The 279,687-nt window shown below is 38.8% G+C and overlaps 32 protein-coding genes and 1 long non-coding RNA gene across 60 annotated transcripts in view; 20 read left to right on the top strand and 13 right to left on the bottom strand.

The window, feature by feature from the left end:
• Window positions 1-6,184, bottom strand: part of pign (phosphatidylinositol glycan anchor biosynthesis, class N) — a 9,799-nt gene extending 3,615 nt beyond the window's left edge. Inside the window, exons 1-20 of the mRNA XM_079488272.1 lie at window positions 5,886-6,184; window positions 5,329-5,572; window positions 4,912-5,033; window positions 4,733-4,831; window positions 4,545-4,651; window positions 4,316-4,440; window positions 4,023-4,153; window positions 3,774-3,890; window positions 3,208-3,248; window positions 3,055-3,114; window positions 2,886-2,978; window positions 2,741-2,796; window positions 2,381-2,459; window positions 2,109-2,291; window positions 1,855-1,994; window positions 1,479-1,578; window positions 1,241-1,333; window positions 1,074-1,165; window positions 853-955; window positions 130-238 (exon numbers count right to left, since the gene is read on the bottom strand). Coding sequence (XP_079344398.1) covers window positions 130-238; window positions 853-955; window positions 1,074-1,165; window positions 1,241-1,333; window positions 1,479-1,578; window positions 1,855-1,994; window positions 2,109-2,291; window positions 2,381-2,459; window positions 2,741-2,796; window positions 2,886-2,978; window positions 3,055-3,114; window positions 3,208-3,248; window positions 3,774-3,890; window positions 4,023-4,153; window positions 4,316-4,440; window positions 4,545-4,651; window positions 4,733-4,831; window positions 4,912-5,033; window positions 5,329-5,555 — 2,077 coding nt within the window. The 5' untranslated portion in view covers window positions 5,556-5,572; window positions 5,886-6,184. The remainder of the gene's footprint in view (window positions 1-129; window positions 239-852; window positions 956-1,073; window positions 1,166-1,240; window positions 1,334-1,478; window positions 1,579-1,854; window positions 1,995-2,108; window positions 2,292-2,380; window positions 2,460-2,740; window positions 2,797-2,885; window positions 2,979-3,054; window positions 3,115-3,207; window positions 3,249-3,773; window positions 3,891-4,022; window positions 4,154-4,315; window positions 4,441-4,544; window positions 4,652-4,732; window positions 4,832-4,911; window positions 5,034-5,328; window positions 5,573-5,885) is intronic.
• A 293-nt stretch (window positions 6,185-6,477) lies between these two features.
• cops5 (COP9 signalosome subunit 5) lies at window positions 6,478-11,762 on the top strand. The gene is made up of 8 exons (XM_079447608.1): window positions 6,478-7,062; window positions 7,155-7,389; window positions 7,533-7,661; window positions 8,058-8,123; window positions 8,280-8,365; window positions 8,533-8,644; window positions 9,387-9,535; window positions 10,383-11,762. Exons 1-8 carry the CDS (start codon window positions 6,926-6,928, stop codon window positions 10,468-10,470), a joined length of 1,002 nt encoding a protein of 333 aa, XP_079303734.1. The 5' UTR covers window positions 6,478-6,925; the 3' UTR covers window positions 10,471-11,762.
• A 2,829-nt stretch (window positions 11,763-14,591) lies between these two features.
• Window positions 14,592-19,862, top strand: ppp1r42 (protein phosphatase 1, regulatory subunit 42; the record flags this gene model as incomplete). Its single annotated transcript, XM_079447334.1, has 8 exons — window positions 14,592-14,723; window positions 14,806-14,972; window positions 15,115-15,253; window positions 16,439-16,555; window positions 18,023-18,140; window positions 18,373-18,504; window positions 18,834-18,956; window positions 19,647-19,862. The coding sequence occupies 7 exons, from the start codon at window positions 14,592-14,594 to the stop codon at window positions 18,938-18,940; spliced, it is 912 nt and encodes a 303-aa protein (XP_079303460.1). The 3' UTR covers window positions 18,941-18,956; window positions 19,647-19,862.
• Window positions 19,863-21,875: 2,013 nt separating this feature from the next.
• On the top strand, window positions 21,876-22,615 carry tcf24 (transcription factor 24; the record flags this gene model as incomplete). Its single annotated transcript, XM_079447363.1, has 2 exons — window positions 21,876-22,316; window positions 22,514-22,615. 2 exons carry the CDS (start codon window positions 21,876-21,878, stop codon window positions 22,613-22,615), a joined length of 543 nt encoding a protein of 180 aa, XP_079303489.1.
• Window positions 22,616-23,883: 1,268 nt separating this feature from the next.
• On the top strand, window positions 23,884-26,729 carry LOC306888904. The gene is made up of 7 exons (XR_013786148.1): window positions 23,884-23,993; window positions 25,151-25,202; window positions 25,413-25,461; window positions 25,707-25,763; window positions 26,029-26,082; window positions 26,315-26,392; window positions 26,590-26,729. It is a non-coding gene; the product is annotated as an uncharacterized lncRNA (long non-coding RNA).
• A 48-nt stretch (window positions 26,730-26,777) lies between these two features.
• On the bottom strand, window positions 26,778-31,782 carry mcmdc2 (minichromosome maintenance domain containing 2; the record flags this gene model as incomplete). Its single annotated transcript, XM_079447468.1, has 14 exons — window positions 31,649-31,782; window positions 30,986-31,116; window positions 30,716-30,775; window positions 30,355-30,550; window positions 30,144-30,266; window positions 29,866-29,967; window positions 29,218-29,346; window positions 28,893-29,127; window positions 28,623-28,828; window positions 28,327-28,493; window positions 27,840-28,019; window positions 27,630-27,772; window positions 27,120-27,229; window positions 26,778-26,932 (listed from the first exon to the last, which is right to left on the bottom strand). The coding sequence occupies exons 1-14, from the start codon at window positions 31,743-31,745 to the stop codon at window positions 26,778-26,780; spliced, it is 2,034 nt and encodes a 677-aa protein (XP_079303594.1). The 5' UTR covers window positions 31,746-31,782.
• A 249-nt stretch (window positions 31,783-32,031) lies between these two features.
• sgk3 (serum/glucocorticoid regulated kinase family member 3) lies at window positions 32,032-40,355 on the bottom strand. Its single transcript, XM_079447467.1, has 17 exons — window positions 40,053-40,355; window positions 37,779-37,953; window positions 37,598-37,681; window positions 37,358-37,430; window positions 36,393-36,468; window positions 35,978-36,053; window positions 35,808-35,857; window positions 35,590-35,647; window positions 35,178-35,261; window positions 34,951-35,082; window positions 34,399-34,511; window positions 34,213-34,249; window positions 33,796-33,882; window positions 33,441-33,536; window positions 33,184-33,339; window positions 32,891-32,980; window positions 32,032-32,796 (listed from the first exon to the last, which is right to left on the bottom strand). Exons 2-17 carry the CDS (start codon window positions 37,854-37,856, stop codon window positions 32,620-32,622), a joined length of 1,467 nt encoding a protein of 488 aa, XP_079303593.1. The 5' UTR covers window positions 37,857-37,953; window positions 40,053-40,355; the 3' UTR covers window positions 32,032-32,619.
• Window positions 40,356-40,584: 229 nt separating this feature from the next.
• Window positions 40,585-43,137, top strand: apoob (apolipoprotein O, b). Its single transcript, XM_079447594.1, has 9 exons — window positions 40,585-40,646; window positions 41,150-41,254; window positions 41,347-41,466; window positions 41,687-41,719; window positions 41,803-41,857; window positions 41,939-42,034; window positions 42,184-42,275; window positions 42,610-42,699; window positions 42,796-43,137. The coding sequence occupies exons 1-9, from the start codon at window positions 40,620-40,622 to the stop codon at window positions 42,835-42,837; spliced, it is 660 nt and encodes a 219-aa protein (XP_079303720.1). The 5' UTR covers window positions 40,585-40,619; the 3' UTR covers window positions 42,838-43,137.
• sat1b (spermidine/spermine N1-acetyltransferase 1b) lies at window positions 43,089-45,315 on the bottom strand. 3 transcript variants are annotated; one of them, XM_079447596.1, is made up of 6 exons: window positions 45,015-45,315; window positions 44,654-44,705; window positions 44,501-44,584; window positions 44,095-44,196; window positions 43,979-44,019; window positions 43,089-43,880 (listed from the first exon to the last, which is right to left on the bottom strand). In XM_079447596.1, the coding sequence occupies exons 1-6, from the start codon at window positions 45,078-45,080 to the stop codon at window positions 43,710-43,712; spliced, it is 516 nt and encodes a 171-aa protein (XP_079303722.1). In that variant the 5' UTR covers window positions 45,081-45,315; the 3' UTR covers window positions 43,089-43,709. The 3 variants fall into 3 exon arrangements, with proteins under 3 accessions (XP_079303722.1, XP_079303723.1, XP_079303721.1); XM_079447597.1 differs by lacking the exon at window positions 44,501-44,584 and having other exon boundaries at window positions 43,370-43,880; window positions 45,015-45,284; XM_079447595.1 differs by having other exon boundaries at window positions 43,385-43,880; window positions 43,979-44,196; window positions 45,015-45,284.
• Window positions 45,316-45,356: 41 nt separating this feature from the next.
• Window positions 45,357-53,871, top strand: LOC306911872 (acyl-coenzyme A thioesterase 9, mitochondrial-like). 2 transcript variants are annotated; one of them, XM_079487577.1, is made up of 17 exons: window positions 45,551-45,735; window positions 45,921-46,009; window positions 46,314-46,340; window positions 46,647-46,692; window positions 46,766-46,936; window positions 47,082-47,119; window positions 47,413-47,502; window positions 47,618-47,721; window positions 47,796-47,869; window positions 47,959-48,026; window positions 48,164-48,275; window positions 48,358-48,448; window positions 48,610-48,695; window positions 48,787-48,874; window positions 48,980-49,130; window positions 49,220-51,994; window positions 53,711-53,871. In XM_079487577.1, the coding sequence occupies exons 1-16, from the start codon at window positions 45,722-45,724 to the stop codon at window positions 49,279-49,281; spliced, it is 1,311 nt and encodes a 436-aa protein (XP_079343703.1). In that variant the 5' UTR covers window positions 45,551-45,721; the 3' UTR covers window positions 49,282-51,994; window positions 53,711-53,871. The 2 variants fall into 2 exon arrangements, with proteins under 2 accessions (XP_079343704.1, XP_079343703.1); XM_079487578.1 differs by lacking the exon at window positions 46,314-46,340 and having other exon boundaries at window positions 45,357-45,735.
• A 230-nt stretch (window positions 53,872-54,101) lies between these two features.
• abhd10b (abhydrolase domain containing 10, depalmitoylase b) lies at window positions 54,102-56,834 on the top strand. 2 transcript variants are annotated; one of them, XM_079488233.1, is made up of 5 exons: window positions 54,102-54,601; window positions 55,063-55,246; window positions 55,318-55,429; window positions 55,544-55,681; window positions 55,786-56,834. In XM_079488233.1, the coding sequence occupies exons 1-5, from the start codon at window positions 54,508-54,510 to the stop codon at window positions 56,125-56,127; spliced, it is 870 nt and encodes a 289-aa protein (XP_079344359.1). In that variant the 5' UTR covers window positions 54,102-54,507; the 3' UTR covers window positions 56,128-56,834. The 2 variants fall into 2 exon arrangements, with proteins under 2 accessions (XP_079344359.1, XP_079344360.1); XM_079488234.1 differs by having other exon boundaries at window positions 54,573-54,712; window positions 55,786-56,662.
• A 1,012-nt stretch (window positions 56,835-57,846) lies between these two features.
• tagln3b (transgelin 3b) lies at window positions 57,847-60,255 on the top strand. The gene is made up of 5 exons (XM_079447312.1): window positions 57,847-57,951; window positions 58,439-58,654; window positions 58,750-58,924; window positions 59,119-59,221; window positions 59,354-60,255. Exons 2-5 carry the CDS (start codon window positions 58,475-58,477, stop codon window positions 59,493-59,495), a joined length of 600 nt encoding a protein of 199 aa, XP_079303438.1. The 5' UTR covers window positions 57,847-57,951; window positions 58,439-58,474; the 3' UTR covers window positions 59,496-60,255.
• An 896-nt stretch (window positions 60,256-61,151) lies between these two features.
• Window positions 61,152-62,467, top strand: c1qtnf9 (C1q and TNF related 9; the record flags this gene model as incomplete). Its single annotated transcript, XM_079487678.1, has 3 exons — window positions 61,152-61,338; window positions 61,523-61,579; window positions 61,707-62,467. The coding sequence occupies 3 exons, from the start codon at window positions 61,152-61,154 to the stop codon at window positions 62,465-62,467; spliced, it is 1,005 nt and encodes a 334-aa protein (XP_079343804.1).
• A 933-nt stretch (window positions 62,468-63,400) lies between these two features.
• spata13 (spermatogenesis associated 13) lies at window positions 63,401-78,545 on the top strand. Its single transcript, XM_079487834.1, has 14 exons — window positions 63,401-63,827; window positions 68,207-69,628; window positions 70,976-71,017; window positions 71,502-71,957; window positions 73,405-73,549; window positions 73,665-73,783; window positions 73,981-74,160; window positions 75,062-75,244; window positions 76,019-76,198; window positions 76,296-76,528; window positions 76,677-76,806; window positions 77,093-77,465; window positions 77,551-77,625; window positions 77,850-78,545. Exons 1-14 carry the CDS (start codon window positions 63,819-63,821, stop codon window positions 78,029-78,031), a joined length of 3,729 nt encoding a protein of 1,242 aa, XP_079343960.1. The 5' UTR covers window positions 63,401-63,818; the 3' UTR covers window positions 78,032-78,545.
• Window positions 78,546-80,842: 2,297 nt separating this feature from the next.
• Window positions 80,843-97,693, top strand: LOC306912135 (transmembrane protease serine 9). The gene is given in 37 exon segments (XM_079488003.1): window positions 80,843-80,885; window positions 80,969-81,099; window positions 81,182-81,249; window positions 81,354-81,547; window positions 81,661-81,696; window positions 82,043-82,271; window positions 82,741-82,865; window positions 82,943-83,055; window positions 83,176-83,282; window positions 83,431-83,567; window positions 83,758-83,865; window positions 84,328-84,435; window positions 84,518-84,634; window positions 84,981-85,179; window positions 85,284-85,552; window positions 85,635-85,771; window positions 85,918-86,070; window positions 87,439-87,480; window positions 87,482-87,664; window positions 88,231-88,417; window positions 88,963-89,090; window positions 90,303-90,370; window positions 91,148-91,338; window positions 91,423-91,536; window positions 91,872-92,091; window positions 92,943-93,085; window positions 93,185-93,282; window positions 93,428-93,537; window positions 93,724-93,857; window positions 94,085-94,189; window positions 94,273-94,377; window positions 94,591-94,704; window positions 95,036-95,155; window positions 95,754-95,937; window positions 96,038-96,309; window positions 96,482-96,618; window positions 96,691-97,693. Coding segments are annotated over 37 exon segments (5,082 nt in total). The 5' UTR covers window positions 80,843-80,857; the 3' UTR covers window positions 96,859-97,693.
• A 584-nt stretch (window positions 97,694-98,277) lies between these two features.
• On the top strand, window positions 98,278-124,474 carry flt1 (fms related receptor tyrosine kinase 1). 2 transcript variants are annotated; one of them, XM_079487633.1, is made up of 30 exons: window positions 98,278-98,547; window positions 100,774-100,870; window positions 101,089-101,300; window positions 102,286-102,413; window positions 104,788-104,950; window positions 105,040-105,176; window positions 105,473-105,644; window positions 106,149-106,266; window positions 106,350-106,519; window positions 106,821-106,968; window positions 112,714-112,834; window positions 114,360-114,468; window positions 115,106-115,411; window positions 118,104-118,250; window positions 118,350-118,481; window positions 119,164-119,270; window positions 119,423-119,558; window positions 119,646-119,750; window positions 119,863-119,976; window positions 120,174-120,262; window positions 120,955-121,081; window positions 121,368-121,465; window positions 121,548-121,670; window positions 121,788-121,899; window positions 121,986-122,085; window positions 122,208-122,313; window positions 122,542-122,651; window positions 122,731-122,800; window positions 122,879-122,970; window positions 123,059-124,474. In XM_079487633.1, exons 1-30 carry the CDS (start codon window positions 98,490-98,492, stop codon window positions 123,240-123,242), a joined length of 3,891 nt encoding a protein of 1,296 aa, XP_079343759.1. In that variant the 5' UTR covers window positions 98,278-98,489; the 3' UTR covers window positions 123,243-124,474. The 2 variants fall into 2 exon arrangements, with proteins under 2 accessions (XP_079343759.1, XP_079343760.1); XM_079487634.1 differs by having other exon boundaries at window positions 98,287-98,547; window positions 122,542-122,645.
• Window positions 124,354-135,080, bottom strand: pan3 (poly(A) specific ribonuclease subunit PAN3). The gene is made up of 18 exons (XM_079487638.1): window positions 134,415-135,080; window positions 133,287-133,408; window positions 132,571-132,643; window positions 132,411-132,481; window positions 132,168-132,309; window positions 131,796-132,025; window positions 131,604-131,708; window positions 131,442-131,499; window positions 130,940-131,098; window positions 130,500-130,616; window positions 130,273-130,374; window positions 129,461-129,626; window positions 129,043-129,130; window positions 128,095-128,234; window positions 127,796-127,925; window positions 126,610-126,674; window positions 126,365-126,503; window positions 124,354-126,267 (listed from the first exon to the last, which is right to left on the bottom strand). Exons 1-18 carry the CDS (start codon window positions 134,761-134,763, stop codon window positions 126,127-126,129), a joined length of 2,397 nt encoding a protein of 798 aa, XP_079343764.1. The 5' UTR covers window positions 134,764-135,080; the 3' UTR covers window positions 124,354-126,126.
• On the top strand, window positions 135,028-144,894 carry LOC306911916 (receptor-type tyrosine-protein kinase FLT3-like). Of its 2 annotated transcripts, none has more exons than XM_079487636.1 (24): window positions 135,028-136,373; window positions 136,579-136,655; window positions 137,107-137,249; window positions 137,381-137,490; window positions 137,624-137,732; window positions 137,980-138,113; window positions 138,486-138,613; window positions 138,702-138,840; window positions 139,361-139,538; window positions 139,631-139,728; window positions 139,815-139,920; window positions 140,079-140,263; window positions 140,483-140,571; window positions 140,652-140,775; window positions 140,877-140,981; window positions 141,101-141,211; window positions 141,313-141,469; window positions 141,644-141,756; window positions 141,969-142,087; window positions 142,251-142,373; window positions 142,466-142,577; window positions 143,253-143,352; window positions 143,637-143,742; window positions 143,839-144,894. In XM_079487636.1, exons 1-24 carry the CDS (start codon window positions 136,346-136,348, stop codon window positions 144,022-144,024), a joined length of 2,880 nt encoding a protein of 959 aa, XP_079343762.1. In that variant the 5' UTR covers window positions 135,028-136,345; the 3' UTR covers window positions 144,025-144,894. The 2 variants fall into 2 exon arrangements, with proteins under 2 accessions (XP_079343762.1, XP_079343761.1); XM_079487635.1 differs by having other exon boundaries at window positions 136,292-136,369.
• A 341-nt stretch (window positions 144,895-145,235) lies between these two features.
• On the top strand, window positions 145,236-147,532 carry urad (ureidoimidazoline (2-oxo-4-hydroxy-4-carboxy-5-) decarboxylase). The gene is made up of 2 exons (XM_079447478.1): window positions 145,236-145,465; window positions 145,583-147,532. Exons 1-2 carry the CDS (start codon window positions 145,291-145,293, stop codon window positions 145,930-145,932), a joined length of 525 nt encoding a protein of 174 aa, XP_079303604.1. The 5' UTR covers window positions 145,236-145,290; the 3' UTR covers window positions 145,933-147,532.
• pdx1 (pancreatic and duodenal homeobox 1) lies at window positions 146,047-148,800 on the bottom strand. Its single transcript, XM_079447477.1, has 2 exons — window positions 148,109-148,800; window positions 146,047-147,065 (listed from the first exon to the last, which is right to left on the bottom strand). Exons 1-2 carry the CDS (start codon window positions 148,539-148,541, stop codon window positions 146,704-146,706), a joined length of 795 nt encoding a protein of 264 aa, XP_079303603.1. The 5' UTR covers window positions 148,542-148,800; the 3' UTR covers window positions 146,047-146,703.
• A 1,869-nt stretch (window positions 148,801-150,669) lies between these two features.
• LOC306888909 (uncharacterized protein) lies at window positions 150,670-151,890 on the bottom strand. Its single transcript, XM_079447476.1, has 3 exons — window positions 151,762-151,890; window positions 151,375-151,449; window positions 150,670-151,187 (listed from the first exon to the last, which is right to left on the bottom strand). Exons 1-3 carry the CDS (start codon window positions 151,782-151,784, stop codon window positions 150,818-150,820), a joined length of 468 nt encoding a protein of 155 aa, XP_079303602.1. The 5' UTR covers window positions 151,785-151,890; the 3' UTR covers window positions 150,670-150,817.
• On the top strand, window positions 150,922-162,340 carry lnx2a (ligand of numb-protein X 2a). 2 transcript variants are annotated; one of them, XM_079447472.1, is made up of 11 exons: window positions 150,922-150,979; window positions 154,330-154,853; window positions 156,195-156,418; window positions 156,525-156,662; window positions 156,749-156,948; window positions 157,862-158,230; window positions 158,641-158,820; window positions 159,141-159,318; window positions 160,038-160,263; window positions 160,929-161,087; window positions 161,422-162,340. In XM_079447472.1, exons 2-11 carry the CDS (start codon window positions 154,450-154,452, stop codon window positions 161,555-161,557), a joined length of 2,214 nt encoding a protein of 737 aa, XP_079303598.1. In that variant the 5' UTR covers window positions 150,922-150,979; window positions 154,330-154,449; the 3' UTR covers window positions 161,558-162,340. The 2 variants fall into 2 exon arrangements, with proteins under 2 accessions (XP_079303598.1, XP_079303597.1); XM_079447471.1 differs by lacking the exon at window positions 150,922-150,979 and adding an exon at window positions 152,130-152,267.
• Window positions 161,860-164,819, bottom strand: gtf3ab (general transcription factor IIIA, b). Of its 3 annotated transcripts, none has more exons than XM_079447473.1 (10): window positions 164,782-164,819; window positions 164,378-164,544; window positions 164,162-164,256; window positions 163,523-163,619; window positions 163,363-163,451; window positions 163,195-163,268; window positions 163,006-163,089; window positions 162,697-162,929; window positions 162,541-162,594; window positions 161,860-162,464 (listed from the first exon to the last, which is right to left on the bottom strand). In XM_079447473.1, the coding sequence occupies exons 1-10, from the start codon at window positions 164,786-164,788 to the stop codon at window positions 162,363-162,365; spliced, it is 1,002 nt and encodes a 333-aa protein (XP_079303599.1). In that variant the 5' UTR covers window positions 164,789-164,819; the 3' UTR covers window positions 161,860-162,362. The 3 variants fall into 3 exon arrangements, with proteins under 3 accessions (XP_079303599.1, XP_079303601.1, XP_079303600.1); XM_079447475.1 differs by having other exon boundaries at window positions 164,803-164,819; XM_079447474.1 differs by having other exon boundaries at window positions 161,897-162,464; window positions 163,363-163,427; window positions 164,782-164,804.
• Window positions 164,820-171,496: 6,677 nt separating this feature from the next.
• rpl21 (ribosomal protein L21) lies at window positions 171,497-174,069 on the bottom strand. Its single transcript, XM_079488072.1, has 6 exons — window positions 173,533-174,069; window positions 172,794-172,872; window positions 172,642-172,703; window positions 172,448-172,560; window positions 171,915-172,065; window positions 171,497-171,624 (listed from the first exon to the last, which is right to left on the bottom strand). The coding sequence occupies exons 2-6, from the start codon at window positions 172,858-172,860 to the stop codon at window positions 171,535-171,537; spliced, it is 483 nt and encodes a 160-aa protein (XP_079344198.1). The 5' UTR covers window positions 172,861-172,872; window positions 173,533-174,069; the 3' UTR covers window positions 171,497-171,534.
• Window positions 174,070-174,185: 116 nt separating this feature from the next.
• Window positions 174,186-180,640, top strand: usp12a (ubiquitin specific peptidase 12a; the record flags this gene model as incomplete). Its single annotated transcript, XM_079488071.1, has 9 exons — window positions 174,186-174,320; window positions 175,490-175,570; window positions 175,661-175,874; window positions 176,218-176,450; window positions 176,772-176,848; window positions 176,944-177,027; window positions 177,116-177,313; window positions 177,504-177,582; window positions 177,674-180,640. 9 exons carry the CDS (start codon window positions 174,186-174,188, stop codon window positions 177,773-177,775), a joined length of 1,203 nt encoding a protein of 400 aa, XP_079344197.1. The 3' UTR covers window positions 177,776-180,640.
• A 498-nt stretch (window positions 180,641-181,138) lies between these two features.
• gpr12 (G protein-coupled receptor 12) lies at window positions 181,139-182,357 on the top strand (the record flags this gene model as incomplete). Its single annotated transcript, XM_079447320.1, has 1 exon — window positions 181,139-182,357. The coding sequence occupies one exon, from the start codon at window positions 181,139-181,141 to the stop codon at window positions 182,162-182,164; it is 1,026 nt and encodes a 341-aa protein (XP_079303446.1). The 3' UTR covers window positions 182,165-182,357.
• A 3,827-nt stretch (window positions 182,358-186,184) lies between these two features.
• On the bottom strand, window positions 186,185-195,180 carry wasf3b (WASP family member 3b). Of its 6 annotated transcripts, none has more exons than XR_013788283.1 (11): window positions 195,077-195,162; window positions 192,221-192,357; window positions 191,731-191,896; window positions 190,249-190,383; window positions 189,787-189,940; window positions 188,832-188,949; window positions 188,575-188,756; window positions 188,231-188,488; window positions 187,686-187,990; window positions 187,339-187,558; window positions 186,708-187,237 (listed from the first exon to the last, which is right to left on the bottom strand). XR_013788283.1 is itself a non-coding variant. In XM_079487620.1 (10 exons), exons 3-10 carry the CDS (start codon window positions 191,861-191,863, stop codon window positions 187,401-187,403), a joined length of 1,443 nt encoding a protein of 480 aa, XP_079343746.1. In that variant the 5' UTR covers window positions 191,864-191,896; window positions 192,221-192,357; window positions 195,077-195,180; the 3' UTR covers window positions 186,185-187,400. The 6 variants fall into 6 exon arrangements, 2 of the variants coding, with proteins under 2 accessions (XP_079343746.1, XP_079343745.1); XR_013788284.1 differs by having other exon boundaries at window positions 186,714-187,237; window positions 187,350-187,558; XR_013788281.1 differs by lacking the exon at window positions 192,221-192,357 and having other exon boundaries at window positions 186,185-187,237; window positions 187,350-187,558; window positions 195,077-195,171.
• Window positions 195,181-196,343: 1,163 nt separating this feature from the next.
• cdk8 (cyclin dependent kinase 8) lies at window positions 196,344-204,129 on the bottom strand. 2 transcript variants are annotated; one of them, XM_079487857.1, is made up of 13 exons: window positions 203,462-204,129; window positions 201,293-201,368; window positions 200,296-200,406; window positions 200,078-200,218; window positions 199,306-199,363; window positions 199,064-199,195; window positions 198,825-198,968; window positions 198,558-198,627; window positions 198,398-198,470; window positions 198,215-198,312; window positions 197,987-198,065; window positions 197,575-197,736; window positions 196,344-197,424 (listed from the first exon to the last, which is right to left on the bottom strand). In XM_079487857.1, exons 1-13 carry the CDS (start codon window positions 203,587-203,589, stop codon window positions 197,299-197,301), a joined length of 1,398 nt encoding a protein of 465 aa, XP_079343983.1. In that variant the 5' UTR covers window positions 203,590-204,129; the 3' UTR covers window positions 196,344-197,298. The 2 variants fall into 2 exon arrangements, with proteins under 2 accessions (XP_079343983.1, XP_079343982.1); XM_079487856.1 differs by having other exon boundaries at window positions 196,395-197,424; window positions 197,978-198,065; window positions 203,462-204,004.
• A 528-nt stretch (window positions 204,130-204,657) lies between these two features.
• Window positions 204,658-210,058, top strand: rnf6 (ring finger protein (C3H2C3 type) 6). Its single transcript, XM_079487855.1, has 4 exons — window positions 204,658-204,786; window positions 205,856-206,011; window positions 206,277-206,390; window positions 206,515-210,058. Exons 1-4 carry the CDS (start codon window positions 204,672-204,674, stop codon window positions 208,296-208,298), a joined length of 2,169 nt encoding a protein of 722 aa, XP_079343981.1. The 5' UTR covers window positions 204,658-204,671; the 3' UTR covers window positions 208,299-210,058.
• Window positions 210,059-210,485: 427 nt separating this feature from the next.
• atp8a2 (ATPase phospholipid transporting 8A2) lies at window positions 210,486-253,006 on the top strand. Of its 7 annotated transcripts, none has more exons than XM_079487852.1 (37): window positions 210,486-210,716; window positions 218,672-218,816; window positions 221,618-221,717; window positions 222,354-222,452; window positions 222,602-222,647; window positions 222,967-223,007; window positions 223,226-223,299; window positions 224,502-224,571; window positions 224,674-224,801; window positions 224,883-224,994; window positions 225,219-225,387; window positions 225,540-225,667; window positions 225,750-225,827; window positions 225,906-225,994; window positions 226,107-226,151; window positions 226,252-226,327; window positions 226,414-226,519; window positions 226,665-226,747; window positions 226,838-226,887; window positions 227,019-227,088; window positions 227,314-227,398; window positions 227,479-227,618; window positions 229,454-229,592; window positions 230,107-230,171; window positions 236,431-236,603; window positions 239,781-239,964; window positions 240,220-240,330; window positions 241,911-241,985; window positions 242,905-243,027; window positions 243,556-243,634; window positions 243,725-243,786; window positions 244,953-245,009; window positions 245,918-246,025; window positions 247,632-247,720; window positions 247,840-247,944; window positions 250,257-250,348; window positions 251,614-253,006. In XM_079487852.1, exons 1-37 carry the CDS (start codon window positions 210,674-210,676, stop codon window positions 251,706-251,708), a joined length of 3,534 nt encoding a protein of 1,177 aa, XP_079343978.1. In that variant the 5' UTR covers window positions 210,486-210,673; the 3' UTR covers window positions 251,709-253,006. The 7 variants fall into 7 exon arrangements, 5 of the variants coding, with proteins under 5 accessions (XP_079343978.1, XP_079343977.1, XP_079343980.1 ...); XM_079487851.1 differs by having other exon boundaries at window positions 210,491-210,716; window positions 218,639-218,816; XM_079487854.1 differs by lacking the exon at window positions 210,486-210,716 and adding an exon at window positions 217,530-217,770.
• Window positions 253,007-256,240: 3,234 nt separating this feature from the next.
• shisa2b (shisa family member 2b) lies at window positions 256,241-263,536 on the bottom strand. The gene is made up of 2 exons (XM_079447326.1): window positions 262,532-263,536; window positions 256,241-258,801 (listed from the first exon to the last, which is right to left on the bottom strand). Exons 1-2 carry the CDS (start codon window positions 262,833-262,835, stop codon window positions 258,221-258,223), a joined length of 885 nt encoding a protein of 294 aa, XP_079303452.1. The 5' UTR covers window positions 262,836-263,536; the 3' UTR covers window positions 256,241-258,220.
• A 1,022-nt stretch (window positions 263,537-264,558) lies between these two features.
• Window positions 264,559-269,522, top strand: spice1 (spindle and centriole associated protein 1). 6 transcript variants are annotated; one of them, XM_079488227.1, is made up of 18 exons: window positions 264,559-264,677; window positions 264,892-265,019; window positions 265,116-265,163; window positions 265,237-265,380; window positions 265,455-265,557; window positions 265,640-265,758; window positions 266,110-266,201; window positions 266,277-266,383; window positions 266,468-266,566; window positions 266,820-267,076; window positions 267,279-267,410; window positions 267,504-267,612; window positions 267,687-267,812; window positions 267,915-268,222; window positions 268,304-268,487; window positions 268,643-268,715; window positions 268,849-268,912; window positions 269,025-269,522. In XM_079488227.1, exons 2-18 carry the CDS (start codon window positions 264,927-264,929, stop codon window positions 269,076-269,078), a joined length of 2,112 nt encoding a protein of 703 aa, XP_079344353.1. In that variant the 5' UTR covers window positions 264,559-264,677; window positions 264,892-264,926; the 3' UTR covers window positions 269,079-269,522. The 6 variants fall into 6 exon arrangements, with proteins under 6 accessions (XP_079344353.1, XP_079344355.1, XP_079344357.1 ...); XM_079488229.1 differs by having other exon boundaries at window positions 268,854-268,912; window positions 269,025-269,474; XM_079488231.1 differs by having other exon boundaries at window positions 264,606-264,677; window positions 264,967-265,019; window positions 269,025-269,475.
• LOC306912241 (uncharacterized protein) lies at window positions 269,459-274,048 on the bottom strand. Of its 2 annotated transcripts, XM_079488225.1 has the most exons (9): window positions 274,015-274,048; window positions 273,837-273,893; window positions 273,574-273,763; window positions 272,962-273,255; window positions 272,826-272,864; window positions 272,495-272,746; window positions 272,254-272,373; window positions 271,935-272,171; window positions 269,459-271,369 (listed from the first exon to the last, which is right to left on the bottom strand). In XM_079488225.1, exons 3-9 carry the CDS (start codon window positions 273,605-273,607, stop codon window positions 270,027-270,029), a joined length of 2,319 nt encoding a protein of 772 aa, XP_079344351.1. In that variant the 5' UTR covers window positions 273,608-273,763; window positions 273,837-273,893; window positions 274,015-274,048; the 3' UTR covers window positions 269,459-270,026. The 2 variants fall into 2 exon arrangements, with proteins under 2 accessions (XP_079344351.1, XP_079344350.1); XM_079488224.1 differs by lacking the exon at window positions 274,015-274,048 and having other exon boundaries at window positions 273,837-273,905.
• Between the last annotated feature and the right edge of the window lie 5,639 nt (window positions 274,049-279,687).

The following is a 279,687-nucleotide window of genomic DNA, read 5'->3' as shown; positions in this document are numbered from 1 at the left end:
TACAAGAAAATTAGAAATGGCAAAAACAGAGTGGAAGAAATTAGAAAAATGAGGTTTGGGGCGATGTTGTAAACTCTATGTGTAATACTGTAACGGAAGCAAAGCAATGTGGGAATGATGGTGATGAACCTAGCGTGATCCAGCTAACAAGCTGGTTGAAGAGCGGCAGGCCTTGCTTCAGCTGCAGACTGGTGTGGGTGCTGGTCAGGATGTAGGCGCACAGCATCACCTGCATGATCTGCAAACACATACACTAAACAAATGAAGCTAACGCATTGACAAACAGCTTCAACTAGGATACGAATTCAGTTATGTAGAGCTTTAATAAAAGTCATGTAACAAAATATACTCACATTTGGTTTGATTACTTGCTTAACATTACACCCTTCCCTGACCTTTTTTACATTGCATTTGGCTCTGAATGTTGTCTATTTGAGTTCTAACGGCAGCTTTTTGTATGTGTAATGACTCTTAAGAGGCGCTAAATGTGGAAACAATAGGTTTACCCACAGACATTTACAAAGACAACCACATTTACATAATCAGGCAAAACAGTACAGGAGGACCTCGGAAAAAATTGCAATGCATTGTTCTAAAAAATAAAGTTATAAATTTAGGTATAAAGTATAAACTGATTAAAAATAAACTGTTCCACATGAACTGTACCACAAACCCTCTTTTTCTAGTGAACTCAGGTGTGTTTTTAATTCTTAAAACAGCCGACACAATAACTGTACAAACCATAGCGTGATGCTATAAACATCTGCATTGAAAGCTAGCAGGAAAAATAGAAATGAAAATAGCTTCAGAGAATGAACGTGAACAAAGAACAAAATGGAAAGCAAAAATGACCTGGCAGAAGAACAGCTGGCGATCTCTTATCAGAGGAGACCGTTTCCATGACGACCAAAGGAATGAGGAAGAGGTGAGGGGGGTCAGCACTCCAGCACATATTCTAAAGCGACAAATATACAAAAACCCTTCAACATCACCCATCACGTGACAAATTGACATTAAACTAAACGTGACAAATTGACATTAAACTGTGATTTTCTGTATGATAAAGTGCTTACACATAGTTAACGTTGGGGTCGCGTCCCACAACAGGCAAAAGTGGAAAAAGAGCCAAGCAGAGACAGCTCAACATCCAGCTCACTGACCTAAACTTCAGCGATACAACACAACATGACGTTAACACAAGCAACACGCACAACACACTTCATACGAGAATAGATCCTACCTTCGCTTTGATATACAGGCCAGAGAACACAGGCCACAGTGCCAGCAGAATCAATCCAAGTGTCAACATGCCCCGATAAAAAAAACTCACAACCTACAAAACAAACAAAGCAGTGGGCCAATAAAAAGGTAACAAATCTATAAAGACTAGACTGGTATATAGTGTTTATAACCAGCATTAACAAAGGCAACAGACATGTCCAGTAGCAAATACTGTACTGTAAACAGCAGATACTTACTAGTAATTCAATTCCAAACATCACCAGCAAAAAATATCCGAAGCTTTTGCTTAGTGGTAATGAGGGAATGGATCTGATCAGACCGGCAAGAGTTTCATATCTGTTATAAAGAAAACACACACAAGACACTACATTTTGAAAAAAAAACATAATTTGACCGTATTATGAGTCTTTTAGTGAGTATTTAGTGAGGACAAGCTAAATTGTCCTCATAAGTAGTTCACTGAGTAACTGGATCATTTGGCCCTCACAAATATAGATAAACCAGTAAACATGCACATACTGATAACATGAAAAAGCATGAATGCACCAGTTTCAATACAATGCAGTTGTCAGATAAGAATCACTGATATAAAAAGCAGTATGAGAAACTTACTCTTTTACAACAGTGTACCACACCAGAACGGGAAGCAAACAGTAAATGTAGTAGGTCCAGGGACTGGATTGGACAGCCAGAAACAAAGCTACAAACAGACCTAAACATAGGAAAGTCCCGAGAAGACTCCTTTCTGCAACCTTCAAAATGTGCACAGCACACAGACACATACTGGATATGACACTTAATAAACATCTCACAGATTTAAACATATTTTTGAAACTGTATGCATCAATGCATCATCTCTGTCTCACCAAGTCTGTGTTAGTTGGAGGTTTACGCAGGCTAGCGTGTGTCTTCAGGATAAACAAGACTACGTAAGAGGTCCAACCAATAAAACCCAAAACCACACTGCTGCCCAGAAAGAAACGATCGTACGTGTGGTAATACGACAAGCCCTGCATGGCCTGAGCTATGAGTTCCTCACAATAATTTATCTAGATGAAGAAAACATGTGGATAGACTTAAAGAGATCTTTCTGATCAACAGATCAATCTGGACGTGATGTTGACCAAACAGCACTCACCGCCTTATCAAACTGTCCTCTTTGGATCAATTCTCTGGCATGACGCACAAAATCCATCTGATTAGACTCAGAAAGGGGTCTAGAAAAACAGTACAACCTCATAAATTCAATTAAGAATCAATAATTGATTTGACAGAATTTATTTATATTCTTTAAGGAACCTCGACATTCTGCATTTATAACTATTTCAGTGAAGATTTTAAAGTAAAAGTTCCCCCTCAAAATAAAATTCTGTTCTGTTAAATATTCTGTTTATGAACCTTAGAATTAAACTTCCTCTTTGCAATAGACTATTACTTCACAAGAGCAATGAAAATACTGTTTTCCATCATATGTCCCCTTTAGTTGAATTTTACTTACTGGTAAGGTGTAAACAGAATGGATATTGTTGTTTCTTTCTTTTGTGCCATTTTCACCTTTGGATGTAACAAAGAGGATTGTTAATTATATTCTAAGGAAATCATATAAAATCAAGGACAGATTCCATTCTGGAGGACTCAAATACCTTGAACTGCTCCAAAATCTGAATAGCATTTGCAAACATGCTCTCAGCCTTGAAGTGCTGGCTGTTATTCAAGTAATTCAGTGGCAAGACACCCTGTAAAGCAACAACATGAGCTATAGATGGAACAGAAGATAGTGCCTGAAATAGGCTCTTTGAAAAGAATGCTCACCACAGAGTTCAAAGGAAAAGAAACCCCTAAAAGAGATGACATCAGGGGTGCAATGTCAGCCTGGGATGTGAAGAGAAGAGAAACCATAAAAAAAAGCAAATTATCCATGTTCTTCTTCTTCACCTTTTGAACATATTAATACAGAGATCTCACTTGATTGACATCTACCCTCCTGTATGTTTCTAATCCCCATTCTGAAAGGAAAGAAAAACGTTATTAAACTATGACTGAAAACTGATGTGCAGCCGAAGAGAGTGGAGAATAGTACAGGTAGTCCTTTAAAGGGGTACTTCAACCAAAAATGAAAATTCTATGGTCTTTTACTCACCTTCCGGTTGTTCCAAATCTGTATAAATGTATTGGTTCTGATGAACACGCAGAAATATATTTGAAAGAATGCTTATAACCAAACAGATCCCCATTGACTACCAGTAAGAAAAAAATACAATGGTGGTCAAAAGTGCCCCAGAACTGTTTGCTGTCCTACATTCTTCAAAATATCTTATTTTGCGTTAAACAGAACAAAAAAAAATTATTAAAGTAATTTTCCTACTATGGTAGTTAATGGGCGACAAAATATGTCTGGTCATAAGCATTCTTCCAAATATCTTGCTCTGTGTTCATCAGAACAAAGAAATTCATACAGATATGTAACAAACAAAGATTATTAAAACATGACAGAGTGGGTGAAGGATCCCTTTCAGTGCCATAGAACAAACCTTTAAGATAAAAATCATCAAAATTCTGGGATACAGCCCGCTGTGCTATCTGAACTCCAGCTCCCCACGCCACCAGTGGGGTCAGTGTCTCTGATGGGTGGCCCGCACCATGAGATCCTTAAAACAAAATATACTGCTATACTTAGACTGACATAAACTATCATTCAGTGTATAACATTATTAAAGAGCAATCGTTTTAAATTCTTTCAAAGTTTTCCAGTATAAGTCCAGGGCGGGGAGGCATCTTACCCCAATTTGTCATGCCATGGTCAGACGTGAAAACATAAGCTGTTTTCCCATCATTCCCAAAAAAGTCATCGATCACAGTCACAATTTCAGCAACACCTGCATCAACCAGGCCAATGTTGTCTAGATACTCCCTGTACCAAAATGAAAGAAATACTTGATTCTGAACAGAACAATGGCTCTACCTAGTGGTAAATCTGATTTGAGACATTTGTGTACATTTCATGACATCTCAACACATTTTACTGTTTAATAATTTTACATTGTATACATACGTGAAAATGTATCTTGCTTACTTTGACATGGGCCGGTGGGCGTGGCCATTTGTGTCTATCCCCAGCAGATGCAGAAAAAATACATTTTGTTCGTCATACAATTGATTCAGTAGAGTTTCATTGTTTTTGGCAGCACTAAAAAAAACCTTTACAAAAAAAGCAAACAATGAAGAGATTAAAAACCCTACACGTTTATGTGGTTTTAACACACATAACTTGAAATGTAGGTACATATATGGCAGAATCTTACCTTCACTTCATCAAAAACCCAAGTGTCCAGCCTGGACGCATCCGTAGAGGCAAAGTCCTCTCTCTCTTGGGGATACGTGTAAGTGTACACGTGGTCTCCGCTGGCCCCTAAAATACACAGAAAGTGCTGGTAAAAGTTACAGAAGAGCCACTGTACTCACAGTTCTACTGACAGGTGTGTGATAGTACCTTTAGCAAACATGGGTAATATGTCAGGGCTTCCCCAACACCAGGTATGTCTGCTCTCATTAAAAACAGAATCAAACTCAACCGGATTCTCCTTCCAACCTGTGAATGAAAAACAAATGTAAAACACTCGATGTTGTTACGTTTACACACATAAGAAGAGCACAAAAATGTATTCTTACCCTTGGCAACAGCACTAACATCTTCATAAAAGCCTGCTATGAGAGCAACGTGACCCGGGCGTGATTCGGTGGGCACGTGTGTATGTGACACCCCCCATGTGCCAGCCTCTTCAATAATACTCCTTATGACAGGCAACAATAATTATTCAATATATTCACTAAAGATTACAAGAAAAAGGCATCTAAAACACTAAATATTAAATCTAAAACCATAATGCATCTTAAGAAGTAGACCACTTAAAAGTTTAATCGACTAATATCTGCAAGAGTTTTGAATAGGGAATATAATAAAGAATACATGTTTTGTCAATGTAAGAAGCTACTAGAAATCTCATCTGGATCACAATAGTAAGTGGCACATTCAGTCCATCTAATCCATCTAATCCACGGATAAACAGACAATCCTACATTAATCACCTTAGGTAAGGAGTCCTGACTGTCCCGTTGTCATCTGGTTTAAAAAGGCTGTCTGCTCTTAGGCCATCTGCCACAAAGAGCACCAGGCGCTTGGCTGGAGGTGGCAGAGATACGCGCTGAGGTGTCATTCCATGGACAAGTGGAGATGTGAAATAAATGTCAAATATCGAGAGAAAGAAAACCACATGGACCACGAGCCCCACAATGAAGAACGTAGTCATCTTCATTTTGTCTGCAGTCAGACCTGTGGTATGATTTTAAGAGGAGATAGATGCATAATTCATTTCAGAATGCTGTTTGAGTATAGACATTACAGAAAGGTTATTCTGCAACGAAGAGGACTGAGTCTGAATTTAATCTTTGATCCAGATTGAAATTCTGTTCTTAATCTGGATCACTCATCATTAAATTAAACAGATGCAACAGGTATACACACGGTGAACTTTAATGCTGACATCATCATCAGAGAGGAGGTGCATTTGAGGGCTTATTCCCAATAGATATGTGGCATTATTTTAACGTGGTTAGGTGTAATATAAAGTGAAAAATAAGCTTACCTTTTTGCTAATATCAGATGAAACGGACTCATTAAGTTTCTTCAATGAAGAGAGACAATATGTAAATCTTTTCAGTTCATCACTGAAATTGTCAATGAATAGACACTGTAGCGCATGAGTGAAAATACGGCAAATGTTATTTTGAGTCTATTGGAAGACTAAATGTTAATATAATGTATGATCTTTGTCCGTTTAAAGGTGGTGTATGTGTAAACGAATCTTTTGACCCGTTAAACCAGATTAAACTGACAACTTCTCTTTACTTCCGTGTCTCAGTAACCTTTGAACTGAAAATCCGCGCAAGGACTTTTGGGGAATGTATTTTACATACGAAAAGCCGCTGAGAACTTCAGATATTTTTTATATTTAAACTATAAATATTTCCATTGACTAAAATTATTTATTTTTCCATTTGTATCCTGTAGCTCAATTGGTAGTGATAATATCCTGCCTGGGTTACTAAATGTGCCTTTATTGTATTATTATTGTGTAATATAAAAGGAGCAAAGATAAGACGAATAAAAAAGTACTCTACTCGTTTTAAAATTATTAATCACTTTTAAATAGATCGTACTGGTCAAGGTTTTATGTGGCTGTAAGAAAATTACATTTCAACAGTTCGACTTCATACGGCGGACAGGTGGAAACCATCACATTATCGCGAGAGTGATTCCAAAGCGTACAAAGCAGTCGCATCTCGACTCTCTCTCTCGCGGTATTGTGATGTCACGCGCCGATCTGTCTGAGTAACCCCGCGTAAGGTCGAACAAGCCTAAAAACGATTGCTGAAGACTTTTATTTTGACAACACATAATCAGGCCTTGTTTGTTGTTGCTGACTTCACTCAGGTTTGCGCGTTGCTCCGCAAAAGGATCCAACAGGAGCTTTGATAATTATTGTTAAATGCTGCGTTTACATGTTTAGATAAACTTTTGAAGATTATATATCATTGTTAAGTATTTTAATTGTCATAATTTTGCGAGCGGTGCGCACAAACATTTCGTTTTCAATAAATCTGGACCTCACAACTGACCCGAGCTATGGCTGGCAGTAGCATAGCAATGAAGACATGGGAGCTGTCAAACAGCATGCAGGAAGTTCAAAGTATTGATGAAATATACAAATATGACAAAAAACAACAACAAGAGATTCTGGCTGCCAAACCTTGGACTAAAGAGTAAGTATTCCACAGCACAACAGGCCGAGATGCCTCCTTTGTCTTTGGATAGTTGATAACAACAGTTTCCAAACTGTTTTTGTTGTTTACAGCCATCATTACTTTAAATACTGCAAAATATCGGCCTTGGCACTGTTAAAGATGGTGATGCATGCCAGATCAGGAGGAAATCTGGAAGTGATGGGACTTATGTTGGGGAAAGTGGACGGAGAAACGATGATCATCATGGACAGTTTTGCTCTGCCCGTGGAAGGCACTGAAACTCGAGTAAATGCTCAAGCTGCCGCTTATGAATACATGGCTGCCTATATAGAGAATGCCAAGCAGGTACAGTGGTCCTGTGTGACTAATGAGTCAAGCATGTTTTCTATGTATGCTTGTCTTGAGAATGCATTGCTTATGTTTTTTCTTTAGATAAGTATTGATCATTCCATTCAGTAGAAATTCATAATTATTATGAATTCATTTAGGTGGGACGGTTGGAGAATGCCATCGGATGGTACCACAGTCATCCTGGATACGGCTGCTGGCTGTCAGGCATAGATGTCAGCACTCAAATGCTTAACCAGCAGTTTCAAGAGCCGTTTGTCGCAGTTGTCGTAAGTGCACGATAATGTTAAACTAGTCGCTTATTTTGCATTAGAGTTGTAGTCCTCTATAAGTGCAGTCACTCATCTCTAAAGACGGAGGGGAAATAGCCCAACTCTGAGATTTAAGCGTCAGTTTAAATTAAACTAAATCTGTGATCCATTATTCACCCCAACATACAAATGAGTTTGGTGACATTTGTAGTGGTGTCTGATTAATGGCTGTTGGCTTTGTAAATTTATACATTATACAGTTCACCCTTCATTGCTATTGCTTATTTTATGCCATCGGAAAATAACAAGCTGGTGCTCATAACTTGATAAACTGGGAGCTCATTGGTTTTATTTGTTATATTTGATTGAGTTGTTTTGGTTAGTACAGTCGTTGCGATTTTTCATGCTTCTCAGATTGATCCCACAAGGACTATATCTGCGGGAAAGGTCAATCTTGGAGCTTTCAGAACGTATCCGAAGGTAGGAACTGTTTTCTTTATTCATTAAATGTCTTGTATGTGCCGTAAGTGTTGTGTGGAGTTTTAACCGCGTAGTATTTTGTCGTTCATTTATTTTTCATCATGGTTTTTGCAAGACCTGTCATCGCTTATTACAATGTTTAAAATTAAACGGTAGGGTTACAAGCCACCAGACGAGGGTCCGTCTGAATACCAGACGATACCACTTAACAAGATTGAGGATTTTGGAGTGCATTGCAAACAGTAAGCATATCTGTAAAGCTGAACACAGTTTTCATGCATTTTTCTGCACCCATTATGTTATAATACTATTATTAATTATTTTATTTCATTATCTTTAGACTGTTCCTAATATACATCTTTGGAGATAAGTTACGTATTGTATGTTCATTCCATCTTTCACTTTTTAGGTACTATGCGTTAGAAGTGTCTTATTTTAAATCTTCACTGGACCGCAAACTTCTAGAGCTCCTCTGGAATAAATATTGGGTCAACACGTTAAGCTCCTCCAGCCTACTAACAGTAAGAATCAATCATCCTGTTGTTTATAGCTCTTGTACTTTTACATTTTAAGCATTCTATCAATGAATACAATGTATATATTTTAAGCGTGTTATCGTAATTTGACATTTATTTATATTCAAGCCTACAACACTGTAACAATTACTTATTTTATTGTCTTAAAGATTCTTATTAATCCTAATTGACACACGTTTGTATTTGCATAATGCCAGTAATCTAGAGTTTGACATCCACTGCCCGTGGTTAGTATTTGTAAATGCTGCTTTTGCTAAGACAGATTGTTATGTCGATCTGTTTACTTTAAGTGACTGAAAGCCTAAATCGACCGCCATTGTTTTCTGCGACATTCTGTCATGAGCCCTGTTTAACACTTCCAATGGTGTGTAGACTATATCTAAACGGCAGCCTCAGAGCTGTGCGCTAGAGGTAGATTTACTGCTTGTCAAGAGTGGCTTGCTTTGCATGGAAGGAGTGTTGTGATACGTTGACACCACCGACGGAGACCTTAAGGTTATTGAGTCTGTCTGTATAGTTAATCCTTGTCTGGGGAGTGTACAACCTCACCTTTCACAAACTTTCGGAACATTTCCCATTTGTGCTTTAGCAAACAATCCATGTAACAAACAAAAGTGAGTTTACCCTCGGTGTAAAGGCATGTTGTGAAAGTTTATGTATTGTTGTGAAATTGTGCAATAATTTAGACTAAGCACAGTGGATTTGTTAATGGATATTACTTGTTCAGAATGCAGAGTACACCACTGGACAGGTGTTTGATCTGTCTGAGAAACTGGAACAGGCAGAAGCTCAGCTGGGAAGAGGCAGTTTCATGCTGGGCTTAGACACACATGATAGGAAATCTGAGGATAAACTAGCGAAGGCAACACGAGACAGGTAATACGATTCCCTATTGTTCCCTAGTGTCTCCGTACAGTGTTGATTATAACAGTAAAAATAAGTTGAACCAAGCCCAGTTTTATTTATATTATATTGTGGTCATGCAAACTTACTACAGTTGTAGAAAGAAATACAGCGAGGTCAAAAAATCTGAGACCAGTGAAAATTCTTGGGTTTTCAATTTGTTTTCAAGTAGTTGACAAATAAAACGTAAATGTGTCATATGGTGTGACGGCAAAAATCTAAACTAACCAGATAAATCTCTCTTATGCTATTTTTATCATGAATATAAATGTTAGTCATAAAATAATATATTCTTAACTAACTAACTGAATAATGGCCAGTATATTTGTCATGACATCTACACAATTACAAATTCTTTATTGTTAGTATTATTTAAATGAACAATTTAATTGAAATATCCACCTGAATTTCGTAGAATTGAGAGTATACAACCAAGCAGGAAAACTTCACTAGTTTGAGCTAAATTTGATGCTTTATCGCAGAACGAAAGAAGATAGAAAAGAAAGCTGACTTTAAATGCCAAAGGAGTGGTCAATGTCACAAATTTGACCGTTTGATTAGTATCTATCTACAATTGTTTTGTTTAAAATAATTCAAATTAGATTTTGTGGTCTCAGATTTTTTGTACACATAAAGTGAAATGTATGAAACCCTATACAATAAAAAGAAAATATACATTGTTTCCGAGCAAAGGTTACTTTTAAAGTAAATTAGAACAAGCTTGTCGTCTTTGCTATCATTTTATATAGAAATGCTTCCTAACATAGTTTATCAAGAGCTCTTTTGTAAAAATGTGATTAACATTTATTTTCTTTTTCAGCTGCAAAACAACCATTGAGGCGATTCATGGTTTGATGTCCCAGGTTATCAAAGATAAACTCTTCAATCAAGTGAACACATCTAACTAAACTTGAAAGGAACTGATGTAGGATGACCTTACATGTTGTGTTTGCTTAGTTACGTATTCTCTTCAACATGGTTCTGTTTTGAAAGACTTAAAAGTAATTCTTCTGTAGGAATCTTTTTATGCAAAGTTCAGCCAATGTTTGCATCACTTGTCATATGTTGAAAAACAATAAATCCTCTTCACGTTCATTAGTTAAGGGGCTTGAGATGGTTAATGTTGTAAAGGTTATGCAAGCTCATGTCAAAATACTACTGCATCGGGTGTTCTTCAAAAGTCTGGTTAAAATTGTAACGCGTGCACATCATTGACAACCTGTCCTTCAGAGCAAGACTAATGAGTTTTCCTCAGCGCTGCAGAATACCAGACGTTTTTAAATTTATTCTCCTCTGGGTTCGGTGTGTAACACAGTACCGTACCATTCCCATCTCCCACAATCAGAGCAGTGGGAGCAGTATTCCATTCACACGCCCTAACAACGCAACGTTTAGCACATTAACAAAAACCACAGCGCAGTCACCGACCACGAAATTCCTTAAGAGGCCATTTTCATGTTTGCCAGTCATAGCATTACATAATGGAATAACAAACTCGATGGCTACGCCAGCCCAAATGTAAACACAACTTGGCGTGGTTAAAGCGCATCTGTCAGGACGAACCTGTGCAGGTTGTCTCTGTGTTGTACACAGTCCTTCAAGATTCTGAGCACGAAGCTGTGGCCTGTCACTGATGCATCACAGAAACGGGAGTACGGCACACTGGAGTCTATTCAGCCCTGCGTGTCTGCTCTTTATCGCTGCAGACACTCAACACACATGTGGTTTCCGCACATAAACGCGTCTGCATTTTCTTACAGACAATGGTGCTGACATCATACTCGTGCTGAGTTTTTGCCCGATTTTAAGATTTTCGTGCTATGTTCCAGAAACCAGCAAGCTGTTCAATTGTGCCCTATGCAATTTGTGGATTTTGGACTGAAGCTGAAACTGAAGTGAGATTGTTTTTACTCTTGACCACTGAGCCAACATACCGAATTCAATAGTTTAGCACACAGGATGAAATTCATTGAAATCGCAGTCGTCGAAAGTTCAGCGTTTCACCAATTGGAATCGCAAATGAGGCTTATAATCATCACCAGATGAGCGTTTTTAATGCTTGAGGACTAAAGCAGAAAAATACAAATTGAGAATTAACCCAAACAAAAGCATATTAGGTTTAATGTGAGTGAACTAACATCAGCCAAATGCATGAACTAAATGTAAACCGTGTTTTGTTTTAGTAAAAGCCTTCTTAGATTACCGTGGAATTCCACTCTGTTTGCACAATTCATAACGTTACTAAAATATTAGTACAGAAGAGATTGTCATTAAGGAAATATAACAGCGTGATGAACACAAACAAGCAAAGATTGCTATTTATTTCAACGCTCCTGTTAGCCCTGTGGGACCAATGACCCCTTACACATCCACAGATATTTGTTAGCACTGATGTTTTCTTTGGACCATGTAATAATCTCAACAAGCATGGCAGTAAGGAGCGGAAATGTCCCAGAGGGAATAGACCTTCACCACCCCCTACCCCCCAAAACTCCAAAATCCCTAACCAAAGCAGCATTTCCATTTTGCAAAGTACTTTACATGCATAAATGGAGGCAAGTCACTCAGTTTCAGGAAGCGCATTCCTCCACAGTATATAACAATACACGGGTCACCGCAGTGACCAAAACACACCCCACTTCTCCAAAAGTGCATTATTAGAAGCAACAGTTTGAAAGAGAGAGAAAGTGTTCAGTTCCACCAGCTGAAGCTGATGAACATGGTTTTAGATTTCAGCATGTAAATGCTTAAGGATCTTCAGCTGCTTGCGAGAGACCCCTGAATATATATACATTCACAAATTATAACTCGAAGCGGTTTTCTTATCTCACTACTAGTTTCTTGCAAAAAGGCCCGTGTCTCTTTAAGGCTTGAGGGTGGCTGCAGGTCTGGTTTAAACTTAATATACTAGTTTTTCTCTCTTATCTTCAGCAAAACAAGAAGTGCAAAAATGCAACTCTGTAGTCTTCAGTGAGTGAGACCAATGTTGTCAAAATAAATACATTCAGCTTCGCTTCTAGCACCTGTAACTGTGCCCTGTGTAATTCTAGAGAAAGAACGTTAATCATTCTGAGCATAGACACTTTAAATAGGAGGTTAACAAATTAATTTATGCTAGGTACATGCTTTGACAGCAAATTTAGGACCTAAGTCATGATTTTGCTTGTAATGCATGTTTAAACGCCAAAAAAAATATTTCTAAAGTGTTTAGTTCGGAAATAGCCTATAGTAAAATGATTCCACAGCAGTTTTCTTTGCCTGGTTCATTGACTCCTGAAATGTTAATGCACAAGTTCACTTCATTTCACCAGAGGTGTTTCTGAATCACATATGCTTTGAACATTTATATGCTTGTTCTAGTTCTTTTCAAGAAATTGTACCTTGTTTAAAATGCTAAAGGTGTCAAAAACACTGTCATTTCAGTAAAGGTTAGGTATAAATATTTTCAAATACGAAAAACACGATCTAGACAATTAATGTGTTGCTTTAATAATATGATTTAACAAAAAATAACAATTAGTAAACAACAACAAAAACAGTGCTAACCTTAAATAAATGCCACATTAAAACGGAAACAAAACAGAACGAGAACGAGAACATATTCCTTAAAGCTTTTATCCAGAAACCACATCAAATAAGTCGTGTTAAACTTGCCGACTCCCGTAAGATCTCATTGGCATTTATCTCTGGCGCGTCAAGTGACCATGCGTCGCGTCGTTGCCATAGAAACAACAGCCTTCGTCGTTTTCCTAAACAAAGCAGACAAAAGGAGGATAAACTAAAAAGTTTGAGTCCATATATGAACATTTGTACATTCTGGGCTCCATAAAGGAATGATCTATAACGTTATCAGTTTATTGCTGCCTCTACTGTAAGAGATGCTTTAACCATATTCGTTTCGGTTTTCAGTTTGATCTTTGCAATCGCCAAACTTAATTTCTTTTTTTATTTACTGGAAACAAGAACGCTCATATGCATATAACCTACCATACTTCGCGAAGTAAACAGCAATGTATTATAATGATTGGCACGCGGTTCTCTCCGGTTCCCTGGAGTTTTATGCTATTGATTTTAAGAGGCTCTTTATGTCATCTCGATGTAGTCTGCTACTCTGAGATCAAGTGTAAAACCGACCTGCTGTCAGTTTTGATGTATGTATTCCCTTTATTTCTGTCATGTAGTGTTCACTGTTGTTTGGACGATAATAGGCTATACTCAGTCAGCACATAGCGATCATCCGAAGTCTTGCTAACGAGGCGTTTCAGGTATGCAAGGTTTTTATATGGTTCAAATACCCATGTGAGATCTCTCTTCAAATTTGTAAAGCATTTGTTTTATTTTTAGTGCATGATTTTTCATGGTTGTCACATCCATAACAATACATATTCCTCATAAATGGACACATGAAACTAAAATAAAGTACCTATTTAATGTTTCATAAAGAGTAATCCTTTCTCCATTCATTGGGTATTATTGCTTCAGGATCACACAAAATACCTACAAAGTTTGTCGTCTCCCAAAAACCACGTCCTTTTTTGTCACATCCGTAACGCGTATTTATTTCCCTTTTTAAAGTAGAAAATGTGTTCATAGACTGCCATTTTTTATGTTTAGACTCTATCAACGAGAGTAAAATATAAACAGATGGTTCAATATATTCATAACAAATTCATTTTCTGAGCATTTTTATGTCACGTCCATAACGTTGGGATTGCCCAGACGTGCAGGGTCAATATGGACATTATAAACCTCATGGTATTTGATTTATTTCACAATAGTCTTAAATCAGATGACATGTAGTTTATCTTTCACATTAAAAAACAATTTAAAAAGATATTTCAAATGAAAAATCTATTTAAATTACATTTAAATTTTTTATAGACACATATTAAGGAGTCTGTCCTCTGGGGCTATCATGGTATCCTGATTTTTGTCTCTCTTTGTTTCTCCTTGACAACCCGTCCTCAATGTTTTATGACAGTTGCAGATGAGAAATTAATCCTGAGATTATTTCACATAGGAAGTCATAATGGTCCGCCTGACTGTGCATCTTATCGCCAGATCAAGCAATCATTCAAAGTCCGGCAGAAGTGAATCACTTCAACAATATCTCAAGAAACTCACACATCTCAACTTTTCAAACAAAAATATAGAATACATTGTAAGTTTTCTCTCTTAGAGTTGATCATTGTTGTATTAATTATTGTATTGTATTGATTGTTAATCCCCCCCTCTGAATACAGGATGATCTATCGATATGCAGAAACCTCACTGTCCTTTACCTATACGATAACCAAATTTCACAGATTTGCAATTTGGGATTTGCCTCCAACCTTACACACCTATACATGCAGAATAACAATATCTACCACATAGAGAACCTCTCATCTCTACACAAACTCACCAAACTGTAAGTATGAAAGTACAAGATTATAGTACAAAATGTACTGATGCATTTTCTCAGTACTGTGATTTTGTATTTAAAATGCATACAACACCATAGAGAATAGTACAGGAGTGATGGCTTTATTTGCGTCTTTATTTCTCCGAAGGTTTTTGGGAGGAAACAGCATCACTGTTGTTGAAGGATTAGAGAAACTGAAAAGTCTGAAAGAGCTGCATGTGGAAGGCCAGAGAATACCTAATGGAGAAAAGCTGGTCTTTGATCCTCGTTCCATTTCCAGCATTTCTGTGAGTAACGTTAAAGGGATAGTTCACCCCAAAATTTGGTCATTTTTGCTCACCCACATGAGTCATGACTCATGACGTTCTACACGTTTTAAGACTTCCCTGAATCTTCTGAACACAAATAAAGATATTTTCGATTACGTCCGAGAGCTTTCCAGACCTCCTCATAGGGTCCATAGAGTCCAGAAAAGTACTAAAGATATCGTTAAAATGGTACCGTTAAAAAGATATTTTTAAAATCTGATCATAGACACAGACACATCTGATAGTGGTTCAATTGAATTTTTATGAAGCGTGAAAACTCAATGTGTCCAAAGAAACCAAAATAAATAACAACCACTATGATCAGATGGAGCATTTAAATAATATCTTGTACTTTTACATTTAGTCATTTAGCAGACGCTTTAATCCAAAGCGATTTACAAAGAATTCAGGGAGCAATAAGCAATATGTCATACAAAGAGCAATAGTACATACAAAGTTACTTTTCCAGACCTTGATAGAGAGAATTACCATGATGTCTACGAGGAGGCCTGGAAAGCTCTCGGATGTCATCAAACATATCTTTATTTGTTCCGGAGATCCAGGGAGGTCTTAAAATGCCAAGAAATTACATCGTTTTGATTTTGGGGTGGATTATCCCTTTAACATTCATTCCACTTCAGTGCAATTTAACTACAAGTTAGGAAAAAACAAAGTTTTACAGAAGTTTTATAATAGCTAATGCACTTATATTTAGATTGATACAGAAAAGTGTTCTGAGGCATCCTGTGGGATTGCTGTCAGATGAGAGGCATAACATACAAAACTGACCCAATGCACCTAGAGTATCAAAGCAGTTCTGTCCGAAATGTAATGAGGGTAAAAGAGGGCTTTGTGGCTGCTTACGTGTTTGACAGATCAGCACGGATACCGCTCAGGCTATGGATAAACAAACGGCAAAGTTGGGAATTTTGTTTATGTTGATAATTAATGAAATTGCGAGGATAAGTGGACGAAATTTTCCCCCAGAAGGATCTTTAAATGCTCTCCTTTTACTAACACAGTGAAATCTATATTTATTCACCAGAAGTGGAACTGGTTTTAACTTTAAAGTGTCTAATGACTTTAATAACTTTGTAAGTCGCTTTGGATAAAAGCTTCTGCTAAATGTTAATGTAATGATAATGTAAAATTTCATCCTTTCAGGACTCTCTGTCCATTTTAAATGTCAGCAAAAATAACATCGATGAAATATGGGACTTGACTCCTCTTAAAAAATTGACTCATCTTTTTGCTGCCGACAACCAGCTGCAGGACTTACAGGTAAAATATGACTTTGGTTACATTTCCATAAATCCATAAAAATTATAAAGTGTAATTATATTAGACTAATAAGTGTTTTGTATTTGATTTTGACAAAATTGTATGTTCCAATGAAGTGTGAAAAGATTGGTAAAGGAGAAGACTGTTAAAACCTAATCTAACAAATCCTACAAGCAGTCCGCTGACTTACACAGGGTCAGAATTATTCAACAAATCAGCGGGCTGCTCTCCAGGGACGACAACTGCTGACAATTTAAACAAGCACAAGTTTTCCTCTTTTCTTAGTGAATTGATATTCCTCCATGATATGCTCACCTTATAGCTTTGGCTAAGTATTAAAAAAAGTTTGATTCAAACATTTGTTTTAGCAAAACTAAATCTAAACCTTTTCATTTTTTCTGGAAAGGAATTTTCATAATTATTGAGTCACTAAAGTTTTGGTCAAAGAAATTTGTGCTTTTTAAAAACCTTGTTAACTTGCTTAGAGCAGTAACTTCGGCCAACAGCACAAAGGCAATTCTCTCAGCAACTGTCACTGTGTGATCCATGTGTCAGAGGAAGCTTTCATGTTTAGCAGATATCTTCTTTAATTTATACAACCCCTCTGCCACTATTGATTCAGTGACGACAGCACCCAAAGGATCAATTTCTCCTTTACGCATTTGGCTCAATTCAAGAGGAAAAATTATGGATTTTTAAAATAGATTATGACAGCCAGTCAGCCGAGTGACAAATGGGTACTGCAGAAGCTGTTAGTGGCGCATGGCCAGACAGGGATCGAAGCGCTGGTCAAATACAGGTTCATAACTGCCATCATTAACCCAGTGTGGGGCTGGAAAGAGCGCAGTCAGGAGTGCATTCAGCACACCGGCGCATGGGAGGGCAATTTGCTGCTGGGCAGTTCCCAGCCAAGGCCTTAGAGTGACAGACCTGACATGATCATTTATCAAAGCCTGAGAGCGCGCGGCTCGCCGGAGTCCCGCTAGAGCTGATTGCTCACCGACTGAAAAGTGGAAGCACTTTAGTTGAGACAGGAAGGCAATGAACAATCAGAGCGTGTCCAGAGAGTATTCATATTTCCAGCCTGGATTAATGTGTCCTTAGATAAACAAATATGCTGCAGGCAACATGCTTGAGGACTACTGCCCAGGGGAACTTGTTAGTCATGCAGTCCAAGTGACAGTATTTATTAAAACAAGCTGATTTCTTATTTATGCATCAGCCATCCAAATTTTTGTCTTAATTGTTTCAGTTTTTTTGCTTGTGGCATTTTAGGATGTTTTGATCATTTTTATCCTGATAACGTTCTGTTTAATCTGTGTGGTATTATATTATAGTTCTACAAAACTGTTCAGTGTTACAGTTGTTTTCTGCATGCAAACTTAGATATGGAAACATAAGATGTTATTATTTTGACAATAATTTGAGATAAAATTTTTACAGTAATGCCTTTGTTTATACTTCCAGGAGTTAGAGACTGTGTTCAGTCAATGGTCTGAGCTGTGGGTTCTGGATCTGAGTAGAAATCCAGCGTGCCACAAACCTAAATACAGGGACAGACTAATAACTGCCTGCAAAACTCTACGTGAGAAAAGAATGATAACACTTGAAAGGAGTATTTCTTCATGTGCTTTTATTTTTATTGTTATTTTTTATTGTTTCGCAAAATAATTAAAAAAATCATACAATTGTATCTGCCCTTTTACTTTTATTTTATTGTATCAATTAGTTACCTACAGTTTACGAATGAATATGAATATGTTTAGGTGAAATTATTAACTTAATTATGAATTACTCTTAATTCTTCTGATTTTTAGACGACCTTGATGGAAAACAAATAAATGAATTATCTAGACAGTTTTTAATCAACTGGAAAGCCTCAAGAAATGCTGAGAAAATAACAGGTGATGAAAAAGACATCAAAGGACAAATCAACAATCCATTTGCAAGTATGAAAATTAACATACATTTTTGTGTTTGATTTTTGTTAATAAATTATAAAACACATTTAAATGCATAAATTAAATATATTGTTAATATCATTTAATATATCATTTAGATTAAAATTCTAATGCGAAACATGGCATTTTATTTTAATAAACATATTTTTATTAATATTTTATTCTTGATATTGGGCTTGTCTTGTATAGAAAGGCATTATATATTTTGTGTCATTGTATTTCATAAGCATGTGGTTCTACATGCGTTGCACATCCCAAGTGTCACATTCTCCATGTTCCACGAATAGATGTGTGGCTCACCCCTTGTTTTGCTTTAGATGGTTTTCACATGAGCCCCCAACATCCCTGTAAAAGTACCAGCTCTCGGGGTAAGCCGTCAAAACTCGGGTGGCCTGGGGTTACATTTCGGACCGACCACATTTGAGCATACAGCATTAGAGGTAGGTACGAACATATATCAATCTCTTAACTCTCATTTCATAATTTTGGGCTAAAGAATGAGGTGGGCTTGTTTTAAATACATTAAATACCAAAAATATTGGTGATATTTTTATCATAAGCTATTTCAGATAAACACTGTCAAAGTAAGCTGCTTAATGTGGCTGTTAATTTTCTTCTTTCATGTTGGCTAAATCTCTTCTATTTGTCAAGTTCCATCCCACCCATGCAAAAAATATTTAGTAGGCTACTGGCATGAGATTTCAAAAAATGGTCTTAAAATGGATGTGTTAATTTTAACACATTGTTTGTGTTATCCTATTTAACAAATAATGTGTTATTATTGTGTTAAAAGTAACAAAAAAATGTGTTGTCCAAAGAATAACACATAGTTCCATATTTTAGTTTCATTATCATAATTCAAAAATCAACTTAAGAGACTGAATGTCTCTGTAATGTAAAAAATACTTTATATGGATGAGAATAATGAAAGGCAGTTGTTTAAATCTTATTCTGCTTTTTACTGTGTTATAGGTGGGGTCTAATAACAAGAAGATTTTGAGCAATCCACATTTTAGAGCATTTTTTCATGAAGCCTGCTTAGAAAAACATGAAATGTAGTTGTTGTGTATTTGTATTTATGGCATCTTGTTTATTACATTTTTTAATTGTTTATCTTATTGTTTTCACAGGTCAAGAGGATTGAATATTTGTGACATGTGGCATGCTCTGCAAATCTCAGATGAACAGTCACAGCAGTCCCACAGTCATTTTACTGTCTAAAATCTTTTAAGTGCTCCTTCGGCACTTAAATGAATATTTTTCTCAAGAAAATCACACACAAAAATGTGTGTTGATATATATTATAATTGTATTATTTTTTGAAGAATCTTTAGCTTTAGCTGTAGTCTGTAAGAAATGTGAATTGTTTACCCTCTATTGTGTGAATATCTAGACAGATCTGCACTGCCTGATTTACACCCTTATATTCTGATACCCTTTCTCTTTTTGTTTATTATGAATACATTTATGATTCAAATGTTTATTATTTTTTTATATTTTTAAATCTTTTTTGAAATCATCAAATTTAAATGTAATATTGGCACCAATAAGTACTTGCAATATCCTTTAAAGTTTAAAGAAAAAATATTTATAGAATGATTGTTTTTGCAATTTATTTTTCGTGATTGTGTAGAAAAATATTAACAAACATTACAGATTAAGATACAAAACGTTGTTCTACAACACACATTATGTCTTGTTTTTTGTATTTTATGTCTTGTATATATATCTATATATATATATATTTGCTGTTGTTGAGGATATTTTTTGTCAACAAGAATATTAAATATTGACTGAGAAAAAAAGTACAACGTCAACTGTGTACAGTATAGCAAGTTTAAATTTAGATTCAACTGTCAAATTCATAATTCAATATTTTTCTGAGGATTCATTTCAATGTGTCTATTGTGCAACGGGCTCATCAACATCAACGATAGCAGAATGAACTGGAATTTTGCTGGTATTATTATTTTATGCATTTTTAACGTATTATTTTAGATACGGTTTTGAACACGCCGAGTAAATTGATCTGCATGACTGTAATTCCTGCGTTTTTGGACGAGTTTAATACCTACACTAGGGTATAACCTCCGAAAGATGTAGAGTAATTAGGCAGAGAAGCTTACTTAACCTCATTTGCTCTCCTTCATAATTATTGGCCTGAGGGCAATACTGATACTTCATCCTTACAAAAACAATGTTTATTAAGAACAGTCTAAGATATACATGTTATGAATAATTCCATTCATTAATTTTCCCACATCTCCGTTTGCGGACTGCCGAAAACAGAATGATTAATTTGGGAGTCTCACAAGAATTTCCTCATGCTTGCCAGTTGATTGCAGTGTTTAGTGTTTATTTATTGGCTGTGTCCCAGGAAATGTAGTTGCAGACTATATCTACGGCTCAAAATCTAAAACAAACATCCTTTTTTAACTTGAATAAGTAATCCTTTTATCGAAAACAACGTGATCACATAAGCATCTGATATTGTTAATACATTTAAAATATGTTCGGCTGCTGCTTCATTGATGCATGCTTACACAAATTGTTGGGTATGAGTACATCGATGCTTACTAAACAAAGCACCTGAAAAATGTGTCAAATATATTCATGTCTAAAGAATGTGTCATGATTTGTGAAGCTGTAGTTCACAAAGCAATGTGAACTTGGATGGGGTGGACGAAAATGGAACGGACTGTGCCCTCCTACTGATGCGAAGAGAACACCGCCAGTTGCCGGAGTTTTGAAAGGCTTTTGATTAATTGCACCGGAGTGAAACACTTGTCAGCTCCTTGTGTTGTCCAATATATTAGAGGCTCTGGAGACTTCACGCGTTCATTCAGGTGAGGACCCTGCGTGCGCGTGGACATAGGAGCGAAGCCTATTTTTCACGGTCACCGCGACTATATGTTTTTGCAACGGCAGGACTATTATTTCACTGCGGTGGTTTTGCCAAGCAGCGCAAAGAATTTCTTATAAGGAAACAAGTTTTCATCCATTTACGTGTGGTTTTCAGGACAGCACTTTAAAGATAATACAGGTATGCTTTTCTGTTATTTACTTGAGTATATACTTGAGTAAGGACAACTTTGTCAACGATAGAGGAATGACATTATTTAATTAAAACTTAAAACATTGCATGGTATGGTGAGCTAAATTTGTACTTTGACATGAACTAAACATGCTTTCTTTTCTTTTAAATTGTATGGAACATGGCTCACTTTGTTTACTTGATGCACAATATGTTTCTACCTAAGTTGTTTGTTTTTGTTTCTTCGGTATTCGAGTGCAATAAGACGTTTTTCTAAACTGTTTTAACACGTGCCTTGCATTATGCAGGCTGCTAAGTAGTTTCAATGGTTGGAAGGCAGTCGATCCGAATGGATGGTAATGGTTCTGTGACAGTTATGGATGACAGTCCCGCATCCAGTCCCAACTCAAGCCCAAGTCCGGACACTCTCTCCGCGGACAACCAGCGCGCAGAGGCCCTGTCCCGCTCCAGGGTGGTCCAGTCCAGTGGCCTCGGGAGCAGAGGGCGACCCGCTGCAGCCAACGCGGCGCGCGAAAGGAGTCGCGTGCAGACCCTCAGACACGCGTTCCTCGAGCTACAGAGAACATTGCCATCTGTGCCACCGGACACCAAACTGTCAAAACTCGACGTCTTGCTATTGGCAACCACATACATAGCGCATTTAACGAGAACCTTGCAAGAGGAAGGGATGGAAGAGGGAGACAACACTAAACAAAACGAAGCTTTGAACTCTTTTAAAGGCGATGGATACTTACATCCTGTGAAAGTACGTCGTGACTTTTTTCGTTTTTTCATGTGCTTCCATGTTATCATATATTTTAACATGAACGTTCGATATGTTGAAAATGTCAATCTTCGGAATAGGCTAGATTCACGGTTGAGGTTAAAGCTTAATTTTCACATGGTCTATGATATCAAATAAGAAGAAGCTAATAATTTACTGTTTTTTATTTTGTCTTTCAGAAATGGCCAATGCGTTCAAGATTATATGTCGGCGCTACTGGCCAGTTCCTGGGTAACTCAAAAGAAAATCAAGGGGCATCTTCATCGTCATCACAAATATAAACATTTGCACTTACTTTTTTTTGAGGTAGCCTACTAATAATTGAAATGAAGGTACACCTTGTACTTGTTGGACTTTCGGAGAACCACACAACAGGAATTTTGTTGTATAGGCTATGGTTCAGTTACAATGAAACAAGACAACGCTGAAGGGGTTTGGAAATAACATCACATTAAAAGGATGAACGGCAGTGAACGGTGCCGTTCAGACAAACTGATTTCCATATTTATATATCGTAATTATTTCAAATGTGTAAATAAGAATAAAATATTAAACGTGTGTTTTGTAAGTAAAGTTAAAAATAGTCATATTGGATCGCTGTTTAGACTTGTGTACTCTGCAGTTCTGTAGCTACTTGTTGGTTACCTTGTATGGCGAAATTCCGTGTGTTAAAGAGCTATCATGCTTGAATTGTTTGCTATGCACTTTCTGTTACAACATTTGCACTATTGCACGTGTGAATAACTTAACATTCGTCATGTGAAGTGGTCTGTCAGCATCGCAACAAAATGTCAGGAGCCCCTTTTGTTAGGTCTTCCCTTATTTTCACGTGAATAGTTGCAAGTGTGGAATGGTCAATAAAATAAAAATATTCTTAAACTGTAATTGCATTGATTTCAAGATTATTATTATATAGCCTACCTAAACTAAACCCTTAAAAATATAACGAGCAGCAATACTGTGAGTTTTTTCTTTAGGAATTACTGAGTGCAATATGAGATGCCTTTAAAATTAAATGTTTTTATGATTGTTTTGTTAGAATTTTAATCACAGCTTTGTCTTCACGGTGATTTCGGTGCTAATTCAATTGAAGCACGTTGTGAAATTTCTCATGAAAAATTATTTCAAACCTTTATTCGTGTCTCTAAAAGATTGTGGGTGCAGTTATAATGTTTACAGCTATTCAAATACTGCTTGGTCACTGTAAGACAAAAGTTTAGTCAAGTACTGCAGCCTACATCGGCTCGTATTTAGCCTCATTTTTATACACTGAGACATGTTGAAGTTAGTTTTAGCAGTGAAAAATTATAGAAAATAAGGAAATGAATATACTGTATGAGTGATAACGGTAGGCATATCACGCATTTCAGACATTAAAGTTACTATTATTTAACTAAACCATAGAAGGATCCTCGTTTAAATTATGTCTTTATTATCACTGTGCATAAATGTGTAAATAAAAGTGTGCGAGACGCATATTTTTTAGTTATTTTCAATTCAGATCAATGCGCAAGCAGACTTCTCATTTAAGTGAAATACGCATGTGCTCACACAAGGAAGTGCCCTTTAAAAAGGGAAGTACGCATGCGCACCTTCCTTTTATCTGCAGGCGCGGAAGAACCGTATGCTCGTGCTGCACATTGCACGAGTGAAATCGAGGTAAATTTCGCTTTTATAACGGTTTTGAAAACATTTAATCTAACTTCTTAACATAAATAAATACGCGTATCTGCTTTATGTTGTATTCGATTACTCTGCGTAGAAAGAAGCTCGTGCACAAATGTTACAGGTTTAGCCACGTGGTTGGTCCGCAACCGTGTTGCACGAGAATAATTTAACTTTCACATGGTGAAGTTAATCGCTGCTTTACTTTCATACACAATATTTATTATTATATGTAGTAGTATTATTCAAAATACTTCGATCATTTGAGCCCTTTTTTATCCGATCAATCTTTTTCATGAGTCATCAGGCCTTACTGCTTTGTATAAATACATTGTTTAAAGGTTAATTGATCCCGTTTACGTGTTTAAAGGCTTACAAAAGGATATTTAGTCATTTAGTTGACGCTTTTATCCAAAGCGACTTGCAAAGAATTCAGGGAGCAATAAGGGTATTCACGTGTACACTTGACATTTTCTTTATTATTAGTCCGTTTTAAGTGGTATGTTTTCTTACCAACAGTGACGTGAAACAAAATTAAGACGTTGCAGGGGTGTGAAACTCCCTTCTGCTTCTATGTATGACAAGCTAAGATGTCTGATCAATGTTTATTGTCAGGCCTTTCTGCGCAAAATCAGATTATGCTGTAATCATGACACATCCAAGAAAGGGTTTTAAGAATCCCTGGAGGACTGCAATAAATCATGTTGTCAGATGTGTGTCCCAGTTTCCGTGATAAATTGCCCCTTTGCCATTTGCTCAGGACTGTGCTCTGTCCATATAGGTCCGCTGTCCCCTGTGTGGCCTTGCTAGTTTGGGAATGCCCTTAATGTGGCCTAGATGGGGTAATCAGGTCTTTGACTCCCTTGAAGGTGCTGTGGTCTTGGTAAAGGTCCTGACCTTGAGTTGAACTAGCATTGTCCATGCTTTTGTGCTGGTGTGGGAGGATCTACTTTCAAGCTGTGTTACATATACCCTTTGACCTCTAGTTCATCACTCATCTTTTTGAGATGGGATTGAGTTTGGTTTAGTTTATTGGCTCTTATCTCAGTGCTGCTTATTTGATGTAGCACAAAATCAATAGACTGAACAAATTAATGAGTTTTAGGGACCATTTTAGGACTTCTGTCATGATATTTCTGTTTGTATCGCAGGGAAACCAGATGAAGATGTTTGTTGCAGGGGGTCAAGAGGACTATTGTAAAGGTAAGTAACTAAATTGATCATGTGTAAATTAAGATGTGCATAAAATAACTAGAAAGCAAAACTGTCCTGTAATGATGATTTTTCACTTATGCCGTTTACCCGTCAGACCAGATTGGGTTGTTGACACTGTGACAATCTGAAACGTTATTGACTGTCCTCCAGTCAATCTAAAAAAGTGCAAATGTATTTATTTTATCCTTCCTTCGTCAGATTACTTTGCCACCGGAAAAGGATGACGTGAGACATCTTAAGCAATGAGGTAATTTTCATTGTATTTATGTAGTTGCTCTGCGAGTGTCTTAACTTTATATATCATACCAGATTTTACTTCATGTATTTTTGGTCGGAAGGCTTGTTGCAGTGATGAATTTCAATTTTTTACGCCGTTTACCCATCAGACCAAATTGGGATGTTGACACTTTGACTTTCTGAAGCAACAGCATGCAGAGTTAGTTCTGTAGTCCATCTAAAAAAGATGGTAATGTATTTATTTCCTTCACACAGATTAGTCTACTGGCAATGGAAAAAGGATGATGTGAGAGTCCCATCTTAAGGAATAAGGTAATTTTCTTCTTGGGGTGCCTAAAATATATTTGCTTGAGTTTGTCTTCACTGCATCAGACCAGATTTTTCACATGTCAGTTGACATTTTTTTGGACAATGCTTGTTGCAAGTGATGAATTTAATCATTTTTACGCCGTTTACCCATCAGACCAGATTGGGTTGTTGACACTGTGACTTCCTGAAGCAACAGCATTCAGAATTATTGACTGTCCTGTAGTCTATCTAAAAAAGATTCTAATGAATTTTATACCTTTTTTACCAGGTTACTGTATTGCCACTGGCAAAGGAGGACATGAATCACATCTTAAGCAATAAGGTAATTTTAATGGCACCTTTAAATAAGTTGCTTTACACAGAAAACTTGACTTTTTTGGTCAATGATTGTTGCAAGTGATGAATTATCATTTTTTATGCCGTTTACCCATCAGACCAAATTGGTGTGTTGATACTTGACTTTCTGAAGCAACAGCAGAGCTGTTGACTGCTCAGCAGTGCCTTAAAAAAATATTTCATAGTACTAATGCAATCATTCTGTGTCCCCACATCAGAGCGAAGAAGGCTGAAGATGACAGACTCCTGAAGGCAGTTGGTTTCACCCTTCTGCAAACATTGTAGTAATGTATCTGGTAAGCTTGTGATAAAGTAAATATTTTTACAGAGTGTAACCTAGTTGTATATTGTGTAATCCTTGACATGATGAATTTTACGTCTTGGCTGTTTACCCAAGATTTGGGATGCTAAAGCTATGACACTTATTTTACATTTTGAATTGGACCGTTAAGTTCTTCTGTTAACTAACAATATTGAACTTCTTTTTGTCTAGACCGACACAACCATGCAATTTGGTGGATCTGTGGAAAAGTAATCATGACTACTTCAGCCATTTCCAGCCTGTTTCTGAACGCATGTGAAAACCCAAAGATTATTGTTGAACCTTTAGATTAAGTCAATGTAGTAAATAATTCATGCTACAATAATTTTATACATTTGTTTCTGTAAAGTACCTTGATCTTACTCCTCTACAATGCATGTTGCATAGGTGTGCACAAAATCCAAGATTTGCTTGTGGAATTTTTCCATGGTAACGTCTCTGTAGTGCAGGGAGTCCAGGTCATGTAGAGCACAGGGAAACACTGCATCGGGTGGAAAGACAAGCGTAGAGGCCCCTGTGTTGCAAAGACAAGTCCCAAACTTGAAATGACCTACTGTAACATGATATTGATTCAACTTGTAATGATGTGATTTAAGGTGTGGTCAAATCTAAAAATTAATAAAATATTCAAAAATGTCTTTCCTACTTCATAATTTTAAGTTCAGTATATTTTCTAGTTGTAAGTGAACTTGTGAACAAACCATGCTTTAGGGTGACTGAACTTTCAAACAACAATATTGCAATGACAGCATCTTCCTCTAGAACTTGTGTTCTCAGGCTGAGTTTAGCATGCGCTTGTGCCATGGAAATTCTGTCAGAACAGGTAAACAAATGAAATTCATTCTGAATAAATCTAGCCAATTTATGCTAGTCTTGCATGGTTTTAGGATTTCCAATACTGTCTGCATAGGACTCCAACCTATGCAATTAATAAAGTAGCCTGCATAGCTGAATATGTGGTATGTTTATTGGTCTGCAAACAAAAGCCGGCTATTGTTGAAGCCTGCTCTGCGTTTACAGGCAGTTAAAGTGTTTTAACTGGTAAATTCTAAACTTTTACAACCATAAAACTTGCTGATATGATACAATACTGTGACAAATTGACTTATGTCCATGCTCCATCTAATGGTACAATATAGCAACTTTGAGTTACAATCATGTACTGTAACAAACTATGTTTGTGTAATGAATTGTACGACTGCAATACTTACAGAAGTTTTATGGAAGTGACTGAGATAGATGAGCAGTGTGTTGAGTGTGATCGAACCCTTCGACTAGCCATGTAATAACCATGGATCATCTTTTCAGCTGAGGGACTCATGTCCACCTTTAAGTCCCTTGCTTGAGCTAAAAGCTGAAAACAAAATTCAGATGACCCCGTAATATTTCTGAATAAAATGCATGTGATGGGGTCAGTCAACCTCTTTATAATCTTGTGAAGTAAACTGCATGCATGCTGGATAAAGGGGCTCTCCGGGAAAGATGGCCTGCCTTAGGGTGTGCACTGTCATGGACAAGAGTAGAGGATCGTTGCTTGTTTCTCGACACTGAACTACGAGACCAAAGACCTCTGCCAGCGGAAGTGGAACTGAACCCATTTCCTACAGTTGTCATAAGCAAATGCCATAAAATAACTTCTGAAACAATAACATTAGGGAAATAAGTCATTGTCTAGACAATTTTTATTAACTGGGGTGAGATTAATATAAACAGGCTTAAGGAAGGTTCCTAAAATAGATGCCATTCTCTGTGGTTCCTGTTCCCAAATACAGAAAGAGGCGGGTCATCTGCTAAGCATTCCTTTAATATCTAATGGGTCTTTTAACATGTATGACTATAAAGTCCAACAATAACATTGTTTTCTGAATAAAAGCGAAGTTTGATTAAAATAACATAACGTAAACCTACCACAGCACCCAGCACTGCATTATCAAATTTAGCTGTCCTCTTGGAGGGGGAAGCAGCATCAGCTAGGGCCCAGAAGTTACATTTGAGGGGGAAGGAGATCTGCTGGTCCATATCATCACCATATTTTTTTCCAGGAATAAAAACAGATACAGTCCGGTTTTCAAGAGCTGAAGAATATTGGAGAAACAGCACAGAGACGTAAAAACTTTGCTTGTTAACATGGCCTGTTTATGTCTGCCTTTTTGAAAATATATAAGTTATCTAATAAAATCAATCATAAAGTGATTATTTGGCACCAGATTGAAGCACTTCCAGCTTGTCTCTCTTGTAGCATGTGAGGTCTCCCAGAAGGCAGATTCCTCCAGTTGCCAGCAGAGCTGAACCTGCATGTATGTTGGCAGTCCCTGCTCCATGTTCATCTCTAGATAAAGATGCCAACAGCTCTCCTGTAGGTGCGTGTAGAATGCCACGCGAGCACAACGGCAGGCTATATCTCATTAACCTGTGCAGAAATATTCAAATAATTTATGATGATAATCTAAAAGCAAAAAAGTTTGGAGACATACCTGTCAATGATTAGTGTGTCACTGGTGAGAGCGAGCACATCCAGGTGGTTGGGAGCATCTGGATTATCCTCACTTTGTACCAAGCTTAGTAGTAGCACCAGTTTCAGTGTGTTGTAGAGTCCAGGTGAAATCACAGGGGAACCAAATGAGTTAGCTACAACGGCACTGAACCTCCATGGGGAGCAGGCAGAGGCAGCCAGCAGGTTCTGGAAGTTTTTGCTAACCACACAGGGGCCTGTGAGCGGCAGTGAGGAACAAATTACTTTGACGTGCTGTGAATATGGTTAGTTGTTTTGATATCATCAAATTCAAAACAAGACCTTACATTTGGGGATCCATGGTTGGACACTGCAAGCCTCTACACTCCATGTTACACTGGGCCACTGGTGCACATGAGCTGGAATCCCCACAACTCGGTACAGATGGCCAATTCTCATGGAGTTACACAGTTCATCTAATTACATTAAGGAAAAAAAAACAATGACAGTTGGGGTTTGGTCTTTACTTATTATTTGAGAAACTTACCACCTATATGGCTGCCAAGAGAAACACTGCAGGCTCTTTTAAACAATGATTCCTCTATGACTTGCACAAACTAATGAGTGTACCTTACGTTTATTAACATGTATGTCCAGTAACTGGAGCCTGGTGTATTGAATTCCAGACTAATACTGGGTCAACAGAATATGCTAATATTGTCCAGAGAATCTAGGGCCTCTCATGTTGGCTAAACAGAAAACATTATTGAAGTAGACAGAAAAACTCAATCTAACACTTAAGGATTGGATGTGTTTTACCAGTTCATTTTAGCCTTCTGCTTTGGCATCATGTTCTTTACGAAAACCAGGTTAATAAGTGCTAAAATTCCACAAAACTGGGTATGTCCTAATGGATGGTTTAAAGGTAATTACATGACATACCATTCAGAGAATGGGAAACAATTTAGGATGCTAAACAATCAATTTTGGCCTACCTCTTAGAAAAAGGGTGACAGATTGATATCTTAAGAACGCAACATCATGAACTCCTAAAACATCCACGGCTCTCACATCAATGAGTTCAACAAGCTGTTTATCTGTACATAATCAAATATGCTGACAACACACATGTTTGCATTCTACAAATTGTAACATTCTGTTTTAACAATTGACTATGTAAAAGCTAGTCTTATGTATTATTATATAACACCCTTATATATTCATATTATTTATAATATTCAAATATTGTATTGTTTTATTAATGTTATCTCACCCCCTAAAACCCGAGACTTCACATCCTCTTTCAGTGGAGAAGAGCAGAGAAAGCATATAAAATCATTTCTTATCGTAGCAGACTCTGTAGCACCTGGGACATGAACTCTAATGTGATGAAACCCTTTGGAAAAATTGGGAAGTGGGAAAAAAATTACAGAAAATTGCCATATATAGAAAATTTTGAAGAATTGAAAATAATTCATGATTACCTCTTGAGCAAGGGCATTTCTCTTCTGAGCAGAGAAATCTGGCTCCCTGTGTGTATTTTGTGACACGTGTCATGGCAATTACAAGGCCCTCCAAAGCTAAAGGTCTCATTGGACCATACCCACGGGGAAACTCGGAGAGATCCAAAAAGTAGTTTGGAAAAGGTGGGAGATGTGTGGGCTTTAAAACAACGTTAACCTATTGTAAAAGTGTACACGTGTTAACAAATATGTGTCTATTGTGTGTCTCTGTATTGTTTTCAATTGACAATATAATGTATTTTAGTCTTTGACACAGATAATAGAGCACAAGGTACAGTACAGTACATGAAATCGGCATATAATTACAAACGCTATTCCATACCTGGTTTTCAGTTTCTATGTGATCAATAAGTGATAGCGTTTTAATAGACAGAAAACAAACCTGAAAAATAGAGATACTCTTTTAGTATACACTAGTTACAAAACGTGCATACCCTGGTTAAATGCTGAACAAAGTAAGGTTTTTCTTCAAATTATTTTGTTTACACACTCTACAAGGGCCAGTCATAACGCTGCTACTGTACATTGGATAACAAAGCGTTAATTGTAATAAAAATATATAATTTACATTTACAGTATACTGCATACTCACCGACTGAAAGAGTGAAGCAGCTTTTAGAGAATCGTGCAGTATACAGTCTCCCAGTGTGGCATCCAGTTCAAGCACTTCTGAGGGATTTACATCGAAACTGAACCTATACACGGCCTGCATCTGATGTGCGTCTGAAACACATTTATTTTGTGTCATTCCTTTACTGTCATATGAGTTTTTATTCCCTTACGAACATTAACAAAAAATGAATGTATTTAATACTGGCTAAAAAAAGCATAACGGCAGCGGTCTTTATTGTTGAGTTTCGTAGGTAACGTTATCGTTATGATGGAAACCTACCGTAACCTTTTTCAACCTAAAGATAAAGCTACTGTGAAAACCCAAACACACAACATTGCGCATTTATTTATGTTTTCAGTAAACAGCTGATGACAGACACATAAGGCGTTTATAACGGAAAATCGTTAAAATGACCTTTTATATTAGGGTTATTTTTTGCGTTCTGGTATCATGTAACCCAACGTATATGTGCTTATTTAGTTAATATTTTAAGCAATAGGGCTGATTTAAGAAGAAAACTCATTGTATGATTAAGTGTAACAAAAAGCACCTTTCTCACGCGCACCTGTTTAGGCCCACTGAGGTAAATATAGAGACTTGCATGTAAAAATATTATAAATGCATTAGCGCTTATAAACAAACCTTTTATTGCATTGCAGTCGTCCATGAGTTTACGTAACCCACCACTTCTGTCTAAATATATTATTATCGCTTCCTTAAGGGAAAGTAGGTTGTCCATATCTTTACAAGGTACGTTGCCGTTCAGTCTAGGCAGCAGAGCGGGAAGCGCGTGCCCACCAACGGCTCGAGCATCGGCGAGAATGTGCGTACATATGCAAATGAGACCCATCAATCGTGCAAGAAGCGATTAAAGAAAACGCCTTTACTTGTACAGGACATCATTTCTGGTTCATGTCATATGTCATTAGGCACCATGTCGTATAATCTCATAGCCTAATCTGGCAGCATTGAAAGTAGTTTGGCTCATCTGATTTAGCTAATAATGCACTTGAGCTACACCCGAATCAGCTATAGGGTTTATGAAAATTCATTTAAATTTCAGAATGTGGCATACATTTTATGATTTCAACACACGTTATATTAAACAATTTAAAGCGAAATACACATTAATTTAAAGTGTTTAGCAGGAATGGAAATGGTTTTGATGACGCAATAACCATGTATCTTTCTAACTGCAAGAACACCATTGGTCATTCATAACATATAAGACAAAAACAAGGAATGTGATAAAGCGGATGCTCAAGTTAACAAATATCCTCCAGTTTTCATCATAACAAATAATTTTAACAATAGAATACAATTCTGAGGGAAACAAATATGAACACATCAGCATCTGAGCCATATCTCAGGTAAGGTGTTCAATGTTATACAAAATATACTTTGTTATTCGAGCAAAAAAATAAAGTTTGAATCACCCTGCATCCAAAAAGGTTTATGCACTGTTACAAACACAAGGGTTCATTCTCTGACTAGAGAGAGAGAGAGAGAGAGAGAGAGAGAGAGAGAGAGAGAGAGAGAGAGAGAGAGAGAGAGAGAGAGAGAGAGAGAGAGAGATCACAGCACAGCCATTTCACGCCCTATTCAATTCACTGTTAATCTAACAAGAATGAATCTTCTGATGGCGGAGCATAAGAAAAGCCCACAAAGGCAGCATCGGCCTCCATGACGCTAGCGTTAACTATTGACATCCCTGAAGAGAAGCACACAGAGTTCGGCACAGCTTCCTCTGTAAATTCTGGATCAAAGTTTGAGATGTCATACAGGGAGTCCTGCAAGACAACAGAGTTAACATGTAAAACCAGCATGTATAGATATGACAGGTGTGATAGATATGCCTCTAAAGAATATTCTCTAAAGTCTCACCACACAAGGGTTAAAAGGGGGTGGGATCTTTTTCTGCTCAAGGTCCTCCCAGTTGATGGATGAGAAAAAGTCATGACCTTTGACTTCACACTAGAAAAATGAAGACAGGATCGTGAAGACGTACTGAGCATTTTGCACAAGATTTCCTGTTGTTTCCAATTGAAAAATGTATCCTATACATTAGTCAGGAACTAAATTGCACATCCCAATATTACATCTATAAATCATTGCTACAAAAGTAGATTAAATCTTCCACAAGGGGGCAGCACACAGAATACTAATGAAGAGCTCACAAAGTCCTCTCTGTAGCCAAGCCTCCTGGTGTGGTCTTTCTCCAACAGGGTCTGAAGTATAGACCAGGCAGCCGTGGATGCCCCAGGGCGCATCACTAGATCCTTGTGAAGAATATTGTCATACATCTCATGTGTGTCCCTGCTGTAGAATGGAGGCTGTTGAAAGCATAAAGATCAAACAGAATACATCACTGCCTATATAATACATATCCAGTGGCTATTTTTGAGGTCAATTTTCTATTTTTAAGGGAACTTACAAGCCCATAGAGCATTTCATAGAGGACAGAACCCAGACACCACCAGTCGACTGTGTTATCATAGGGCTGCTTCTTGAGAACTTCCGGGGCTAGATACTATCAAAACAACAACGAAATTATTTATTTTGAAATGTTTTTTTATAATGTATTTTTCATGTAAATTTACAGTTCTGATGAAAAAGCGTCTGTGAAACATATGATAAAAAAAAATACAATGTATTAGTTACAATGAGCTGCTTTCTTAATAAATAAAGCAAATATTAAGAAAGATTTACATTGACCATACTTCATTAAGATTAAATGCTAATCCACTGTATACGATACGGTTTAATGCAATATTTGTATAAAACAATACCTCAGGTGTTCCACAAAATGTGGTCGTTGTGTCTGCTTGAGAGATGCCTTCCTTACACAATCCAAAGTCAGTCAAAACTATGTGTCCCTTAAGAGACAAAATAACATTTTCAGGAAGCCTTTTACCAACACAAGAGGCCTGACTGGAAGCTGCAAGAGACCTGTACGCTCACCGTTTCTTCTGATTATTTCATAGGAAATGCACAAATAAATCTTAACCTAATATCAAGCATTCTTGCACATAAAGAAATAACTCTGCAGTTTCATTACACTTGCTCAAATGGACACCTCATCTCTGTAAATCAGGAAGTTTTGTTATACTTTCACAGCAAGGCCAGATAACACACGTCGGTTTTCTCTGAAACTCTGACTGTGAAACTGTGTTCAGCTATGCTATGATACAAAGAGGGATGCTTACTTGAGAGTCCAAAAGGATATTTTCTGGTTTCAAATCCCTAGGAACACAAGGTGGGCGATTGCACGGTTAAAGTCTGTAAATCATTATTTTTCACACTTAAAACTTTTTCATTTTCATTCATCATTTCAGGAAGCCCAAATTACAGGAGAATACAGAGAAAGGAGTCTTTAGAAAACCTTTATATACCTGTAAACAATCTTGAGAGAGTGCAGGTAACCCAGAGCACTTGCCATCTCAGCGATATAAAACTTAGCTCGGAGTTCGGGAAAGGTTCGTTCTTTTTGAAGGTGAAAGAAAAGCTGTAATGAGACAAGTCAGAAATTGTAATGCCGTTTTTTTATCCAGAGTAAAATGCTAAACTGGGACTTTTCAAAAGCATTACTGTCATGGTACATCATGTTTAGCCCACATCACTAAAGATTATTGTAGCTGACATTTAAAATGTGTTTGACACAGCTTTGGCTAAAAGAAGGAAGTCAGACCATCGGTTTCAGTATATTTAGCTAAGCATGTCTATATGAACCACACAAATTCAAATTTAATGGCTAAGACAATAAGCCCATTCAAGTTTTGTCCTGACCACCTTATTTACAAATCACATGACACTGCTCATCATTTTCTTATTAAGACATTGTGAAGCAATAGTTCCGTTTATAACATACTGGGTTTACCAGTGGGTTTTGTGGCGTGATAATAGTTCAGATGTCACCCTCTTTGTATTTTTTGACAAATACTCACTTCTCCACCATTGACAAAATCCAGGACAAAGTACAACTTGTCTGCTGTCTGAAACGAATAGTGCAGTCCAACCAGGAAGGGATGTTTAACGTTCTTTAGCAACACATTACGCTCAGCCATGATGTGCTTTTGCTGGCATGAAAGAATTAATATTTTGGTATTAAAACATAAAAAATTTTGAATGCATCAAAATGTTGTTGTCGTTGTCCTCCATCTCATTTTATTACCTCTCTCCTGTTTAAAATAACCTTTTTCTGCAAGACTTTGATGGCGTAACATTTCCCATCCCGTTTCCTCTTTGCAAGGAGAACCTTTGTGAAGGAGAGGACACAACAGGTTAAAATCAGTTCCGACTTCCACTGATGGCTCCATATAAGCAACACGAAAGCTTGGTGACTTTAAAACTGTGAAACTTTCACTTCCTGAATGGAGAGTCCACAGCTTGGAACTAAACATTAGGTTCAACCGAACAGAGAATTCACTTAACAGAGAAGCTTAGTAACATTCAGAGCTTGCAATAACAGACTCATGCTGTGGTCGACCCAATTTCTCTTTCAAACAAAGTGACTGGTTCCGCACATCAAAACGTTAAGCCATTTTCCACATTAGACAGTATATTAAAAATACTAATACGCATACCTTTCCAAAGCTTCCCTTTCCAATGACTTTAAGAAAGTCAAAGTCAGTGGGCTTTGCCCTATGGGAGAAACAAATAGTTATTAATACTACAACCTATCATTAAGTGTAACCTTATTTACTTTACCATTTTGACAGATAGACTGTACCTGTTTTTACTAAATTAATGTGGTCACTAAATGTCACTGTCAATTAAAATTTATATAAATGATAACACCTACTGTAAATTAGCAGATGGCCCAAGGTTAATGTTTCTAGAAGTAGAGTTACTCTGTAGATGAGATGACAAAAAATGCAAAAACTAAAGAAATGACTCAAAAAGAAAGAGGACCAGTGTGAATTATTCAATAGCTCATACTTTATAAACACCTTTTCTACTATAAATACCAACCTTTTCCTCTTCATCCTCTGATGCATCGGAGAAGTTTTTCGATTTGTCTAGCTGCAAAAAATCTCGAACATCAGGACTGTGAATATGAAACAGTCCAACATTCACATGTTAGAAGTCCGACTGAGAAAATACAAAGCCACAGCTGTGTCCAGAAACATGAGCTAACATCAACAGTTCTCTGTAACAAGCACTGTAACCATAGCCAATATTACACAGAATTAAAGAAAAGCATCTTTTATTTGGCACGGTTACGCAAAATAACATCAAACTGGCTTTGTACTCAGAGTTCAGAGAAAACATCCTCAAAAATATTATTACGTGAAATGATTTTTACATATTACAGATATCTAGATACACTGGTAGTGTGGTTATTGACAGTATCTAAAGCACTATGCAACTGTTCTAAAATACTTACTGGTTGCTTAGCTGTGAATGAGAGACGATCCTCTGAATGAACTCGTGTAACCCTGCTCTTCTCTGTTTTATAAACTCTGAGAATATACAACAAAATATATGTAAGTTTTGGAAGAAGACATTTCACAGAAATGTCTGGTCAATGCTCTAGCTCCCCCCTCTACACAGAACAGTTGCGGAGACTAGAAGCAGGCATGTAGCGCTCCATTTATGCTGATTTGTCTAACATATAACAGACCTTGATCATAAATAAATCCCTCAAAAAACACTGTTTTTGTAATGTTTGTTTAAAACCATGAACAAATCAAACAACATATGCTACTGTTGCTTTTAGTAAATGAAATGAATGCCTGTGAGAAAACAAGCTGAATGAATGAATGGCTATGGCAGCAGGAAAACGTTTTCCCTACTTCCGGTCTCTGTATCTTATTCGCCTGTTTCACAGAATGGCGACAGAGAGAATGAATGAGACAGACAAAGAATGAGAGATCTTAGCTATGTGTGCAAAGACTGTTTAAAGTGGTTCAGCCTTTTGAACGTTAACAATATCTGCATGTGATTTCAATTAACCGATCCATGATTTCCGATTAAAAAAAAATTCTTCTTGACCACATGCTGGTCGTGTAATTGGTCACACATGAGCCATACACATATAGTTAAGATTCTCTAATCATGGTTGCCAAATTATCTACAAGCATGGTGTAAAATAAGACAGGGACAACTGTTTTACATGCTTGGAGCAGGGCGGTTTTAGCATGGTTAATTTTCTGTTAAGAACGCTGTTGGATAATCTAATTTGTCAAATACACATGATCTCTGTTAAACTCAATAAAGCAAAGTCAGTACATGCATGCACGAGAGCACAACGCGTTACAATGAGGTCTGTAAGATATTATTTTTATTTCACGAGAACTGTTTACTCTCTGTTAGTATGGTAACAAGAACAATTTCCTTCATCACAAGTACCTGGGTCAAAGTTGTCTCCAAATATTCTCTTAGCTGGAATCTTCAAATTCATTGTGGGAAACAGTTTCTTCAACTGAGAAAAAAAACAAAAAATGATCTTTGTTTTAGGACAAAAACATATGCACTACTATGTTAAGTATCAGACAGTAGAGGTTCTGTAACTAAAAAAAGTGTTGACAGAATACTTTTTTACATTGTACAAGTTTGACATGTCTACTTGGACTTATTATGATCACTTACTGTATTGTACAATTTGTCAAATTCAGCGTATCTCCGAAACACAAACCACTCATGGCTTCCAACACTGACCATTACTTTGTAAACCTAACAAAACAACAAAATAAATAAAGCTTCACAATCTGACACCAATATATAAGATAAAAGACCATATCAAAATATCCACAATGGTCTTGTGACTCACAGTATAGCGCTTCTTCTTGTCTCTCTGCTCGTTGGAGCATGGAATGCTAACATTGGGACAGCTGGGAAAATCTTCCATCCTGAAGACTCATACAATCTGAGACTCAACAGGTCCTCAGAACGTTCTCCTTTCTCCGGGACACACCTGCTTCTGATGAGTACACTCCATCATGACCCTTCAGAGAACACAAACACACCGGAGCATAAAAAAGAGGCTCTACCGTACCATCACCGACCGCTTCTTTCAGTGCTTCGGCTCCAGAACACTCTTAAGGCTTTGCATGAGAGGAGAAAGGGCCCTCAGAGTCACTAATCATGTGTGGCAGGAGCACAGAGAGAAGCCTCAGTCTGGGCGGCAGAGAGATGAATCTCCACCTCTCTTTTCCTCCCTTGCTTTCATCCTCCCCTCTGTTACTCTCCGATGGGCGGGGGGGGCCAACAGGGATGTTCCTTTTCATATGCCACTTCCACATACTCCCTCTGTTAAACGGAACACACGCTTGCTCACTGGGAGGGCTACAAAAGAGGTATTTTTAGATAATGCTCTGTTGGACCGAAAAAGGTGCAGATTTGGAGTGGCAGGTGGAGTGGCAGGTGGAGTCTTTTCAATAAAGCGTCAATAAAGCTCCAGGACAATGATGAGTGACTGCATGTAGAGTTTGAGCATAAAATTGGTTCATTCTTGAATATATTTATACATGTACATCATAAAATAGCAAATCATTTCAGTTTAAATAATATTGGCTGAATGATTAACAATTGACTTGGATAAGTGGAATATAACAACCCTTTTTCTCTTTTATCAAAGGAACATCCTACAAAAAGGCTACCTTTACAAGATCAAAAGGCAAAACACCAATTCAGCATAAAAGGAAAGAAGTGTACATTTCTTAAAAATAATGAATTAATAAAATATTTAAAAAGCCAGCAGCAAGATTACCATAAACCCTCCCATATATATTTACTATGCAGCACAACTATTCAAGACAAAACTAGATGTGTGGAGATGACGTAATAGAGTTCACTCTATCACTTGATCTGCATTTTGGACATTTTTCTGAAGCCACAGGGTTATTTTCCTAAGCAAATAAATAATAAAAAAATGACGGGTTGGAAATGTATCATAATACAAACTAGTAAATAAAATGAGTTGCTGTTTTAAATATGATTTTTAAATATTAGTTTTTTTCTGCCCTTATGATTTACCTGCAGAAAAGTTGACTGTTTCCTTCTACCAGGATCCGCCACCAGGAAGCATAACACAATAGACACCCTTTAATATATATGTTTAGTGTCTGGGCCAAGTAGCCAAACAAAGACACTTGACTTTGAAACTGAAAGTAAAAGCTGGTTTTGATAACATGAGAAATGAAATATCCATACTTTAAGTGAAAAAATGTATGTTCAAAACATACAAGAGATATTTTATGTTCCTTATTAGACATAAATAGAAAATTACAGAGAACTGTGATTAGACATTGTTTCTGTAAATAAAAATGCGATGTAACACAACATCCCCAACAGTCAAACAGGTTCGTGCAAATACAATAGATCGAGGATAAACGTGCACTGACAAGTCATACATGAAAACACCCCTTTAAAACGCATCCGTATAGGTTCGTCTTTGCCACTTGCTTTCTTTATAAATAAAGAGCAATCCTACACGATGGAAAGTGTTTAATTGAAAATCTACAGTAACAGTCAAGATCATTCAGGATGTGTGGCATTAAAGTCAACCCTAAGCGTTAGTATATGTGGTAAAACTTATTGAAAGTTTAACTTCCAATAAAATGTAAATAGGAAGTCTAGTGAATGTTTCACATGCTGGTCAAATTACCATATACAGTAGGTTTCACTGAATGACTATCAAGGTTTCATTTCCCAATAAACAACTATTCCATGTTAATATATGTCAATGCTTTTTGTAGAAATGGAATATAACAGACAGGTTACGCAAATCTAATATAAAATTGCAAAGCCTAATAGAGACAACAATAACAGTACAATTATATTTCCAAATCCTAATGGTGGAATAAAAGAGGAAGTTTACCGCGTTCTTTAGACTTCATTATGGAATTGACTGGTCTGTATGTTGTGCGTTTTGATATATATATATATATATATATATAAACATTTCATTACGTAATGGACATTATGAACTACTATAAAGAGTGAAACTGTAACAGCATAAAATCTACAACAATGACCGACGTGTTTTCAGAGGCATTTGACCGCTTGGCATTCTTCAAAGGGAGTACAACATACAGTAACTTGCCTTGTTTTTTCCACTCTTTCCATCCAACTGGTTCCAGTGACGTGTCGGGCGGCAAAGGAAGTTCAACGATTCAAAAATCAAACTCGGCGTGTCTGGGAACACAACATTGACTCGTTTCAACCCAAGAAAGCGCACACACGGAAATTCTTCATATTATCAATGAAAAACACAACGTTGTTCCGAAACAATCAGTCACGCGACCAAACGAGGGACGGAAAATGTTTTAACTGTTGCAGGAGATAAGCCAACAGCGCCCTCTAACGACCATGTGTTATTTTACAGCGCTTTCAGGCTTTGCATCGTATCAAAGACAAAACATATTAATCCTATATAGAATAACTATATATAACGTTAGTGAGTTAACGCTATCTGTTTGTATGTTTATTCTCCCGATTTTCATATATTTTGTGTCAAATTTATGTAAAATTTACAGATTAGAAATATTATCTGATTTGTTAAATGTTTGAAAATGGGAAGCCATAACCCTTTTTGACCACTCGTTTCGAATTTGTCGGCTTTTGTCCTCGTAGACTTGCCGTAACACAGCGCCGCCCCCCCCCCAGAAACATGTCAAATGTTGGAGCAATAGCAAAGGTGAATTTACCCGTTTTAATTACATGATTTTAAATTAGTTGCATGTGATATTACTGTAGTATTTTTGTTTGTTACATTTTTTGATAATTATGCTGCGTGTTATGCATTAAATGTATTTGGTATGCTCCATAACTGCACACAGTGATGCAGTGATCTAGCGAAGCTAACTGTATCTTGTTGACCAAGTGTCTTTAACAGTGGTGCTGATGTTGATGTTTTATTGCATTTATAGAGCCATGTTGTGTCCCAAACAAATAATGGTTTTGTGATGATGCCATTTTCTGTTCAATTATGTTATGCCTGGAATTATTAGCAATCAACTGCTTATTTGTATAATATATACAATATGATGAACATCATGTGATTTTCATTTTAATGAAAATTTATTATTTTGTGTTAATTCTCAAAATTATTTAAGTATTATTTGTATTCTTCCTAATTCATAAATACTTCTCTTCCTCTGAAGTTGACCATTGTAAATTCTATGTTTTTTCCATTCTCAGTTGGTGCTGCCTATGGCAGTGCCTGGAGCCCTTGCCCTGATGTCTGCTACTGTTTTTGCTGAAAGCAAGGCCAAACTAAATTCCACCACTCTTGTGACCGATGAGGTACTACCTGTACAGAAGCCTTTTGTTGTGGGATAGAATAAGGTACTGTATTGGCTTGACATTGAGGGTTTTCAATATCCTTTATTTTTTAGCTATCACTCTACACCACACCTGAGTCTAAGCTGAGACCCGAAGAGCCAGAGGGTGGCCATATTGAGCAGGGTGTGGCATCTCTGAGGAAAACAGTAAAACCTTATGTGTCATGGTGTCAGGTAAAGTCACATTGTACTGCCAAACTGAAATTGTTCAGTGATGTGATCAAAAATGTTTCACTAGGGACAGTAATTTTAGGATGTTTTCAAATGATTGCTCATAACACAACACATATATAGCTGTCTTGGATGTTTTGTATCTACTGTATTCTCTATATATAATATGTTGTTTTTCTATTTGTTGTCTCATGTGTAATATCATTGTCTTCTCATTCTCTAGGAACAGACACAATTTGCTGTGGAGAAAGTACAGGCAAGTAATGTTGAACAACTTCCAGATCACATTATTTTTGATTTTGAAAAATTATGATTCATTTTTCTCTCTTTTCATCATAGTCTTACTACAAGACTGTTGAGCCTGGTGTTAATTCATCACAACAGATTGTAAGCGGTAAGGACTCAACCACATACATGTTTCTGCATGCGTTTTCTTGTGGTTATAAACCGACTATTGCTGCTCTCTTTTTCTTAGATACATGTGAGTTTTTGAATGACCCTCCATCTGAGTTTTACCCCAGTGTAGGCATCATTGGTTTCTCTGGAATTTTGGGACTTTATCTTGCAAAAGGTAAAAAATCAGTTTCATCATTTAAATTGTGTGATTTTCTTGATTATACCCGTACCTAGCTGTAACATATATATATATATATATACTGTGTTGTTTTGACTGGCCGTTTTTATAATTTTGGTTCCATCTGTTGCATTTATTCTCAACAGGCAGCACAGTAAAGAGGCTGATCTTCCCTACTGGGCTGATGGCCCTGAGCGCCTCCATGTTTTACCCACAACATGCTGTCTCTGTTACCAGGGCAAGTTTACGCTTTTATTCAGATAAACCTGTTTCCTCACAGGTCTTACATTTAACTTTTAATGCACTGTTATCTCCTACTAATTTGTTATATATGTTTAAGGTCCAGGTATTAATAACAGTTGCGAAGAGGAAATTCAGTCTTTGAATTGTGTGTTCAAATAGTCAGTGTTCCTTCCTCTTTCTTCCTGTGCGGCCGCCCATAAGTGTAAAACTACCAAGTAGAGGGATATTTTGAGAAATTTTCCATTGATAACCTCAGTCAATTAAAGGAAGAATAAACTTTAAATTATACTAATTTTTCACAACATAAATATTCTTATTGTTTTTAATAGACCACAAAAAACTACTTATATTCCTGGGGTTCAGAAGGGCGAGTTGTTTTGGAGGAGCTGCTGAGAGGGAAGTCTCCATCCAAGGAAAAGGTGACTTTAAGGAATATTTCAATAAGTCAAAAGTGAAGAGGGACATGTTTTTAGTGATTCTGTGTAATGTTTTACCTCACAATTCTATCAATACAGCTTGAGAAGAAAGAAAAATCAGACAGCCAAAAGTCGAGCTGAGACCAAGCATATTCTTACCAATGTTCTGTTCAATAGAATTTGCTACTTCACTGTGCTGAGCACCATTGATGTTACTTTATATTTAACTTAATGTTTGTCATAAATGCTGCTGTCTTTGCAGATTCTATGTGTTCTGTGTAATATGAGAATTCAGTTAATTTATTATTGTGTGTGACCCACGTCTACGGCAATATTAAAGACTTGGACCAACCTGAAGAGTAATCTTACTTGGCAGTTGGCACATTCTGAAAATGCAACCTATATCTTAATATTTCAAACAAATATATATTTCTCACCATTTTCTGAGCTGGCTTTCATTTCTGTACCACTTAACAAATATTACACTGCAATCTTACGAAAGATTAACAATACATGTTGATAAGATTATACTATGCAACGTGAACTAGAGTAGAGATGTGAGGTATTCTTTAAGGTACAGCCCACTCAAGGACATTTGTATAATTAATGACTTCCTCTTTACAGTGAGTAACGAGACCAGTCTCTTTCCACTGTGATTTTCGGGTTTGAACTGGGAGGAAAACCTTATGTGTATCATACATGACACCTTTTTTATTTTTGTATACATCAAAATTGAATACATGTGACTACTTATAAGAAGTTAATAAAATATATATATTTTTTACATATGATGGAAAACCAGCACCAATCTACCGGGTGAATACTAAAATATGAATCATGAATAATGTGAACTAGCTTAATCTCGAAAGCAACATTTTCTTTTGCTGCTTATTTATATTTATATGATTACTTTAAATGCCCAAAGAAAATATAATATTTGAATATTTTATGTAATGAGAAAAGAACGTGAACTGTCCCAAGTCCCTTTTACAACACTTGATCTTCAGGCCATCTCATTCTTCAGCAGACATTTTCAAGAGACCCTCCCTATTAATCCGGAAAAGTCGCCAACCCTCCTGCAGCGAGAGGTCAGAAGCACCGCGGCGCATGTAAAAGTCGATAGATTTCTTGTTTGACTCAGCCACAAGGAAGTGCATGCAGCTGCATCGATTCTTCACAGCCGTCTGGAAGTATTTATTAAATAGTTTATATTGTGTCAGCAATTGCACATATTGTTTTTGATGCAAGTTATATATGTTTGTCATGCAAATTTTTAACTCACATCACTGAGGGTTTTCAGGATTTCAGACCCTATACCAAAACCTATGGAAAGTATGAAACTAGTTAGTTGAGATCTGTAATTACTACCGGTTTTATAAAAGATACAAAGGCTGTTACCTCTGTATTCTTTCATCACATAAAAATCTTCAAGATATAGTAGCTTGCCAATCCAAGGGTCGTAGGTGAAGTAGTACATGGCAAATCCAATCACTGAATAACCTGTTAAGTAAAAACAGGGAGTTATTAAGACACGTGAGTCTTAACTACTATTCACACAAACTACCAATTAGTAAGAACTAATCAGTCTTACTTTTCATGTAACTGACTTGAAGAAGTTATGGCCAGTCTTGAAGAAATACATTTGATTAACTTGTAAGACTAGTCTAAGCAGTTTAAGCAACTGGCCCCAGGTGTCTTAAACATTTTGACCAATTTCAAACAACATCTTTCATTTTATATGCGGTTAAAAAGGAATAAACAACCGATAAATAGTTCAACAAACTAAGTTAAGGTCATGGTATACCCTCGACTTTCTGATGCTCAGCTGGCACGTCTGCGACCAGGCAGTGATAGAACGGGTGGTCTCCAAATCCGTCCTCGAGCAGATCTAAATAAACGTCCTCGTTATTTCCTAATATTGATCAGGTATCACAGTTGACGTGTTCTGTCATCTCACCTTTTTCAGTTAATATAACCTGGTCTTCCATTTTTTCATACTTAGCAAGTTCCTAGATGACAAAAAGTAGAATTATGAAAATATGCCGATGACTGTTGACATCGTTCGCTTGACAAAATGGAGACAGTTGTGTAGGCGAAGGGCCTGTGGGTTGTTTTCATGCTAACAACAGAACGCCGCTCATATATATCAATGCCATAATGTACGTTTCAAAGCAATTTAACATCAAATACATATATTGTTATACAACACCAAAAAAACTCAAGTTTATGACATATATTTGCACTTTTTAGAAGTTTTAACAGCCTACTTTGACAATTTATACTGTATTTGCGTTTGATGTGGTTAAGTTAAAGTGTACCTTTATTAGTCGCAATATGTCAGGTACGTCTTTGGGCTCCGCTTTACGCAAATTAAACTTGGCCATTTTCTTCTTTTACTCTTTTTCCCTTTTCTCACTAGTCCTCTATATGTGAAGTGAAGCAAAAGGAGTTTCTTCATTCGCTTCCCAGATTATTACCCTCCGCTGTCAGTCCGGGCTTCTCCTAGAAGAGACTCGCACGTAGCATCTCACCGCTCAGTTCTCAACTGTCTTTGGAGTTTGTTTATCATCTTAGACCGTATACTTACCGGTAGGGGAGGGGTTTGGTTTTCATAATAACCTATCGCTTCTATTTCTGACCAATAGTATCGACAGGTTAACGCTACGTCATATGACGCCCCATTATTATGTAGGCCACTTCTGTAATGAAAACTTTACGATCATATTTTTCGGCAACTATGTTGGGTTGTAATGAATCAACCATTGATAAAAAATAGAGCAAGTTTAAGTCAAACTGTAGTTTTGAGAACTGTGTTCAGCACTTGTGCAAACTAATCATAGTACGGTAAAACGTTACGGTTAGTACGGTAATTTGGCCTCGCCCACGTGTCAGGAAGTGAAAAGGGAATGCAGTTTCTGCAAGGGGAAAAGAAGTGTCAACACTTGCAATACCCGAACTCCTGTTATAAATAAAAGTAGTAAATAATCCATCTGTTCTTGTTTGAAGTGGTGAGCGACGATAGAAGATGTTCTCCCCGCGGTAAGTCATAGATATTTATTTCTCACGCATTTGACGCACAGGACACAACATGAGTCATACAGACCAGCCCGGACTCACAATGGTACTTTTACAACGTTTCTTTTTATGAAGGGTTTGTTTTTATAACAATACCGTTCGTGACTTTACTTTTTTAACTTATAACTTTGTCTTTCTTCTTTTTTTAGGGTCCTCAAATCGGCATCTTCCATAATGTGCAGGGGGTTTTCAATGGGTCAAATATCCAGACAAGGGAAGGCTCCTGACATGGCTGAAGGTAAATAGATAAATATCAATAAATGCTCAGTCAAAAACCGCTGTCAGCTGATCATGGTTAACATACACCCACAATTTTGTTGTGCTTGCGTGCCCATTTACCTTCACATTCAGTAATGAACTTACGTTTATTGGGATGTCTGGCTTAAAACGTGATGTAAAATGACACATTTGGCTATTTAAGTTAAATCTTTATTTGGTTTTGCTGGGAAATGGATTCTAAGTGCACAAAGCATTTCCATTGATTTCCATTCCATTGAAAATATATCTGATCTAAGTCCTGATCCAAACTTATGTCTCCACAGGAAATGCATATTTGCTTATGAGCAATGGTAAATGGAAGAATATTAATTTTCCCTGTCTAATTTTCCTTTTAATTCTGCCTGGTTTCTCCGTCTATTCATATGGCATAACACACACTGTTCTGCTGTTTTTATATGATCCATGTGCATGTAGCTCATCTGTTTTTGTCTTTTGCAAATGCTTTTACCAGCCCTTTCCTGCAGTTTATATTTATTTATTTATGTTCATGGCCAATCTTGCTTTTTATCTATGACTCCATATTCATACTAAGCTCCACTTTATTTTTCATATGTGGTGGCATGTTATCAAGCTTATTTTACTTCTTATATTCACAGTTCGCAACAGGCTAAGGGAGATAGTTGGAGCATCCACCAACTGGAAGTATGTTCCTATGACATGAAGTATGCTTTTTTGTGTTTAGTAGAATGATAATTGTAATTTTTTTACTGTACAGCGATCACCAGCAAGCATTGGCTGAGCGTGCGTCACTAAGCCAGTATCTTCCTAAAAGTCAGGATGAACTGCCTACAAGGACAATGAAGGACAGTGAAATTGAGGTTCACCTACCTCTAGGTACCAAGCCTGAGTTGAGAGAGAAATACCTCAATTTTCACAACAGTGTCAGGTGCTTGACTACCACTATTATTCAAATGCAGTGTGGTGATGCCCTAATTGCCTGTCTGTAAATTGTATTTTGCCCTTATGACACTATAAAATGTGAAATATCATCTCGTCTGAAATATGAATGAATATTAATATTTCTTTTTCAGGTTTGGCCGGATTTTGGAAGACTTGGACAGTTTAGCAGGTAATGCAGATGCCTGGAACAAAGCAGTATTTGCAGACTAAGGCCCTGTTTCACAGACAAGTCTTAAGTCAGGACTATGCCTATGCTTAATTACTATATTTCAGTTGCTTTTATACAAATGCATTGGAATAAAACGATACTGGTGTGCATCTTGAGACAAAACAATGGCACTGACATATTTTAAGATGTATATTACTACAAGCTATTTTCAGTTTTGACATCTTAAGCATTTAATTTAGTCTGGGACTACCCTTAAGCCTTTAACACATGCTCTCCTATCCTTGTCTCCTTAGTGCTTATTTGTTACTCCCACACCCACACATGGAATAAAGAGCTGAAACGATCACCGCTATCTATTGTCACCGCCCTAGTGGACAAAATCGGTATATGTCACCTACTTGTCACTCGTAAACTTTCTGCTTGGTAAATATTGGGTCAAGTAAATTGGATGAATATGTAATCATATTTCATGATGATTTATTCATTGTTATTGTACAGATATGAGAAAACAAATCATCTACCCAGACTGTGACATCAAGTTCAAAGGTCATGTGACATGGGTCGGCAAAACCTCAATAGAAGCTAAAATGCACATGACTCAGGTATTCTCTCTGTCTTTTATACAACTTTTCCTTTTTTGGTGTACATTAAACTGAAAAATAACCTATTTTCCCAGTACCATGATGGTGTATACACTGACGTTTTAGATGCCACATTTGTAATGGTGGCCCGAGATCCAGAAAACAAAAGGTATTTCTGAGTGTTGGTTTGTTAAATATGTCCATGGTTCATGTGTTATATCTGTGAGTTGATGCATGTGTTTTTTATTGTTTCTCCAGGGCAGCTTTCATCAACCCATTGAAACCAGAGGGGCCGAAGGAAGAGGCGATCTTTCAACAGGGAGAGAGTAAGTATAGTTTTATTTTTTATTTGGAAGCAACTGCAGCTTATATATTTCAGGAATATTTGAATACTTATTACATTTATTTTGTTATATAATTATAATAAAGTACATAACAGTCGTTTTGCTTTATTTACATTAAGTTAACAAGAAGAGGCGGGTAGAGTTGGGCACAGCCTCTCTTCTTAAAGTAGCCCCTACAGCTGAGGAGAGGACCCTCATTCATAACCAGTTTCTTAACACTTTGGACCCAAGGTAAGATTTAGGAAGAACTACATGCATTACTCTGTCCTACCGCATATATTGACAAATAATACTTGTCCTCTCCTCCCCATAGAACTGTTAGTTTTCGGGGTAGAATACTACCACCTAACTCCGTGTGGATGGAAGATGCCAAAATGAAAGGGCTAGAGATTTGCCATCCACAGGTGAGGACTGAAAACTAATTAATATCCACAAGGAAAAAACTGTTGAATCTACTTTAAAAATAAAGTCATTGCTTTTGCACTATTGCAAAATTTTGAATGTCACTCACAACAACTTGTAATGAGTCATGATAGAAGCTTGATTTTGCCTTTGCATGAAATAGGAAAGAAATATCTTCAACCGGATATTTGGCGGTTTTCTAATGAGAAAGGCTTATGAACTTGGCTGGGCCAATGCTTGTGCATTTGCGTAAGAAAATTATTCATTCATTCATTCATTGAATGTTTTCTGTGGATAATTAATTGATTTTTCATTGTATGGCTGCTTTTCTTTCTTTTAGTGGCTGCAGGCCATCCCTGGTGGCTGTAGATGACATTGTTTTCCGGAAACCAGTCGAAATTGGTTCCTTGCTGTTGCTTTCCTCACAGGTTATTATTTTTAAAGATCATTCTCTTTAAACATAACTGGCATTATCACTATATGTTTTTTGTTTTTGTTCTTCAAACTGAAATTGTTATGATCCTGTGCTGTAGGTTTGCTATACTGAAGGGACACATGTTCAAGTCAGAGTTCACACAGAGGTCCTCGACCCTTTGACCCGGCAGCACAGCACCACCAACGTGTTTCACTTCACTTTCCTTGTTGAGAAGGATGTCTCAGCTGTTGTACCACAAAGCTATGGAGGTAAGAAATTATTTGAATAGAAATTTTAATATTGCCTTTTGAAATATAAATGTTTCAAATAACAACTCTCAACGTTTCGTCATCTATAGAGTCAATGCTTTACCTGGATGGAAAGAGGCACTTTGATGAGACCATGAGGAATCAGAGCTGAGCATTTTATCGGATATACTTCTAAAAGATTTCTACCAAAGCCTAAGCAACAGTCATCGCTATAGTTAAATGAGTGTCTGTACTGTAAATGTGGATACTATTTTATTTGAACACATTTTATATACTTTGCCTTCTGCAGCCATGCATTTTACTATTCATCTATTTACTTATTGTTTTATTGCAGTTTTACAGTTCACAGTGGGCACTTTAGGAGAAGGGTGTTTGATTTTTTGGTTGTTTGTTAAAGGGTCAAGGTATATTTAGTTTTTTCATCTAACGTATCATGTACAATAGAGCGTTTAAGCCTTTCTGAGTATTCTCCATTGACCGTTATGCTGGATGAACACATTTCCTTCATACTCACTACGACTAGTGAATGCCTCTTTTAGTGTATTTAATCTGACTGTTAAGGTTTAGAAAACCTACCCTTCGTCCCAATTTACATACTATTCGTCCTAAATAATATTCAAAATTAAAATTAGTATGTTCTAAATCATAGTGTAGTGGTGCTGATCCATACACATAGTGTATAGAGTTTTTTTGCATGACAAATAGACAACCTAGAACATTTTGTGTTTCATGGGTTAGAAGTTTTGGCTATATCAGAAGAGATTTATATGTATGTGTTTTAGGATGGAGATCATTTTGCTTGTAGGAAAACGAGCTCTTCTGCGTGGTCTCATAATGCCTCATGGTAAGAGACTCGGATTTGTAACCCAAACATTGCTGGTTCGAGCCTCAGTGTTAGCAGAGATTGTAGTTGGGGGGAGTGAATGATTAGTGCTCTCCTCCACCTTCAATACGGCTGGTGGTCCCTTAAGCAAGGCAACGATCCCCCAACTGCTGCAGCACTGGCTGCTCACTGCTCTGGGTGTGTGTTCATGGTGTGTGTAACTCACTTCTGTGAGTGTGCACTTGGATTGAATGCAGAGCACAGATATGGAACACCATACTTGGCCACACGTCACTTCACTTTAAATTACAATTTTGTTATAGAAAAACTGAAGTTCTCTTGTTTGCTACAGCATTTGCATTTTGAATGATGTAAGTGAAACAGCCATCTGTGGAAATTTGGCCAATGGTAGTGTAACTGTTGTAAAATGATTTCTGTATGAGGTTAACCTGTTAAACTTCCATATGAATGTCCAGATTAACATGTACAGGTAGTGATGGAACAAGAACATGTACCCAGACTGACAAGCGTGACAAATGAATTCATTTCTTTTAAATGAACAAACAGTATTTATCAACGTTTATATAAATATGTTTTTAAACATTTTTTTAAATAGTTTTATGCTTTGTTCAATTCTTTTGTAATTTCCTACAATTTGAACACAATATAAATGTTTATTCACATATCTATTGGCATACAATTTTTCATCTGAAAATTGTTTTTTTTTGTATTTACAATTCTAAATCTATGTTTAGCTCTTGAGGGCTGCAGTAGACCGTGCATTTGCATGTGGGTGTTGTTTCAAAGGTATATTTACAGTGGGTATGGAAAGTATTCAGAACCCCTTACATTTTTCACGCAGCTGTGTGCTTAGGGTCATTGTCTTGTTGGAAGGTGAACCTTCGGCCCAATCTGAGGTCTTGAGAGCTCTGGAGAAGGTTTTCATCCAGGATAACCCTGTATTTGGCCGCATTCATCTTTCCTTCAATTGCAACCAGTCGTCCTGTCCCTACAGCTGAAAAACACCCCACAGCATGATGCTGCCACCACCATGCTTCACTGTTGGGACTGTATTGGACAGGTGATGAGCAGTGCCTGGTTCTCCACACATACCGCTTAGAATTAAGGCCAAAAAGTTCTCATCAGACCAGATAATCTTATTTTTCACCATCTTGGAGGCCTTCCATGCGGGCTTTCATGTGTCTTGCACTTAGGAGAGGCTTCCGTCGGCCATCGCAGTGATGGTTGACTTTCTCCAATCTCCCGACTGCATCTCTAGAGCACAGGGATCTTTGGGTTCTTCTTTACCTCTCACCAAGGCTCTACTCCCCCGTCCCAAACGTCTTCCATTTAAGGATTATGAAGGCCACTGTGCTCTTAGGAACCTTAAGTGCAGCAGAAATGTTTTTGTAACATTGGCCGGATCGGTGCCTTGCCACAATTCTGTCTCTGAGCTCTTCAGACAGTTCCTTTGACCTCATGATTCTCATTTGCTCTGACATGAACTTCTTCTTTGGTTTTATAGCGGATGGCCCAGAGTTTGGGTAAAAAACTGACACGCACTGTGAGCTGTAAGGTCTTATAGACAGGTGTGTGGGTTTCCTAATCAAGTCCAATCAGTATAATCAAACACCGCTGGATTCAAATGAAGGTGTCGAACCATCTCAACGATGATCAGAAGAAATGGACAGCACCTGAGTTAAATATATGAGCGTCACAGCAAAGGGTCTGAATACTTACGACCATGTGATATTTCAGTTTTTCTTTTTTAATAAATCTGCAAAAATGTCAACAATTCTTTGTTTTTCTGTCAGTATTGGGTGCTGTGTGTACATTAATGAGAAAAAAATAACTTAGCCTAAATGATTTTAGCAAATGGCTGCAATATAACAAAGAGTGAAAAATGTAAGGAATACTTTCCGTACCCACTGTATGTAGTCTATAGTTACAATTGTTGACAGTTGACTTTTGCTGTTTTGCATTGTTTAAATGCCTTTCCTTTTAGCCTTGCCTTTAGTTAGCAGCCTATTCAAGCTGTCTAGTATGCTCCTACATAGACTCGAAAATGATGTCGGTATTAAGGAAATAGCTTTGAAATGGCTTAGATCTTATTTATGCGACCGTTTTCAATATGTAGCAATAAACAATATGGTATCACGCAAATCGAAAGTCCAGTACGGTGTACCACAGGGCTCAGTCTTAGGGCCTATGCCCTTCGCATTATACATGCTACCTCTCGGAGATATAATAAAGCGACACGGAATAAGCTTTCACTGTTATGCTGATGATACGCAACTTTATATTTCCTCGAAGCCTCATGAAACACAGCAATTCCATTGAATAGTGGAATGCATAGTCGATATAAAAAAGTGGATGAGTAGCAATTTTTTATTACTGAACTCGGACAAAACTGAAGTGTTACTTATCGGACAGAAAACCGCCCTACGTAACAACCAAGAAAACTGCTTAACTATTGATGGATGTTCCATAAAACCCTCATCTTTAGCTAAGAATCTTGGCTTTATATTCAATAGTACTCTGTCATTTGTGAACCAGGTCGCCAACACCTGTAAAATTGCGTTTTTCCATCTTAAAAATATATCTAAACTACGTCATATGCTGTCACCATCAGATGCAGAGAAGCTTATACATGCCTTTATGACATCAAGACTAGATTACTGTAATGCACTATTAGGTGGTTGCCCTGCAGGCCTATTACAAAAACTCCAACTGGTCCAAAATGCGGCAGCTCGAGTTCTTACGCGTACAAAAAAGTATGAGCATATTAGCCCGGTTCTGTCAACCTTGCACTGGTTACCTGTAAAGCATCGCATTAACTTTAAAATCTTGCTTATTACCTATAAAGCCTTGCATGGTTTAGCTCCTCACTACTTGAGAGAACTTCTAACGTATTATAGTCCATCACGTGCACTACGCTCTCAGGTCAGTTGGTAAAACCTAAAATTTCAAAATCAAGTGTAGGCGGCAGATCATTTTCCTATCTAGCGCCTAAACTTTGGAACAGTCTTCCCTGTACTGTCCGGGAGGCAGACACACTCTGTCAGTTTAAATCTAGACTAAAGACGCATCTTTTTACTCTTGCATACACTAGACTATCATAATATATATATTTCAAAGATCTAGGCTGCACTAGTTAGATCAACCGGAACCAGGGACACTTCCAATAACAACTGATGCATTTGTTGCATCAAAGAGTGCAGAACAGTACTCTACTCTCAGCCAGTCTTGTCTCATTGTTCCAAGGTTACTAGAGCGGGCAGGACGCAATCCATTCCCAGACCTGACAAATGCTGGAGGAAGGACGTGGCGACTCTACAAAACTTCAGTCGCTATTAGATTATTAATGATAATTTTAAATCTAACTTTGTTTTTTATTTTGCCTTGTTGTGCAAGCACTGTCGAGCTTGTGCAGAGGCTGCAGTTTTTGCCAGAGGGGAACTGGAATCCCCTGGTTAGGCCTGGTCTCCCTCTGAGGTTTTTTTTGGGTTCCTCGCCACCGTTTGCTTACTGTTAGCACTGTTTGCCTGGCCGGGGGGGCTGCTAGAATTTGATAGTCTTATTTAATTAACACTGCATATAGGAATTTATTGTGTGTCTGATATTTGACCTGTGTTTTGACTTCCATAACCTTTTATGTTTTACTTATAGTCAATGTTTTCTTGTACAGCTGCTTTGTAACAATGAAAATTGTAAAAAGCGCTATATAAATAAAGCTGACTTGACTTGACTTGACTAGTATCCTCTTTTGCTTTCTGTTTTGCTATCTGTCATTTTATGGTATTGCTTTTTTATTTGTTTGATTGTCAAAACATATTGGAATTGTCAGATTGTTTTAGCTACATGAGTACTACTTTCACTGTATTTTAATAAAACCAAATGTTACTGGACGTTTTCCTGAAAAATATTAATCGTGATTCGTGGCTGTCTGCCAGTAGGACATTTATATACAATAGCTGAAAACATTAGCGTTTTTTAATGCTGTGACCACAAAGTGTCAGTATAAGACCTCAATGACTGCCAATACCTGACTGAAGCCTATTGGCTGGGTTAAGCAATTCAATTGAAAGTGCGCGTTACCAAATTAAATAAATTCATATAAAATTATAAATAATAATGCATAAACTAATACATTATTTATTTCCTCAATGTCATCCTGAATTCTGAGCAACGCTGTTGACCTTGTTTGGTCTACAATAAGATATGTGTGCTCAAATCTACCAAAAAACGTAAATCAAAATAAAACTTAATGCCTTTAAGACTAGTGATGTTGGCACATCACATGATTCGAAATACAAAGATTGTCTGTGTGTTTTAAGTAACATTTTAACATAATGGCAAAGCGTAGCAACACACATTAATTTAAATTTTAAAAATTTAAGAACGACATAAGTGCTCGCATAAATTACTTCTTTTGTTGCACCACTTAAGTGTACTTGGCAACACCGCAAGTCACGCACTCTGGGATTTTACATTCGTTTCAAAACATGGCAACCCGTGTTCTCGCGATATTTCAGCAGTGAGTTGTGAAGCAGCATGGCAGCGGTGGTGCTGAGACATTGTAGGAGAGGACTTTTACTCATTACGAGCAATGGAGCTGTCGGGACTGTCAGGTCAAATGGTTTTGGGGGTCAGTAAAAGTAAACTAAAAACAAACTGCATTTGATTAACAAACACGAAAACCACGTTCCTTTCCTAGGTAAAGCAAGGGGGTGTGGCATGGCAGAAGAATCTGAGTGGGGTGAAGTTTTCCTTGGTCTTTAAAAGTTGTTGAACGAATGACATTGACAAGAGAGTTAATTGGTTGTAAATTCATGCTTGCCTTGAACGTGAAATGTGACTTATTCATTGAGTGAGTGCTAGAAAATTTGGTCAGAAACTCAAATAGCAATGCACACTATAACACTAGACAGTGGATTTGTACTAACTTGTTTACTAAAATGGTTTCACTACAAATAAAAACCTTATCCATGGTAACGACAAATTAACGTTAGCCGTGGAAGGGCAACTTATCTGTTTAAAGGTCAGTGTACATCAGACTAAACTATAATTTTTACACATTTATGACAGACCTTGTGTTATTATTTCCAGGAGTTAGACAAAAATCTACACTGCAATATATATCCCGCCCAGATCAGCCAAAGCTAGCGTATAGTAGAGTCAAGGGAAAAAGTCCTGGTGTTGTGTTTCTACCTGGCTATGGTTCAAACATGAATGGACAGAAGGCTGAAGCCCTGGAGGAGTTCTGCAAATCTCTAGGACATGCCTACCTTAGGTATGTATCTGTCTTTGGCATGTGTAATATTTAGTTATACTGAAAGTTGATGTAAAACCCAAATCTTACAGGTTTGATTATTCGGGCCATGGAGCTTCTGAGGGTGTGTTTGCTGAAGGCACTATTGGCACCTGGAAGAAAGATGTCCTGTTCATGTTAGATGAGCTTGCCGAAGGACCGCAGGTAAGACAAAAAAGGTCTACATGACTAGAGATTTTGCTTATTATTATCAATGAGGTTCACTCACTGGGTGTGAGTCCTGCAAGTCAGTGTTAAGTCTCATAGCATTTGTGGTAGATTCTTGTTGGCTCCAGTATGGGTGGCTGGTTGATGCTCTTGGCTGCTATCGCTCGCCCAGAGAAGACAAAAGCGTTGGTGGGCATCTCCACAGCAGCTGATTGTTTTATAACAGCTTTTAAGACTCTTCCTATAGAGGTGAGATGACATGGCATTAGATCACTTATTTAAAACTACATCATAGTGGGCATCCATACACGTTTTAAATTTGTAACAGAGTAATGTTAACATATTTTATCCAGGTTAGAAAAGAGTGTGAGGACAAGGGTGTGTGGACAGTCCCCACAAAGAATACTGAGGAGGGTATGTACACTGTGACTATGGACTTCTTACGTGAGGCAGAGAACCACTGCATCCTGCAGAGCCCTATCCCCATCACCTGCCCTGTTCGTCTCATTCACGGCCTGAAGGATGAGTACGTACCCTGGCACATCTCCATGCAGGTGGCCGAGCGTGTGCTGAGCCCTGACGTGGACATCATTCTACGCCGGCATGGCCAACACCGTATGGCTGAAAAGGATGACATCAAACTTATTGTCTACACCATCGATGACCTCATAGACAAGCTTACCACTTTGGTGTGATCCACAGTTCAGGATACGGTTACCAAGCAACAAAATTAGAAATCCTCTGCTTAATTATGCCAAACGGCCTCTTTCCATTTTGTCTAGGAAGACACGAATGTGGTAAAAGAATGTTGGAGGAAAATGGGACCGCTCTAAAACCCTAATGCCTTCACGGTTATTATCTTTACATGTTTACTCAATGCAATCTGTGCCATTCAAACTTTTGTTTAAGCTGCTGTGTTACTGACCATTACTGTAATGTGTCGAAGGGCCTTTTTACCAGATTTCACACTGTTTTATTGAAATAAAGCCTTTGTATATTGATACCACCTTTAGTGATTTAACACAGTGTTCCATTACGCCAGTGATTTTTAAGGAATTAGCGGCTTGTGTACTATTTAATTAATCCACCTGAACACCCCAACAAGCACAGTATTAAAAACAGTACATCAAAGCTGACCTTTCAATTCTCTCTGCCCCCTTCACTCAGATGGTTTGGAGGACGTATTGGGTCACTGCTCCAGGAACAGCTTGGTTGTTTATTAACATGCGTGAATAGTCTTGGACTGTGTTCAATGGGCCAGGTTTTATTTACAGCCCCCTCTTCCCCATCTTTAACCGTCAAGCTTATTTTTTAACAACCGACTGACCTTTCTTTATCAGAAGGTTTTTAATTGATATCCACACGGTGTACAGTATGTGTACTGTATTTAAAGGCCATGTATAATTCACATGTCGCATATACGACAATGTTAACAACACACAAAGGTCCAGTGTGTAATTTTTGGGATGATCTATTGATAGAAATCCAATACGATATACATAGTCTTCAGAGGTGAATAAAGACCATACACAATGAACCGTTATGTTATTACCTTAGAATGAGCTATTTCTATCTACATACACCACGGGTCCCCTTGCATGTAATTCGCCATGTTCTGTCAGCCATCGTAGTGTTATGAAAGGGAGGGGAAGGGGTGGAGCGAGTGGTTGGTTACCATTCGCAACCTTGCCGCTAGATATTACTGACTGGACCCTTTAAGTGCAAACCATTCATACAAATTCTTGTATAAATACAATAGTTTTTCTTCTATAAATTAAAATGGTTTGCATTTTTAGATTTGGACAATGTCATTTTAAAATATTTTATATTAAAGATAAGGTTTGTTGAAATTCTATACGTTGTTCACCTGTACTTTTCTTAAAACGATACTTCGATAATGTTGGCCAGAACTTCCTTTTCCAGTTTTTAAACACTACACAAAAGTTTGAACAATACAGCCAAAAGAACATTTATAAACGAATACTTACACGTTCGGTTTAAAAAATAGAATAAAGTAAAACTGGAAGTTCTTGACAATCGTTTACATCTTGCAAAGTGGTCTATACACGTAAGTTAGTGTTGTACTTTCCTCGCAGTTTCCATGCATTGCTAATCTCAATGTACTTGAAAATGGGCTTGATTATTTATTACAGAAAAATAGAGTCAAAAGACGACAAGTTTTCTTACTAAACCGTTTCACCGATTTTTCTTAGTGTCGATTTTCTCTTGAGATTCGTTTGCAGCTCGTCGCTTGTCAAGCTAGACCCACATTACGGATGCCTCATGAATATTAAGTACGTCACGCCCACGTTCATGGAGCGGACAGCCACGCAGCCTAATTGATATTTATAAATCAACCCTTCACCATAGTAGGATTCCAGATTTTGAAAACCGGACAGTTGGTTCGGAGCCACGCCCCATCCCCAGCTACATGGATGTTTCAAATCAGCATCTCTGATCAGTGACCACAGGAAGGATTTGACCTCGCTACGGTGGAGGACAGGACGCATCTTCTTACTGTAAGTGGACACTGGATTTCCTTATCATTTTATTTTTTACAAAGATACATATATTCCTATATCGCATGTAGAATTGAAATATGATAATAGTTTGTACGTCAATAGTTGAAAAGTAATTTGCGGTAAATCAACGCAAATAGTTTGTCTGCGTGCTGGACAAGGAATCAAATATGTAGAATACGTGGACTTGCAATAATCTTGATGATGATCTGCGTTCGGATGAAAACGCATTTGGGTTTTTGCTTGAAAGTCACGCATTAGGACCGCGTGGACCACACCCCGACCAACCAACATCTGTCAAAAAAGACAGAACAAAACAATACGAACAAAATATCACTTACAATGCTTTTATTTGACAACAAAACAAGTAATAACAGTTGTGGTGTCCTAGGGGGAAATTGAATGTGATCTAGTGCAGCTTCACAGCAGCTGCTGTGTGTGAACTAATGTATTGAAATTAAATTATTTATTTTATATCTTCAAATAGGCCTACTTGGAAAGCATTTGGTTAACTCAATTAACTATGGCAAACAGAGGACCCAGTTATGGTCTGAGTCGTGAGGTCCAGGAGAAAATTGAGCTGAAGTATGATCCCGAACTGGAGTCTCGGCTGGTGGACTGGATTATAGCCCAGTGTGGAGGAAATTTAGAGAGACCACAGCCAGGAAAACAAATCTTTCAGAACTGGCTAATGGATGGCACTGTGAGTTACTGACCTATACTTACTAATTGGACAATACCACACTATAATCTTTTATTAAGCTTTAATATTTTCTATTGATTGTCATGTGTCTGCAGATCCTCTGTAGACTCATTAATAGTCTGTATCCGCGTGGTAAGGAGCCTATTAAGAAGATCCCAGAGACTCAGATGGCCTTTAAGCAGATGGAAAAGATTTCCCAGTTCCTTCAAGCAACGGAGGCCTATGGAGTAATCACCACAGACATATTTCAAACAGTGGACCTGTGGGAAGGTACACTGTTATGTTTATGCTTGTTCTTCTACGTCTGTGTAATCTTGTTTCCCTTTTTTGATTAGAATGGACCTTTTAAAAAAGAACAGCACGGCACCTTTTGAACTCTTATAAAAGCAAATAGCAGGCCAGCTGTAGCAATAATACAGCAGATTTAAGCAAATGTGTTTATTTGTTGTCCTCTTTGGTTGAAGCAAAAGACATGGCTGCGGTCCAAAGAACTCTGATGGCCCTGGGAAGCGTGGCTCTCACAAAAGACGATGGGCATTACCGAGGTAACCGAGACTGGTTTCACAGGTGAGCAAGACAATTCCTTTGAGCTTTGCCATATGAAATTATAGTGCTGTGTGTTATCCTGCCTGGAGTTGTGAATGGCCTTTGTTGTGTGTCAGTGCCCTGTAAACACTCATCGCCCTGATTGTCCGACAGGAAGTCTCAAGGCAATCCGCGAGAGTTTTCTGAGGAGCAGTTGCGCCAGGGCCAGAATCTCATTGGCCTGCAGATGGGCAGTAACCGTGGGGCATCTCAGTCTGGCATGACCGGTTACGGCATGCATCGCCAGATTATGTAAAACTATACCGCTGCCCAACAACTTGCCTAAAACAACCAGAAGACCTTAAACCCTCTAACCCCAGCCCACACCGAGCAGTGTTCCTTCTGAGTCTCTGATGGTGATGTCTGTTTGATGAGAAAGAAGGATCCCAGTAACATCAGAAAATGTATTAAGAGAGTATAGTTTTAAGAATTTCAGCCCATACTATTTTAAATTATTTATGATTCTGCAGTGAACTATTAGAGCATGCTAGATATATTTATTTTTGGTTGACTCATCTTGTTATAAAATATATGTATTTATTTGTAAATGTATTCATGGAGAGTAATTGTTCACATTTTATCGCGCCAATAAACGTAATTTTACATAATTATCTGCCTTAATATCTGTAAGCAACCTATATGATGATAAACCAAATAACAGCAGTGTGACAATTTTCTTGTTTACTCAGTTTTAAATGTGCAGTAATCGCCAAAAGTTGGCAAACAACTAATAATTCTGCCCTTGTTGGTACTATATAAAATATGATTAAAAGGGTATCAATGCACATAACCAGACGTACTGTATTCAGATTAATATATTGTGTTTGTGTTTTTGATAGCTGTTGTGTTTGAACATTCCAAATGAGTTTCTTAATGAGCTGGTTTTGTTTTGTCATCATGTTTGTTGGAAATAATAATAAATTGATACCTAAACATATGTTAGTAATCGTGTTTTCATTCACATAAAATGTAACGTATGACGTTTAAATAAAATAATTGCAAAATTTTAGGACTGTATAAGATCAACCACTTTAAAAAAATTAAGAATCTCAGATTCTTTCAAACATCTCTGTCCTTATGAAGTATTCTGAAAACAAAAAGGAAATAACATTTTAACAAAAGCATTTTATACTATCTAAAACAAAAGGTCACAACTCATTGCCGTTGTCTGAAAAAAACCTTTTAGTTCTAATTGGAATAGGACGAGAGGCATGATATGACATTTTTCAAAAGCATAAAGCATTTACTAATGAAACAGCATTATTCATAAGGTCAAATACTGAGATGCCTTAGATTGAATTTGCAATTTCACTCAAGTGGAAGATGAATCAAGATAAAGTAACATGAACAGGGAGCTGAGGCCTTGTATGAACAGCATTGAATTGCACAGTGCTCTCTAGACTTTATACTGTATATTAATAACATTTCTAAAGCAATACATTTAATAGGGGCAAATAAAAACACATGATGATGTGTGTTTTCTTCCCTTTACTGACATCAAGCCCTCATGGAACAAGACCCCAACTGTGAATTTTTACAAAATAGAAAAATACAAGCTTTACTCCACATTGCGAGAACTAAGAATAAAGTGAAGAATCAATGGCGTTTGTCTACCTCATTTTCAAATCGCTATGCTAATATGGATTGTGCAATAACAGTTGCAGGTTGATTATTAGCTAAATAAAAAAAATGGTTTTCTTGAGGACACAAGTGATGTGTAACAGATTTCGCTAAAATAAGTCATCTAGAAAATGTATTTCTGACCAATGAAGTAACTGTTTTACATTGTGATGTAATGACTAACACAATTTTAAAATATCCTCTATTCTTTCTGCTCATTTAGCTTCTCACAACACAGACACAACCCAGATTTTAGCAGAATTATTTTGGCTGCTATCAGTGCTGGAGGACCATGCTGTTTCCCTGGCAATTATGTATGCTTTTATTATTTGTATTAGTAAATGCTGCAGAGCAGGACGTTTCTGGGAAGACTAACGGTTGTATGTACGGTCACCCCGGAATCCCAGGAGACCCGGGACACAATGGAATGCCAGGTCGTGATGGCAGAGATGGGACCAAAGGTGACAAAGGCGATAGCGGTAAGACTAAAAGCAAGTACGTTTTGTACATCAGTGACCTTTAAACTAACTTTTATAGGTCAAATAACAGCAGTGTTCTGAGAAAGTGTGTACTGTCATGTGACCTTATATGCAATACTGTATTATACAAACACAATCTAAAGAACAATACCGTTTTAAGGGTTTTATCTGTTTTTTTCTAAAGGGGGAACCTGTGGAGAAACTGGTAAACATTTTCCGAAATGGGATAAAGGAGAACCTGGTAAAATTGGAATTTTGTTACTTTTTCTAAAAATGTAATAAAATATAAAAATATTAACATTTGTTTCTAATAGTGTGAATAGAAATCACTGTGAGTAAATTATAGTGTTTTTTGTCTGTTTAAACAGGTATTCCTGGTATGAAGGGCCGGCGTGGTGATAATGGAGAGCGGGGCCCACCTGGCAAAATGGGACCCCAAGGTTTCGCAGGGCCTCTTGGTTTGAAAGGTCAGAAGGGAGAATTGGGTTTGCCAGGACAACAGGGCATCAAAGGGGAGGAGGGGCCTTTAGGCCCAGCAGGGCCACAAGGTGACACTGGCACTAAAGGAGAGAGAGGCTTAATAGGTCCTTTGGGTCCCCCAGGACGGCCAGGTCCGAAGGGTGATTTTGGCCCTCCGGGTATCAAGGGCAGCATTGGCGTTCATGGCGATAAAGGCTCAAAAGGAGATGTTGGCAAGGCAGGTCCAAAGGGAGACATGCCTGAGATAACAAAAAGTGCTTTTTCTGTTGGATTGACTGAAAACTCCAAAATACCTCCTGCTAACGCACCTATACGTTTTAATAAAATCCTCTACAACCGGCAGGGTCACTATGATCCTGAGACAGGTCGCTTCACGTGTCCTGTCAGCGGAGCCTATTTTTTCACTTATTACATCACTGTTTATTCTCGGAATGTAAAAGTGACCCTGATGAAGAACGGTCAGCCAATGATCAACACTATGGACAACTACCAAAGTGGTGAGGACCAGGCTGCAGGGGGAGCCGTCCTAGACCTGGAGGTTGGAGACAAGGTGTGGCTTCAAGTGGCTGATGGAGAGCTATTTAATGGGTTGTATGCCGATGAAGATGACGATACAGTTTTTTCTGGATTTATTCTCTTTGCAACATAAAGTATAGGCCTACTTACCCAGAAGAGCCCTTTTGATAGATAAATGTTTTAAATTCACTAAATTACTTTACTATTTTCTAAAATATTTGCTGTTTCATTCTCTGACTTTGTAGACTCATTAGTGAACTAAATAAAGTATAATTTTAGTGGTTCTAATGGATTAAACTCTTAACCCTATTGACTCCATTGTATGTGCTACGTGTTTGCAAATGCCTATAGCAACTTGGTTCTAGGCAACAGCATAGCTAACATTTGATATTCATACATGCATATAATCTTGGTTACAGATGCACTGTCAACTCGCTCTTAAATGTTCATGAATCGTCTTTGACCATTTCAATATGACGGACATCTTATGTATTGTGGCCCATAGGAAACACCTTTAATTTGTAAAAGGTTTTCTTATTCATGGGGCCCACACCTAAATGTCTGTAATATTCTAATACCCAGAAATGACTCAATGTGAATTTGACATACATTTGATCATTAGATATATTTTCTTACCATTAAAACGTTTTAAAAAGAGTAATATCGAGTCATAAAAACACAAACCAACACATTCTCACCAGAAAAAGGTTCACTCGTTGATTTGAGTGACACAACAACAAACACAAACAAAAGGTAAAACGAAAACAACTTAGTTTTGCATGTGTATGCACCACAAACATTGTCTGTTGAAACTTACATCAGTGTTTGTTTATTGCGCAGGCGGTTGTTAAATGATTGAAGGAAGGTCCGTGCCACTCCTTAAGTGTCAATCAATGCATTTATCTATTTATCAATGTTTGTCTAATATTTCCAAAAACATAAACAACAGTGAGCGTACTGTATACAGATATGATACAGATGCACTTTAATTTTGGCTGGCGTCCTGTGGGCAGACCGCCGAGCGCCTATCACAGGCTACTTGTTCCTCCGCCCCGCAGCAATCAGCGCAACAAGTGCATTGATGCTGTCCAATAACGTCTCTCCGTCCGCGCAGCTCCACGGATCCCTCCGGCTGAGCTTTTCCACAACAGAAACCCGACATTAAACTTTCAAACGAGTCCGTTTCGACTCACAAAACGGTTAATTTCGATCCCGTGCTATTAAATCGCCTGAGGCATAGTTTGGGTCACGCAGTTCGTGGAAAGTTTTCGGTCCCGGTCGATCTTTGGCTACGGGGTTTCTGTTTCACTCTTTTTGACTACTATGTAGTTTCATATTCATCGACGGGCTGTCCAACGATTTCCGATGAGTTAATATGTGTAATCCACTGGACCTTGAACTGTTGGAGGAGTTAGTCGCGGCTTGCGAACACATTCAAGCCGCACAAGCGTTGTGACACCGGGCCAAGACGCCACTCCAGAACTATGATAAAGGTAAGACGTGTAAAATCAACTAATATACACGTTCATTTCGAGTCTGCGCATTGTTTAATTTTATTGATACGGGAACAGATAAGCAGTGGCAAGTAAGATTTGTGCCCAAAAGTGTAAGCAGACCGTTCCGCTGGCACTTTATCGTCTTGCCAGTACCGTTGGGTTCAAAAGAAGCTGGAAGAGGGAGGAGGGGTATTGTGTATGCGTTACTATCTCACTGGTTGTCATGGTGATGTGGGGGGAGCGCGCAAAGCTTATAGGGAGACCGAAGACACGGGGGGAGTTAAGAAAAGGAGGAGGAGGGCTGGCGAGGTGGTCAGAGCTTGAGTTCATTAAACTCACAAATAAACGAAAGATTATATTTATTTCTCTTGCATTCATCCATACCAGATCCGTACTAACGTATACTTGCTAGTACGAACCGTAGTAACTTAAATATCTGAAGTATTGTATTAATCTCACGTGCTTGACGAGGGTCCTTTGTGATACTTTAAAACAAAGTGTAGTAGTGTTTTGCATTAAAGCATTACATTTAGCATTCAAAATGTTATAGTTAAATTATACGTTAGAAAAGTTTGTTAACGCTTCATTTGTTATGCTTTAATATAATGTCTAAACTCCAGCATGTGCAAACAACATGCTGCTTTTGACATAAGTCATATATGACTATGCATTCCACAAGATTTCACTGACATCCTCATTTTGTAATGCAAACTAAATAGTTAAAACACTCAACACTTTCTCTTAACAATTGCTTTTGCTTGCCAGACATCAACACGCAGGCAACGGAATGCACTTCACGCACATACATAATGAGAGGGTTTGGTTATCACGAAACATACACAAGGAACTTGTATGCCTCACTGTACGTGCCTCCTAAGCCACGGCCACCATAAATTAAAGCCAATACTTATTTATGAAGCCTTGCCCAACGATTACACTTCATGATGTAATACAAATGCATTGACAGAAGCTTTTCAAGTGTTTAATCATTTTTGAAAGCATAAGTTGGTATGCTATATTTTAAAACTCATGCCACAGTATACCTGTATTAATGTGAATTAGTTTGATTTAGAGCTATAAAGGTATTCAATATTAAAATCGCATTTAAATACTTTTATATTGTGATCACAAAGATTTTGGAATTTCCATTAGTGACTCTACTCAAACTTTCATTATTGAAGAAGAATTTGCACCAAAAGAAAAACAAATTTCGCAAAAAGAAGCCTGTTAGAGGATCATTAAGATTTGTAGACATTTTCTTTGTGACAATGAAGGAAATGTCTACAAATCTTAATGATCCTCTAACAGGCTTCTTTTTGCGAAATTTGTTTTTCTTTTGGTTTGGGGTGAAATGTGACCTGAACACGTTTTGAGAAACACACCCACTAAGCTTAACAAAGCTTAGTATTTCTCACAGCATGCTTAACATTGACATGTGTTTTGCAGCAGTGGACTTGGAGTAGACAGGTGAGATGAATGAGGTTTCAGATGGAGCATTACTTCACGCTTCCCATGGCTGAAGCAGGCAGGGTGTGTCCGCCTCCTAACTATACTTCCTTGTCTCGCTGACAAAAAGGAGAACTGGGTCATAATATGGCAGGTGGTATCAGTAACCACACAAAAAAAAGAATAAATCACTCTCCTATTCTCAGTGCATTGGTAGTTTTGCAGTACATCAAACTTGTCAGAAGGGCTCTGTGAATAGGTTCTCTCTCTCTACACATGTTAATAAGCGTATTTGACAGAATATAGAATTGATGCTAGTCCAGACTGATAAAGCCTTATAATCAGATTAGGATAAGGAGAGGGGTGGTACACACACTATCGTGTAGGTTTGAGGAGGATCATGACCAGAGCGATAGTAAAACGGTCTTGCATTCAGCGGAAAGGAGTGAGTCAAACTCTAATGAGATATTTTCTTTCACTCCAGGCTCTGAACATATCTCAAATCTTATAATTGACATGGAAAAATTCAGAAGTTTTGGACGGCTTAAGGGCGGCGTGGCTTCTGTACTTAGCCAAAAGTATAAACACGCTTTTAAAAATGCCTGGAATTCCTCGTCACAATCGTGCTTTGGTGAATTATATTTGACTGGTTCATAAAGCATGGAGTGCATCATTCCTGAGTGATTCGACAGCAACACAAGACTTGCTCATCTTGATTGGCAGATTATAAGAACTGGTGTGGTGGGTTATTCTTAGGTAAAAAATTCCTTAGTCAGGAAGCGTTGGGCTTGTGCATATAATTATTTATTTTATACAAAGGCTTGATAATTTGCGTTAAAAACTACATCTTGTGGATAAACTATCACCCCACCCTAGTTTTGAGGCGCTGGCAGAAGCATGTTAATCCAATCGTGTGATCTCACTCTCATACTGGTAGTGAGAAAATGAGTTTGATGGTTTTGAACCGGTAGTTTGGAACCGGTGTCCGCCTGCATCTTAAAGCGTGTGACTTTAGGAATGTAAGACGTCATATGTTAGTATGCATGCATCAGTGCTTATTAGTTGTAGGTGTACTTTACAAAGACGCAGATCCCCAGCAGGCGTGGATGTGTTCGTGTATGTCTGTATTCTTGTTTAGGGAGTTTTGTTTTGAGCCTGGCTTTAGCTGGTAGCCACGCAGAGGGGTTTTTTCTCTTAATTAATTCAGACTCGGCAATGATGATACAGGCAAGGAAGAGTAGGAGTTCAACTTGAAGCTCAGAGACATCGGGAAGTGCAGCGTGTGTGAGAAGTCAGTAAAGAGACACCGAGGATAAGATAATTGCATTCTTTCAAAACTCTAGTCAAACAAAAAGGTCAAGTGGCAGTTTCTTCCTCATGCCTGAATGCAGCTTAGTGCTCATGGGTAGATGGACTTGACGTGATTGAGATCAACCTTTGCCTAGACAGAAGGTATGTTTGGTTATTCTATAAGGCTATACTGGCAACCGATAAGTATTTGGAAACAAAAGCCACACTTAAATGTGTATAAAAAAAGTCATTGCATTAGATAAGAAAAACGTGCCATTTATTTGACGGAACGCTGTATTTGTGGCCAAAAGTGAAGCCCAACCTGACTTTAAATCAAATATTTTATTAAAGATGTATAAAACATGTTTGTAAGCTTCTTGCATTGGTGTGTTTGGGGTTTAAACTAAAGCTCTGATTGAAAAGCAAATGTTGCCCTCCACCGGACATTACGTTATGTAAACCAAGCACATAATTAAGTAAAACACTTTGCCAAACTACATCTGTTAGCTTCTAAATGTATTGTTTTATATTACCTTCCAGTCTAGTTTTATATGCATCAACATTTGAAAGTATAACAGTTGTAATCTATTTCCTTGAAAGGTGTAGGTGGCTCACTATGTTTGTTTCTGACCAACCCATTGTTGTTTAAATTTGAGGTGGTATTTTCTGTTTTTGAGACCATACTGAAGCCTATTTGAAAATTATTGTTTCTTGTGAATTCGTTATTAAGACAAAAAGTAAGTGTACACTTCTAATAAACCTCACCTATGGTTAGTCTCATTGTCGCTATGGTTACATGATAAGAACTGATTTCATTCATCCATTAAAAACGACCTTGGAACAAATTATCTGAACATTAGTATCTCTGTGGATTAATTGAAAACGCCCAGCAACAAAGGGGTTAAAACTCCTCAACCTCCACAGGTCTCGAACCCGACCCCTCTCCCACCACTCAAAGAATAAATCTGGTCAAAAACTCTGCAATTTGTTTCATTAATCACAAAGGATTAGCGATTTTCATTGCTTAGTCATGCTCACGAAAGCCTTTCATCAAAGCTAATGTCGCACCAGGCTATGACTTCCACACCCTCGGAGAGGGGCCTCACTGTATCAGGCCTAAAGAAATACAGCCTATGTCTTTCATAGGAAGTTTTACAACACACCTCACCCTCGGTGTGATCTACGAGTATCCAAGCACGCTATTCACTGGAATCCTCCAATACAACAGATAAAACACTTGATTTATTATTGATTCTGTATTTGTACACAGATTACATGAGACTTTAACACATGTGGGCGGAAGAACAAGATACGATTTACTTCATCCACGATACTATTTAATGTCAAGGTCATGTAATCAGCGGAGGTTGTATAACTTCATATTTCGTGTATAATGTAGCAAGGCACAACCGTGGTGCGTGTAAAACGGATTACACAGGTGTTGTATTGTTTCATTGATGTGTTAAGTAAAATTCCTTTCAGATAAAACACTCTGTCATTTTATTGTCTAACTCCATGTCACGTGCCTTATTTTCTTTATTCAAAGATTTAAATTTAGGCCTGTGTCAATAAACCTGTATGACTGCTGTCATGCAGTAAGCTGTCTTACTTAATATTTCAACTTCCTGTCGATTCTGCAGGCTGCTTCGTCTGGCTCACTGGTCTCCTCTCACAGCAATGATTCTTTCAAAGAGGAGCGGCAGATGAATCTCAAGCCTAGCTGTGGTGACCAGGTCCAGCCTGTCATATCCAAGCCATGCTCTGAGGAGAACAGACTTAACAGACTGAATTCTCAGGCCCAGTCCGTTCCTGTGATTGCTGGTGGGCAGTCCAAGCCATACCCCTCTAGGGTTGCATGTCTGTTTTCCACCCAGACAAAATGTGAGGATAATGCTGCTCCAAAAGGTCCAGCTGTCACGCCCCAGGCATGGTCTGGACTGGCTAGCTTTCGCGCCATGGGATCTTTCAAAAAACTGCGGTCTTCCGTGCTCCAAGGAATTCAGAACAGGAGCAATGCTATGGCAGCTGGACAGGAGAGAAATCATTCCACAATGGTTGAGGATACCAATGGTTTCTTGGTAACCAAGCGAAATGTCACAAACAATGAGAGGACATGTACGGAAATCGATAAAGTGTCAAACGGGACATCCCAAAGTAGCAAAACATCGCTTTTTGATGAAGATTGTGAGGTGGAAGAAGAAGTATTTCATAGGAATTCACATTTTTCAAGAAGTATCCGCAGGGCTTATGGAGCAGGGCGAATCCCGTTGGTTGACATAGTGCAGAGACAACCAGAGTGTCCATCTACCAGCGAGCCCTTCACAGAAAAGTCTGCTGTACCCTGCAAAGTCCTTGAAGCTCAAGAAAATGTCAAGGTTCAGAATATACTGAGCAAAAGTGCAGAAAATCTCTACGTCTTCAAGAGTCATTTTAGACGCAAAGTTACCTCAACTGAGCCTCAAAACCCAGATAGCTCTGATACTACAATTCTGCATAGGACCACCAGCTCCTCATCCGTCGACTTGCAGAACCATTGTTCCAGTAAACGGCAAAATCCCATAAGAACACGGGGACATCTGCGAAAGCTTGTTGGCAGTTTAACGGACCTGTCTGTTAAAAGTAAAAACTCTCAAGGCCCCACCCCTAAAGTGCCACACTCACCTCTAACTCAGCTCCATGACGACTACTCCCGCAGAACGCCTTGTGTTACCTCAACTGGGCGTCAACCGAGGCCATCACCTGCACCCATCAATGCCCAGCAGGGAACCCAGGTCAACATTCACAAACACATGCCAACTTTACATCCCGCTCCCTCCTGTCCCGCCTTCTTTTCCTCCGTCCTAGATGACTCTTTGGAGCCTCCTAGCAAAACAACAGCCCTCATGAGTGACTGTACGCATGTGGCTAAATCTTCAACAGAACTTCCCTCAGTTTGTTCGCTGAAAAGGTACTGTGAACCTATGGAGTGCCATCAAAATGGAGCAAATTACCTTGTGTCTCAAACGCTCGCTCAGTGTTCAAGCCCCAGTCAAAAGGAGACCGTCAATAGCAATAACACAGAGGTAAGATACTGTATAATATCCTAACATCTCCATATACTGTTAATGGCCTCTCTGACAGCTATTATATGTTAAATATGCATTTTGTACCCTATACTGTATATAGACTTGGCCTGTGATTTTACATTTACATTCATTAATCCAGTGTGTACACTTTTTATTTTTGTCTAATCCATTGACAGAAATGCAATATAATATACATAACTATGTCTTCAGAGGTGTATAAGGACCTTACATGATGAAGTGTTATATTTATATTACCTTAGAATGAGCTACTTTTACCTACATACACCCGTGGGCCCCCTTGCGTGGAATTCGCCATGTTGTTTCTACAGTGGCCCACGCGGACGAACTGCTCCACTGAGAGCGTTTCGTAAAATAAGTTATCTCCTTCTGCAAAGAAGCGAAAACATGATGACGACATAGCCCTGTGTCAGCCACCATAGTGTTTTTAAAGGGAGGGGTGAGTGGTGGAGTGAGCTGTTCGTTGCAATTTGAAACCTCACTCGTAGATGCCACTGTACCTTTAAAAGCAATAAGATCAAGTAGGGGCAAAGACATATGTGAAGCGAATTTGATATGTTTTTCAACAAACTTACCCCAGAACATAATGTTTGTTTTGTTCTTTGAATGAGTGACGGAAGCAGCAAGTCTGGACAAGTGCTGTTCTGTCTGGCCGAATATAATACGTCTAGATGTACAAGACGGGCATCAGATTGTTGATGTCACGTGATTGATGCAAGTATTTGTATTTCAAGGCATGACTTCCTATGTCAAAGATCAAGGTTCATAGTTTTATCACGCAAGTGATACCTATTTCTAATGCAAACAAACCTCGATCTTAAGTACATTTATAGCACATCCAAAGTCGGCAAATTTGCCCTGCGTTTATTTTGTTAGGGTAATTCACTTTATTGTTGTCATGATTGGTCGATCAACCAATGCAATATGACTTTATCTTTCCATATGACTGACCTATCCTTCCCCAGCACTTTCTTTAAAGCGATAAAGCGTCGGTTTGGAGTGTCACATGGGCAGCTCAGCTGTCTGGCGCTCCACAAGGCAGCAGGTAGAGTTAATGATTATAAGGATTGCTTAAACGCAACTCCTGAGACTGAACACGTATGTGCAACTACAATGTCTCCTCCCCGAGGGAACAATCTGAGGCACAAAGTCCAACAGTGACCAAACCGGCATAAACACAAATGTACACAGTAACACGCAAGACAATTAAGAAATATGATGTAGACAAGCCGCAGTGGGCCAAGTGGTAAATGTGTGGGATTTTATGCATATAAGTTTTGATTGACTTTTTTCACCATGATGCTGGTTCAATGTGTGCCTTTTCAGTGTTTATGGAATTCTGCACAGAGAGAAACGGATGACTTGGAGGTAAGATTTTTTTGTATCTTATACAATACTGACTATAGCAAATAACCTATGAGTACAGACTAGAACGTGTTGAACATGATGAGACATGTACAGACAGACAACAGATCAATCTGTTTATTTTATTCTGTACACAGACAGAAAAAAATAAACAGATGTTACGAATGCGCAAAGGTTTAATATTGATGGCTGGTCAGTCAATTTCTGTCTTTTAGGATCCATCTTGTATTGACCCATGAGTGCGCAAACAAAAACATTGCTATAATGTAAATACAGTAGCTAGAGTTCCATATTTCGCCTTTGCAATGAAATTCTTGGCTTTGATAATCATATGCAATCTTCATAATAGAAATGATGTCATCTGAATGAATCACTTAATCATATCTAGATTCATTACTCTGTTATGCAGTATAATTCTTTCCTGTAATACAAAATTATTTCTTTGTATATATTAATGGTGCTAATAGCAGGTGTTTGACTTCTCTAGGCTGCTTCAACTGAAGAAGTTTTTAAAGGTCTTATGCTAACAAGTGATGAGAACTCCAGCAATGCTTCACCTGTCAGAACCTGTGCCACACAATCCCCACTGCTAACCACTCCAACAACACCAAACTCTCCATCTCGTGCTGGTGACTCATCCACTTCAATAGTCCCCAGGAAAAGGGCTGGTCGCTCCAGACCTCGGCCAGTGTCTGACTATGGCCAGCTGGACAGATCAAAGTTCTGCATCCCAGAGGACAAAGAGCCTGAGATTATGGAGTACACTTCCCAGCAGGACTACAATAGCAATGGGAGCTACATTGAGAATGACAGAAAGGAGAATGGTGATGTCTCTACTCAAAGTCAGAGCAGAAAGAAACGTCCCATCTCTGTTATTGGAGGAGTGGATTTGTTTTCTGCCCCAACAGCTGAGCAGAAGGACGATGCTGAAAGTTTGCCCTCGGTAAGGCACTGTGCATTTTTGTTTATAAATTTAGTCAATTTTAAGGACATTTCAGGACAGGTTTCCCAAAGACTTCAGTAGTGTACACTACAGAAGCACAATTGCCGAATGAAAACCATTTACATGGCTCTTTTAAAGGGATAGTTCACCCAAGAAAATTATTTGATCATTTACTTCCCCTGAAATCATAACAGGCCTGTATGAATTTATTTATTCTACTTGCCAAACGACATTTGCTGCATTGAATTCCATTATATACACACAAAGCCACTGAGACCTTTCTCAAAATATCTTAGAGTCTTACTGAGTGACACAAAATTGAATATATGATGACAGAATGTTCTATTTTTGGGTGGTCAGGCATTAGGTATAACCCCTAATAAGTTACACATGCCTTTCTGGATTCTAAACATTGCTAAACTCCCAGTAGATTTCTCCCTATGGGTGTAGCATTATGGCTTTATAATGTCATAGGTCAGGTGGATTTAACAAATTTTTCAGGTCATTATTGTAAATACTCTTTGTCTTTCCCATTACTCCGTTCGATTTATAGACGGTTCATCTGACAGTCATTTTCTTAAAGGGATACTTCACCCAAATAATTTCCAAATGTATTTATCCCCCATTGACTACCATAGTAGTACCATACAATGGTAGTCAAAAATGCCACAGTACTGTTTTTCGTCCTACATTCTTCAAAATGTCTATAATTTTTTGTTCTCTTAAACACAAAAGTAATTTTTCCTACTATAGGAGTCAATGGGGGGCAAGATCTGTTTGGTTTTAAGCATTCTTCCAAATATCTTTCTTCTTCTTGTTCATCAGAACCATGAAATGTATACAGATTTGGAACAACTCGAAAGTGAGTAAATGATGACAGAATTTTTGGGTGAAGTATCCCTTTAATGCGTCTACTGTACTAAGAACCCTCCTGTTCTCATTACAGTTTATGAAATAAAGCTTATCACTGTGACCCAAGTACAAATTGTACAGCATTACATCATCGTAGTAATCGTTGGTGTGAACCTTGAGGGAGGGTGGGTTTCTTCGGACCAAATGCAATGACTTTGTATAACAATATATTTAGACCACATTACTTAGCTGTTATCAGGATGTGAAGAGACTTTCAACCAGCATATCAACGAATTTCTGGAAAGAATTGCATAACCCGCCTTAAATGATGCTAATTGCTATATACAATGATTATTTTTTTTATCGCTGTATTACAGTAATGAGAATGAGATTGACATTTGGGAAGTGCCTAGTAGTTATGCAATGTTTGCAATGTTTTGTATTCAGAACAGATGAGCTGAAACTTTCAGTCTAATTACCCCCTCACAGGTCGTTGTCCTGCTGAGAACAGTCGTTGAACTCTGTCTTGAACAGAAGGTCTTGCTGCTTGATGGACTCGACCGATTAAAGTCTAATCTTTGGTTCTCCGTTGCAGCCGGTTTCTCGTCCTCCAATACCTTCTCATAGAGTCCCTCCATACCGGGCCGTATCTGCCCGTTTGAGACCCTGCGTCTTCTCCCAAAGCACACCCATCGACCTGGATAGAATGGGACGACGCAAAGTTTGTAGAGTGCTCAGTGGTGAGTGCGTGTTAGGTTTATGTGCTTATATACACCCTTAACACGATGAGAGGCTGTATTGTGAGATTGTTTTTGGAGTGGAAATATTGATTTTGTGTGTGTGGTTGTATTATAGACGGTTGCTCTAATCCAATGTTGGATGACAGCGTCAGTGAAGAGGACGGCAGCTTTGAAGAACTGACTGAAGGAACGCCGTACCTCCAACCAGAAGCCGACCTTTTCACACTCAATCAGGTTGGATAGTTAACTTTGTAGGTTAAATAAAGCATAATTGTAGCACATTGTGTTGTAACAAGGAGTGTTTCATTTCACGTCTTATCTGTAAAATCCTGTGCTTGTATGTTATCTCCTTGTTGTTGCGATTATTTCTTTATCTGATATCTACCCTGTATGTTTTGTTTATCTGTAATCTCTATCTCAACCCTCTCCAGTACATAAACTCAGGCCATGGGGTGTATGCAGAGGCCTTGTGGGACCATGTCACAATGGAAGAGCAGGAGCTGGCCTTCAAAGCCGGGGACGTGATACGGGTTCTGGATGTTCGGGAGAAGGATTGGTGGTGGGGGATGGTGGGTGACTGTGAGGCGTGGTTCCCCTCCAGCTTTGTGCGGGTGAGTTGCACACTCACCCTCTTGGAAAAACAAAAGCAGATTTAGACATGTATACTGTTATTGGCTAAACAGTTGTGATTGACCCAAGTGTTAATGCCATAGTAAGACATGCTGCCTGGTTGCTCCGGGTGATCCAACAGGAAGAAGCACATGTGTCATAGTGGTTACATGTGCAGATTGACCGGTTTAAAAGAAATGAACATGAATGGAATGGAGTCGCTTTGTTTTCAGCTTTAGATGTGTGTGTGTGTTTGTTTACAATCTGTGCCTCTGTTTATGTTTAAGATCCAACAAGATGAGTCAATCAGACACAAAGAGCTCTTCATTGATTTGATCAAGTCTTTGTTAAAGAGGATGAACCAGTTCAATGTCTCCATCAGTTAAAAGCCTGTTTAATACACAACTGATCATTGTGCTAAATCACCTGTGTATTAAAGGGATACTTCACCCAAAAATGAAAATGATGTCATCGTTTACTCACCTTCGAGTGATAATCTGTATAAATGTCTTTGTTCTGATGAACACAGAGAAAGAATGGAAAGAATGCTTATAACCAGACAGATTTTGCCCAACATTTACTGCCGTAGTTGACAAAAATACAGAAATGTTTGCTGTCCTACATTCTTCAAAATGTCTAATTTTGTGTTCAACAGAACAAAAAAAATGATAAAGTAATTTTTCCTACTTTGGGAGTCAATATGCGGCAAGATCTCTTTGGTCCTAAGCATTCTTCCAAATATCTTTCTCTCTGTTCATCAAAACAAAGAAATGTATACAGATTTGGATCAACTTGAGGGTGAGTTAATGATGACAGAAGTAAAAATTTTAGGTGAAGTATCCCTTTAATCCATTGAGTCATTTGATCCTGTCAGATTAGTGATTGATGATGTTGCTTTTCAAGGTACGGGTAAATCAGGAGGATTCCAGCAGTGACTGTGTGGAGAATACACTGGAGGAAGAGTCGGTCCCCTCGGACACATACAAACAGAGCTCTCATCACCGAGAACAGATGAGAGCGAATGTGGTCAATGAGATAATGGATACAGAGCGTGTTTACATAAAGCATCTCAAAGATATCTGTGAGGTGAGCCTCTATAACAACATTATGCTTTAACATATACTTTGTTCCATCTGCACCCTGTTGACTTGTTTTCAGGTCTATATACAAAAAGCAGAAATATAAAAGTGTGGCAGAAATTTGACAGTCAAACTTTAAGGATGAGATTAAAATGAAACGAAACCCATGTTATTCTTCATTCAAGAATGTAGGCATACAGCTCAGATTAGTTTAGTACTATCTTTACTCCACCCCAGACGTTCCCCATGGAAAGCACATAGTTCTTTGGATGATTGGATACTGCATAGATACTGTATACTTCTATTTTATAAAATATGTAAAGTTTGACAAAATGTAACGGTTAATATTTTGAGTAGTACTAGTGCAATTCTATGGTTACAGGACCTCAACATGTTGCATTGTTTATTAAGTGAAGTTAAGATCATTGCAACTGAGTTTGCTTAAGAATTTTCTCAACCTAAAGAAAAGTTTAGAAAAAGTTAAACAAGATAACTTCTGGTTCATTTGGAGAAACAAGTGGAATGCATTGCATTGTGGGATACAGTACCAAACACAATGTGCATAGCTGTATCTGCACATTTTTGCTAGGTAATAGTTATCAGTAGCTGGTAGTTATTCCAAACAGAATTGGATTATGAGGGCTGTTCGTTGCTGACCTCTGCTGGTCAAACCTGTAAAAATAGCATCGCAAAGGATAACTCTTCTTTACTGGTTTCAAAATAAATCTGTTGATGAAATGACACAACTAACCTTAATCATTTCTATATTCATTTGTTATAGGGATATATTCGTCAGTGTAGAAAGAACCCTGCCATGTTCACGGATGCACAGCTAAAGACAATCTTCAGCAACATCGAGGACATCTACATGTTCCAGAGAATGTTTCTCAAGGACCTAGAAAAGAAATACAATGCGGGAAACCCTCATCTAAGCGAAATCGGCTCCTGCTTTCTTCAACAGGTATCTTTACACACATACAGGATATCCACATTCAATAAAAGACCACTGTTACAGATTTGCTCAAACAGTATTTTTCTGTCGATCTCCTCTCTCTCAGGGGGAAGGTTTCTCTATTTATTCTGAGTATTGTAACACCCACCCAGCAGCTTGTGCTGAATTACATCGCTTAATGAAACAAGGAAAATACAAACACTTTCTTGAGGCGTGTCGACTCCTACAGCAGATGATTGACATCTCCATCGCCGGCTTCTTGCTCACACCTGTACAGAAGATCTGTAAATACCCTCTCCAACTAGGAGAGCTGCTAAAATACACACCCAAAGACCACAGGTAGATTATGCTCTTGCAATAACATTTTAGTTTTTTTACTATTAAAACTATTGAAATTGTTGTAGTAGAATAACTGCTCTGGAATCATTCTCAAACCTTTGAAATTAGGTGCATCACCTACAAATGTTTACTGTGTTTTTGCCCACAGTGACTATTCTGGGGTGTGTGATGCACATACAGCAATGAAAAATGTGGCGAGTCTGATAAATGAGAGGAAAAGACGTCTTGAGAGCATCGACACCATTGCTCACTGGCAAGTGTCTATTCTACACTGGGAGGTTAGTGATGACACCATTTCAGCTTCATGTCAAAACTCAAACTATTCACGGCGTCATAAACTGTTTCTAGTGTTTTTGTATTAAGAACTTTGCCTTACCAGACATCTGAGTGTAATGCATTAAGATTAGAATTGGATTTCATGTTGATCCATTTTTTACATTATGGGCTAATACGCTGGGTCACTTACAGGGCTAGACGAGGCTTTGCATATCATCTCATTAAAATTCCATTATAGCCAATTAAAAAAAGAAAGTAACGAAAATAATCCCTTTACTCCACCTGCAGGGAGATGATGTGTTAAGACGGAGCTCTGAGCTCATCCACTCAGGCGAGCTGACACGGATGGTACGGCCCGGTAAGACACAGCAGCGCAGCTGCTTCCTGTTTGACCACCAGCTGGTGTTCTGTAAGAAAGACGTCCTGCGGAGAGACCTGCTACATTACCGTGGTCGTCTAGACTCCGACCACCTCGAACTAATTGACCTGCCCGATGGGCGGCACCATGATCTGGGCTTACTAAAGAACGCCTTCCTCCTGCGGCATTCAGAGAACCTGGAGGTGTTAAGTGTACTTTGCTGCAGAAAGAACCAGGATAAGCAGCGATGGTTGCAAGCATTTGAGCGAGAGCGCAGACGGGTACAGGAGGACCAAGAGATGGGTATGTTTTCTTTAAAAGTGTTGGTTCGCATAAAATGTTGATGCTGTTAATATGATGTTTTATTTTTTATTTTATTGGTTTCCAGGGATGGAGATTAGCGAGGCTCAGAGGAAGCAAGCAGTTCAGAACGCTAGAAAATCTAAACAAGGCAAAATGAAAAGTAAGTACAAAGTTACAATTGTTAAGTACAATTTATATTACTGAAAATGTGACATTAAATTATATTATTTATTTATTTTACTTATTTGCTCATATTTGCTTGTTCTAGAGCAAAACATTGAGGCAGTGCCTGCCTTTGACCAATAAGCCTATTGACTCATCATCACGTTAGTTTTTCCTTGCTTTATAAATATGGAATTAAATGCATTTTGTCTGCCTTTTCAGAAAATAATTATTCCAGTCACCCTGTGCCTCCCCACCATCAGCCGCTACATCCTCTTCATCAGCGACACGTGACCGTGCCAACCAGCATCCCGCAGCAGCAGGTCTTCTCTTTAGCAGAGCCAAAGAAAAAACCTGTTCACCTGTGGCACGCGTTCGCACGCAGCGCCTTCTTCAAAAAATGATGAAAAGGAAACGCTTTCGACATTCAAACATGATTGTTTTCCATAGCGATGATGTGGAGATTCATAAACGATGCAGCAGTACAGGACTATACTGGATCGCTATTTTCCAATGCATACAAATGTTTATATGTATTTATATACATGCAAGTAGGTATGTGTGTTTTGAATGACATGCCTGAGTAAACAGGCTCACTATGTAGCTTTATGTGTTTAAAAAGTTGCGTATGCAAGATGGATTTATGAAGGAGTGATGATGGATGGGGAAAGATATTATGTTTAGTGTTAGTGCAGAAAGTGTTATTTCAACTTACTACTATGGTCAAAAAAAAGCTGCTCTGGCAAGTTTTCCCATCCTTGCCACCTTACCCAAATGTGTGTCAGTCATGACAACGATTTATCTTCAGCTTCCTAACAATGTGTCTGTATATTTGCTTTACCTAAGGCTGGTGCCTTTTTAAGAAAGCGAAGGCTAACATTATCATGTTTAAATAAATGTACACAGTTTGTGTTTGAATACATCGTGATCAATGAATAGCTGAAGCTGTATATGTTGTTAGTACCCTCTATTGTTCAAAGAGGTTGAATGAATCTATAGGGTAAGTGAACACAAGGCTTTACTGTCTGCACACCTGACAGGATTCAGTTACAGTCAGGTGGAAAGCGCCTCGTCGTTCGGTTTCATTTGGCCATCGTGTTTGCCTGGCGTTTGCAGACTATGAAATATTTGGAAATGCTGTACTGGGTCCCTGTATTTAACATAACGGGTCCAAATGAATGACTTGTACCATGGAAGCAGAGCGAGATGGAGCAGGACAAAGTAGCGAGGATGATGCGTCCCAGGAAGACACGACAAGCGTGAGTAAAGAGTACTTGCGATAGTAAAATTACCATGGCAACCACAGTTTTCACCAAAATGCCAGAGTTTCTAAACAGCTACTGGAATCTCTGTAAAACAAATTATAATGTGATATTCTTTAAACAATGTACGATTATTTGTGTCACTCACATTTAGTAAGTTAAGTTATTGAAGTATTCGTGAAATGGTCAACGATAACCATTATCAATGAGTTACAAACGAAAACTAGCTACGGAAATGAACAGTTGTTAAACTGTTTTACGGTGTTGTGAGCACAGAAACTAGCAATTTACTATTATATAGCCACGTTAAACTATTTTGCGGCAAAACCAATAATCGAAATATGATAAAAGGTTGCTAACGTTTTTACTTTTAAGATCTCTTAAGCGCACAATAATTCTTATCATGATACATTCATTGAAAAAGGAAATATTTTGAAACTGTGTGTCACCAATTGCATTCATCCCATGATTCCACTTGTTTTTCCGCGTGGTTGTGTTTGAAAAACATCGGAGCTTTAATTTCTTATGGGAAACATAGTTTAAAGTTAAGTCAGTACTCTAACGTTATCCTTAAATTAAATACAGTGACTGAGATGGAATGACATCGTGTTAATAATGCAGGACTGGAGCGACACAATGGAAGCGAGTGGATGGTGGTGATATGGCGGCTGCGCTCATCACAGACAAAACTGACCAATTGTTTTATGTGCTGCTGACAGACGTGTACCAGCACTGACATGTACAGAACTTCTTAGTACTAACATTTAAACTAAATAAACAAGAACAGCCCCTGAAATATGTGTCTTTTTTTCATATTAATCCATCAGGTTTACTTGGTAGCCTACAGTAGGCTGGTTTCAGGTGGTTAATGCGTCTTTCTGCATGATAATGAATGGTTAACATTTGAATGGGTTATCTATGTTTCCATTAGTGTTAATATGTAGGATCATTTAAAGAACAGCCCTGACTGTATCCATAAAATGACAATGACATGGACAATAAATCTAATCTGTATCTGTAGACTCTTCCCTGCTGGTAAAAAACGAGAAACCAAATATTCATAAAATATGAATATTTTAACCTTGGCTTTTTACAAATAAAACCATGTTTTTGCCATTATTCCAATAGGATATAATGTTGTTCCGATGGTTCCACCAATCGAATACACTACATACAGGTAGACACCATTATAGTTTCCATTAAATCTAATACAATTGACTTATAACCATTAGATCCGTTAAATGTTATATTTAGTTTTGGGCAGGGTTCTAATGTTTTTTTTCAGCAATGCTAAATTAATCTATGCCCTTATAAATCTATGCTATCTGCCCTAAATTGGTCTATAATGTTGATACACAATAGCTAAAGGTTTAAGTCAATAATAGTAATAATTTATTTTAGGGAAAATAGCATGCGTCATTGTGAACTCTGAGTAAGGTGGATTTTGTAACCCAGTTGGATCTCTCTCAGAATTACTGAGTGGCTTTACCTTGTAACTCAAGCCCCGATGGCAGTAACATCTTCTGGTGATAAGAGCATCCGGCCACAATGTAAAATCTCAAATTAAAGACCCAGATTTTCTATTCATTCTGCTACAAACCATTATTTATAATAGACCGTTTTACATTTACATAAGAAATACAAGCCTACATATGTTTGGGCTAAGTAGACCTTTCCATTTATTCATAAAATTGACATACTAGTAATTTTGACATATTTTGTATAAATAACAGCATTAGCAAGGTTTTTTTATGTTACATCACATCAGAATGTGATACATACCTCTGGTTTCAGGTAGCTGACGTGTCTGTGGAAGTGGCTACAGTGGACGCATCTCTTCATAAACTATGCAGAAGATACAACAGACGCAGGCGAAGAGCAAAAAAGCCAAAGAAGAAAAACCCATTATGGAATCTACAGAATCTAGCCATTCTCATCACAGTGGTGGTGTTTGTTGTTGTGGTGATAATGTGGTCACTTCTTTGGGTTTTTATATGTAAGCATAACATCTTTGCATGTACTATATAAACAGAATGATGTTGAACTGACAGTAGTGACGGGCACACTCTGTGTTTGTAGTTCGGAGAGAAAGCAACAGTGGCGTGTACTTCGCTGGCATGTTCCGTGTTGCCAACGTGGAGTTTATACCAGAGTACCGACATGCTGACTCGAGTGAGTTTTTATCTATGGCAAATCGCATACAACACGTGGTGAGTGAAGCAGACAGACACTCTGCATAAACATAAAGAATAAGAATCCTACCTCTTACCTGAATATCTGTATTCCACTAAGATAACCAGTGTATACCGAACATCATCAGTGTCCAGACTCTACAAACAAACCATCATCTCTGATCTGAGGTACAGCTGGTCCACCATTGCTCATTCAGAAAATGTTTTTCAAAGCTAAAGTGTTACCAACAGCAGTGGTTTCTGTGTGTATTCTCTCACGTCTCACACTTTAGTAACAATAACAAAGGGGGTGTGCTGGTGCATTTCTGGATGATTTTTGTGGTACCACACCTGAAGACTCCAGCAGTGTGTGAGGAATGTGTGAGTGCCATTCTCAGAGACTCTGTGTTCACAAGTCTAAAAAACAGATCCTCTGTGGGCTTCCTGCAGGGCCTTCCTGTTGACATCGACTCCATTCTTGTCAATGGTAATATTAACCAATCGCTGTCGACATGGTAGTGAATGACTATACTTTACATACTGTGCACATTTTCTCTCGAGGCAGTATTTTGATCAATGTCTGTTACCTTGTCTTCCTAGTTGCATTACGGTCAGATTATACATCAACAGCAATGGGTGAGTCAATCAAAGTGTTCTAAATATGTGTAGATATTAACAACTAACCGGGTCCCGTGTAGGTTATAATCCAGTATGTGAGCCTGGACCACAGAACCCCTCATAAGGGTCCTTATCAAAGATTTATACATAATCTGAGAGCACTTCAAATATACCCGTGCTACTTACGACTGGTTTTGTGGTCCAGGGTCACATTTATTTATTGCTTTCAAAATAGCTTTAAGCTATTTTATTAGCTAGTTCTGAATTTCAGCCAATCCTTCAATAGGTTTTTATATATGATTACTTGATGTACAATGTTGTATTACTTGATGGTTGCTGTTTTGTCAAATTTTTGTCGGGTCAGGATCTCAATGTGTGGATAAGCTGTATGCAGGTATACCTGATGTCAGCATTCCCCTCAACGTGTTCTCCTCATGGGGAGGCTTGACTTGTCACATCAAACTGACCAGTGCTCCAGGCTCCATCATCAGACTCACCGTCAGGAGCTTGCGCATTGAACCCAGCGATTGTATCTATGATTCCCTCACTGTGTACGATGCTCTACTTACCATGAGAGGCATGATTCTGTACAGGTTTGTGATAGAAGGTGAAATGTTTGTCTCATGATATAATTACCCACACATTCATTAAAAATTATAATAAAATGTTTGGAAGATATACTCATGTCGGACTTCACATATTGAGTCAGCAGTGTCGTAAATGTGTTCTAATTCAAATAAATTGTATATACATATCAAATATATTATAAATATATCATTTGTAATACTTACTACTGTAATGCTAAACTATACTATATTAGTGGTCACAATAACAAAAAAATGGAATATTTTAAGAATTGCACAGAAATGTGAAAATTGTTCATTTTAAATAGCACAATCATAATTTTTACTAATTATTTGATGGAATGAGCCTGATTTTTTATAATAAAAAACTTTCACATGGCAACTTTCCCCCAAAGCATAACTTTTTTTGTTGAGAAATGTTGTTTTTGAAAAAAAAAGCTTCTGAGACCTAAAGTATCTTTTTATCTTTTCGCTTTAGGTTTTGTGAATCAGTTTCAGTACCAGTTTCACTGGTCTCCACCTCCAACGTCATGCTCCTATCCTTCAGAATGACACAGGGCAGCAAGATTTTCAGAGGAAACTTCCAGGCCCTTATGGAAGAAGGTCAGTCTTTAAATCGTATGAGGTCGTGTCTGTATGTGTATTAATAAACATAAATTGTATTTGTCCCGCCCATACAGAATGTATGAGCTTGATAGAGTTACCAGCTGGGCCAGGTGATGCTGGGGTGATAACCAGTCCATTCTACCCCAATCTATTACCCCGACAGTGTTCCTGTACCTGGAAGTTCCAGGTACTGGTTATTCAGATGAGTCTAAGATAAACAGTCCCTAGCTTTTAATTTATAGTAGTGGGAAAAGATATTTTCACTATATTAAGCCATGCTTTTCTTTGATGGGTGTTGATGTTTTAGATGTCCAGCAATGCTCTGGGTGTGGCTCTGAGGCTCCAGAATTACATCCTAAAACCGAAAGACTCGCAAAACTGTGAACATGGCTGGTGGAAGGTGAATGAGATCATGTAAGCTACATTTTATGGTAAACTGTGGCTTAAATGGTTTAGTTTAATGACAAAATACATTTTTGTGTATCTACTGCAATATGTGTGTTTACTATATTTCCAAGGCAGATTTGAAACTGGTTCAGAAATAAGTGTGATTGATTTACAGATACTGTGGAAATTACATCGATCACTCAACCGTCTTCCGTATTTCTACGCCAAACCCCGAGGTGGTTTTCCGGTGCAGCTCACGAAATGCTGGCCAGCCTTTCAGTGCCACTTACAGCAGCTACAACATCAGCCAGCGTAAGAACAATGCTGCAGGAAGAGAGGAAATGCAGAACAATTTAAAACGGTCATTAGTGTCTTAGTACATTGTGACTTACGAGCAAAGGAATATGTGATATGATGTCAATTAATGACTCATAGGACCCAGTGGCTCTTTTTAGACATGAGCCTTACCCTGATCGTATATCTCTTGCTCTTTCTCTTCAAGCGTGTCCTGAGGGTCACTTCCTGTGCACCACAGGTCTGTGTTTGGAGAGGGCCCGGCGCTGTGATGGAATGGATGACTGTCAGGATGAAAGTGATGAGATTTTCTGTTGTACGTTAACTTCCACATATACTCTCTAAAAACTAACAGAAACTCAGACAAAACGGGTGAGACTAAGCTAAATAGAATTTTATACTTTTGGTAAGAATTTTTTTAGCTTATGTTTTACTTAACGTGACTAGAAATATACAGGGACACTAAAGTATAATCAATATATAATAACAAAATCTCTAAACAAGTTGCATTACGTTTTAGAGAAAAATAGGACAAGCATACGTTTAGAGCAAATAATTTTTGGTGTGTTTGTAATTTTAAAATAAAAGATGGTTGATTAAAGTCACTGTTGAAAAGAGATCTCTTGTCATTTTTTGCAGGTGTCATGTAATGAAATTGATATATTTTAAGTGTGGTTTGAGTGACTCAGTACTGTTTGAATTTTGTTGCCACTATATATATATTTTTTTAATTAAGTTATTATAGTATGTTTAATTAAATGCTCTCTTTATCTGACAGCTAAACCTCCTAAACTTTGTGGAGGTTCGTCCACACTGCACCCACTGTACATATGTAATGGAGAGATGGACTGTTCCAGTGGTAAAGATGAGACCAACTGTACTCAAGGTAACATTTTAAAACTCAAGAAAAATCTCACTTTTTATATTTATCAATTGACTGTGCAGAAGTGGATGTGTTGTCGCTGCAGAGACTAGCTGTTCTGGAGTCAGTTATCGATGCGGTAATGGAGCTTGCATTCTAAAGAAAAACGCAAAATGTGATGGTGCACTCGACTGCTTTGATCGCAGCGATGAGAATGACTGTGGTGAGTTTTACAGTGGTGATACACAGTGTTTGGTAGTGTGTTAATCATCAAATACAGTAGATAGGAACAAAAACTTCAATCTACAGTGTTTCATACTCCAAAACTTTCTTCTTTAAATTCCACCATAAACTAAAAATGTATTTCTGTGTGTTGGAGTTGAATCAGAGGGGGATTAAAGGGTACAAGCTGATCTTTGATTATATTTCGTTCTCTTTCTGAAATCTTTCAGATTTGAATGACTTTGGCTCATAATCCCTACCTGTCAGCACCATGACTGTGTGTATATATTTGCAGACCTGTTAAATACACACAGGAAGGCTGATATTTTCCTATTTGTGGTTTGCAGCATGTGGCAATCCCGGTGTTTTAAAGCGTGTTTTTGACAGCGCCTCCCCACAGCAGAGAATAGTGGGTGGAGTCAATGCAGTAGAGGGGGAGTGGCCATGGCAGGTCAGTTTACATTTTTCGGGGCAGCTGTATTGCGGAGCATCGGTCCTCTCGGATGAGTGGCTTATTTCTGCAGCGCACTGTTTCAGCAAAGAGAGGTGAGTACACCATACATTACATCATCTTTTAGGTTCATGCAGCCATTTTGAAGGATTTTAAGCAGGACTGCCTTTTGTTCATGTGTGATCTTGGATGTTTTTAGGTTGTCAGATCCTCGTCAATGGATGGCACATATGGGCATGCTGAATCAAGGCAGTGCCAAGCATGTGGCTGAGATCCGCCGCATTGTGGTGCATGAGTACTACAATGCAAGAATTTTTGACTATGACATTGCCCTTTTGCACCTGAAGAAGACCTGGCCCACTAATCTGGACCAATATATCCAGCCCATCTGCCTGCCTGCCCCTTCCCAGACCTTCAGTGAGGGACATCGATGCTGGGTCACCGGATGGGGCTACCGTTCTGAACAGGGTATTTTTTCTTGAAATAAATATAAACGTGTCTGGATGCTTTTACAATATAAGGCAGTTGGATTTTCCCTCTATATTTTTAGATAAGGTACTACCCACAGTCTTGCAAAAGGCAGAAGTAAGCATTCTAAGCCAAAGCGAATGCAAGAGAACCTACGGCCCAGTGTCACCCCGCATGCTGTGTGCTGGCGTGCCCTCAGGAGAACAGGACGCCTGTCGGGTAAGAGAAGCTAACAGGCATTGGATTGGGTCCTGCTTTATGAACCGATCATTCACCCGCCCTATGGTTAATAAGCATTGTTAAATTATCATTACATAAGGTGAGCTGTCTGTTTAGACTTTCATATAAGCAATTTTTGATTGCAGGGAGACTCTGGTGGTCCGCTCTCCTGTCAAGCGCACTCGGGCGGTCGCTGGTTTCTGACGGGCATTGTGAGTTGGGGTTCCGGTTGTGGCAGGCCCAACCTTCCCGGAGTGTACACCAGAGTGACAAAGTTCATAGACTGGATCCAAAGACATATTGATCCAAAATGAACAAAATGATGAAATGCACAGCCAAGGGTCATATAATGAAGTACAGTCTTATATCGAACAGCTGATCCAAAACAACATTATTAGTGTTAAACATTGTGTTATTTGCTTGTTTTGTTCATCGTGTAACACAATTATAGTATATTTGTCTAAAACAACAATGTTGTAGGTCGTATATTTTGCAATTTGAAACTACAAATTTCAAAGGAAAGCATTCTGAAAAATGCATATATACTTAAACTCTAAAAAATGCTCGGTTGTTTTCAAGGGATGAACTTAACCATTTGGTTGCGATGTAACCTATATGCTGGGTTATTTCAACGCAAAATTTATTTTTAACCCACTGTTTTGGGTCAAATATAATTGGGTCATTTTCCGGGCTAATTTGCTTTACTGCCCCAACACTGGGTTGAAAACAACCCAGCATTTTTTTGTGTATTAGAGCATTGAAATTATATAAATCCATACCAGATATGCAAAGCATAACTTAATATTTGGTAAAACTAAATAAATAAAATTGCATAACGGCAAATATTAACCTACCTTTCCCCGATTTGTAACGGTAGGCAATATGTACAATGATTTCCACAAATTGTAAATGGTGTATATGAACTTGCAGGTATGTCAGTCAGTTTGACGTCATTTGATTTCTAATCCACATAAAGACAAAGTAAGGCACACTGCAGTTTTGTTTCAAACAGAGATGGCAATAACGACGCAAAAGTTATGACTGCAGCTATTACTGTAAAACAATTTTAAATAATATAATATACAATATAATTTATTACAATATAATTTTTAATGTATAAAAATTAGTTAATTTAAAAGTGTTACAGTATCATATCTAATACAATTTAGAATTGACATGAAAAAGGTAAATGTCAAACACACACCTCACTCATTCAGCACTCTTATAATGACCAAACTGTCCCAATTAAACCCAGGAATGGTTAAGTAATCAATACAGTGTGGAGCACATGGGGATATCGGGTCCACTTGTTCCCAGGTCGCATGCCTCACTGGCTCGTAACGTGATACACAGGTTGAAAACAACAGGGAAATATTTAATCCACACTGACTCTCTTTAAACAAATATGTAAACTATGCGTTGTTTTAATCCAGAGAAGACTGCGGCCGGTTAATTACAAATTCCTCTACGCGATTATTTTAATGATGCCCTCCTCATGTAACATCAGAATGCCCATTGTTGACCATGGCACACGCACACTGGAGAAGTTTGCCCACAATTTCTGTCGCACGGATGGCTGTGCGGATTGTGCTGCTCATAGTGCTCCCTTTGTGCCGCGGTGCATGCTGGGTCCCGTGCAGCACCTGCTCACGGAGGGATACTGAGAGCGAACGCTCGCAGCGCCAGACCCGCTCAGGTCGGGTTTCTCCGGGTATCAAAGGAGATATCGCACTAGTTTTCCGGGCTCATTTCTCTGCCCAGGGTATTGTTTTGTATCGCTGCGACGGAGCCATAAGAGACCGGGCCATGAGGACCTTTCCCAAAAACAGAAGTTGCGAAGTTTACAGCGTATCTGGTTTAGGACCCTGCGCCCCCGCTTGTACACCTGCACAGGTAAGAGACTTCCATCAGCACCGCGCGCTCTGGAACGCATATCGGGCACGGCTGATTTATGACAGTGATGATGCTTTTAAGCAAATCATACATTTTTCAGATTGACCTTTTTGTTATTATTGTAAATTGTATGTATTGCTTCTTCTTCTGCATAGACTACTATTGTGTATACTTAAGCGCATTTCGGATAACCCTATACCAGTGGGGTGCCTGTGTCTAAATGTCACTCTTGGTAGTCTCATGAATGTGCTTGTCAAAGTGCGGTTCTTGATGGAGGGCTACACCGCTGAGAGGGGCCGTGGGAACGCGGACCCTCAAATTACTCTTTGTGCGACTCCACGGGGGAATCCCACCAGGATATCCTAGTTCCGCGACCCCTTCCTCCTAATGAAAAGATGTTTGGTGCTGAGCAAGCCAATTAAATACGACATATGCACATACTTATTGTATGATGATAGAAATGAAGCAAAGATGATCCTTACTCCAATACTTATCCACTTTAAATAATAGTGTAAACAAGTGATGTTGGATTGAGAGTATTCAGGAGTTCCCGAACTTGTGTTTAGCAGGATTTTGTGACAAAGCCCACCCAGACATCAAGTCCAACAAACAGCGAGTCACAAGCTGATTCTGACACCAAGAGCCCAGGGGGCAAGAGAGCAGATTGCGGGGCATGGAGTAAGTGGGTGCTAAGAACTGCCCCCCTTCTTCCTCTTTCGGCTGCCATTGCGCTGACGCTCCATTTCCTTGCATGTAAGTTAAGATTCTCTGCTGTAGAAGAATGCTGAGAATATTATCTGGTATATTCTAGGATAGCTAGTCAAGCCTCTTATCATTGGCTTTACAATGAATGAACTTGTGAAAATGTGCTTCTTTTGTTGTGCTTGATATGAAATGTATGCACTAGATTCCTGTTGTTTTCTTCATCAACATAACGTAGGGAGTCCCAAAAATGTTTTGGAGAACTTTGGAAATGTAAATTCCACCTTAAAATGCCTGAATGTCATTGCATTAAATATCAATACCTATCTGTTCCCTCTGGTTTACACAGGTTTCATTCCAGAGTAAGCATGTGTAGTTTCCACCAAAGCATGTTCCACGAAATTTATGAATAAAAAAAATCCAAATGCGTCTTGTCTTTCAGAGACAAGACAAATCCATTATTCTTAACACGTTTATCTGAAAATAGATTAAAGAAAACCTTTGGGGTTTCAATAAGTAACATCTTTATGTGATATTTACTTGAATGCAAACGATCTCTGTATCATCTCCTATTAAAACTGTTCTTCCCCCAATAGCTTCTCCATCTTCCTCAGTGTTCTACCTTGGAGGAAGTGTTGAGTTCTCCAACCTCAGCTTCTCTTCAGACCTGGCAGATCCGACGTCTCTGCAGTTCCACCTCCAGTCTGAGGCGCTAAGCCATTACGTAAGCATTAACGTACATAACGGTCTCTCTGTGCTGCTTAGCAACAAAGCCGGTGTCTCCGTGATCTCTCTGGAATGCAGCTGATCTCCAGAGACCACTCAAGGACGATGCTTGCCCCTGGCACTTTCAAACGCGAAGCCCGCCAGATCCGCAGTTCCAGTGGTGCGCTCGTACCTCATTGTCACCCTTTTAAATTTAAATCAGGTTCTAAAGACGGCCCTTCTGAGGCTTCGGCCGCTCCGTGGCCCTCTTAAATGTAAAGCCAGTTGTAACTGGAGCCCGGCTTGGTGTGGGGCAGTGCGGTGAGACTGGCCCCCAGAGGGCTGCGGCTTTTCAGGGCCGAGGACAAGAAAACTGTTTGTGAGAGGGACAGAGCCTGGGCAAGCGGAGTGAGAGGAAGAGCTGTCCTTCAATACAAACATTGTCTGTGGGCTTCCTCACACACAATCAGATGCTCTGTACCTCCTTGCTGAGAGTCTGCAGCCAAAAAAGAGAAGAAAGGTAGACCAGGGGGCGTAGAAGGCGAGGAGAGAGAGGGTAAGGATTTAGGGCACCAAAAGAGACAGAGAGAGTGTACAAGAGAGTTAAAGCACACTTGGGCCAATAGGAACAATTTGTGCCACTATCATGGGAATGGTTGGCATTTGTGTCAGCATTAGGCACAAATGCCCAAACGCAACTTTTCTTCAATATCACACAATAGCTTATATGATATAATTAGCCTAAATATACTGTGTTGTACCTGTAATCCGTTTAATAGTGAGTAAATAAGCGAACGGATGTCCTACAAGTGTGTGCCCTTGCTTATAAAAGTTAGCCTAAACCAGCTGCCCGCCTACTCCCTATCGCACTTCAGTATGACATTGAGCCCCAGACAATGGCGCTGTTGTTGCTCGAAGCTCTTGTTGCTCAAAGCCAATCGCACAAGAACAGCGCTTTTGTACCAAGGCTGCAGGTCTTGCCCGGGCCACCAATGTCTCACCTTCATTGGTGATGTCACGCCTAGCGTGGCTGTGATGTCTTAGAATAATTCACAAGAAAGGATAAGTCAGAAACGTAGTGACCTTGGTGGACGTTATCACTGGTTTGTTCACAATATGCAGAAATATAGTGGGTTGAAATGAAATAGAATGTCTGATGTTTTATTGTTATTTAATGGTGTCTTTTGTCATTTTTTCCTGACGGTTTACGTGCTGTTGCCATGGATTTAAGTTCTCAGAGTTGTATGATTCATCACCGTGGAATTCGTATTACAAGAACTCAGGAATTATTGCATTTAGGTGAGTCTGTACACTACTGTACACATGTTTTCGGTAAAACATACTGTATGTATAATGCATAATATTACTATATACTGTATACTTGTATTTATAGTGATGTGGCACATCAAAAATGTTGAAAAAAACTAACAATGAAGATAAATCCCTCTCACACTACTTTATGTTATGAATATAAATATTAGTAACTTTCTATTAGCACCTATTGTACTATTGCTCTTTGTTTGACATTGTAAGTCGCTTTGGATAAAAGCGTCTGCTAAATGACTTAATGTAAATGTAAATTAGTAATGTAAAATATTATTTTACGATTAGTTTGTTTGCTTTGATGTCACACATTTACAGTTTTTCAACCACCCATTTTAAGGGGTAGTTCACTCAACAATTTTACCAAACCTGTATGAGTTTATTTCTTCCGCAGAACACAAAAGAAGATTTTTTAAGATATTAAGATATTTCTCGATATATCTTTTGTGTTCCAGTCGTGCATGTTTTGAGTGACATGAGGGTGAATAAATGATGACAGAATTGTTAATTTAGAGTGAATGGCCCTTTAAGTATTAAGCATCGCTCTGGTGGGGGGTCATCAGTCCAATCTCTGTTTTAGCAAATGATTATAAGTATTGCCATTATTCTAAATTATGATTACATTTATAGCCATTATTCTCAATGTCATCTATTATCAACACATGCATTTGTTCCCATAAGACTGTATATTGCCCAACTGCAGTTAGTTTTAAGCTTTGCCATCTCGTTAAAAGTCATATATCCTGTCGACAGTGAAGGAGTGCAAGGTCTTTGTGTCTACTACTGGAGTAAATTCTCCGCTCCTCCACTCATTTCCGATGAACTCCGGAAAGTAAACCCGAACTGGCTGCAGAGGCGTCTACCTGGCACCAACAAGGTCCTCTTTAGCAAGAACGAGGAACGATACTACCTAGAGAATGATGAGGCCACGCTACGTCTACTGGGTTCAACTGCATTTCCTATAATGATCTTTGTTTTACCTATTCTCAAATATGAAAACATTCTTGACATACGTTCTGCATCTGCAGGCTTAAATCCAGATGATGATGGTGACGACGGCGATGAAGATTCGGATGACAAGGCGGAAAAGATAAAGAACCCAAACTCTTTGCAGAGTGGCAAGTGGCAGTTGGGGCTGCAGGGTACAATCATAATACACTGTCAAGCCTGTTACATTTACGCAGATGATTTATTAACAGTGACTCATTTGAGTTGCCAACTTTTGTTTATACGTAGTTCTTCTGTATCTTCTTTCTTCTACTGTGAGCGAAGAAAACAAATAGGCCAAGTATATAAGGCTTTTCAGATGCAACCATGTCCCATTAATCTTCTGAGTAAACCGAATAGTTGTCACTCAACGCAAGCAGGTTTTACAGTGTACTATCTCAACTGAATACATTTTGATCATAAAAATTAAAATTTGATTGTAATTTTGATTCATTCATTCTGATCATATCTTATTTCTATTTGCTAACAGCCATGTCTTTTGACCTGTATGCTAAGTATGGAAATAACCGCACGCTCAGTCTTGTGAGTCCGAAGAAGCCATATTACCAGTGGAGACTTCGGGTGCCGTCCGGCCACGTTGTGCGACTTGTCATTCTCACACTTCAAGGAGCGACACCAGGCAGCTGCTCCGCCAACAAACTGTCTGCATATGACTTTCTGCTGCCGCTTCAAAACAAGATCATTGCCAGGTACGGAGGATATTTGTAGGATTTTGATTTGTTTGTCCATTTCATTGGTTTGTCAATTTTGATTGGCTGTTATTATTGTTGAATGAGTTCACACAAACACAAAAAAGTATTTCTGAGAGGGATTGTTATTGTACGTTATGTCATTCAGACAATTTCAGCGTTATGGATGTGACATTTTCAGTCAAACTTAAAATATAAATTCTGAGAGAATGTATTTACTACCAATATATTGAATCATCTGTATTTATTTTACTAAAGCCCTAATAATAGAGTCCAGACATCAGAAAAATATCAGTCTATGCCGAGTTTTCTATAAAAAAAGAGAAAAATTTGTAAATTAAGGATATGACAACAAAGGATGACACAACCTACTTTTTAGGATTTCTGTGAATTAAAATGTACAAGCCAGAGGCAAGAATACCCAACAAATGGGGAAGGTATGGCTCTTTACAGAAAATAAAATAGTTGTTTATTTTAATCTTTATGTGTCCATTTATAAGGAATATCGTTTGTTATGGATGTGACAATTCACTATTGAAAACTATGGTTTAAAAACACTAAACTTTAAAGTTTTTTTACATTTTTAAGTTCTCATGGGTATTTAAACCCACCAAATATTGACATCTGAACTATCAGTATGGTGAAAACCAGATTTTTTCATTTAAAGTTGACAATTGCCTCGAATTGCCTATTTCAATCCAACTACGATTTTTAAGTTTTTAAATAAATTTTTATCATGTTTGAGGAAATATGTTCATGTTTAATTTTTAATGCCAGAATACAAAATAATGATTTCTGGTCATATTTCCATTGTCATATTAAGCATCAAATATAATCCCTTTTATCCTCAGATGGTGTGGTCTGCCAATATCAGGAACATCCCCTGTGATGAAACTGACGTCGTCTGGAAACGTCATGCTTGTTACGTTTTCTTTCAGTCGACAGAGACAAGGAGCCATCTTCAAAGCCTACTTCCAGGCTATACCCAAAACCGGTGTGTGCATGAGCGCTCAGAATAAAACTCTATCCTTCTACTCATTATTCAGCTCAAACGTTTGGAATTCTTGCTTTCCGTGTCACTGTTCTTCTATAGAGTGTGGCGGTTTTCTCACCGCTTGGAACGGCACTGTAACGTCCCCATATTACCCCGCCTACTACCCTCCAAATGTGGACTGTAACTGGAAGATCAGGGTGAGCTCAGGCTAACGGCTTTCCCATGTTTCCCATGAGTCTCCTCGCTAGTGTTAACACGCATGCCCTATGAACCTTATTCAGAGGCCTGCGATGCTCCTTCTTTGAGCTGATGCATCCTTTGAGAATCCGGTTTCTTTTTTAGGCACCGTTGCCGGGATACCTTCTCTCCGTGACCATTGTGATGCTGGACATTCAGGATTCGCCGGCTGCTAGCACCTGTGAGAAAGACTGGCTAGAAATAGGTGGCGTCAAGTGAGTGTCAAGTCTTTCATATGCAAGCATTTTGCTTCAGTGTAGGATGATGGTTAATGTTAACAAAGTTTGTAATATGTCATATGATGCGTAATTGCTTGTATATTTGTATGCACGCATTTGTCTTGACGTGCATATCATTTCGATGTGTACTTGACCTCAGATATTTGTTTTGAACCGCCATAGACTGTGTAACCCGATTGGTGACAGCAGCAGAAAGAGAATTTATTCTTCCCCTGTCCTGTTGCACTTTCACTCGGATGAATCTTTGACTCATAAAGGTTTCTACCTGATCTACAGAGCCTTCTCTCCTGAAAGCGGTGAGTCGTCTGAGAAAAGGACATAAACTTGTTTTGTTTGATGGAGATATGAGTTTTTAATCTGTGCGGAAGTTTGATGCTTTCCCACATTGATTCTGTTCTTTCCTGTAAATTTTCATTCTGTATCATGCCTCATTTTTGATTTTGTCTGGTGGATGAATGTTATCAGGTCAATGTTAAAGCAAATGTTTACATTAGTAATAAGGGTTCTTGTATCTTTGTATAAGCATGCCCAAGGCAGTTTAGATGTGGAGATGGCAAGTGTATTCCTCTCAGAAAGGTGTGTGATGGAGATAAAGACTGCTCTGATGGACGAGATGAGGCAAAATGCCGTAAGTTGAGCTGTTACATCCGTTTTTCCAGTTATCGGTTTTTGGTCTCTTACAACTTGGTTCTTCTTTACTCTTTTACTCAGACACTTGTAAACCTGGAGAAGTGAACTGCAATGGCCAGTGTAAACCACACAGCCAGTGTAACACACAATTTACATGTGATGACAGCGGTGAAGAGACAAACTGTGGTAAGCCATTTTATCCAATAAAGAGTTGTGAAAGACCTGTGCAAGTTCACATACTCTAAGATGCCTGTTTGCCTCATCTATTTCTGATGGCCACAGATGTGTGAAAAGAGTTTGTGGTAAGACCTCCCTATGCTCTTGTGTGTGTATACACCTGTGAGTGAGTCAGTCTCAGTTCTTTATGTGCGTTTACACTGTAATTTGCCCACCTGTTAGGAGGGAAATGCTACCATATGTGCCCAAACAAAATCTGCCTTCCTAAAGCATCCGTGTGTGATGGAGTTGTTGACTGCAAAGACCGCAGCGATGAACTCAATTGCACAAGAGCATGTGAGTCTTCTTAATAGTCACTTATTCATACTGTATATGCATATATTTTCTTTATTCTGTATTCTGTAAATCAATTTATGAAAATGAAAAATTACTTAAGAGTATATTCCATATATTGTGATACATCTGTTAAAAGTTTGCCATTGTTGTATGATTTTTCAGGCCAAATTACCTTATTTATTTTTCATAGTTTTTTTTAAAGATAACACTACAAACAAAGTGTCCTATGTTTCTAATGCTTAAAACGTTATCAACACCACAGTGTACCCTACTGGTAGAAAGTGTGTTTTATTTGTAATACACAGTACATGTTAAGCCTGATTCTTTGCAGTTCAGAAAGGATGCTCCCCCACCTCTTTCAAATGTGCCAATGGAAAATGTTTGAGTAAGATCAACCCGGAGTGTGACGGCATCAAAGACTGCAAAGATGGTTCAGATGAGTTGCGTTGTGGTGAGTATGAGATGCGAATATACATCATTTATATTCACGGTGTTGTCAGAAATGTGAAAGCCTTGTCACTGATGAAATTTCTAAACGTATTAAATCACTATACACAAACCAATAATCATATAGAGTTAATTCTGGTAGATTGAATTCACTAGTGGTGTTTTACATACAGTATAGGCATAACTGTTTAAAATTCATTATTTTAATAAAACAATCAGATTAATTCAGATTTATGATCAGTATTTTAGAAGCTAAGATTTATTGTTATTCTCAGTTTATGTAGACATTTGACATTTCAACATACCTCGATTTGCATACATGGATGCAATCCTCATAAAATGATTTGATCATTCCTCACCCTCGTGTCATTCTAAACCTGTATGAGGTTGTCATTCTTTTCCAGAACACAAAAGAAGATATTTAGAAAAATAATGTTTAGTACACAACCTTTTGCTAACATTGACTTCCATTGAATGGACACATTGAGACATTTCTCAAAATATCTTCTTTTGTGTTCCACATTAAAAAGAGTCATACACAGGTATTAAAAAATATGAGGGTGAGTTAATGATTTTATTTTCGCGTGGACTATCCCTTGTAGGGTGTGGCACGCGGCCCAGAAAGAGGGCAAAGATTGTGGGTGGAGCAGATGCCCAGATGGGCTCATGGCCGTGGCAGGTTAGCCTTCAGATGGAACGCTACGGTCATGTGTGTGGGGCGTCTCTGGTGGGCAGCCGTTGGCTCATCTCTGCAGCTCACTGCTTCCAGGACTCGGATGCCATCAAGTGAGAGCTCTTTCCTTCTTGAACATGAACATAGTGTGTTTGTGATTATTTCGAAACATTGCCACTTCAAGTATACAGTAACTTGGGCATGTTTTGGCAGATATTCTGACGCACGGTCGTGGAGGGCGTACATGGGTATGCGGGTGATGAACTCCGTCAGCAACGCAGCAGCAACCCGTCAGATCCGCCGTATCGTCTTGCACTCTCAATATGATCAATTCACCTCCGACTATGACATCGCCCTTTTAGAACTCAGCGCTCCTGTCTTTTTCAACGAGTTGGTACAGCCCGTCTGTGTGCCCGCCCCCTCCCATTCCTTCACTTCCGGTACCAGCTGTTTTGTCACTGGATGGGGGGTTCTGACAGAGGAGGGTAAGACAATTGGTTTCATTGTTTCATAGCATCTTATGTGAGGCAGCATAACTCAGAAAAGATCACAAATCCACTGAGACATTTCTCAGTTTCACAAAAGAAAGAGTCATATAAAGGTTTTGAACGACATGAGGGTGAATAAATAAAGACAGAGTTTTTTTTATTTATTTAGGTGAGCTGGCCACACTGCTGCAGGAGGCCACAGTGAACATCATTAGTCACAACTCTTGCAATAAGATGTACGACGATGCCGTCACTACCAGAATGCTTTGTGCCGGGAATATTCAGGGAGGAGTGGATGCCTGTCAAGTGAGTGAGCACTTGCTCACCGCGTATGCTTGAATGTTGATTGTTTATTTATTCACCTCTTTGTTCACACAGGGAGACTCTGGGGGGCCGCTGGTGTGCCTGGAACGTGGGCGGCGTTGGTTTCTAGCAGGCATTGTGAGTTGGGGCGAGGGCTGTGCCCGACAGAACAGGCCTGGAGTTTACACACGTGTCATTAAGTTCACAGACTGGATTCATCAGCAGACGAAAGGCCAAGTGTGAAGCACAGACACTCGTACCTCCACCATAGAATGAGTAACATCATAATTTGCCCACATTCAGTTGCGTGTGATCAAAGAGCAGGTGTCGAGCTCTCATGGTACCCAGATACATGGCAGACTTCAACACATCTACATGGGGGGCAGTTTTCTATCAACTCCTGTTGCTCAGCATTTGAAATCTCCTTCCAAGGTCTGACAGCAGCTTCTTTATGCCCCACTCCTGAAAACCATCCGACCGACTGCACTCTTTAAGGCCTTCATGTTTAGATACACCTTAACAAACTGGCTGAAGAGGTGCATGTCATTATTTGCAGTGGAAGCAGCTCTCTTGCTGAGAATTTTTTGTATTGTTTCCATAGCATTCATTCATTTAAACATATTATTGGAATGGATTTTTATTATAGGACAATGGATTATAGGACAATTTAAACCCTCCGCTTTATGTACTACGTTGTGTTTTTCATTGTCCATTTCAAAATGTTGTCCAGACTGTGAAATGAATTGCATCTCAAGTTATGACACATTCATTTTAGAGCATGTATTTTTGTTACTATTACGATTTTCATGCTATTTTTGTTTTTTGTTTGTGTTGATTCATTGTTGTGTGGTTGTCACTCACAACTGATTTCTAGCCATGGAGCTCTCTCCCATTGGGAAATTGCAATGCCAGCCTCTAAGACTCCCTCTACTGGTTGTGATTTGACACTACATCTTACTCCTCAGTACAAAGTAGAATGATCTGTAATCAAAACGTAAATGCCAGAACTGGAAAAATGTGGATAACTTTATACTAGTCATATAAAATATATAGCTATATTAAAAAGAGGTGCTACATTACTTCCGATCTGTGTTTCTAATATTTTCATAGGTTTCGAGTTGTAATCACGAGTAATGTTCTTTATTTATTCTAAAACAAAGTTTTATTTTTTCTCCCTCGTGTGAACCTATTCACTATTTATACAATATGTGTTAAGGTATACAAGAATGTACGTGTGCTCTTCTAAATGTGTGAAGTTGTTTCTGCTTACCATATTTAAGCATCCTTTACATCGCCTATAGTTACAATTATAACAGGTATATAATAATATTCTATATTTTGTTTTTTAAAGCGCATAACCCAAACTCCCATCGTTCTTCAATAACAGCTCGATTTATTATCACTCTAATATCCACCGAAAAAACGAATCCCCCAAGGGAGTTGCTCTTCTCGTTAGAGGGAAATGCAACTTTGGATTTACTGTAACAAGCTTGTTTATTAGTTACATGACAGATGAGCTCTGTGTGATTGATGATGTACAGGAGATACACAGGAGCACACTGGGCCCTTGTAGGTCACGTCAGTCGAGAGTAGTGGGTGTGTCAATAAGCGTCACGCAAGCCCCGGTGGCGGTGGGAATTGAATAAATCCCAGCCCACGGACATAATGGGCAAGAGTTAAACTGGAATTCAAGACAGGTCCTTCTGCAAGAAGACTTCATATACTCGGGACATTACTGAAGTTGATTGTCGTCCATGTGAAACAAGGGTTTGGGGAGTTTGGTGTTGTATTGATTCTCTGGAGTATTGGATCTGCACTGTTGGCCACTGTAGGTGTTCATCTCCAAGCACGGGACTTCAAGCAAGACCAAGAGAATGCTCGATATATTCTTTGTGATGATATTTGGACTGTCAGGCCGTGTTCTGGCGAAAGGTGAGTATGCACCTCGAACAATAAGTTTACTTTTTCTTTATAATATCACACATTTGTATTCCTTTACGTTTGAATAAGCATACTCAGAGTAAACCTGAATGAGTAACGTGCAGGTTGTGCGCGCCTGGCGTGCGTCAGTACGCGCTTCATAAAACTCCGAGCATCAGTCTGATTATTTATGCGAGTATGCCATGCATTTCTTGTCACGTCTATTTGTAAAAAACGCACCAGGCAAAGCACAAGACGTGATCTTTGCTGGGGTTTGCGTTATTCCAGGACACGTTGTTTAGATAACGCGGAGACCTCTCCGCTCTCACTTGGCATCCGTATTGGCCCCGGTTAAATCAAAGAGGGCGTTATTTCCTGAGCTTGATGACTTTGTGAAATGGAAGTTCTAATATACATGACTTTGGGGTCATGACCCCCGTGAGGAAACTTTCAAGCAGGCAGGAACCAGAGCTAATCAGTGTGTTATAGCTAAAACAGACACAGGGGGAGGAAGCAGGAGGTGAACCCATGTACTGTACATGCTAGTGCGTGAGTTTTGCGTATAGTGTTTTTTATGGGTATCTACACATCACAGGATGGAAAAAATGATTAAGGAATCAACTCATTCCATTAAGATACTAACCTTTGCGTGCCCAAAGGCATACAGACAAGCTCTTGTAAAATATTTCAAATTTAAATGAGTCGATTCACTGTGGATTGTTCTTAAAACTCTTCAAAATGATCCAGAGTTAAAAATCTAAACAAAAAATATATTTTTAACATAACAAAAATAGTAGGCATATTCTTTACTACTTTAGAATAGTATTAGTTTCTAAATAGTTTTCCTTAATATTCTGTTTTTGCTCATTTGATATTTTATATATTTAATTAGATATTTCAATGTTTTTCGTGTATTTTATTGTTTATCAAAACAACAACAAAACAAGAATGCGTTCACTACAATTTAATTGTAAAAAATCACCAGTTTCCAATTTGACAGAAGTTTTTAATCGGATAACTATCGTTATATATATGAAGATTTTGGTTCCAAAATGAGATAACTATCCACAATTATAAATAATGAAGTCTACTTCAAATAGCCAATAGCCCAAATACAGCATTTAAAACAAAATCCATTTGTTTCTTGTTGGTTTAACAAATATGTCGTGAAAGGTTTTGTTGGAATTGACAGGTTTTAACCCTGTAATTAGTGCCAAAGGGTCTTGTCAGGGGGGTTTCTGAAACGGAACCATAGCGTGGACAGGCTGATAACAAGCTTGTTTAAATCCCTTGCGGGATTCAATGTGGGAAAAAGTGCTTGACAACATTGCGTTCTTCCTTTTTCATTGGTTTACTACAATACCATTATAGACGGCGTATGGCCTGCGCATTAAGTATAAATGATAGAAAGAAATTATGTTTTAACGTTTAAAAACGATAAAGAATGGTCAGAGCGGTTTCAAGTGCATTGAGACGTGAACTTATTTTAGTATCAAATCCTATTTAATTTTAAACGTGCATCACCTCTCAAAAGTATTTGTTTTTTAAACGAAAAAGCACACACAATATATATATATATATATATATATATATATATATGTGTGTGTGTGTGTGTGTGTGTGTGTGTGTGCTTTTTCGTTATATATGCAAAATTGCTAATTTTAACAAAAATATTATATTTAAATAGTTAAATGTAAAATAAAATAGGAAATTATGATATTTGTTTGACAAGTGAATATATTTAAAAACCCTAATATAATAATAAACATTGGTTCACAGTGTATCTATGACTCTTTATAATTTCATGTCCTATTCACAATACCAACTGTAAATGTTGTGTATAACTAGAGTTTTGATTTGAAATACAGCTAACTAACACAATAAAACACAATAAAAGCATGTTAACGTAATAAAATCTCATTTTGGAAGCAAACTCTTTATATAAACTATCATACATAATTTTACAGTGACCTAACATCTGTTGCATCACAGATGTTATTTCTTAATTATCATACATTTAAAAAAATTACTTTATGATAATACCATAATCTGATTTGTATTAACAGACCTTTTCCATTTCACTTATATATTAATATTGTACATCTGTCCCCTGTTCCATACAGACTTCATCCATGTAAATATGTTTAACATCACCGTAAGCAATCACTTACTGTTGTAAACATCACAAGGACCTTTTCGTGACATTTCTAGCATGCCTTTCTGTTTTCTATCTGAAAGATACAGACCCAAAAGGAAAGTTCAGTTCCCCAGTGTTGGATGTTACTGAGAAGCAGCTTATCATAGAGACAAACCAGACACTTCAGCTAAACTGCAGGTGAGTGATTCGCAACAGAATTTTGGATGACTTACGTGTTTCTTTATGATACACAGAGAGGAAGAGGAACGTTGAGAGGAACGTTCGGGAGGTTGTGAAGAAGCTTGAATGAAAGATGGTCCAGTGTCTGAGATAAAATTTAAACTGTGCACTTCACTGTAGGTTTATCATTGAGATGGCCAAAAGGGAAATAACAGATTCATTCTGTGATATTTCAGGGGACGGTGGGAGCTTCAGTGGGTTTTGCCATCAGGTGTTCCTAAAGTCTATCATGGCACCCAGATAGAGGAATCTCATTGTGGGAAGAAAAATAACCAGTACTGTAGCAGCCTGAGACTGAGTCCTGCTTTAGCTCAACACACTGGCTCTTACCGCTGCAGGTACCGTAAAAAGCAGCGCAAACAGGCCTCTGTCTACATCTATATCACAGGTAAGAATTTTCAGGTGAACGCTACAAACCCATAAACCTCTTTCTTTCCAGTTTCCCATCAATAGCTGGCCATCTCACTGACCGTTTCCGTTTCTTAATGCTAAACAGGATGGTTCTGATGCGTTTAATATCCAAACACCACTTTCTCTTGTGCAAAGTATCCCACTAAGCAAGTGTCTGGCACAATTTCACATTAGTGTTTTTTGTTTTGCGGCATTCAGCCCTCACGGTTGTCTATATTTAAACTGTAACTTTCATTAACGTGCCACCTCGAGATGACAGAAATAGTTCCAGCTGTTGAAAGGCTCAGCTCCTGGGCAGCCTTTCCCAGGGTACCCGGCCTTATCTATCTCCCTCAGCCCGGCTGTCCGCATCCTGTGCCACGACGGGGTGGTGGGGGGGAGGCTGGTAACAAGGATAGAATATACAGTGTCTTCATGGCACCAGGGGTGTGTGCATGTTTGTTAGGATGCGTGTCTTTGTATGGGAGTGGGCATCTTGAGGGCATGCAGGGGCAGAAGAGGCTCTTTGACTGGCCAGGCATTAAGGAAGGCAAGGTGCCTTGGGTCATTAGGTGTGGTTGCCGGTTAGCCAACAAGGCCCCAGAGGGCCATCAATCGCTCCTGCGGCCATGTCGATTTAGCCTCACCCTCCGTCTTTTATATTGAATCAAAGCACGACAAGGAAGCATCCAGAAGTCCTTGGGGTACTTTTGTTAAAATGTCCAGATATTTTTTTCCCTTTAAGAACACCAGAGCGCCAAACAATAGGGTGAGCAACACCCAAAGCCTTTCATTGCCACGAGAATATTGCAACAGGGACGAAAGTGCAAGTAAACTAGTAAACAACAAAGAGAGAGTGAGTCTAAAAACATGCAAGCGATCTCTCTTTTTTTTGCAGACTTTTAATTGTTGTCTGTCTACTGTTTGTATGTTGTGCATGTTTGAGCGTCTGTTTGTCACTGACCCCAGTATTGGTGTTTCAGATAGCCAGCGGCCATTCGTGAAGGTGCAGAAGGGGCAAATCCCAGACGTGGTGTACATGAAGGAGGGAGAGCCTTTAGTCTTCCCCTGCAGGGTCACACATCCCCACGCCAAAGTGTCATTGGTCAAGGTGAAACTCTCAACTTTAAGCCAAGCAGACATATTCACTCCTCTGTACTTACATTGTCTGATCTATTTAATTGCATCCTGTATCGTCCTACAAGTTTGTCTCTTGTTGCGTTTGTTTAGAATTTTGCTCTTTAGATTATCTTCACCAACTTTTTAGCCATCTCCTCAACACCCAGCTCCTCATTTCTTTGGAGTTTATCCTCCAGATGGAATCTCATTCACAAATCAATCCCCATTCTGTCCTTATCAAAGCATCACTGCGGGTTAAAAGGGCAAGCGTCTGTTTGTGCCAGTTCGGATGTGTGTGCAAGCGTGGGCAGGGGTGTACGAAGGTCTTTCTTGTTCAGCGTGACATTGATTCTTTAAAAAATGATGAGCGGCGCCTACAGCTTCCTTTGCCCTGTTGGCACTGTTCTTAGCCAAGAAGATGATGCCGGTCTAAAGTGCCCCCACCGCCTCACATGGACTGATGTCTTTTACAGCTGGTAGAATTAACACATTTGTGGAATTGAGCTTTTTTAATGAAAAGGTGTCAAAATCATTGTTTGTGCAATAGATTAGTTTGCACTGTAGACTATAAAAACAAATAATTTTTGATGCCCTGATTGAGATTTCTGATTGAGATTTTGAAAAAGGGCAGCAATCTGAGGAACACACAAAAATATAAGTTAAAAGAACAAATCTGAGACTGTCAATGGATTCTTTAGTAACCCCGTAGAGATTCCTAGAGATTACGGCAGTCTGTGGAACCACATATGTTACTCAACATCTTTTCACTTTTACAGTGCAGGATAATGAATACACAAAACATAAGATGACTTTAAATAGGGTACCGACTGTCTCAAGAGAGTTTAAAAACGTCCTGAAGGGTTTCAGGATGAATTTCAAATGAGGCACGGAAACGGAAAGGAACAAGTTGACCAGTTCCCCTAGTCCTGCCTTTGGCTCCTCTCATGCAGGATGGAAACTGTTTTAGGATACGCTAACGATACGCTAACATCCCTCTCCTCCCTTCACCTCAAAAAAGCACCACATTTCATTTCTGTTTGTCGTGTTTATGTCCTGCCGACCCTGTGCACAGATATACAAAAGCTAACCGGTCTATAAATACAGGCATCCTCCACCCCAAAGTTGGGCTGTCACAGTGGTAGAGTGTTTTTTTCCTGAGAGGGTTTTGTACTTGGCAGTGTATCTTTTATCTTGCACCTCTCGTGTTGGGAACAATACCCAGGCGACTGTGCTCTCGCTGAAGCTGTGAAAGTAGCCAGCGAGGCTCTTCCAGAACTGACCTGAGGGCCTAGCCACAATGTCTATATCCTGTAGTAACAGGATGTGAGGAGATGGACTGGAGTCACGTTTCCACATCCTCACCTTCCCGCACATGGGAGGGCTATCATCTCTACAAGATGGAGAGATGTTGGAGAGCAGTTAGATATACTTGGATGAGACCTTATGAATATTAAAAACATTGCATAATCCTACATTTCCTGAAAGGTCACTGTCGGTAATGATGCATTGGTAATGAGCATGTGTACCTCAGCTAAAAGGGTGGTACGTTCTTGTATAACGTAACACAACATTCACCTGATCCCCTGAGAAAGGGCAGGACACTTCCAGAGTATCACATATAAGCCTGTAAACATTTCCTCCATTGGACATGGAAGTAAACAGAATCATAACACTGCTCTCCAAGAATTTCTGAAGGACTATGCACTGTTGAACCCACCCTATGTATCCTGGAAGAATAAGGTTTAAACCGAAAGCGCAATTCTGTTTTTGAACATTTAAGGTTTACAGTGGACCAGTGCACGTGTTCCTTGAACTCAACTGTGGCGTTTGCGCTGCAATTTGTTTTTATCCATGATGCAGATCTTTTAGTGAAAGCAAATAGGACTCACATTGTCACAAGTAATTGTGGTGAGGTTGCGAATTGCAACCAAAGGCTCACTCCACCCCTCCCTTTTGAAGCACTACGGCAACTGACACAGGGCTAAGATGTTGTCACATACTCGCTTCTTTGCCAAAGGAGATAACGTATTTACCAAATGCTCTTTGTAGAGCAGTTTGTCTATTTAGGGCTGCTGTAAAAGCAACAGGGTGAATCCCATGCATGGGGACCCGCAGAGTATCTAGACAGAAATAGCTAATTATAAGGAAATAAAAACTTAATTTACTATATAAGGCCTTTATACACCTCTGAAGACATAGTTATGTAGGCTATATTATGTTGCATTTCTGTCAATATATCCTCCAATTACACACGGGACCTTTAATATGATATATTCGCTTAATAGGACTAGGTGTTATAATCCCACTATTTCAGCACATTTCAGTGTACATTATTTAATCATAGTTTTTCTTCTTGGTGTAAGCAGTTTCCTTTACACCGGTTAGTTCCCGATCACAGAAGCATCACTTGGAACAGCAAGCACGGTTTTACCGTCCGCAGCCCCACATTCTTCTACATTGGACTTTTTTCTTGCGAGACTATCGTCAATGGGGTCAAATACACCAACAAATTCTTGACTCACAGGCCTGGTAAGCACTTTTTAAAATTTTGGTCTTAAATCTGAAGATTTATTGCATGTTCTAACCTTCTTGAATTTTGAATCTTCCTTCTTTTACAGTGACTAAGATCCTGGATTTATATTTGAACAGCACAGGTTTGGTGCACACGTTACAAGGGGAAATGTTAGCATTGAACTGCACAGTAACCGCTGAATGGAACTCTAGAGTGTCTATAAGCTGGACTTACCCCGGGAAGGTAGGTTCTAACAGTATGAATTTACATTTGTTACTGGAATATGAAATTTGATAGTCAGTTAAATAAAACTGTAAAGCTAAACTATTTTCCTGAGGTTAACTAGCATAGATTTCTTAGTTTGTGCAAAAAAGGTTGTATTATTACGGAAGAAACGTTTTATAATTGGTGTTTAAAACCTTTTTTCTGCCGAGGACGGCTGTTTTGTAACCCTCCTTTCCTGTGCAAACCATGTTGTTTATATAACTGGACAAAATGAGTATTTGTGTCAAAATTTACTCTGCTTGTTTTTATTGCAGGCTAATGGCTCTGGCACTGTCATCAGACGCATAGCGAAAAGCCAAACCAACATGCTGTTTTACAGCATTCTCACCATCCCCAGACTAAACAAATCAGACAGAGGAATTTACAAATGTCATGTGACAAGTGGTCCATCCAAGAGAGACACAAATACAACAGTCATTGTCTATGGTGATTTTTTGAGAAGGTTTTTTGATTTATGAAAAATCACAGATTTATACTTTGAACACCATGCAAAAGTACTACCTTGTGTTTTAGTTTTATCTCTAATAATTTTTGTAAGTATCCCTTTAACACAGGGAAATCAAACCACTGGCCATACTGTCTGTGTAAATAATAAATTGTAAAATCGGCTATTCTTGCATTTTAGTTTCGTCTTTAAAGGGATACTTCACCCAAAGTTTTTAATTCTGTCATCATTTACTCACCTTCTGATGAACACAGAGAAAGATATTTGGAAGAATGCTTATAACCAAACAGATCTTGCAACTCCTTAAATTTTTGGGTGAAGTATCCCTTTAATATGTTTTTTAAAGGATTGGTAAATAGTATCCATTTTACCTTGCATCGTAACCCTCAAGTCATTTGAGACCCCACATTTAACATAACCTATAGTTCCAGTCCTTCACATTGCTTGTTTGCTGATGTTCTTTTTGCACATGTTTATGTTTCCAGACAAGCCTTTCATTCGACTCAAGCACAGAGATGGCCCTGTGGTTCAGGCTTCTGCGGGACAGAAATCTTTCCGTCTTAGCCCAAAACTAAGGGCCTTCCCTGCACCAGAAATCATCTGGTAAGATTTCCCATGATTAGATAACTGAGATGTAAAAAATGATAAAACATGTTCATTAATCTTAACTAAATCTGTTTGTTTAGGTTGAAGGATTCGATGGTGGCTTCCGAGCAGTGTTCTCGTTACCATGTTGATGGGTATTCGCTGGTCATTCGGGATGTTGCTGAAGAGGATGCAGGACAATACACCATCCTCACTGGAATCCAGGAGTATGGACTTTATCAAAACCTCACAACCACAGTGGTGGTAAATGGTGAGACTTTTGTTACTGTATTCAAGTGTGACAATACATTAATTGGTAACACTTTACAATAAGGTTTTTTATTAAGGTATTAATGTTAGTTAATGTCAATACAGTTGTTCATGTTAGTTCATAAAAAAAGTGTTAAAAAATTATGCAAACAGTTTTTTGAAGTTTCTGCTGTGTCTTAAAGACGTATTTGTATATGACTGGTAGTTTTTCATCGCCTTGGCAGTAGTTTGCTATAGTTCTATGCCCCAGATAATAAAATAAGACCTGTAGACTCAGCTTTTCTGTGGATATCCGTTCACAGTGAAGCCGCAGATTGGAGAGAAGAGCGTGTCCTCGCAGCAGCCTGCAACCGTCCAGCGTGGCATTAGACGAGCCCTGCACTGCACCTCTTACGGCGTTCCAACCCCTCAAATTCAGTGGCTGTGGCATCCGTGCCCTCCGAAAGGCCTGTAAGTTCACCATCGATGCACAAGCTTAACACACAAGACATACAGCAGTCATCAGCACATATCCTGTTTATTTAATTGCATTTTTATATATTATAAATGCTGACTCCAAAAACTTAAACCTACCATTAATTGCCAATAAAGGCAAAAAATGCTGATCAAATTAGAATGGATTTCATACTAGTAGAAAATAGAAAAACTCACAATTTCCGAATATAAAAGTATGAGCTCTGTATAAAATTGACTTCTCCCAACTCTTTAAAGATTTAACTTCAAACAATTACGTTTCAAAAAAGTGAAAGCATTACAGCGAACTTTCTAAATTTGACTCATAGAGTCCTCACAGCCCTTTGGTCACAGAGGAAGGGGATACAGTGAAGAATACTGGGTCAGGGCCAAATATTCAGTCACATTAAATTTAGTATTTGATGCAGGTGAAAAAACATGCAAGACAATGTAATTTTGCTGGGCTTGGATTTCCCACACTAGACTAAGTTAGATATCCTCTCCATCACTGCGTAATGTCCTGAAACCATTTTTATGACAAATGTTAACTCTCCAATTATTCCACAATGTACCTGGTCACAGTGGGCCTCATTTATCAAACGATCGTACTCCAGAAAACTGTGCGTACGCTGGTTTAACTGATAAGGAATAATGACAAATAGAAAGATAGATTATGTTTTTTTCGTTTTGTATGACGATGTAAAAATAGATTCCAATGCGATTTCTTATTTTCATGACATTAATAAAGTATTTTCGTTTCAAAATTATATGATCATTTAAATGCTTGAAAGTACAAGGTTAACGGTTGCTTTGGTGTTCAAAACTTTTAGGCTACTTCTAAGATAATTTACAATGACACTTAAAATGAACATTTAAAAGTAAAACATTTTAATAACTACAAAAGGCCTAATCAATATATTTATAAGCAATTACCTATTTGCAAGATCATAGCTTCTTTGTTTGCCAAATATTCATTCTAATGAAAACAGGCAAAACGCATGGTTACATTTGAACTTTTTATTTGTGTGATGTTTGCCTGGGGTGGAAGACGTCCACTGGGTCACAGCTCGAGATTGCCTGCCTTTGTGTGGCAAGCTCCAGGCCGGTTTATGGGGGCACCCGGGGCAGAAGACAGCTGGTTCTTGCCTCTGACAGATCTGAAAGAGAACTTTTTTTTATCAAACATAGACATACATAGAAAACCGCGTGTGCTTGATTTAAGCCGCCCGAAATGCAAGATAAGCAGCATTCCCGTTTAGAAACATGCACCCGTCTCCTCCGCCACCGACCATTTTCTCTTCACCTAAGTGATTCTTTTTATAAAAGACATGTAAACCTACATTTAATACACATTTATTTGCGTCGGGAATATGATCAGTAGGGCCTAATTTACACCTGCATTCGTTTTAACATTAACACAGAAATGTAAAACAAAGTTCTTTAAGACTGAAGTCAGTTTCTATTTAAATGCGTTATACATCCGAAATAATTTAAAGAAACAACAATACTTTTGGTGTAAAAACAATAGTGAAAGAAGAATTCATTTTTGCACAAAACATAAATATCCAATAAAAATACCCAAATTATGATCGATTACAGCTGCCACATTTATCAAGGTTCGATCATTCGTACGATGAGATTGGCGGCATACGAATGTTTGATGAATCAAACGTGAACCCTGTCGTAAGATGATTTCTGCGCACGGATATGCGCTCGTTTCTACGTTAGATTGATAAATGAGGCCCACTGTGTTTGATGTTTTGTTTTTAGAATGAATGCACATACTGTATGACGGGAGATATTTGTCTTGTACGCACACAATATATACAGTGTACTGTGTGTGTGTGTGTTTTTGTGTTTTGTCTATTTTAGCATGTGTTCAGACAGGGTTTCCTCTTAGTCTGTAGAACAGATGCTTGAGAAGGCCTTTCATGTTTGTCTCTATTCATGTTTTGTGTGGATGCGGACCCTTGTGTGTATGTGTTTGTATTTGTGTGAATGTGTGCCTGGTACAGTCACAGAACTGAATTTAACCCTGAGTTGAAAGTGCAGAAAAAAGTACTTCAAAAGAGGCCAGTTCCGTGCTTACAAGCACAATCTGTCCATTTCTAAATCAAACACTATGATTTAATGAACTTCCCGTGCAGAACGCTGGCTGTTTATTATTGTGATTGCTCAGACACATCCTGCCATGCCTTCTTCAATATCTGACACACAACCTATCCTATGTTCTCATGAGAAAAACCTGGCGCGCATTACTCCTAGAAGATACACCCATGCGCATGCATTCCAACTTAATCACATATAGACAGAAATAAACTGTACTCGTAACACATAAACACTTTGGCTTAAATTTTGTAAAAAATCAAACATTTCCTGAAAGTTTTACTCCACGTGGTCTTTGTTGCCGTGAACTGTGTTCTCCTATAAATGTGTCAATTTTTAGATCAGGCTTCCCTTCATTGTACTGCCATCATGACGTGCTAAATTTGTGACATTAGCCCAATACATTTTTTGGGGTGCACAAATGTAATCCGTTTTAAAAAGAAAGTACAGCATAATATTGCTGAAATCTGTTTATAAATTCCTGCACCATCCTACATCTTTATTAATGCTTTGGTGTCCTATCCGATATAATCTTTTCGATAAAGGGATAAAAATTGTATCATAATTTGTTCACCCTCATGTCATTTCTGTATATGACTCTTTCTACTGTGGAGCACAAAAGATGATATTTTGAGAAATGTCTTTGTGGCTTTTCGTCCATACGTTTTCTAATGTAAAAGGGGTTCAACGTTGTTTGGATACCAACTTTCTTCAAAATATCTACTTTTTTGTTCTGCGGAATACAGAAAGTCGTACAGGTTTAGAATGACATGAGAGTGAGTAAATGATGACAATTTTTAATTTTAGGTGAACTATGCCTTTAAGAGTCGTTAAAGAGTATATACAGGCCCCAAAAATATTTGGACACTTATGGACAAAATTCTCTCTAAAAATATATATATATCTTTAAAATTAAATAACAAAATATCAGACATAGATATAGGTGTCCAAGCAGAGTAACCACAGGTGTAGGTTAAAATAAACTCAACTTGATTTGGTAATATGTTATGTAATGCAATGCCATTCATGTATCCCAAGTGTGTCCAAATACATTATGGGACCTCTTTAAGAGATCACTGCTGAGATCCCCTCATTAGAGCAAGTAAAGTTAACATAAAATGTAAGAAATCAAAGAACTGTTTAAAACTTGATCATTGAAAGGTATTATATGTACGTTCTGTTGAGAGGTCTTGACTGGCTGGATCCTGACTCAGGCCCTTATTCTTTATAGCAGCCCGGCGCGGCTGGCCTGACGCTGCGGTGGAGGAGGTCCAGGGAGAGTGGAGTTGTGGGCCAGTCCGGCCTGATAGCGGCTGGATGGGCTTGAGCTCGGCCATGGGAACGGCAGCACTCTTATCTCAACCAGGCAGGAGGCGCAGACGGGCTTCCTGTGCGAAAAATCAGAGCGCTTTTCCTCTCGTTGTTTGGCTTCCTCCCCGACGCGAGACAGCTTCCCAGCAGCGTAATTGTCCCTCCGTCTTCAAACGTGGCACAGTTCGCTTCCTCAGGAGCTTGATCTATTCTTGAGAGTCCCTGATCCCACACTCCCCCCTCTTGAGGCCCCCCACCCTCCATCCCCACTTTACCCACAATCCCCGGCCACTCACCTGTCCCACTGCATAGTCACACAATTACACAGCCGCCATCCCAATTATGGATTAACCACCGTCCCCTGCTACTGCCAGTGCCCCTCAAAAGGCCAGTCCCACCTTCCTTCCAGGATGGTTTCCACGGTAACCACCCCAGAGACGTGACTAAAGGCAAACCATCGCACGTGCCCCCCTGCAGCAGCTCATGCTGGGACATCACCAGGGGTGAGGATCCACGTCTGGGCTCACACAAGAAGGAGAAGCTGATATCGCTGCACCCCTGTAAACCGCATTCTAATTTATTCACTTGGAGATTTCTTAACGCGTGTTTTTTTTTTCAAGAAGTGTGCAATCCCCCATCCCTACTTTGCCAACACTGCCTGGTGCTGCTTTGCTTTTTGTGTTCTTGAGTGGTACTATAAAGGATGTATGAACCAAGTCTCCATCTCCAAGCCCAAATCATCAGTTATTGTTCTAACATCCACAAAAAGCTGTGAGTTCAGATTGCACACAATGAAATATTCTGTTTCTAAATCTTGACGTGAGCCGATGAATGCAAACAAAAACAAGGCTCGCTCTTTGGATTTCTATTTTATTTTTCCAAGCTATTGGCCCGGAATCCCTGCTGTGTAGGAATTCAATGGGTCAGAAAAGAATGACAAGACTTCTGTGTCATCCTGTGTCAAATTTCTATCACACTCTTCCTCTTTATGATGATGCTGTGTTTTACAGTGGCTTTATTTTGTGTTTAATAGATCTGTTTGTATGCTTGTGCGTGTGTCCGTGTTGTTAAGTGTTTATCGAAAGAAAGTCCATTTGAGTATGTGTGTGTGCGACTGATTTCCACTTTACGGGTCTCTCCTAATGTGATTCGTCCCTTTTTATACAGATTGTCTATGAGTAATATATGATTCTAATATTTAATAATTTTATAAGACTAACTTACTTATGGTAAATCTCAATAGTTGCCAAATGTGTAAGAACCACTGATAAAAAATGTATTTTGTAATATCTAATGTATGTGTTTATATCAAATGTATTTGTTTTTACATTAAATTTTGCTTGACATAATTTGTACAATATGGTCTATTTGTTAAAAAACTGTATATGTGAAGTTGTCACTGATAGCAAAGGTGTAGCTGAATTATTGACTGATATAATAAACTGTTCTTTTATTCAACGCTTCAGCAAGACTGCATTTCTAGAAAACATAACAGCTTCGATTTGATATGTTTACATGATCAGTATATAATACTGTACACAGGCACAAAGGGTACATGTGTGTTGGCAGGAATCAAGTGTTTGTGATAAAACAGATGATTGTATGAAGTGTGAGTGAGTGTGTGTGTGTGTGTGTGTGTGTGTGTGTGTGTGTGTGTGCGTGCGTGCGTGCGTGCGTGTGTGTGTGTGCGTGCGTGTATAGTGAGGGTGAGCGAGTGACTCTTCCTGGGGAGCCGTGGGAGAATGGAGTGTGTGTCCAAAAAATGCTGTTGTCATGATTAGGGTGGGAAATATGAAGACAGAAGACTCACTGTCTCAGCCAAATAGGAAAAGCAATCAGAGAGAGATGTCAAAGGCAGGGAGGGGTACAGGGCGGTGGGCACACGGTCACGGACAAATACCCATCATCACGGGCCACCAGAAACACGTTTCAAAGATTAGGAACCTTTCAGAAATGGCATGGATAATATAATAGGGTAAATGTTTAGAAGTGTGTGCGTAAAGTCGATGAGAGGTTGAAACATTTAGAATCACTTTCAGGATGATTTACAGACAGGAAAGGGAACACATCCAAACCCATCACGCTGCTAATTATAGAGTGTTACCATATCCTTATATGGGACCACAACTATACACACACAGCAAAAAAAAGAAATTCCAATGAATAAATTCATAGTAAGATGACTATAGTGAAAAATGAATTCCCAAGGGACATAAGATCGGAAATTCTTCCGGCTTTTCGGGCTGCAGCTGCACCGCACATCTGTGTCTCGATCAGAACATCATTCTCTTCCTCTTTCTCTTGTCCTCTCTTCCACTCTCTAAGATGCGAGAAGCCTCCTCCTTCCTCCTGGATTGCAGTCGGTGAGAAGACAGAAGTCACGTCCACCCACAATCCCATCCTGACCATCAGCAACGGACAGGAAGTTTTGCAAGGGAAGAATAAGGTAAGAGTTAAAGTGGGTGGCCTGATAGTGGACACATTTTATTCAAACACAAGAGAGAACATCAGGATATGAAAGCAGAACTCACCTGGGAGCCATGTTTGCAACACAAGTGCGTGTAAAATTTGATCAAGTGCCAGTTCGGTGTTGTTGGATAGAACACATATGGTGTTTAAATTAAACACACTTTCATTACTTGAATGACATGAAATGATTTAGTTAGTTATGTTGTTATCACAATTACACCAAACAGAACATCTTTCTGCATGAGCATCCTTCTGAAGTGGTGTTGCAAACAACATTCTCATTGATCTCAAATTTCTTGTTTTTGTAAATTAGAGTTGTTTAGGGGAATGGATTATGTGGTAGTGGTAGTAATAGCTTTATGATTATTTTTGCTTCAACACTGCAGCCATTCCAGTAAAGTTCCAACCTCCGGAGTAACATAAAGTTATGACTATGAATTAAATGAGACCAATATGCATAAAGCTGTGATTAAAAATGTGGGTTATTATGGGTTATTATTAGGGTTGTGTTTAAAATTTTATATGAACTGAAATTGTAAATGTTTATTATATTGTTATTTTACCAATTAAATTGTTGGAAGAAAAGGTTATCAGTATCAGAAGCTCCTAGAATCAAACATTGATATTTTTTGTTTATTTCTGTGAACTAGTCAACATGTCTCCCAAATACCAAATAAAAATATTGTTGCTTTATTTGCAAAAAAACGGGACAAACTGGTCAAAATAATTATACTGAATTATAAAGTTTATATTTATGTTTAAACAACACAAAAATAAATAGAGTTTGGTTCCAAAACGGGATAACTCTTAATTCTAAAATCATGTTTTTTATGTGTTTTATTGTGTCAGTATTTTTTGAGTTATTATGGCTTACATCAAAACAAAAAACAAACTACAGTTTGATTGATATCAATTGGAATGCACAATAAAAAAGTAGATTTTTTAAGGATTTCAACAACCGAATGACCTAATTATGTGTGATCTCAAATATTTGATGGAATGAGCCTGTTTTTTCCACAACTTTCATGCGCCTCTGTATACTTTTAGTCTTTTACGCTGCTATTGGGAGACTTTGTTACTTCTGGGATTTGTTTCTGTTAAAATTAAACAGATTCAGTAAAAAAAGTTCTGTGGTTATATAATCCTATTTAACAATTAAAACATTACACCCTTCCTGGAAAAATATAATCACCTCTTGCTAGATCATTTATTTACGTTGAAGTGAAGTGAAATGACTTATTTTGCTTAACACAACAATGTGGTTAGGGTTAGTTCAGAGATGTGGTACGTGCGTTTGATGGGCATGTTGTTCAATGGTCCAGGAACGTGCCCCACTTGAGTAAATAACCACATGCAGCAGTGCACGTTGCATTCTGATGGTATCACACACACGTCTTTACCCTCACAGAGAGGGCTTGTATTCAGGAAGATTTATGGTTTAAAGCTTTCTTGAGTGGGGTTATAACTTTTCAGATACGTAACAATTTGTTTTGTCTCCACAGACTGTAGGAGTTTTAACAGTGGGTGAAGCATTGGTATCTGGGATCTATCGGTGCGTTGTATCCAATTTCCTGGGCCGAGATGAACTAGACATTTGTTTTTATGTCACAGGTATTTACGCAAATTGGTTGAATGGCTAGTTAAGTCTTAAAAGATTGCTGTAACCTCCAATCCTGTTCCATATCCAAATGTATTCACCTCATTCTCCACATATTTCTCTCTCAGAAACACACACACATTATTGTGCCTCCAGCCTCTATCCTCTTGTTTTCGAGGGTTTGCTTTCAAGCTGTGCTAAATTCAGCCAGTGGATGTAGCCCATCCTGAGTGTTGTCATGGCGACAGGGTGGAGGAATGAACAGGAACCTGTGGCTCTTATCGCACTGCCTCCTCGTGTGGCCCGTTATTTGGAGAACGCTGGTGGTGTTCGAGAAAGATAAACATTATCTTTCATCAGGAAACCCTTGAGCGGTTTCCACAGGAAATTTCAAATAACTAAAGTAAATAAGAAGCCTTTACACTAGCTTCTTAATGCTACTTGTACTGACAATGGCTATTCAACATTGACATCAAAGGTTAAAAGAAATGCCACTTGGCCACTCCAAACTGGTTTTCTCTGTCTTTCTTTAATGGGCTCAGCCAACTCTGTTGTTGCCAGTAGGTCTGCATGTATTCGGTGTCACCGTACCAGCGATTTATAGTTCAGGAAGGGGAAACTGAAACGTCTTTTTTCTTTGTACTATTGCAGATGTCAAAGGAGGCTTCGTTGCATCTTTAGAGGAAGAGCCCAGAGAAGGCGGAGACCTTCGCTTGGTCTGTATAGCCAATAAGCACCTCTATTCAGACCTGTCGTGGTATAGAATAACAAATCAATCCACAGCATCAGAAGAGCATTCAGTTCTCAGAGGGGAGCTCACAGAAGGGCAGTTCTCACTTACTCTACGCCTTCTGTTGAAGAATGTGACCGCACAGGATTCAGGATCATACCGCTGCTCCACCACAGACCTGCTTACAGGAGAACGTATGAGCCTTGATACACCAGTGGAGGTCACAGGTGTGTCTAACAGTTCAAAACATACACTCACGATCTGATTCAAAGAAACTTTCTGTCTTAATTGACTCATCCTAAAATCTGAAATCATAATGAATGAAGACTTATAAATTCTGATTTATCATCTATTTATAATATAAATGTTTCTGTAAGATGTGTGGATAATAACATCAAACATCACAGGATTTTAGTTTTGTTCTGTGTTTAATTATAGTTTTATAAATATTAGCCTCTATTTTTATAATTTTAGTTTTCATATTAAGTTTAGTTTAATTTTTAGCAATTTTGTTATAGGCTTTTATAATTTTTAATTTATTTGTTTGTGTATTTTATGTTATTATATTTGTATAAAAAATGTTTTTATATTTTATTTGATACATGAATTTAATTTATTTTATTTCAGTTTAAGTTTTATATTTATTTTCAGGTAATAATTTTTGTGCCTCAAACTTAAAGTTTATTTCTTAGACAAAATATTTTAGATTTTTATATAGTTTTTTATTAGCTGCTATTTTTATTTTTTCAAAATAATATATTCTTTTTTATCTTTTTATTTTAGCTGCTTTATTTTGGGGGTTTTCTGTTTGTAAAACTTTAACATCCTAAGAACCTTTCTGTGTCACAAAAGTTTCTTTGTGGAGAAAAAGGGTTCTTCAGATTATAAAAAGGTTAGAAAGAGATGGTTCAGGAACGAACCTTTGACGGAATGGTTCTTTGTGGATCCAAAAATGGCTCTTCAATGGTTTTGCTGTAAAGAACCTTTTAAGCACCTTTAATTTAAGAGTGTTTGCATCAGAAACGTCCACCTTTGTCCAAGACCAGGACTAGTCGAGACCAAGTCAAGATCGAATCTGAAGAGGTTCGAGTCCAAGTAAAGGCCACAGAAAAAAGAATCCTCTTCAAGACCACAAACTTAATTTGTAATAATCAAAAAGCAGATCAAATGAGGTCATTTTATTTACTTTAGATACAGCAATTTCTCCAAAGTCACATAAAGCGAAATACAAATTCAGATTTTCAGTCTTTTTATTGTAGTGTAACAATCACATTCTGGGCTGCCAATGCAAAATGTTCCCATTCTCAGCTTGTTGACTTGTCAGTGTTAACTGCATTGAATCAACATCCCTTTTGAACTTGCAATTAATGTTGAAAACATTTAGAAGTTTTAACAAACCATGATTGTGATCAGTATTTGCTTTAGTTGGGTTCTTGATTCTTATGTTTTAACATAAGGTTTTCACTGTCCGTTATAACAGTGTGCTAAAATACAATTGTTGAGGCAATGAAAACTTAGATCCCTTCGGATCAGCTGATAATAATTATAGTCTTTGTGCAGTTACCTACATAATTGCTCATGAGTATTGTGTTATTGATTTATGAGTTTTGTGCGATACTACAGTGTGAGATTAAAGCAGTGGTATGGCTTATCATGTTATACTTCTCTGAATTGACAGAAAATACACACACGCACGCACATGCACACAAAATTATTGAATCGATCAGACATCAAGAATCAGTGTATGAAACTCAACAATACAATGACAATCAACCAAAGAAAGCTTCGTGCTGCAAGGCATACTGGGTAACATCGTAGTGCAAAACTCATTGATGACTCCCAGCATGCGTTGCAGTTCATCTGTTTATCTTAATTAGTTTAAGGATTGTTAACATTGTTGAGGTTTGTATGACGAATGTTGATGTCAGAGAAACATTTGGTTTAATTTGGCACAGTATCTTAGTGTTGTGAACCGAAACACTCAAATCAGTCATCAACTTCATTTGGTATTATTTATCATCTTTTTCACAGCTTGCACCATATACAACAGAGGCCTTCAGACTGCTCTTAGATACTGACTTAAGTCGTGTAAGGATGTGCTCGCAGACACCAACACATTTAGAGACAGAGGCGGAAAGAGAAACAAAGAGTAAAAACAGAGCTAAAGGGGTCCTTGGGAACTGGGTCCATGGGGCTTCCTGCGGCCCCTCTTACTCCAAGGCTGCGTAAAGCTGAACCGCTTTGGTGTGGGAATCAGATCAAGTCAGGAGGAAGAAAATACAATGGCACTTCCCACTATGCCACATTTACAGGCTGCTTCACATGGCCAAAGAACAATCAGCCAATCAGCCGCTGTCACAAAAGGAAAGAGACAATAATCAATTGAGGCCAGAGGGAAAATATCTGAGACAGAAGTCAACGTAATGCAAAACAGTTTTTATTTTTGTTCAGTTTTATGTAAGCTTCATGTCAAAATGCCCTTCTTTTTAATGTATCCTAAGGGTGCTTCAGGTTTTATGTAAATGATGTTTATTCTACACAAATGAATCTTACACTGTACAGCTCTTGCATGCATCTCTATCGTCAAATGAATGCCCAGGCTTACCCAAAAATAATGTCCCCAAACAGAGGGATTTTGCTGAATGGCACCATTCCAATGGCTGCAATTCAAACATTCCAGGCTTTAATTTGCAGTGAAAGAAATACAACTCACAGTCAATTCACACTTTGGTAACAATAGCGGAAAACAGCACATGTGCCCCCTGTAAATCACTCAGTTTCATTAAAAGGCACATACTGACACGTGACAGCTAGTAGTTTCCGTCAATATCCCCAGACATCTTTAGAGTTTTGTGATTAAAACGTGAGGATTGTGTGTAATGACCCTTGACCCTCAGCTCTCTTTATCTCCTACTGTAGTTTTGCAGGCTCCTGTGCTGCTTCTAAATCTGAGCGATCACAATGTTAATGTAAGCAGCTCGGTGACTCTCCATTGCCCCGCTCAGGGAGTTCCACAACCCCATATTATATGGTATAAGGACCAGAGCAAACTCCAACAGGTGTCCGGTAGGTGGACAGTGCTTACATTTGAAATGAAGAAGTGTAAGATTAACAGATGGCATATTCAATAATAGATTCATATTTATCATTTTTGTTATTAAACAGGCATTATGCTGTTTCCTGAGGAAGGAACTCTTCATATTGACCGAATTACAGCTGAAGACCAGGGACTTTATACGTGTGAAGCCACCAATGAGAGGGGATCTGTGGAGAGCTCCGCCTACATTTGGGTTCAAAGTATGCAACAGTTCTGATAAGAATACTCAATTTTCATCATTTTTATTTGTTTTAATTTAACTCTCACTTTTTGTACGGCAAGTCTAGTCTTTGTTTGACTGATCATTTACTATGATTTACATAAGAGCGGTCTGTTGCAAGTAGAAAGTTGGCCTCAACATTAATATTGAACAAAAATGAAAGGAATAGTTAAAGAAGAGTTTAACAATTTATTGACAGAAACAATTTGAAAAAAGTTCATTTGTTTTGAAAAACAAAATAAAAACCTTTACAGTATTGTATATATGCACAAAAGCTCCTGTAATTCTTCTCAAAAATATATTTCCAATCCCTCCATCATTCTCTCTGATCGGATGCTTTTAAACTCGTTTTCAGACATCCACGCTGTTCTGTTTCGATAGATCAGGAAGGAAACTGTCTCCCATTTTCATTTCCCACAGATGGCCTCTTGTTTAACCCTTCAGTTGTTTAACTGTTTCGATCTATTAACAAGGGGGCGGAGTCAGACACAGTGGGAAATAATGAATTCCATTGTGTCTACCTGTTCCCAGTGCTACTTTTGGACAGGGTTTGTCACTTATATACAATGACTGAGAGACCTTAAAAGGGCACGTTCTCTTTTTCCTTTTCAATGACACATTCTGTGGATGTTTGTGACAACACTGATTTATGTTTCCTGTAGGTTCTTCTGATTTTCTGTCTCTGGAGATCCCAACGCTGGCGTGTACATGCGTGGTGGCCACTCTGTTCTGGTTGCTTCTCACACTGCTGATTCGTAAACTCAAACAAGTGAGAACCAATCTTTTCCAAACAAACATTAAGAAATTATTTAAATATGTTACTTACATACTGTATATTGTTTAACCATGCCTATTATTTAATAACAATCTTGAGCATCTAGAAATCATAGTTTTTGTAACTAATATAGATATCCTTTTTAGTCAGAGTCCATGAACGGGACAACAGAGTACCTGCCGATCATCCTGCACCCAGGGGAGGAGCCTCTGACTGAGCACTGCGATAGGCTACAGTACAACCCAAACCAATGGGAGTTCCCACGTGAACGCCTTAAACTAGGTAAGATGTGATTGTATTTGTGTGCTTTCAAAATGTCTTGATCTTCATGGTGTTTACTGATACAAATGTTATTCTTATGCCTTCCAGAAAAGCCACTGGGGCGAGGGGCATTTGGGCAAGTAATGCAGGCCTCAGCTTTTGGAATTCGCAATTTGGCCAGCTGCACCACAGTGGCGGTCAAAATGCTTAAAGGTATATTATAATATTAAAAATAGTTCAGATGGTATAAATTATATGAGTATACATAACATCAGTAAACCTCAATTGTGGTGAATTTATAGTTATGTCTGTGTTGTCCCTGCAGATGGTGCTACGCCCAGTGAACACAAGGCTCTTATGACAGAACTGAAGATCCTCAATCATATAGGTCATCACTTAAATGTGGTCAATCTTCTTGGCGCCTGCACCAAGCCAGGAGGTGTGCGTCTCTCTGTGATCAAATATAAAACACGCAAGAAACTCAAAGTTTGGGTTTTGTTATGTGGCAATTCTCAATGACATTACCAGTTTATAAGGAAAAAACCTTTTTGCTAAAGACATAAATACAGAAAAATAAGACCTGAGACAAATGTGTTAAGCTATATGTGATGTCATCTTTCTCCCTGGTGTTTTTAGGGCCTCTAATGGTCATAGTGGAATACTGCAAGTTTGGTAACCTGTCTGCTTACCTTAAGGGCAAAAGAGAGGTTTTTCTATTGAACAGGGTGAGTCTATCCACCCATCTCTATCATACTTCCTCAGTCAGTTTTTTCAGCTTCAGCATGTGGTGGTACAGATGATCTACCGAATGTCACAGTATTTTTAATAACACGCTGTTGGTTAGTGGTTTGGTTTGGTGACCTACATGTCCCTGCTGTCAAAATGTATGACCTTCTCTCATTTCCTTCTGAAATGAACAGATCAGTGTTACCAAGACAACCGTTCTTTTACTTAAAGCTAACAGTGTATGGCTGTAAACGTTTTTCATGTTTTTGTTTTTCTTGCACATTGCCATGCATGCATACTCATATTTGTAGAGTACTTATCTAAGAGCAATGTAAACGAATTAGGGTGTGAACCATGGAGAATTGAAACTTAAAGATTGAACTTGAAAGTAGATTTTGTAGTTTTCTATGGTGTTCAAATGAACAGAAATGGCTTAAAATATAGTCATGAATAAAATACACTCATTTGTGACACTGTCCATATTCACTATGTACAAAAATGTCCTTGGTTTCAATAAAGATACTATAGGCACATTGTCAGATCATGCTAAAACTAGAAAACTAATAACATAAGAAAACTAAAATTCATACAACAACATCATTTGTGATGAGAACATTAATGAAGAAGTACACATATTTATAAAGCATATACAGTATATAGGTATAAATGTGCTTTTTTAAATTTACTACAGGTGATTACAGAAGATGAAGAGGACAGGACGGAGGAGGGATACCATCCACGTCTGGTCAGTTTGTCCAGCAGCAGAAGCAATGCCAGTTCAGGATTAAATGAGGAGAGAGAAGAACATTCAGATGAAGGTGAGATGCTTTCCTATATAACTGTTAACAATTTATTTAATTTTGAATATGGCATATTTGATGCCTCCAATAGCCTGATGATTTATTTTCAAACAAACCAGCAGAAATGAATGTAATGAAAGAGACAAAGGAAAATTCTGCCATTATTTACTCAAAATCACATCTCGGCAAACTTTATTTTTAGAAAGTCACACAGTCTGGAGGGGAACAGTTGATGATAGAAATGTCACAGGAATTTTAGGTTAATCCATAAAAAAAGCTTTGTTCTACTACTTGTGTACTTTAGAGTCTATTCCCAAATCCTTCAGTCCTCTCCTGCTTGAGGATCTGATTTCCTACAGCTTTCAGGTAGCCAGAGGGATGGAGTTTCTTGCATCTCGCAAGGTAAAAAAACTACCTATTTGTGTTATAGTATATTTTTGATATGTGAATCGAATTCATCTCAACAGAGTTTTCTTATTTACAGTGCATTCATCGAGATCTTGCGGCCAGAAACATCTTGCTGTCTAACAACAATGTGGTGAAAATCTGTGATTTCGGCTTGGCCCGAGACGTGTACAAAGACCCTGACTATGTGCGCAAAGGAGATGTGAGTGTACTCTGTCTGACCGTAAATCAACCAGTGTTTGTAATCAGCGTTTATTGTTATTATATTGAAAAAGAATGATAAATTATTACAGTACATTTTTATATTTTTGCCATGAAGGCACGGTTGCCGTTGAAGTGGATGGCTCCTGAATCAATCTTCGACAAGGTCTTCACTACTCAGAGTGACGTGTGGTCCTATGGCATTCTTCTCTGGGAAATCTTCTCACTTGGTACCACCATTATTTTTTTTACTAAAACTACTTAAATATTAACATTAACAGTTTAAGCATCTTTGGTGTACATCTTTGGTCTACAGGAGCATCTCCATATCCAGGTGTAGATATTGATGAAGAGTTTTGCCACAGATTGAAACAAGGCACACGAATGGGTCCTCCAGAATACAGCACCCCTGAGATGTGAGTGCTCAACATCTGAACTTCCACCATGTGACCAATCACCATTTCAGATTTTCCAGAAATCAAATAACTGCTTTTTAATAATTTAACCATAAAATGGCATTGTGGGATTTGTATGACAGTTACAGCATCATGTGTGCTTGCTGGGCAAATACCCCAGAAGACAGGCCCTCATTTACTACTCTAGTAGAGATACTGGGCGACCTTCTGCAGACCTGCGTCAGACAGGTACACAAAATATATACATATATACAAACATATACAAAGTATTTTAAATAGCAAGGACTACTTTTATTGTCTTAAACTTGTTTAAATGTGTAAGATTTCCAAAGATGTGTAAGTCAAAACACACAAACACAAAATACTTTACTTTATATACTGTAAATCTAAATGGGAACTTACCATAAACCTTCCTTTATACTATTTAAAAAAAAATTTCAACATATTTTTTTCCAGGATGGAAAGGACTATATTCCACTAAACACTTTTATTTCTGGAGAATGCAACACGAAGAATCTTAACCACAAAGACAGAAACCAGACCAATTCTGGGACTCTGATGTACAGGTCTTTAAAATATCAAATTGATTTGTGAAAAAAGAGACTAAAATGTATATACATTAATATTCTCCCTTGTATAATTCAGCTACATGAATGCAGGAGAAATCAAAGCGATGAGCACTTTTGATGAAGACATACAAAAAGAAATATCTGATGTAGGTTTTAAAAACAGTAAGTTAACATGTAAACTTGATCTACATTATGAACATAACAATGACTTTATTTAACTTCAGGACAACCAGTCAGACAGTGGAATGATTCTCCCATCTGAAGAGTTAATTCAGGTGAAATGGATGGACAGATTCAAAACCAAAAACATCACCAGGTAAGTGCCATGTACTCAAAATCGTTTGAAAATGAATGTTACTTGCTATCCTTCGGATATTAATGAACTATTCTTCCATTTGTTGCAGGTTCTTTTCCAAAGGTCAAAACCATTGCACATTGCTGCCAACAAAAATGCTGCCTTGTATGAAGAGCGCCCCCTGTCGTCATGAAGAAAACATTCCTCGTGCTGCCCCTCATGTGTGTTTCTCAGAAAGATGCTGCTCTGCTCCACCCGACTACAATGCTGCTCCCCTCTACCCCTGTTTCTAGCACAGGTCACTATCGCTGTAAACACCACATCCGTTGCCAGGTTAAAAATGCTGCTTTTATTTTAGCTGTTTCTTTTTTTGTACCTTATTATGCTGAGTCCAGACAGACCAGCATTTTTGAATGCATTCATAGACTCGAGCCATTTCCAATTTGATTCTACCCTAAAACGACAGTTCACCCAAAAATAAAAATTCTGTCATTCATTAACTTTCATGTAATTTTGATTTGAAGATATTTTGAGAAATGTTTTTGTGGTTTTGTGTCCATAACATTGACGTTAATGGGGGCCAATGTTGCTTGGTTACCAATGTTCTTGAAGACATCATTTTTTTACAGATTTAAAATGACGTGGGGAATGAAATCATTTTTATTTTTGGGTAAACTATCCTTTTAAGGCATTCTGGCACATGTGACATTCTATCCCAATTATTTAAAACCATATTATATCTAAATGTGTCGTGAAAGCAAGGTTAATCTATACGTCTTGTCCACCTTTAATTTTTTTGTAATAACAGAGGAGCTTATGTATATTCATAAACTAATCAAATGCATGTAATAAAACCACTGCTTGTAGGTACCAAACTTTAACTGTAGAGCATCACAGGTCTTGTGCTGCAAAAGCCATATGCTGGAAAATGTCACCGTAGACTGTATTTATTTACATTCAATTATTTAATAGTAACCTGAAAATAAAGCAACAATCTATGGTGTATATAAATGCTAAATTTAAATTGCTTTAATGAAAAGAAAAGTTTCTAAAACTTTGAAGATGGTGGTGTTAATACTTGAAGCATGCAAGTTAAATTCTTATATTGAAAGTGTTAAAAGGGAAAAATGCAAAGGAAAAATAAAATGCTGTACAACTGACTTATATTAAGCATTATATCATTCTTGCGGAAGAAAAGTTTGATGAAATTGTTGGCTAATGCCTATGGCACATATAAACTAATGCGATGTTACATAGGCGGCACCAGAACTTGTTTAGTTATACCTGTGTTTTGCACATTGCATATTGATCACCTGATCTATACTGCCATTAGGGCAGTTTTTTAATGATACCTGTTGGAAAGTGTCTGTCTAACTTGTGAAAATTAACACACCAGTCCAAGAATGACAAACCAAGAATGTAATCTTTATTACGCTTTATTAAAATACTGCTGTACACACAAATATTGCAAAAATGTGACACAAAAAGAAACACAAGGGCATAAAACTTATTGGGATGAATGAGGAATTTGTGTGTGTGTGTCTATGATCGGAGTGCATTCTATCTGAAACTGAGTACAAAATATGAGATTTGCCTGTGCTGGCGTTTAATGTAAAAAGTGTTTTATGTGCCTTTCTGTTATTTTGTGGGAGATAAGGGCTTGGCACCACTTTCACCATGTTGTTTAATCTGTTCACTAAAAAGACCCCCCCAAAAAAATAGTACATTAATTTACAGCATCCTCACTGCAGCTGTACCTCCAGAACCTGCAAGTCACTCCACCAGACTGATTCAGTAATTGGGCAAGTAACCAATGACAGATCAGACACATTCAGTCATTGTCAAGATTCGACCTGAGGAAATTTGAAACTGTTTCCAGATCAGATGTTGCCATCACATAATATGTAGATCAAATATTTGTAAAAGTAGACAACCAAAATACAATCCCAAAACCCAATCCTGCTTGGATTGCACAGAAGAGTTTACACTAGTGAGGCAAGATATCCCATAATGCATCCCTGTACAACAGTTTGGTGAGGAAATAGAACAGTAACAACACAAAACAGCTCTACTGAGATTCACTATTTCCAAAAAGAGACCAAAAAGGGCCGGCAGAGACCAAATCATGGAACAGAAGGATTGAGGAAAAGCAGCAAAGAAACCAAGGAAAAAACGAAATGGACAGACACTTTGGATGCTCCACAACAGAGGCATAAGAGGACATTCCACAATGAGACAGAACTGGAGTCCATTGCTAGTGTGGTCCAGTTCTTTGGTTCCTATCACGAGACCCTGACTAAAAAGACAACAAAAATCCATTCTGTCAAATTCCGATTTTGCATCTCATTTCAAAAGCATCCGTAAAATAACGATGTTGCAAAACTCTGAAATAAAACAATTTTACATAGCAAGGAGAAAAGCACCCCTTTGTCAGCGCCTGCAAATAATGTGAAATTCTCCAAAACACCCCCACACAAACAGTAGCACACCCACCACCTGTAAGTGGGCTGACTTTTTAAAGAGTCAATACAGCATGGGAAGAGGGGGAATACTACTCAAGCCACACATTCATAAATGGTCAGTCTCATTCATTTGCTCACCCCTCATGAACAAACCTGTCCCAGATCCAGGCAAAGAGATCCAGGTGAGGAACCCCCACACACGACCAGTGGTCTGTCCCAACTCGTAGTACCTCTTTAAAAATGGGCGAGGAGATGATATAGAAAGACACTTCATTTTCTTTAGTCTTGTTGATTTCTTCCTTTTCCCCCGATGTGTGAAACCACAGTCCTCAATGCACCCAGTGGGACACGCACGCAAAATTACTTAAAAAGGAACTTAAAACGTTTAGTGCATCCTCCAGAGAAAAAATAAAAAAATTAAAAATAAAAACAGGAAGTCTTTTATTTTTGACGTTGTTCCCGAGTCTAAAAAAATTAGATCACAGCTTTCAGTACAGTTCATAATTCTGCAGCTGCGGTGTTTGTGAAAACTAAAAAAATACGCTTTAGAAAAAAACTTTATCTGGACAGAACAGTGTATCTGACTGGAGGTGAGCTACCAGCTGGCTCCGCCCTGGTCATAAGATCATCATTCTGCACCTATATTCCAGGCTGTAGTGCAATGTGCTCTTTAGGTCAGGCAGTTCCAGCCCACTACCGCGGGGATGAGTGGGCGCTACAGTTGACCGTTAGTGGCAGCCAGCAGTTCCTGAAAGGTGCTTTCAAAGCATCGCTTCAGGTCCGAGTAGGTCACCACGAGAACGCTCTTCTCATCCCGTGACACAAGGCTGATCTTCTCTGGTACTCCAGCGTCCAGCTAAAAAAAATTAGAAATAGAAAATTCATGATATGATTATAAAAAATTTTAGGAGCCATTAACAAAACTAAAGGAACTACCGTGGAATTAGGCTAACCTTGTTGAGACAGGACACGATGTGACTGAGGTCGATCCAGGGTGTGCCAGTCTCGGTTACCTGGTGGAACAGATGATCTCTGAAGAGCTTAAGCAGATAACGGTCACCAGTCTCAGACCATGTTGGATCCTTCTGGAACCTACAAGGATACAGCAAACTCAATGGTTTTGTAAATGTTCTTAAAAATGTGTACGATTCAGTCGAGAAGGTCCATTTTGAGCAGCTCAATATTTCAAGAGACTTACTCTGGTCTCTCGTTGATGGTCCCCAGTTTCGCCAGTAGGCGGAACAATCGTCCATTTTGTACCTCCTGCAATCATGAAAGATCACAAAGACACATTTACGGCTTAGACTTTGACAACACATTGTTTAAAAAATTACTTAAATTTGCAAAACATTTATTATGTATGTGGACAATACATGGCTCCCTTTTCTTCTTGGACATTGACTTTTTAATAGTCCTTTTATGTTTGTGTCTTAATTTAATAATAACTGTAAATACAGACAAGAATCCAGGTAATATTTACATTTGTCTATAATATCAAACATGATAGGTACAAACAACATCTGACGATGTTCATGTTTAGTATTGTCAAAACACATTACAAACATTAATATACATCCTCATCGAAGTACACCAATTATACAGTTGGGGTCACGGTTTTAGAGCCACGGTTCGGATCGGTTCGATGTGGGGACAGGGTTCCTGGCAATGTGTAAGAACACTAGATTCACTTGATAATAAGATTAATAATAACAATGTAACTTAATAACTGTATCTTTATTATCTGGCTTCAACTTTCTCTTTGGAAGAAATTAATTTAAGCTTGTGAAGTGAATGCTCTAACCTGCGCCGGGAAAAAAGCGTCCACCTAATGCGCAGCTGACGTGTGCGGTGGACGGGGAAGCGAGGGGTTCGTTGTACGCCATGAGAGTTTTGCAGCTCGTATCGAGGGAGCTGTATCGCGGACCATTCGGTTCGGTTTGAATATTGTTACACCCCTATTGAAGCATATAAGTATGCTTGTTTGTTCATTGAATGGGGTGTTGCAGCGGTTTCACACATTGTGTGAGTGGTCGGAAAATAGCAAAAGCAGAAGAGACAACGCTCAAAACAAGTCTTAATATTTCATGCGATCTCAACTTTCCTTCCCTTCTCGCTGACAGATGCTCACTAAATAAGACACATTCACTCAACACATCCTTATATTAATGACTTCAGTACAGTAGTTAAGTGGCAAGTGTGGTAAGACCGTGAATAGCGGTGATGCTCTGCTGCTACTCAATCTACAGTAAAGAAATCATTTTACCAGCTATGAGCTATTTCAGTCAAATCAGATCCAAAATAACCAGAACTAAAGTTTTTCAGTGTCATGAACTGGATTAAATGCAAAAAAGCAATCTGTACTAAATACAGGTGTATAAACGTACCTTGGCCAGGTCTTCTTCAATGACATCGTTCCTCATTTGCGAAGCGTCTAGCTGAGTGTAAAATCGTGCTCCGATCATGGGCATTATGTCATTGACGCTGCGCAGACGACTCTGCTCTGAGAGAAGGTACCTGCATGCAACAATAACAACAGAACGTGACCAAGAGTGCTTCTGTTTGTCTTAATGGGACATTCACAGCATCACAAACTGTCTTTGTGGTCGAGGAGTTCAAGTTAACGTTAAAGGAAACTAGGGTTAAAAAATGTGTGAGTATGAGCAAGAGAGAGAGATTGGCTCACAGAATGAGGTTCTTGAGGTCAGATGAGTAGTTGATGGACACCAGCTCCATGGCTTTCTGCAAATTCTCCCTCTGAATGCCAGCAAGAGAGTTACACGCGAGAGCCAACACCACCTTCCCCAGAGAGATCAGATCAGCTTGCTGAAGGAAAGCAGACACAAAGAGAGACAATACTGATTAAACCACATAACCCGAAGAATAACAGACAAATATTTTCTATGTTATAACAATGACTGACATTAAAAGGATAGTTCATAATTCATTTACTCACTCTCATGTCAGTCCAAACTTGTATGACTTGCTTTCTTCAGCATAACAAAGGATCCCATTGACTTTCATTTTATGAACACAAAACCACTGAGACATCTCAAAATATCTTAATTTGTGTTCCACAGTAAAAGAGACGTATACAGGTTTCGAACGACATGGTGAATTCAACGTGATTTGGGTTAACTATATTGAGAGATCTGGCAGCAATGCTAGTATAAATTGAGGGAATTTGTATGTGCAGAAATACATGTCTATGTCTGCAAGTTGAGTGGTTTACAGGCACAAAATCTATACATAATTTAAGAATGAATATTCAATAAAGATTGCCAAATGTAATAAGTTCTGAAATAAAACACCCAATGTTTCAGAGACCATCTCTGATTACATGCGCAGTCTCCATCATTTTCCAAAATATAGAAAAAGTGGGACAAAAATATAGCCTGGTGTTAATACATTAACTAAAGTTATGAATATGCAATTTTCTATTCACATATCAAGATTTATCAAACAGATTTTAGGTTTATATGTGCACACCCTAACAACACTCTTGCTGAAATCTGCACAGTTTTATACCCAAATGTTATATACAAAACATTATGCAAAATCGGCATTTAGTAAAGAAAAAAAAGAGTTAGTGATGATGGTAAGACGTCATGGGTGTAAAAGAGATGTTCAATACCTGGTACTGGGGCATAAGGGCCAGGTGGTTGGTCTGACTATTGTCAAATGTTAAGACATCAAACATTCCTACACAGTTGACTCGCAACCTACGGAAGAACAACAGACATTCAGCAGCGTCTACGTTTGCAATTGCAATCTTTTGTCAAAACGCTGCTGATAAACAGGTACTGTGGAATAAAGGAAGAGAGAAAAACTAAAACTGGACTTCTCCATTCACTATTTACAGCGGTCCCCATCTGATGGGCCTCACAGAACTATCTCTGGTTTGAGTGGTATTCCAAATGTTTTGAATAACTGCAGCCATCGTGAAAAATTCAACCTGACTACAAACAAGTCTGTGTTTCTCCCAAAGTTAATAATTTACTTGATGTTTTTCTGAACTCATGTACACGAGTGTTGTGCGTGTGTGACTGTACCGTGTCTTTCCAGTGATGAGGATTTTACTGGGGTCCATGACCCTGCAGGCCAGGCCGGCCGTGTGAATTGTACGCAGAGCTGAGCTCAGCTGGACAATGTAAGCCCAGATGAGCGACTCCGGTAACAGACCTGCGTGTTGCCGGGGAGGAGGGAGCTCATGCTGCCCTGATGAGTCAAAATACTAAAGGTTATTTTCATTCTTCCACTCTTCAACAGAACACAAAAGAAGATCTTTTGAAGAATGTGGGGAACTAAACAACAGCAGTACCCATTGACGATCTAAGTCAATTGGTACCATCGTTGTTCGGTTACCAACATTCTTCAAAATATCTTCTTTTGTGTTGTGCAGAAAAGAAAGTCACAGGTTTGAAATGACAAGAATATTCATTTTTAGGGGAGCTATCAATTTAACTAGAACAAAATACATACTATGCACACCCAACAGCACAAACTACAAACAAAGAAAATGAATAACTGTCCTTACACTGATGCCTTTGCGAATAACAAACGCTCTTAATAAAAACGAGGCGTGTTATGGTTTGGGCCTGCAATGCGGTTAACGCAGTTGCATGTGTTGCAGCTGTTTATAGCCAAACATCACCCCACTGGGTTTTGCTTCCTCTGTCATACTTGAGCTTTGCAGGTACTGAGCCCACCTGAGGTGGGATCGGTTTCAACCACTCCTTCCTCTTTTCTCGCTTTACGCTCGCAGAGACTCAACTGCCACACGTTAAACAGACACACATTCAGCACCTAACGCCTGTATCCTCACACACGCATGCGTTGTGAAACCGCGTAAGAAACGACTCACCCCACTTTCTCTTGGTGAAATACGAATCTGCTGCAGGATCATTGAAATGCCTGCTAAACATGGTCTCCGCACCCGCATGGAAGTCATAGGAAAATACGAGCGCTGGGAAGGAAAGGTGTGAATAAAAATGCAGACAGTAAATATTAAATATGTAACGGCAAACCAAAACAAGGTTGCGTAGTGTCTGGGTGTTGCATTATCAGAACAGAAACAACACGTATACTTACAGTGGTCTCCAAACACTTTAGTGGTGAAGACCTCTCTGAGGGTCACAGTATTGGAGTGCTGAATTTTCTTCCACATGTCTACCAGCATCATACACTTGGTGTTCACCAGCCTAAAGCCTGTGTGCACACGTTGAAAAAGTTAGCGTCGTGTGATTACTAAAAAAAGAAAACTGGCCGCAATATTACGGTACCAAACCATTACAGGGCTTGCTTTCTAATTTCAATGTAGTCATACGATTAAAAAAAACTCAGTGGGGTTTAACCACATTCGACAAAACTATTTTTGCATTAATAATTTAAATACATGCCTTTTATTGAACAATTTCAATTTAAAAAGATTATTTTAAGGAGATTATCTTAACCCCATGCCAGCTTTTATGGCTAAGTTCAAAATCAAAGCATGCATTTCTTCAAACAAACGTAAATATTTAATGCATCACCATGTATCCTCCTGAGGCAGTAAGGCAGGTCATCTTTACTATTGACTGCCTTGTAACAGGAAGTGATGTAACTGAAATTGCTGGTTTTCTGAAGACGGTTGGGTGGTGGGGGCTCCAGGGGAAAGAGGCTGTGGTAACTGTCTAACTCAGATGGCACTCCTGTTGGTGAGATGGAAGAGACAAATTTAGATTCACAACACATGTTCTCTCTCACACATGTTCCCAAGCATCCACGAAAATAAACAAAATATAGAAAATCCAAAAATCGAAATGTTGGATAATGCACAGATCGATATTCAAGGAAACCTTAGGCTTAAGTACATACAAATCTAAACAAAACAGACAGACAGGATGTGGGTTTTCTCACAGACAACAGGTGAATTCAAAAGCACTTGCCAGAAAACAGACATTATAACCGAACCGTTAGGAGTCATGCAGTCCTTCAAATCAAAAAGAACAATGTCGAGAAACCACACTGACACAAAACAAACCACATCCTTACCAGGGTTCTCAGACTGATCAATCTGTGCCATTGTTATCAAATGTCTGTTGATCAGCTCCTACAACAAGAGTCACAATAAACAGGTTTTGTGAAAAAAAAAAAATACAGATTTATCTAAATTATTTCTAAACAACAATGAATGGCACAGATTAAACCGATTACCTGTCTGAGCTCGTCAGCCATAAAAAATGATGGCGCGTTGGCCTTTGGCTGCATGTACGCCACATGAGGCGCCGTTTGCGGGTACATGTGATACGTTGGGAACACCTTAAAATGTAGCAGAAGAACAGACATATGTTAATTAACTATAAACAACAGCAGATCACAACCATCTATGATTTATACGGATCGTACCATTCCGGCTAATGGAGCTGGGGTGTTATCGGTATAGAAGTAGGTGGTTCCTCCCACGGTCTCCTTCTGAATAATGTGAGCTCCGGCCCCCTGGTCAGACGCAGTGGTGGGCACCATGTAATTGGCTTGGTTTGGGTTGGGTGTGTGGCTGCGTCGCCGTGGTGCCGGAGATGTGTGAGGGGTGATTTTAGGAGAGTGGAGAGGAGATGACCCAGCAGAAAGGGACATACCTGTCCAAACAAAAATAATAATTGCACGTTATAGGCCTATCAAAGCCCAAACACACACAAGCAATGTGCCAACCTGTAGAATCTATTATATAGAAATACTAAGCCACAGGTGATAGTCATCTGGTCGTGTTGAGTCACTAACCAGGTGCGAGAGCAGCCGCAGTGGAGCTGCTTAGGCCAGGATGAGGGAAGATGGGGGATGCGAACGCTGGTACAGTTTGCGACATAGAGGCCATACGTGGGGGCCCTTTGGGGACAAATTCACTGGCTGTAGGGTTAGGTGCCTGCAAGAGAATCGGTACTAAAATTATTTTTGTCACAACATAACAAATGATCACATTACTGACAAGTAGATGTCAATAGGCATATTACTGTATTTGCTCACCTTTCTCCTTTGCGATATGTTCAAAGCACCAAAATCACTGAAGAGAGATGACGTCGGGGAATTTACTGGATCTAAAATGTCAGGGTTCCAAAAACAAACGTTTTTAAGTTACTCACAAATGTACCGCTGTAACAAATATTTCAAGCAACTCCTAGCTCACCATGAGGGTCGTGGCTGAAGCTCTTAGCACCATCATTCAGCAGACTTGGAGAACTGCTACTGCTGGTCATCCTCTGCACATGAGGGTCAAAGACGTTAAGATGTCCCCATCAAAAGAAATTTACAAAAGTAATTTTAAGTCCATAGAAAGCACACTGAATGTAAGTAAAATGTCAACTTTGTTGTTTCAACTAAGTTTTTGGAGAATAAAATTTGGTTGGAATAATGTTACATTGTCATTCAGTGTAACACAATATTTAGGTACAAATTCAAACAACTTGCTTATTCTGACCTGTACCTAATTATATATAATAGAATAAGGGAGCAAATTACATTTTTTCATGCTTTAAACTTGACAAATGAGCCAAACCTAGGACAGCGGAAAATTGGGGGGAAAATTACAACTAATTAGCATTTGGGGTGAAAGTAATTAGTATTAATATGTCATAAATTGATTTTTGTTGTCAACAGGCCTGACCCGATTATTGTCATTTAAGAGGGCGTATTCTGTAAATCAGGGGAAATCTATGATTTTTATCTTTTGCTATTATAATTTTTTTACAATTTAAGTTTTTATGCTTAACCCTTTTTCCTCTTTGACCCATGAACATTGTCCCATTATGCATCTCCACGATCTATATTCATTTGGACAGACCCAGTTGCCAGCATCATCTACTGGTTTCTAGCGTACCAATACATATGTGTATGATCGCTTACCTGCATCATTGAATACTTGGACTCTGGTGGACCCCCAAACCCGTTGACCCCGATAAATGTGCTGCTGAAGTACGAGTTAGTAAGACCAGCGTCATTCAGGGCACCTCCCTCCATCCCAGGGACTGCAGAAAACACATTTAAATTCCTGCATGAGCTTTTAAATAAAAAAATATACATCAAGATGTGAAGAGATCTTTATTGGCAAGTATGCTTGCACTCAAGGATTTTTTCTTAGTTACAGAAACTTCAAGAGCACAGAGGACAGATACAGTATGACAGATAACACTGGTAAATAAATATCTACATAAAAACACATATAAGGCCACATATACGTACAAGCACAGATGAACTAAGATATAATTTGTATTAACAAATAAAGAAATAAAGGTTTCAACTAATTTTTATTGTTTAAAAAATCTCGTTCACTCAACCCTTACATTTATTCTCAAACTCAAGGTCCAGAGAGTTGCACACAGCAGAGGGACCTATTGATAAATCAACGGCCAATCAGATCGCAGTGTGTGAATGACGCCAACAGTTTGTCAGTCGCCGCGCTAAACGTACTTTCTCGATTTGCTAAAACATTCAACAACCTTGAAAGAGTTCGTTTGCTGACAGTTTCAATAAATACTCTTTATTTACTTAAAACTCAATCTAAAATGACTCCTCGGTCGCCTCTGTGTGTAACAATGTCTCCCGTAACATTGTTGCAGACGGCGGAACACAGGAGATACATTTTAGCAAGATGTGTCGCAAACGCACTCAGACACTTTACGCAAAAGTACTCCGTCAAAGCAACGCACCCCAGTCCACTTAATTTGTTTGTTTATAATAATTCACCGTGAACAACTGAGTAAAGCTTAAAAAGGAAACAATTCGTGCATTAGTATAAACAAGATAAGCTATGATAAATAACGGTTTGAAATAAACATTTGCCCGGTGTTGTTATTCTCGTGTTTCGATTTTAGATTGGGTGCTACCGTGCGATTTCGCCGTGTTGTTTTGGGGGCGAGCGATAGGCCGCACTTACATCCACGGCCTCGATTTAGACAAAAGCCACCGTGTGGCCCCACAACTCTGCAACAACGGACGAGGGGATGCATTAGGCCTTACAACAAGCAAACTTACTGGACAATAGTTGTCCTTCCATTGCAGTTCCCGCAGGACCGAGAGAATCACCCTTTTTGGGAACGTTCGCAGGAGCTCCGCTACCCGCGCCGCCTCCGAGCGCGTAACCTGCCGTCGTCACTACTCCCCCTGCCAGAGAAAAAGACACTGGGCTTCCTCCTCCTCCAGTGGCAGCACCACCGCCGTGCAGAGAAAGGCTCGCCATGGACGGGTCGTCGTGTAGGAATTGGCATTCATCTCCATAAAAACAAGTCTTGTCTTTCGCGTAGTAACGACAGAATTTCACCTTCACACCGGGTATCCCGATACCCCCGAGCGGAGCAGCTGAAGCTGGGAGTCCACTATTCATGGCACCGCTGCTGCTGCTCCCGCCGGAAGACGCTCGCACATCGATAACTCGGCAGCAGTATATTTTAAAACACTTGAAAAAAATGTATACCTCACTGGACGAATAGCGATAAAATCAGCGTCCTCATCGAAGCAGATCACTAGTCAGCAAGATCTGCACATTTGTCGCCATGCGTTGATACTCGTTCTCGGTGTCCATTGCTGGCCTACCAGTACATCAGCCTGGCGTTCGGCTGGGATCATGCTGTTGTTGTTGTCTTCTGTCTACACTTGTTCAGCTAAGCGCTAATAGCTCTGCTGTGCATGCTGGGTAGCTGCAATTCGCAAACGAGACACTAGGGTCTTCTTATAAGCATAACACTGTACCCGTCAGCTAACCCGAGTTGACATATTTGCACGAAAATTGTATTCTGTAGGCTTTTTTACGTAACTTGCAAAAGAGTACGAGGGATACAAGGCACACTTTCAGTCTACAACATCCCAAATACAAGATTAAGACATTTAACTTCGGTAACGCTTTAGATTAAGGCCCGCAATGTACCGCATAACTAACCAGAATTTACAGAGTAACAAAAATGTACCTCTACAGTCTACAGTACAGCTGTAGGTAACGGGGAACAATAGTAAAAGTTTGGGTAATAAAGAAGATATTCAAAGAAAGATTTATAGCGTAAGTATTTTAATATAACGTGGTATGCAGGACCTGCAGTAGGCCTATGCTATACAGCCATCTTAGCGTGAACATACACTACATTTTTGTTATCACAGTGTACCCATAAATAAGCTACCTTTGATATTGATTAAGTTCGGGGTTCTTAATTAAGTATTATAAAAAATATGAAATAAGGGTCAATGATGCGCAAGCAAAACAGCACGAATGAAGCACAAAATTTGACAGGTTTTGACTTAAGGATTCCTTTTTATTTGATTGATTTTAGGATTTCTGGTCACAAATAATTGATTTTTATTATGAGTTAGTTTGATGAGTTGTAATGTGTAAAATGCGCAAGATCAATGTTGATATTTTGAGAGTATTATCAAGTATTTCAAGTGCAGTTTGATTTGAATGTTTATATGCAGCTCACTCATAAATATTTTTTATATTTAATATCTTACCCCTTTATTCCCCAAACTTTACACACTGTCCCCCTTTACCTACAGATATGTACTGAAGAGGTACATTATTGATACAAGTAGTTTCAGGTACTTGCAAGTACAATAGTTGCGTAGCTTCTTTGCAAAAACGATACATTAGTGCCTATATTCTAAAGTATTTAACAAATAGTAGTAGCTTCCTGGAAAGGGTTCATTTGAAAGTTAAATTTGGAGTCTAATTACACGTCTTATAATTTGTTCCTTAAACCACGTTAATGTTCAAACATAAAGGCGAAGTTGCTAACAGATATTTAAAGAAGTGCTATAATGAAGATGACAGAAGAAATGATGTCATTGGTGTCTGCGCCTTATTAAGAAGTGATGCGTTGTGTCACGCATTGACCTGAAAGTCTTTGCGCTTCTGTTCACTGTCCATCCTATTTCATGATCTGACAGGCTGGGGGAAGAAACTGTTATGCATTCAAGCGATGCATTTTGGACAAGTGCTTTTGGTGGGTAAGTCGGAAAACACTAGTGATTTAAACATGCTATTTTTTAAATGTGCTTACATTTCCTTCAATTGTATTTTTGCTTAATTTAACTGATTTGTTAGTTACGTATTTATCATTAGAATCGTCTATTGGATTGCTTTTCGTTAAGTTTGTTTTAGTTTTTACGCACTTGAATCGAAAAATTAACTTGTTCTTTTCTTGCACCGAAGTTTTGTTCTTGCTGCAGTGTGGCGCACAAAGCAGCGGCTCCACAGAGAGACATCCCCGCTGTGCCACTGATGGATCGGTAAAATCCTTATCTTCTCATGCTGCTCAGTGGCTTAAACAGCTTTCTGCAGTTCTAGGTCACTGCCCTTTTAAAGTTTTTTATATTTAACTTGACCAGTCGCCACAAGTCTGGCTGGAGATGTCAACGGATATGTCCATAACAATTGCATTCGCTTTCAATGTATGCGGTTTTAAAAAAGATAATCGTACCTGCAATTAATTTCGAAAGTCAGTATTTTCTCTTATTGTTTCGTGATTTTTTCTTTCTATGATGTGTTATTTCAGCAATACATAAAAGCAGAACCAATGTCTTTTCTAAAAATGACCATGTTGGATTTTACAGTTATTGTCAGTCTAAGTCTGTTAAAAAGTCAATGTTATAGTGATGGCTGTGTTAGAGTTCATTACATGTTCATTTGTTAGCCAGTAATAATCCTAAATTGACAAACGTCTGTTCACATGTATTTCAGAATATGAGATGTGTGCTGGAAGAGGCTGACGTATACAGTTCTGATCCAGTTAAACTGGGTAGCATTGAGGGACAGACAGTGGACGTTTACACAAAATGTCAACAAAGCAAATCGGAGAGGTTTAAATGTCTCTGCTATCAAAGGTGTGTGTCTGTGTGGTTCCATTATTGTTTTGACAATAAAGTTTTACACATTTCTAAGACATCACATCTGATATTCACAATGCCATTGATATCAGTTTTTCCAAATGTATATTTCTCATGATGATCTCCAGGATCAATGCCACTATGCATCCGTTACAAAACTTTGAGAGGGAACATACAAATGGAACACGCACTGTAATGTGTGGCAATTACAGTGTTACAGTAAACGAGCCTCCACAAAGTAAGTCACGTTACCTTCTCAATTAAGACTACAAGCAAAGAAATAACTGTTAAACGTCTATATATGAACTCAAATCCTTCTTTGTTTTAGAGAGTTATTCATAATGTTTCATTTGATGTTTCGTTTCTTCTAGAAAGGCCATCGGTCCCAATTATCAAAGCTATTGAAATTCGTGAACGTGTAGTTCAAGTGGTTTGTTTTTCTGAGGGGAACCCTAAACCCAACATCACGTGGTATAACGGGTAAAAAAACTTTTGTGTTACCCCATTAAATGTTCCTGTAGCTAAACTGGTCGGTCACATGTTGGTAAAATGACTCATTTTAATGCACTTTAAAGGATGTTTTGGATAAAAACATCTACCAAATAAAATAAGAAAGAAACTTATATACTGTTTTTATCTTGTCTACTTATGTTATTTTGGACACAATAAGGTTTACTTTTGTTCTGTAACTGTACATCTGTGTTGCGATTGCTTGTTTCACCTTCAGCAAAGATCCAAAAGAGAGTAAAGTAAAGAAGTGGAATAGAGCTGAAAGCATTTTAAAAAGCCACCCCAATCCAAATGTAAAGTGCTGTGCCAGTAATGTTTTGGGTGAGGAATGTACTGCAGTTTATTATTATGGTATGTATTGTTTTTAATGGGGCTCAATTCATCGTGATAACATTGTGGTATATGGTTTAAAGAAATCTGAAACTGTAGAAAATAGCCTACAAATAACATGAAATCAGAAAAACTGAAACAGCCGTATCATGACTTTAAAATTAAACTAGTTAAAATAAATCAAATGTAGTATTTACCGCTTAATAAAACATTTGAAATCCTTTTAAAATGGTTTGAAGATTCCTTCTGGAAAGATTTATGTTATTGAACCTAAAAACATAAAGAATAAATTAAATATCTAAACTAAATTATAAGGACAAATTGACATAGAAGTTTAATTTATTAAAAACGTAATTCCCTTGATCTCTTTAAATTTATTTGGTTTTATTTTAGACCTAGACACAAAGGTAGATAACCAAAAGGGTCAGATTTTGCTTACATCTGGTCAGTCTCTGCTACTTCAATGCAAAAAGAAGTTGAACGAAGACCCTAAACTAAGATGGCTCTTGAATAACACAGCAGTAAGTAACCATGAAGAAATATTTGATGCTTCGCTGTTCTGACCTTTTTGCTAATGTTTTTCCTCAAATTTTCCTGCTCTTTATTCAGATCAGTGGAGTCAAATCATTGTATTTTAGAGACTGGATGGAGTACTTATCTATTGAATCTGTTAATGTGACACATAGCGGGGAGTACATTTGCAAATCTAACAGCAACCAAAGTGTGAACACCTATGTCAAGGTCTTTGGTGAGGAAAACCATTGCATTTTGTTGTTGTTTCTATTTTATTAAAGTACATTACATTAATAATTTGTAATATATCTGTTCACAATATCAAAATATACTAAAGGTGCTGTGTGGAATTTGTTGGAGTATCTATGGACAGAAATGCGATGATATGTCTTCAGAGGTGTATAAAGACATAATGAAGCGTTATGCTTTTATTACCTTGGAATGAATTATTTCTATCTACATATGTCGCAGGTCCCCTTACATGTTATTTGGCATGTTGTTTCTCCAGTAGCCCTAAACGGACAAACTGCTTTACAGAGCATGTTTCATAAATACATTATCTCATTCGGCAAAGAAGCGAAAACATGTTTGTCTTGTGTCAGCCGAAGTGATTTCGAAAGGGTGGGGGTGCTAAGGGGGGAATAAGCTGTTGGTTGCACTAAATTTCAATCACTGGACCTTTAAATTATAAACTGTGCAGGTAATTATAAAAAATAGTGAAAATAAATTATATATTATCTTATGATGATTGACAGATAATGACAAAATCGACGTATTGCAGCTGAATGAGAACAGCAGCATACCAGCACAAAATAAGGCAAGCTTCTGCTTCCAGGCTCTGGTTTTCTCTCATCCCAAAGCTCAGTGTCACTGGATTACACCAAATCAATCTAAAATCGAATGCGAAGAGACTCATTATTATCATTATAACAGGTATATACTGTACTTCATGCTATCATTTTTAATCGAACAAACTGCAAGTGATGCTTCATTGTGTTTGCTTATAACATGTATTCTCTGTCTAGTACCTTTAAACTGTGTAATCCTGATGCAGGCCAGTATCAGTTAAAACTAGACACTCAAGAATATAGCGTCATAAGAAATCTGTCTCTCTGCATATCAGGTGAGTGTTCAGAAACAGTTTGATAGTAAAGATTGCACAATGAAACAGAGGGTGAAGGTTACCAAATGAAATGCATTGTTTTGCAGACATTCCTAGTATTAATATAAGCACAAATTCAAGTTTCATCTCTTGTAAAACTCAAAGTTCGCAACCTACGGCTCTATCTTGGAAGATCTGCCCATCGCATTTAAAGTATGTAAATAAACCCTCTCTTTGCATCATGCCTAACATTGGCTTTCATGTTCTCTTATAACCTAAATTTGTTGTAACAGCTTTTTGTTAGCCTACTATTTCCCTACTACAACATTCTATGTAACTGAATAATGCTCTATTCTCTGGATGTTTAACAGAGACATTGCGTGGAACGACTGGAAAGAGATTCCTGTTGCCCTTTCAGAGTTCCCAGATTCAGATCATTTCTGTCAGAAGAAGATTGCCTTTGACCGACCACGTTACAAAGAGAACCATCTGATCAAATGCTGCATCACTAACCTTGCAGGAACTCACTGCAGTGAACAAATACTGCTTCAGACAAGTGAGTTAAACCAAATGTAAATATCTCAAAATTACTGTAATGTCTTGTATATGAATTAATATGTACAGCTGCTTTGATACAATGCAAATTGTAAAAAGCTATTTAACATAAACCTCGAATATGCAGGTTTAAAATTCATACCATAACATTATTACAGGTATCCGTGTAAACATGTACACTATTGAGTTAATTAAAATCTGTTACTCTGTTCCCCTGCAGATTCCTATACTGAATACATTGTTTGCCTTGTGGTCATCATTTCCCTTTTGATGATCATCTTTGTCTTAACCATCTATATTAGAGTAAAGGTAAATCCACCCCTTTGTCAAATACATTGACAACATGAACTTATAAATCAAACCTGTCCCTTGTTTGTCACACCTCACAGAAGCCTGTGTACCAGTCTCAGATCCAGATGGTGGGATTCAATGACAATGACTATATATACATCGACTTTAGGGAATTTAAGTATGACCCCAAATGGGAGTTTCCAAGAGAAAATCTAGAGCTGGGTAAGAAGAATCTTCATTTAACTTATTTAATAAAATGTTATCTTTTCGTGCCAAAAAACGTTTATTGGGTGTGAGGAATAATTTGTGTGTATTGTTCTTAGGGAAAATGCTGGGATCTGGTGCTTTTGGGATGGTTGTGCAGGCTACGGCATATGGGATCAGCAAGCCTGGAGTGTCTATTCAAGTAGCAGTAAAGATGTTAAAGGGTAAGCAATGCCATGAATAACTCCAGATGAAACATGATACATGAATTATAACGTCATTGATACTTTGGCATATGATGATGAACCGGGAGCTTTGTATTGTTTATTTATGGATCAAACAGAAAAGCACCAGGCGGTGGAGAAAGAGGCTCTAATGTCTGAACTGAAAATGTTGACTTACATTGGAAACCATGAAAATATTGTCAACTTGCTCGGAGCTTGCACAAGCACGGGTATGATTTTGAGAAGCTTTCTGAATAATTAGAATTAGAAATTATATTATTCTGCCTATTAGAAGAATTTTAATATTCGAATGAAACCGTTATATTCTCAGGTCCCGTTTACCTCATCTTCCAATACTGCTGTAATGGGGATCTCCTGAACTATCTGAAGAGCAACAGGGAGCGTTTTCACAAATATCTGACCGATGCTTTCAACAGAGACAGATTCAGAGGACTCTACCACAACTTCCAGCAGAAGAGAAACTCCAGGTATGCATAGTTGAATTACATCTGGGGCCTTTCAGACAACCAAAACCCCATGCGGAACAGAGGGAAATGAATATGTTGTGCTTAAGGGGAACAATGACTCTGAATGTATACACAAATGATTAAACCTGTAATGCTGTTACCGTTAACACTGTTTGTCTTGATGTACCTTCACAGTGAGTTTGTTGAGTCGAAAGAGAACTCACACATGCACATAACCCCTGAAACTGAAGAACAGGAAAATGAGGCCCTTCTCAGTTCCAGCATCAGCACTGTGTGTACTATTGAGGGTAGGTGTAAAAAAATTAAACATCAAGATTCTTCTGTCTTCATTTTGTGGTTTAATGTATAGGAAGACATGTCATTGTAATAATAAAAATATGGTCGCTATCATCTGAGTATGTTCATATTTTTGATTTCCTTGCTGATTCTTATAATAAATCGAATGCATGAATGTTGAATGTCCATGTGTTCTTTTTACAATTATATTTTCACTGTACAGAAATGCTCAAATGTGACAGCGACCTTCAAGAAGGGGAACTGTTGAGTCTCACGTATGACGACCTGTTAAGTTTCTCATTTCAAGTTGCAAAGGGCATGGAGTTCCTGTCTGCTAAAAATGTAAGTTCAACTTTCAGATCAAAACCCAGTTGAAATCTGTTTACTTTTATATTATACAGCTAAATAAAAATCGGTGAACAGTGATTTTTTTCGGCTGCGTATCCCTATATTTAATATATACATATGATATCCAAAGCTTTATTAAATAATTTTCTTTCTACAGTGCATCCATAGAGACTTGGCTGCCAGAAATGTTTTGGTGACACTTGGTAGACAGGTGAAGATTGGTGATTTTGGCCTCGCTCGAGACATTGAACATGACTCCAACTATGTTGTCAGAGGAAATGTAAGTATTTTGTATGCACATGTTATAATTTTGTCTTGATATATCTATGGTCAAAGCCTATTATCATAATGGTTTATATAACATCATTGCAGGTGCGTTTGCCAGTGAAGTGGATGGCCCCTGAGAGTATTTTTAAAGGGGTGTACACAATGCAAAGTGATGTCTGGGCCTATGGCATTCTGCTGTGGGAGATCTTTTCTCTAGGTACTTTTATTTCTCACTCTGTTTTCTTATTTATTGTGCTCTTTAAAGTCACCCTGTAATTAAACAGGACATTTCTAAGTGTTTTACACAGTGTTGCAGTGATTATTAAAAATGATATATCCGTGCACGCAATTATTTTTACAAAATTAATTTGCACTTGAAATCTTGGTAACACCGCATAATTAAACAGAGGTAGGACTATACTCACTGTGCAATGAACAGGCATTTTTAGCCTTCCCCCCAGGCCCAACTAACAACCAACCAATAAAAAAGGGAAGGGCAAAATATAGTCCCCCCTACTTTTTGTCTCATTTCAGAAGCGGATTCACTTGCATATACGTCACGATACGCAAAATTAGTCAATCGCAACTTCCGTTTCATGTTGACTTTAAGGTTCATCATTAAAGGAATGGCCTAGACTAAACAGTTTTTAACACAAAACAAAATTCTATTGCACTTGCAATGGAAGTCTGTATTAGGTGGTTATACAGTATATACTGTAGTTTTTAAAAGAACTGTGTACCTATATGTTACGTAAAACTTATATACAGTTTATAAACAGTATGCCACTGATGCTGTCAATCGAGCTTTAAATGTTACAGCACCACACAATTTTTGGATATTTTATACATGTAACCAACATTATTCTACTCACTGGATATGCATTTCTATTAGGAGTGACTCCATATCCTGGTATAACCGCAAATAACACATTCTACACAATGATTGAAAGTGGATATCACATGGAGCAGCCCTACTATGCAGCAGATTGCCTGTAAGTGTATCTGTTTCTGTCCTCGATCAAAATTAAACTTACATTACATTTTAATTCCCAAGGTTTATTTGGGCACTTTTGCTTTTTTAGTTAAAAACAACACAATTACAACCTCTTATTTACGCTACAAATCTGAATTTAAACACTATAATACTATGATAACAAATTAGACAGGCATATGGGAAAAGCAGCGGGAAATGCTGGAAAATGATTTAAACATCAACACTAATGACTTCTGACATGTTTTTGTTGACCTTCTTACTTCCTGTTTCACTTACATATAGATACAAGGTGATGTGTCATTGCTGGTCACTGGATCCTGTAGATCGACCTTGTTTTTCCGAACTTGTGGTCTTTATGGAAAAGAAGCTGGCTGCTCTAGAAGAGAGGGTGACATTTTTGCGAATGATATAAGAAACATTTTGACATTGGTGGTTGGTAGAAACAACCTTAGTGTTGCACACTTACATTGGTATCTGTTTACAGCTCTACTACAATGTTGGAGGATACTGCTGCAATGATATAATATACCAGAATGCATCCTTGACCCCCGATGCTTCATTGGAGGAAGAATTCCAGTCATCTTCAGAGAACTCCCATGATCCGAAGAATTCGGATGAAAGCAATACCACAGAGGATCTAGGATCAGTAAGATCAGAACCTGGTGTTTGAAGATGGTCGTGCAGTTATGTATGGTGTTGAAAAAATATATGTCAACGTCAGGCTGTGCTTTTGTAAGTCACCATAGCCGTTATAAATGAAACTGCAGTAATTAACTGTACATGTACATGTTTTTATACCAAACAGTATTTTCAGAATTGAGACCCAATAACTCAGTGACTTAATGTTGCGCAAAATTATTTACTAATGTGTAGTATGTTGTTTTGTGCAGGACGCTGCTATCAAATAGATGCTAAACTCATAAGTCATAGGTCAATACAAAAGATCGAAAAATGAATAAATAAATCAACTGAATTATAAGAAATTATACAATTCTAGAAATGTTAGCTTATCACTGGAATGGCTAAATAGTCTGCTTTTGTTGTCTACAAAGGCTGTATTTTGATCACAGAATTAAAAAAATATATTAAAAGAAGGATTTAATACTGCATTAATTTTGCAGGCTGGTGTGAAAGTTCTCTATTTTGAATACCAAACCTTTGTGTTCGTTTTCATTATATTTATTAGATTTGTTCATTGCTATTATTTATCAAGTGATAAGGAAGCTTTTCTAATGTTGTGATTACATTTAGTCATTTAGCAGACGCTTTTATCCAAAGCGATTTACAAAGAGTTCAGGGAGCAATAAGCGATAAGTGACTTTGCCATTATGTTTTTGAAACAAATATGCATTAACTTTCAGTATACAGTATTTTAGCATTTGCTAAGCATTCTTTTTGTTTTCATTGCCTAAATGTAGATGAAGCATGGGTTCAAACAAATCACATTTTTCTCATTATTCAATTCGTGTAATGGAGTGAAAAATATGCAACCGTGCAAATAAAAGACAATGCAAGTTGTGCATTTGTATCATTTGTATGTCAAAAACGTTTTTGTTTTCTACAGCATCTGTTCGACTGACAACGTTACTGTATATCTACAGAGGGTGGCGCCACAGTGCGAAATCAGAGAAGTGGTTACGCATTACGCAGTAGGCTACACTCTATCAGAAATATTTTTTTTATTCCCTGAATCTTCACAGGCCTATATCTTACCAACATTGATAACGGTAAATAAAGTTGAGAAGTCTTCTCAAATCCGTTGCCTTTCAAGAGCGGTCTCTCCACACTGCGGATAACAGTTTTTCAATCAGAAAACTTGCTTGAATCATTTTCAAAAACAGTGTAAAACGTTTTGCTCTTACGGACGTTGACCTCGTTCAATATTGGCTTTTGCCATGTGCACCACTCTACAGTTTGTAGAGGACACGATCAAGTCATGGACATCAACGTTGTAAATTCTCTTACATACGAAGATTTCGTGAAAATATTTGGTAATGTGGTTGAGAAATGCCCGCTCATATCGGCTGCAGTATGGTCACGTCGGCCATTCAAAGACCTGGCAGACATCGAGACTCACATAACGGAATTCATTCACAATCTTCCAGACTCAGGTAGTTTTCTGCTCGCTTAACTTTCTAGAACTAAATGATACACTGTAAGTCCGTTTCATTCACTTGAATTAAAATCGCAATAAATGAATGAATTAAAACGCAAATAAATGTGTGCAGGTAAAGAGGGCATCTTGCTGTGTCATCCTGATTTAGCTGGCCGAGATCTCCAAAGCGGGACACTAACACGTGAGTCTCAAGAGGAGCAGAGTCAGGCCGGTTTTGACACCCTGGATTCCGCCGAGATTCGGCACATGTATCGTCTGAACGCGCAGTACAAAGAGCGGTTTGGCTTCCCTTTTGTCATTTGTGCCCGTATGAACAAGAAAGCAGAGATTTTGCAGCAACTATCTGAACGCCTCATGAACGACCGTGCAGCGGAGAGAGAGGGGGCAATCGAAGAGGTCAAAAAAATCTGTAGCCTCCGATTACGCAATATTGTCCTATCTGACATTCAAACCAAACTGTAATACAAAGTAACCTAATATAACATGTTACATTGTAGTTCCTGCTTCTCACCCGTCTCTGATTGCATGTAGGCCTAAACATTTTTGAAATAAGTAAACACACAAATAGACAAGTATAATGTCAAAATAAACGAATCCACATGCATAGCAAGTTTATAAGATACATAGAACCATAATGGTCATAATATCTTCACTTACACATAATTTAAGATGTTAAACCTCCAGCAAGCTAAATGAAATTTCAGCTTTACAATATTTGTTAAAGGAATGTTGTGTTTGCCTGGTCGGCTAATAAACTTTGGGTTGTGTGAGCAATAAAAATCATTAATTATTAATTACTAATAGAGGTATTGTGAAGTATTCCATTCTTATTTGTAACCAATTAAATACATGACATGCCAAGCTGCCGACGTGTTTATTAAATCAGTAGTTGTTAAAAGTGTTATTAAAGTACTAAAGTATTGGATATATTTTTTCTATTATTTCAAAATTTTCAGAATCCGTTCTTTGGTTGTTCATAATCATGAATACATTAAAATATTTAGCGTCCTCATAAACGGTTGTTTGGTGTTGTTATATTGAAAACGAAGTGCTGAGATGACTCAAAAACACCTTCCATTTAAACATTTAAAATGAGATGTTCCCCTGCTAGCAATCTAAATGGTATTCTATTTAGATTGTTGATGTGATTGTAGGACTGTGCTTCATGATGTGCACATGTCAGGAGCCAAAAGATTGTGCTGATGCCATAGTCTCTTAAAGTCAGTGCGTGTTTTACGCAGAGTCTCGTGAAGCTGGGAGTACACGAGAGTGCATCGGGGAGGGGGGTCTTTGTAGAGTTCCTGGGGTCGCACACGACTCATCCTTCAAATCCCCAGACGTGATGGAGGAATCTTGTTCGGGGTCCACTCCTCTTGCTCTCCTCTTGTCCTCCTCCTTTTTCCACTTCATGCGTCGGTTTTGGAACCAGATCTTTATGTGTCTCTCGGTGAGGCTGAGGGTAAGCGCAAGCTCTATGCGGCGTGGGCGCGAGATGTACTTGTTGAAGAGAAATTCTTTCTCGAGCTCTAGAAGCTGCGCTCTGGTGTAAGCTGTCCGCGTGCGCTTGTTTTCCTCGGCCTCGACCATGTAATGACCTATAATAGAATTAAATGCGAGCACATTAGTACGTTGACAACTTATATAGATTACACAGAAAACGTAAATTCCCAGAGCAGAAAGAGAAAACATTAATTAATATATTTTCAATTCACTTATTTGTTAATATATGTCCTGTTGTAGACCGGTTTAGGATGTGTGTGTTTATCAAACAACATTAGCTTTGTAGGCCTATGAGGATAAATTATAGAAATTAACAGGCAAGCTAAGAACTAACTTTATTGTCGTCGTTCTTGCACTCACACATACAGTATAGCATCAGAACAATGTTTTGGCGAGGTAAATGATCCCTTCTAATAAAACAATAATAATTTTGGGAATTAAGATCATTGTTCTCTGGAATTTTCAATTTATAGTGTAATTCTGACCTGCGCTTGTCTCGTTGGATATGTTTTCTCAAGAACGCACTTTACAAAGGCAAACCCTTATAAATATTAGATTAATGCGCAATCGTTTGTGGTTATTTCTTTTTCTTTCATTATCTTACCAGGAGTTAAAATGAGGCCGAGTTTTAAAATAGGAATGTTAAACGTATACATTTTCACTTGTTCAACTTTTTGTTAATTTATTTGGTTTGGAAAACCTTAACTACGTGTATACTATTTTGCCAACAACTTTTTTGTATTAAATGTATCAATTATCTAAAAGTAGTTTATATGTTTTTTCTTTTATAAGAAAATAATCAAATGAAGGCCAACTCTTCGGCCATTCACTGTATATGGTACTATTTAAGAAACATTTTTCTATTTTCGGTCAAAGAAACAAAGTTACCAAGAGAAAAACACACAAACTTTATATCTCTCTTCATAATTCATAATTGGTAGAAGTGTAAAATAAAACTGTTGAGTTAAACACTAGAAATGTATGACAATAATTATTTTTCAGATAATGATTTCCTATGATGATCTTTTAACATGAACATTGATAATCATGAGATTATAAACATACTTTTTGGCATAAGGGCCTGCTTTCCAAAAATATTATTTTGTGAACTGGAAACGATAAACGGCCAAAGAGTTACCTGCCCACTGTCCTTTCCAAACGTGCGTATGAGATTTAGTTGACTTCATCCACGGAAAGGGGAGTTGGTATCTGTTCCGATCTCCGCACAGGTCAAGAGAGTCTCCATAACCCCCGATCGTTTGTAGAGGTGCCTGTGGAGTCTGGGGCAGGTGTAGATGAGATACTGCCAGATCATCCCTTGTCGACATGCTATAAGAGGTTATGTCGGTAAGATTTGGTTGGTCCTGTACGCCCAAGGACGGCGAGGCGTATACAGGTTGCGTCGGTCTACTCATATACAGACACGGTGGAGGGTTTGTGCCGTAGTCTTCGTTGTGGTGTCTCTGAAAGGCACAAGATTCCTTGTACAGATGGTTAGGTGGGTAATATTGCTCTTCCCGATTCATGATTGCCACAGACCGGGGAACCCGTGCTGTACAAGAAGAGCACATGAGCCAGCGCCCTGCCCCTGATCAGGACCTCTGCTCTACCTGCAGTCTGAGCGTCTGGCGCCGTTCTAGGGCCTCATAGGTGTGCCACCGTGACCATGTGACCCTACTGCACCATTGGTTTCACTGTTTACACAAAGCTGACAACTGGCAGTAGATTCTGGTCGTGTTTCCTTTCGACTGCACCACGGTTTGACAATAATTGAACAGAACTGACCATGCTCAAATCAATGCCCTTGGCAAACATTTGCTGTTTGCCTGCGACTATGTGCTACACCTGCAGTTGTGATATACTATTACAAAGACAGGTGAAGCGGATCGTGCTCTCTATGGAGAGGAAGGCTGCCCATGTTTAATTCGACACCAAATCATGTAAAACACAATTAAAAAGTGCTTCGACAAGGATGCGAACGCTTGGACAGTTATCAGTTTTCATTAGGAGCTTAAATCGCCCGTTTGATGGAGAAAGTGACAGGATTTAATTCTCACCCCAACATAATAGATTAGCATTTTAACAAATATGCAGGAGACACTAAAGTGTCCATTTAAGTTATTTTTGTGGAATCCTTGGGCAGTGAAAGTGACGAAAAGTACACAAACATACTGTGACATTTTGCCATGCCTTTCGCTCTAACCATGCGTACCCACCATTAAACACGCCCGCTCTCGGTTCATTAAACTAAAGCCCTCGTGGTTAAATAAAAACGAGCTGTTCGGTGTAAACGAATTATCATGGAGAGTGAGACAGAACTCAATTAGTTTAAGATGTGTGCGCACCAAGCAGTCACCTTTTTGGAGCGTTTAAAATAGACATAAAAACAGCGACTAATGCATGGAAAACTTTAATATTAAAAAATATATATTAAAGAACGATACAAACATGTATAAGTTAATGCAATCATAATTTGAGACCATACGACAATGTTGTTTCCATGGCCCTCTTATGACAATAATGGCACTTTATCTCATATCTTAATGGGGCTCTCATGCGCCATCATAAAGTTGAGGCAAATCCATTTCTCACAAATCAAGGCCTGTAACGACGCTTAATGGTGTTTATATACGACTTTCGTTTGGAAAGGGAAGGAAACCGTTATCCGTGATTGTGTCCACGATATTGCAAGGGTACAAAGGGTTTTACGAAGCGTGACTGAAACGACGCAATTTGGAAGCATATCCATGGTAGTTTCTAAGAGGATTCATGATGTAAAGGGATATATAGTCTATCATAACAATGAAAGAGAGGAAATACACAACTTAAAGTACTGGTACATAAAATGGACAGGCAATTAAAATGCGTTTTGAGACTTTAGATAAAATGCAATAAACCTGTTAGTGGACACGCAAAAGCGTTCTGAAGCCACTTGTATGTTTGAGTAGGAGAAATGCGTAGCCATAAACGTCAAAGTAAGATTTGATAATGGAAGTTCAGCACTCCTAGATAGTAATGGCGTAGTACAACGACGTAAAATAAAACAAGTAGCTACAGCATATTTCTTTGTGGGACCTTTTTCCACGAACATTTATAAAGTATTTTAAGGAATCACTAATTCCGGCAAAAATTATATTTAGGAATATTTAGGTTCCTAATGACTTTATTTGTAATGCCTTTTCTCACAAAACAGCCAAAAACATTAACGCCTGCATATTTTAATGTTAACTTTTCACATCAGTCTGACTTAAAGTTTTTGACTTAAACCAAGAAATTAGTTATTGTTCCCGACAATAAGCTCGCGATAAAGAGACGAACATACATAATTCATGGCAGAGGGCGAATGGCGATAAAACATGCTTGCTTAGTGGCGACAACATAAAAAGAGCAAACATGTCAAACCACAAGTAACGACAAAGAAATGATAATGACATTTAAATTTAAATCTAAGTCGAGGAGAAACACATGTCGCAATATTTTCTGATATGAAGACAGCACGATGTATGGCAGAAACACAGTCTTCCGATGCTCTTGTCTTTATTTGACCAAACATATTTTTTAAAGAGCATCTTCAATGGTAAACTATACTATAATAGAAAACACTTTAGATTACATAGTGATTAGCAGTGCGTTTATTACTGGTTAAGTTGTGTACTCATTCCGAAAGTCAAACGGCATTTCTTGAAACAAAAAATAGGCTATTAAATAAATCTACATCCCCGGTAATTTCGTGCCAGTTGTCATTATAAAACCATAAGTCTATCAGATATTTTCAGTCTCAAATGCCATTTTAGACTGCAGAAATCACCTATGTGGACAAAAATTACACGTTCTAATAACGGTCCCATTATTGTTTCCTCCGGCCACTGTATTTTTTGACAGAGGCAGAACTGTCTCTGACGGGTGAGCGAGATCGAGTCCTATTTGACTTTCTGGATAGGTAGGGGGAGTGGTCTCTGGGTGTTGAATCGTTGCGTGAGGAGGATCGGTGTTTTGAAGAGCTAGAATGGTAATTTAAGTGACGTCTTCTTTGTGTATTATCCTTTCTGTGAGTGCACTCCTCACAGTCTTTGTGGCGATGTTTATCACAAGTTCTGTATCTATGTTCATTTCCTCTGTCAGAAGATCCTTGGTTTCTTGACGGAGGCGTCACAGTAGAGGACCCCAGGGTGTTCAACAGAAAACGCTTGTTGGTACTTCCCAGTGGACATTTCATCCTACAGAACAAGAGTTTTACTAGCATTTATGTGCAAGATACACGAGGACATTAAGAGGCCATTATGCATAAGAAACATTGTCAATTATTTGTGGTAACGAACTTGTGGAATGTCAGGCAAAAACTGAAGTTCAAATAGTTTAGAAATTATTGCATTTGTACTTTATAATGGAAGTATAAACCCTTACCACCCAGCAGGACCCATCGTCTCTGCACGGAGTTTTCCTCTATTAGCTTCTTTAAGGAGTTCCTCCACCGCTTTTCTGTACGAATGAACGATATTAACAGTGTGTGAAATGGAAACAACGGACAGATCAGGCATCAGATGTAGTTATGTGTGGAGAGAGAGACGCACGTAGGAATTCACTGGCAACCACTACAGTTCAGTATTAACACAATTCTTATTGTATTAACATTTTGTATTGGCGTAAACATTAACACCAACATGCCAATGACACGTGACGTTATTTAAATAAACCCGATGTATATAACGTTCGCCACACGTTTATCCACTCGAACATACGCAATGTCAATTTATACAATTGTCAAAGAAAATGCAATATTTTATTCCATACCTCTCCAGTTCAGTGTCATCCATTATCTAACTTTCAATTACAAATCATCTCAGATCAGCTCGCTATCTGTTGTTTTTTATTTTGGAAGACCCAAAAGAGGACCCCGCGTGACCATCTCACTCCTCCTCTGAATTGCAGGGGTAGAAAAAAAATAAACGTAATATATGTTGCCTACACGACACTATCTTGAACAGTTCAGGTGAAACATATGTGAACTTGTTTGATCTTACAATTACTTCATTATATTTCCCGCTTTTGGTTGAGGTTATGTATTACGACCGCATTTTAATCAGGCGCCTGAATGGGCACAGTTTGTTTGATTGACGGTGCGAGCGCCCGCCCACGTGTCTACGCGCCCGAACAGGGGCGGCCCTTCATCCAAGACAGACACGGGGGTGTTTTGACGTGCGGATGCGGCTCGGGCAAGCTGCGGTGAATGTGATTGAGCTCCATGATTCTCCCCTCTCGGGGCCAGAGTTCACGACATCCAAGGGGAGCACGAATAGGTAATTTAATTCATATACTCACATTACAACACGAGCCTTTATTGCTACATGTATATTATTGGATGTCATTGTGGTCCGTCTTGCAGGCGATGTCATAACGTTAATTGTGCAGGAAAAATTACAGCGAGCCGCTCCGTTACAGAAATAATGAGATATCGATATTTATGCATGTTATACATCGGGACTGGATGCGCCTTATTAACGACACAATTCATGCAGGTGGCATCCACATACATTTTAATTCAATAGAGAACGCGCCGTTATTGTTATTTCTCCACCCTCCCTCCGTTTATTTATTTTTGCTTCCTACCTGTTTGTGCATCTACAACCTTTCAGAAAAAATAAGGTCAGTGTATTGATTTGGCAAACGAACGCGCGATGGGTATCAAAAATGGTGGTTACTAGATAAATCAGGGCTGCAGAATAAAAACATGCCATTGCCATTGAAAGCCGTTTCCCCAGCAAATAACGTTACTTTAAATGTGCGCACATGACTTGTTTCCAACGTGCACGTTAAAACATCAAACATATATTGTATTGTTTTTCTTAAATGTTATGTCAACGACGACCATTCAGTTGAGCAAACATTTAGCAGAACAAACATTTAATTCTTCATCTGCCAGAACGCGCGAATGTGCCATTTTGCAAGTAGAAACAGACGACTGACACAAGCTGCTTAGAGATACAAGAAGACAGATGAGTAGCCTTGCTACAGCTCTTGCAGTTAATATCTAAACAACACTCCCTTGCGACTAAAAGTTAACCAACAGAATGTCTCCTGGCAGCTTACCAAAAGCCATTCTTCAGCCTTATGTAATGTACTTCCACATCATACCATGAAGCAGGTTGAGGTCTAAGTACAGACATCGTGATAAAATGCCAACCACACTGAGAAATGTACAGTGTACTGGACATTGCACACTGGCAGCGAGCGTGAAAATGTGTGTCTGATGAGATGTTGACAGGGCTTTGTAGTGGGAACAGAGGAGCCTTGTGTCTTCATGACTTATTCATGTCCAGCTGCAAGATAAAAACAGTGGCAGGTAGTCACGGAGAAGCTGTCGACAGACTTACATTCTCCGGTCCAAGCGTGGAGCTGGTCATGGATGCACAGCTGCTGGATCCTGTGAATACAGTCGAAATCTGTGTTGTTATTGGCTCGATAGATTGCCTGCTGCTGATTGGTGGCCTCAAAAGGCCCATCTTAAATGCGGAGTGTGTTATTGTTACAGTATTGTATTGTAAGTCTGAATCTGGGTCTTTAGATTGAACGTTTTAAACATAATTGTATTGTATTGTTTGTGTTGTTGGCCCATCACTCTGATTTCTTTAAGGGGATATTAAAGGATTTTAGAAGTCTGCTTTTTCCATACAATGAAAGTGAATAGTATAGTATAAAAGTAATCCACATGATTTGCTATAATCCAAGTGTTCTGCATCCATCCAACCAGCTTTGTTATAAAAAGAAATTCACTTATAATCTTCTACTCTAAAAATCTCTCTCAATACAATGCTCTCAAATCGCTTTGGCATGTGTGTGGGTCTCTATATTAAAATATGTCACAACTCAATACAATAATCAATCATCATTGGTTTCCATGTGTCTTGCAGTTGATCACAGTTTGCCAAAAAACGATATTTAATAACTATATTTATTAACTATATTTCTATATTTGAACAGCAAACGTGAGATTAAGTGGATAAAAATGCATGAACGTACCATTAATAATTACAAATGTTTTTGGGTTAACTATACAATTCACAGACAATTCTGTTCATTTCCTTAGTTTAAAATCTTTTTATTTTCTGTCTTATTTTGTTGCGCCTCCTTTTCGCATCAAAACCTCTAGATTCCGCACTCTCCGCCTCAATCCTAGATAATTCTCTCTCTGCGGGATTGAAAGATTTCTCTGGGCGAGAGAGCAGGAGATTACACTGTCAGATTATTGGCAGGAGTAAACCCACACTGCTTTGCAACATAATCTCATCCTCACAACACACGATGCACACAAATACTTTCTCTCATTCAGACTAATAACTCTCCTTTTTTGCAACCCTCCAGAGTGATGTCACCAGGGGGTGGCCGTCCCCTGCTGGAGTCGCGCAGCCTCTGACGCCCATGGGGCGGACGCCCCCGTATCCAAGCAACTGAGCGTGTGGCTGAAGCAGAGTGCTGTGTGCAATGGGCAGTCTGGGTGAGGGAGTGGATCCGGGAAAGGTGAGCGATGCTCTTCTGGAGGCCCTTTGCTCAGAATGCGGCCAGATCCACCGCACCTGGGAGAATCACCTTTATAACTATCGATTGGAGGTGGACGATGACTTGGTGTGTCACATTTGCCTTCAACCATTAGTTCAGCCCCTGGATACACCATGTGGCCACACCTTTTGTGCTCGCTGTCTGCGCAGCTTCCTGCAGGAACGGGACTTTTGTCCGCTGGACCGCGCGCAGCTGCAGCTGCAGGTCTGCCGGCGTTCAAGTATTTTGGTGCACAAGCTGCTGGATAAATTGTCGGTCACCTGCCCGCTCACATCCAGCTGTTCGCTCAGCATGCCTCGCTGTGACTTGGAGGCACATCTCAAACACAGGTAAAATACTCAAACCTATACAAATATGCGAACAATATGCAGACCAGATCAGAATGAAAGTAGTCATCTTACTGACATGTAAAATGACTGACAATAGTTTGTTTATTTGAAGTAATGATTAGGGACATGATAGGTGCCACAGTATAGATGCTGTGTTTCAAAGAGTCAATGCACATCATTTTACATATACTGACTGGTTCTTAATAAGAAGTTGCATCCATTTTACCCCATAATAATCCAGCTTTAGCATAACCTCATGCCTGCAGTAGCGTAATATCATAGACAGAGCTGAAGTAGTGTTGATGCTCCGCAGACAAGGCTCCAGTTACTCCAGAGTCACTTTCTGCTGGGGTTGATCTGACATCCCATCTGGGGATTATTTGCCCCTTCGTCATGTGATGAGAGATTAGTCAGGCCTGTGTCATGAGCTGACCAGCAGCAGTTTCACATTCCCTGCAGCCATGCTAGGAAACTTCAACTCTAGAAATCTGTTTAACCATTTCTACTGCGAGACTGCCAAGGGTAACCCAGAACTATGGTGAGTCCAGCATTGTATTTTTAAAGAGTGGGCAAGACTGCTGTATGTTTTTTGAAGACTGATATAGATTTTGAGATTAGTTTCAGTGCAAAAGATTGGCTTGATGGTGGTGCCTTTGGATGAACTCAAAGTCTTGGCGTCAAATGTCTGTTGAGTAGTTCAGAATAGTGTTAGTTCCCAAACACAGAACAAACAGGATCAATGTTTTTGTTTTTCTAAGAATGAACAAAAGTTTTTAAGTTGACAGAGTTTTGTCAGATCATACGTTCTCGCCATAGATGATTGTATTATTGTTGCAAGAATGTTTTATTTATGTTGTCATTAAAGAGCACTGAAGTCCAGAGGAAGATTAACCTTACCGAAGCTTAAACCCCTTCCGAAGGGAAGACTAAGAGTCATTGCCAGCATTAGCTGTCTTCTCTTGGCTGCGTTGACACTGATGCTTTTGCTTTAACTGCGAGACCTCATCATGTAATATTGTCCTGCAGTAATTAATTAGTGCCTTTAATTGTATGACAGTCAAGTTTTGTAAAGTAAAATGTTGAAATCCTCGTAAATAATGTCAAAGGCAAAGAAAGACCCTGCAATGGTCTGGACTGAGTTTAAGAATGCAATATAAGGGCATTTATTTTAGGATAAAGAGCAAACCTAGATTATTCTGTAAAAAAGTTAATCAATTTGATGTATTTTTTTTCTAGATTTCCATTTATTATTATCAAGACTTCCATGTGTACCTTACTTACCTGATATATTTTGAAGTCACTGTGTTTATGCGTGTTTGTGTCTACTGTATGCGGATGTAGGTGTCCTGGAACACAGAGTCAGCGAACAAAGCTGGAACCGACACAGATGGAAGCAAGCGAGGACAACGTTATGGCGACCAACCCATCCAAATCCCCCCAAACTGAGATAAAGGAAAGTACTCCATCACCACCTGCTGGATCAAACGCATGCAACAATATTCCCACATGGACAGAAGAGCCTGGTGTAGACAACCCTGCTTTTGAAGAGAGCACCGAAGAAGACAGTAAGTACCCTCTTGCTATAACCTATTGCCTACAAAACAGCATCCTAGTTTTGGACCATAGCTAGTTTTGAAAATCGACCTTTCTTGGTAATTTTTTCTTTCAAAGGTGTACATGGTCTTGAATGCGCTCCTCTACGTGTGAAGCGCCCACTTAGTAACCCCTGCATCCATCTTCTCCGCACTGGAAGTTCTGCCTCTTCGGGATGGGACTTTGTTGAAACTCTTCCTCTCTCTGCAGAAGAAGGTACAACTCTGACATCCACTTCCAAACTAAACCTAAAGCTTTACATCAATATACCTTGCCTTGGGTTCAATACGTTTGTTCCTCAGGTTGCGTGAAACTTCCTTCCCTGCCCGAGGGGGAAATCACAACCATTGAGGTTCATCGTTCAAACCCTTACATGGAGCTTGGTATAAGTATTGTTGGGGGAAATGAGACACCGCTGATAAATGTGGTAATACAGGAGGTGTACCGTGATGGTGTTATAGCCCGGGATGGAAGGCTGCTGGCCGGTGACCAAATTCTTCAGGTACTGCAGCTACGTTCCAAAATAACATCCTTATTAAAAAAAGCATTTCGCTGCTATTTACAGAACAGCCCTGATGCCTTTAATCAATCTCTGAAGAGCTCTGGTGAAGGCTGCTGAATAGCTATCTGCTTTAATAGATACAGTGCACGTTTCGCCACGTTCCACAAATAGATTTGGTCTACGTATATGATCTTCAGACACAAGTGGTGCAATGAGGTTTTAATTCAATAGCATTAGTTAAAACATTGGGTAACATGCAACAAACAACAATTAAAAAATGTTAAATCTTCGTTTGAAATGTCAAAAGGGTGTATCTGTGTATGTAAAAATGAACTTAAGAGCTGCAATCTTTTGCCTCATCATCAACGTCTCTGTTCGAAAACGTCTCTGTTTATCAGTAGTTCACCCAAAAATTCTATCATTGTTTACTTACCATCTTGTCCTTTCAAACCTGTATGACTCGCTTTCTTCTGCAGAACACAAAAGAAGATATTTTGAAGAATGTTTATAACCGAACACCAGTGGCAGCCATTGACTTCTATTGTATGGACACAAAACCAATGCAAGTGAATGGCTGCCATCGCTGTTCGGTCAACAACATTTTTCATAATATCTTCTTTTGTGTTTTGCAGAAGGATACAGGTTTGACATGACAAGAGGGTGAGTAAATGATGACAGAATTTTTGATTTTTGGGTGAACTATCGCTTTGAGTACATATCTTTATCTATACGATTCCCATCTCGCTCCCCTGTCTCTTTCCAACACTTTGCTGTCACCTCTCCACTGTCCTATCATAATAAAGGCAAAAAGGCCAAAAATATAACTAAAACAAAAAAAAATCTACGTGCTACCCTTGAAACCGTGAATCCATCAAACTCATTTATTTTCTCAACACTTCTCATTTGTTTACAGGTGAACAACGTAGATATCAGTAACGTGCCACATAACTTTGCTCGCTCCACGCTGGCGCGTCCCTGCGCCACTCTGCAGTTGACGGTTCTGAGGGAACGCCGCTGTTCTGCTAGGCCGCCAGTGGCAACTGCTACGCCTAAGGGCAGCCCCGCTAGCATACGCATCACCCTGCACAAGCAGGAATCATCAGAGCAGCTGGGGATCAAGCTGGTGCGGCGGACGGATGAGGCAGGTGTGTTTATCCTGGACTTGCTGGAGGGAGGGCTCGCCGCTAAAGACGGACGGCTTTGCAGCAACGACAGAGTGTTAAACGTCAACGAGCATGACCTGAGACACGGCACACCAGAGCAAGCAGCTCAGATTATACAGGTAGAGGCAACTCAGGTGTTGAAGTTAGTGTATAAATATTTGCTTATTAGACCGCTAACATCCACTGCATGGCAACCTTGGCATCTTGTCTGCGATTTTGCCTCTTGGTAAAAAATCTAGACTATTTTTGTGCCCATGAAAATATTGCTATAACAAAAAAGCTATTGTCTTACTTGCCTTTTGGGGGACACGGGGCACTGCTGCCCTGCTAAAAGGGTAATGTGATTGATAGGATCTTTATGTCTACGTGAGCTGCTTTTTCACATCTGGTTGCCCACGAAAGGGCATCTAAAGCATTATTAAGAATAGCTGCGCAGACTGTCATTGTAAAATACAGAGCCCGCTTAGAGCCTATGAGTATAAGGTATTTATACTGTAAGTCTTACAGACTTCCTACTGTCATTTTCCAGGCCAGCGGAGAAAGAGTCAATCTGTTGATTAGCCGCTCCAGCAAACAGACTATGGCCGTGCACACTGGCTCCACTCTGACCAGGGACATTTGGTGCCAAGACCACGTCCCCCCTCTCCCCTCAACCGCGACCCCCAGCCCCGTTCCTAGTCTGCATCTTGCCAGGTCTTCCACCCAGAGAGTGAGTACAAATTACTGTGGCCGAGAGAGACAACGCGTGTTGCAGATTCTATTATTCTATTAGTATTATCCACCGTAGCGCTGTAATTAGGAGCCCTATTTCTGAAGCATCTGGGTAGCCTCCAGGTTTCCATGTGTTCAGACCACAAACTTAATTACTCGTGAAACCTCATGGTTGGATCTATTATGAGATCAATTATGAAGTTAGAGAACTGCTGGTCCCGTAGGGATAATGAGATCCGATCAGCGTTAGGATCAGTTTCCCCTTTTTTGTTATCCACATACATTTTTGGCTTGTGTAAATATAAGCTTGTGTTGTAGGACCTCTCCCAGTGTGTGACCTGTAAAGAGAAGCACATCACTGTGAAGAAGGAACCACATGATTCTTTGGGTATGACTGTGGCTGGAGGACGAGGCAGCAAGAGCGGAGAGCTGCCTATCTTTGTGACAAGCGTCCAGCCCCATGGCTGTTTGTCACGGGATGGACGAATCAAACGTGGTAGGTTCATTTATAAATTAATATTCTGACTTATCTTGGCAATTGTATATTCTGTGCATATAAAGCTTTGGATAAAAGTGTCTGCCAAATGTGTAAATGTTAAGCTCTTTTACTCCTAGTGTCAATATAGTTACTTTCTTAATGTACATTTTAAGGTCTTACTGTTCATTATTTTTTTTAGTGTCGGTTATTTTAAAGAACAAACATTTGTTGTTATAATCGCTCCAGCTAGAACACAATATTTCTTTATTGCCTTTTGTCATTAAAGGGGTAGTTCACCCACAACTGAAATTTCGTTCATCCTTAACTCACCTACATGTCATTTCAAACCTAACTTTCTTTGTTCTGCAGAAAACAAAAGAAGATATTTTAAAGACAGTTGGAAGACAAACAACATTTGCTCCCATTGATTTCCATTGTATGAACACAAAACAACCGAGACATTTCTCAAATTATCTTCATATACAGGTTTTGAATAAAATGATGGTGAATAAATAAAAGGAAGAATTTAGTTGCTACTAGTTTTCTTATTAAGAGGCAGTAAAAATGCCCAAAAAACAAACTCCAAAGGTTGTTTTCGAGGTAGACACTTTCTGGCATGGGTCTGTAATGATGATGTGCACTGAACCGAAACGTCCATGGGGCTGTCAGCATATGTGCTGCATGTCCCTCTATGCCCGCCTGGAGTCTAAACGCCCTTTCTGTCTATCATTGCCTAGGGGATGTGCTGTTGAGTATTAACGGTCAGGACTTGACCTACCTGAGCCACAGTGAGGCAGTGGGCACGTTGAAGTCTAGCGCTGCTTCCTGTTCAGTCCAGTTGAAGGCACTAGAGGTCAGCACTGTGGAAGAACCGGGCCCAGATGAAGAACTTCTCCCACCACATGAAAATGACTATGACACAAGTTGGTCGCCATCTTGGATCATGTGGCTTGGACTCCCTAGGTAAGAGTACAGTCTTTTGTGAGGCCGAGCTATATGGACCATCATTTGATGAATCTAACCAGTGACGCTTTGCTAGTAGAGGTCTTAAACAGATTGTTATTTTAGTCCAAATTAGTTTTTTTGAGACTCTCTCTTGGAGCCCCGCTGGGATGCTTATAAATATCTCCCTCACCTTGCTGAGCACTGATCCAAAAAAACAAATATAGTCCTGGCAATCTGACCATTACTACAGGTTTAGGTTGAAACAGTTTGAAAGGACAAAATGAAGCTATTTTAAAAACTTTGACGTGGAAAATGTCCAGTGTCTGTGTGTTTTGCATCAGCAGCTTTATGCAGCCCACAAGAGGATTATGGCTCTGTCGTGATGTAAACATCAACAGCTGCAGATTATCATTTGAGCGTACATGTGGAGATAACTTGCTCATACCCTATTTTAGTTTAGTCTCAGGCTGATATCAGAGGTCATTGGGTCCATCCTTATCTTTTCTATTTAACTCTGTCCTCCCTTAACCATTCCAGTCCACCTTTGCAGTATATCACCTCCATAATTCGTTAAAGTATACATTTTAACAGTTATCCATTAATCAAATAGTTATTTCTATGTAGGGACCACAATATAATAGAAATCACTTTTGAGTTGTTCTTTCTTTGCATCTCTGACACAGCTACCTGCATGGCAGCCATGAGATTGTCCTCCGCAGAAGTCACCCTGGCAGCTGGGGGTTCAGCATTGTTGGAGGTTATGAGGAGAACCACAGCAACCAGGCATTTTTCATCAAAACCATCGTCCTTGGAACACCAGCTTACTATGATGGCCGTCTAAAGTAAGTCTAAAGAAATCAAAACAATATAATCAAATGCTTCACTTGTATATACAGAGAAATGTCTTTATTACTAATAAACTCCACCCACATCTTTGGCTATCAGTATTTTCTGACTCTTTCATTCAATAGTGCACCATTTCATCTAATTTTTTAACTTTTTTTTAACAAATGTATTAAGCAACAGAAAATGTACATCATTTTCAATGTCAGAAGCTCAAACTAAATAAACCGCAATGTTTTTGATGCCAACACTCATGATTGTTGAATTGTTGTTATTCTGCGTCACAGAAACGGTAACGATACAGCATTGTCACTGTGGTTTTATTTCCTCCAGGTGTGGTGACATGATAGTGGCTGTTAACAGTCTGTCCACAGCTGGCATGAGTCATTCCGCCCTGGTGCCCATGCTGAAGGAACAGCGAAGCAGGGTGGCACTCACTGTTGTTTCCTGGCCAGGAAGTCTAATATAATCCAAAGCCATCTCATCTCAGACAGCTCTCATACCTGTGTGTTCTAACGGTCCTATGTGTTCAATTTTCTGCCACGGAGGCACCATCATTTCAAGCCTGAGTCTTGGAAATTGAATGCTTTACTTGATGCTGAATAAATCAGGCCTTAGAAAACCTGCCACGCCCATGAGGCCACAGCCCCTCTGGAGAGCAGCCTTAAGGGTTCCCATCACCATGCCCCTCAACGTTCAGCTCCACCGGAGGTTTTATTTACAAAAATAATGTGATCTATGTTTGTGAATGTTTGAGCAAGAGACCAGACTAAAAAAATGTGTGAGAAAGTATGAATGAACGAATGAATGTGCACAGCTGTTTAATAAATCTTTCCCAATGAGGACATGAGCCTCAGTTTATCATGTACATTAATGACGTAAACCCCAATACAGAGATTTGATCTAGCCTTTTAAAATTAGTCCCAAGTAATGGCTAAAGTTTTTATTCGTCCTAGAAAAATGGGCATTTGTTTTATGGAACTTAAGTGCAAAAATAAGTAGTTAAAAAGGGAGAGGCAACATTGGCTCAATCAAGGCATGATTTTGGGGTAAAAGCTCAGTTTGTTCAACTAAACAGCTTTTTTTAAATGAACAACCACAGATGGTTCTTTTCTCCGCCTTTATTGACCACAAAACAAAAGAGTTGCCACAGTGATCATTTTTTTAATAAAGTGACTTCAACTGAAAGTACTTTGTCTATAAACTGAACTAAATATGGAAACTTGAATTAAATGAAAAAAATGAAGTTTTCAGAAGACTCGTGGCCTCTTCAGTCATATAGCCTTGTTCAATGAGACGTTGTGCAGAGCCTTAGACAGTTTAGCAGCATCTGATGTATTAAGCTTTGGAGTCTTTCGCTGCTTTGTTTTTGGCTTCTGCAAAAAGATAGGACCCAGATAAAGATCTTCAGTGATTTAAATACACATTCCCTAGTACATAAAATACATTTACCTGGAGTTTTGTCTTTTGAGGGTTGTGGACCACAGAATGCCTTCTCAGGCTTTCCTTTGAGCAGAAATTACCACATTTATATTTAACAATTAGCTTTTCCCGAAGCAGTTTAGGATTTTAAGATATAGTTTAAAACCTTAATATCAGAAAACTAACCTCCATGGCGAAAGCTTTACCGCAGCCTGCAAAAGGGCAAATGAAGTCACACTTTTTCTCATGGAAGGCCAGAATGTGGTTCTGAAGGTTGAAGTTTGTGGTGTAGGTTTCCTGACAACCCTCTCTGCTGCATTTAAACATGCGCCGTTCACCCGAGTGAACCCACTGTTTGTGCTTCTTCAAAAACCAAGCACTGTGGAAAATCCTCTTGCATTGATCACATGGAAGAGTTTCTGCAAACAAGCAGTTAGGACGAAGAACAAACTTTGTGTATTGCATTAAAACGACCAATCAGTAAGCAGCACATACCCCTGTGCCTTTCCTTTCTGTGCTTTTGATACTCGGACCATGTTTTCCCTTTGAAATAACAGTACTCCTCAGCACATGGGTAACCTTAAATTGTTTAAAAGTAGTATAGTTGAAATAAACATACGTCGTTCCATCTCTCTTACGGTTTGAAAGAGAAGAATTTGTTTTGTTTAGAGGCATGCATGTTACCTTTATGCACCTTCTCATGTTGTTTTAAATCTTTAGAGGTGGCAAATTTCTTGTCACAGTCCTTAAAGTCACATCTGTTAGAACAGTAATGTATGAGCAGCCAAAAAGTAATAGTAATTAAAAGTATCAAACCCAGTGTAAACAATGGCATCCTGAGGAAACACTTACTCAAAAGGCAACTCATTTGTGTGCTTGCACGTGTGAATCTTCAATTGCTTTTTCTTGCCGAACGCCTTTCCACAGTTTTGATAGTTGCACTACAAAACATCACCAAAACACTTATGCAACAGAAAATCAAACAAGTCTTTTATCACTTTAAATGACTCACCACATAAAACCGTTCACTGTGCTGGTGAACATGAGCAACGTGGTTCTTCAGACTTCCAGGCGTGGAGAACGCATCTGAACATCCGCTGACCGAACACCTTGACGGGTTTTAAAAACAGGTGATGAAATGTGCACCGAAGCAGCATAAGGGTAACGGACAACTGTGTCTAAAACTGTAGGGAGATGTCTGCCTTTACAGCATTTCAGGGCATGTTCCCTGCTGAAAAGATAGATTACAATAGAGATTGTAATGGTTTAAAACTATAAGGGTCTCTACTGGTGGAAAGAGTTACATGTTTTCACGTTGAAATAACAGTACTCCTCAGCACATGGGTAACCTTAAATAGTTAAGTAGTATAGTTTAAATAAACATACGTCGTTCCCTCTCTCTTAGTGTTTAAGTCTATTTAAACTACTATAATAGTATTTTATATACCATTTATAAACTACAATATAAAACACTTTACATTGGTATAAAGCCCAAAACATGTTACACAAAAGGCTTTTATAACGGTTGTAGTAGTAGTAAATAAATACGGTATTTGTAATGGAAACTATTGGGATTTTTATCAGCAGGGGTTATGCTCATGATGCTTTGCTGATATGCAGCTCTTTTGCTTTAAAGACACAACCAACTCACAGGTAGGGCTTCTCGCCGCTGTGGCTCAGCTGATGTCGGGTGAGCAGATAACGGGTGTTATAGCTCTTGTCGCAGTTTCCACACGCAAATGGCTTCTAATGAAAGCACAGAATTCATTGTCATTACTTACGTTAAACCTCGAACAAAGAAGCTGCAACCTTGCGTTAGACGCTCGTGCCAAAATCCCCACCAAGTTATAACAACTAACGTCCTCACCAGTCCAGTGTGCTTGCAATAATGCGCTTCCAACTTCCACATCTTAGAAAACGAAGCCTTGCAGTTTGCGAATGAACACATGAAATGTTTATCAGGGTGCTTAAGTCGTTCGCCCATTTTAGCTACTTTATCAACACTCCTCAGGTGGTGGTAGGTTGATCTTCTTCCTACAACACAAAAATAATCATTGAGCTACGTTTTATTGTGAGTGGAACATACCACCCGGTTTAAAAAAACTGCGTACGGTGCTATAAGCCTCAAAAAGGAATGACAGCGTTAGAATTAAAGTGTACCGGGTTGCTTATTATAAACATTTAGAATGATGGAAACTTATCAGGAATGATTATATTGTTTTAATAGCTAAAATAACGGCAATTGTGGTATCACAGGTGGACAAGACGCACCCCTCATTTGAATAGATCTACCTGAACGTGGACGCACTTGATGTGACGTCACTTACTGTTTTGCCTACTTAGTGACTTTTCAGTACCATTTAGGGATTTTTGGTATTGCATTTAATTATAGTGATGAGCACCAATTCTAGTGATGTTGCGGATAAAACTTGACTTTTTCAAGTTGTTTAAATGGGTTGCGCTTTCCACCATTTCCTACTCGTTTAGTTGTCTGACAATCAAAAAGAAAATAAGTCAGTTGCCCCATTTTGAACATGAATGTGATAATTAGTATAATTATCTTCCAGCATGATTTGGCCAAAGTCCAAGTGAAACGGAATAGTTAATACTTCCGTAGGCATTTCCGAGTGAAATGAAATTTCTAATGATAACAAAAATGGGAGTGGTTTTCGTTTTCTCTGCGATTTGATTGGATATTTTGCATTTTGAAATGGATTTGGCAACAAACTGACAGTTGAAGGGGAGGAGTTAACGGATGGTCCGCCCAATCCGTCTAACATACGTCGTTTTAGATGGATAGTCATTACTGGACGGAAGTGCATGTTCAGATTTTAACAAAAGATTATGAGGGCACACTAATTTTAAAAAGAGAATGACCCACATTGATCAACTATTTACAAAAAATGCTGCATTATTTCATGAAAAAACGGGAATAGTCATTTTAAAGTTCATTGGGACTTTAAATTTACGTTTAAAACAGCTTTTAAACACTGGCTGATTACATTTTTAATAACAGTGTCTACCAGACACAGTTTACATAATAGCAAGGTAAAGTATGATTTATACACAAATAGTGTATACATTACTGTTTGTTTTGTATAGTAATTCACACGTGTAAGACGCCTGATAAAGAGGGACTGTTCACCTTTACACACTTTGTGATTGGGATTGAAGGTCTCTGGGATTGTCTGACAGAGATGAATTGTGGATATTAAACTGTCGATAGTGGCTCCATTCAACCCTACGTATAAATTTGTCTGTCTGGGGTTGTTTTAAAGTCTGACTCCATCTACACAAGTGGAAATTACTGCCACGTGGTTTATCAGCCTCTATGTACAGTTCACTGATATGTATGATTTATGTCCCAAGGTGACCCTGTTTTTTAAAACCAGTGCTGCATACTGTAAACTATTTCTCATTTCCTGCCTGCTGCTCTTTTCACCCAAGGCAACAGGATTGTTTTCTGGCACTAGATGAAAGTGTATTGGAATTACCTGATCCAGAACTGTAGTGTAAAGCTTTTAAGGGTATTGTTCACCCAGAAATTCTGTCATCATTGACTCACCCTTGTGTAATGTTATACATGTATATGTAACTTTGGTCTTGGTGTGAATTGGCCTCTAAGGATATTAAATCATAAAATCCAGACGTTTATAGTATAGGACAGCGGTCCCCAAACTACGGCCCGCGGGCTGAATGTGGCCCGCCCACAGATTTGGACCGGCCCTCTGAACAATGTGTTCACACCAAACGCGAATGAAGCGTTAACCGCGAGTGATTTACATGTTTAGTCAATGCAAAGACACTTACGCGAATTGCACGAATTGAGCATTTGCGTTGAAAAATCTGAACTTTGACTAAATTTTGTGCCGCGTTAACCAATCAGGAGCTTGCTCTAGTAGGGCCGTGAGCGAGCGTCCATGAAGCGAATTTGCGTCTGTAAAAAGGTTTTTTTAAATATAGGCCTACAGTTTCACTTATATCATGTCTATATTTGATAGTAAATATTGGCCTTCGGACCCAAATTTCTCTAAGTTACTCACATAATTATTTGTTAAATTCATAACGTACCATTGCAATAGAACTGAGGCGCGAACCATCGTAAAATTTCAAAGACGACAAAATGGCCAAGCGGTTGGGAAAGAGAAAGGTTAATTAATATTCATAAGAAAATGTTTTGAATTTGTGTAGCACTAAACTATTAATAAACTGTTGTACCATTAGGAGGCATCATAAATACATTTCAAATCAGAATTAAATCTCCACAATAATTCAAGTAGTACCTCCGGCCCATGTCATTTTCTGTTACAAACCAACCTGGCCCCCCATTAAAGACAGGAAGAATTATGTGGCCCTTGCAGAAAAAAGTTTGGGGACCCCTGGTATAGGATATTCCAGCTCTTCAATCCCTGCCATTCCTGTCTTCACATCTGGTCTTATGGCGTTCCGACCCTCCCCATGTCCGGGACTGATCAATAAAGGTGTCTCTGTATCTGAATGGCCATGATATGTCCTGATAAGCATCAACAAGCAAAAAGACAAACACCAGCTCACAGCAAATCAAATTGTTTGCGGTGTACCTTCAGTCTCCCACTTGATCCAGTCTTCCTGATTTCACAACCTCCTAGAGGTTTCTAAAAGAGTGAAAGACTCTGGTGGGAGAAGAAGACAACCTGATGTTTAGATGTTCTATCTCTGTCTTCCATGTTTGCTCGTCTCCTAGGTTGAGAGAGGAAAGTTAATGTGTAACACGGGCGGTCGATACGGCTGCCGTGCTGCTTGATGGCCTAAATGTCTGAATGTCAAACAGGTTTGATTAAGCACCTTGTGTTACATGACTTGGCTGTGCCCACTTTGCTCCATCATGTTTTCCTCTTTACGTATTATCTCTCTGTTTACTGTTTAATTCAGTCTATGAGTCAGGGCCTTGCAGCACTTCAGCGTGCACAGAGGCGTAAAATACTCATGAGGACGAGGTTGTGTACCTTAAAAAAACTAAATTAAATCTTGACCCTCTGATGCATAAATGACCAAATCACAAAGGTACAAACTTCTTAATGTGCAAAATAAAAACGTTACCATTCTCAATCTTAAAAACACCAATAATTGCTTATATATTTGAAGAGAATAACACATTTCCCCGTTGACATAGAAGATTATGTTAAATATTTACGAGGTTCTTGTGGCTCAACTTTCACGATTGATGTTGAATTTATGTTATCATAAATAATAAAACACAAAGTGGGAAAATGAGGACAGTCACACAGAATTATGAGTGTATCTGAAGACTAGCCTGAATACAGTTACAAAAGCAAGCGGTGTTTAAAACCTCACTCCCAAACTTCATTCTACACAGATCAACAATTAAATAGAGAAAAGAGATGATGTAGGCGCTAAATTCTTCAACTAGGCCCACTATACAAAAAAATACATAATTTATATGGAAATGCCCGGTTTTGCTCTATAAGTTATCGGCATATAGTCAGTGTTAATGAACAGCAACTTGATTGAGAGAGGACATTCCATGCTATTGCCTTTTCAATATCTTGTAGTAATCAATACCAGGCCAACATGTCACTTGTTGATTGATACTATTGATTATGACCTCATCACCTTTATCCCAATCCTTACAAATACCTAACACCAGTATGATAGCAAAGGAACAGCGGATAGGCATGGCATACAATGAGGTTATCTAGTCATCTTCACACATTCTCACAGTCATGCAGTGACCTCTCAGCTTGTCATTCTCAGCATGGCTAATTCCCAAACCTGTGCGTCCTCTAAGGGTAGTCAGAATACAATACGAACAAATAGTGCGGATTCTGTACCATAATAGCAACCAATCTGATGAAAGTTGAGTAACTGTAGTGCATGTGTTGGTTTCTATAAATTGGTGAATATTAACTCCGTGTAAACCATTTTTATTGAATAAAATATTATCAATTATTCACCTTCAGATTGTTCCAAACCTGTATAAAAAAAATGTTGTTCTGCTGAACATGAAGGAAGATTTTTGGGAAAAATGTCAGCAACCAAACAGATCTCATCCCCTATTGACTACCATTATAGTATTTCTTTACCCTATACTACGTCAGTAAATGGGGGATGAGATGTGTTTGGTTGCTGACATTCTTCCAAATATCTTCCGTTGTGTTTTTTGCTGAACAAATAAATGTATACAGGTTTGGAACTATCTGAGGGACAAGTAAATGATGACAGAATTTAAATTTTTGGGTGAACTATCCCTTTAACATATCGAATCTAAAAAAATTAACAAGTGACGTGCGAGAACATCATGGAACTACGGTTGTTTCTCACAACGTCATACACTCCCACACAGCTGTGGCGTATCTCAGTAAACGGACCCTAATTGAAGCAAATATTGGGTGAAGTACTGAGGTGGGACGAGATAACATATTTGTCAGATATCCAGTCAGGCATTCAGACGCACCGATTACACAGCAAGTAAAGATAAAGAGAGAGAGAGGTGGTCCTCAAGTACACACCAAACCACACAATGAACAACAATGCACATAACACAAAGAACTTAAGGCACAGAACTGTAGATGTTCAGATGGTTTTTGAAGGTGTCAACACATTCAGAGATTTTAAAGTGATCAGGATTTGTGGCTTGATCACGATTTTAAGGAGAGAACCCTAAATATCGCTCAACATAGGGAAAATGTTAAGATATTTAGCATCATGTTAAAAATAAAAACAAATCATTCAAAATGTGCATTCAATATTTAAAGGTAAAAAATAAAATAACAGATTGACTAGTATAAAGCACCAAAGGAATAGTTCACCCTAAAAAGGTCCCCATGGACTTGACCATAGTCATTTTTATTCCTACTATGGAAAGTCATTGGGCTCCATTATTTGGGTTAACTATTCCTTTGGTGCTTTATACTAGTCAATCTGTTATTTTATTTTTTACCTTTAAATATTGAATGCACATTTTGAATGATTTGTTTTTATTTTTAACATGATGCTAAATATCTTAGCATTTTCCCTATGTTGAGCGATGGAAGTAGGCTAACAGAAGTAACAGTAAACATAAAAGGCCTGGTCTCACAGACAAGGCTTAAAACTCGGATCTTTAAATTTATTTTATAAAAATGCTTTAGAAAAATCATAACTGGTGTGCACCTTTCTTTCTATTTTCCTTTATAAAGCACAGTTTAATACAACTTTTGTTGTCCAATGTGCTGTTCAAGGATAAATAAACATCCAACATGTGTCTATTACACAACACATCCAATATATATCGAATAGGCCTACACATCCAATGTCTATCTCAACCTCCAGAATTATTAACATCCTTAGTTAATAGATACGGTTTTAACAAGAAAAAATTAAAATAAAATTAGAAATTATGATCTAATGTGCATAGTCTTTTAGTTTTAATTTCTCCTTAGTTACAAACTGCCAGCTATTGTCCCTTATTTTACTCAAACATTTCTCAGCCTTTTTGTCTTAATCTTCAAAAGTTCCTCATGCTGGCATAATGCTAGTGCAGTAGATCCCATATGCAGCTTCACATCGAAGTGTCTTTTTATGACAAATCAAGGACCTCTTCTGTTAAACTAATGTGGACACGTGTCTTTCTATCAGGGCAGTGGCTAAGCCGCCCTCTAGTGACAGTATTTATGAACTACCACATATATCTAAAATTGCAGCTTGATATAGTTCAACTTCACTAGTGACTTTTGTGTGATTATCTACTGTAATCAAAATGTGTGCTTTAGACACATGGACGCAGCCATCTCTAACATTTAAATAACAAATACTTGATATTTCCCACTTTTTGTCTTAACAAGTCTCACTGACTAGCAGTTAGTTAGGACTAATTAGTCTTACTTTTCATCTTCCAGTTAGCCCATCTATATCTTTATGTAACTGATTTAAACAAGTTATGACCAGAAAAAAAATTGAAATGCCTTGAAATGCCCTGCTTAGACTAGTCTAAGCAGTTTACGAAACTGGCCCCATAATACAGAAGTGCGTATGTCCCCGTTAACTTTAAATGTGAGAACAAATAAATTTAACTTTTCTGAGTCTCAACGAAGCACTAAAGGGATAGGTTACCAAAATGACAATTCTGTCATGTACTCACCCTCTTGTCATTCTAAACTTGAATGACTTTCTATTTTCTGCAGAACACAGATTTTGAAGAATGTTGGTAACCAAACAATGGTGGTACCAATTCACTTCTATTTTATTGGACAAAAAACCAATGAGTACTGCTGTTGTTTGGTTACCAACATTCTTATAAAATGACTTCTGTGTTCTGCATAAGAAAAATCGTACTAGTTTGAAATGACAAGAGGCTGAGTAAATGATGGCAGAACATGTATTTGGTGTAAACTCTAACTTTAAAGGAATGAAGACCAGACTGTGAAAACCTCATATTAAAATCACACAGTTCTACCAAACCAAACACCTTAAAAAGCCATCACAACATTGAGAGTGGCGCAGAGACCTTCGGCTGACAAGAAACTTTATAGATGGCCAATTTCCTAATTTTGCTACGCCCTTTTTTTGTATGAATAACCTTTGTGAAGCCTCTTCTTAGTGCCACATTTTAAGTCACAAAGGGACTGAATTTTCAATTGTTGCACACTAAAATACTACTCATGCCATATAGACCACTTTGCTAAATGTAAACACTGGTCCAGAAGCACTTCTGGTTTCGGTTTTAAATGAACACATTTTAATTCAGAAATTTTTAATTCACTTATTTTGATCCAGTTATAAATGTTCTGTAAAACAAGAGGTTTTTCTAGATCAGTGTTGTTTACGTCTTCCAAAGCGGTCCGTAAAGATGTGGTATTGCATATGGAATTTTAAATTCAGCACTTGTTTTCCAGAAATCATTGATCAAGTTGTAATCTTGCAGTATAAAGAGACTTCCTTACCAATAATAACAAACAACCCGAAAAAAGAAAACGCGTTGGATGTTTTTAAAAAAGAAAAGAGTCAGTTTTTGTGGTACAAATGACTTTATTTTGGTCAGCAAACTTAAGCCATGAACTCATAGGGGATGGGCTCCAATAGCTGAGGCTCGTTGTTCTTGGTGCTGACGAAGTGAGCTGTCCGTGGAGCAGCAGGCTGGAAGGGAATGAGATTATATCAGCAAAAGAGCTAATGAAAGTGTCAATGTGAAAGTGAAGATGGTTAACAGCCATGACTAGCATTTGAAGACATCGCAAATTGTGATTAACCAATGATGTTGGTCAAAATTTACACACTTAACATCCCTGACTTGCATTTTTCTCAAAGCTTAAAAATTTACAACATCCAGCTAACAAAAACTAACATGGTACATGAAGTATTTGAAAAAACAATGATGTGCATGAAAATCTGATAAGTATGCATGTACTAAGAAAACGTCCCCATACCTGACGCTTCAGCTCAATCCAGGTGCCCTGTTGCTTGGCCTCCACCTTTTTCTTCTCGTTCTCCTTCACACGTTGCAAGAAGCTGTCTCTGCTCTTCGAGTGTCTAATATGCTCAATGCGCACATTAATTCTCTTAGCCAGGATCCTTCCCCTGTAAGTCACAACAATGGTTTTACATTAAAACAAGGGTTATGATGTGCATTTACAACTTTCACACATTAGACATGTTCCTTTATTGAAAATATGGTACAGACAGTAATACATCTGTCCAGGGTTCATGAGGATAACTGCTCTACCCCATATGAATGACCATACAGGACACTTGGATGCCCCTATGGTAAAGTGAATGGGGATGAAACAGCAAAAATACTCCAGCTTACCATCAAAAGGGTTGCAGTGTAAAGATTCACAAAATGGTCTAAAATACTCTCAAAAACAAACTCCTCCAGCCGTTTCGAACTAGTCACCTTACTAAAACTAAAAGCAATTCAAATGAAGCCTGCATTTGAAGTGATGAAAGCATCTTGACTTACTTGACTTGCTTGTTGACAATGATGCCTACAGCATGCTGTGTAACGTTGTAAACACGTCCAGTTTTACCATGATAGCATTTATGAGGCATCCCCTTCTGAATGGTACCTGTGCCCTGTTGAAATGGACGATACATCCCATAAATTACTCTCAGAAAAAGGTTTGACCACTATGCTTGTCATGGGATGAAACGTACCTTGATATCGACGATATCACCCTTCTTGTAGATACGCATGTAAGTGGACAGTGGGATTGGACCTGTAAAAGAATGAAATGAGCAATGTCAGACATAAATGTATACGTGAAAATGCTGTCCAAACAGTAAAAGTGCGATTCGTGTAAACTCACCATGCTTGCGGAAGGGCCTGGCAAACATATACCTGGTACCCCTTCTCTTGCCTCTTGTGTTCGTCATGATGCCCGATTACTAGCCAAGGAAAATATAAAGAAAAGTTTGAATTCAGTTCCATCAAATACTTCCTCCAAAAAACATTTGATATCCAATAGCAAATGAAATACACGTAAAACACAGTAAAAACGATAGGAACGTTGTTAAAGCTTATGGCAACACAATAAGTAACGTTACACACTAACGTACACCGACATTTTGAGGTTGATGTACTCATAAACGTTACCATATATAATGAACATAATCAAGAAAAAGCATAAAATCTTGGCTTCAATAGGAATGACGCAATCATTGCACATTTTATGTCAAGTAATGCAACTGGACAGAAAAGGGAAAAGTTCGATTATAAATGCCATCAAAACTGACAAATCACTGAATTAAAACTCTAACGTGACATCAAAAACCTTGAACTACCTACAACCTTTTAGATCTATTGTATCAGTATTCATTTCAGCACATCACTAGCAGACCCTGTTCTGTAAACGCATGGCCCACATGGACAGCACGCTACAGTTTGACGCCGTTTTTAATCTTTACAGCCTCCATCGTCAAACAGTTGGGCTTGATTTTGATACTAGATTAAGCAAGGAATTGTTTGCGCGTTTTGAATGACAGTTCTGCGCACTGAATGATACATTACATTATGATTTAATACATAAAGTCTGGAGCACATCTTACCCCCAGTTGCACGCAAGATGGCGGGTACGGCGGAAAGAGGCCGAGAGGGTCCTGCGGTTCTTCCTTCAAAGCGCGGATAGTAGCACTAGTCATTTGCCTGAGTAAAATGATCAGCTATAGCGCTCTAAAAGTAGTGATGTCATCGTGAAAAAACAATCTCACTTATTTGTACGTGAATTTACTATTTTAATCACCTACTTGCAAAATGATTACATAGTTTTCATTTTAAATCAGTCGTGATTACAATGTAGTTTTATTCTCATATACTCCAAAGTAATAAATAAAACCGGAACCAATAAATAAAATTGGTTTAAAAATCAAACAAGCTCTCTCGTGAACTGTGTTTACAGTCGACTGCTACTACTAGAATCCAAAGAAAAGGGCAATTAAAAAGAAAATAATTGAGACAATAACAATAAACATCTATATTGCTGAGCTTTTTTGTGCCCAACATATCACGTAACGTTTCACATACACATATAATCCTAACACATAAACACTAAATATTATGAGAATTTTACATAACATGTCAAAAAATGTGAAACCCAAACCAATACAAAACTAACGATATACGTCTCGTTATTACAAATGGAAAAAAACATTACTTCCTTTTGCATCAGGTTCCTGATTGAAAGGCGCTAAGACCCCGCGGAATGCCCTCTGGCAGGGACGCAGTCTGTCCTCACGGGGACTCCTCTTCGCCTCCGCGCGGTGATTGGGTGGAAGATGGCGCTGGGCGAATGGAAATCCTAATGACAGTTTCCAAATTTGCCTCTTTTTGTACCATGGTGAGTAAATATCCCTTCAATCGAGGTTTATTGGACGTCGGTCATTGCGTGATACTATAATCGGTAGCGTCCAGCTTTAGTTATGTGAATGGTGACTGTGAATTGGACTCCTTGGGTTACCAGTTTTCCTCTGCTGCAGTTGCGAGCTGTCTTTATCCGTGTGTGTGCCTGCTATAAATTTAGCATTGGGCCTAAATATTTACGATACGAATCATATTTGGCGTGATACGAATAGTTTGTCCTTATAATACAATCTTAAATATCTCAATCCTTACAGGATTTTGCTGAAGGCAGCAAAGCGGAGATGTGCTAACTGCTGAGCTGAAGTGTCATTCAGCGCGGGTTATGATCGCGAGTAATGCGTAATAAAGGAGAATCGGTGACAACTAAATAATCTCCGGTTATTATTTCAAGTTAACCAGACAATAGTGTTGTGTTTTAGACAAGCAGTTTTAACCATGATAAATCTAGTCATCATGATTTTGTCAAATGCGCTTTATGTACCTGTGCTTTAGTGCTGTGGCTGTTGCGGTCACATCGTGATTGCACAGTGTCCCATCCCCTTTCTAGATCTCCGTATCCTGTTTGTGCCCGGAATCCGGATATATCAGTTTTATTCGTTTGATTGATGCATTGCATTATTTTGCATTTCAAATAAAAAGTTATGAAGCCTAGAATGGCAAAGATTACGGCAGCAAAGCTTACCATGCCAATGTGTGCTAATGTAGTTTCAGTTTCTAGATACTGCACATACGTTTTCATGAGGCGAGAATTTACATTCATTATGTTTTTGTTTAATATTGCAATCTTAAAACAGCAATTCAGAATTACAAAAGGTCAAGTTATGTCATCTGACGTTTCTCTTATTTAAAGATAGCCATAAAATACCTAAATACCATGCCACCACTGTTATTGTTTCTTGTAAAACTTTTAATATAGACATGGCTAAATATAATTTTGTTTTAGTTTTTTTGTGTGTGCGTGCGTGTGTATTACTTTTATGTCAGCATTTATGTTTCTCTTCAGGCATTTTGCTCTTTTGAAACGCTGCGTTTACACAGTTTAAGCCCTGACATTAAAATATCTGTAATCATATTAACGCTTAACATGATATTTGTTTATCTAGTAGTATGCATCTGTAAATGCCTGAAAAAATATTCACCTTTCAGGGCGCCAATGCCTCCGCTTTGGAGAAAGAGATCGGCTCGGAGCAGTTTCCTGTCAACGAGCATTACTTTGGCTTGGTCAATGTAAGCAATGTTTTCTGCCTTCTTAGAAATCGTCTCCTCCAGCCTGTGTGTTTATCGTTGTGTGTGTGTCCTTTGTGTTTTCATCCACAGTTTGGAAACACCTGCTACTGTAATTCTGTGCTCCAGGCTTTGTACTTCTGCCGGCCGTTTCGGGAGAAGATCCTTGCATACAGAAGCCAGCCGCGACGCAAAGAGAACCTGCTCACCTGCTTAGCTGATCTGTTCCACAGTATAGCTAACCAGAAGAGGAAAGTAGGGGTTATCCCTCCTAAAAAGTTCATCACAAGACTACGGAAAGAAAATGGTAAGGAAGATGAACAGGAAGGATTTGGCAAACAGAAAGAGGGTTGTTTAAAAAAGTGCAAATCTGCAAATCATGTCAGCATTAACTCACTCTTTTGTCATTTCAAACCTGTATGACTTTTTTTCTGCAGAACACAAATTAAGATATCTTAAAGTTGGTAACAAAACCAAAGTGTCTACACAATCGAAGTGAATGGATACCGCCATTGTTCGGTTACCAACGTTCTTAAAAGTATCTTCAGTCATACAGGTTTAAAATGACAAGAGAGTGTGTAAATGATGACAGAATTATTATTTTACAGATGCAAAGACTGATAACATTTTGTCTCCGTGCCCGTCCACAGAACTGTTTGATAATTACATGCAGCAAGATGCACACGAGTTCCTAAACTACCTGCTGAACACTATAGCAGATCTGCTACAAGAAGAGCGGAAGCAAGATAAACAAAATGGCAAGCTGGCCAATGGCACACTTGATTCACAGAACAATAACAGCACCCCACCCTCCTCCACCTGGGTTCATGAGATCTTCCAGGGCACGTTGACCAACGAGACACGATGCCTCACTTGTGAAACGGTAATAGTGCAGAGTAACATGTAACTTTAACATAATGGGTATACAGTATAGACCACTTCAGAAGAAGTACACAAAGCTGGTCCAATGCTGGTCTAAAATAACTTCTTGTTTTAGTTTTTAACACTAACAAAACAAAATAAACCAACAGAACATTTATAACCAAATCAAAATGTATGACAAATGTTTTTAAGATTTAACATACAGTATATTTAAGATTAAAAAAAATTCAGTGTTTACATCTCGTGAAGTAGTCTATAACTGATAAACTATATTTTGACAATATGATTTTGTTTAATATGGTGGGTTTTTGATATCTTGTAGATAAGTAGTAAAGATGAGGATTTCTTGGATTTGTCAGTGGATGTTGAGCAGAATACTTCAATCACACACTGTCTCAGGTCTGTGAAAAAACCAGCGCTAACACAAAAATCTTCTGATATAATATTTGTGTCCATTTTAATTAAATTATCATTATTTTACTGTTTCTTTACAGAGGTTTCAGTAATACAGAGACCTTGTGCAGTGAGTATAAATATTACTGCGAGGAATGCAGAAGTAAACAGGAGGCGCACAAACGGTAAGCACTGGAACCTCAAAATATTTTTTTCTAACCATTAATGTACTTTATATTGTCGATACATTAATGCATTTGTGTGTGTCTTTAGAATGCGGGTTAAAAAACTTCCCATGATCCTCGCCTTGCACTTGAAGAGATTCAAATACATGGAGCAACTTCAACGCTACACTAAGCTTAGCTACCGTGTGGTCTTCCCTCTGGAGCTCCGCCTCTTTAACACCTCTGGAGATGCCACCAATCCCGAGAGGCTTTATGACCTGGTCGCTGTGGTGGTGCATTGTGGAAGGTTAGTCAGTACAGATGTTAAATGTTTTCGAGTGCTTATTAACCTATGTTAACATGATTTAATTTAATTTGAACAATTTTCACAATAATCCCTATTGTAAACGGTTACACTTTTACAGAAATGTGTCTATAAAGAGAATAAGAAGCACTGTTTTGTATTCAGGAAGCTTATAAATGTTTTTTTTTTACAGCGGTCCAAACCGGGGACACTACATTGCCATTGTAAAGAGTCATGATTTCTGGCTGCTGTTTGATGATGACATTGTTGAGGTAAGCTGCCAAACATTATTAATAATAGACTTGTAGACTTACATCGCATTAAATGGCCTATCATCATTTGTACAAATGTTTGTCTCTGTAGAAAATCGATGCCCAGGCGATTGAAGAGTTCTATGGATTAACCTCGGAAATTTCCAAGAACTCAGAGTCCGGGTATATCCTGTTTTACCAGTCCAGAGACTGAAAGAGACCAGAGGGGCGTCCCACCATGGACACCTGTGCAACAGGCAGAACCCTGCTGCATCCCACCCGTGCAGGTTCTTTACTGCGGCTGCGCCTCACACACCCCACCCGTCCAAGCCCTCCCTCGCCAGTCTCGATGCAGCAGTTCCGTAGGGCATGATGCAGTCGGAAGGCCCTTTTGAACGTTGTTTGTCAGTTGTATTTACGTTGTGGGAGCGTTTCATCACTCGTGTTAAGTCCTTTACCGTAGAGAGAATGTGTTTTTATGTAAGACTGTATGATATGATGGGGATTTGCATCAACTTTCTCGCTGCGACTTTGTGATTCGCGTGGCTGTGAGGAGGCTGAAGACTTGTGCATGGGGGAAAGGGGTGTGTTTATTATAATGAGGGGAGGGTCTACACGCTCCAGGTGTGGGTCACTGTGGGTTATGTATTTCTACCTTGTACAGAGTGATATTTGTATAAATATTATGAGAATATAATAATATTACTGATATAGCCAAAAAAGAGGATAGAACCAGAAAAGATGTATAACACTATGGTGCACTTTTGATACAGTTTTGTAGATGTTGGCAGGTTAATGTGAGGGTTTGCTTGAGACGGCCTGTTGTGAAATTATCATTTTCTGTTTAAAGAAAAAGAAATAAAAGTGTATACACCAAGAAAGGATGTATGCATGCAAGCATGTAAATATGAGCATATCACCAGCCTGCTGCGATTTGATTGGAATGAGCCGTCGTGTTAGGACTCGTTTTTGGTCTCCCTGGCCACTCGGTGGCCAATGCACATTACTGCAAGATTAAGATTCGTACAGCATCACTCATGTTTCTTCACTTACAGCTCAACCAGATTGTGTGTTGAAATGATTCAGTCCATCCGTTGGCTCATTAATGCTTATAAGATTAGGGAGAATCTTCTTACTCTTACATAAAAACATTACATAAACTCCACTCTGTTTTCAGTGGATTTGCTAAGATTTGATTTGAGGGAGATTTGTTAGCGTTTAACAGCAATACTGAACTCAATTACTATAATGTGGTCTGTTTAACGAGTCATTTGAGACCCACAACAAGCTGGAAAATATACCGTGCGGTTTCATTTATAGTGATGTGGGATCTCTGTTAAATGGGTTAAACGTGAAACTACCCTTACGAAAATTAACATTTGTTTTGTGGTACAGGTGTAGTAACCAAATTTGTTTGGTTTTACTACATTAACCATAGTTTACTATGGTTTTTAACCAAAAACATGGTTTCAAACTGGTTATTTTGTGATAACCATTGTTTTACTACAGTAACCGTGGTTTTTCAATTATAACTGTATTAAAACAATAATGGTACATTTTCGTAAGGTGATGGGGTGAAGGCTGTAAGGAGGGGTTGCAGGAGAGAGAGAGAGAGAGAGAGAGGGGTAAGATAGTGGGTGACACAGATGAGATGTGGATGCTGTTAATAGCACGCGCCGTGAATAGCTCTCACAGGGGAGCAACACGATGTGCATCTTTCCAGAAAGATGCAGGCTGTATGTCAGATAAAGAGGTGTCATCCTGCACAGACACACTGCATCTTCTAGATTCAAAATATAATATAAATGTGCGTAAAATGAGATATTATTATTATGATATTATCATGTTATTCGCTCGTGCACAATTCAGGTGGATTCCCTAGAGCCATGAGTAATATTTATGAGGCATTATGCAACGACACCTGGTAAACCATCGTCAGTATCCGCCCTTGAACAGATAAACAGGGGACAAATAGGTGACGGGACCTTCTTTTTGGTTAGCCGGGCCGATCTGAGACTCAAACCTCACCCCTCCCAGCTTATCGCACAGCCGCAGTCGGTGGCGATGCTCGCGCAGAAGGTGAAGAGCCGCTAACGCTGCTTGCTGTAATACACCGCAAAAAGAAGCAATTCTCCGGTTGAGCATCATCGCATCCGTATCCTCCATCCATTCATCCGCGCGGCGCCGCACCTGCGAACAGCGCTGCCAATTATCACAATGGAAAAGCAACAAGGGCGTATAAACATATAAAAAGGCTCCTCTCCTCCAAGAGACAAGGTAGGGAAGACTCCAAATGGGACGTGAATGGGAACTTGTAGCTTTTTATGGGAAAATGGTTCTGGGAATATTGTAACGCTTACATTGTGTTCATCGTGCAGCAGCATTATTATAATGCCAAGTGCTGGACCAGTGTTATCATCCAGATGGTTACAGTGTACATGACGCTTTGAAATATATATGATAAATGAAAGGTTGCTGATGCAAGGCGAAGCTCTATTATAAGCAGAGGTACCCGCCTTTATTTAATATCAGGGCCCTCCATTCCCTTTTGACTGTTCAGGGATAGCCTACTGTAAGTTGCATCTCAATAGGGTGTATTTTATTATACCATTTAATTGCAGGGAAGCTTGATTTATCTTTAATTTTCTTAATTTGATTCTTAGTTCTGAGCAAAAGGGTAATAATATAGTAGTATTGTGTAGGAAAGAATGGTATAATATAACTAAGCTATCGTTCTGTAAATGGCTTTGCTTGCCTTTGGCCATTGTAAAAGACTGCTTTTCTTGTCATTTTGTTACAATGGTTATAAATCATAATAGATGTATAATTTCATTCAGTTACAAGAATCTTTGATTTTAACATTTCTGTCTACATTTTTGCTCTACAAACAGTTAGCCATATCCATACAACTAGCCTCTAAAAACATTTTTATTAGGAGTAAGGCTGTTTAATGTTTTTGTAGACAGCTGCGTTGTTTTATTGAGTTATTTTGCTGTATTCTTTAAGTTATTATTACCTAATGAAAACAACCAAACTGAAGTTTGAACGATAGAATGCACAATAAAAACATTATTTCATTAAAAAACAAGAGTTATCTGTTTTTCCAAATGAATTCTTCATATAGATAACCCTTTATAATAAGGTTGTATTTGTTAACATTTAGTAAATGCAATAGCTAACATGAACTAACCGAACAACAGGCTTTTATTAATCTTAGTTAATGTTAGTTTCTGCATTTACCAATACATTTTAAAACAAAAGATGTATAACATTAATTCATGCACAATGAATTAACATGGACAACTGTATAGACCACTTCTAACGCTAACGCTGGTCCAAAAGAATAAAAAAATTGAAGTTCTTCTGGAGTGTTTACATTTTGCAAAGTGGGATTAACATTAACAAAGATTATCAAACGCTGAAAATCTACATTACTCATTGTTAGTTCCTAGCCAAGGCATTCACTAATGTTTACAAATACAACCTTATTGTAAAGTGTCATAGAGTTTTACTGAACCTCATTGTTTTGTGCCTTATTTGTGATTTCCTGTGTACTTCATTTTAGAAAGGAGGCAGAATGAGCGAGGAGCTGCCAGTTTCCTCCAGCTGGCTGAACCAAGAACCCACCTGGGGAAGTAGTGGTGCAGGAAGCACAGAGAACTTCACCGTCGGAACGTACCCACCTGCAGTTGTTCTGCCAGCGAGGCCACCTGCCGAGCTTCTCGTTAATCCGTGGGACATCGTGCTGTGCTGTTCTGGTACCCTTATAGCCTGCGAGAACGCCCTAGTTGTTCTGGTCATCTGGCAGAACCCGGCTTTGCGCGCCCCCATGTTTTTGCTGATTGGCAGCCTGGCTCTTGCTGACTTACTGGCCGGCCTGGGGTTAGTCCTGCACTTTACATTTGCGTACCTGCTGCGGTCAGACTCGGCACAGCTCTTGACTGTAGGTCTGGTGGTGGCCTCCTTCTCTGCGTCTGTCTTCAGCTTACTAGCAATTACCATCGACCGTTACCTGTCGCTGTACTACGCCCTCACCTACAACTCTGAACGGACCGCTGCCTTCACATATACAATGCTTGTGCTTCTGTGGGGGGTGTCGTTGTTCCTGGGGTTGCTGCCTGTTACCGGTGTAAACTGCCTAGGGCAGGAGGACAACTGCAGCGTGGTGTGGCCGCTGACAAAAAACAATGTTGCTGTCCTGTCTGTTTCCTTCCTTCTGCTGTTTGGCCTCATGCTTCAGCTTTACGTGCAGATCTGCAAAATCGTCATGCGACATGCACATCAAATCGCCCTGCAGCATCACTTTTTGTCCGCGAGTCCCCATTACGTCACTACGCGGAAAGGTGTCTCTACCCTGGCCATCATTTTGGGCACGTTTGCCGCCTGCTGGATGCCTTTTACCGTGTACTCGCTCATAGCTGATTACACGTACCCACCCTTGTACACCTATGCCACTCTGGTGCCCGCCACCTATAACTCTGTCATCAACCCTGTTATTTATGCCTTCCGCAATCAAGAGATCCAAAAAGCACTCTGGCTGGTCTGCTGCGGTTGTATCCCTGCCAGAATGGCCCACCGGGCACGGACCCCAAGTGATGTCTGATGCAGGAGACGTCTCTGGGCTAGATACTAAAGATGGAATCCTAGGGAATAGCGCAGGCCAAGTCATGCTCTGTCTCCACCTATAAGCTATAGAGCTCCCAAATCCAACGAGAGAATGGGGCGCGTGTTACTGTCTTCCCCTAATTGTTATGTGACAACCACTGCCACACAACCTTTCGCCTGATCCGACCAGCTGCCACACCCTGTCCGGAAACAACGGGAATGGATGCTGTGTGGCAGGCAGCTGTAAATATGTTGTAGATATTTATATAGGCCTAAATGCATTTTGTGTGGTAGCCTGGCCACAGCGGAAGCCCGGGCGGTAAGAGAGGAGGATGAGGGGCAGCACCAGACGGTCCTCCTGACGGGATCCCGAAGCTCATTCATCTCGTCCTGCTGTTGCTGCATTCAAGAACGTGCACTGAACATTAAGTAACCATGGAGTGCTAAAAATAGACAAGGTGCTCGGTGATGCGCACCGCGCATCCTCTGAAGAAAACAATCGAGAGAGAGAAAGAGAGACAGGCGACCAACACCTCACTTTAAATTTCAACGCGAGCGTGCCCGAATGTAAAATGTCCTCCAAAGTCGAAAAACCACGAAGAGCTAACTACAATCTCAGAATGAGATCCACTCTATAAAGCGATCCCATCGAGGCCTTTTTTGTTATGGAAGTTTAACTGGAAATCGTTTTTCTGTCATCCCCGCATGCTCTTCCATAAATGCGAGATGAAAACGACAGGGAAGCGGGAGAAAGTGTTTGTATGTTAATTTAAACGACCCACCCTTTTGATAGTCTAACTTCAAGGGACTGTTGAATACAAACGTGCATTAGGCGCACAATGATAAGAAGCTTGTTTAAATGCGGCGACATGGAAGATGGAAGCGAATGTATTTTCTATTGATTTGCTTTTGATTTACATAGTGTCTAAAATGCTCTGAATAGAGCTTTGCTCTTTTTATTATGCTTGGTTGATAATAATGACTATTGGGTGGTTGGCTTGTACACAATGGTATTTAATAGGATTTGTCTTGAAAATGCATGTGTTGTGTTTGTTAAGACGGATGATTTGGCAAAACATCTTGACAAAGCAGTAGGAGTGTTTTTATTTTGTTGTTAAACAGTAGCGAATCTCACAAAAACATGCCTGTGGCTGATCAACCCCAAAATTTTAAGAATAAATGTGCACACAATTTTTGTCGCAGCTTTGAGTTAAGTGCACTCAACTTTCATATTTCTTACATATTTAAATTGTCTTTACATTATTTTTATTAATTAAAATAAGTGAAGCTATTTCAACTTTCTTAGTTACATCAACTAAACTACTTTCAAAATGAAAAAATAGTAAGTTAAAAAGTGACTAAACAATTTTATTGTATTTAAAGGAATAGTTCACTCAAAAATGAAAATCCTGTCATCTTTACTCAGACATTTCAAAACCGAATGACTTTCTTCTGCAGAACACAAAAGACGATACCAAGAATGTTGGTAACAATGGCAGTACGCAATGAATTGGTTTTGTGTCCATACAATATAAGTGAATGGGTACGGCCATTGTTCGGTCACAAACATTCTCCGAAATATCTTCTTTTTTTGTGTGTTCATCAGAAGAAAGAAAGTCATACGTGAGACTTAATTGCAAAATCTTACTTTATGCAAAATATGTTTTCATTTTCTTTTCTTTAATTCTGGGGCGAAATATGAATCAAGCATGTTTCTGTAAGAACTGCCACACATACAAGAGACCCAGCCCTGCTTAGAGTTTTCATAAACATGATTGTTTGTAGGTTGAATCTCTTTTCCGCAAGACTTTAATGAGCATAACCGCTGTGTGACCTGGCAAAAGATCGTGATGAAAGTCTGTCGTGACCTTTTTCACATATATACTCGATTCACAGCTGAAGCTGTAGTCACCCTACTATTAAGAGGTAACGTTCACCCCTGCTTTTGAGCGTCTGCCCTCCAAATGCCAACCAGCCAATATCCATTTCAGTGCTGTGGCAGACTCCATCAGCAAGCAATAACCCACGGACCAAGCGTTTCATCAAATTTCAGCAATACTCTGGCAGCAATAACAGCCTTGCCCATGCAAAACACAACACCTCAGCTAGCTGAAAACATCTACGAAACCACAGTTAAAAAAAATGTTTTGCGATATAACCTGAGTGAATTCGGGATTAGAAAAAATGGCCAGATGTCCAAATCCCTGAAAAACATGTCCATAATCTCACTGCCTCATGTCCCACAAGGTGACTGTACTCTGCCTGTGGTCATTTACAATATCTATGGATTAAGTCTTTCTGTACAGCCAATGTGACCTACACTGCGGTATGCATTAGCTTTTGTGAACCTTAGAGATGTTTATAACGTGTGAGGTACGTGTTCATATTATACTATATGACTGAGGTGTGACTGTGGCGGTACAACCTGCATGTATGTGTGTACGTGTGAATGCATGCATGTATGATAGTGAGCTGTCGCTCTGGGGACAAAGTTGGGGGTAATAAGGTATATTCTCCATAGACCTGCATGGACTAGAGTGGCTACCAGTCTTCCAATGATTTTGAAGGAGGTGCCCTCTTTACATCGTCTCTGTGGGTCGGACAGACCCTTTTGCCTGAGTAACCTCTGGAAAAATTATTTTGAAACAGCACACGTTGAGTGGGTGTGCGACTTTTCATAGGGCTTAAAGGGATAGTTCACCTAAAAATTGGAATTCTGTCATCATTTATTCACCTTTCTGTCATTAATGATGCTCTTTGCATATAATCTTCTTTTAGAGTTCATGAAAGAAAGAAAATGAACGACAAGCTTAAATTATGTCATATTTTTGGGATGTGCTGTCCCTTTAAAAGTGTGTAGTATAAAAGTGATGCTTATAACAACAGATTGGCCTCCCACATTTGGCCACGTCAGGCTTCTTTGAGCCAGATCTGAGCAACAAACAAAACTCTGTGACCTTTGAGGAATAATTTATTTTGCTAACTAAAAGTCTATTTTTCCCCTCAGTCTTGATTCTTTCTGAATTACTGAGATTTTGTTTTATATTCTAATGCGCTGTACAGCCTCTTCTGAATGTACTGATGAAGACGTTTTTATTGTTCTGTTGCTATAGCATCCTAACGTCTTGATCTTGTAAATAAGGCATGTTAACCCAAGTTAACCATGGGTCACATTCCAGTCCTTTGAAATGACCTCTGCACACTGTCTTCTATTGCCTGGGCATGCCTTGTAACAGCGGGTGAGAGGTTTAATGCTTAATGCACAGCCGCTGAAACGAGCAGGAGATTATCATCGCAACGGAATTGGGTTTAGACCTGTCCAAAACATCATCTCTCCTTCTGTTTTGAAAAGAGCTACATAAAAGGATGTTATCATGCTTCATGGCTGTTTGACACCAGTGATGTCTCTGATGGATTTTCCACATTGACTTTTTTCAATTGTAACTTTGATTTGAACAGAAGTCAGAACTGTATCCAACTTGATGATTGTGCTCTGTAATCCAATGTAAAAGCTTCACTGAATAATGACTCAAACTCCAGAGTGGGTTTTTCCGGTGTTAAAGGGCTTGAATAGGAATGACTCCTATCCAGTTAAATTTATTTGGGGAAATTATGTGGGTCACACCTCTGGTTTTGTGTCTTAAGGTCTTTGCACATGAAGTCCGAAATTTTCAGATGCGCTTTTTCGTATTTGGCGCTTGTTTGTATGGTGTCTTTGAATTGTTGAAAAAATGCCTCTCAAAATGCATGCTGTGGGTGCGGAAAACGCAGAAAACCGAACCAAGTCCAAATTTTTTATGACAGACAGAAATATTGGAGGCAAATGTGATTGACACAACGTGAGGTCGTATTTATTTTTTAACGTGCGGATATTTCGGATGTAAATTTCGGACTGAATGTCCAATGGCCTTAAGAGTTGTAAGATCCAAACTTGTTCTTCTCCATATTTTAAATGGTATCTTGAACTGAGGGGCAGTGCATCAATTTAAGCATCTTGTGTACACGTATGCGTAGTTTTAACTGTAAAATGCACTTTATTTTCTTTATGAGAAAGGCACAAATTACTTATCTGCAAAACAATATTATACAAATTATAACCAACATGCACTTATTAACTGAGACATTGTAAAACATTGTGTTAACGTGTTGTATATTTTTCCAAGGTGTTAGTTGTATACTTGAATTGCTTTGGTTAGTTTAATGAATCGAGAAATCTTGTTAATTTTGTATTAAAAGAATGTGCTGTGCATTACAAATATCCTCGCCTGGGTTTATTCACACTTGCACATCAATTGGCTAAGTGCCTCGATCCACTGTTGCCAGGGCGATCCAAGTCTCAGCGGTACTGTTTCCATAGAGACACGAGTCTCTGAATCAAAACTGTCGTGTTTCCATGACGAAGGCACTCAGGGGTTGAAGCAGAATGCGATCTGATTTCACAAGATTCGTCAGATTTATTGTCACGAGACCAATCCAACTGCAGGCCAGACACTAGACGCTACAGCACCGAGACACTAGACACTACCGAGTGAACACAATTCGCTGTTACATAATATCAGGTAGTTTAATTAATCACATCGGGTCAGTTCACACAAATATTCCCGACTTCAAATCTCCACACACATCTAGTATTATATATACTTCATGCAGACTCCAAAAATGTACAGAGCTGAGCACTGAACAAATTCAATCCATGTGTTTTTGCTGACTTCATCATGCTTAATCGTTTTAGTCACTATATACAGCCACAGAATAAAATGTAAAGACCCTTGCAGATTTTCAGTTAATCTGCATTTCTAGATGTATTGTGGCCATTCCAGTTCAATTTCTACTGAATTTCAACAAGAGCAAACATCAGGAGTGATAAAATCAACCAACAGCAATGTGAAAGATTGACAAGCATGACAAGACTTGAAAGACATGATGTAATTTTGAACTATACATGTATAGATATTACTGCTCTATTGCTCAAAAGTAAATATGAACATGTTTTCTGTGCTATATTATAGGTCTGAAAAAATACAGAACATATTTTCTTTTTATTTTGACCTTTTTCTCCAGTTTTCACTTTCTGCAAATAAATGACATAGAAACAATATTTTTATTTGACATTAGGTAGAAATATTAGTAGCAAACAGAATAAAACAAAACTGATTTCCCCCAAACACATACCTAGAACATACCTTGTTGTAAACCCTTGTGAGTGTATTTTTTTTGTGCATCATTATATAATGTTAGTCAGACCAGTCATTGTCCTCTAGCTCAGATTCGTCCTCAGAATCGCTGTATTCCACGGCTATGCGGCGAGACAAGATCGTGGCCACATCATTGCCCACCGGCTCTCGTTTTGCCTGCTGCTCCTGCTGCTCTTGAACTTTTTTCAGCTGAATACCTGCACACACATGAGCAATAACTCAAGAGACTCAAAATAGTAACAAAAAATCTAACAGAAGGAACTACAAAAACATCAATACACTTTTAATGTGACATGGCAAATGCATTACACATATAGTTCATACCCATTCTTATTGCTGACAGCAGGTCGCTCCGTGCATCGTTTACGGGGTGGGCTTCATTAGGCACAGAGGGCCGTTTGGGAGTGATGGATTGGGTTGCGCTGGGAGGAGGGGGCGGGGCTACAGGTGGTGGAGGGGCAGCCATTGGTCCAAGAGGAGCAGGTGGGGCATAGCCCGTGGCTGCTCCCATTGGTCCTAGATGGCCTGGAGGAAGGACTGGTCCCACAGACGGCATAGCAAAAGCTGTTTGCCCTGATGGGATAGCAGCTGCGGGTGGAGGTGGTAGCCCAGAATTCATGTAATCCAAACTGTTGAGCGATGCAGAAGACGAAAATCAATCCTGGCTGACATAATATAATCTCACGAATCATAATCTGTTATGCTATTTAGAATCAGTCACTGCAATATGTTGACCGTAAGGTGGCAGCATTTGTTTATATTATACATACTGCATACTTCTGATATACATAAGAGATAAAAAAGTGCATGGAAATCATATTCGTAAATAGTCAATTTCCTTTAGATTAAACTAAATAAAACCAACAAACCTGTAATTGACAGGTGGCAGAGTCATGGAGCCATTCATTGCGTTTCCTGCCGGTGGAGGGGGCGGGGCCTGGTGTGGACGACCCAGTGTACCAGAACGGTATGCCATAGACCCACCCCTGTAGTCCTGCTCCATGTTCATTTGAGTATGAGCAGACAGAGCTGCCATACTAGGCGGAGGCCCTGAATAAGTGTGTGCATGGCCAGTGTGATTGGCCATAGAGAGATAGCCGTGATCTGCTTGATCTTGTCCATGAAACCTAAAACAGAAGAAAAGAACATTGCATTTCTAAGTAGATTAATGAAATTGAGTTTAAATGTGTGCCCTTCAGAAGTACTGCATCACCTGTGTTCAGGGGACATTGTGCCTTCTGTAGACCCTCCTCTGTGCACAGTGTGAGAATGTCGATGGTCAGGTCTCAGTTCTTTATCGAAGGCCATCATGTTCCATTCCTGCCTGCGGTTTCGTGCTTTTCGCACCTTTTTCACCTCCCTCTGAAGTGTGCCGTCTACACACCGTCTCTGCTCCTGTTATGAATTACCAAACCACAATCAATCAAAAGCAAGTGAGTCATTATGGCAATTGTTGGATAGATGTCCAACCTTTTGCCGTCTCTTCTCTTTTCTCTTGTCTTCTGTATCTTGTAGCATCTTCTCCTTCCACAGGTCAAAGAAGTAAGAGGGGTCAGTGTAGAACTTCAGCCCTTCTTTGTCATCATCTCTATAGCAACCAAGAGGTCAGAGTTGCAAGAAAACATGTCATTTCTGTGTATGATTCTTTCTTTTTATTCAAAGCTATAAAAAAATACTCTTAATGATTAATTCAATAAAACAACTTCAGTTCCAAAAAAATGTATGAAGTGCTTTTATGAAAAAAAATATTTGAAGAAATCTTCCTGTGTCTCCTTTGACCGTCTGGTTTTCCAGAAGTGCTATTAATTGGCGATGAATTATTCATGCACAAAGAACTTTGTTAACTGCATTTAGCTGGACAGACAGAGAAATGTGAGTCACTGCAATGTCTCTATATTTTGGAACATTCCTTCCACATATTCTGCATTAGATCTGTTTAAGTATTTATGAGCGCTCTGTCTCTTGAGAAGAGACATTCCCATGAACTACATCTGCCAGTTTTAAGAATTCATGGCTGTTTATGTTCCTTAATCATACTTCAGACCTGGGTCAGAAATAAATGCCACGGGGCAAAGCTTGCCCCTTATTGGATTTTAGACAATTAAGCCAACTATAAAAACACATACATGACATATAAAATATTTAAAACCCAAACTGAACTACATTTACATTTAGTCATTTAGCAGACACTTTTATCCACTGGGGGAGCAATAAGCGACCCAAGTTAGAACTAAACGAAAGAGAATGAAGCTTAAAATGTAGGCTTTTGTCAATAATAAGTGATGATTAAGACAACTTAAAATTAACCAATAAAGTACCATTTTCAATTCAAGATGACACAATGATCATTCTGAGAATCATGAGAAGCTGAGGATTATGGGAAGAAACGACTCTGATATATACGCATTCACACATACATTCATACCTGTAGGGTGTGAGAATATTGAGAGGTGGAGGCTTGTCACTTAAATTGTACATATCCACCACAGGGGTTGGAACGCTGCTCTTGGACACCACTTGCTGGTCTTGCACGGTAGAGCTTTTAAAAGCCTTTCTCATGTTGATGTCCTGAAGAGACACTGCGCAGAGGTAAAGAGAGCAAGAGAGATTGATTACACCTGCACTCCAGAGTGTGTAAAGTAAACTCCAGTATTGATCTTTTAATTGAAAAAAGAGATGAGAGCACTCCTTTTGGTGCGGGTAATAGAGAAATGTGGGTTGCGAGATATTTTGCATTATTTATTTTTGGTTTGGACGAATACAGGGGTATTGATCTCACACTGGAGCCATATAACCTCAGCGATTTCTTTTAGGACAGAATGAGACGTTGAAATTTGTTATTTATCGACAATGACCCTGAGCCCTTGTTTCCCAGAAGCGCACTCACCCTCCTCAACCGTAGAGTCCAGCTGAGTGACCTTGACGGCAAGTCGGTCAATTCGATCCTGCAGAGAGTTCGCCCGCAAATAGAACAGGTTTGCCTCGTTGAAGAGCTCTCCAAATATGTCTTCAGCATGTTTACCTGACAAAAATAGGTATCAATATGGCATGATTAAAAAATAAATACTAACTCTTAATATTACAGTTCCTAAATTTAGCTTTTGTTTTTTAGTTAAGGCTTTTTACTTTATGTATAAATTCTAAACCTTTAAAATGAAGGAAAATAAAATACATAAGCTACGGGTGCATTCTTGTTAGTAGAAAGTAGAAAAGGCTAACATTTGAGCAACAAATGTAAAAAAAAATACAGGTCTTTGTTTATCACCCTCAACCAAGGCTATTAATAACTGTAGTTTTAAACAAAGAAGACAGGAAAGTATTTACAGGAAGGAAGAGTATATGTTCCTTTCAGATTCCTGCCCTGTGACCCTATGCATACACATACAGTATATATTACAAACCATGCACAGCACCCCCACAAACACACAAAAAGCATGTAAACACACGCGCACACTATTTCTGTCCATGCATACTGAGTCTACAACTCTGTCTTCAAGTGCAATGGTCTGTCATTTATTTTTAATCGACACAGCTGCTGAAAGGCCTCTCCTTCCACAGGCATCCACTAAACACAGAAAAGACACTTCAGGGAATTTCTGGGTTTTTGAGTTGGTGGATGGACAGAAGACAAGATGGATGGATGGACAAATCAGTTAAAAACTTCTCATTCTAAATGCATAATGGTCTTATGTAAGACAATCTGAAGGAACGGAAAGGGAAAGTTCTGTGAGGCAAAATGAACTATTAATAGAATATTTTCCTTAAGCATCATAAACTGGACAAATCCTCACCACCACAACATTAGTTTCATGTGTTCAAATGTACGGAAAATTTTAACAAAATTTCTGAACAACAATCAGACAGTACAAATAACTTCATTTTTACATTTGCTGAAGAAAATTGAAGCTGTCCAATTAAATTCAGGTTGGTATGGAGATGCTAAGGTGTTCTGAGTTTTTATCACAGTGCTATGCCAAAAATAAATATATATCTCAGTAATAATGTCACTAAATTGACAATGAATGAATACTTTATTCTGCTGTATTTTATAGTTAAGAGTTTGGGTTAGTCTACAATAAATATAAATATCTTAAAGTTGCAATCTAATTTTTTTTTCGTAATAACATTAAAAATCAGTGTTCAAAACCATTTCCTCATCTTACCCCGATTCGCACTGTTAAGCTATACTAAGTCAATTTATGACTTGAGCCGTCAGGTTTGATTTTGAAGGAATCTTTGTGCCCCGACATTTAATGTTTCAAACAGAGATGGCGATATAGGCAAAAGTTACAGATTGCAGCTTTGATCAATCTACCGTCCCTTATTAGACTGTTTGGTAAACTTGTGTGTGTGTGTAAGAAAGACTCACTGAGACTGCTGAGTTGGCGTATTATAGCAGAAAGTGTGTTGTTCATGACACACTCAAGCTCACTGCCTATGCCATCGGGCAGCACTCCCCGGCACAGGTGCCTGGGCTCGATGTTCCTCTTTACCAGCGGCATGGCTTTCCCTTATACAGCTGCACCCCACTCTGCCTGCGAGAGAAAACACACACATGCACAAGTTAGCGCAACAAAACAAGATCTTACCATCATATTTACTCCGTTTCAAATCTATTTGTTCATGTGGATAAATGCTGCTCGTATTATATAAAACACCCACACTGGGAGAACACGAATGTTCTAATGAAACTGGGACAACTGTAGATCAAGAAAAAGAAAATTAGCCTCTTAGACCAGTCAAAAACCAGACAGACCTCTGACCTGGAACCCCAAGCTGCTAAAGTTCAGCTTAAGTGAACCTCAATCTATCCAAATGCAAAACAAGAGACACAGAGAGGCACAGGCATGCATACTCACATGCAGTAATGGGGATGTATTTTGGCCTAAAACCGAACCAAAGAAGAGCCGCAGGCAGCCTCCCATGTCAGGATTACAAGGCATTAGGAAAAACAGTCTTAGTCAAACTAATCCCGATCATCACCCTGGTTGCACTTCTGTAAATCAAAGGAACCCAAAATACTCAAACCAATAATTTTATTCTAAAGGAAACGTGACATTCCCATTTCTTATTATTAGTCTTCCGAATTCAAGTTTTAAAAATATGTATTTTGTTTCAAAACATGTTATAGTGTATACACTGGGTAGAATGCATATACTGTAAATTATTATTATTATTTACATTATAAAGGCTGAGGCTACATAAATATCATTTATATTTACTACCTACATATCGAACAATAACATGAAAAGCACATCTATATGCAGTCATCTATATACATCATATCGACACATGAAAGTTTCTTCGTCCTAACATAAGAAGCCTATTAACTAAGCCGTGTCAGCTGGTTCAACTGGACGCCATGATAGAATGCTCCCATCTGTGAAATAAAAACCCCACAGTGATTGGCCAGCTGAGAGGCCATCTGTTGTGTGATTGGCTAAGGGGGTTTGAAAGTCAAAGATTAGGTACAAGAACAAAAGGATGGTGGGACAGCATCTCAGAGGTCATCTTATCTGCCTGTTTCTCTGCTTCCTGTTTTCCAGCTCCACACCCATCTGTCAGCTTCCTGTTCCTCTCAATGTCACATTTCTGACTTCCTGTCGTCCCAAACAGCCAGAACAATGATGCAGTGGGGGTGTGAAGCAAATCCCTCACTTCCACACAATCACACCAATTAAATAACGTACATGTAACCACTTATTTCCATCCTTGTCCCACTAAAAATAACTATGAATACAACTTTTGACAACTTCTTGTAAACAGGCCTTGATGGAAGCTGTTGAGTTTTGTTTTCATTTTCTGCGCATAATTATTAAATATTAATAAAATCTTGCATTGTAAAATGTTCTGAATGGCACGTGTTTAAAATCTACTAAAATTAAAAAAAAGGACGAAATTTTGTGATACGGTGTGACAGCAGTTATAAAAACTACCAAGAAGATAAATCTCTCTAATGCTGTTTCAGAGATATTCATAATAATATAAAACAATATATAAACAATTTCTTTCTAAATGTCTACTATGTCACACCACAGGACACGTGTACTGTATATTTTTCGACTACCCAGATGTGCTCCGAATCTGCATCTGAACAATGCCTGTGCCATACATACATAATAATAACATTTACCATAGTAACCGCATATAAACCGATACCAAGCACCAAGCCATCTGTCCGTTGTATTTTCACATATCGCTTGCAGAACCTGTTCAGCTAATCTTTGAAATTGAAAACTTTACACAAACTCTGCCACATTATATCCCACCTAAAGCTTAAAAAGCATTGCAAATATGTTATTAAGCCTGACACACCACAAACACTGCTGTTGTTATATCTAATGAGGTACATGCCTATGAGTGTTGTAATGTGTTTATTAAGCAGAGCGGCATTGTAATCCTGCAGTGCACGGCAGTAGGGACACAATCCACACTAATTACATAGTGCATTGAATTAGGACCGCGGTGGGAAGGGGGCCAAGGGATACAGAAAAGACAAAGAGAATGTGAGTGAGTGTCACGAAAAGAGACCCAAACTGTGTGTGCGAGATTGCCGGACGGGCAAATTTGAGGATCTTTTAATAACAAGGAGAAACTGCATTGAAGTGATCCAGAACGCTTGTAAAGAGTGAGAGAGTAAAGGGAAAGCGTGTTTGTTTGTGTATGTGGAGCAAGAGGATGAAAGTATGGGTTGGGGGGGGTGGGGTAATGGGGGAGGGAGAGGGGCAGGGGACCTCAGGGAAGCCACTCTGAAAGGTTCCCGGGACAATAGCTCTCCGTTCACTCGGCAACAGAGGAGTTCTCCCATGCATGCTCAATTCCCTCCCCCATCCCAGCCTTCGCTCCGCCAACCCCACCCCACTTGATTCTTCAAATAAAAGAAGCACTCCTGCCTCTCTTTGCATTCAGCAGCCTTCTTTGCCTACTTCAGTGTCTACTGCAAAACAACACAGACAACATACAGAAGCTATCTTGAACATGTAGATGGGATGCACAGTCAAAATGGGATGCGGTGTGCATTACAGCCCTATAGCTGCTGCTGACAGGCTTTGAAGTCCATCAGACCCATCCCGTGACCACAGGAGGCCACATCCTGTCTAAACTAGGGGGGGGGCACGCTCCCACTCCCTAAACGCGTATTTACACGCATAAACTCCGTTAAGGACAGAACAGCGATGCATTAGTTATTCCTGAAGTACAGCACATCAGTGCACGTAAGAGCGCATTAATATTTCAAGTGATAACGTCAGACATGAGGAAGGACTCTGAATGTCACATCATATTTTACAAGAACGTGTCTAATGCGCGTATTTAATCTTAAAATGAAGATTATTCATTAACAGTCGTTGAAAGTTTTTTTTGTTTTGTTTATAGATAAAAAGTCGAAAACGAAGTTATTAAAATAATGCATGCATCATGTTATATGATATCAGTTTACTTACAGAGCAGTTTCAGTATTCGCTTTGATAAAATAACATAAACTTTCCATTCTTGATGATAATATTTAGTGCAGTTACGCGAAAAACCGGCTGTTTTTGATATTTTAATGTTGTATTATTATTTCAAGAGTCATTGCAATACTAATAAACAAATCACAAAAGAAACAAACACCGCATGTTCCACTTATTACGTAAATGTCGATAAACAGTAAAATAACAAGTGCCCTATAATACAATCATTAAATGAGCGAAAATAAACAAGTGACTGATGCTTACCAAAAGTGTATTTTTTCGAGATATATATTGCTCACATGTCCAAGCCCTCAGCGGTCCGGATTGCTATTCTGTGTCTCCATCGGTCTGACCATTCCAAACAATCTGCTTGGGGCGGGGTGTATTGGGTTGGGTACACCAATCAGGATTGGAGAATAAGATTTTTTTGCGCGACCGTTTGTCACACGCGGCCTATCAGAGGTGGGAGCGAAGATGACTGACAGAAAGCCTCCAGTCATAAACCATAGGGAGGCCGTGCGAGGGCGGGCTTTAGCTGCTATTGAAGTGGGTGGATGAAGTGGGCTTTAAACTCACGTTAGGGCCCAGCAAAACCGCGAAGGCAGAATTAAAATGCTTTATAAATAACTCTTAGTTACTGTGCCGTACAGTGTGATAGTTATTTTCATTTTTTCAAATATGGCGAATGTAACTGTTACCTCAAAGATTTATCTTTATAGATATGAGCAATTAAACAAATACCAAATCTAACCAAGTCAGTAACTGCATTAACTAATCTACTGCTCTGTAACCTTATTAACTGCATTAACTCATATACTGCACCGTAACTTTAATAACTGCATTAACTCATATACTGCACCGTAACTTTAATAACTGCATCAACTTCAACAACTGCATTAACTCACCTATTGCACTGCAACTTTAATAGCCAATGTCAATAATTTATGCATAGGCCTACCTAAGTCACTTGCACTATTTTAGTCTAAATTATTATCTGTTCATATCCACCTGTACATTAATGTTCATAGTATATTGTCATCTGTATATATTGTTCATAGTATATACCTACTGTCATATTTTCATAGAACACACCTACTGCAAAATATTTTTATAGTCCATGCCCACTGTATTATATTCTCACTATTGTATTCTGTATTTATTCTAACTGTATATCCTGCACTTGCTAACTGCACTTCTGGTTAGACCTAAACTACATTTCGTTACACTGTACTTGTATATGTGTAATGACAATAAAGTTGAATCTAATCTAATCATCTGATCACATTTTTCAAAATAAAAGCTCATGGCTATATTGCTAAATGTAATACAAAATGTGTAGACGTTTCACCGAACGCTCGCGACTGACCCAAGGGTAACTTCCGGTGTGTGTTTTGTAATAACAAAGATCTTATTTATGTCCGTATTAATATTTTGTTGTATATTATTTGTATTAAATAACATTAAAACGATTTGGAAGTTATGAAGTCTTTGCGGAGTCCACCGTAAATTGAGTTCGCGACACATTTTGTAGACGTTTTTGACGGTGAAAGCGTCTATACGGGCAAGCCAACACTTACTCACACAAGCAAGCAAACAGAGAAACTTGTTTTTCATGTATTTTAAACGCTTCCACTTTTATTGTAAGGATATTTGTTTCATGTAAAATATTTTAATACAATACAGTACAATGCATGTTTAACCTGCTGTCCACACAACTAGTTTTGTCATGAAGTTCCAAGGCTGATCTTTCACGTGTCATAGTCGGTAAGACAGCAGAATGGAAGTTGCTGACCTCTCCAAACGTAAAACCAAAACATTAAATTATTAACTACTAAAATCAAGTATGCTGTTTTTATTTTTATGGTAGCCTTCTACCAGTATGATCCAGCAGAGGGCACTAGAGGTTCTCATTATGCTTCCGTCAGCAGCTTCAGCACAGAGAATTCGGTCCCAGCATTGGGTAGAGTGCTTGAATCTGTGTTTGTGTGTGCATTTGTGTAAGGGCAGAAGGACACACAAACAGTATGACAGAAAGCCATTCTGTCTTTGCTGGCAGTCACATAGCAGCTTTAGTCTTGGTGAGGTCGAAGGACTTTCAGAGTGAGGGCAAGAGGGACTGAGCTTAAAATAATTGGTGGTATGGTGAATATTCACCGTAAGCAGAACCAGTTCTCTCTACAGCGTGCAGCTGTACAGTACCACATATAGAGAATGTTTGTTGCTTTTTCTTTTTTTCATGTGAAGTATCACAAACTTGCAGCGAAGACTTTAACAATCACCAATGGAACAAATGTCAGTTTTTCTTAGTCTATGATTTTCATTTAGTTTCTCTCACATTTTATCAGCGGAGGATAATGTCGGCTGTATGATACTGTGACGTGTTAGATTAGTTGGTTTCATGTGCAGTTATTGTTCCTGTGGTGCACAGCAAGTGCCCAGAAAAGTACATTCTCGCTGCTGGGCACTGTGAGGGGGCATGGCCTGACTCAGTAGCGGTGGGTCTGATGGGAGTACTGTGGGGGCTGCTGGGAGGTAGAGGAGTATCCCATGCTGCTTTGGGGCAATGATGTGCTTGGTCCTGGGTTCTGGTAGGCAGCATGTGGATTGGAGCGCTGGAACACAGAACAAACAGATTTAGCATCTTCAAAACATGAGATTTGTAAACATGCTGGAAAAGTACGACCAAATGTTTTTTATACTGTAGCCATCTGGGCTTTCGCTGAATGATGGTAATTTTGTAAAAGACGTAAAAAATGTGTTACCTGGTAATCTGAGGTCATGATCAGGCCACTTGAGGTAGTAGTGGGCGGAACCACTCTCACCTTTTTAAGAGGCGGGCCTTGTGCGTGGCTGTTGTCAGGGTTACCAGTGTGCCCCGCCCCATTGGTATGATTGTTCCCCTGCTGTTGCTGCTGCTGGTTTTTCTGGAGAGAGAGGGTAATTTTATTTTATGCTGCTTTATAAAAGCCTATGTTAAAAGAAACTGAGTAAATAGGTTTATAATTTTTTATGCAGTTCAGTGCAGCACACACAGGAAATCCAACAAAGACTCATTAACAAAACTTTACTTGTAGCAACGCTTCTGCTATGCTTTCAATTCCATTCAAATATATAAACACACATAAACACACAAAAACATTGAATAAAAAAAGAAAAGAAACCCACATTTCTTACTTTGTCTGCCTTGTCCTCAGGCTCCTCTTCTGTAAGGAATTCTCGTTTGGGATAAGGAATCTGGCAGCCAGCAAAGACGCTTAAAGAAACACAGATAAATTTGTTTTAAGAGAATATCTCATCCTCTTTTGGTTGGATTCATTCTTGTGCACACACTTTGTATATAATCCTAACCACAACAGCATAATGTCTTAATGCTATTTTAAATCTAGGCTTGATGTCACTCACTCAGATGTGGGTAAAGGCTCCTCTAGGAAGTATGGATCTTGCATGGCTTGCTCAGATGTGATTCGGCGTATTGGGTCCATGGTGAGCAGCTTTTGCAGCTGAGAGGGAGTTCATAAATTTATTGTTCCTATAATAGAATTGAAATTTCTAATCGTAAATCTGCCATTCTTTAAGGCCACTCACCAAGTGGAATGCTTTGCTGTCGGGTTTGACTTTATGTTTCTCCATATACTTTATAAGGCTGCAGTTAGTGTACCTACAGTGAGAGGGACAAGCATCAGCAATCCAATCAAAACAAATCAACCTAGCCAATGAACAATAATATAGATGAAATCAAACTAACGTATTCCTTCTAAAGTCCTTCATCAACGTAGAGTGTTCCGGCATCTTCTTAATGTCCTCCCAGTCTTTGTCTGAGAAGAAAATCAGATAAGGCTTTGAGATTACCAGTGCTGTCATCTGAAGAAATTCAAATTTGCCTTTTTTCCACAGGATTATTTTTAACAGGGAAAATTTTATTTGTAACTAGTAACCAATTAGTTTAGTGTGACCTTAAAACTCAGCAAAGTTTTACTGAATTGACTACATTTAATGGATGTATAAGCAGCACCTGCAGGAAAACCCATGACATTGAAGATACGGTCCAGCTGATCGTGATGGTATGGATTACTGGTCTTAATATCCTCCTGTCGACAGTGGAAGATCGGCTCTGAGGTCAAAAGCTCAGCAAAGATACAGCCAATCGCCCAAATATCTAAAAAACAGAGTTGAAAAAAAGTGTTTAAAAGAAGAAAATGAATCGCAATAAATTTATTTTAAACACATTCCTCTCACAAACTAACATCTCACCGATGGCTTTGGTGTAATGTCTGGCTCCCAGCAGAAGTTCTGGTGCTCTGTACCAGAATGTAACTACTACAGGGTCCAGATCTGCTAAAGGCTTCAGTGGTGAATTGAACAGCCGTGCGAAACCCATATCCGCTGCAACAAGTACAGAATGAAATGCTTATGATAGTGAAGCAAAGCAACCACAGGCAACGCATTTGTGTAATTTTGGCAAGCAGAGAATAGAAACAGAACTGATGTCATACCTATCTTCACACGTCCTCTTTCGGGACCTTCTCCCATTACCAATATGTTAGCAGGTTTCTGTGGCAATACAGTTCAAAAGTCAGTTTAGCTTAAAGACTGACTCACTACATGGTGCATCTGTAAATTTGTATTCTGCAAAACGTTTTATAAATGTACAATATATATAGATGTTTTGCAACACCTGCCAACTGAGAAAATGTAAGACCACAAAAAACATCTAAGGCAGTAAAACTAAATTTTCTGTGTCATTTATTTTCACACCTTGACAAAACTATTTAGTTTTTTCTTGTAAATTTATGATGACAGTGTTTGTCTCTCGCATAATATACAACATAAGAAAGTCTCTAAATAAATGACTGGCACAGTAGCTTAATTTAATATACTAAGCTGAAGCCAAATTTTTGTCCTTTGGACCCTGGCTGCAGGTTATGCAGTTTAAGCAAACTCCGTAATTGAAACTGTCATCATCAAATCAGATCAATTCCATTAAAATTCTGCCACCTACTGGAATTAGTCATGATATTCCTGCTAATCTGTCTACTTTCATATCAATCAACTCACACAATGATTTTAATATACTCAGGAGCGAGATGACTCAGGACCGAGAAGTGGGATTTGACAGCCCTCCTTTCATCAGTCATCTCACTTGCCAAAACATTTCATGACAAGAATGATAAACATGTCAGATGAAACACTTCTGGATGGATGTGATCACACGCATGTACGGTTTATTCCAAAGCTCTCACTCTTCGACTGAACACACACTCTCACCAGATCTCTGTGCAGGACCCAGTTTGCGTGTAAATAGTGAATGCCATCCAGGATCTGGTAGAGCAAAGACTTCACCATCCCACGCGGCAACTGAAGAGGCTTTTTATTGGCTTTGGAGGCTCTGTGGAACTTGATGATGTGCTGCAAAGACACGCACACCCTCAGCAAAACGCATATACAAATATTTGTGCGCTTGTGCATAAGCGAATGTATTTTACCCAGAGGTCGTGTTCGGCGTAGTCGAAGAGAAGCCACACTTTGCGGTCTGCATGTGACAGGAAAACCTTCTGCAGTGAGATCACGTTGGGGTGCTTCAGTTCACGCAGCAGCTGCAGGGAGCAAATGAGAACAAACACAAATGCACATGCTGAGACAGATATCTATAGTTCACCCACAAAACCCAAAGTACACAAAATCACATTGGGCTGGAGTGTGTTTGTTAAACAAGGCACATTTTAATAGATCAGCACAGATCTACAATTTGGCCCACATTTTGGATTCGACATTTTAAGGGGGCTAAATAAATATGCGTGTATTTCATGATCTATAAATTATTTTGTTAACGTAATTTCTTAACATTGTAGACAAGCATTTGCAGAACAACTCAAGAATCTCTTATTCTTCATCCTGGCTGCTATATATTTAATGCAGCAATTATGCCCAACATAAAAATAGACAGCAATTAAGTTTTTTTATTCTAAGAAGATGTTACTCTTGCACCTCACGGACCATTGACCATTTCTGGATCATTTTACAGAGGCCATTATTCATTGTCATAAATGTGTAGACATTTATGTCCTAAACAATTTACAGTAAAAGAGTTTCAGTATATTGAGAATATCTAGATTTATTATCTCGCTATTCATTAACATAAGTGTTTACAGACGTTTACTCATTATCTACCAAACATCCCCAATCTGCCATTGTTTGGACAAATAGGTAGTGCAGACCCAGAGTCACACCATTGGTTGAGCCAGAAGTTAACATGGAGCAACTCGAGCAAACAGAGCAACGATTTCAATGCGATGTGTTTACACACTTAAGGAGGTCAACCCACAAACGACTGAGTTAAAAGATTATGCGATTCAGGAAGAAACTATTCTGAGATATCAACACGCTCCATATGTTTTAAGAAACGTTTTTAACCAGGATGGCATAGAAAGCTACTTTATCTGAAGAAGATGCTCATGATAGTAAAGCTTGAAATGTACTTACTGCAATCTCTCTGCAGGCAGACATAGAGATCCCAGTGCCTTCAATCTGCTTCAGGGCATAATCTTTATCATCCTTCCTGCAAATGGAGATATCGGCGACCACAATTACCTTTCAGTACGATTTCCAAATCTATACTTACAAAACACCTGCAAAAGGAATACACTTAGAAAGACTACTTCATCAGGTCTAAAGGGCCCCCCACAATTTGATTTCATTCTGTTAACAAACCTTTCAATATTCAAGTGTTACAAAATTCTGAATGTATTCAGATGTTAGCCACAAAAAAACGCACATAAGCCTATTAAAACTCCCAATGCCCTGTCCAGTTCTGGAGAACAAATTAGCTACAAACCGCTCATAAACAGCCAGCTCTTACAGTGAATAAAAACATCTTTAAACACTTAGTGCCTTCAAACAAAACTTTGGCCCCCAGGCTGTCTGGACCTTGATAGTTTGGCTTTGGGCCTGTCTGATGGGTCTCACACAAAGCCTGGCATCTTCGAACGAACTTAACTGATAAGACGTTCCATTCTTCTTCTGCCAAGGGATCACATTTGGTGTAAACAAAAGACACCAAAACATCAAGAACCAAAACTATCAAGTGAGTGAATGATGAATAAAAACAAAGGAAGACCATCCGTGACAGTTCTTAATACAAGAAAAAGTTATGTAAATGCATAATTTATTATGCAAAAACGTTTTTGTGATAGGAGGAATACCGTTCCAGCTGTCTCAATGTGACCACCAATGCCCCGCAGACAATGAGGGCTTTTTCCGTCAAACCACACACAAGATTAGTAAAATGTAGTGACTTATTGGTCCATTTTTATTCTCTGAAGTCACAGCTCTAATTTCTTGCTAATTAACGTAAAAGTATTTGAGTCATGGTTAATTTGTTACTGTGGGTAATTAATGGTGTACATTCGCACGCTGCAGATCGAATGAGAAATTCAATAAAGGCTTGCATGGGCGTGGTGTCCATTCACGAGGTATGACAAATATGTTTAAATGTACATTCTAGCAATTGTAGAAAAATGAAACCCACATGCTATAACGCAATCTTTAGTCTTTTGATCACGATTATATATGAAGGTAATTTTTTGTCTTGATTTAGACGGAGAGTACAGATAAATCCCTGTGTTATGCCTTTCGGCAAGTTACCAAAAACATAGAGCAAAATAATTTAAACTCCCTTTTCCCCGAAAAGACTTCTAATAAAACACACCTCGCAATTCCAATTCGCAGCATTCTTGGATGAATCATTCAAACCTATTCATGGTTATTTCGCTGCTTTCCAAGAGAAAGGTCATTAGTAATTCATTTAAAATACTGTTAAAATGACCTGGTGTTAATATGGCATGCATTAACAGTAGTCTCTATATCCCTCATTAGGTCATTCAAGACAACAAATACTTTTTTCATGCAAGTCTGCTGCTGTCACAAACCAGTACTAAGCAAGTCTCTTCAGTGCTTCATCGATGTTTTAAGATCCTTTCCATAAGTACCCACATCAGCTGTGTCATTGACGCACATTGTGTAATTGCAGAGATACTCCAATAGGCCGACAGAGAGAAAGATAAGCGAGAGTCCTGCAGTGACCTGTAAAGAATCACGTGAACCCAAGAGATGCTCCTGTAAACCTGTGAAGTGGGGCGGATGCAGCAGTACGCAGATACCGATCTCCATGGCAATAGCTCAAGAGTAACGTCAAATCCATCATCGCTGCGTTTATGTATAGATATAACGTTTCTTTGTGATCTACAAAATATGTGATTTGTCTGCACATACACATCACTGCACCTCTTTTAAAGATATGCAAAAAAACACATTGCGTGTTGTTTTGTTAACGTGTTGTGTCGACATCTAAATCTGCATTTTAATTAAAAGGATAAGCTCGTGCAAGAACCGTGACGTGACACGCTGCACCAGTTCACGTTTATTTTAATGGCACGTCAAACACAACAACACATCTACCTTCTGGCGTACATTTGCAATACCTTAAAAATAAGGTCTCACTGATACTACGAGCTGTCCACATAACTTTCGCTATCAATGCGGGAAATGTGTCTTGCTAAAACTCGGAGATGGTGAACAACAAGAGCTTTTTTCGTGTTAAAAACCCGATTGCGACAAAACGCAGGCCTGCACAAGTCCATCCTGCAAACTCACCCATCTTTCCTTTTTGCTTTGTACACATGGCCATACGTTCCCCGTCCAACTTTACATCCCTCGTACTCAAAAAGATCCTCGACGCGTTCTCTCTCCCCGGTGAGCTTCACTTTGAAATCATAGTCCATTTTCACCGCTATTCTGACGATCCGGGATGTGGTTTCCCTTTAAAGCGCCGCTGGGGAGGCAACTTACTTCAAGCCCGTGCAGACAATTAGTTGCCTTCCCTCGCGTCGCTTTCAGCTCAACTAAAGAGTCCACATTTACGGCGGCTGAAACAATATGTGAACGACGTGTTGTTTTGATGGGCCGAAAACCCCGACGTGTTATTGAATTATCCGTCTCTTTTTTTTTATTTCTCTGCAACTGCGTTGCACAGCCGGTCTCTCACCCGGGAGAGTTGAGCGTTCACTTACGGTACTGTCGCAAAATGACGTGAATGCTCCTACCAACAGACGGCGAGCAATAGGCTTTGTGGCGCACCACGTGGATTTTAACTCTTTAGCTAAAGAGTGCTTTTGTTTTGCGTTTCACCATTGTTCTTCTGGTAAATCGACAAAACGCCTCAGTTTGTAATGACGTAATGACAACAATTTTGCAGATCTCAAAAATAGCTGCAGTCCCCACCAATGTTGTTGTTTTGCACATTGCGGACGATCGCTCTGCGTTTTTAAAGCACAGATTTTAGTCAATTTATACATTCACACCATAAAAGAAAAAAAATTATCTGCATGTACGATTTAAATTTTTCAATGTTATGGTAAAATATACAATATATTGTATATATAATAAGGTTCTCGCGGCCATGGGAACCAGGAAATGTTGGAATATTAAATTTGTGATTTGTATGCCTGGAAAGCTCATTTAAAGTTCTACAGTAAAAATTCAATTTCTAATTTATACTTAAAATAATCAAGACTAGGAGGAGGTCTTTGTTGTAGGCTTTGTAAAATCCTTATCACGCAAAGACGAATAAATGCAATGGAAATTCATTGGTAACACGGTGATTGAACCCTGAAAACATTCAAGACGATCTTAATATAATTAAGTTTAGCATTACTTAATTGTATGTTTACACAGAATTCTATATTTTGCTCAACAACAAATAACTATATAAAAATCTGACATGAATAATAAATCAAATGTGAAATAATCCGTGTACTAAAACAATGATACGCATCTATTCTAGTGGGAACGATTTGTTGAGCACATGGTAGTTATCCGGACAGTTGTTGGTGTAGCTCCGTTGGTCCCATCTTGGCTAGTACATTGTAATCAGAGCGGAGAGGAAAGAGAACTCGTTCATATTACAGCTGCTGTTTCAGGTACATAAATATCTATCACTATATTGCACCGTGTTGTTCCCATTCTCTATAGTGGTAATGTATGTCATATGTTCTGTTACCTTCTCCTGTCAGTGACAGTTTTGTTATCTAGTCAAAATAATGATCTAAACCTTTCATTGGCTCACAGTTAGCTTGGCAGCAATCCGTCGACACCATCAAATGTGTTGCGCATTTAAAATGACAGCTCGCTCCTCTGCATGACTTGCGTTTGACCGATAACAGGCGACTCTGACAGATTCATGACAAATTCGGGATGTGAAGTTCGCCATGTGTGTACTGCCAGTCGGGGCTTTTTATTGTCTCTCGGGTAGGTTGCTAGCTGACATGGAGCCGACTTTTTCTTTGTCATGTCCCTCCTTAGAGCGATGCTGAGTGGACAGTCGATGTGTCAGTCAGCATTTCTGGCTAGCTCATTGGTTGTGAATCTGACAGCGTCAGTTTGGGTGCTTTACTTGTTCTGCGGTGCTTTCTGTCTGTGGCCTACATTATACAGCAATACTGCTTGAAATTATAAGGTTGTTTTTTACGATGATAGATTTGACGCGATTGTGAAGAGCACTTGGTTATCGGCGCGTGTCAGAGGTGTTTTTTCTTTTCACTTTGAGGATTTACGGATAGCCTTTGTATGGCGTTCATTTTGTCGTGCTGTCCGTTAATGGTGGCTGCATTAGATATAAGTTAACGCCTCATAGTATCTTTAAATATATGTTGTATTTTGGATCTGCATTTTGTGTCAGAAATAATCACTGGGGTTTTCATTATAAAGTATCAAATACATCCTGGATGAAGTTTGCTATGACTCTTTGTTATTGGTTTTCCATGTCAAACAGACTGGTGTCATTTTATTCTGATGTCTTTATTATTATAGACAATGTTTTTTTTTACTGATGAGCTTGTCTTTTTTATTGTAGATATTAGGTGAGGTGGTCAAATTCCAGTCACATTTCTGACTATGATGCAAGCAACACAGTAGGGTCATCATCAGGAAAACATGTAAATGTATTAATAACTTTAATCTCTTTCTTGTCTTTGGTATGTCTCTGAGCAGCGGTGTCTGTGGTGATGGACCCTCCCGGCGGGCGAGACGAGCGTCATCGTCAAGCGGAGCGGCTTCGACGGGAGGAGGCATACTATCACTTTATTAATGAACTTAGTGAGGAGGAGTACAGACTGATGAGAGACAGCAATCTCCTGGGAACACCTGGTGAGAACACGTAATATATGATGCTTTTGGATATGTTTGATTAAAAATATTTTGTTCTTCGGTCTCTTGTCATCCTAGATATTCTTTTTTTGTTTGGTCTCTATATTTAAACAAAAGCACATTTACCACTTAAGTACCCTATCATCACTAATAATACACTTAGTCACATTGAAGCTTCCACATAAAGCACGGTGAATTCACCAAACCTAGCCTGAAACTCAAATTAACAAAAGAAGTCTTATGTATAAGGTGTGTCTGGTTACAGGTGAAGTCACAGCAGAGGAGCTGAGGCAGCGCCTGGATGGTGCAAAGGAGCGTGTGTCATCTCAGCCACGCCCCGAACCACGGCCACAAAACAGTGAGGCAGAGGGCAGCAGCGGTGAGAGAATTAAATAACGCTATTAAAAAATAATACACTGGATTTGTTTTAAGTGTGTTAATAGTGCGTGTACATCATTAAAGGATGTGAATTTGTGAAATATCTTAAAAAGTAATTTTTTCAGGTGCTGTTGAGCCAGGTGCAGAGACATCTAACGGGGATTCCCTACTGGAATGGCTGAACACGTTTCGGCGCACAGGAAATGCCACCCGCAGCGGACAGAGCGGAAACCAAACTTGGCGTGCTGTCAGCCGTACAAACCCCAACAGCGGCGAGTTCCGCTTTAGCCTTGAGATAAACATCAACCACGAGCAGCCTGAACCTGGAGAGCACAGTGACGCGACCGATCCCACCGAACTCCCAATGCCTCCTCCCCCACCATCATCTGCACCGGCCCCATACAATCCCTCACGGTCTGCACCTTATTCGCTTCAACACCCGACGCCATATCCTACAACCAGACCCACTTTGGGAAGGAGAGCTGCGGTTCGCCGCACACGTAGTACTGCGGCTCCCCCTGTAACAACATCTTTGACCTCACAAGCTCCTCCTGCGGCCCTCAGAAGGAACCTGCCTTCTTTCCCAAGCTCTCCCCCTTCACAGGCTCCACTCTTAAATCCATCACAAGAGCTGGATAGTGGTGCTGTAAGGAGTCAGATACAGGTCACAACCTCTTCGGTTAATGCAGGGGAGGGGCAGAATGGAAATGAAGACCCTGACTGCCCCAATGCTCAGTCTGGCTCCCAAGTAGTGTCAGCTGGCAGAGAGCCACGAAACAGTAGGACTCGTTCTCGTGGTCGTGTGCGCAGAGCAACAGGAACGGGAAGTGCACGCTCCTCGAGACGCAGTCGATCCCCCCTAGACAGAAATCCCACTTCTAGTAGTAGCCCCACCCATAGTAACAACACGGCCCCAGTGGAGTCCCGTGGAAGTACTGCTGTTGCTGTGGAGATGGGAGAGGCTGTAGTTGAGCCAGCCGCTCTTGCAGATCCTCTCCCTGAAGCAGGTGAGGAAGAGGGGGAGACACCTGCGGCAGGTGGTGGAGGGGTGCGACGCCACCCTACAATCATGCTGGATCTTCAAGTGCGGCGTATCAGGCCAGGGGAGAACCGTGACAGGGACAGCATTGCCAGTCGTACTCGTTCTCGTGCCAGAGCTGCTGAGAACACGGTTACCTTTGAGAGCGACAGCGGTGGCTTTCGTCGGACCATTTCCCGCTCCGAGCGTGCAGGAATCCGAACTTACGTCAGCACTATACGCATCCCATTACGCCGCATTTCGGAAACAGGCCTGGGCGAGCCTAGCTCAACAGCACTGCGCTCCATCTTGCGCCAGATCATGACCGGCTTCGGGGAGCTTAGTTCCCTCATGGAGACGGAAGCCAATTCAGAGGCTCCTGTGCCCAATCAGGACTCCGCTCTGGGTGCTGGAGGCCAGGCATTCCGTGTCAATGGCAACGAGGGCGGTGCAACCCACGGTGGAGTGGAATCGGCACAAGAAGGTTTAGTTGAGGCTGAGGAGGAAGGCCAGGTACGAGTGAACAGAACTGGGACAGAAGGACGGCCTAACAGCAGAGACACAAATAATCTGGTGGAGAACGGCACGTTGCCCATTTTAAGGCTGGCACACTTTTTCCTTCTCAATGAAGATGAAGATGAGGAACATCCACGGGGCCTCACCAAAGAACAGATCGACAATCTGGTCACACGCACTTACGGTCAGGTCAACCTGGAGGGCGAGCAGGGCCGTGCTTGCAGCGTGTGCATCAATGAGTATGCTCAAGGCAACAAGCTGCGCCGATTGCCCTGCGCCCACGAGTTCCACATCCATTGCATTGATCGCTGGCTATCTGAAAACAACACCTGCCCCATCTGCAGGCAGCCTATTCTGTCCAGCCACCAAGAATGATGTCAGGCGCACGCTATTAATCAACAAACTGAGGAACTGACATCACCGTTGGTGGTGTCTGTATATAGTGCTTCAATGTTTTCATTCTCTGAGATCCATTGTATTCAAGCTCAAGGTAGAAACCAAAAGCAGAAAAAGACTATAATGCAGAGATTTAAAAAAGCTTTATTTTTTTAGACTCCATTTGTTTTCTGCATTTGATGTCATCTTCCATTCTTGCTCCTTTATGCTTTGTGGACATTTTATTAACAGGCATTGAGACTAACGCTAAAGCAGATATTGGTGGCTTCAAAAAGGAATTCTACAGATAGACCTTTCAAACTCCGAGGACGTGTAAATATATGAATGTCTGTGTTTTTGGTTTTAAAATTGAGAAACTTGGTTAATTAGCATTTTAAAAAGAAATGTTTGCTTTTAAGCGCTTGCTGCAGAATTCACCAGTTTGAAGCTCTTATGACAAAATCATCCATTTAAATGCTCTTGGGCAGATTTCTTTTAAATGCGTTTTCAATCAATGCAGGTTTTAGTGTGATGTGTATGAAGTCGATAAGCAGAGTATGGGATACATATGGTCATAGATCATTTTTGTCACTGTGGTTTCTCTGTGATTCCAGACTTATAAGGATTAATCTTTATGAAGTTCCAGTGCGTGCATCTGCGTATTTATGTAAAGGGTAACAGCAATTGTCGTTTCCGTCAACACTAAATAACACAGAATTTTAATTTAAAAGGGTCATTGTCACTATGGACTGAATATGCTTTCCAGTGTCATTACATTTCTAATGAGAACAAGCCATTTGCGTTTGAACTACAGATTTGGAGTGAAAATGGGATTATATGATATTGTATGATCTAAGTGCATGCTTGAGTTGTCTTTGGTTTACCTGCGTATATACACGATAAAGCCCTTCAACACCCAGCACATAGCTCATAACGTTTTCATGTCAAGTGATTATCAATCTTAGATTTTTGTCCTAATTCCTAAAGCACTTGTCACCAACTGCCCTAAGGGGCAGTCCATTCAAGCCTGTCACTGGCCAGACTTCTTCCAGGTTGATATAAGAAATGAAGACTTGAACGGGCAATGAAAGATATTGAATGATGATTAAATACTAAGCATACTTATGTTTGTTATTTAAGATTTTAAGCTTTGTATCACACACGTCACTGTCCTTCCTCTACCCACAAGAAAGCATTGAAGTACGGTTTCCCTTATGGCCTTGTCTGAAAGCTCAGTTTCCTCAAAGTCACCTTTACGTACTGTTTATGCAGTGCAGCTTGTTTACCACTTTGGACGGTGTGAAATAGGAATTCTGAATGAATGTAGTCGTACCTTTATTCTTTTAAAGGTATACTTTTCCTAAATGTAAAATAGATGTCTGCTTATCTCGATTAAAACAAAGACAGGGTGACTTCTGTTATCAAACAACTGTGCTTCATGTTTGTGTTTTTCTTGTATACAAGAAATCCCTTTATTTTGTCTGTATGTTGTGAGGATGATGTTACATAAAATGTGCGAGTAGTAAGAGTGCGTGTAGCAAATGTTTATGTATATTTCTGTCGGGAGCTAAATGGAATAGAATGGGTTTATTTGAGAGAGGGGATCTTTGGCCATGAAGTTTAGATATTTAATAATGACAAATTGACATCATTGAACTATGACTATGTATTATGTTATAATGTGATGCTAAGAACAGAGGAATATGTATTCTGATATTATGTAATATAATAAAACATTGATTTTCCTTCTCCGTTCCTTAACACTTGAAGTGAAAATTGCTTTTATTATTTCTCAAAAACAATTTCATCATTCATTTTCCCATATGTTGTTCAAAACCTGTATATGATTCTTACTTCTGTGAGACATTTAGAAGACATTTTTTTATCATCTTGTCTAAAAAATAGTCTGTACGGGTCTGAAATAACACGAGGACGAGTAAACAGTAAAATACATGTAATTCTTAGATACACTGTGCCGTTAAAATATTAGTCTCCTTTGCATGTCATTTTAAATTACGCGCTGCGTGTGACTTACATTTATTAGTTTATTTTTTCCTGGCTTCAAAATACTTGAATTGAAACCACCAATATCAGAGCTTCAATACAGCAACGTACAACTGGGACAGGCGGAGTCTGATGACGAAACGCACGCGGATTCGCTAATACGTACCCAGTAGTGAAGTTTATGCGACGGATTAGCAGGATGGCAGAAGCGCGTACCCACTCCAGTGCGCGCGGTTGAGGGTGACCTATCATCAGGAACCATGTCGCCTCCCTCAAACTCCGCATCCCTGTGGCCCGCATACCCCCACTGAGTTCCCGAACCACGAGCATGCCATCATCTCGCTGCTGGAAGCCCCACACATGCGTGCACAATGTATTTCAACAGACGCTCCAAGAAGATCCACAGCGAGGGAGGTAAGCGTGACATAATCTGCCCAGACCTGCGATATATATCCTTGTGGTTTGCAGAGCACTTTGCGCGACACATCGGGTGTCTTGTATTTCCTTTCGTTTCTAATGGGTGTCATTGAATATGCATTTCTATAGGCTACTATAATAAATTAAGCTTGCGGTAAACAAGCGGCCCAGTATTAACCCAGCCCTCCATCAGCATCGGAAATTAGCTATGTGTTTATATGCATCGGGTAAAAAAGGAGATGTGATTGAAACGCCCAGCAGCATCGGATATACTCCACCTGTCCAGTTATCTGATGCCGGCGAGCTGTGTTGTAGGTGACCTGTCATTTTCGCTGTGCAAACAGATGGGTTACCCGGGTGATGTTTTGTTACCAATTGGGTGGGAGTGAGAAACTGAGTGTTCTTTTGAGATAAGCTGTGAAACGATTAAAATGAGTCTTATCAATATCTGCATGCACCTTGCAGTGAGAAAGTCCTGTGTAACACGTGACTCTTTAAAGCGCTCAAACTTTGTAAGCTCATAGAAGGCCTCACCTGTTGAGATCATGTGTATCTGGTTAAAATATAAAAGCAATTTATACGTTGTCTTGCAGCCAGTACTGTTTGAGATACACCAATGTTTAGTAAAGTTATTTAGTAGCTTAGTTTTTGGCTAATTTTGTATAACTCCGGTATTTTAACTCATGAAAATTGTAGTTTTATATAGTATGCACATTTAATATACAAGCATATAAATAAATAACGACTTTGTTTGATCGTTTTCACTTTTGCACTCTGTTTAATTCAGAATGTAACATGTGCAGTCTATGTAAGCTATTTTAATTATATTGTTTTTTGTTAAAGTGGATTAAACGTTGCTTTCACAATGTTTGCAACATAGGGTAAAATTTTTATAATCAAGCCACTGAAAACATTACGTATTGCTTCCTTGCAGGATAGATTCAGTGTAAATGGAAACGTGCCACAAAGACAATTATCATTATTGGGAGCCTAAGTTGGACCTTAAATACATCATTTCCCAGACTTCAGTATAGTGCGCTGCAAGTTCGAAAGCACTTAATGTGCTAAACAGCAGCCATGAATCTTGAGATTTGAACCGTGGTGGCAGGTTTGAGAGATTGCGGTGTGTGGCAGCAGATCTGTTTATTTGGCAGGGCATTGTGGGTAATGTCACAGAGGGAGAAGTCTTTTGACTGACAGATATGCATTGTGGATTACACTGAACCTTTGTTCAAAGTGTTTTGTTTGGCCTGCTTTGACCCGGCATGTTCCAGAATTAACATGCAGGGGCCATATTGTTGGAAGCTAATTTGTAATTCTGTGAAATACGCAGTTCTGGAATGTTGGATGCCATTCATTAAATTTGTTAATGCAAATAAGGAGCATTTTGGTTTTCCTGGCAATCTTTAATATGTATACTTTATTACTTATGTACCCTAAACGTTAGAACTTTGCTGTAGCCGGTAAGTGTTTTGGACAGGGTTATTTGGTCATTAATCCATTTAGTTCAACTCACCTCAGCAGATGACTGACAGATTTTTGCCTTTAGCGTTGCTCCCCATATGGTCAGTTCATGTATGACAGAGCTGAAAACAGAATCAATTCAAGCTTTAAGTGATACATGCATTCATAAATACATTTGTAATTTATGTGTAAGTTAGTCGTTCCATGATTCGTACAATGATGGAAAAAACAACAACCCTCTGATGTCAAAGGTGGATTACATAACCACACATACTGTGTGCACATCTGTCACTTTTAAAGACCACATGGGGGCAGCATCTGGAAACTCTTTACACATGGGTCACGCTTTTATGAAATTGATTGCTTACTTTAAATTATAAAATCAGAAACAAATACTAGTGTATCACTTTAAATTTGTTAGCTGGCAGATAAGCTATGTTTATATATACACATTACAAATTAATTAATACATTTTCAATATATTATTTAGTAGCTGAAGTAAGCATATTTATAAATAATAAAACATTTTCAATTATACAGATTCTCAGTTTGGCATATATATTTCTTCTGTAGTGAGTATTTAACACATGTGCACATCTTTAAGTACATTGTGATAAATGTGCATACTCTAACATTTACTTCTGAACTTTAACATGAATAGGAATAGAAAATGAAAATTCTGTAATTGTTTTACACATCCTCTTGTCATTTCAAACCTATATGACTTTCTTGGTACCCAAATATTGTCATTTGTGTTTTGCTGAAGAAAGAAAATCACACAGGTTTATAATGACAACAGGGTGAGTAAGAAGTTTCATTTTGAAGGTGAACTATTCCTTAAACAACATTCAGGAACCTCCACTTCTATTACAAAGTTACTTGTTTGTATCTACGTAGTTTATTATAATGCTTTTATGTAGTATTTCACTTACTATAATGAACTAATACTTTTACTTTTAAAGCTTTTTTCATGTTTTTATAAAATAAATGTTTACAAGAGACTTGTGAGTTTGTTTTTGTAATTAACTATTAAAATCTACAGCATCACTTTATAATAAATACAATTTACGTCATAACAACAACAAAAACTATGCATTTATTACATTGCATTTGCCTTAAGCTTTTATCCAAATACTTACAATGCAAGCTATTCATTGTATGTATGTGTGTTCTCTGACACAGTAAGATAAAACCGAGCACTACAGCATTTACAGAGTTTATCTTTTGTGTTTAAGAAATATGAGGTAAAGTTGAGCAAACAAGATCACTTCTTACGAAATGGCATTGCTTCACAACTGCTTCTGTTTGTACTATAATGAACTTGCAAAGTTGATCTTGTCTTCTACAGTATATTTTTATATGCTTGGGAATGTCATTCATTTGACATTACAGCAAAAAATCTTTTTGTGTTTGTTGTTTGTGACACACTATTGACGTCGAACACAACTGTGCCAAATGCAAGTCAACCTTTAAAGCCAAATTGCTCTTCATTTTGCCAAAGTGTTGTAAGATGCTGCGAAAAAAAAACTTGTTAGATGAAGTAAGAGTTGTGTTTCTATCAAGCACCCTTAAAACACATTTTAAGAGTGTACTGATCTTTAACTGACTGATGATGTCTTGTGTGTTGTTTTTTCTTATGGCAACTCTTTTTGGACTCATCCAGAACAGTTAGTGTTGACCCCTCTTAGCCAGGACTCTCCCGTCCAGCAGGACCAGCCCACAGGCTCCAACATGCATTCTCGTGTGGCAGACAGGTTTGAGAAAAGTGAGTGCCTTCCCAAAGCGGGATACTGCCACCGTTGCTGCTTGGAGCGGTAGAGGTGCATGATAAACCACTTCCTTCAGCCTGCACTGCATGGGTGAACTAATAAAGCTAACTTGCACCTGCAGCGTAAATGGCTTAAACCAGCCTGAGATAGGTTGCCAGCTTTAACTGGTTTCCCCTGGTCCTAGCCGCCTTAAGAGGGTCTTTCAGCTTAACATCCTAGGCTGGGTTAAACTGTTTTTTTGTCAGTTGGGTCTCTACACAAACAGTAAGACATAATTCAGTTCCCTCAATTTTCTCACTTGAATAGATGTTCATCAAGAGATCCACCAGAATGAATGCATGCATTAAAAAAACTGTCCTTCTTGTGTGTGTATGCTATTTAGTTAGCGAGGGGTTAGACTTCCGATGTTTGCATGGCTTTTGCATGGTGTTGTGGGGCACTGACGTGCCTGTTGGAGTAGTGAAAAATCTCGCCTATACGGTCTGAGATAAACCCTGGTCAGGATTAGATGCAGGTGAAGTTGCAGAGCTCATAGAAAGAGGATTAGCCACCCTGGTCATGGCACCTGCAAGAGGCTTTCATTTCTCATTCACCTTTTCATTGTCATAGCAACCTGGGCTGCATGCGCACCACTCGTTGCCAGCCTTGGGGGCAACCGGTACCTGCGGGTCACCTTGGCAACTGGACTAACATGTCACGCAGAGGGCACACAGGGTCTAGGCGGGGCTCTGTATCTAATGGGTTTCCGAAATTCTGGTTGAGTGGCCATTTGTGAGCATGTGGGAATTAGAGATTGAAATAAGAATTAGAAATATAAATATTGATTATTCCGATACGGATGTATGAAAGGATAGATATGGTCATACTGTGTTTTTTATATGCTTGCGATTTTATATATTTGTAATTTAAATTAATGTGTAACGTAAGCTTCAAAGTATTGACTTCTTCACATATTTGTGCTGAAATTGTGTACAGAAGCAGTCACAGTGTTTATTCACAGAGAATGGTGCTTAAGGTTATTTATAAAATCAGGAGAAAAAATAATTATTTGAAGTTATTTCACTTCTGTAAATAACAACAAAGTTAATTGTGACCGTTAATTTAGGTTATAAGTGTTTTTATTCTTATTCTTTAATATTTCTTTTAAAAAATCAAAAAATTAATTATTTTTAATAAATGAGACATCTGATCATGCGATAATGGGTTATGTGGCTATTATTATATAGGTAGGGCCTATAATATCTACTGCAACTCAGTATTTAATATTGCTTTTAATATCAAACAATATTAGTATCAAAATATTGTCCTTGAAAAAAACGGTTAGCACTGCTGTACACTTATGAATAATTAGGAGCATTCTATATTTTTTGTGTTTGTGTTTGGTTCATTATATATTTGCTGTAGCGCTGTGCTGGTTTGCCGGCTCGCTGTCCTTTTGACCCGGTTTCAATCCCGGTGTGTAGCGGCAGCAAAATTTCTACACACAATAGAAGAAATCGACACCCGTTTGAACAGCGAGACTAACCCGGACTAATCAAAGCATAATGCGACGGAGAGATGGGCAGTGATATTGCATGCAATTGGAGATGGCCGCTGAATGAATGCATGCTGGTAAAGTGAGCATGGTTACAAAGGCGTATCGATGAATAATGCAAACCGGGTCTATTCATAATTTAAAAGCAAGCTGCTTTTTAGTGTTGAAAAGCTGGCTGATGGCCAAATGACCACACTCACCCCTCAGTGTGCTTAGGGTCAAACTCAGTTGTAGTTTTAGACATTGCTAATGACAAGCACTTACTGTATGTTGGTGACTTGTTAAACGGTGATATGCTATGTAAACATAAGTATCAGTTATGGATGGCTTACTATACTGAGGTCAAGAAATAAAATCACAGCTGGATGCTTTAGAGAGGCCATTTCAAATAATTTAGGACAACTGCAAAAGCATTTGTGCATACAATAGCTAGAATATAGTATTCATGATCAAAAATGAAAATTCTCATCATTTACTCGCCCTCTTGTCATTTCAACCCTTCTGAGTAGTTCTTGTAGTAGTTTTTGATGCTATGCATTTAAAAATCTTTGCTCATAGTTTTGTGTTTGCTGTTTTATGTCTCTAATATACTGTAGTTTTTAACTTCCCCTATCCTTCAATAAATTCTTTGGCTGCATTAGATTACCCACTGGTGTCAGATGGAAATCATCAGGTATCTTGGTTAAAACAAATTTTTCATTCATTTGCATTCTGGAAAGCGCTGCACACAGCACGCAAAAGCATCCCAAATTATTATTGTTATTCTCATTTTTTATTCTGCTATGCTTTTATTTTCAGATATCACAATGTTTTGAAGCTAAAACTGCCTTATTTATTGTGACGGTGTTGGCTGTATTTGAAGGAGACACTGCATCATTTATAATATGCTAGCCATATAAACTAAACAAACAATTTTGGTTTCTTCTTTTGTTATTTATTTAAGGAGCCAAAAAAATCTGAGAAACAATACAACTCAGTATTATCTCTGAAAACACAGGTTTGAATGATGTTCTTATCAATTATCATTAACTGGAGTCTTTGTGCACATGACAAACTTACAAGTTTCAGAATGGACACAGTGTATAGTGTAATTGCGTATAATTTACTGGACCGACATGCTGCTGATTCCCCAGTTCTGTGATGTTAAGCAGGTACTAGATGTTCATCTGCTTAGCCATTTGCCTTCATCTGTTGCTGGATAAAATTCAGGCCGCTCTTATGCGTCTTTTATCGATCATTAAAGTGAATCGCTGAGTAGGGAGTTGTAAGAATAATCGGAGAAAAGACCAAATGTGTAAGAGGAAGAGAGTTGATAGAGAGATATGAGATGCATAGTGAAAATGAATAATTTCTGATTCATTGGTCCTGGTCCAGAGTAGGTGCTACGGGGGAAATCTCATTACTTTTCACTCTTGGTGGACCTCTGTGGTGGACTTTGCTTTGTATGTTTATTTTATGAGGCGGGTCTGGTTATAGGTAACTAAACTGAGCCAGCAGCATGGTGTTATAGTACAAAGAGAGAAAAGGTGCATGCTTTTACAGTCACGATGTTTTAAATAGCTGGTGGGCTTTATTTTATGAAGGGGTCAGTCTGGCCTTTGACACATAGAAATGCAATATTTACATTCTGCACCTCAGATATATATATATATATATATATATATATATATATATATATATATATACATATACATATACAGTATATCGTCATCATATTGTTTACAAGCAAGAGTATCCTGCAAAATACGTTGTCAGGAATTAAGCATATGTAATAAATCCCTATCGTTTATTGTTTTGCATGGTTGACCAGGGGTTTGGTGTTTTGAGCAGTTCTGTAAAGAAGCTAACCCTTGTTCTACAAAGTCTCATGAGATCCACATTAATTCACAATGTCTATCAAAAAATTCTGCAGCCATTTTACCCTTACCTTGGTGTAAAGCATATCTCGTGAGCGTTGACGGAACAATATTTAGACATGACCCAGCATGGAGGTATATTTAAGCCACACCTTTTGTAGTACTACCTTCTTACCTGTCCTGTCGCATAAATTAGACGTGTTTTGTATTTACACATGACTTTTTACGGAAACTAGTTCGTGAAATATGTAAGATCAAATATTGACCATTTCTCAGAATATCAACTGCTCCAAACATTTTAATTCAAGCAACTAGGGGGAGCAAATGAAGAGGAAGCCATTCTTTGAAGGTCAATGAGCACGTTTAAATGAGCGACAATTGTGGCTCCGGACAGCTGTGGCCCTCCAGCAGTGCCTGCGCCTTTAAATGTAAGGCTTTTGTGTTCTCTGAAGGGGACGATGTAGACTAAACGCGACAGAGAAGAGAATCGTTGTCTGAAGAGAAACAATCTTCTGTTAGCCAACTGAAAAGACGGAGTGGAGCCATATAAAAACGTCTACATATAGCCCAAGGCGACCCAGATGACACGGTGGGACAGGGTTGGGGGCTTTTGGCTGGAATGGGAGAAGTGACGCGTGTAGTCCATCTATCCACGCCCGCTTTCGATCATGCACCAGCTGGGTAAACTCTCCTGTCACATCCAGACAGAGCCGTTATTTACCGAGCCTACATTATTTATTACGTGCGGAAAATATTCATTTGGCGATCGCATCTGTGCTGCGGCAACGTTTGAGAGAGAATCGCAGCGATCAGCGCGGTACGTGGATGCGTTTCAAAACCCAACGCTCGATGCGAGCGAGTGAGGTACCCAAATGCTGTTTACGCGAGAAGTTTAGGAACGCAGCCGTTTTCTCGTTTCCCTTTTTTCCGGCGCATCGCGAACGTACATGTGTTGTCCACCGAATAAAGAGGCTTTTATAAAGATAAACAAACGCACAATGTTTCTACAAAGGTGACAAGCTCGCGGTGTTTGCTGCGCCATTGTGCGCCCATCAGCACATTGTATAAAGAGACTCCCGTGGGCGTAGTGCGCGTGCTGTATGGGTGACGGAGCTTTTGCCCGTGGATGATGATGATGAGGATGATGATGGGCAAATTGAAAAGGGGGGGCGGTGCACGTACAACATCTAGCCTCGCATCAGAATACAGTAGTAGTGTTAGTGGCCAGCGCACTGAACTGTAAACCACATTTCTATGTGTCTTCTACCTCCTGTCTTCCACGCACACTCACGCTAGCCTCGCCTCTCTCCCATCACTCGAACGGCGCAGGACCCGCGTGCTCGGCCGCCGGCTACCGTAAGGCAGAGGATGAGATGAGCGGAACCACATCACAGGCGGACCCGATAGATGCCACAGCGCGGACTGTGCTCCTCAACCGACCCCAGACCACCAAATATTGTGACAACCATGTCAGGTATGTTCATTGGGTGATGCTTTAGTGGACGAAATATTTGATTTTACTACATAGGAAAATATGCCAGTATTATTAAACAAAGGTTTATTCTTTGTTAAAAGAGTAGAAAAACTAATCTATTATAGTTTTTCAATTGCCTTTCTTTTGTGATTAAAAGTATTCATTACATATTCGAGATTAATTTAATTTAGGCAAGTCCTTCTTTAATTATCATTGTACAGTAAACTTTTACGACGGTTTTCTGTCTGAATGTGTTGAATCCCTATACTTAGTCCACACCGGTTATTTGTCTTCTGCATATTAGTAGTACGTGTCAAAAAGAGAAAAAAACAGTTTAGCTTTCAGTTTTCAACTATTAATGTATTCAACTTTACTTAGCAAAACAAACCTGCTAAACTGAAGCCGCAGAGGGAAATTCCATGTAAACTCTATGCAAGCTGGCTTTGCGTGACACATCATTATGAAATATTCTGTGTGTTGATGACGCAGAGAAGCTTATTCATGCATTTGTGACCTCAAGACTTGACTACTGTAATGCACTACTTAGCGGTTGTCCTGCATCATCGATAACGAAACTACAGTTAGTTCAGAATGCAGCTGCCAGAGTTCTAACCAGGTTCAGAAAATACTAACACATAACCTCAATGTTATCATCCCTTCACTGGGTATCGTATTGACTTTAAAGCTCTTTTAATCACTTATAAAGCCTTAAACGGTTTAGCCCCTACCTACATAACAGAGCTTCTATCACACTACAGCTCATCACGCTCTCTAAGATCTCAAAACTCATGACTTTTGATAACACCTAGAATAACTAAATCCACCAAAGGGGGTCAAGCTTTCTCATACGTAGCACCTTAACAATGGAATAGCCTTCCCGACACAATTCGAGAAACAGACACACTCGCTAAAGATACATCTTTTCAGCCAAGCATTCACTTAATGCAAAATATGCTAAATAGACCACTGCATTTATTAGATATTATTTACTAGAATAATTTCACTTGTTAAATAAACACATGTACTGTGTTTTACCCTTTTTGTGTATTTTGTTATTTTTTATTTTCCCCTGTAAAGCTGCTTTGGAACAATGCACATTGTGAAAAGCGCTATATAAATACAATTGAATTGAATTGAATTATAGCTTCCATTTAAGTAAATTACTACATCCATGCTTTCTGAAAGTACCTCAATGTTGTATTTGGGGCTGTGGTCTTTGGTCCCAAAAGTGAGATTTCTAAAGAAAAAACTATTAAATCAGTTTCTGTGTATTTGAGGTTAGTGTTTTTGCTAGGAGGAGTCAGTGAAATTCTGATGATGATGAAAATATTTCTTCAACAAAAGGAGGTTTATGTACCATAACTCGATTGATCTCCTAAGTCACTTTCATATTAGTAAAGGATGAATTGGTGTACATACAAAAAAGTCTAATCCACACTTGTTTAAAACTGATTTCTCAGTACCGACACGCTCACCCACACACCGACAACATTCATCGATTTGCCAGTTTGATCCGAAGATTTGATTCTGCTCTAAAAGGCTCTATTTTGGTTCCTGTAACAACATTAGGGCGGACCTAGAAAACCGTATCCAGTTGTTCATTGGTTCATTTCAAGAATTAGCCGATAATGTGAAGGCCTGACCTTCCACTCATTAACCTTTCTGGCATAATGCCTTCCTCCATCGAGTCTCCATAAGATTTGTTCAGATCGCATTCTTATTCCTTTGTCTTCATATTTTATTTACAAACCGGCTTCTGCTTCCAGTGGCACTGGTGTCAACTGGTGAGCTGTCCATCACAGCGTAACCAGAGCAACAAATCCAGAAGTACACAATAATAGTTCAGGTCCGTGGCATGGATCATTTTGACAGGCGTGACTGCTGTATCATCCATATCGGTCTTGTATGGGGGGTGTCTTTCAGACCGGAGACCCCCCTGAGCGACAGCAGGGGTCAATCTGTGGCCAATTTGAATATACTAATTCATGGAATAATTAAATCCTGTGGAAAACCCCGTCTTTAAGGTAATCCCAAACACGATACAGCATAACCGTGGTAGTGTGGATTACCGTGTGGGTGTGATTAGGCCTCTGAATGTTAATGAAGGGGATCGGATGAATTGTTTCAGGCGCTCTTGATGTCAACGATAACCTGCCACACTTCCAGGTCAGCCTGTGGGTGTGTTAGGCTGTAAACTCATCCCAATGAGCCCAGTAGAGTGTCATGTTTACAGAAACCCAGAAACCCAGACTTGTGATCACACAAGTACACATGTTGTTATATGGACACATCAAAACAATTCACTTCTACAATATAGACCTCCTAGTGGGTACAAACACAACCACGGAAACAAAAACCTGCTGACTAATGTTTAGATTTATATAGACACCTCTGGGACGAAGGCAAATTTGTGATCCTGAGTATATTTTTAGCGATTCCTAACAGCTATTTTAATGACCACAAACATTTACCGCCACTATCAGCTATTCAGGAGTTACTTAGGGGTTCGATCGATAGAGACAATTGACTGACACTATGAGAAATAGCCTTTCTAACAGCTCAGACACTTATTTTGGGCTTGTTTATCTAAATATATTGTGGTGGGAAGTAATTTGTCAGGCGTTTGCGAACGAAGGTGTTTGTTTGCCATTACCAAAACACCTGCAAATGCTTTTTTTCGAGACACCTGACTGGAGCTAATCCAAATGAGTGCTATTAAAGTATATATAGACATAATGAAAAAGGTTACAAGGGGAGAGAATAATACATTTAAAGAGATAATTAGATTTTTCTCTCTTCAGCACGGCTAAATATGGGATCCTCACGTTCCTGCCGCGCTTCCTGTACGAACAGATCAGACGAGCAGCTAATGCTTTCTTCCTCTTCATTGCTCTCATGCAGGTACGATACTTGGCACGCTTACATAAACACATACAGACATTTTTTCAGACTGCGTATGCTCAGTTTAAGGTCCTCAGAGCACAATGTTTACTGTACACAGTGCCAAAAGGGCCATTTTGAGGATGTCTGAGAAGCCAAACTGCGTGTGCTGACTTTGAATTCATTTGTCAGTGGATCCATTTCTGCATTATGTCTGTGTTTGCTCTTTTTGGAAGTGGTCTACTATGGCACTCTCACCCACAATTTGCTCTGTGTTTTGGCCTCTACATGATCCAACCTGTCAGGCCAGTATTGCATCTAACAGAATGCAGGTTAATCGGGAAATCTCCTGAGAACTGTAAAGAAATGCCTGGGTTATATTTCACTCAACGTCACGCAAAAAAATGCTTTGTATTCTGCTTAAATGTCTTAATATGAAAAAGGCAAAAAAAACATTCTTATTTCTTGCTTTTGATTTTGAGGTAACGTGAACTAAACATTTCCTCATGTCTCTAAAATTGCGAAAGGTTTTTTTCAGGTTTTGGATTTTAAATCCGAGATGAGAATATCCATCAGCACATGAAAGACCAGGCACATCATTTTACCACCTAGGTACTTAAGTTTATATTAGTGATCTGTATACATTTTCAATTGCAGCAAATTCCTGACGTCTCACCGACGGGTCGCTACACAACACTGGTACCTCTCATCTTCATTCTGACTGTGGCTGGGATCAAAGAGATCATTGAGGATTATGTGAGTATTCTGCTCAATAGAGCACTGGATTGACCTGAAAATGTCTAGTCTTCAGTAACATGTTTTAACAACGAGCGCATGTCTTTATAATACGATTTATATTTTGAAAGCTGAACACTGATGAGGTGTCTGTTATTGTGTTGTTGCAGAAAAGACACAAAGCCGACAACACGGTGAACAAGAAAAAGACAACAGGTTGAGTATTGCTAAATATATCCAACATTCAAAATCTCTATCCGTCTATCATTTAATATGTAGTTTTATATTGTGATATATATGTACATGTTGAATTCCTTTTATAGGCACGTTTTTCTAACGGCCATAATTGAGATTTTTTTTATTTGATTGACACCGACTTTTTAATGGTGTTTTGTATCTGCCTGTTGGGAAATAAATTATCTGTGTACATTTGGCAGGTGGCAAATATAGCCCCTATATAAAAAATAATTTCTGACACTAGTGTGTCATCCTGTGTTTATATGGTGATGAATATTCTGATGTTATCATTTTCCAGTTCTGCGTATTGGAGCATGGCAGACCATCATATGGAAGCAGGTAACCGTTTTAACTTGTTTTCTTCTCTAAAGATACTTTCAGTTTTGTTTTACCATCTGCTTATTTAAATTGACCTCTGTACCCTTTCTTACTGTTTATATCTCTCTTTTAGATTTTTGTACAACCTCCTGTGTTTTGCCCACACTTTCTTTTCTTCATGCGCTGTGTTTTCTTTTTCTCCCTCCTCATGCTGTTGCAATAATGCACCTGCCCACTAGGTGGCAGTTGGAGACATAGTCAAGGTGACCAATGGCCAGCATCTCCCGGCTGACATGGTCATAGTGTCCTCCAGGTCAGCAACGCTGTGTTTATTCGTGTGTGTATCTGTGGGTTTGTTGTGCTGTATGTAAGATTTGAGAAATTATTTGCATGTGGTTTTGGGTGCTGTAGAGAATAAGAAATTGTCTCTAATATGTGGCTTTGTTCAGACAGCCTGTGGATATAAAATATTGGGGTCTCTTGCTAAATCGGTTTAGTTGTTTGTGCTGGAAAAATTTTAAATGCATGAAGTCAGTTTACAGTTGGTTTAAGCTCTCAGCCTGGTCGAAACCCATCTATAACCAGCAAACAGACAAACAAGCCAGCCTAGGCTGGTTTAAGTGGTTTTGTTTTCAGCAGGGTTGAAATCGAATTAAAATAGGATTTTTCTAAATGTGTTTTAGTCTAAATGGTCGGATTGAATTTCAAGCAATTTTCTTGTCATTCTCCGCACAGCATGTTCATAGTGGAAATGAGCGAACACAAGTTTTTTTCTGCTAACTTCTTCCCTGTAACTGAAGTATTCACACTGAATGCTTTTACATGCACAAAATAAACGGATGCTTATAAAAAACATGTTTTCATGCATATCAATAAACTGGCTACGCAGAATACCATGTTTACATGGAAGTTTGCCAGGTTGCTCGCGTACAGTGACATCACCGCTAGCAGTCCCGTTTGAGACTTTTACTATTGCCCTGTCAGACATGCGTACATAAACTAGGAGAAAACAGGTAAAGGCGTTAACATGCATCTCGAAATCTGAGTAATGGGAAAAAACTGCCTCCGCCGAGCTCTTGCCTATGCCGTTTATGATCTTTCCCCAATAACAGAAAACCGTTTTACACGATTACACAACCTTACTTGTTATCAGCCTATTAAGCATAATCAAGGTAAGACTGTGCATGTAAACGCACTCATTATTGAGTAACAAAGTAGTGCACATTTTACAAACAAGCATATGCATGTATGTGAAAAATGCAACACTTGTCATCTCATGTGGTTTATACATTTCTATTTGCTCTTCAAGTTGATGTCTGCTTGGATTTTGAAAAGAAAATCATTCTGCAGTGCGCTGACGCCACATAGACTTACCAAATATTGATCATGCGGTCTGAACAAACAAATCAGATTTCTGAGTGCATGCTAAACAAAGCATATAAAATATCTGTGTGTTGTGTTTGTTATTGTGTGGCGATGTTGTGAGTTTACATAGTACTGCTGTATATCTCACAGTGAGCCTCAGGCCATGTGTTACACTGAAACATCGAACTTGGATGGAGAGACCAACCTAAAGATCCGACAGGTCAGCTACACATCAAAAAAGTTTGATTTTAAGTATAAACCCGCCAGGAAGGCAGGTTATTTCATTATTATGTGTCTGTGCTTGTTTGTGTGCATGTTACAGGGTCTTTCACTCACAGCCTCTGTTCAGTCTTTGGAAGAACTGATGGCTTTGTCTGGTCGTCTAGAATGTGAGGAACCAAATAGACACCTGTATGACTTCACAGGAACACTGCACCTTGACAACCAAAAGTGTGTAAACTAATGATCGCACTGCACATACACCTAGACATATACATATACATGCTGATCATTGTGTGTTTTATATTACAGCCCAGTTCCACTTGGGCCGGATCAGGTGTTGTTACGAGGTGCCCAGCTTAGGAATACACAATGGGTTGTGGGAATTGTAGTGTACACTGGACATGATTCCAAACTAATGCAAGTAAGTATGAGGTTACAAAGAAGTGTAGATCTGTACAGTAAGGATGAATTCAAATCAAGGTTATTATAGTTTATTAAAACTATTTTAATAATTTTGAAATGGACAATTTGCAATTGTCCCAATTTTTTTAAATGACCTCTTTAATGCTGCTTTAATAGTGGCTTAAGGCACTTTTGTTTAGTCAAGCTGTTTGTGAGCATTAATGTTATGCTATTGTTCTGCAGAATTCCACTAAAGCACCTCTTAAACGCTCAAATGTTGAGCGGGTGACAAACATGCAGATTTTAGTGTTGTTCTGTATTCTTCTGGTCATGGCCCTGGTCAGCTCCATTGGGGCCGCCATATGGAACAAACAACATACGGACGAGGCTTGTTGGTACCTTTCCCGTGCAGGTGAAAAACACGCGGACACAAACAACAAACTCCACTTTGCCATTTCACCCCCTGTAGATATGTATTTAAAACAATTGTGGCTTTTTACTCATTAGCAAAGCTAATGCTTTGACAAGCTTGCATAAATTAGCATTTTCTCTCTGTTTGTGTAGGTGACATCTCCTTGAACTTCTGGTACAATCTGCTGACCTTTATCATCCTCTATAACAACCTGATTCCCATAAGTCTACTTGTCACACTGGAAGTGGTCAAATTCACTCAGGCTCTCTTTATCAACTGGGTAAGTCCGATGCTAAATGTGTGCCTGTAAGGTCATGTATAGTGAATAATGAGTGCTTTATGTTATCCTTGTGTTTCTGTAGGACGTTGAGATGTATTACGCTGAGACAGACACGCCCGCCATGGCACGAACGTCCAATCTAAATGAAGAGCTCGGCCAAGTAAGCGGAAGCTCCGCCCATTCACTTTTACAAATGTTTTATCCTTGGTCCCAACTGACTTTCTTGTTTTTTCCTCAGGTAAAATATCTATTTTCTGACAAGACGGGAACTCTTACCTGCAACATCATGCACTTTAAGAAGTGCACGATAGCTGGGATCACATACGGGTAATTGTATCGTTCGATAAACCAGCATTATCTTTGTTCTATTAGCGTGTATTGATCTGTTGCTTTGTGTTTGTATTTTTGTTTGGCCACTGATCTATAATTCTGTCTCCAGGCATTTCCCAGATCTGGAGTGCGATCGATCCATGGACGACTTCAGGTCAGATTCTGGTGATTCGATTCACGTGCTGTAACGTGCCCAAAGTTGCACAGGTCTAAGTAGATAATCCGTCTGTTATATCTCTTTCTCTACGTTTTAGTCACCTTCCCTCTACAAGTCACAATTCTACTGAGTTTGATGATCCTGCACTTATACAGAACATCGAGAGGAACCATGTAAGAGTTATTCAGCAATTCTCTGTTGTATTTCAGATTAAAACTTTCTGTGTGTAAAGTGTTCATAGACTTTTCTTTCTTTGTAGCCCACCTCACCTCAGATTTGTGAGTTTTTGACCACGTTGGCAGTTTGTCATACGGTTGTTCCTGAGAGAGAAGATAACCAAATTATCTACCAGGCTTCCTCACCAGGTGTCATAACTTACAGCCTTTTTTTAGCAAATGTCGATATGTCATTTATGATTTACTGAAGTAATGGTGTTATTTTTTTTAATGACTTAAATGGATTCTATTTAACAGTATGAAAGTAGCATGATAATGTTGACATATTTTTCAGATGAAGGAGCTCTGGTGAAAGGTGCCAAAGGTCTGGGCTTTGTTTTTACTGCAAGAACACCTCATTCAGTGATCATAGATGCGGTTAGTGTGAGATTCACATCATTAACATTCATCCAAAGATGTCTTTCAACTGTATTTGTTTAATCTTCACATTTCGTGTTTATTTCTCAGAGAGGAAAAGAGCAGTCTTATGAACTGCTTAATGTACTAGAATTTTCTAGGTAGGCATAAGCTTTGCACTCACACTGACACACACACACCGGTGCAACATCACATAAAACACAAATTTTATATCTTTCATATAGCTCCAAAGACCTTCCACAGGGGGGTTAAGTGTGTTTGTTTTTTACAGCAATCGCAAAAGGATGTCAGTGATTGTGAGAACACCAACAGGCAAACTGCGGCTGTATTGCAAGGGAGCAGTGAGTATTTTATATAATGTGCAGATCAAAATACACATAGAATATACATGTTCACATGGCATATATATATATATATATATATATATATATATATATATATATTGCATTAATAAACTTATTGTGAATTCTTTTGGTAACAATAATCACATAGTAAAAGTCTGTATTGTGACAGCCCTTCATGCCAGTGTTTTCTTTGCACAATTCGATTGATGTCATGTATTTTAGGATAATGTAATCTTTGAGCGTCTGAATGAGGCGTCGCAGTATAAGGACCTAACTGTAGTCCACCTGGAACAGTTTGCTACGGAAGGTAAAGTTCTTAAAAACTGTTGTCTTAGCTGTAGTTTACCTATCCACATCCTGTTTGAACTCTTGTTTTGTTTCGTGCAGGGTTACGGACTCTCTGTTTTGCATATGTGGACCTTGAGGAGGCAGCGTACCAGGAGTGGCTGAAGGAGTATAATCGTGTTAGCACGGTGATAAAGGACAGAGCTCAGAAACTGGAGGACTGCTATGAACTCATAGAAAAGGTACTTGATATACTTCAAGGGTGTCACTAGAGAATTGTACTTTATTTGTTCAAGGGTCAGATAGGGATTGTTTAAAAAGCACTTTAGACCGCAGGAGTCTAGACAAAATATTCCACATTTCATTATTCTGGCCATTAAGCACTTGTTTTCTTTAAAGGGGTCATATATCACGGCTAAAACAAATATTATCGTTTGTTTTAGATGTAATGCAATGTGTAAACGATTTAAGGTTAAAAAACGTGGTATTTTCCACATACCATGGATGTTTGTATCTCCTCTTTGCCCCGCCGCTCTGAAAAGTCAGGTGTGCTATGATTGGGCAGTTAACCAGTGCGTAGTGTTTGGTTGAATACTGTGAGCATGTGATGGAAATGTAATGCCTCTTACCATATCTGGAACAAAAGGTTCCGAAACAATTGTACTGACAGGTACGCCGATCTAACGTGTATATACATTTGGGCAGTCTTAGTAAAATCATACCACAAACTAACGTAGATTTGTGGGGGTGTGGTTACATGAGATGTTTCATGCAGGTCCGGGTGAGCATTCGCATTTAGATAGAGTGCATCTTTTGTCCCAACCCTTTCATTTTAGCAATTTTACGTGTTTAATACATGCATGTGCAACTTATAATACACCAAAGACATAGAAAAACATGTAGTCGTGCCATAAAACGGACAGCTTGGACCGATCTAAAGTAAAGACGGAAACTGATGATTATGAAATGTTTAGAGTGCATGTCTGTTGGCTTCATGGATTTATTCCCAATGGCTCCAGCTGCAATGCTCTGACTTGACAAAAGGGGGCACTGTAGCAATACTGCACTTCAGGAGACTCATCCTGCAAATGATGATTCTCTATTATATGTGTGTGTTTCAGGGCTCTGGCCCAGATAAGTAGTCTTAGGAGGGGTTGATACACCACAGCGAAGATAATTACCTTCACCAGTCTGCCAAGAGCCTCATAAAACCAGAGTCAACAACACTGTTGTGTTACCTCCACACACACACACAGAAATAGTCCAAAACTCCCTAAATATTTCCCTGCGTGCACGTGCTCACACTAGGGGTGTGGGAAATGATTGGAGAGGGTGGGGAAGTGAAGCATAGAGTGGGATGTGACACAGAAGAAAGTATGTGTGGAAGATGGTTAAGGTTTCAGGTTGTCACTTTATCTGAGTGTAGTTACTGAATCTGTTTGCTTTTATGTTTTAATGGACTGTGCTAAAGCAAGCATCACAGTTTCTGTTCCCTGAGTGTTGAATTTAGAAGTATAAAAACCATTTTACTATACATGCTGTATGAAAAATGATCTTGTTAAGAGGTGCAGGACATTTCCAAGGAAGGTGTGCGGTTGCTTGACTAGGAATGTAATCCAGCTACTTAAATATCAAAACTCCAAGGGATAGTTTACCTAATAATGAAAATTCTTTCATCAATTACGCACACTCATATTATTCTAAACCTGTATGACTTGTTTTGCAGAACACAAAATTTGACATTTTGAAGAATGTTGGTAACCAAACAACACTGACCCCCATTGACGTCCATTGTATGGGCACAAAACCACACACGAAATCCGCAAATGTCGAAATATCCTCTTTTGTGTTCTATAGAAAAACAACAAGAGTGAATAAATGGGTGAATAAATGATGACAAAATGAACTATCCCTTTCAGACTTTAAAGGCTCATATGCAAACATGGCTTTTTTATTGTTGTTCAGATTACAAGAAAACACTTAAAATGTCAATTAAAAAAACTATTCACCATCATATGCGATTTGAAATGTGTTTTGTTAAAAATGTGTTCATCTTTCTCATTTTACACGCACACAGAACCTGCTGTTGCTTGGGGCCACTGCTATAGAAGACCGTCTGCAAGCAGGAGTTCCAGAAACCATAGCAACACTCATGAAAGCCGACATCAAGATCTGGGTCCTGACCGGAGACAAGCAGGAGACTGCTATTAACATTGGTATGTGTGTGTGTGTGTGTGTGTGTGTGTGTGCATATACAATTATGCATAAATATATTATAGCTGAGGTGTGTCATTTCTGCTCCAGTACTTGTGATTTCCCAGACTTACTATATTTACATTTCTGCATTGGTTGCACTTAATCATAAGTGTTCCCTTAAGCTACATACTTTTCATTGTAGCATTCGAAAAAAACCCACAGTATTTTTAAAGGCCTGACCAGTTAGGTAAGACAAACACAAAATCAAACAGTCACTGATCGGAAACGTTGAGACTTCCAGGGTATCCAAGAGACTCGGAAGGACATACGGAAAGGCAGTCAGACGGGCGCTACAGACAGACAGCTCGAAGTAAAGTAGGTGGGAGTTGAGATAAATCAGTGGCCAGCATGGTAGACCCAGCAGACAGGGATTAGTGGGTAATGACAGATCTACAAAGAGGTTAAGTTGTTGTTGGGGCGTGTATGTGTGGCTTTGTGTAACGCTTCTAATGTAACTCTCTTTATGCGTCTCAGGTTACTCCTGTAGGCTGATCGCACATGGCATGTCGCTCATCATTGTCAACGAAGATTCCCTGGATGTGAGTATATATTGTGCAGATTGATATATGTGTGTGTGTGTTTCTAGGGGACATTGGGTGGGGTCAGGCGAAAAAAGTGTGTGTCTTTGTTCATGTACAGGTGAAAGTAATTAAAGTGTCTGGTGTCATCGTTGAGAACATGATGAAAGTGGTTATGGATCATATAGAGACACACACACACACACATACAGGAGAAGACACACGTTATGACTTCAAAGCAGAAGAGGAGCACATACACGTATAATAGGCTGTAATACTATATGGCAATGTTTTTACTTTTTGACGACAATCGATATAGACCAGTAAAGTCCAGAGGTTGTTTAACTACAATGGCAATGTGAATATTTCTAATATGAATATTGAGTATATTAACCAGCACATATGCACATCTCACACTTTTTTACATAGTTGCGGTAGATCATATTTCTCTCTGCAGTTTACGCACACACACACACACACACAAAGTAAACCTGGAAGGTTAATTACTTTCAGGGAGAGATAGTCATACTCGGAAGCTTGTAGATCTCGCAAGAATAATCCACCAGACAGCAGAGCATCACACAGACTGAGATTGAGCAGAACGCCGGTAAAGAAATCTCCTGGGAAGGACAGAGATTTAAGATTATTCGGCATGGGAGTCTTATTCCAGACCTTTCTTTGTTTACAATGAAACATGATAATGCTTTTAAAATGCAGTTTGCAAATTTTGGCCCGCGTTGTTTTCAGTTCTTCTGTTTGCTAAATTAAATCAATATGTTTTGACGTCGAGATCTAGTGTTAGATAGAGGCTTATAAACAGACAGCACTTGATATAGCAAATATTCAGCTGTGTTATAAATACAGGTCAATATAATACATAATAGAACTGCAGAACAAAATGTTTAAGGACACAATTTATCAATAAAACATTGTATACTGATTCATAAGGCACCCTGATGCAAAGACTAGATAGACCTACTTGCGGTGCGATTCACGCGAAAAATCGGAACTTTGTCGAAAACCGCTTTAACCAATCAGGAGCTTGACAGATTGATAGGTGCTCTGTAGGTGGAATACAGCGCCTGTAGTAAGTGTCCTGGAGGGAAATCCTCCCACCGACACTGAACAACAGGTCATCGTACTGGGGCCTGCTCAGTCGGAAGTCCCGCTGAAAGCGGCCGTCATCCGAAGGATCCGATGGACCCAGACACAGTGCCGAACGAGTTAATACTGTTTTTCAGCCTTCCATAGCACATAAAGTGTAGCTATGTTTTACACAACAAAATCCATGTCCGCCATTTCGCAATTAGACGGGGGCGGCCTGCAGGAAGCCCCTCCCATGACGCGAATTTCACGCACGAATGAAGCGAGTAAACTCAAAATGTTCAAGCGTCCAACTACTTTCGTTTTATTCGCGCAAGTCGCTTTTGGTGCGAACACTCTATTAAAGTGTTCCATTAATACAAATCGCAGCCCATTAAAGAAAATCAATAGTACACCAATTGTCCCACCACATTGTTGTTATTTAAAGAATGTTAAATGGCTTTTTATTCACACGTTTTACAGTTAGTTAAAAGCTTCGCAAAAGATTGACGTTTAAAAGAGATGGGCGGCACTGTTAAATCTCTAAAAGAATTCTGTTATCTTACAGTGCACTTTAAATAACCCAGGATACCTCAGACGCAACTGGGGTGAGCGTAGTGTCATAGTTTTGTGTGTGCGTTATTGTGTTGAAGATGCAAAGGGAGTGTGTGTGACAGCTGCTGTTTCGTGTAGGAGAGAGACTCACATTTGCACCAACATATCACAGTCGTCCTTCATGATTTCTATCACCCTCTCTCTCTCAGACCACAAATAAGTACATCATAGTGAATTATCGACATGTTGACCGAGTGATTGGTTGAGTTTTGCTCCTGTCATACAACACCTCTGTCTGTCAACAGCTCCCAAATTTACCGGAAGAGAGTGTGCGTTGGAAAGCATGTGTGCGTGCGTGTTGAGTGAGGAGTAACATGATCTCCTTTTGCCGCTTCATCTCGTCAAAACAAATTCTGGCAGCAAAGCCTCCTGGGTAAACACGATGGCTTCTGACTCAAACCCTGTGACAAGTTCCATCTGTCACGCTGCTGTGACAAAAACACACATACACACACAATCTCATTCAGACAGCTGGTGTCCTTGTAATACATGCGGACTAGTTCTACGCCAAACGTTCAAGTTTCTCTCTTTCGCTCCTTCAATGGTCCACATATATTCCCGCGTACTTTCCCAGACACACACACACACTCTGAGGTTTCTGATCGGTCTGATAGGCTCAGTTCCATGTACCATCAATCTCAGCGGTCCCCTCTTCTGTCACACTGCTTGCATTACACGACTTAAAAAAACAATCTTACTGTACTCGCCATTAATCATACACACCAGCACACACACAAAACTATGCTTCTCTTCCTGTTTTCTCTATGTAACGCAAATACAATACACAGCCCAGTTTACAGTACATGTGCAAGACGACCTACATGTGCAAATTAATTTTGTATTTATAAATACAAACACATACACATGAATACATGTTTAGGAAATATTTACATGTATTTATTTATATTTACCGATAATTGAAATTATATAGAAATGTTTTTTGACACGGATGATTTTTCTTAAATATATGCATGTATGTGTATATATGCACAGTGTGATTAATCGCAATTAATCGTTTGACAGCCCTAAAAAATTATTTTATAGTCCTGTGCCTTCCACAGAAGTCATTTTTATATTAGGATGTGAAGAGACTTTCAACCAGCATAACAAAAAAAATTCTGGAAAGATTCATCTACTCTAACTTTAATGTCTCCCTTACTGTGTGTGTGTGTGTGTGTGATTTCTGTATGAATGGAGAATGTGATCTGTGATATGTCACACCAAAGGGGCTATTCTCCTCTACTCATACTCTTAAGTATAAATGTGATAAGATCCCTTTCGCAGGAACCGGAGAACACAACAAAGCCGCAGTGTGTTTGTGTGTGTAGAGTAGTTTGTATATGTGCTTGTTAGTGAGAACATGCACTTTATTCAGTTCCCAGCTAAAACATGTACGGAAAATAACATTTAGCTTGGATCATGAAATGCATTCACAACTGATATTTTATCAGGAATGACACATAAAAATGTACATCCAAACTAGGAGAATTCTGAGAGTTCTTATTCATAATTGCTATTGCACTCTTAAAAGGAAATCATGAAATAACTTGGGTGTCATCTGGGCATCACCAAGTGTATACTCCTTCCTTTCTGTCAATCAAATATAATTTAAAATCTTATCAACACTGGAATCTGAAAACTGAAGTTTTTTGTATGATGAACCAATGGGACTTTAAAATTAGTAGCTGTCATTTCAATGAATGTTCTTAAATCTTAAATGACTCCTTGGGCCAGAGTAGTGTTGTGTGTAATATTTAAGAGTATCTAGTGACAGAAATGCAATATAACATGCATTGCATTAACATAATTTATGTATAAAGACCTAACATGATGAAGCGTTTTTATTACCTTAGAATGAGCAATTTCTATCTTATTACACCGCGGGTCCTCTAGCATGAAATTCACCATGTTGTTTCTACAGTAGCCCTAAAATGATATTTATTTCGGCAAAGAAGCGAAAACGTGACGACATCTTAGTTCTGTGTCAGCCGCCGTAGCGCTTCGAAATGGAGGGGTGGAGTAAGCCGTTGGTTGCAATTCACAACCTCACCACTACATGCCGCTAAAACTCCACATTGCTCCTTTAACGTTACCATGAACTGGGGAGCTGGAAATCTGTATTACAGTATGAATAGTATGTGAGATAAGTGTCTCATATCACAGGAGAGCCGTTTGTGATATTTCTCACTCGATTTTATTCTTTTTTAAAGCTGAGAAACTTGCATGCAAACACAACGTATGCAGTAAGAGTTGTTATGAAACAATTTTACGGCATGGTAGTGCAGTGCGTCCCAGTTCTCGAAAGTATACATATTCCATCACCTAAGATTGGCAAGTAAATTGTTTTAACCTCTGACCAAGGAGGTTTATAATGCCTAAAGAGAGCTGTTTGTTACCCCTACCATACATCTCAAAGACAGCACAGAGGACACGATTTAAATTATGAAGCCTTTGCAAGCGAGTTATAAATAAAAACACACTATAAACAAGTCCATTTCACACTATTAAGTATCCTTCAAAATTGGTCACTGGTATTAAATAAAACGCAATACTACAATTTAAATAGCTCAGCAGAGACAGATGCATGTTTTGTTAGTTTCTTATAAACTCAGTTTTGTATAAAAAAAATTGCATTCCCAAAGTTTTGGCAAGCCTATGGTCAATTAAACTAATGGCTTCAGTTTGCTTTAATGTGAAGTGAACTGTGTCTGTGGTTGACTGGTAGATAAAACTGTGGTGACACTTGCCGATTTCCATGGACACGGCACGAGATTTGACTGGCAGTCTTTCAGCTTATTAGCACTTCTGTGTTGAATCATGAGGATGTTTACTGCAACGTGAAGCTAATTGCTGACACACACACACAAATACACAATCATTTAAGAAGCCATTAATGTGGTCATTTAATTGTTAAATACATAACAGTCCCATCAGGCCCGGAGAAAGTTCAATAAACTCACACCGTGGAAAGAAACACATTGACTTCCTGTCTGAAGTTCATAAGTTAATACTAAATCAAACCAGCCCTAAGTCTTTTGTGTTAAAGACAGCTCTGTCTTTAATAATAAACTTAAAGTTAGCTGGGTAATGTAGTTGTTAATAAATTACCAGTAGCAGTTTTTAAAGGTCTGCGTACACACACAAACGCACCGTCGTTACATTATCACTCTTATTTCTTTCATTGCATTTGTTTTTCTTTCCCTCGTGTATTCCCGGGAAAGGTGAAAGGCAAACAGGAATCCCTAAATGAAAAGATAAACACACAAAACGTGTCCGGATGAGCTGAGGAGATGGGCTCTAGTTACTTAGCTATGCTGTTGGCAGATCTTAGCGCAGTTTGTTTGTACAGATTTATTATCACACAGATTAAAATCAAGATATTGATGTATAGAAAGTAAATTTATCCTGTGTGATACACAAATGCTGACTTCAACATCTGCGGCCGTTCGCGTGTGTGTGTGTGGCCGCGCCTTGTTGCGTGCTGTGTCGTCCACATGGTTCTCATTAAAGAAAGAAGGATGTTTGTTTTCTCTATTAGTGATTCTCTTGCCATTATCAAGATCTCAATCAAAACTGCCTGGAACCACGATTCAATAAACACACACGCACGTATTTCATGTTGTCATTTTATCTATGCATGTCTTTCTGTCCCATGCATGCTCGTGCATTCATGCATTCGCAAACACGTACAGGTTTACCTGCTTATCTACAGTATGTGAAAACATTCCATAGACTTTTTGTATACTGAAATCAAACGGACCTTAACTTTAAAGGGATAGTTCACCCAGAAATTTTTATTCTCATCATTTACTCGCCCTCAGATTGTTCCAAACTAGTAACCAAAACAGATCTCATCCCCCATTGACTCCTAGAGTATTTATTTTTCCTACTATGGCAGTAAATAGGGGGGAGATTTGTTTGGTAAAAAACATTATTCAAAATATCTTCCTTCGTGTTAATCAGAATAAATAAATCTATACATGTTTGGAACGACCTGAGGGTGAGTAAATGATGACAACATTTTCATTTTTGGGTTAACTATCCCTTTAACAAAGACTTATGTAATTTGTACATACATATTACATATACATATTTTTATTATATATCTCATGTTCACGCTCTCTCTCTCTCTCTCTCTCTCTCTCTCTCTCTTTCCCCCTATCTCTTGCTTTCTCTCTCTTCCCATATAAAGTTCTTGTTGGCCAACAGTTCATGCTTTCGAGTCCTTTAAGGGCTTAAAGTGTCTCGTGTGACAGGATGATGTGTAACAGGTGTGTGTGTGACAGAGAGAGAGATTGTGGTGCCAACAGCCCCACTTAAAACATCCCCTTCAACTTCCTTTGGCATTACAGTCTTGCCCTGATATGTGTGTGTGATCCTTGCGTGAGAAGTTTTTTTGATGTTGGTGAAATAAAAGTACGAAAAATGTGTGCTGACTTTCTTTCTCATGAAGGGATTGGGATGTAGTAATATATTGAGTTAAAGAAACTAAATTGAACAAATAAACATGTAAACATGTGTAGTTTGGTTTAGCGTTTTTTAGCATGTGTGGTTATAAATCAGGTTGTTTTCATGTATCCAGGCAACCAGGGAGACACTAACAACTCACTGTTCCTCGCTGGGTGACTCTCTGAGGAAGGAGAACGAGTTGGCACTCATCATAGATGGACAGACGCTCAAATACGCCCTCTCTTTTGAAGTCCGTCAGGCCTTTCTCGACCTCGCTCTGTCATGCAAAGCCGTCATCTGCTGCAGGTATATATACCCACACACACCTATTTTTGTAAATAGGTTTGTGTATGCACATGTCAATAAGTGGGTATGGTCAACTCACTAGCAGCATCCCTGTATGTTAATTACTCTGCACTTGGGACTGTGTGACGAAGAAACACAGATAAAAACACAAATCAAGCGGACCCACAACCGAATTCCATGTAGGAAATTTATATTTAACCCTAAAATGAAATATATTATAATGTGAAACAGATTTTTAGTCATCCTGTCCATCCCTATTTGCCACATATAAAGTTTAAAGACCCACTAAAGTGCTGTGAAATCTGCAGCTTTATTCATAATTGCAGGATGATGTCATAAAATTGTTGATCCCTTTCAGTGCAAGTAAGAGACTGTAAGTATTGAATACATCTTGTAAATATTCATTTTGTTAATGTTTTGAATGATACTAGTTTATAGAGATCCTTAAGGCTACCATATTTTTACTAAAAGCCAAATAACTTTACTTTTGATTTCATGGGGACTTTAATGATAAAGCACAATATTGGCATAACGCTCATGTTTATCATTTATATTATGCTGTTTGTTAACAGCGTTATTCCAAATATTTTGTGTTTGCCAAGAAAGAAATCCATACAGGCTTGGAATGAGTTGAGTGTGATAAATGATGAAAGTTCAAAAAGGTTGAAAATGAAAGGTTTATGGTTCATATCAAAAATATATTATTTTTGATTACTCAACATCAAACATAAAACGTGCAAAGGTTGTGACATTATTGAGGCATGTGAGATTACTGGGGTCCGTTTTTTAGGGTATATTTTTTCTCCGAATAAAAGAAAAAGCTGAGAAGCAGGAGACTCGAGCAAAAATTTTTATTTGCACTCCTAATCTATTTTGCCGCTTACTTTTCTTTACTGTGGGTGTTCTGGCAGGCAGCGAACATGTGTATGTGTAAACAAAAAAATTACCCTTTAATTCTAAAAAGAGCGATTTTTACTGCATGTGTCTGTATGTGTGTACGTAAAGGTTGTGTCTTGCCCTGGGTGACTTAATAACTGTTGAAAATAAAAGCTTGGCTCCCAGAACAGAGGGGCTGTGGAGAGGTAATGTAATATACTGCGTGCAAATGTCAAACTAATGACTCACTGTCATTATACACACACACACACACACACACACTGTTACACACAGGTAGACAATACGGTCATTCACATTCACACAGTATTGTTGAGTACTGTGAATATTTATAATCTGAATATAAGTGGCACGTTACGCAGTTTTGATTCAGCGATAAAGCATGTTTCCATCTGTCGTGTCAGGGAGGGGAGTAATTGACTTGCTGTTGCATGAAGTCCATATCCGGACTTTGGTCTCCAAGGCCCTACAAACCTGCTTAACCAACCTCTCCTCCCTCTCCAGCACCCCCCACACTGTCCCAGAACTCCTCAGCGTGTTTGTGTGTTTTAGAGAGAAAGCTCCATGCGTGGTTTCCGGAGTTCACACTCTGTTTGTTTATAGAGCTACTTTAACCTTCTTATTTTCTGCTCAATTCCACCATGAAGAACATTAGCCTGCCTTTCATCTGTGTGCTGCTTTAGCAATCCCCTACACTGACTGTGATTGTGTAGGGATGGAGTTAGAGTGGAAAAAGGGTGGAATCTATCAACATGATGACAAGAGAAAGTGGTTTGCGGAGGATTTGTCTTTTCGCTGTAGAGTTTCGATTTTTATGACTATACCATGCCTGCGCCATTAAGAAGGTCATTCATCTCTGTACTAGATTGTGCTCTTCTGGCCAAATTTTTAACTTTGTATTGCAGTACTTCTAATGTTACTGTTTTTCTAAGATGAACGGCATGTGTTGTAGCTTTGGATAAAAATGTCTGTTAAATGAATTAATGTGAATCTTTTATAAATTTTCCTGGAAACTAAAATTATATCCCACCTGTCATAGAGGTTTCCGTAGAGTTTATTCGTTTTTCATTATTACAGCTCTTTGATTTAAAAGGAAGACGTTTGTTTTCCTCAATTTAGCTAAATTAGATTTCATCCAAATCCCAGTGCGCACACTGTCTGTACTCTTTATATTAAGAGATTACTCATAGGAACCAATGTTCTCACGGTGAACCTGGATATATATTTAAAAATCTCCCGAAAGAAATTACTATTTTCAAGCCATGCATCTTTTCTACAATCCATTGGATGAGATGTTTGCCTTGTTAAAGCAAAAATTAAAGGCGAAAAAGTATTAACTGTAATGTCTCAAAGACATCAGGGAGATTAAATAGACAGCTGGAAACTTCTGCTTAGGTCTCCTGTGTCTCAGATATTTCCTTAAAGAAAGAACCATATGTCGAACAAAAGTCTCTATCAGAGATTCAGAAACGTTCTCAACAATGTCACAAACTAAGCTCAATCTGCAATGAAATGAAAATATTACTGAAGATTTGGTAACACTTCGCAGTAAGGTTGCATTTGTTAACAGTGGTTAATGCATTAGCTAACAGCAACTAACACTGAGAAATTCTTCTATAAGATTTATTAATGTTAGTTAATGCACAGTGGAACAAGAAATGCTGACAAACTATATTAATAAACTCCATGTTAACTACCTGAAAGATAATTATATAAATTACATGAATACAAATAAAGTCCAAGCTCTTGACTCTGTCAGTAAAGACTTAGTTAACATCTTACACTAACATATAGGCCTATCCAAAAGTGACATTATTTAGATGCAAGTTACAGATTTTCTCAACACGTCGTGTTCACCCTCTTTGTCATGAATTTACTCTGAACACACAATTATTTTTCTTATAATATTTAACAAATAATTTTTTCTTGCTGTTAATGCTATAAATGGTTCCTTGAGAAAAGTTATTTTGCCCAAGTGTTAGCCAATAAGTAAGTTTGCTTTGTAAAAATATATTTAAAAAAAGTGTTGTGGTGAATTTTTGTGGACGTGTAGTTGCATTATGGGTAGTAAACATGTTTTATGCTAATGAGCGGTATCAGTGTGATCTTGGAGCGAGAGAACACAGACTCCCTGACTTTCCAAACATTCCTCTTTCCAGGCAATATAATGCCATTGCGCTTCCCGTCACTCACATATACAGGGAGATCAACAAGTCTGATGGCTTCCTGATATACAGTTTACACTGAATACTACACTAAACATATGCCATGTTGTGATTTCAGGGTGTCTCCACTACAAAAGTCAGAGATAGTGGACATGGTGAAGAAGCATGTGAAGGCCATCACGCTGGCTATAGGAGATGGAGCTAACGATGTGGGCATGATTCAGACGGCACATGTTGGCGTGGGCATCAGTGGGAACGAGGGCATGCAAGCTACCAACTCATCGGACTACTCTATAGCTCAGGTCTGATACACACAAACCAGCTGATGTACTTCATTATTCTGTGACACACACACACACACACACACACACATCTCATCTTTAAAAACATAATTAGACTACCACAACACAAAGCACACAGCAGTCTTCTGCCCACAGCGTTTTTGTGTCCGGGTAGCTGCTTCTGCTCTAATGGTTCACATGTGTTCCTACAGCAAACTAATTCTCCTCTCAACCTTCTTTTCTCTCTCTCTCTCTCTCTCTCTCTCTCTCTTTTAGTTTTCTTACCTGGAGAAGCTGTTATTGGTTCACGGGGCCTGGAGTTACAACCGTGTTACCAAATGTATCCTGTACTGTTTCTATAAGAACGTGGTTCTGTACATCATAGAGGTGTGTACCTGAACTGCCGCCAAGTGTGTGAGACTTTAAAAGGAACAGTTTACCCAAAAATGAAAATAAGGTCATTATTTACTCTACCCTCATGTAGTATCCAAACCCGTACGGCTTTCTTTCTTCCATGTAATGCGAAAAGAGATGTTAGGAAGGATGTTTGTGCTGTTGTCTTCCATAAAATGGTGAAGGGGAACAGACGCTGTCGAATACCTTAAATGGCGATAAAGCATCCGGGATCTACCAGTGAACATTCTTCTATTGTGCTTTTTTCTTATTGAATACAATTTTTGTTTAATTGTATTGTAATGTCACACTGTAGCTTTGAAAAATATTAATATTAATAATAATTAATTTGATTTAAGGTTAATTTGATTAATGACCTAGAAATAATGCACATTCTTTTTCAATTTGTCTTACATGATTAAAAATGCTAAAACAATATAATGCTATATATACAAAAATATGCTTTGTTGAGCTTGATAGAATAATCCAAATTCACATACATTAAAATTGTACACACAAAGTCATGCAGGTTTGGATTGTCATCGTAAGTAAATAATAAAAAGTAAAAATGATTTTCATTTCGGGGCAAACTATTCCTTTAAACAACATTGTTTTGCTTTTTGACATGTGTTGAACGTTCAGTCAATAGTAATAAATAGAACAGGTTCATACTCTCTCTCACACATACACGCTTCTTAGCATTCACTGACATGAACATGCACAAATTATTTCACTGTTCTGCTTGCGTTTCTTTCACACAGACACAGACTTGCGTACATTAAGTAGACTGCTCGCAGCTGTTTGTGTAAGTGTTTGACAGTGATAAATGAGATGCCCCCTTCAGTGCCTGCTTTCCATCACACAGACGCGCACACACACACACATACACTCAGAGCACAGACAAAGAGCCGCTGACCCCTATCTATAGTGGCTGGAACCTTCCAGTTCAAAAATGCACGCCAGATACACTGTCATCCTAGAGGTGTGTGTTCAGGGTAGAGTGTGAGCTTTAGTGACGGGGTAATCGATCTGTCCACTGGCGCATTTGTCAGCTGTGCCACCCCCACCCCTTAAAATGACAGCAGGTGTAGACACATTGCCCCCCCCCATCACCACAGATCACAGCCATATACTGTCTCTACTCCAACACACACATATAGTAATGTGTTCATGAATGTGTGTATTATGTAAAGATCTGAGTAAAGTGTACTCCGTTGTTGTGGCCTATTGTTTAGACGTCTTTATATTTTTGGAATGTTTGGAATGGCCGTACGTGCACATCTGTCCATGTTACGGGGGGTTTTGTGGTCTTACTTGGGATTAGCTTCCAGCTAAGAGGAGATTTAAAGGTCAGAGTTCACAGAACCCTTGTTTCTATAGTAGAGACATTGCAGTGACAAGCAAGTGTATATGTTTATCAGCGTGTGTGTTTGACCTCTGTCTTGGTTTTTGATGTGCAAACGTTCCATTAAAAGCTTCCTCTTAAAAGTTTAGCGTTTGTTTTTCTCCTGTCATTTTCATGCTGTGGTTTAAGTATTGTGTTCATATTTCAACCACATTTATGTTGTCCACAGCTTTGGTTTGCATTTGTAAACGGTTTCTCCGGACAGATCCTGTTTGAACGGTGGTGCATTGGACTGTACAATGTGGTGAGCATTTCTAGCTCTTTCTTGTTTGTAAACATTATTTTGTTAAGAAGTTATTTTCGTCTGATAGCATTTTATAATATAATAGACTTGGCCGTTACACTAAGTCTTTCCTGAACGCAACGTAATTTTTGCAAAATTCCACAGCAGCAGCAATACATACTGTATGCCAGAGGTTGCGCTAGACTTTTTTTATTGTCAGATTTTTTTATGAGTCCGTCCGTCAAAATGAGAGTATCTGCTGACCGTGCATACGTTTTCCAAAACGTAAGTTAAGTAAATTAATGAATGGGGAAAAAAACGTCCCTTCACGATCGTGTTCAGGGCAGGGGTAGTAGCCAACGATCAAGCTCTAATAAAGGGAAATGATGAAACGGGAAGTTACAAATTGCCCTCATTATAATCCGTCAAAATGACGGGCGGCCTTCAGATTTTTCCGTCACTGGTAAAAGAAATCTCTGCTGTATACCTTACTAAGGCAATCACAGAATGCATTGTGGCAAACTGGGTGAGTGATTGAATTGATTCATAAGGATAAATGTCAATAATAAAATGTATATTAAAGTTTAAATATTAATAAAATAATTTATATTGAAATCAAAACATTATCATTAAAACTGTTTAAATAAAAAGGGACTGTTTTGCCAATTTTCTTCGTGTAATATCTATTTTATCCCAACTGAAGCATAGCTTCCACTGTAACTGAATCTATTAAAATCAAAAGCAGAATAATTTGTTTTGGTTACGAAGATGCTCACTTAGAAGTCAGCTGTCTATAAAATATATATTTATTTGTTTAACAGACACTTTAATCCAAAGCAAAGCAACCAAAAGACAGATAAGCAGATCATTAGATTTTGGATGATGTTTATGATATACTTTTATGACATGTTCACAGAAATTGTGTTTTTGTGTGTTTTAGATCTTTACTGCGTTGCCACCTTTCACGCTGGGAATAGTTGACCGGCCGTGCAGTCAACAGAACATGCTGCGATTCCCTCAGCTCTACCGTATCACACAAAACGCAGAGGGTTTTAACACAAAGGTGCACTTACATACATTAATATACAATAATAGACATACATGCTTATTTAAAGACTATAGAAAAGCACGTGCTTATTTAAAGACTATAGAAAAAGCACAAACAAAACAAAAAGATAACATTTGTGATACAGGCAACATTAAGTATGTGTTCACGTGTATTGAGAATAAACATGGTTTGTGTTTACCACAGTGATGTATTCACTTACTCTTTGATTTTCAAGGCTAAACGATAAATAATATTTGTTCTTGTTAGATCATCACATGATGTCTTATATTAAATCAGTTACTCTAGAGATAATAATGAGATTCATGAGGCTAGAATAAGAAAGTCATTCATTACAAGCAGAGGATCAGTGTATATGTTTGTGTGTTAGGGGTGATCTAGGGGACACTGAACTAGCTGTGCAATTGCAAAGAAACTGTTTGTGTGGGCTGTGTGTATCTTGGCATTAGAATGTCTTAACCCACTCTCATTCCCTGCTTTCTCTCTTTTCACTCACTCATTCATTCCCTATTTCTCTTCTTCTAGGTCTTTTGGGGTCACTGTATAAATGCACTCATTCACTCCATTATTCTCTTTTGGTTTCCACTCAAAGTTTTGGAGCACGGTAACTATCACAAACACAGACACACAGAGCACTCAAGTGTCAATGTGTAAATGGCCGGGTATCTTTCATCAACCTTTGTTGTTTCTTTAGACACTCCCTTTGACAATGGCAACAGTGTCGACTACCTGTTTGTGGGGAACATTGTCTACACGGTGAGTCGTTGGCCAATCACAGCATAGTATTTACTGCCAATAAGCGGTCACACATCATTTCCTTGCTAGTGCTTTTATTCCGTTTGCTAGCTGCCAGTGTTTACAGAGTAAACTTGTTAATGTCTCTTCTATTTTCGCTGGCTTTTTTTTTCAAAAGAGCAAAAATGATGAAAAATGCAGTCTTTTATTTAAGGTTGTGATTTGTCTAGTTAGTGGTGGTTGCTTAAGCAGTTAGCTGTTACTATTAGTCAAACTTGAGGTTAAGGTTTAAAACAAACTCCAAACCCCAAGTATTTAACTTCGGTGTTCAACATATCCCGCACCGTTTGAGCTACAGACATGAGTGATATCTCAAAACATGTGGCTAGATGAGGCATGATGTTACTTTTCCAAGAAGGAGCGAGACTTACTTGATTTTCGCCTTGTGGACAATTAAACTGTCACAAACGTTGAGTTATAATAAACGAGAGGCTCAAGACATATCAAGGGACCTGAATATCATAGAAACGTCAAGGTGCGCTCTTTTGACTTGGGCCAGTGAGCAACCTCCTGGAAACCAACAAGAACATGGGAAAGCACCCATCATGTATTCTTCAGGAACTCTAAAATAATAATAATGCTTTAAATTGTTAGTTTAGTTTGTTCTGGCATTACAGTTACGGAAAAGTTTGTTTCAGGCTATATCCTTAAATGTCCAATGTCACGTATCCCATCCCATTCGTCAAAAAAATGGTACAGATTAGAAATATAAGAACTGTGTGTTTTTGGACTTTGTTCTTTTATATAAATAAGGTTGTGTGTGTGTGTGTTTGTAACCCAGACTATTAAATACAGTATGTTTCAGTTTTTAGCAGTGATACCAGACTCCATCCATTAAAACACTTAATGAATGAGTCTCATAGGGAGTGAAGTCTGCTGGTATTTCATTTCTGTTCTTACAGGCTTTTTAGTGTGTGTATATGTGCGAGTGATTACATTAAGGGGTGAATGTGTAATTGTGTGTGTTTTAAAGCTAGAGGCTAAAGTAAGTTGATGCCTCTGTGAAAGCCTCATCTGGTTTTGTGTGCTCAAGTGTCTGAAACTGTACAGAACGTTTTGCCAGGATGATGAGTGCATATCATTACTGTTATTTATGACCTCTCTCGCTCTCTCTCTTCCTATTACAGTATGTAGTGGTAACTGTATGTCTTAAAGCCGGCATGGAGACCACAGCTTGGACAAGGGTAAGTTAGTCACCATCCTCCAACACAAACACCACACACACGCACACCCTACACAGCCTGTCGTCTGAACTCAAAGCAATGAACCACTCTGGCAGCACTTATGCTTCAAATTTATTACAAGAAATTTGTTATATCTAAAGTGAAAGAAAATCTAAATATGTAACATTCTTAAGTTTGCTTATGATATTTTGAACTTTACTGGTTCTATAGAAAGGTTACCTATATATTCGGAAATTGCCAGTGCTTTAGATGAAGAATATGCTGGTGCTATGTCAGGACATTTCTTACCAGCTGTGGTGTGTGTTGAGGGCACATCGACACACCCGTCCGTTCAGCTGTCCGCACTCCGGCCCCCAGGATGAAGGAGAGACCCCTTGGAATTCACACGGTTTCTATTACAGACACAGAGATGTGTTTGAGAAGTCTATATACAGTGTGCCAGTGAAGTCCAACACCAATGTCCGGTTTTTCCACTGTTTTGGATGTGGAAGTATTTTTCCCATTTATTTTCTCAATAAAAATTTTTAATGAATTCTTATAATTCTCAATAACGAAATAATTAAACTAACTTAACTAAATATAAATGGTTTGATTTGCGGTTCCCATGAACCATTATATAAATTTATGGTATATATTTGAAAAGATATTGACTTGCCGCCATTAATAAAATAGTATATTTTAGATTATTTCAAGTTTGTATTGCAACATATTTAAATATATACATATTTGTGTTACTTGAGCCTCCCTTTTCTCTTGATCACACTATTTGTGATTCTTCATGGGAATGGGAGGTTGCAAAGCTTTTAAGTGTGATTATTAATTTTACTATAACATTGACTTTTCATATACTTAATGTTCTCTGTAACCAGTTTGGAAACTGACCATGACCTAGTTGTTTCTGGTTACAGTTTTCTCATCTGGCTGTATGGGGCAGCATGGTGCTCTGGATGCTGTTTTTCGCCGTTTATTCCGCTATCTGGCCAACCATCCCTATAGCACCAGATATGCTGGGCCAGGTGAGTCCAGATACACTCACACACCTGCTCTTTCTCATGCCTTCTCACAAAACGATTGCATCTGACTGCCGGCCCGTTTGGCGCCTGGACGACTTGCTCTCTGGGTGATCCGTGTCAGATTTATGGTCCCATTTCGTAGTCTCCCTACACCTGCTACAGAGTCACCCGAGTCACCAGGCTTTTATGGCCTAGCCTGGAAGTGTTGACTTAAGCGGGTGGGCTGGTTTGTGCAACAGTAAAGACATCTGTTTGTGAGTTTTAGGGAAGAATACTCTACAAAAGTTGTTTCCCTGTTCCCTCAGGGATAAAAACATAGATCTCATCATATAGATGCAATACCAGAATGCATTGTGGTATGTATATCATTTTTACAACCAAAATGGATATTCTTTTTATATAGTTATTATATTAATTACACTTTACATATATTTATTGTTTTAAAATATATTTACTGAGCTTATCAAGAATGCATTTTGGGATTGCAAAGGACACACAAACATGATGTAGAAAGTGTCAAAAACAAGATATTTTGGAAGTGAGCCTAATATCCTTTTGGACGGACATTCACTAAGCTGACGTGCAAGTGTGTGCTCTGGGAGTGTTAAGCAGTCGGGGGTGGGATGGAGCTCTCTGAACCCTCCGGCCCATTAATTCGATTTGTGTCAGAAATCAGGAATGTGCTCAAGTATCACCGCAGCTGCTCTCAGAGAGAGAGAGAAAGAAAGATGGGACATCCCTCACTGTTTTCCCTGCAGCGTGGGCTTGCCTGACTCCTCTTTGTCCCTCCATTCATTTTTTTAATCTCTCCAGTTTTCCATGTTGACCGAACTGCGAACGAGCATACAAGCATGTTTTTCCATTGTTGTATATTAATGTGCCTATTTTTGCTCATTTGAGAATTTGGGAGGATTGGCAGTCTGGGGGTGTATGTGCAGCTGTCGCAAGGGGACGCCTCTCAATGGTTTTCGGAGTCTAGCAGATTCCATTGGGGGTATTAGCTATGGATGATTCCTAACCATCTCCTCTCAGTGGGATCAGTTGAATGCACACCGTGAAGTTGCTTCAGTCTGTGGGACTGACAGAAGTTTTTCCAAGAACAACAATTCTAACAAACTAGTCATTTCTCCTCCAGTCTTTCTCCCACAAGTTCTCAAAAGTCAACAAGCCACAAGCTCAGTTTATCACATTAACTTTGATCATGTTCCATAAAGTTTCTCATATTTTGAACATTATCTATTATTGTTGTAAAGTTTTGTACTTAAAATAAATGCCTTATTGCTTTGTAAGTGTTTAAATAATTATTTATGTGTACTGTAATCAAAAGTATCATCATCAGCCATTGAGAAACCCATAATTTTTGAAAACAGAGACTTGTCGTAGAAGTCAAGTGACATATTATTGGGTGGCATTGGAAACACTTGTAATTGGGACACATGAGTGATCAATAGACTTTAGACTAATAGATATTTACCCTCTCCATCTAGCTAAGGTCAAAGGTGACTCAAGTCACATGACAGCTGCTGTTAGGAGATATAGCCGGGGTTCATTGATCGTTTCAAAGTTAAGTGTTTAATTAAAAGTGATAATCTGTTTACGGTTCTTTAAGGCTGGTAGAGTGATGAAGTGCTGGAGCTTCTGGCTGGGCCTGATACTGGTGCCAACAGCATGTTTGCTCAAGGATGTAGTGTGGAACACGTAAGTAACCACACATATACGTCAGTGGATTTACAGAGCAAATATAGTGTGATTTGTAATTGTATATTAGCCACTCACATAAACAAGCTGATCATTTCTCTTGCTTTGCGTGTGTGCAGAGGACGACGCACCGTGAAGAAGACTCTCCTGGAGGAAGTGCAGGAACTGGAGGCTCGAGCCGTGGACCCAGGAGCAGCCGTCCTCAGAGACGCCAGTGGCCGCAGGTATGTGCTTAAATATGCTGTGAAATAAAACGATTAATGGTGAAACCATTTGTTTTCTACATTAATGCTACAAAATGAATCATTTAAACAATAGCTCTCAAAGTGTTCATTTTTAAAAATGCAACCCACAAGTAAAGCACAGTCATTTATAAAAATGCAAACATCAGGACTGCAGATTAGCCACAAATTAAGCATCTTTATGCCAGATCTTATCCATGAAATGCAAACAAAGTTGTTTCGTTATTGATTAATATTATTTATAATTCATGTAAAAGAAAATGAATGCATTACATTACTATCAAATACAAATTTAAATAGTGATTATTATTTGGACAGATTTGAAGATTAGATATTGGTCTTTCATTATCTAAATGCATCATTTGTTTTAACTCACGTTTTACTTTTATTTGGCAAAATGTAGTTTTATCATTTGTTTATACCTGCATGTTTGTGATTTAGAGTTTGTGGATGTGTGCTTGAGAATGAGACAGCATTTTGTTTCTCTAACCCCTGCCTGAACGCACGCCCAAAGGCCCAAAGCTGAGGATTCATAGACTGGCTATAGAGTCAGATGCAGGCATGAACGCAGGTAGAGCCAGTCTGCCTGAATGTGACCCTCTTAGGGATGTGGAGTGATCTGTGTTCCCCTGCCTCCCTCACTGGAACCTTCCATTCATTCACAATCATCTCTTTTGACTTTCCTTTTCCTATTTCTCCTTCTACTTTCATGTTTGCGATGTCAGGCGGCCATGAGCTGGTCAGGTTTGCGTAGCTATAAGGACTGGCTGTGTGTAGTTTCCTTGAAAACTAGTTGAGATTTCCCTGTGCATGCGTTTGTTTTCATACTGTGTTTATGGATTTGAGGCTGACTGCATGGAGTGATTGGGTGGGATTAATCCTAATGGTTTTAGCCCAGAGATATTGCGGGATATTACATCGCATATTGAGTTTGGTGTAAGGCCCTATATGAGACAGGAACTTGGCAGAGGTACGTGTAGCCTCATGCAGTTTTTGTAATACCTTTGAGCGTTTTGTGGTCTTTAGGCCACTAATTTATGGCAAGGGAGTTGACAGAATGGACTTCTAATCAGATGGATATTGGCTGTAAGCCCTGTTTGGGTTCAGCCCTTTATTTCCCATGGGCAGAGCACTTAACTTATTTGTTTCGGTAAATATACAGCTGTAAAAATGGGTGTCGTCTAAAAAAAGTGATGAATGATTAAGCATCAATGTGAATTCAGTATTGTTAGATGGGGAAGAATCAAACTTCAGGAGACCTCTGGACAGAGACGATGTGTTTTCCTCCTGTCTAAGTCAAACCTACTCCATTAGTTGTTGCCATTTTGATTAATTAAAACGACTGTACCGTACCACAGATTACATTTCGAGGGTTGTTCAAAGTTTCGCAGAGAGACTCTTCAGAAACATTGGAGGAAAAGAGCTCAGATTACCATTGAGTTTATGCATCATTCTATTGCTTTATTTCTTTATTTATCCATCCATCATCCACCGGTCATCTGTTTTGCAGACATAGTTTTTGTTGGCCGACATCCTGCCATATCTCATATACCGTTGCTGAATTTTTTACAGTACAGCCAAATGAATGCCACGTCTTACCCAAATATAACAGTGTAGACGTCGCCTTCATAGCGCAGTAGAATTTGAGCTGTAACCTTGAGAACTCTGGCCATTCTCCAGAATGACTGGTTTTTGAATTACTGTCTCTTTTATGGATGAGGGGGTTCCTTTTATTTGATTTACAGGGAGAAATCATAGGACCTGTTTATCGAAGCTGGGTCAGGCTTGCATGATTCTTAATTTCAAAACTAGACGCAAAATGCCATGGGAACTCTTTCTCTGGCATTGATATTTTGCCATTTAATTTAGTACCGAGACCTCTTTATTGGGTACATTAATTTAAGTATAGTGAGCTGTTAAATACTCTTTGTATTACTTTTTATTTAAAGGATGGGAAGGTTAATGATTTAGTGCTGTTGAAATATTTGATGTGATGTTTTTGGATCACAGACTACATTTAAAGTTGTTTAGGAGCGGTTTGGGAAGCCGTTTCTTCGAATTTTGTAAGCGTTTGTGTAAATGTGCGTTCCACTCGACTGAACATCATTTAGCTGCCAGAACAGCCCTGCAGCAGTATTGCGTGTTATAGAAATTGTGATGTATTATATTAGTCAATATATCTCAGCATGTGATTTGACCTCTAGTATGTCAGTCAAGTTTGTCTTGTCTACAGCCTATAAGTAAGTAACAGTGCTAAGACTGGTGAGATAATCCGTTTGTCTTTATCTGTTTAGTCTGAACGAGCGTGCCCACCTGCTCACACGGGTCTTCAGGAAAACGCCCTCCAGCGTGGGACGCTCAAACTCCGTGCAGCAGACTGTGTCACGTAAGTGCCAGATTCGCACACCCTTTTTAAACTAACATCTGTGCATCTAATGGAATGTGAAACCTGTGCTCTGGCTTAACCATCATAAACTTGGTTGCTAGTTCATGCTGGTACAGATGGTCTTGCGGGTGGACTAGCAAAACCATGGTGTCATTACCTAGCTAGTCTTGTTAGTTACAGGGAATTTTCACCCCAAATATTCTGTCAATCGTTTCTTGACCCTCATGTCATTCAAAACCTGTATATGACTTCATATTTAAGAAATGTTTTGTGTCCTTAAAATGGAAGTCGATGGGAGACAGTTGGTTTGGTTACCAACATTTTTTAAAATATCATCTTTTGTGAAGAAAGTTATTCATGAATGACATGAGTAAATGATGAAAGATGTAGATTTTTGGGTGAACTATCCCTTTAAGGTCGTTAAGAAACTTGGGGCAACATTACTGTCCCATACTGGGAATTAGGTGATAAACTGTGTCCTGCTCATTACATCACTTGACCACCAATGGGACCGACCCCACCATCATTTTAGGTCTGTGCAATTAATCGAATATTAATCGTAATAGTCAATTTTGGCCTTCATCAATTACAAAAACAAAATAATCGAGGTAAATTATTATTGTGCTGCATTCAATTTTGCACGGATCCTCTCTTTTCTTGTAGTATAAATCCACAGTGAACCCTTTTCTTTACAGTGGTTCAGCAGTGCTGTTTCTTTACATTTATTTTTAGGTTAAATTCAGAGTTTAAAAGCCAAGTTTTTAATGTCTATGTTGTTTTAAAGGTTAATGAGTCATCGTGTTATAATAATCGGGATCTCAATATTGGCCAAAATAATCGTGACTATGATTTTTTTCATAATCGAGCAGCCATTTAGAATTTTTATAGTAGTTTAGTTAAAGACCAAACAACAGTTGCATGTCTGAACGCTGCTGCTGCATTCAGTGTGTCGTGGCAAAAATCAGCAGCAGGAGTCAGATTTGATTCATCATGTGAAGAGAGTAAAGTGCTGACTGACAAGATTATGGCGGAGGCTTTTCTGTCAAAGAACATGCAGTAGAATATGTAAGCAGTAAGCACTGTCATCAAGAGCCAGTTAAGTTTTAATTGTATTTTTGTTCTAATTTTCAAAAGCTCTTTAACCGGTGGGAAAATGTCATCACCGCCAAATCACTACTGGGCACCAACCTCCAATATGTCCAAATATGTTCATGATTTCTATTCTGATTGTACAAGTACATTCTTTTTTTACTGTCTTCCCACAGATGGATATGCGTTCTCACAGGAGGAGCATGGCGTGGTGTCTCAGTCCCAGGTCGTGCGCTCCTACGACACCACCCTTCAACGACCTAGTCTGTAGCTGTCACTGCAGCAGCAGCTAGTAGAGACTTCAGGATCACACCTGTGCTGGGTGATCCTGCTGTGGCCTTTTTGGATCTTTAAAATGAAATAAACTGAACTGGGCACAGCTAGCACGCCCAGCTACACAGCCCATTGGCTGCCATAAAGAGGCTGGACTTTTAAGAAGGGAATGGATTGACGGGAATGGTGGGTGGGATCTTCTGACACTGAAATGGCCAGTCAAAACGCACTACACATGAACAGACAGGCAACAGAAGCCAAGTAGCATTCAGATATGGAACGTCAGAGACGATAGTGTTTCTCTGCCTGTATCATTAACACGAGTCACAAGACTGCATCATAATCGCCCTGTGGATTATCTTTTGTCTGCATTTGGTTATTTATTGTGTGGGTGCGTGTCTGCATCTGCACGTCTGTCTATGCGAGCGTATATATGCACCGAGAAGGACCTCAATTCTATTGCGTATGGCTTGACTTTTGCACTTGTTTCAATGTGTGCTAGGATGATTTTTGGTGAGACCTCTTTGTCTCTTTTTGACCTCACATGTGTGATGTTCAGGACAGCTGTTTTGCTTCTCTGTTGTGCGTATGTGTGCCTGCATGTGTTTGTGGGAGGCTGGTTGTGTGAGTGTTTTTGTTGAGTCTTAACGTCGGTGTCTCCAGAGATCGGAGATGGCGTCATCACCACCGTGTTGCAGAGGAGGGGAGGCCACTCTAAATAAACATTAAATTCCCACACACAGCGACACATCGGAGGGATTCCTATAGCAGACCTGAAATGGGGGAGGTGTGTGTACTTTTGCTTTAGATTCATCTCTCCATCAACAGACCTGCTAGATACACCCTCGCGTATGAACACACACATGCATCGTGCCCCCCCAAACCAAAAACGCTGCCAAAACACACGTTGATTCCTCTGAGGAACCCCACAGCCTCTCCCGCTCTACTGCATGGAGCTCCCCGGCTTACCACACGCACACTAACACACGTTCTCATTCTCCTGCTCTCTTCCACTAATCTTCTACTTAATGGCAGTCTCTGTACAGGAGTCTGTATCTTAGAGCTCAAGTTCTCTCCCTCTATCTACCTCTTTCTCTTTCATTCCCTCTCTCCAGATCAACAATCTCCATGTCTCCTTGTTGTCTAGGACTAGTTAACCTTTAAAATGTCCTCTCTGTTTCACTCAGTGGCTGCTCTGGGTCACAGCTGTAGCTTCGCTTAGTCCGCTTTCACTCAACCTGTTGGGTTCCAGAACTGTTTCGTCAAAATAAACTGGACTTGTGACTCTGTATCGTTCTCTTTTTGATTCGTTGGTCTTTTTTTCCTATGGTATGAGTAATTTCTAATTCATCGAAACTGAACTTAATAATATAGTTTGAATTAGCTAGTTTGAATCTCTATTATAAATTTAAAGACGGCATAAAAGCAAATTGAGAAGCTTATATTTTTAGGGAATATTGACTTATCCGTGCACTTAATAGATTTCACGAAATGAATGTGTCGTTGACCTCCAACCCCCCCCAAAATAATTTACTTCTCATCACTTCCTGTCATGAGGAATGGCACGAATGCGGAGCTTTCTTCATGGGAGGGTGCCGATGAATACGGTGGGGAATAATCTCCCATGACTGACTGCAGACTTGCATTAAAATTTTGAGAGAATTCTCATTTTGGGACTCTTTATGATGATGTGTGTCATTACTACATCACTAAATGGGACAGTCGTTTTCCAATCCCACAACATTGGTTGAGCCAATTGTTATATCTGTATAGGATGTTTTACATGTTTTGACAGGACAGCAAAAGGTTTACTTCTAGTTGTCAATCATATTTTTCTTTGCATGTTAAACCATGATGGGAGAATTCTAAGTATTTCAAATCAGCTTTAACTAATTCCATTTAAGTTAATTTTACAGAAATCCAGCAGGATTTCAAAGGATTACTGAACTTTGCATGGCAGCTGAGGTGAGAAAGCGGTAAAAGGCTCACCAACTGAGATTGTTTTAAAATTAACAAACAAAAAAGGGAGTTTAGCATGATCAGGATTACAAATACAGTCTTATAAAATTAAATCAAACATTCACCAGGGAGATTAAAAGTTTGACTTGCGCTTCGGCCCAGTTTGTTTGAAGTGCACTTCAGAGCCGACTTGGCGTTACAGGTAAGGAAATGAGCTGGTGGAGTGTTTTCTTAAGATTAAGTACAGGAAAGAAAGGAGTTGACTGACACATTTGGAGCATGTGTAGATCTTACCTTATTTAAAGAAGGCTGACTGTCCAAAGAACATAATATACATGTCATTGCTGCTTGCTTGCGTGCATGCAGGTTTGGCATTACTTGTTATGGCCAAATGTTTGAAAATGTCCTCACAAAATACAAATATCAAGAAACGTGTAAAAAAGTGATTTGTGAGGACATTTAAGGTCAACTGAGATCAGTAACCTGGTAAGAAATCAAAGGTAGTCTATGAGGTGCGTGTGCATGTGGATTTAACAATCCATCGTGGACCAATTTTTCAGACTAAACTAAATCTGATTAAAAAACTTTTCAGGATGATAAAAGCATTATATAAAATTTTTGTTTTGATAAATGTAAAAACAAAAAGTTTTTTGTTAAGGTTGGTATATTTAAAACCAGCTATAAAAACAAAGTCCGTACGCCAACGTTTAGTAAAACGTGTATGAAAGATGGAAAAACTTTGTAAGTCTGAACTGCCCAGGTCAGCTAAAGTGAACACCTTGTGAATTATGAGAGTGACGACAATTTATTAAAAATTGAGAATAATGAGTTTTTGTTAGTGTGAGGGTGTGTGTTACCCAATAACCTCTGTCAGTCCCATGATTCCTCATTGCTAGGAAGTCCACACCCACATCTCTGTATCTGAGCCATCTCTGTCCAGCTCCACTGCGTCCAATATGGGGAATCCATTCCTGAAGCGTACCGTTCCACCTCAACAGCAGTCACATGGATCCATTTCAACTCCGTCCAAGGACTCCTGAACATTTCTGACTGCTTTCTCCCACTCTGGAGTTTCCACAGAAACATGCCAAGAAAACACTTTTAACAGGCAGACTTAAGTGCAATTATTGTGATTTTGTTTGCATATTACAGTGGCAGGCTGACCCAGAGTAGGTTGTGGGTGGAAAGTTTGACTTAAGAAGTGTGAGGTGTTCAGTGTGTGTTTCTGAGGTTTTTTTTGTATCTTCAAGCTTGAGAGGTGCGGGGTGTTTGTTTCAGTTTATTTTTGGTAAAATATCTTCGAGTGAAACATGTTTAAAACTCCTTTGGAGAGGTCATTTGTCAAGTGTCAAATTTAATTAGATTTTTAAGGTCGCTAGTAAAAATGTCCAAATTATATTTTCTTTTAAATCTCTTTATATCAGCATGTGTCTGTATGTTTAGATTTAGGGCCATTGGATAATGTGTAGTAAATATTATTATCTTTATATGAAAACTATTGCGTCTGTAAAACCTGTATTAATTTCACTTTAATGGTCTACGTGTCCAAGCTTGAGATCAAGATTGAGTTGTTTTTGGTGATGTTTTACGCTATCTTGCATCATTTGTGCGACACCGTTGTCTCACAAAACACAAATTTTGTGTTTGGTAGTTGTGCTTGGCCCTCTTTATAAAGTATGTTGAGCAAAACTACATTTAAATTATTTAACAATTACCTTTATGCTTGTGAAGAACATTGGACACTTCATGCAGGTGCATTTTGTTATTTACAAACTGAACTTATCTGATTTATTTTTACAGGCTGTTGACATTTCTCTCAGTTACACTAACAAAGTGACATGTCGTTTCAAACTGGGAGCACTTCATCTTTCATCAAGTTAAGAAATCTGACATGTTTTCTTCATCTCAGTAATTGTATGTTGACAGAGTTGCTGTACTAAAGTTAGCCGTCATTCATCATTTAGTTATCAGAACCTGTAAAAGCCAGTGTAAAAACGGCCTCTATTTCGTAGTCTACTATGTTTCCTATGGTTCGCCGCATTCAACAAATGCATTGGTGTATATTTGCACTGAGAAAGACGTTTTAAAATATAGGAAAAACTTTTACCTGAGGAAGGCGCCGCGGTCGCGCCGAAAAAGCCTGCACGTGCAGCCCGCAACGGTTCTTAAAGTGACAGTCATGCTAAAATTTAAGCAGCGTGTCTGTATTTTCTTTTAAATTGTATTTTTTCCCATACGAATTCGCCAAACTTTGCACTTGTCATATTTGCATGTTATAAATAAAACACTCATAGTTTATGAATGTACATTTCTGTGTACACAAAGCCTGCAGTATGAAAACTGCACAAATTGTTGCGCACAAGGCTCCAGGTCTCAGTTACGTCTTAAATGCTAAGAGTGATGAAAGTCAGAGCAGTCAACCTGATCTGGAATCAGCCACCATGTGTAACAGGAGCGCTCTGGTTTAATTTAGTCATAGCAGTGGTGCAAACAGGTTCATGTCTTCATTTGAGACTGGCCCACATAGTGCTGACATCAGCGCTCAGCATCTCTTACAAACAACTCGCACTTCACAGTTTCTAAAAACATTTATTATAAACTTAAAATATATCATATGTAAAAGAAACATGGCACCCTGTTTTTAAGGGGGAAAGGCACATTCAACCTCAGGTTAGGTTTTACCCACGCATGTGTATCATACACAGAAATTAGTATGCGACATGCATGTGACGTTGCTCACTGATACTGACAGAGTTAAAACATCCCTGACAAAAAATATGCTTTCAAATCTGTACGGTGTAGTTTTTTTAAAGCTTAAATATGTTAGTCTATAACAGTTCAAATATGCAGTTATAAATAAACCATCTGTATGTTGATTTTCACGAAAAGTGTAAACAGTGTGGCTCTTTGGCGCTATCAAAACATCGCTGTTTGTTTGTGTATCCTGACCAGCCAGACAAAGCAAGATTGGTTCAACCAAATTTGGAGGGGAGGTGACCATCTGTTTTGTTATTTTTGCAAGTCTGTTTGGTGACACTTGTGGCATGAAATACATTTCAGCTTATACCTTTCCATCGCAAACATAACTCTAAATAAAATGAAAGGATCTGGATCATTCTAATGGTGATGCATGCTTCATTTGTGAAACTCGACTTTTCATCCTCGCTAAACTGTCGTCTTTTTAAGGCGCTGAAAGAAACACTCCAAATTGAAATGTCCTGGAACCCTGTACTACTTCTTGAGTGTACCTTATGCTAACAGAGGGAAAGGTGGCACACACACATTTCTTTCACAAGGCAGAGACTTAGTGAAGGAGAACAGTTGGCAGACAGTTTTTAGTGCGTAATTGACTCTGCCGCTTTTAGAAGGCTACACAAAGTAACACAGTTGACTCCACTTTCACACACACACACACACACACACACACACACACACACACACACACATCCTTTTCCTAAACTTGTTTCAAACACAGCTCTTTCATATTTGTGCATTTTCTCTAAAAGGCTTTTGAAAATGAGTTTGGTTCCACAGAAAGAGTTTCCCGGTATGCGAGTGTGTGTGCGCGCTTGTGTTTCTGCCTGTGTTCACTTCATTACATTTTCAGCATTCGAACAGGAAGCCAGAACTGCTTTTCCCATTGAAGCACCTGTGATTTCCATTACACACAACATAAACTACACTACACAAAACGCATACACACATCCACATGTACTGCATCTCATAAAGCGACACACCTACACAGTCACGCACGGAGCACACATGTTCACTTTGGTTACACAATACACATGTACGCTGCATATACACCCGCACAAACATTTGCAGGCTCACACATTCATAGTGCATTACCATAAGCACGTCTCAAGACACATTGCACATGTCTTTGATAGCCCTGAAATATTGTCAGGTGTTGACTGTGTCCTTTATATCACAGAAACAACGTCCTGGTCTTATTTGTGTAGTAGTACAACACAATTGGGTAAGAATTCATGTGCATATTCAGCCTTTAAAGTGAACGCAGTTTCATGAGTTCGGCTTAGCAAATAAATAAAGCTGGATGGATGGTATGCGTATTTGGCGAGCTGTCCGGGTAGAGGGCTACGAGGTCGGTATTATTGCCCGAACTCAGAGTACTCCCCCCTGTCTGGGGAGAGGGCTCCGAGCTCTGTATTTGCCCGAACCCAGAGCGGGTAAACTGAGGTGAAACAGACTGATGGTGAGGTCTTGGGTGGAGGAGGGCTGCGAAAACGTAGAGAGAATGGAGGAATGGCTGTTAACTATTTATAGAGCTTGCTCTCGAGCTGATAGGACGGGTGATGTAATTGCTGATGAGGAATTGGCTGTGTAGATTATTTGTACGTGCTCCTCCCGAACTTTGATTATGAAACATCATGTGTTTTCCACATACTTTCGAAAAACACATTCCACCGAGCACCAACAAGCAGGCATGACACTCCATTGCTCTGAACTGATCCATTGTTTTGTGTTCCTCTTGTGACTTCAATTTCTCCTGTGTTCCAGCATCCCATAATACTCACACCATTAACTCTCTCACATGGTTACTGGAGGGTATTTTTGTTCGCCAGTTATGCTTGAGACGCTGGCCACACTAGTGGGTGGTGGGAATGGAGACTGCAAGGGTCGGTAGCCCACCTGAGCAGGGTCCATGAAAGCCGGGGCATGAGAAACCGGGTGGGCAAAGCTGATGTACTGAGGATGTAAGTACTGCCCCTGGTGAGGAAGAATCTGAGTCGCTTGTTGGCAATTCAGTACAGAGAAGTTGGTGGGCATGTTGACATAGACGCTGGCATCTGGGGGCAGGCAGCAAGAGGCCTGGGTACGTAGCATTGGGACAGGTGCGGGGCGGGGTGCGGAGGGAGGAGCTGAGGAGCTGGAGGAGGTGGCGGTGCTTGACTGGCGGGAGGAGGAACCTCGCGATGTGCCTGTGCTGGCCATCATAGGGATCGTCTCTAGAACACGGGTACTGCTGGACCCTCCTCCTGACCCGCTGCCTGAAGAAGGTTCATGTTTGGGGCGTAGACAACGACAGCAGCACACTGCAACCACAGAGCCCACCAATACAAACGCCACAAAGACCGTGCCAACGATGAGGAAGGGCACATAGATGGGTACTGCAGAGAAGAAGGAAAATTAGAACATGATACAAAAAATTAAAATGTTTCAATATGAACATTAATAAAACAAGACTATATTTTAACATTATTCAAGATCATAAGATATTTTATAAAGGTCAGTGGTGTGTGCCCATAATGCCATCTAAGTGTTTTTTTGAGTAATTGGTGTCATTTATGTCTAGAAAAACACAAAAACACGTCAATCTGAAAATATACATTTTGAATTTCCATAGCAATAGCTGCTAATAAAGTAAAGTAATACAATCTTTGTAATGTAAAGTATTCAGGCCATACAGCTGTATTCAGTGCCATTGATACTAGAAAGCATAATATTACAATATATGAATCTGTCCCCCCAATGACAAAAATTAAGGAACACTGCTGCTTGGTAACACTGCTGCTTGGAGTTTTGTTTGTGTGTGGCCCTTTAGTATTGTTTTCACATCTTATTTAAAAGCACTTTTTCGTTTCAAATTCCAGTCATCATCCAATGCACCTGTGCCTCCGAGGCCATAAGAAAGACGAGCATATCAGTGTTGTGATTTGAGCTCATTGTGACTTTCACACCTTTACGAAATAACAATAAGCTAGTTTGTAGCCTAAAGCATTCCTGAACCTTGTTGTTGAATTGGAAAAAAATGCCATGAAAGAAATTGATATGTGTGCAGTGGTACTGAGGCCCAAGTTTATTTGATGTTAACGTATTTATATCTTTAAAAGAGCACTCACGGGATTAGGAGAAAGAAGGAATGAAAGACGAGATGTTGCCCCAGCGGCTTGTCCCCAGGGGACCGGAGCCCCTCATTAACACTCATTAACACAGTTTTGATCTGTTTTAATCTGCTGCCACCGGTGGTGACCTCTTTGTCCTTTCTGCTCGATTGTTTGATGCAGATAACCCCCCCCCCCAAAAAAATAATCCCTAATAAAAGTTACCTTTATAGGTTAATAAGACATCTAATCACCTGAAGAAAGTTTTCAGCATTTCCCTTTGTAGTGCTTCATCCGATCACCTCTATAATTGAGCTGAATCGAGCCATAATAAACATGTAATATCGCTTTTGATTTTATAATATGAGCTAAACAGACTCCGAGCCATAGCCTAAAAATACTGCTTTGTTAACAATTTATGATAACATTATTAAATCAATGACATGATTCCTCAAGTAAAAATGACATGGGACTCATTTTCACAGGAGATCTTTTATGCTTAGTAGGCCTTGTTTTTATATCCTGATGGGGACTTAAACCTGAAGGAACACTGTCTCACAGGTCAGGCTTTACAGGCCTTTACTTTAAAGGCTGAATGTACACATGCATTTTTACCCAATTTTGATGTACTAATACACAAATAATACTCGGACGTTGTTTCTGTGATATAAAGGACACAGTCAACACCTGACAATATTTCAGGGCAGTCAAACACATGTGCAATGTGCCTTGAGACTTGCTAATGGTAATGCACTATGAATGTGTGAGGCTGTCCCCATGGGCAAAAAAGCGTATAAATCGTACAGAACGATATTTCATGAACATTTTTAAATGCAACAGTTTATGGGATTAGGGGATAAAATATACAGTTTGTTCAGTATAAAAATAATTACACCTATGGACTGTCCTGACCGGGATAAAAAAGAGACGTGTGTGTTTGTAGAGACCACTCTATAAGCTGTAATATGATTTAGAGTTTTTCTGAATTTGACTCTAGTACGCAACCAGTTAAAACCTTGTTCCAAATTCAGGACAAACTGGTCAAAATAATAAAGGAGGCGCAATGTTTGCAGATCTGGAATACTGCAAAAGAAAACAAGTTCATGTTCCTATTTTAACACCATATGCTATATACATGTATTTTAGGGGCAGTTAAATAATGAATATATAATGAAATACGCCAGATTTTTGTGTCTGTGGATTCCCTCAGTATTTTAGGTTGCTGTCATGTCCTTCTCAAGGTTTGTTTCTGTAGAAATTCAACAGTAAATGGGCCGGAATTACCACAATACATGCAGAACTGCTGTTTCAAAGCAAATCTGGAGTTGTCTCTTACATACTAATATGTAACATAATTTACACAAAGAAAGAAACAATCTATAAATCAATAAGCCTATTTTGGGCATTTGTTTTTAGATCAAATATACTTGTTCAACTAACGCATAGATCTGGTAAATGTATACAGTAACACTAAAGTTCACTGTCAATGCGGAATGACAGCAGTGTTGGCAGTGCAAGCCCCTCTCTCGTGTCCTTAAAAGGTGTGGGCCCCTTCAACATAAGTTCACACCTGTTGCATTATTGTTCAAGTGGAGCCAAGTCTTCAAAACCCAGACAGGCTCTGTCAAACTCCAAGGCCACATACCGTAACAAACTACAGTTTCCTTTGGCTTTTCAGCTATGCGTCATTAACTGTTTAAAAAGTTTCCTTTCAATGTTGCCTTTTCTGTTTGGTTATATCAGGTTGGGTTAGGGTTACAATTACAAAGTTCAAAGACAGCTTTCTTTCATTGTTTTAAGAACACCTACTTGAACAGCAAAGCTGTGGTAAAATATCTGTGGATACTATTTAGTTTAATATTAATCAACAAGACTTTAATGTCATGGTGGGGAAAAATCAATTCAAAACAGTTCATGGAGAAGTAGTTCTTAACTAACTCCATGGGCGTAGCTAGCCCCTTTTTAGGGGTGCTTGAGCACCCCTAAAAAGAAGCTCAGCACCCCTAAAATTTAGAGAAATAAATGTTGTTATTCTAAATAAAATTGTCTTTTACAAGAATCTGGATTTAAGTTAATGTTGAAATGATTAAGTTCTTTTTCAATAGACACATTTTTAGTTTTTGTGTGAAAAGAGGGTGGGTGGTGGCAGTGGGGCTCATTGGGTGCTCAGCACCCCTAAAGCTCTGACCCTAAAATCGCCCCTGACTAACTCCAATAACTCCTTATTTAAAGTTTTTGGGCTTTCCAAAATACAGCGGAAATTATGCCCTGGTGCAAGATTTGTTACGAACAAGGCTGTCACCACATCACACTGTAGATCCGGTTAAATCTGAACTTGATCCTCGTGGGGAACCGGACGACTGGATCCCGCTCGCAGACACAGAAACTGCGCGCGTGCGTTACTGCTAAGACGAACCCTGGTTATTTATAACTGAGCGCAGTACAATTTACCATTTGTGAGTGAATGGCCGGTGAGTTGCCAATTTGGATGCCAATTTAACTGCAGCTGTCAAAACCTGCACAGCAATGACATTTAACCCCTAATACTGCCTCTTAAAAATAAACGCCCAAACAAAATTAGGGCAAGCGTTTGTGTAACCTCTGTCGGACACACGAAACTCAAAACCCAACTTCTTATTGAATGGGATTTTAAGTGAAAAACGCCCGAGGAACACAACTTTTGCGCACATTACTGCGCACTGTTCCTGCAAAAGTTATTGAATTAAACAATTTAAACATTCACCCTCTGTAAAATTCAATTACAAAGTAATTTTATAGGTATTTCGCTAATTAGATTCGGACAGAGGAAGTGTAATGTCTTGGACAAGATTTGTTTCAGACAGATGAAGTGTAATGTCTTGGAAGAGATTTGCCTTTTGCTTTGGTATTCTTTTATTTTGTGTATCTATCAGTATGTGTGTGTTTGAACGCACGACTTGTGCTGCTAATATAATGATCTCTCAATTGAGTTAGTACAGGAAATAAAAGACACCCGTGTAACTAATTGTAGTCTCACCCGCGGCTGAATTTTTGTTGTCCTTTTCTCCGGTGTTGGTATCTTGGATCTGCTTATCATTATCACATGTTCCCTGGTCCAGTCGCGCTTCTGTGCTGGAACAGCAGTACCGGAGGTCACATTTCCCGCAGCAGATGATGGTTCCTGCGCTGTCGTAGCGCTCCGGGCACTGAAAGCCGTCTCGCCAGGCGCTCTGAGAGTCGTGGAAACCGTGACAATATTCTCCGCTCGCTTTCACGTTAATGATAGTTAAGAGAGTCAACACAACCGCGACGGCCATCGGGAATCCCGTGCATCCCCGCATCCTCTCTCAACCTGTGTTACAAAATAACTTACTTTCTTTTTGCTTTAGACCCTTTGAGTGATCGATTCGGTAAATGTAAATAAGAAAAGGAGGAGAAGTGGCAAAAAGGAACCAACTTGAAAAATGTCATTGGACAGAGAAATTCCGAAGTGAATTCAATAGATCCATCAGAATTGATCCAGTTAAGAATCCACTCTTCGTCACCAAACTTCCAGAAGCTGTTTCTCAGACTTAGTAAAATATATTAAAACTCAAAAAGGCCATGTGAGGTACGCGTTGCTGCAAACAAATCGTAAATTTACAATATCCCATATTCCCGTGAGAAACCTCCAGGACAAACTTTGCATCAATCCAACTCTAAACGGATTTCCTCCACTGCGGAAGAAAGGCTGTCCGTGTCGATAGAAAATACACTTCTCAAATATCTTCCCCAGAGATATGAAGAAACCGACACTGACTTGATTTATAATCCATACACTCGATCCCTGAATTGTTTTTCACGAAATCTTTTTCTAATCATTCAGGTAAGTTTTTTCCACGTGAATCCAACCTCGTGACTTTTTAGTAAAAGTTTTAGGAAGACTAGTTAACACCCGGTTTCCAAACAGTGCAGACATACGTTGTCAATAGATCAGCAGTCCATAGTGAGGATTCGGCATTGATAGACTGAGAGTGATCCCCTGACAACTCTCCTTCATCCTGAGGGTAGCAGCCCACCCGTCCGTCAGCGCATGCGCGCTTTAGTACGCTGAGTTCTTAAATCTCCGCCAGTTGCACAGGACAAACAAGTGCCATTGTTGGCGGGGGGCTATCGACGTTTCTGAGCCTACTTCTGTGCGATGGGTGTTTGGTGCTGTCCGTGGGGATCCCCGAGGACAAAAGGCACGAAACCACGTATTGTGGTGCGTTTAGTTCGCCACTGCGGCACATCCATTAGAGACCTCAATTACGCCCAAAAGATCCGTTGTTTGAATAATGGATGTAAGCACCAATTTACAAAATTAGAAAATAGCTAGTCATCAATGAATAACAAAACCACACAGACGTATTACGCATTATTTCATATAATCAGGCACATAAATGCACCTACCATTTTGTTTAAGATAAATCTATTAATGTGTACTCATCAAATTGTAGTGTAGTGCTAAGTGGTTTGTCGATAGAACGAGTCGACAATGCACTCTGCTGGTCAGTGGTCAGAATGGCAAATTTATTTTGCGTGTGGCGAATGTAGTAGACAAAACTTACCGAATAACAAGTTTAAACAAGTATTCTATATTTTATTTTATTTCCAAGACTCAGTGGACATTAATTTTTAAATAATGAAAATGAAAAGCAACACTTCTTACAAATGTGTGTTTCATATTTCAAGCTGAAAATATTTAAAATTTTTGATAAAACTTTAATTGAACAATTGAACTTAGAACCACACCAAACAAATTAAATGAATGCAAAAGTCATTAAGACACTTTATTATTATATTATTATATTATATTATATTATATTATATTATATTATATTATATTATATTATATTATATTATATTATATTATATTATATTATATTATATTATATTATATTATATTATATTATATTATATTATATTATATTATTATTATATTATATTATTATATTATTATATTATTATATTATTATATTATTTTATTTTATTATTTTATTATTTTATTTTATACCCAGACTCAGTGCACCTTTATTTTGAAATATGGTCAAGCGGCGCTTTTAAATTGTCTTAACTTCCTTGTTTTTGTTACTACAGTGCTGACGAAAACAAACGGCCTCCAACATTTTAATCCGTCGGTTTTTGCATCAGTTTCAGAAAAAGTAAGTAAGAAGGTAATACGTTTATGTTAGGAAGATCCGACTTGTGAGATCTAATCGCTGTGTTTAGCAAGAATGTGGATTCTGCTTGATTTAACGGTTTACTGTATCGGCACACATTATCAATTCATAATGATATCAATTTACAGGTTTACAGAAATAGTTAACAAACGTCAGGAGAAATATGCCGTATTTTTTTCCAACTGTGTATTTTTAGTTTCTATAGGTTACATCTGCGTCTGTCAATGTAAGATGTCTTTAGTGCGGATGAACCGTCATTTATATGGTCCAGGTAAAAGACCCGTGCGAAGCAAGAAGGTGTCTGCACCCCAGAAGGAATGGGTGGTAAGAAACAGACTCCAAACATGATAATAATAATAATAATCTTTTTCCCTTTTGAAAGTGGCATCTTACATTTTTTTGTTCTTCATTTTATTGTAGAGCACAGTCAATGATCTTTCAGTGCATAAAGCCACACCAGATGAACTGGTAAGGAGTTTTTTTTAAACATGCTGGTGAATATATAAGTGTTTTATATATATCCAATTAAAATAATTCTCAGGTCAGACGCCATGAGAGGCACAGGTCTCAGAACAGGGTTGCAGCACAGTGGGAATTAAGAGAAAATGCATCACGCCGAAGGATGAAGAATCAGCCCCCTAGCCCACCAGGACTTGATAAAGCCAGGCACAACATCATCAGAGAGGTATAGAATATTATGTCATTTGAATCTTTAATACTTAAAAATTACTCTTACTGAAGATTTCTCTATTTATTTAGGTATTCTCTGACCAGTGCCAGTTGCGGGATGTTATTGCACGGTCAGACAAAGCTTTGGCTCTAGTGAAAGACCTGTTTGGGGATGAACCCCGTCGGCACACAGGTAGTCAATGTTTGTGAGACAGAGAGTGTTTTGGCGATTATTGAAGAATGTATATGCTCACTCATTAGCTTTTGTGTTTTAGGGTTCCCCACCATTACAATGGCACCTGATTGTGACTCAGACTCTGAGCTTCCTGTTCATCAAAGACCTGATCCTCCAACACAGCTGTCACTACTTAGCCAATCTATGATGGATCAACAGGTACAACTTTGCTTTGGATTTCTTTCTTCTGCAGAATGGAAACTAACATATTTTGAAGAATGTTAATAAGCCAAGACTGGGCCTCATTGACTTCCATTGTATGGCACAAAACTATTTCACAAAGAATCTTGTTTTGTGTTCCACAGAAGAAATAAAACCATACCCGGGTTTGAACGTCCTTTTGTGTGTTTCTCAGAAAAGTAATAACATCATTTTCGTTTGAGGATGAAGTACTTCTTGGAGCTTGCTTTAAGCAGGCAACAACCTGAAGACCATTGAGACACTACATGGACCAATGACATGTCTTGTTGACAAGTTGTCTAAGGGCTCAATTTGGTTATCATTTTTCAGGCACTGAATGAATTGGAGGAGTGTGACGAGGAATACGACGAAGAAGATCAGGATACCTTAGAACACTTCAGTTCTGCTACTGAAATGCACAGGTACAAAAGACTATCAATATTTATTTTAACGTCTTCAAATTCAAATCACTTCATGATTTAAATGCTTTTTTTCAGAAAAAGAAATAAATGCAGGACAAAGTCCTTTCCATGTGGCTCAAAATCTCAGGAACAAAAGCTAGCAGGAACACCATGTAGTACCAGACATCCAAAAGACCAGGCTGGTAAGAAACCCAGTCTCTATCCATCTGAAGATTACATACTGTTGTACTCTTGATTTTGTTAACATCTGTACCTGTTTTGGCCAGCTCTGAATGCCACAATGGCTGTACAACGATTAAAATCAAGTCAGTCTACTCTGCACGTCAACCAGGTTCTCAATCCTGAGTCTGCTTCCACTAAATCAGGTGTGAACAAATAATGCTTGTACGTTTGATTACATGTGATGGTATGGGTTTTCTTATCAACACGATTAAAGATGTTTTTTTAACAATCAAAAGAACTACTTTGGTGTGAGACCCCAAGATCCCTTGTCCATAATATGAAGGTTAAAATAAAATGCGGATATAAATGCAACGTACTACATACTTCAATGTGAAAATTAAACCTCACTATATTATACTTTATTGCATTATTATAGATGGATAACTTGTATTTTAGGTCCTAAGGGCAGTAGAGGGCACTCAAGAAACACCACCGGTCTAAACGGCTCAGGATTGAGTTCTTTGGCAGGGAACCAGTCTAGTCTGGAGCTTCTACAGAGTATGCTAGAGCAGGTAGAGAATGAACTGGACTCTCTGGATCCACAGGAGCCTTCGAGCTCTGAAGCTGGACATCAGCAATGGAAACAGGGCCTGACCGGCTTCTCTGTAGCTTTAGTAGCTACACTTGGGCGTCTAGCCAGTCATTTAAGAAAGGTAAGATTATACAGTATACAAGTCAAATTCAGAAGCCTGGCAAGCCAGTAAAGCTCGTCTTCCTATTTAATATGGTTGTTGATTGAATGTGAACATTTTCTCTTATGTTAAATTTGTAGTCATGTATTCTTTTCGAAATCTGTCACTTCCTTTTTATATTGATCAACATAAGGTTGATATTTTAATGCCTCGTGACAAACAGAAAGAAGAGCAGTCTCAAAAGGAGTCAGAGAAGAGAAGAAAGCTAGAGGAGGTTGTGAAGGAGCAGAGGGTTTTGATCGATGCCCTGACTGTGGAGTCACTCACAATGCGAGAGGAGACTGCTGCGCTGCAGGTGAGCTAGGACTCAAATGAATCTACAGCAATGTTATATTTTGTGCATTCAGATGATGTATTGATGTTGTGTTTACATGTCGCTTCTACACAGGTGAGGTTTCAGCAGCAGGTATCTGAACTGGAGCAGCGTCTCGATGCTGTGGTGCTGGTTCTGGGAGGATCAGATTCTGCAGTTCACATTCCAGACGACACGGCACAAAGTAACAACTAAAAACTCTTGCACATAACATGTTTAAAATCTAAATAATGAAGATGGGTATGTTGTGTTCTGTAGCAGGTGGGTATCATGAGACAATACATGGCTGTTTTGAAAAAGATAAACATGTACAGCAACCGGACACCATCACTACAGCTGTGCTGCTCTCTCCTCCTCGGCAGAGAAGTGTTCTGCCCCCTGTAGGTCAGTCAGAATTAAAAAGAATTCCCCCAAAATAAATTTACATTCTTCTGAATGACTCTGCATTAATGACAGTATGATTCATTGACATCTTGCTTCTACCAGCGTCTTACGCACCCCCACTACCCTATAGTGGCTCCTGCACTGAAACAGGAAGTCAGGGTTCACTGGAGGATTTGGACATACCCTGTTCTCCTTCCTCATTCGCCAGCCTGCCACGTCCCACTCCTTTGGTGGACTTTCTTTCCCAGGATGCCATGATCGGGGATGTTGTCGAGTTGACACGTCAGAATGCAGAAATCCAGGCCCAGCTTGATCAAAACCGCCCAACTCCAGCTTTAGCATCAGTATCCAGAGAGCAGAGTACCACCAGGTTGTCTTCAACCAGTTCTGTAGCTAGACATGCACCCCAGGTAAGTTGCTTTAATTTATTCTTAGGTGAAGTCTGTAAATTGTAATTTTAACTTGGATGTGGTTGTTTTGTCTGTTGTCAGCCTGTTTGTGTACAGAGATCTTCAACGACAGATATTGAACAAAAACTGCAAGAGTTGAACCGACAAACCACAGAAGCTAGAGCTAAACTATTAGAACTTATTGAGCAACAGAAACAGAGTTCGTCTATAAGAGTTTCCCCTGCAATTTCTCCAGTGCCACATCATTCCACCAGCATTTATACAGGTGTGTGTCACCCTTTCTACAATACACCTCGACTGATCCATCTTGGGTTATCCTAAAAGAACCCTGTATTTACTCGCCTTTTACTCTCTATAGAATATCTCTGAAGCTTGAGTATAGGAGTGACTTACATATATTAACTGTTGAATGTTTTGCAGCTGTTAAAGGCTTAAGGTCAGAGCCATTTCTGACAATTCCTGAGAGAAACCATTCACCCCAGAACACTGAAAGGTGAGTTATTGCAACAGACTAGACAGTTTTGTTCTGCTAGGTCACCATAACACTAAGGAATCAATAAGGTGTTTTTGTAAATCGTTGAAATCTTTTCAAATCAAGCTGAGGCAGATGTTTTTCTTTTTCTCAGTTCAGCTGGAAGACTATCACCACAAAGTTTAGACCGTGTGGAAATCCAAAGCATTCAGAATCATGTGCGTATGACACAGTTACATCACAATTATCACCTCATTGTTACACACAAACCTTTATTTGTACATTTATTGGTAGGAAGTGTTGACAGCGTTTTGCTTTTATTTCTGACAGGTTGGCAAGGTGAAAGGAGAGAGCTGGTTTGCTTTGTCCACTCACGTCAAATAACTTGAGTTCAGAAAAAGGACAAGTTATGTAAAATGCTACATTTACAATCGCATTTTGAATGCATCCTAATATCAGGTCCTCATTCAAAGCATGTGGCTCATGTTTCTGTGAAGTTCTTATGTGAACAGCATATTTGTCAACAACAACGAGAATGAAAAATCAAGTGTTATAATGGCCAGACATTTAATTTGAATACAAATGAATCTTATTGCTGTTTGGCGAAGTCAAATTTAGAGTTGTTGTCCAAATATTTTATATGAAGTATACAGTTTCTTTTAAACTTATTTTAAATACCAAAGCGTCTGTAAACACTGACTGTAACTAATTTATTGTATTGTTTCTCTTTTTGTAAAGAACTGCATGGTGCAACAATAAATTTTAGATTATGAAATACTTTATTTGTTGTCACATTTCACTGCTATAATCACAGCAATCAAAAATGTTACACAATAATATGTGAAACTAAAAACCTTTACTAATTCTAGTTAACTTTATGATAATTATAGTACTCCCATACAAAAGAGAATTACTACCGCGTAAAAAATTAAGAGACCATTTTCAGTTTTTCTGAATTGAATATTTATAGGTATATGTTAACTGTTTAGGTTCAATTATCCTTAAGATTTCTTCCAAACTTTAAATAAAAGATGCTCTGTTTTTTTAGTATTTGTTCCTCAAATACTGCAATGAAAACATGTTCGTATTCAATTTTAAACAACAGTAATATTTGTACATGTATTTAGAAAAAGTTCACAAATAGAAAATTATGTGATAACCTCATTATCACATAACCTCATTTATCACAGTTTTCCTGACGTGTCAGTCTTTCACATTGCTGTTGACTTAATGGTCTCTTAATTTTCTTGTTTAATTGTTATAAGATAATAAAACTGGATATATCATAGTTTGAAATGTATGCTTGAAATGTAAAACAACCAATAAATAGGATTAATCTACCTCACAGTCCCTATGTGGCTCCGCCCACAACCTTTGACTCCTATATATGAATTTGATCTCGCATTCTAACCCAGTGTTTATGACTTTAAAGCAGCAGCCTTCATCTCTGATGTGAGCAGAGTATCTTTGAGCCAAAGACTGCAGTTTATCCCACTCGTCACTTTCTCCCTCTCTTATCCACACTTTCCCTCTGACTTCAGCCAGAATGTTCCCACCAAGCATCTCACGCAAACCCTCTCCTTGGAGCAGATCCATACACATGCAGCGTGGTGTGCCAACCTTGAAGCTTCCTCTCCCCTCTTCATAGCAGATGCAGTGTATTCGAACCAGAAAAGAAGTGAGCTCTGATGTTCTGAAACGAAGTACCTCCTCCACTCCATTGTCAATGGCGACGGGCCCGTAAACCTTTCTGACTGAAAGCAGCTTTGCGGTTCCGAGTATCCGAACTGACTCTAAAACAAACTGGAAGTTGTGATGGTCTCCGAGTTGCAAGTAGCTTTCCAAGTGCGACAGTGTCTCCTGATGGAGCCGCATTAGAGATTGCAACCCCAACTCTGCAGGGTTAAACTCCAACACGGACAGCAAGCGATGACGAACTCCTGCATCAAAGGCCCCGGAGCCAAAAGCTCGATCTGATAAGACAAACTGTACATGCTGAGTGACTGCAGTAATTGCCGCGTTCGAAAAGTCAAAGGTCTCTTTCTTTGGCCGCACTGCTTCCAGTAAACGTGCAATGCGTACGCACATCTCCCTATATTGTCTAGCTAGAGCTGTCACGTTCTGGTCCGAGGAGGATGGAACCGTGCTGCTCAGAGCTTTACGGATGATCCGTGCCGAAACACCCTGAAATGATGTTACCCTCTTTATACTAACAGGTCTACATAAAGACAGCCCCTCAACTTGAGAGGAAAGCTGGAAATCTTCCAGGCGAGGATGTAGGTCCCTCAGCATCTGAGCGAGTACTCTCACACTCTGTAAAAGATTCTCAGCATCGCCTTCTGTCCAACACTGCTCCACCTCCTGCAGCAAACAGGCCTCCAGCCTATCACTGGTCCTCAGCTGCTCAATCATCCCCAGCAGGCCCCCGTTCGATTTTGCTTCTGGTTCCTCTAGAACCTCAGCCATGCAGTCCCACATCAGAAAACTGAAGATGGCCCACATGTCACACTGGTCTGTGCGGTCCCCAGAATGTAGGTGGTCCCAGCTGTGTAAATGGTCCTGATTGTGCAGGTGGTCCCCGCTGTGCAGGTGGCTTTGGGTCCCACTGCGCAGCACAGTCTCAGCCTTTTGGACTAACCTCAACAACAGACACCCCCTCTCGGAGAGCTGAAACCCTATGGATAAAAACCAAAGGTATACTCAAATATAACCAAAACATTTCTAATTCAGCCAATAAACTATAGACTTAATTATTACGCGGCTCGTTGGAATGCTTGGTTCTGATTGGCCAGTCGCAAAATTTGCAGGTTCGTTATTCCCAGATAACAACTTATCATGAAGGTCATTACTGCAGCATTATTTCAAAATGACGTTTACGTTTAGGCCACATAATGTTTATTTATTTTGTTGCCGCTGAAACCATCTATAGATTACAAACATCATATACGTAATTGTTAATTTAATGCTAATTCTTAATTTAAAGATGGTTAGTATTCACCTATTCCGACATCAAAAGAGATTTCCTTTATATTTTAATCAGTAATTGTTTGCTTATTTATTGCTTAAAAACAAGGTTTAATTATAATATTAATAATATTAAATATGTATTTAGTCAGTAATTCATTTATTTTTTAATTATCAATAGGTGTTTAAAAGTAACTAAAACATCATTAAGAATAACAAAAGATACTTTATCTTTATTTGCAACCAAATATTGTGATAATACTGCATAACACCTACATTGAGGACTGAGCTCTTTCACTTTGCTCAGTAGTCTTTCTGCATTCTGTGTCTTCTCCATATACAGGGACACTAGAGCCTCCAGCTGAGCCGAGTCTTCTATGCTGACCCCTTCAAGAAGACACTCTCTGACTGTCCGACGCGGCAAGCCCACGGCCACACCCAGCTCACAGACATTAAACCTTATTTCATCTCCAACAGTCATACCCAGCTGTCCCATGACCTGCTGCAGGCGTTCTAGAAGGTCAGAACTGTTCTGTTATCATCTTTTAGGTTATTGACATTTGAAATGATTTTTTTATCTTGTTATGTGAATCACCTGAGAGAGGCAAAGCTGCCCTCCCATGACCTCCCGTTTCCTCCACTCCCATCGATACGCAGCGGCTCTCCGGCTCTTTATTTAGAGACACGCATGGAAGATCTTCCACCACCCCATTAACTGAAAACGAGAGGATTGCAAAGACTAGTAGTCAGAGCCCTTTTTTGTAACATAAATGTGAGTGTGTTTTTGTAATTTAGCTCATTATTATTCATGTGATGTTCTGGATGGTGTCGCTTACCATCGAGTTCCTCGGCCAACTGCTGGTCCTCTTCCTGTAGCGCTGTGTAAAAGCTCTTGCAAGCCTTTTCTCCTTTCTTCAGGCAGAAGGACAGCAGAGATTGTGCTTGCTGTGTCGGAGTGAGTACTGCTTGGACTTTTTCCAGTTCAAGCTGAGTCAGAATGCCTCTGGAGAAGAGTTCCAATGAGACGGGCAGAACAGAACAACCCAAGCGTGAGCACAAAACACTGAAGTGGGTCTGGAGGTGACATTCTGCAATAAATCAACATTTTTAGGGCATTTATGTCAAAACAGTAAGTAAGTTTAGAGTATTTCATGTTTAAAGTCTTACCTGTTGGACCTTGCTGAAAACTTGGCACATTCAACATGTCTAATATCCAAAGATAACAAAAGCTTTTCAGTATTTACCTACTATTTAAATTTGTATTTTTTTCAGTCCAATTTATTTATAAAGGTTATTTGTATACCTTCTTCTGAAGATAGCCATGTTCGCAATCGAGGGTAGTGTTTTATGCAGTTCCTCAAGCACTCAATGAAGCGAGAGGCGTCAGTCTCATCCATCTGAGCATCAACGATCTCTAAAAGTTTTCGGGCTTTATTTGTTGGCGTCCGTTCAGCGGAAATCTCATAACAATTGTCTGTAGTGAGCAGCCCTACTGAAATAACACAGTCTAGCAGAGGGCCCAGATGATAAAGGGCTTCCACCAGAAGTTGTCTTGAAGACAGGAGACGGGCCTTCACCATTTGGCTGTTACCCGTTCCTAAAAGGGTGTAGGGTAAATTGGGATTCACTTAAGTACATCCCCATCCTCCTGTGTGTGTTCATGTATTTGTGTGTGTGTGTGTGTGTGTGTCTATATATATACACACACACACACACACACACACACACACACACACACACACACAAATATATCAAGATATTTCAAGAGCATATCACCTTGTTATCATCCATTTAGGCATGTATGGAATAATGTAAGTATAATGTATATATATATATGTGTGTGTGTGTGTGTGTGTGTGTGTGTTTACATATACATTAAAGTGTAATGTATAGCTCCAAAACTTTAAAAACTTACGTGAATCGCAGGGTTTGTCGAGTAAGGATGCCATCTCAATATTATATCTTCATAATTTAAAGTAAACTTCAAAATATGACATGATGTTCATTCAAAAGTTTCATAGCAGAGCTGATCTTCTTTCACTTTATTCATCCATGTCATTCCAGGCGGCGATAGAAAACCGACGCGCGAATACTGTATAGCCCAACTGTCGAGAACAGACGTTAATAGTGACAATATCGCTATTATAATATAAATGTAATATATCTTCTTAATGTTACCTTTTACAGAGAAAGTGTCTCGTGAAGTTCGTCGCGACACACCACTTCCTGGAAGTGCTAAGCGACCCGAGAAAAGTGTGAGTCAGTGTTATAGATTAATTCATAGTTTAACAAAAACATCGTCATTCATTGTAGGGCAAATATACACATTTTTAAAATTGTATTAAAATGGAATTACTGGTAATGAAATGTTTGGATGTCTGTAATTTTCTGCTGGATTGTAATGCTTTGCCTTTGGGCGTAACGTTACCCTAATGGCTGACACCCACGTGGAGTTAAAAAAATTCATATGTACCCTTTATAAAATAAAATAAACTCAATTATATACAATTTTTCATATGGATTGAATGTTTAATAGAAGTACTATTTAGAAAAAAATTATGTAGCGTCTGGAGATAAATTCTGTGTGTGTTATGTGTATATTGCCCTCCAGGTGGAGCTGAATATCATTGGTAAAAACTGAGAAACCATTCCAATTTTTATTCAATCAGCAACCATTTCTATATGTATTGTGGTCATTTCAGTCCAGTATATGTTAAATGTCAACGAATTAAACCACAGCAATGTGAAATCATGACAAGAAACATGAAACTATGATAAAAATCGAGGTTTTCACAAAGAAATCTGAACTTTTCCTAAATGCATGTACAAATATATCTGGTTTAAAGTGAATATGCTCTTGTTTTCTTTGCAGTCGGCTATTTGAGGTCTGAATTTTTTTTTAAATATTGACTGTTTTTTTTCCAAGCCTACATCCAAATGGCAATAATATTTACATACCTATTACTGGTAAATTATAAAATCAGAAAAACAATTTTTGAAATAGTCTCTTCATTTTTCACTCTTCACGAGGCTGTATAGTAGATTATCTAAATAACAATAGGCCCACAATACAGAACACACTACATGGTTGTAACCATAAACAGCTAATGGTTAATACCATAGCTATGTTTGTAATGGAAATATTTGAATTTGTGTTTATTTTATTTCTCAGGAGGGACAAGCACTAGAGAGCAACTCCTAAAAGCCATATTGACATATGTCGTCTTTTGTGAAATTTGCCACGCAAATAAAACTAATCTGACTTTGTAACTACTTGAGCAACTACATTTAAATGTATTCATCAAACAGACACTTTAAACTTAAGCGACTTACAAGTAGGAGAGCATGTAAACATGATGTCAACACGCTAGTATTGCCAAACCTTTAGTTTACAAGGCTGTGCTTCTAGGAGGATTAAAGCTGGAGTATGCAAGGGAGAGAACGAACAACAATACACAAGACATAGACGCCACAGTTTTTGGTTAGTCAAATAAATGCAAACAAAACTACTCATTCCCCAATAATATTTTGTATGCCTAGGATAGATTAGAGTGCATGCTATTCAATATCTATATCTAGAATAATACGCTTTATCTAGATTTATTTATTACTACAAATCATTTTGTGAAATCACTTGTAGCTTCTGTGGTTTTGTCGCACTCTTGAGTAATATATGTACATCTAGTGCCTAAGTGTGTTTGGTGGGGGGCTCTTAGTGATATTATAAGAGGTAAATATTGAACAAAGTGACTGTGTGCTCTCATAAAGTGACAGGGAATAGCAGTGCAAAATGCCAGGTTAGGGGTCGTCACGGAAACCCTCCATACGCAGGGTGGGACCTTTTGTGCCAATAATGGCAGAGTGGAGGAGAGCATAAATGAAGGATTAAGCCCACACCAGTGCACCTCAATAGTCCATCCCGCCAAGAGCCAAGAGCTCATTCCCATGTGCTGGTCTTTATTTCCCCCATTCAAGAGTCAATAGGTCTGCTGAACCCCTCCACTCTCAAACACATGCACTTCTGAACACTTAAAATAAAAACTTTGCAGTCCATTTAAATAACACTTATGCAACCATGTTTATTAAAAGTAATATGGAAATAAGTTTTGCATAATTATTTTATATTATAAATGAATGTACGTGGAAAGCAAACAGAAAGTAGACAAACATTTAACACACAAAGAGTTTAAGAAATGTTTTTATTGTTTTTCACTTTTAATGATTTGGAAAATAATTCATAAACCTAACTGAGTAGTAACCCCGCCACATCCCAAATACAAACACATACTTATCCATGCAGGCCTAAACACACATGCATTCACATTCTCTCACTCATTCATTGGCACACTCTTTTAAAACAATGAGGAGCTCTTACAATGAGAGCTGGGGTTTCACGCAGACTGGTTCTTTTTTTACACATTTAAATCTACCCCCACTTCACCTTCATGAAGGGCCGCAACACCCCTCTCACTTCCCAGTGAAGCACACTTACTTTGTTTCTTCTCTTTTATCAGCACTTGATGCAATATCCTCTGTGACAGGAAACCCAGAGGTTTGGTACTCGTGTGAGCACGGGGCAGCAAATGTTTCAACATCTGTAACCATGATGCTTGTGTTTAAATCATTAAAACAATACAAATGTAACTTTTTAAAGTCGGGATCTAGGCAATAGTTAAATGTTTACAATAAGCTAGATGTATCACCAACAGTGTTTGTCTCTATTGTTTTTATTTATTTTTAATCAAAACAATTACACTTAATTAAAAAACGAATCACGAAACTATTATGATTTGTATTTTATTTTTTTTGTCAGACAATAGTGGTTTCTTACCAAATATTGGAAATAATGAAATGCCCAGTAGAGGGCGGTCGTAACTCCTTTCTGCCTGTTTAGAATTGGGTGAGCAGTTACATTTTTCCATGATCATAACTAGAACCTTCTTGGGTTTGTTCTTTTATTTCTTTCCATTTCACTTTATTTGTGTACTCTAAAAATAAGAAACACGAAACTTCATCATAAACGCATTTTGCTTAAATCTTTCAAATGGTTATTAATTATTAATATTTATCAAGAGACTGTATAGAATACTTTTACAATTAACCTTGTCACGCTATAAAGACTATTTACAACACTAATATATACTGAAATATAGGTGTACTTTAAAAAATATATATGTTTATTTACAGAGAGTATAGTTAGATACCTATTTATGAAATACCCAATTTAATGAAGCGCATGACTGTTATCACGGCTGTGTATGTAGCCAGATATGTAATAGTATCTTTATTTAAAGGAGCTTTGTAAACAAATTTATAATGCATACAAACATTGTTTTAGTAGACTTCCGTGCTTAGATTTTGTGCATTCTAGATACGAAACTTGTTGTTTAATGTCTGTACCCAAAAGCATGTGTCGTGCCATTTATCCACACTTATCTCATTTTGTGTGTGTGTGTGCGTGTGTCCAGGCAAGACTCCGCCGCAGCTGTGTAGAGCTGTGATCTGAGGCAGGCTTTTGCTCGCTGTGAAAATATTATTGCAAGTGTTTATTATTACAGTATTGAGAGACAGTAGGAGTGTTGTGTGCTGTGAGGACCAGTAAAAGGGGGAGTGGACCTGCAGCGTGTGTGTGTGTGTGTGTGGAAAGAGTGCTTTTTACTCTCGTTCCCACCGACCGGCCCCCAGCAAGGCCTGGTGCATTGTGGGTAGTGAGGAGGCCTATTGGAGTTGATTAGTTCCGGCTGAGTCTCTGATAGAGTTCTGACAGGCCGTAGAAACAAGCTCACAGCATGAACGCCCCCCTCCTCACGCACCCCCTTTGCACTCTCCAACAGACAATAGAACCAGCATGACAAGAGCTTTTTAAAACACTCCATACACTCCACTCCTCTATCTGTCACACACATGTGGACACACACACTATATCATATTATGCACAAGAGAGCCAGCTTGACAAGAGCTATGTAAAGTGTTCTAATTAAGTGACACCTTGTAATTTACCAGCACGGATGATCTTTATAAGCAGGTTTAGGGATTGCTTATATTATAGCACATATGTAGGTTTAGGAATTTGAACAAACCAATATAAGTATACGTTTTAATACCTGAGAATGACCTATTTCTATCTATATACACCGTGGATCCCCTTGCATGGAAGTCATGTAGTTTCTACAGTAGCCCTTAATGGACAAACTGCTCTGCAGAGTGCGTTTCATAAATACGTTATCTCCTTCGGCAAAGAAGTGAATCTTGATCTTAGGCCACGTTTACACGATGAAAAACGGAACAGAAAATTGTTTTGGCTAAACTCACGCGACTGGGTGCGTATGAAGTCATCGTTTTCAGAAAGTTCGGTCTTGCAAAAACGGCGATTTTCTCAAAAGCTGCACTTTTTCAGTCGTTTCCGTCTAAATGGACAGCCAAAACGCATACGTTTTTTTAAACGGTCTAGTGTAAACAGCCTCTTGGTTCTGTGTCAGCCATCATAGTGCTTCAAATTTGGAGTTGGGGTGAGTAGTTGACCCTTAAAACAGCATACACTGTATCCTAACCAGGTGCGATGTGACGCAACATAAAAAAAGAAATAGTTTCTATTGAAGCTACTGTCGTTGTCGAGGTTTGTCAGGACAACAGCTCAAAATAAGACATCTTAACGTATTGCAGTGGTGTGTGTCCTGTGTGCAGGCTCATTTGCAGGATTTTGAAAATACCAATGTCCAAAAACGTTTTGTCTCAAACACAAAAATGTACTTTCTTGATCTACATATGCGCATTTTTGAGTGAACAGTCCCTTTAACTTCTTTGTGTAGCTACACAGAAGTTACAGACACAAATAGGTAAACTTATAATAATATAAAAACAAAATTATAATGTAGAAATTTGTTTAAAAGTGATGCATTTGAATTATTTGCAAATCATATAGTTGTTATAATAGACAACACACCCGAGTCAAAGCCAAGCGGTATAGTATAAACTAGCGAAGGTCTGGTAATGTTTTTGTTTCGTCAAACTGACATTAACAAGTAAATGCTATGTTTCCGGCGTTTTGTAGTTTGGATTACTTACTGGATATATGATCGGTCGTTCACTCGGGTTTGTTGTTTAAATGTTGACGCGGGTCAAGCACGCTCAAAACGAGAGAGGGAGATTGACACTTAAGAGCGCTGTTAATCAGCTGAGGTAGATCAGATCTGAAATCAGTTATCTAGGCGTTTTCTTCAAGATTGGCATAACTTAATACAGTTTTTATTCTATAAGCCAATTTTTTTTTCACAACAAAACTACAGAGGTCTGGACCTCAGGGACCTCTATGGTGGGTACGGCCATGCCTGTGTGTGGTTATGACAGCTTGTAAGAAGGCACATGGCAACACCCCAGCAACCACAACACTTTGAATCAAGCAAGTTTAACCCACGCCATCTGCACTATATATAAAAATCCAGTTGCATTAAATTGTTTACACTGTAAAATTGTTGAATCGTCAAAAACTTTCTCCAATATGCCACAACAACCTGTAGTTTCAAGTGCTTCCTGTAAAACACTGACACCAGCACTTCAGAAGGTATACATGTAATCCTCAGGATTGTTTATACATCCGGTTACTGCAAACCAACATATAGACAACACTCCAAATCTCCTCCGAAAATAACATCCCATCACAAAAAGAATGTCAAACCAGCTCTTAACCACACTGCTCGCTTCAACGGTACGCTCCGGGGGTAAACTAAATCAGCACCTCCCCTGCCCCATTTTTCCTCAACTTTCTTACTTTATCTTACCTGTGTACCCTCTCATTGCTCTCACGCTGCATTCCTCTCTTTTATCTCTCTCTCCACACATAATTGATTAAGGGCCGCTTCCATAAATCAATTTGGTATGGGCATCAGTCAGTAAAGAATGGTGGAAGCCCCCCTCTGAGCGTCCAGTATTAATCCAGCACAGCATGCCTTTCCACTCAAAACTTTTTCTCTCTCTCTCCTTCACAAACACATACGCACTGACGCAAACTACACACAATGCCAAAAACACA

This window comes from Barbatula barbatula (genome assembly GCF_947034865.1).
Source record: "Barbatula barbatula genome assembly, chromosome: 23".
NCBI lineage: Eukaryota > Metazoa > Chordata > Actinopteri > Cypriniformes > Nemacheilidae > Barbatula > Barbatula barbatula.
Note: the sequence above shows the minus strand (reverse complement) of the source record. Positions and strands in the feature narration are given on the sequence as shown.

Coding starts and splice junctions, on each gene's coding strand:
- sat1b (XM_079447595.1), bottom strand. CDS start 45,080: ATGGCCAAGTTTAATTTGCGTAAAGCGGAGCCCAAAGACGTACCTGAC. Junction 44,585..44,653: donor GGTTATATTAACTGAAAAAG/GTGAGATGACAG, acceptor ACGTTTATTTAG/ATCTGCTCGAGGACGGATTT. Junction 43,881..43,978: donor TCCTGAAAACCCTCAGTGAT/GTGAGTTAAAAA, acceptor AAATACTTCCAG/ACGGCTGTGAAGAATCGATG.
- cdk8 (XM_079487856.1), bottom strand. CDS start 203,589: ATGGACTATGATTTCAAAGTGAAGCTCACCGGGGAGAGAGAACGCGTC. Junction 198,969..199,063: donor ACATTACACCAAAGCCATCG/GTGAGATGTTAG, acceptor TCTGTTTTTTAG/ATATTTGGGCGATTGGCTGT. Junction 198,628..198,824: donor TGTCATGGGTTTTCCTGCAG/GTGCTGCTTATA, acceptor TTTTCTTCTCAG/ACAAAGACTGGGAGGACATT.
- LOC306911872 (XM_079487577.1), top strand. Junction 46,010..46,313: donor GGCTCCTGACATGGCTGAAG/GTAAATAGATAA, acceptor ATGTCTCCACAG/GAAATGCATATTTGCTTATG. Junction 46,937..47,081: donor AATTTTCACAACAGTGTCAG/GTGCTTGACTAC, acceptor TTTCTTTTTCAG/GTTTGGCCGGATTTTGGAAG.
- shisa2b (XM_079447326.1), bottom strand. CDS start 262,835: ATGCGGGGATGCACGGGATTCCCGATGGCCGTCGCGGTTGTGTTGACT. Junction 258,802..262,531: donor CAACAAAAATTCAGCCGCGG/GTGAGACTACAA, acceptor TCTTCTCTGCAG/TACCCATCTATGTGCCCTTC.
- gtf3ab (XM_079447473.1), bottom strand. Junction 162,595..162,696: donor GTAAAGCTTTCGCCATGGAG/GTTAGTTTTCTG, acceptor TTCTGCTCAAAG/GAAAGCCTGAGAAGGCATTC. Junction 162,465..162,540: donor CTCAAAAGACAAAACTCCAG/GTAAATGTATTT, acceptor ATCTTTTTGCAG/AAGCCAAAAACAAAGCAGCG.
- lnx2a (XM_079447472.1), top strand. CDS start 154,450: ATGGGCAGTCTGGGTGAGGGAGTGGATCCGGGAAAGGTGAGCGATGCT. Junction 158,821..159,140: donor CCAGGTCTTCCACCCAGAGA/GTGAGTACAAAT, acceptor CTTGTGTTGTAG/GACCTCTCCCAGTGTGTGAC. Junction 161,088..161,421: donor TACTATGATGGCCGTCTAAA/GTAAGTCTAAAG, acceptor TATTTCCTCCAG/GTGTGGTGACATGATAGTGG.
- cops5 (XM_079447608.1), top strand. CDS start 6,926: ATGGCTGGCAGTAGCATAGCAATGAAGACATGGGAGCTGTCAAACAGC. Junction 7,390..7,532: donor ATATAGAGAATGCCAAGCAG/GTACAGTGGTCC, acceptor GAATTCATTTAG/GTGGGACGGTTGGAGAATGC. Junction 9,536..10,382: donor GCGAAGGCAACACGAGACAG/GTAATACGATTC, acceptor TTTCTTTTTCAG/CTGCAAAACAACCATTGAGG.
- pdx1 (XM_079447477.1), bottom strand. CDS start 148,541: ATGTGCTCTTCTTGTACAGCACGGGTTCCCCGGTCTGTGGCAATCATG. Junction 147,066..148,108: donor TTGGAAAGGACAGTGGGCAG/GTAACTCTTTGG, acceptor ATTCTATTATAG/GTCATTACATGGTCGAGGCC.
- spata13 (XM_079487834.1), top strand. Junction 71,958..73,404: donor ATGCTGAAAGTTTGCCCTCG/GTAAGGCACTGT, acceptor TCTCCGTTGCAG/CCGGTTTCTCGTCCTCCAAT. Junction 76,529..76,676: donor TACACACCCAAAGACCACAG/GTAGATTATGCT, acceptor TTTTGCCCACAG/TGACTATTCTGGGGTGTGTG.
- wasf3b (XM_079487620.1), bottom strand. CDS start 191,863: ATGCCGCTGGTAAAGAGGAACATCGAGCCCAGGCACCTGTGCCGGGGA. Junction 189,941..190,248: donor GGACTCTACGGTTGAGGAGG/GTGAGTGCGCTT, acceptor ACCTCTGCGCAG/TGTCTCTTCAGGACATCAAC. Junction 188,950..189,786: donor AATATTCTCACACCCTACAG/GTATGAATGTAT, acceptor TGGTTGCTATAG/AGATGATGACAAAGAAGGGC.
- urad (XM_079447478.1), top strand. CDS start 145,291: ATGGACATCAACGTTGTAAATTCTCTTACATACGAAGATTTCGTGAAA. Junction 145,466..145,582: donor TCACAATCTTCCAGACTCAG/GTAGTTTTCTGC, acceptor AAATGTGTGCAG/GTAAAGAGGGCATCTTGCTG.
- sgk3 (XM_079447467.1), bottom strand. CDS start 37,856: ATGGAAGATTTTCCCAGCTGTCCCAATGTTAGCATTCCATGCTCCAAC. Junction 37,431..37,597: donor TTGACAAATTGTACAATACA/GTAAGTGATCAT, acceptor TTTTTTTCTCAG/TTGAAGAAACTGTTTCCCAC. Junction 32,981..33,183: donor TTGGCTACAGAGAGGACTTT/GTGAGCTCTTCA, acceptor TCATTTTTCTAG/TGTGAAGTCAAAGGTCATGA.
- rnf6 (XM_079487855.1), top strand. CDS start 204,672: ATGGTAGTTATCCGGACAGTTGTTGGTGTAGCTCCGTTGGTCCCATCT. Junction 204,787..205,855: donor TATTACAGCTGCTGTTTCAG/GTACATAAATAT, acceptor GTCTCTGAGCAG/CGGTGTCTGTGGTGATGGAC. Junction 206,012..206,276: donor CAATCTCCTGGGAACACCTG/GTGAGAACACGT, acceptor GTCTGGTTACAG/GTGAAGTCACAGCAGAGGAG.
- pan3 (XM_079487638.1), bottom strand. CDS start 134,763: ATGAATAGTGGACTCCCAGCTTCAGCTGCTCCGCTCGGGGGTATCGGG. Junction 130,617..130,939: donor CTGCCTCAGGAGGATACATG/GTGATGCATTAA, acceptor GTGTGCACACAG/GCTTTAGGCTGGTGAACACC. Junction 126,504..126,609: donor ACCATCAACGAGAGACCAGA/GTAAGTCTCTTG, acceptor GTATCCTTGTAG/GTTCCAGAAGGATCCAACAT.
- apoob (XM_079447594.1), top strand. CDS start 40,620: ATGTCAAATGTTGGAGCAATAGCAAAG. Junction 41,467..41,686: donor CTTATGTGTCATGGTGTCAG/GTAAAGTCACAT, acceptor CTCATTCTCTAG/GAACAGACACAATTTGCTGT. Junction 41,720..41,802: donor TTGCTGTGGAGAAAGTACAG/GCAAGTAATGTT, acceptor TTTTCATCATAG/TCTTACTACAAGACTGTTGA.
- flt1 (XM_079487633.1), top strand. CDS start 98,490: ATGCTCGATATATTCTTTGTGATGATATTTGGACTGTCAGGCCGTGTT. Junction 118,482..119,163: donor CGCCTACATTTGGGTTCAAA/GTATGCAACAGT, acceptor TGTTTCCTGTAG/GTTCTTCTGATTTTCTGTCT. Junction 122,652..122,730: donor TCTGGGACTCTGATGTACAG/GTCTTTAAAATA, acceptor TGTATAATTCAG/CTACATGAATGCAGGAGAAA.
- tagln3b (XM_079447312.1), top strand. CDS start 58,475: ATGGCAAACAGAGGACCCAGTTATGGTCTGAGTCGTGAGGTCCAGGAG. Junction 58,655..58,749: donor ACTGGCTAATGGATGGCACT/GTGAGTTACTGA, acceptor ATGTGTCTGCAG/ATCCTCTGTAGACTCATTAA. Junction 58,925..59,118: donor AACAGTGGACCTGTGGGAAG/GTACACTGTTAT, acceptor CTTTGGTTGAAG/CAAAAGACATGGCTGCGGTC.
- abhd10b (XM_079488233.1), top strand. CDS start 54,508: ATGGCAGCGGTGGTGCTGAGACATTGTAGGAGAGGACTTTTACTCATT. Junction 55,430..55,543: donor AGCTTGCCGAAGGACCGCAG/GTAAGACAAAAA, acceptor CATTTGTGGTAG/ATTCTTGTTGGCTCCAGTAT. Junction 55,682..55,785: donor TTAAGACTCTTCCTATAGAG/GTGAGATGACAT, acceptor TATTTTATCCAG/GTTAGAAAAGAGTGTGAGGA.
- LOC306911916 (XM_079487635.1), top strand. CDS start 136,333: ATGCATTCAAGCGATGCATTTTGGACAAGTGCTTTTG. Junction 138,614..138,701: donor GGCTCTTGAATAACACAGCA/GTAAGTAACCAT, acceptor CTCTTTATTCAG/ATCAGTGGAGTCAAATCATT. Junction 139,729..139,814: donor TCTGTCTCTCTGCATATCAG/GTGAGTGTTCAG, acceptor ATTGTTTTGCAG/ACATTCCTAGTATTAATATA.
- rpl21 (XM_079488072.1), bottom strand. CDS start 172,860: ATGACGAACACAAGAGGCAAGAGAAGGGGTACCAGGTATATGTTTGCC. Junction 172,561..172,641: donor GTGATATCGTCGATATCAAG/GTACGTTTCATC, acceptor CCATTTCAACAG/GGCACAGGTACCATTCAGAA. Junction 172,066..172,447: donor ATTGTCAACAAGCAAGTCAA/GTAAGTCAAGAT, acceptor TGTGACTTACAG/GGGAAGGATCCTGGCTAAGA.
- atp8a2 (XM_079487850.1), top strand. CDS start 217,710: ATGAGCGACAATTGTGGCTCCGGACAGCTGTGGCCCTCCAGCAGTGCC. Junction 224,802..224,882: donor CTGCACCTTGACAACCAAAA/GTGTGTAAACTA, acceptor TTTATATTACAG/CCCAGTTCCACTTGGGCCGG. Junction 247,721..247,839: donor AAGGATGTAGTGTGGAACAC/GTAAGTAACCAC, acceptor GCGTGTGTGCAG/AGGACGACGCACCGTGAAGA.
- LOC306888909 (XM_079447476.1), bottom strand. CDS start 151,784: ATGGATGACACTGAACTGGAGAG. Junction 151,450..151,761: donor GATGACACTGAACTGGAGAG/GTATGGAATAAA, acceptor TCATTCGTACAG/AAAAGCGGTGGAGGAACTCC. Junction 151,188..151,374: donor ACGATGGGTCCTGCTGGGTG/GTAAGGGTTTAT, acceptor CTTGTTCTGTAG/GATGAAATGTCCACTGGGAA.
- spice1 (XM_079488226.1), top strand. CDS start 264,750: ATGTGGATTCTGCTTGATTTAACGGTTTACTGTATCGGCACACATTAT. Junction 265,558..265,639: donor TGAACCCCGTCGGCACACAG/GTAGTCAATGTT, acceptor TTTGTGTTTTAG/GGTTCCCCACCATTACAATG. Junction 268,716..268,848: donor TCACCCCAGAACACTGAAAG/GTGAGTTATTGC, acceptor TCTTTTTCTCAG/TTCAGCTGGAAGACTATCAC.
- LOC306912241 (XM_079488225.1), bottom strand. CDS start 273,607: ATGGCATCCTTACTCGACAAACCCTGCGATTCAC. Junction 273,256..273,573: donor CGACAAACCCTGCGATTCAC/GTAAGTTTTTAA, acceptor ACACCCTTTTAG/GAACGGGTAACAGCCAAATG. Junction 271,370..271,934: donor GAAAGAGCTCAGTCCTCAAT/GTAGGTGTTATG, acceptor TTTTATCCATAG/GGTTTCAGCTCTCCGAGAGG.